Genomic DNA, 276928 nt, shown 5'->3' with positions numbered 1-276928 from the left:
GATGCTGCTTCATCCAGCCCTCCTCTCAGTTGCACTGATGAGATGCATTTGGGGGCTTCCAGCGAATGCAAGGGCTTGGGTGAAGCCTCTGTGAGGTCCATTATGGGAAGGGATGGTGCTGAGTGAGGCGGTGTTGTCCATGGAAAGCTGCTGAGGCAAAGCAGGGACAGCGTGGCTCAGTGTCACCAGCCACTGGCTAATGTGGATGTGCCCCCCAGGCTCGTGGGATCTGAGCAGAGATGCTGTTCCCTACAAAGCACATCCCTTCGTAGCCTGCCGGGTGGGTGCAGCAGCCCCTGATATACAGCACCAGCATCTTTACATCTGGGTCTTTGTGAGCAAAGGATCAGGTTGTCACTAATATGGAATGGTTTGGGCTGGAAGGGACCTTAAAGCTCATCCAGCTCCAACCCCTGCCACGGGCAGGGACCCCTTCCACTGGAGCAGCTTGCTCCAAGCCCCTGTGTCCAACCTGGCCTTGAACACTGCCAGGGATGGGGCAGCCTCTCTGGGCAGATGTGCCAGGAGGCTGGGAGTTGATGAGCTTTAAGGTGCCTTCCAACACAAACCAGTCTGATTCTATGAAATTTTAAGCCATTTTTTTTATTAAATCATTTCCTCTTTAAATCCTGTTTCCTAACCGTGACATTTCTCTGTCCTGCAGAAACCAAGTGCTTGGATGGACAGGTCAACAGCATTCAGCACTGGTAGGTGTTTGTCAAAGAAAAGTTAGTTACCCAAGTCTTCTTATTAGAATTATTATTATTCTTACTAGAGAATTCATCAGCTATCTTCCATCCCAAATTAGACCTTGTAGATCCACCCGTCTTATGAATCAGCTCTACCACCACTGCATATCAGCATAATTTGTCTTCTCTTTCAACATAGCAGCTCCCATCCCACTCAGAAGACATAGAGCAAAAGTAAGCAGCCAAAAAAAGCAAGACCCCATGTGCTGGACTCAGCAGAGCAGTAAAAGACAGGGCCTGGGGGAGTTTCTTCACCGAGTTCATATTCTGGACATGGTACATGTGAGGACAGGGAAGATGGAGCAAATCACTGAGGATTAGCATGACCCTGACCCATGAAAGGGACTGAAAAGGGCACATCCAGCTGAGCAGAGCAGCGTGAAGAAAACCTTGAATGTCTCCAAGAAGAAAAGGGCCGGAGGAGTGATTTGTCACCACTGGACACAGCAGAGCAGGAGAGGGGCCAGGCGGCTGCTAGTGGGGAGGGAGAAGGGCACCGAGCCCAGACCCGGGTGCAGGTGGTCTCCTCTGTGTGACCGGTGCTAGGGGTTAATTCCTTCAAGTAAGGGAAAAAGCCTGCTGGTGGAGGGGATGTGTCCCTGCACCAGGGCAGGTTTAGATGGAGCTGAGGAACAATTCCTGCCCCAGAGGGTGCTCAGGCATTGGAACAGGCTGCCCAGGGCAGGGCTGCAGCCACCGTCCCTGCAAGTGTTCACACCCCGTGGAGACGAGGCCTCAGTGTCATGGGTCAGGGGTGGCCTTGGCAGGGCTGGGAATGGTTATAGAATCATAGAATGGTTTGGGTTGGAAAGGACCTTAAGATCATCCAGTTCCAACCCTGCCATGGGCAGGGACACCTCACACCAGACCATGCTGCCCAAGGCTCTGTCAAACCTGGCTCCATGCACTGCCAGGGATGGAGCATTTACCACTTCTCTGGGCACCCTGTGCCAGCGCCTCAGCACCCTCACAGTAAAGAACTTCTTCCTTATATGTAACCTGAACTCCCCCTGTTTAAGTTCGAACCCATTACCACTACACTTCCTGATGGAGACTTGATGATCTGAAAGGTCTTTTCTAACCCAGTTGATTCTGTGATTCTATGACTTTTGGGGGGTTATTGCCACCATGCTCTGCGCTCCACTCCTGCAATTCTGCTCGGATTGGCTGGGGACAAGATTGCTGCTCTTCCATCTCCGAATGAGAACCAGCAGCTCCCAGAGCTGTAAGCAGAAGCAGCCAGGGCTTGAGCTGATGAATCAAGGAGAGGAGAACCTGGTCTATTGGCATTAAGCATGAAGAAGCACGTCAGGGGCATGGGACAGAGAAGGCACCAGGGATGCTTCCATCCAGCAAGTGCAAATGTCATCTGCAGAGCCTGGACTCCTGATCGCCTGCAAAGCAGCCCTAATGATGTTTGGAAATGAGCTCGGAGGTGCCGGGAGGGACTCGATGCCACGCTGAGATAGAGGCAGGCAGGCAGGAGGCACGCACGGAGGGAGGGTGAGGGGCCGGGGGTGGGGAGCACGTTTCGCACGATGCAGCCGAGTGAAGGGAAACGTGGGCTGAATTTCACCGGGAGCAATTTCCTGGCACGGAGAGGGGAGGAGGCAGCGAGCAGCCGCCCCCAGCTCTCCGGCAGCGGGGAGCACTGGGATGCTGCTGGGCACAGCTCTGGCGTGAACCCCTGCACTTGCCCAGGGATGGAGAGGAGACCTCGGACCCTTCCTGCTGCCACACAAAGAAGAGAGGAGGTGAACCAGGACAAGGAATGGGAAGAAAATCGCTGCGTGGGCAGCTGCCAAATCTGCTCCTTGATTTAGAGCCTGACATTTCCTGCTCTCCACTGCTTTTGGGTCAAGCAGGGATCCCAGCACAAGGCTGTTCATTAGGGATGAATGGGACCCCCCATGCCAGGTACCCCCAACCCCACAGTGTCACTGCACCAATCCCACCACACCAGGCTGCTCCCTGCCCTGCCAGTGGCTGGGGACCCTTAGGAACATGGATGGCTCTGCGAGCCTGCCAGGCTGGGCAGCAGCAGCAGCAAACCCCACTCTGGAGCTGAGGATCACGGTGGGAAGGAGGAAGCAGGACGCCTCTGCTGGCAGCAATTCCTCTGTTAACGCATCCTGGTACCTGGAGCACCTCCCTGGATCACGAGGGCAAACAGAAACCTGGCAGCTGCCGGGATGAGACAATGAGCTGGGCAGTGGGAGGGGAATAAATCATCAGCAGATCATCAGTGAGGCAGCTCCGCACTCTGCTGCCGGCTGCAGTGGAGCCGAGAGCTGGGGGCGAGCAGCACCCAAAGGTGAGCCCTGAGCACCCAGAGCACCCTGTGCCAGGCAGGGATTAGCTCCGAGAACACAGGCAGGAGTTGGGAGCTGGGTGCTGTGCAAGCACCTCTGCCCCCAGCACAGCAGAGCAGAGGTGGTGGCCTTGCAAAGGGGACCCAGGGTGGGCTGAGCCCCACCATGAGCATCGTGTGGCAGTGGGGAAAACAGAGATAATTTGCCTCCTCCTTCCTCGGGTAGGGAAATGCATGTGCTGGTTTTGAGGGCTGTTGCAGGTGCAAAGCTCCTCCTGAAGCCAACTGGTGCTGGTGTTCAGTGGCTCTGCAAAACTGAGCCCAAGGTCTTCAGAAAGGAATTAGAGGGAGTTCTTCTATAGGAGTTTGTCACCTTGGGCTGACTTTAGTGCCAGAAGGGACACCTTGACCCACACGTGGCAGAAGGGCTCTCTTAGGGCTTGCTAAAGGCAGCTGGGAACAAGGGGGGGATGAGGAGCCCAGGTCCAGCTCCCACCTCCTCTCTGCTGTCACTCGGAGCCCTGGCAGTCAGACAGGGAAAAAGGTCCCTCTCCTTCGTGCTTGGATGAAAAGCTTTTGCCTGGTGGTGTTTCTGCTGGGGACAGCTCAGAACAGCAGGTATTTGGCCAAAGAAACTTCCATTGTAGTTACCAAATAGTTATTAAAAGTAACTAGGATTAGTCATCAGCTCAGGCTGTGTTCGCAGGGCAGGTACGTGGGTCCAGTGCTTTGTAGGGTAATACAAGGTGAGATGTCTTCCCTCAGGGGTTCATGCTCTGAAGCAGATCAAAGGTGCAGACGCAGGAACATCGGGGTCAGGGCAGTGAGCGGGAGGAAACGGGCTCTGTAAGGGGAACATCACTGGCTCCATGGGGAGCAGGTCACACGCTGCTTGTGCTGTGGCAGTGACCCTGTCCTGTGCTCCCCAAAGCCCAGCAGCAGGGGCAATGGGTCACGTCCCTCCATCTGTGTGCTGGAGCCATCCCCAAGGGACAGAGGGAGGCTACGGTTTGGGTTGCTAAGAGGGGACCTGGCCACAGCAGGTCCATGGGATGTGGGGTCCCAACATGGGGAGAGGGTTGCTCCAGGCTGGGAAGCTGGGGATGGAGCAGGGCTCCTCCTGCCCTTCCAGCCTGAGGAGAGGCCAGTGTGGGGTGGTGTCCCTGGGGCATTGCTACCATTGGCCTAGCAGTCACTCTCCACTCGGTTTTGGGTCTCTGCAAAGCCTCCAACCAGTACATCGTGGGGCAAAGGGGGAAAGGAATAATCCCATCGGTGTGCCTCGGGATCCATAGGTCCCCAGGGAAGAATCACCATGGCACGTCCCAGGCAAGGACTCAGTTCCACCCTGGGGGGGTGAATCCCAGGGACCATGCTGTCCCCAGTCCTTCTGCTTTGCCTGGCTCTGGTGCAGGGGCATTTGGGAGCGAGAGGGGGGGTCTAAGCTGCCCTCCAGCCCTGCCCTGGGGATGGTACTCCCCTAGCAAGGACCCTGGCATCCCTGAGCGCTCACAGCATCAGCCCAGTGCTGAAAGGATGCTCAGGGAGCTCCCAGCCACCCCATTTCCACAGGGTCAAACACTGCCTCCTTCTGCATCCACCATGTGGCTCGTGAGCCATCCACTGCCTCCTTCTAAGAGTTAATCGAGGCTTCCACTAGCCAAAATAAATGGCCACCGAGAGCCTGTAGTCATCACATGGCTCCCACTGCTGCATCCTTAGGAAGGAGGGGTGGAAACCACTGGCTGTCACCAGAGCTGGCAGTGCTGGAGTGCTGCATCGGAGCTGGCAGGGGACCAGTGTGCCCAGCAGCACTGGGGCTGCCAGGGCCCTGGGCAGGCAGGGAGAGACCCTGGCCCCTGGGCTCAGCAGGGGAGCTCCCACAGTTCTCAATGGGAGGGAAACTGGGGGCAAAAGGGAATTTACCTCCCTGTTTATTGGATAGATGGTTTTCTCCCTTGGCACATTTCAGCCCAAAACTGGGATTTTGAGCGTGTGCCAGAGCAGCTGTGATTTTTTTATTTCTCTCTCGCTTATTTTTTTTTTTTTTTTTTTTTTAGTTTTTAATCATTTTGCTGAGTCTGTGTGAAAATGCCCCAGAAAGCACTAAAACTTGTCAAGATGCTTCCAGCTCGTGCCAAACAGCTCCTCCAAAGGCAGAGACCCTCCCCGGAGCATTGCATGGGACAGCCCCAGCCCCAGGGCCCTGCCTCTTCTGTGCTCTTCCCCTCCAAGCTGCGGGGACAGAGACACCACGACAGGAGGAGATGACATTTGTGCTCCCCTCAGCACCCCAGATGCCATCGCCCTCAGCAGGGAGCAGGTTCTGGGTGTGCAGAGGACAGGGGGGCCCTGGCCCAATCTGTCCCCTCTCTCCTGGCATAAGGTCCTTTTTGATGAAATCCGATTTGAATTAACTGGAGAACCAGATCTAGTTCTGGTCCTGGATGGCCCCAGGCGGCCTCATGGGGCTCCTCTGACCTCCAGTTCAGGGTAGCAAAGCATTAACCTCAGCCTGGTGCCTTTTCTCACCATCTTTGTCCTGTTCTTTCATTAAAGCCCAAAGTGGTGCTAAAGAGGCATCAAAACCAATGGGAGGAGGTGACAGCCAAGTGCACCCAGAGGGGGAGAGCAGGGCTGAGCTAAAACCCCAAAAGCTTCAGAAACAACCTGTCTTAACCTGGGCACATCACTGGTCTGTGCCTTGGTTTCTCCCAAAGTACAATAATGGCGTGAAGGGGGCACAGTGAGACATAAATAACATGGGTTTCAGGTGAGAGGCTCAGGAGGGGACAAGGATGAGGTGGCCCCATCCAGCCTGGGCTCCCCTGCTGCATTGCTAGCACTCTACCCCCCCAATCAACTCTAACCGTGGCCGGCAGGCAGGAGAGCATCTTCCATCAGACCAAATCAGATCAGCACTTGGCTCCCAGCGACAGGAGCACGAGCCACATGAAGGAAGCAATTCCCCCTGCCCCTTGATTAATAACAAGGCAGATCTGCTGAGCGAGGGCCACGCTGCTTAATTGACTCGGGTTTTGAAACAGCAGCTTAATAACTAGGTTCAAATTAGCCAGAACCACCTTTCCATCCCGGGGAACCGAAAGGAAATGGGGATTGCTCCGGCGTGCCCTCCTCCCACGGCAGCCTCTTTAAAAACACATCTCCAATAAATCAGTTGCATTTCTCATGCTCGGATTTGGGTTTTCATCTTTTTATTAAGCAGTTAAATTGTTACCGGTTAAAACAGCCATGAAATTCCTTCACAGCCATGTAAATCCCCTGGCTTTAACTGCAGATCCAGAGATGAGGCTGGGAGGAACCTCGAATGGGAAAGCCTGAGATGCTTGTGCCTGCAATGAAATTATAAATCCACATCCCAGAGCAAATGAGCAGTAGGAGGCAGCCAGAAATCACCATCAGCAGAAGCGCTGGGCTGCAGCAGGGGATGGAAGTTGCACGTGGAACCGAAAAGGCACCCAAGCTGGGAGAGCTGTTGGCATTTTTCCTGACAACACCCTGCACAAATGGAGTCACTTCAGGCAAGAACATCGAATAGGGGAGCCCCTGGCACTAAAGCAGCCTGGGATTCAGTGCTGTGCCCTGCTTCTTACCCCTGATTCCGTCCCTCAGTTTCCCCATCTGTAAAATGGAGGATGTGCTACCAACCGCTGCTTGAAAACCACTGTCGAATGCAGAAGATGTAACTGAATCACTCAGGTGATGCTCGTCGGCTGTCACACAACAGACCAAGGGCAGCCCGTGTCCCCTGAGCCCTGCGACCCACAAGGCTAATGCCAGCCTGGACCAAGCAGTGATGAATAAAGAAGAGCAACATTTCTGCCCTGGAAGGATTTCAGCCCTAACAGGGGAGCTGGGCTCTCTCAGCCTCAAAACCTAATGAACCACATCGTCTGTATTTGTGGGAGGCTTCAGCGGGAGCAGAGAGGGGCAAGAAGAGAGAAGGAATGGCTGATGGTGAGCACAGTCTATACACGGGATATGGGCGCTGGTAGGGCTCACTGCGCTGCTACCCTGTGAGCCTGGCAACTTCCCGGCCCTACCTTGGCTGCAGGTGAGCTGGGCACTGCTGTGAGGGACAACTGAGCCTGCTGTGGGGGGCACGAAAGCAGTGTTGGGGGCTGCGTGGGTGCTGTTTGTCCCAGTTTCTCTGCTGATGGGAGGAACTGGCCGTGCTGGCCCATAACTACCTTTATGGGGTGCCCCCCCCCAAGGGCAATGAGGTGGGCACCGGTGCCCTGTCCCAGGGCAGGCGGGGAGGGTGCCAGGGGCTGGGGGAGCCCGGGCAGGGTCGGGGAGGGTGAACCCGGTTTACGCTGGCGCGGGGTCGGGGCCGCCCGCGGGCAGCCGGGGCTGGGGGTGTCCGGGGGGGACCCTTCCGCCTTCGGCCACAGCGGGGTCGGGACCCCCGCTCCCATCCGCGCGTGTGGCCGCGGGCTCTGCCCGCAGCAGGGGCCGCGCATCGCCCCGGTCCCGCTTCCCCGCCGCGCTCCGGGGCCGGGGGCGGCTCCACGCCCGCTCGGCTCCGCTCCGCAGGGCCGGGCACGGCGGGGAAAGGCACCGCCCCCGGGGACGGGCCGGAGACGGGCCGGGGTCCGTCCGGAGCTGCCGCCGCGCCGCCCCCGGGGCTGCGGCTCTGCCCGCGCCGCCGCCGCGCCATGGGCAGCCCGGGAGCCGGAGCCGAGCGGTGAGTGCGGGGTCCCGGGCAGGGGGGAGGACGGCGCCGAGCCGGGTCGTGTTGTACCGGACCCAGCCGGGCCGGGGGGAGCAGAGCCCGGCGGGGCGCACACGTGGGTGCGGGGAGCCCTGCACCTCCAGGGGCCACCGTCTGAAACCGGCTGCGCGGGGCCGCTGCCCGCAGCCCGGGGCTGCAAGGCCCCTCCGCTCCCCGCAGCCACCGGTGGTGCCCGGGAACAGGGGCTCAGCTCCGGCCGGGGCGGGGGGCTCGGCGAGGGCGGCGGTGGCGGGCAGGGCTGTGGTCCCCCGTGCTGGGTTGGCACCGGGGCTTTAAATGGCCTCGAGCAGGCGGAGAGCTGCCCGGGGGTCCAGCGCGGACCTGCCCCGCTCCATCCTGTGCCGCTCGGCCCCGGCGCCCCAGGGGTCTGGTACCCGCAGTCAGCGCTGGGGCTGCTGCTCTCAGCCTTTCCCTGCAGACCCGAGTGAGCATCTGAGGTCTGAGCATCACCAGGCGTCAGGAAAGGGTCTTCCCCCCCTCCATGTCGTGTCGCTCCTGTTTTTCTCCCAGTCCTGCAGGTTCTTGCTCCTTGTCACCCCAGGGCCCTGCCTGTCCCCTCCTCTCAGCATCCTTGATTTTAGGGCTACGTGGATTCTCCTGTCAAAAATCCAGGGCTGGTTTAAATGCAAATGTTACCGGGGTTGTGTTTCTCAGGGAAATGGAGCAGGCAGCATTCGCAGCAGACGTGGCTCCTATCGCCGCTGTTCTGGAAGAGCAGCCTGCCTCTTCCTACTCCAGATCCAGAGTACTTTTTGTGCCAGTTTCTTAATCCACTTGCAAAGCGGATTGAGCTAAAACCTGCCAAAAGGTGCTCTAATTCCCGCAGCGCTCGCGCAAGGGAGCGACTGCAGAAGAGCAGCTGCTCTTTAAATCCGTGCCCAGCCTTACCCTGAGATGAGATTTTGGGGAAGGAGGAATGAGCCGACAGGAGGGTAGAGGGTAACAGAAGCAGGCAGAGCGCCTGCAGAATAGGTGGAGAGCGGATTGGTGTGCGGACCCGCAGCCTGGCAGCACCCAGGGCACCAGCCCATCCCTTCGGAGTAAAGAGTGCCCTGAGAAGCTCAACTCCGAGGACACAGTGGGGTTGGGGACACTCAGGGGCCTGGAGAGGACCAGCCTGGGCCTTTCAAAGAGCTCCCACTTGACGCTTGGTTTCATGGCTTGGTCTCAGATGCCAGGGGGATGCTGCCCGCTCTGGTCCTGGGCATGCACTGCCTAAGGGCTGGAGGCCGCCCTGCCTGGAGCAGGCTGCCCCGGCCAAGCTGGTTTACCCAGGTCCAGCCCCGTTGCTGGGAAGGCACCAGGAGAAAAGCCACATCCAGAGACAGAAAGTTCCTACAAACAATCTCTCTCAATCAAATTGCAAGGAATTAAAACACCCTGGAAAAGCAGAGCTGCCCAGCAGCTCCCAGCAAGCCCAGCAGCTGCTCAATGCAATGTATCCACGTGCATCTTTGAAGCTGGGGCCAGATTCTGTTATTGGCCTTAAAAATGCAGAACTGCAGGTTGTGAGCCCCACGATATCCTTTGGTAAAGGGGAGGGGGGAACCTTGGGGCTTTGCACCCCAAAGCTCTGCCCTTTGCCACTGCTTCATCATCCCTAATGCCGCAGGATGGAGATGGGATAAGGTCCCCGCACCCCAGGGCATGGCAAGAAACATGGTGCATGTCCTCTGAACAGGAGAATAATTCAAGATGTGTTGGGGAGGTGCCAGTTTGACAGCCTGTGATTGATCTGGTTTAATTTGAGCTAATGTCTGTATCATCAGCGTTTCTGTGGCACTCATTACGGCGGAGGGGAGGGAGCAGAGCTGCTGCCTCTTGCTGCTGGAGGCTTGGCAGTGCCAGGTGAGTTATGGCCAGAGGTGCTCGGAAAAAAGGCTTCTGACCCCCCCAACATTTCTCATGGTTTGCAGAAAACCCATTTCTCAGAGGTTGTAAAAACCCACTTGGGCACCTGCAACCTTTCCCAAAGCCCCTGGTCCTCAGCTGAGCTAAGATTGAGGGGAAGATGCTCTCAAACATGGCAATACCCAGTCTGCAAAACAGCACCCCGAGAGCAGGGAATGTGTTCCCACTGCCTCAGGGAAGCAGCTTCATGAAAGAGTTGTGGCTTTGGGGCTTAAAAATCAGCAGATTTTGCTTTTATCCTGCCCCGTTGGGAGGAGGGAGCTGGGGGAGCAGAGAAACCGGGGCTGAGTTGTGTTTCACCCATCTTGGGCTGCCCTTCCAAGCTGCCCCTTTGCATCAAAGTGGCTGAGCAAGGGACTCACCACAGTGGCAGAGCTAGGGCATCTCGCAGGCATGGCCATATCCTGCACCTCCTCCCGCTGCTGCCAGCCTCACCCTTCCCAGGGGATGCGCTTGTGCTGATCCCTCGCTGAAGATAGCAGGGCCGGGGGCTTTATTCCTATATTTTTTCCTAGCGTTTTGAGCTCAGGAATGTCTGTTTTCATTAGCTGTGTTAATCCTGCATCACGAGATAGCGCATCCCTCGCTCCAAGGCCCAAACCTAATCACTGCGCTTTCCCTCCAAGCAGCAGCACGGGCCCGAATTAAACGTTGAATTTGAAGCCTGATGGTACGGACGGGCAAGAGCACTCGGTGTTTAAAGGCTTTAAATCGATGCTGTTGGAATCGATTTCTTTCAACTCCTGGTTGTTATCTCGCTGCTGTCTCACCCCCGAGCATCCCACCAGGGAGCGGGTGGCCCTTCAATGGGACCCGAAGCTGCCGTAAGGCAGGAGGAGCAGTCAGTGGCAGAGGAGCTGGGCTGCTCCGGCAGATATGAGCCACGTCGCTGCTGCGTTCACATCCCTGGGACAGGCACGAGCTGTTGCTGTAGCCCTGGAAATAACATCAGGAATGTGAAGAACATGGATGGGAGCATTTTGCGTGGGCAGCCTGGGTGGGATGCGTTGCCAGCAGCATCTCCCCAAGTGCCAAATCCCACATCTCAGAGCTCAGGGACCCCAGGGCCAAGCGAGGCCGTATCTGAGCTTGTCCCCAGCCATCCCCAGTCACCAGGTGGCTGTAAAAAACCCCAACATACATCCCGTGCCTCAGTTTCCCTGCCTGTAAGTGGATGTAGTCTGCAGGCTTGGCTTTGTAGGTTGTGCACTCTCTCAGTCAGCCTAACTCCTGCTGTTAGTCTGTGTCTGAGCTGTAAAACAACGATTGAATTGCCTGAGAAGGGTCCAGGCAGCATCCTGCAGCATCTCTCCAGTCCCCAGGCAGGGGCTGCAGCATGAGAGCAGAAGGTGCTGCCGAAGGAGGTGCTGCTGGAGCCCAAAGGGCCGTTTTGTGTGTCCTGGAAAAACACCAGTATGAACAGGGGAGGGCAGAAATGTTCAGAGCAGATTTGAGAGGAGATGAAGGAAAGCAATAAAACCTGCAAGAGCGTTCGGAAAGGATGCAGAGAGCCGCTCCGGCTCGCTGCCGTGGTAGGGAATTCATTGTGCTGTGGGCATTATTGGTTGACTTTTCTGGGAGGCTATTTTTGAAGTTTATGTAGGGTTTACCTTGAAAAACAAAGCAAATGCTTCCATGAGGGTTGGCCTGGGGGATGCAGGAGCAGGGATGTGGGACAAAGCGGGGCTGGACCACAGCATCACTCAGCGTTGGCAGCGTGCACTGGGCTGCCAGTGGCAATGGCATGTGCTGGTTTGTCCTCTTTTTGATCCCTTTGCTTTAAGTCGTGATGCTTTGGGGCTGTAGCTGGATCCCTGCGGTGGCCTGGGGATGCCTTGGGTCTGTGGGGTGTTTGAGGTGGGGGCTAAAGCCGGGCAGGATGTGGGTCCATGGCTGGTGTGGGTGGCAGAGCAGGGAAATGGTACTTGTCCCAAGCAGTGAAGCTGGCCACAGCCCCAACACATGCCCTCCTCCTTCCTGCAGCATCTCTCTCAGCCCAGCTCTTTCCTTGCTTTACTCCCCCTGAATTTTTCATGCCACCATGAGCTCCACTGCAGTTTGCAGCCCCATCCATCATAGGGGCTTGTTTTTTAAAGCTGCATCCCAGCTCTTAGCAGCTTGGGCCTGGAGCACTGGGGCTCCTTGTTCAGCTCCCAGTGTGCCAGCCAAAATAGCAGCAGCTACGTACCGTAGTGGAGAGGAACAAGTGTCACCGAAAATTAAAATGACAGAATCCAGCATCAGGGTCTCCGAGGGTTTGTGCTTTATTAAGCAACAGTGAGTTCATGGGAAAAGACTTTCACCCAGAGCACCGGTTGTGTCTACAAGGAAAGAGAACCAGGGACTATATTTAGGTTCAGCCATGTGCTGGGGCAGCAGGGCCAGGCACCATGGGAAGCGAGCCCTGTCCCTGCAGCGCCTGGGGAGGATATGGGGGGGATGCAGGGACCAGGAGCTGGGAAAGGTTCAGCTCTGAGATGCTGCAGAGGTTCCAGCCATGGTACTGCAGGGGAGGAGAGCTGGAGGGTTCCCATTGCCAGTGCAATGGCCTGCCAGGGGTGTTGCACACACCAAGCCACCAAGCACATGTGGCCTGGCTGGAAAAGTCCCTCTGAGAAGCATTCATGCTGTCTGCAACCTGTTTGTGAGCAGCATCCATCCTGCCACTGGGTTAGGAGAAAAAGGGGGGGGGGGGGGGGGGGTCTGCGACCCCGAGCGTGAGCTGATGCTCACACCCATCAGTCCCTGCCCGATGCTGTGAGGTCCCTTGTGTGATTCTGCCTCCCTGAAATGTGGTTTAGTGATGATGAGGGTTATTTAATAGATCAATGTTTTATCACTTTGCCTTAGGGTCTCCCTCTTTGCACCGCCCCCTCTTATTAAAAATTCATTATTTCTCCCAGATACTGTTGCTAGAGGGAGGCAGAAGGAAATGAAGGATGATCTTAGAAAGGAGGATGGAAAATATTTAACAGGAAAGGAAGAAAGAAACAGTTGAAACAAATATTGCCCTTCTCGCTGCCATGGGCATGTTTGAGCCCAAGTGCTGCCAACAGACTTGAGGAGGTCGTGTGGGACCTGGGGTGAGCCTGGGGTCCTGCCTCTGCCTGGGGCTGTGGAACCCATCACTATGGAGGTGGCAAAGCTCCCTCTGTCTTCAGAGCGTGGGGACATCATGGTTGTTTCTGCAGCAAATGCTGGCAGATGTGGGAGGGAAGAAGCAGAGATATGGTGGACCTGCAGCAAGGCAGGGGGATGCGCCTGACCTCCAAATCATCTCCCATCTTTGGCATCTCCAGAAAAGTCTCCCTGAGGCCTCACTTGCTTTTCCTGGTCAATTTGGGTGCTGTTTCTGCCTGGGCAGATGGGAAGGTTCATTTGCAGACTTAGAGGGGTTGATGGGCTGCGTGGTGAGGGACCAACTCACCTGGCTCTGCGACACCAGGAGCTTTGGCTGCAGTGTGGAGCTGTTGGGCAGCCGGATCAGCTGTAAAATAACCAAAGTCAGCAGAGCATCAGCGTGCTGCCAGTGGGGATGGACCATGGATGGACTGAATAGGACCCAGGTGGGCTTGGGAAGGCGTTTTCCATCTTCAATAGGCCTCATGAACATGGTCCCTACAGTGCTTCTTGCAGGTCAGTGACCATCAGGGGTTTGCAGAGCCGCAGTTGACCATCCCATCCAAACTCCATCAGCCAAGTCTCCATAGTGACTGCTTCATGGGTACTCTTAATACCTCAAATTAGGCTGGTGGTTTTGTTTCCCTTTGTGGGAAGCACCGAGTTCTGTGCCCACAGCCATACCCTGGCTCAGTGGTGCAGCCAGAGGAGCAAAACCATGAGGGTGGTTGATGCTTCTGGCCTCTTTTCCAGAGGGTCACCCGGTCTGACCTTCCCCGTGTGCGGGACAGCTGGGCACCAACTCTTCGGTATTGGCAGAATGAGCTATTTTGTATTTTTCCATTTAAATCTCATTTGAAGGAAAGTCCATCTGGTTCCCTTCGTGCTGCCAGAGGAAAAAGGCTGCTCTTGGGTCAGCTTTTTCAGGGTGTCTCCTCTCTGGAAACACAGATGGGGACTGTATGGCCAGGACCTCCATCTCTTCTCCTCTGTATCACAGCAACAAGGTGGGGTGGAGCAGGGCCCCCATAATTGAATGCTAATTGGGGATGGAAAAGGAGCAGGGCCCTGCAATTGCAAACAGAAGATGGAAGTGACATAAATGAGATCTAAATTGTGACCTTTTTCCATAAGCAGGAGTACTAACTAGGTGTGACAAATGAGGGGGGCATGATCTTGCCTTCATTAGTCCTTGTGCTCAGGGCTGACATGGAACTGGAGCCTTTGTTCTGCTCCAGGGAAGTGCAGATGTGGCATCCCTCCATGCCCGATGCCCCAGCAGTGTGTTGCTCCAGGAGTTAGTTTGGAGGCTGGAGCACTTCAAGGGTCCCATCATCACTTCAAGGGGCAGTTTTCCTTCTTGTCTTCAGGATCACTTTACTTGCATCAAGCACCAGCCTTGTGCCAAAGGAATTTCCAGCTTAAGGAATGTCCTGCTGGGGTTCAGCACCACAGCCTTTCCCCTGCCTTGCTCAGCCCTGCACCAACATCTGGCAACCTCTGGAAATTCAGGTTGCTTGCTGTTGCAGTGGCAAACGGGGTTGTGATCTGATGGATGAGTCTCATCTATCACCGGACGCTCTCCTGTCACGGCTGCCAGGTTGTTTTCCCATGGATTTCCCCTAGGGTTCTCCCTGGGTCCTGCCTGTTGCTGGCCTGTGAGTTATGGTTCACAGCAGGACATGGGCAGAGTCACCAGTGTGGGGATCGCTTGATGCTGGGCTGGGACCTATTGATGCTGAGGTCCAGCTCAGTGACTTCCCACTCTCCAAAGACTCTGGAGAAAGAGGTCTTTTCTCCTTTTTCTTTTCCTTGTGCAGACAGATGCTGTGTGAGGGCCTTTCACTAAGAGAGGATTTCACTGATGATTTCAGATGAGCAGCCTGTGACACCCCCTCCACAAGAATGTGTCATTTTTATTGTTCATATTTCAATAGCTAAAGGTCAAGCGCAAGCCTGGCCGGCTGGAAGGCTGATGGTAATTACTCTAATGAGCAGAAGTCTCTGGCTTAGTGCTCCCTGCTACACTCTCCCAGATGCCAGGCAGTGCAACACTGCCTGGCCAGACCCTGGACACTTGGGTTGTTGTGGAGGGGCTCCTGGGGTCCCAATCTCTTGTTGTATAATTTATATATACAAGCAGGCAAGCTGCAATGGTCCGGTCGCACATCAGGCTGGAGCAGCACTGAGGATGCTTCTCCTCTCTGGGAGGTGCCTGTGTCCACGTCCTTGGGCTTTGGGGGTGTTTATTTGGAATTGCTGTGCTGGACACTGTGGAGGGGTGATTTACAGCTGTCTCCTTGTGCTGTTTTGTCCAGAGGGGCTGAGGCTGGCTGTGCTGGATGCTTTGCTACTTAAACATTCCTGGTCTTGGATGCCACAGCAGACCCAGATGTCGGTGCAGCCCTGGACCTGCAGAACGGTGAGTGCTTCCCTGGGCTTGAGTGGGGTGAGGCAGGGTCAGCATCATCACTGCTGTTGCACCCCATGGGGTTTGTACACTTGAATGCTTGAAACCCAGCTCATTTTTAACTCATGGCCATCCCTGCTTGGTGGCATTAGCTCCTTCCCTGTGCCCACCTTCCTTTTGTAGTGTGGTACCATCAAGCCAGAGGTTTATCGCATGTAACAGCTGAGAAATCTCCTGCCTGACCCCAAAATGAGCGAGAATTAACTGAAGTGGGGACATAATGCGAGGCTCAGGGGCGTTAAGCTCTGGTACTCACTTCGAGGTTGCTGGCAGACAGCAGTGGGGGCCCAGCCTTGGATGCACTGGGATGCACGTGCAGCATCCGTTTGAAGAGCAGCGGTTCAGCTGGACATGGGAGTCCAGCTCCATCCTGGGAGAGGGGCTCTGGTAACTTTGCCCTTGCCTTGCTGTCAGGATGCCAGTCAGGGAGTTAGATCCAGTCCTGCCATCCCTTTACCTTCCCACCAGAGACTTTTGACTTTTGGGAACCTCTTTGGGGCTGCATATGGGAAAGGAGATGCTCTCCTGGGTCCACAGCCACAGCTGATGCCCCGAAGCTGTAGACGTGGGCACTGACGCCAGTGTGTCTCTCTCCAAATGTCACTGCTGCAATGTCCAGCCTGGAGGAGATGGGGGGGGTTTGCAGCTGAACCCCCCTGAGGCTTGGCTGGCTCTCTCCAAATCTGAGCACTGAGGCTGAGAGGGATCTGTTCTGCCCAGGGCTTGGGCAGGCCTCGGATGAGCCCCTGTACCCCTGCCCTCAAGGGCTGGTCTCACTCCCACCTGCAGGACAAGGTATAGGTTTGCAGTGTCAGACGTTATTCCACCCTGTAACAGCTTTTTGCTTTGTTTGCTTGCTGCTCCCATGATCATAATGGGGCTGGCAATAAAATTTCCAATGCAGCAGCTGTAGGCAGCTCTTAAGAAATGCATCCAGCCCAGGACTGATGCTGAGCAGAGCCGAAAGGAGGAGTGAAGGCTGTGGCTCCCCTTGTGGGGGTCCTGCTCCAAGCAGGGTTTCCAGCAGCTCAGAGCCCCCACATCTGCACCTCGCACCCTTCTGCATGCACAGAGGTTTGCTCACAGAGCTACGAGCTTGTTTTCCCTCTGGAGAGCCAAGCAGTGGTGTCGGAGTCGGGTGGTTTTCCACCCATGGCTGCCTCTCCCGCGCTGTCCTCGGAGCAGACCTGAGGTAAGGGATTAAGAGCAGACTTTGCCATTCAAGGTCCAGCGCTGGCAGCCACAGGCATCGATCAGGGTGTGATTTATGTGCCAGCCCTCGAGGAGCTCAGGCCAGCATCACCGAGATGCTGAGCTTAATGAACAACCTAATGTACGAGGGCTGGCGCACAGGACCAGGGGGACAAATGGGGTCATTTTGGGGCAGAGCCTGCAGGAAGCATCTGGCTCTTGGGCTGCAGCATGAGAGCTCCACCAGCAGCATGAGGGGGGGGCTTAGCCAGGCCAGGACCACGGGGCTGCTGCCCGTGTGCCAGCCCAAGCCCTCGTCATGGCCCCAGGCAGCATCATCATTCAGCTTTCTGCAAGGTGGCTAATTACAGCGTGTGCCTTTCTGTTGGGATTATTAATCATCCTGCTCCTGCACTTCGTTTATTACAGAGCTGCCTGTGTTAGAGGAGCGTGGGCACAGGGTCCCTTCATGTGCCGAGGTGGCACGTTCCATGCTGCTTAGGAGCCCTTCTAGGGCTTTGCGCCTTCGGTTTCTGTAGGACACGGGGGCTCCCAGCATGGGGGGACAGTGTGGGGTGTGTCCCCCGGCAGCCCCAGTGCTCTGCTGGGGCTGTCCTGCTTGGGCAGACTCCAGCAAGCTCCCTCTGCCCCTTCCCCGTGGCTCCAGCCCGGGCATGGTTGGCTTCAGTGCTTTCCTCTGCCGAGGTTTTGCTCCCAGGCTGTGTTAAGCGATGAGCTCGTAAATCGGGCACCGCGCACCGCAGGAGGCAGGAGGGGGAAGCAGCTGCAGGAGAAGGAGCAAATTCCCCTCTCTCATTTAATGATCTTTCTTTGTGCCTCCGTAGGGGAAGGAGCCCTTGCCAGGAGCATAGCCCTGTTTTCCAAGATGCTCTGCTCGTAGCCAGGGTACGTGCGTGCCCGACGGTCAGGTCTGCGCTGGCCGGGGCTGTTATGGGCTCGTGGATTGTAAATCTCTCAGCAACGTCGTGGTGTGGGCTTTAAAACAGACAGATGCCAGGCAGACACTTCCCAGGGGCTCAGGTTCCCCATCCCTGCGCCTAGTGCAGAAACCTGAGTACGGGCAAACCTTGGGCCCTGGGTTGGGTCAGATGGGGAGCTTTGGTTCAGATTTGGTTCAGATGGGGAGCTTTGGTTCAGATTTGGTTCAGATGGAGACCTTTGGTTCAGATTTGGTTCAGATGGGGAGCTTCGGTTCAGATTTGGTTCAGATGGGGAGCTTCGGTTCAGATTTGGTTCAGATGGGGAGCTTCGGTTCAGATTTGGTTCAGATGGGGAGCTTTGGTTCAGATTTGGTTCAGATGGGGAGCTTTGGTTCAGATTTGGTTCAGATGGGGAGCTTCGGTTCAGATTTGGTTCAGATGAGGAGCTTTGGTTCAGATGGGGAGCTTTGGTTCAGATTTGGTTCAGATGGGGAGCTTCGGTTCAGATTTGGTTCAGATGGGGAGCTTTGGTTCAGATTTGGTTCAGATGGGGAGCTTTGGTTCAGATTTGGTTCAGATTTGGTTCAGATGGGGAGCTTTGGTTCAGATTTGGTTCAGATGGGGAGCTTTGGTTCAGATTCGGTTCAGATGGGGAGCTTTGCAAAGCCCAGAGCCCCTGGGCTGTCTCCTGCCCTTTGGTGGGAAAGGAGGAAGGTGGTTTTACAGGGTAGTGTCCTAGACCCAGGCTGCCTCTGAGCTCGTTGTTGGGTGTTCTTTTAGCTGGGTGGGTGCTAACAGACAAGGATACCAAGGGGTTTGTGGCCAGCAGCTGGTCCTGGTGACAGCCAGCGATGGTAAAACATCAGGGGGAAGTCCTGGGGATGTGGGCTGTCAAGTCTGTATTTCCCTTCCAGACTCTCATCGCCCTGCCCATGATGTTAATGGGCTTCTGCACATTGAAAGTTCTCACTGTGAACCTTTCCATTTGCTGGGAAACCTCAACAAAATAACTCCCAGTGCCCATGTGGGGACCAGTGCCACCGCCTAGAGCCAAGTTCAGCTCAAGTGTTTCCAATGGGCGCTAGTGGAACACTCACTGGCACCAGAGTGGTTTTGGGTGCAGCTGAAGACAGGGAGTTAAGCTCAGCCTTAGCTCCCATGTGGTCCAGCAGATGCCGAAGTTGCTGAGATCCAGGTTGGGTTTGCTCTCAGCCAACATTTCCTGGTAGCAGTCGAGATTCAGATCTGGCTGATGGTTCAGTTCAACTGCTTGGGTCGAAGTAAGAGTAGAGCACCCACTTGTCCTGCTCCCCCTTCCCTGGTTTTAGAGGCGTTATTCACCTTGGTAGAGAAATAAAGATGCTCATGGAATATTAAATACCTCCCCAAAGCCCCTGTTGCTGATGAGTGGCTTCTGCACCTCGCTCCCTAGTACATGCAGTGACCTTTTAGAAATGTTGAACGTTGTGGTCGTATCTAAATGTCTTCTCCCCTGGGAGCATCTTGTGGAGATAGAGATTCAGACATGATGTCTATCAAGAAGAAAAGCAGATTGCGGCCAATCTGTGGCTGCCTGCGCAGTATTGCCTGGGCCATGTGCTCAAGAATCATAAGGTTGTCTCTAAAAATAAGCGGTGGCTTCTTTTGAGTTGTCTCCTTGGCATCTGAGCTCATTAGGGAATCCTCGTTTCTGGGTTTTCACAGTATTTGTGAGGGCTGGGAATTTCCACATGGAAGGGAAGTGGTCGCGGCTGTCGAAGACTCAGGATGGGGTGGGAAGACGGCTCCATGCAGACGTCAGTCCTGGCTTTTCCTGGGTAGAAAGGGTAAATCCTCCCTCTGCTGAGAGCTCACACAGACTTCCTGCTCCAGCATCGTCTCGGCTGGCCCCGAGACCTGGGGCTGTTGAGCAGGGGTTGATGCGTGAGATGCAGCAGCTGCCAGTCACCAAAATAACTCCCTTCTAGAGAAGGCTTTCATGTTTCTCCAGCAGTCCCTTTGAGCCGCGCTTCAGGACCCTTCCTGCAGTGACCCAGCCTCTCTCCTCACACACATCTCTCCTTTCAGGCTTTCTCTCCCTGTTTCTGCGAGTTGTCAGGAAAATCTGCTCCTGTTTGAGCAGCCTCAAGAGGGACACAAAGGTGTCTGTCAGGAGCACGGTCACCCCTGCCACCGTGGGTGTCCCAGCACCAACCCAGCTGCTCGGTTCTCCCCGGTGCTCCTCCTGCCCCAGCGTGGCTTTGCAGGACAATGAACTGACCCAAAGGAATGTGCTCTGGGTGCACCAAGAGCAGCAGAGCCGGGTGAATTTGTTCCCCCAAAAGACTCCGATGGGATTAGGAATAACTCCCGGCTAGATAATTCTCCATTAGGTCTGGTGATTGATTTTCTTCCTGCTTAGCCCCAGCTCTCACCTCCTCTCCCTGTTTCAGCTGGATTATTCTCATGCTTGGTTTGCTAATTGCCTGATCTCCAAAGCCTCCTTGGAATGAGGCAGACACATCACTGGCCTCCTCTGACCCTCTGAGCTTTCTGCCTTTTTGTTTGTGCCTCAGCTCTGATTTAATCCCCTCCGCTCCCCATCATAAGATGGGTCATGCCTTCCAAGAGGGAAAACATGCTGGTGTAACTCCTGGACCCAGGAAAGGTCCTAGGGATGCCCCTTCCCCTCCTCCCTGTCACATCCATCCTCTCCATGCCCCCTGGTCTTTTCCAGGGCTTTTCCAAGCTCAGTGTGGCCACAGACCTGCTGGGTTTGCAGACTCAAGGCAATGGATTAAATAAAGGCACAGGTTTATTTTTGAGTGATGGCACAAGAAACCTCAGAAATGCAGCACAGGTCACCATCGGGACGTTCAGGGTGCCCATCCTCCACTATAAACCCATTCCAAGGGCGGTGGGTGGGTTGAGTCCCAGAAGAGCCATGGAGCCTAGCTGATGCAGCCGTATTCCCATTCCTGGTAGTCAAGTTGATAGCCCAGGACCAAGGAGCACACGGAGCTTGTGCTGAAGGTGAATCCGAGACTTTCCCCTGAGCCATCCTGGTACATGTCCGTGTAGACAAGACCCTTAATGACATGGGTTAGTGGTGGCCTTGGCAGTGCTGGGGTAAAGGTGGCTGCCTCTGCCAAGCTGCTGCCAAGCCGCTGGCACTGAGCCTGATGCAGGCAGTGACTGGGACACTTGGCTGCCAGGGCAGGGCTGAGCAGTGAATGGGCATCACTCGGGGTGTTTCCAGCAGCGTTTGGCTGCTGTTGGTGTTTGTAGGAGCCCTCTCCTGTCCCGTGCCAAGTTTGGGACCTGCTGGCACCGGTGCAAGTCGCTGGCACTGCCACCACCCTGTGACCTGTGCGTCGGGGCACTGATACTATCCCTCCATCAGTATTTTGAGGACGAGCCTTTCCAAAAGGCATGGGGGTCACCATTTGCAGTGGGGTGACTCGGGCTTGGCCTCGAGCAGCAGCAGTGGGTTCTTGAAGAAGGTCTCAGCAGGACCATTTTGCATCCTGCAAGTCAGCAAGAATAAAACAAGACGCCGCTATGACTGAAGTATTTGTACTTGCACAATGTCAAAAGAGGGGAACCTGGAATTGTCAACCTTGGCTTATTTTCTGGTCTTTATTCAGAAAAAGGGAGAAAATGGCAGCTGAGGAGCCACTGTTCTTAGAGGAGGTGATTGGGCCAAGCGTGTACACCAAAGCAGGAGCCATTTGAATGGGGTGGAAGAGACCTTGCTCCCTCCTTTTCTCTACAACGTGGTGGTGCAAGGGAGCAAAACCCCACCTGCAGGGGCTGAGCATCCGAGAGCCGGGTGGTTGAAGAGCACCGGTTCCTCCATGCTCTGACCCTGCCTGCTGGGAAGCACCATGGTGCCGGTGGCTGGGACAAACTGGGCTCCGTGGCCTCACATCCTGCTGGGAAGGGAGGGGAGGAAGGGGTCAGAGGTGGTCCAAGCTTCCCCCCTGCCCTGCCACAGCCCCTCGGGTTTTCCCGGCTCCGTTCCCCATCCCTGCATGCAGCAAGCGTGTTATTTTTAAAACCGAATTAGATGCAAGGAGAGCCTCAATCTGAGCCTTCAGCTAAAGGCTTAATTGGCCTCACTCCCCAGGGACCAAGCTGCACTATCGGGGTAATGAGCTATTAATAAACAGCTCTGAGCTCGGCTCTGCCTGCGGTGGATGGGGATCACATCCCCCTGGTTGTCACTGCAGGGGACGCGGGGTCTCTGTCACTGGGCTGGCTCCTATGGGATGTCCTGGAGCTGGCAGGGACCCCCACGGTCAGAGCTGGCATCAGCCACCGTGGCTCATGAGAGCTCCTGTCCGCCTGGGTTTGCTGGGAGGGGGCTCATGCAACTCCCCCCACGGGCTTTGCTGAGGGTGTCAGGGCTGTGCCCAGCTCCACCGGAGCACCCATGGGGCAGCCGGGGTGGCCGATGCTCTGCTCCAGCAGCAGAGCGGGGAGGAGAGCCTGGGGCTAAGGCTCCCGCTCCCCATCTGCTGGGTAAAACAATGCCAGTGGGTTCAGACCTTTGCTTAGGGGATCAGGTGGCCGGAGTAGTAACCAAAAGTGGAGTAGGGTTACCCCGGGCTCATTCATAATGAACACAGCACAGAGCTGGCGTGCTTCGGGCTGCCTCGGGACAGCGGTGTGGGCAGGGAGGTGAAGGGGTCAGGATGCAGCCAAGCATGGGAGACCCTTATCCTGGCAGTGGTGCCTGGGCACATTTGTTTAGTGTAGAGACACTAAATAAGAAGTGTTATGAGACGTTGGGAGAGCTTTTTCCTTGTGGGTTTGCAGGTCGTGCCTGGCTGCACCCATCCTATCCAGCCCTGTGGCAGAGCAGGAATGGAGGCTTCTGAACTAGGGGGAACCAAGCAAATCCTCCCCCTGAGCCAGCTCAGGTTCCCGAGGGCACCAGCCAGGCAGAGCCCGTTGCAAAATGGCTCTTGGCACGGCTGTGAGCAGCCTCCTTGAAGGCAGAGGCTGCCGAGCAGCTCCAGAGCAAGGAGCTCTGGTCCTCAGGCATTTAAGGATCCCCAGTCGCAGGACACAGGGGTTTGGGTGCAAGTTGTGAAGCCTGAGCAGTGCTGGAGAGAGGGTTGTGGGGCTGGTGAGGAGAGAAGGAGGAGCTGGGATGTGTGGCAGGGGCAGCAATGGGGTCTCTGGTCCCACACTGCTGTCCCACAGCAAGGAAGGACGATGCTGCAAAACCCCTCCCTGTGGGAGAAATGATAACACCTCCCTCTTGGTTTGGTTTTTTGGAAGAGGAAGGGGAATGTGTCTTGCGCCACCACTCCAGGGTGCTCCCTCCTCCATGGGGGACGAGGATGGGGGATTTGGGTGGTGGTGCCTTATCCTATTCCTGCTGTGGGCTTGCCCCAGCAGTTCCCACCATGTCTCCTGGTGGCAAGCAGCACCTCCTCCTCTATCCCTCCATCACCCCCTAAAACAAGCACCAGCCACCTTATCAGAAGCTTTTGGGCAGTGAGGACAATCACCTCTGCAGGGGTGGCTGGAGGGGCTGCCTCTGCCCTCTGTACCCCCCAAATTGCCTTTGTTGGGCTGAGAAACAGCCCGCAGCACCCCAGCCAAGCAGCTCTGCCACTTAATTAGGTTAATGACAGTGCTTCCCTGTGGAAAGGCAGCTGAGGAGTTTGCAGGCCCTGAGAGGTGTTTCCAGGCAGCCTGGAAGATCTGGGGCATGGGAAACAGGGAAAGGGAAGCAGAGAAAAGGGAAAGCAGCAGCAAAGTGCTAATCCCTGGGAAGGAGGGCAGCCAGGCTCCGCGCAGGATCAGTGCTAATCCCTCATCTGAGACGCTTGTCCCCATGGATGCTTTAATCTCCACTCCAAGAGGGTGACGCTGAGGACAGGGACAGGACAGGTCCCTTTGTGCAGTGCTGAGCATCTGCTTGCCCTGCGGGACCTCACTGAGCCCAGGGCCTGGGAAGGATCTGTGCCACGGGATGAGACCAGGACAGGGAGCAGAGGGGATGTGGCATCCCACCTGTGTCATGAGTTTGCAGGGCCTCTGACTGCATCTCTTTGCTCCTACACTGCCCTGGGGGGTCTGTGTCCCCCGTTATCCTGGGGCACTCATGGTCCCCATGCTTGTGTGTGCACTGTCAGTGGTGCCCAGCAGGCGTAAGCCAGGCAGGGAGCAGAGGCTGGGATGCGAGTCTGCTTCCATGTCTCCTCTTGCAGGTCTCTCCCCCTGCCTCAGTTTCCCTGCTCTCCTAACAGCACGTGCAGGCAATGAGGCTTGTTTAGCCCAGCTTTGCACAGGGCACAGTCACTGGGTCACACTTGAGATGCTGAGGGTCCTGCAGGGATTCTTGCTGGGGGCTGGGACTTCATCATTACCACGGGACATGGTTTGGGGAGAGTTTTCCAATCTCAGCCCACACGGGTGATCTGGGGCTGGGCAGGACTTTGTTGGCTTCCCCCAAGCTCGCTGCTGACTCCGCATCTCTCTCCCTTCCAGGCGCATGGGAGAATGGTCGTGAGCCCATAAGATCATGCTCTACACAATGAGATGTTGGCTCCCGGTCCTGGTCCTCCACCTGGTGCTGCTGAGCCCCCGGCGGGCGGCCGCCTGCCCTGCCCGCTGCGAGTGCGCCCCGCAGATCAAGTCGGTGGTGTGTCACCGCAAGCGGCTCACCTCCATCCCCGAGGGCATCCCCACCGAGACCAAGATCCTGGAGCTCAACAAGAACCGCATCCGCTGCCTGAACCCGGGGGACCTCTCCCCGTACCCGCTGCTGGAGGAGCTGGATTTTAGCGAGAACATCATCTCCAATGTGGAGCCGGGCGCCTTCAGCAACCTGTTCAACCTGCAGACCCTGCGGCTGCGGGGGAACCAGCTCAAGCTCATCCCGCCGGGGGTCTTCACCAAACTGACCAACCTCACCCTCCTGGACATCAGTGAGAACAAACTCGTCATCCTGCTGGACTACATGTTCCAGGACCTGCGAAACCTGAAGAGCCTGGAGGTGGGGGATAACGATTTGGTGTACATCTCCCAGCGGGCCTTCTCCGGGCTGCTCGGCTTGGAGCAGTTGACCATTGAGAAGTGCAACCTGACCTCCATCTCTGCCGAGTCGCTCTCCTACCTCCAGAACCTGGAGGTGCTGCGGCTCCGGCACCTCAGCATCTCTGCGCTGGAGGACCAGAACTTCAAGAAGCTCTACAACCTCCTGCAGCTGGAGATCGACAACTGGCCGCTGCTGGAAGACATCTCCCCCACCAGCTTTCAGGGCCTGAACCTCACCTTTCTCTCCATCACCTACACCAACATCACAGCCGTGCCCGCTGCTGCCTTGAGGAACCTGGTGTACCTCCGGTACCTGAACCTGTCCTACAACCCCATTAGCACTGTGCTGAAGGGCTCCTTTAAAGACCTCATCCGGCTCCAGGAGCTCCACATCGTGGGTGCTCTCCTGGTGTCTGTGGAACCACAGGCTTTCTCCGGCCTGAGACAAATCCGGCTGCTCAACCTCTCCAGCAACTTTCTCTCCACGCTGGAGGAGAGCACCTTCCACTCCGTCAACACGCTGGAGACGCTGCGGGTGGACAGGAACCCCCTGGCCTGCGACTGCCGCCTCCTCTGGATCCTGCAGCGGCGGAAGACGCTCAACTTCGACGGGCAGCAGCCCATGTGCTCCTCACCGCCCGAAATCCAGGGCAATGCCCTGCGGGACTTCCCGGACTCCGTGCTCTTCGAGTACTTCACCTGCCAGAAGCCCAAGATAAAGGATCGGAAGCTGCAGCACGTGACGGCCCGGGAAGGACAGTCCGTGTCCTTCCTTTGCCGGGCGGATGGGGAGCCAGACCCCTCCATTGCCTGGGTGTCCCCCCAGCACCGCATGATCACCACCCGCAGCACGGGGCGGGTGACCGTGCTGCCTGGGGGCACCCTGGAGATCCGCTTCGCCCAGGTGCAGGACAGTGGCACCTACATCTGCATCGCCAGCAACGCCGGTGGCAACGACACCTACTTCGCCACGCTGACGGTCAAGGGGCGCCTGAATGACGGCTCCCACTATGCCAACCGGACTTTGTACCTCCATGAGTTCAACGACACCTCTCACAATGACACGCAGGTCTTCTTGAAGTTTACGTTGGACCTCAAGACCATCCTGGTCTCCACGGCCATGGGCTGCATCACCTTCCTTGGCGTGGTGCTCTTCTGCTTCCTCCTCCTCTTTGTGTGGAGCCGGGGCCGCGGGCAGCACAAGAACAACTTCTCAGTGGAGTACTCCTTCCGCAAGGTGGACGGTCCCACCACCACCACCGGCCAAGGAGGAGCCAGGAAGTTCAACATGAAGATGATCTGAGCCTCTCCTGGCGGAGAACTGTTGTCTGCTGCCTGGCCATGGGCACAGCCGCAGGAGGATGGGGCTGGGCGATGTGGGAGCACTGGTGATGTCCCAGGGCTGGCGATGGGACGTCGCTGTGCTGGGACATGGCCGGAACCATGGTCAGAACCGCATGGACCTTGGGGTTGGAGAGCGATGACCCCAGCCCCATGGTGAACCCCAGGGGCCCAAATGGCTCAGGGGCCATCCCGGCTCCAGGGGCTCCCAATGTAGCCAACATCTTTGCTACCAACTATGCATTTCTCCAGCCAACAAATCAGCAGCGTTTGGACCTGGGAAAAACAAACTGATTCCCTTTTTTTCCCCCTTTCCCTTTTTCTTTTTTTTTTTTTTAAAGACTCTGGAAAACTTTCCTGGTGGTCGGTTCTGGTTCTTCTCTTTTCTTCTTGTTGGGGTTTGGGAGATTTTTGGTCCAATGATTTTTTTTTTTTTTTAATGAATTTCCAAGAGAAAAGTCTTCCGTGGCGATGCGGGACTGGGAGAGGCACTGGGGGAGGTCGTGCTAAGTCGGGGTGCCCCCCAGCCCCTTGGCAAAGCTGGATCCCCAAAGGCACATCTGTGCCTGGAGAGCTTCCCATCGGCAAATTGAAGACACGGCATCTGCAAACGTGGGTGCCCAGGGATGCTCCTGCACAAGCAATAACAACCCACCCAAAGCTGGGCTCTGAAGAGGCAACAGCAAGAAACAGAAGGGGGAAGGAAGGCAAAATGAGGCCAAGGTCATTAAATGAGGAGGAGCAGCCCTGGGGTGATGCAAGGCCCTGTCTTTGCATCCGCCCAAGCCACCGTGGGAGCAGCAGGGTGGGGAGTCAGGATTCCTGCAGTGCAAAGGCGGTTTTGGGTCCATTTTCCTTGGCTTGCAAAGTCTGCAGCAGAGCAGGAGCTGGCTCGTCCTGTGCAGGGGGGCCCGTACAGCCCATGGAAGAAGAGAGAAAGGCTTGGAATGAGCCGCTCAGGAACCAATAGCAAAAGCAAATACCAGGAGAAGGACCCGGCTGGCACCTGCATTGTGTCCGCCCGGATCCTGCACCCTCCAGCGCTGAGGACCAGGGGTCGGTGTCCCTGGGCTTGGCTCCTTGCTGCCAAGGGGACTGTTCCCGACTTCCTACCCCACCCCTGCCCAGGGCAGAGCTGGCTTCAGCTCAGGGATAGGATTTTGGGTGGGAGAAGGAGCAGAGCTGGCACAGATAGAAAGGAAGAGCCTGGATGGGACCTAGACGAGTCAAGGAGCCCATCACTTCCTCCTCTTCCTCTTTCTTCTCCTCCCATGTGCACCCATGGGAGCCGCTGCACATCCCACCTCTGGCCCCGTTCCTGTGGGCACGTCTACCTACCTGGATGCAGGGCTCTGGGAGCTGGAGAAGGCAGTTGCCCATCTCCTGCTGGGCATCCCTGGGCTTTGGGGGCTGCACTGGAGGCAGGGGCTCCCGAGGGGTCAGGGCTTTGCTGCACAAGTGGCTGCTCTGATGCTCCCCTCTCGCACCAATGGGAGCCCCAGCGGGTAGAGGAGCGATGGAGCCACTGGGTTCAGCACCCACCCTCCTCTCCAAGGTGCTCCCGCTGGTCACTGGCAGGATCCAGCCCCAAAGTGGGGGGGATGCTGCCCATCTCTCCCTTCGCATGCCCGGTGCCCCCAGCTCCCCGAGCCGTGCATGCCGTGTCCCACCGCGGTCTCACCCGCGTGCCCTTGTCTGGTGTTTTTTAGCTGGGGGGGGGGTTAGGGGTGGGAAGGGGGTCAGGGATGGACCCTCGTGTCCAGGAGCAGAGGCAGGTTTGGGCAGCACAGACCTGGCACCGGTTTGTATGTACCGAGCATGTGAATTGTATCTGCGGGGAAAAGAGACAAAAAAAAGGGACTTTTGTGGCTTCTTTGGTTTTTTTCCCCATGTTTGTTCCTGAGTAAGAAAAGCCAAAATGAGCAGACAAAGCCCAAGCAGGGCTGCGGGCAAGCGTGGAGCTGGGCAGAACCTGGAAAGGGCAGCTGGAGTCACTGGCACCACATGCAGGATTGGTGCTTTTGTGCTTTCCTGCCCGGTGCAAGCCAAAGGAGTCCCTGGATCCAGGCAGATGTTAAACCCCTGGAGCTCTGCTGGGAAGTGCAGCCCATCGGCTGGTCATCAGCTCCACAAACCCCTTAATGAACCATCTTTCAGAGGATACTGAAGTCCCTATTTATAACTAATAAATGATTAATGCGCATATGTTAACAAACTGCCGCTGCTATTAATCTATTATTAATTATTAATAGGGTGTTTGTAAGGACGCACTTAAGCTGGAGGGTGCAAAGCCAGCACCTTCCCTCCTGCTTGCAGGGAAATTGGGGTTGGGGGGTTAAAAGGATTCCCATACACACAGGAGTGTGCAGACACGCATGTATACACACACACAGAGCCAAACCCCTCCAGTGAGATGGGAAAACAGGGCTACACCTCCCCAGCACCCAAATTTCCCTCATCCCAGGCTCCATGCCTGACCTGCCCCATGCCAGTCCCAATCCCAGCCTTTCCAGCATGGGACTGGGCTGAGGACTGCGAGGCTGAGGGCTGGTGGAAGCAAAGCAACGCTTTCATCTGCAGGAGAAAGGGGCCCTGCTTCCCAGCTTCTGCACCCCCACTTCCTCACCCCACTGCTCCCCATAGACAGGGGAGGCTCAAACACCCGCCTCACCAACACGACAGAGCATGGTTGTGAAATAACTGGGTGCTGCCGGTGCCCTGCACCTCCTGCAGTCACAGTGGCGAGAGCTGTCATGGGAGTGAAAGAGGAAATTGGGTTTTTTTCTCATTTCCTGCATAAAATAATACCCCATGGCACAAGAGCAGCCAGGAGGTGAAGGGTTGGGGTTACAGTTTGGGCCAGTGCTGAAGGACCTGGGTGCACCGTGGCCTCTGGGACAGCCATGGGAGCCAGCGCTGAGCCCACCCACTCCATCAGCAGCCTCTGAGGGATGAGAGTTGCCAGGACCAAAGATGCTGAGGAACCAGTTCAGGTGGTTTCGGTGCCCTTTGTGCCCACACAGGCCCAGCAGTGCCACAGATATCACCCTGACCTTCCTGGAGCCAGGTGTGAGCATCCCTGCAGCAGCCACGCATTGAGAATAATGTTGATGGGGAAGAAAGTGCTGAAAAATGGAGACAATTAGGGAAAAAAGCAATTTTCCAGTGGGTGCATTTAAAACTCGTATCTCCCACTGGGAAGAGAAACCAATTTCTTTGCAAATTAAAAAGATTGCAGCTAAATAAAACTCCCCTGCATCAGTTCTCCAAATCCCACCCTGTGCAGACTGGGTTGGGGGGGGGGGCAAACGGCTCCACAACCCCTGGACCACAGACTGCAATTGCCATCACTGTCCTGATGCTGCTTTATCCCCCTGCACAGGACAAGGAGCTCACTGATGGATTCAGGGGTGCCCTTATGCTTGGAGAAGCAAAGCAGCTTTTGTTTCCCAGTTCTGTAGGGTTTAGCAGTGTAAAGTCACAGCCCTTTTAAAGGGCTTGGGTTGCTTTTAAACTTGGCATCATCTCCTTTATTCTATCAAGAGGCATCAGGAAATATGCAGCTAATATTCCTGCAGAAGGCAATTCGTGCCTGCTCACTGCAAGGCTCCTCCAGGCTCATGCCCCCCCTCTCTAGCTTGGTGGGGTCACACTCATTGCATTAATTCTGCAGTTTTATTCCTAATGGTCTTGAAGGTAACATTACTCATTAGGGAAAAATATTGATGCTTCTAATGATTTTCTGTTGCTTAAAACAGTTTGTACTACAGTCATTAACATAAATCACTTACTGGGATGAGGGATACACATACACTGACCCCATTGCTGAACACCATCAATAAGCTCAGGATCCTGCTGAATCTTAAATGCTCCATTTATACTCATAGAATCCCAGACTGGTTTGGGTCAGAAGGGGCCTTAAGGCTCATCCAGTTCCAACCCCCTGCCATGGGCAGGAACACCTTCCACTAGAGCAGCTTGCTCCATCCATAAGATCCCATCTCAGTCTCCCCTCTGGCAGGTTAAAGCCATTCCCTATGTCAGGAATGGACGTGTTGAGGGAGCAACACAAAGCCAGGCAGCGATGGGCCAGGCAGCAGCGTGGGAAGGACCAGCGCCGGGTGTCAACTCCCAAAGCCTTGCACATCCTCCCCGAGCTGGTGCCGGATCCAAACATGACTCAGCCCCAGCACATATTTTTATCAGCTTTAGCACGCAGCCTCAGCACAACAGAAGCAGCTCCCATCACTCACCGTGACCCAACAGACACAAACCGCCTGGCTTGCTTGGGGCTGGCTGGGAAACACAGAGCTGCAAAATACACAGCAAGGAAGATAGGAATCCGGCTTCAGACTCACAGGCACCCACTGAGCCCCAAACCAGGCCCCTAAAGCCCTGGAGAGGTGCCTGCTCCCACGGGCACTGCATGGTCCAGCCCAAATGGTGAGAATACAGTGGATGTTTCCACCTTCTTCGTACAAATCCATGTCCCCCAGAGCCTGCTCATCCCCAGGAGATATCCCTGGAGCTGGCTCCCCACAGAGGGGCTCACCCACACACACACACCCCCCCCAGGCCCATTGCTAACCAGTTCCATGAGCTGTTTGCTGATGAGCTCAAAGGCTGAAGAGCAGGGAAGAGGTATTAAAATATTCTGGGGTGTTTTAAAGTGTTAAAAGAGTGACTTTATCCCAGAGGGGATACAGACACAGATGGGGGGAGCTCAGCCCCTGACTTAGGTCACTTTGTGCTCCCTCAGCACCTGTAAGGCCTTGGGATGGAAACAAAAGTGGTTTCTAACAACCGTGCTCCTCTTGTGCAACGGCTGCAGGAAACCCCAGCAAAACCACTGCAGAAAACAGACAAATCCCACCTCGCCAGTCCCTCACAACCTGGAGAGCTGGGAATTAACTACGTTGTTTGGGAGGGGGGGTTACTGTGAAATCCCCGCTTCGATGCAGGCACCATGTGGAAAGCAGCCCTGGAGAAGGGCACAGTGAGAGTGAGCAGCCTGGGGGGGGGACACAAACCCATTGCAGGAGGTTGCACCAAAGGCCAAGCCTCCGGCTTCCTTTACCCTTACGAGATGCAGGTTTTGAAAGAGCATCCTCCTGCGAGCGGGGCTGCAGCGAGCGGTGCAAGGAGATTCCCGGGGGTGCCATGGCCGGCACTGGGGGAGCCCGGGATGAGGAGCGGGAGCCGCTGCGGAGCCGGGAGATGGAGCTGGAGCCCCGCAGGCCCCCGCCGCTGCCGGGGAAAACTCAGAGGTAACAAAACTGCTCCGCAAACGGGGCCAGATCGGAGCTTCCCGCAGGAGCCGGCAGGGCTGCTTCAGCCCGGTGCTTTGCGCCGTGCCAGAGGCAGGCTGAGAGCCTCACTCCCCCAGGGGTAACGGGGACTGAGCTGGGTCAAACAGGGACAAAGCCTGTTCGGGAGCTCGTAAAGAAACCCACTGTGGTTCCGGTGCCGCTGGTGGTGGCAGCAGGGTCAGGGCTGGGCGTAGGAGCAGGGAAGCGAAACCCCAGCGCGGCTGCGGGCGGCTCCTTCCCCCTGCGCTCCTCCCCATGGGCTCCTGCTTTTCCTGCCCCACACACAGGTCCGCATCCTGCCCCACACACCGGGGCTGTGGGTGCAAAGGCACCCACACCTCTCCCACCATCGTGTCTTCCTCGTGGCCACCCAACAGGGTCCGCAGGGCAGACACAAACCTGTGTGTACAGACACACATGGCTCTGAACCAGCATGGGAAGCCCCCGCCCAGGCAGCCCCCAACCCTCCAGAGCACCCCCAGGACATTCCAATGCAGGACCTGGAGTCCCTGGGCCACCAAATTCGCTGCCTTTTGCCCCCAGACCACGCAGCCAGGGCTCCCCAGGCCACTGCTTCCCCTTTTCTCTTTATTCTTCCCCTGACCCGGCACAGGAAGGAGCCAGATTCCCCCCGGGGGGGGGGTCATTGCTGACTCCAGGCTCTATGCAGGGCCGCCATGCAGGCACAGGGCAGCATGCGTGCCCGCAGCAGCAGCCTGGACCTGGGTAACCCCATGCCAGACACCCCGAGGAGCCACCCACCCCGGCCCCCCAACTCAGCCCTCATCTACAGCAACGTGGGTGAGTGATGCCGCGACCCCACTTCCTGCCCCCCAACGTCCCAGCTGGGGTGGTGGGGATGAACCCCACTGCTGTCCACATCCTTCTCCAGTAGTACCCAGCCATCACCCCTCTGGCTGGCGCTGGGCATCGCTTTGGGGCTGGAAATGTGCAGTGGGGCAGATAACAACGTGTCTATACTCCCATCCCACACCATCTCCCACTTTCTCCCTTCCTGGGAAGGTCTCAGACCCACTGTGTCTGTTCCCCCCTCCCCAGGAGAGCTGCGGGCTGACCTCACCCCACGCAAGGCCTGCCGAGGGGAAGGAGCTGGAAGACCCCCCCCTCATCCCGATGGGACCCCCCTGCCTCCGCCACTGCCCAAAAAGCAGCTCCAGCGAGCGGAATCCCTCCCAGAGCCTGGACCATCCCAGCACAATCGGGGTGACTCCACAGCATGGGGCAGCAGCATCCCACAGCCCCATCTACAGCGTGAGGAGGGGGCTCCCAGCTCCATCCCCTCACCGGACAGACCCTCCTGGGCACACAAGAAGCGCTTGACCAAGTCCCAAAGCCTGGGGGAAGCGGTGGCCTGGAGCAGCCTGCAAAAATCCCCATCGCCCATCCCGGCGGAGCTGACTTTTGGGGTGGCAGACGGGGAGCTGGGGAAGCTCCTGCAGCTCCTGGACAGCCCGGACAGGGTGTGCAGGGTGCTGTTGGGGTGCCAGGAGGCCGCCCTGGCCCGGCTCTCAGCGCGCATCCAGGAGGAGCTGGTGGGACCCGAGGAGCGGCAGCAGCGGCTGCAGGCAGAGCTGGCAGGGAAGAGCTGGGCAGCGCTCAGCATCCTGGAGCGGGAGCCGTGCTGCGAGAGCCGGGATGCCTGGTACTTCCCGGTGGGCTTCAGTATGGAGCAAACGCGGGTGGTGTGTGCAGCCAAGGTAAGCAGGGATTGAGGGAGAATGGTCCGGGTGGAGCGGAGGGAGCAGCTCCTGTGGCGTGGGGGGGGGCTGCGGTGCTGCAGGCAAGTGTGAACCCGGAGTGTTTCCTGTTCCACGCTGGTGCTTCCCCTTTTTGCACCTACTTCTGCATTTGCTGGATGAGGCAGCACTGCCAGCGCAGGCAGGGAGGGTGACAGCTCCCAAATAACGCATCAAGGGAAATGGACCTCATGGTCTTGAGGGGCCAGCGTACACAAAGGAAAGGATGGAGCAGAGCTGGCTCCTCAGGCAGTGCAGGATAAGACCCATTAAAGCAGCTTTGCAGCTCACCTGGGGGTTAACACCCCACCTTGTATCCCATTTCTTCCTCAAAGCCATTCTGGTGGCTGCCAGTGGGTTTGGAGGGTGCAGGGTGGTGGCCCTGAGCTGAGGTGGTGGATGAGGCACCCCATGGCTCCATCCTTGCAGCTGACTGTGCCTTGTCTCTCCTTGCAGGTCCCCAAGCCAGGTTCCACCAGCCTGGGGGTGCAGAGCTCCCTTGGGGTACACTGCAGCATCCAGCGCGTGATTGGCCGCTTCACCGACTGCCTCCCTTGGGAGCTTCTGCTCCCGGGAAGCCCTGGGGAGCAGAGTCGGTCCCTGCCCGGAGAGGAGCCAGCCCATCCTGCCACCCATCCTGTCCTGCAGGTCCTTATCTCCCCTGAGGTTCCCTACCAGACCCTGGCAGACTTCGTGAAGGGATCCCATGGTTTGCACAGGACCTGCCCTGGGCACTATGAACGCCTGGCTTGCCTCCTCCTCCTGCAGGTGTGCATGGGGCTGGAGCATCTCCGGGTGCAGAACGTGGAGCAAGGGGATCTCTGCCTTGAGAACCTGCTGCTGGTGCGATGCCTGTGTCCTCCCCAGAGCCAGCAAGGCAAGAAGGCATCCCTAGGGCTTTCCCTTCCCAGGCTGCTCATCAGCAGCTTCTACAAGGTTAAAGATAAGCAAAGACCTTGTTCTACTAGCCAAGAGCAGGACTCGACAGAGGGCCTTGCTGCACCACCCTCCCTGGCGGCAGATGAGCTGAATGTAGGCATGCTGATCTATCAGCTCTTGCACGTGGACATCTCTCTGGAGAGCGCCTTGGGGTTCAGAAGCAAGAGACTTCCTGAAATCCCCTCCTGTCCATCTACTCCACGGGACTCAAGCGTCTGGCCATGCTGCTTCTCCACAGAGATCCTTGCAAGAGGGTCTCTGTTGAGCAGGCAAGGAGCATCCTGCAGGTCCTGCTCTGGGGGCCTCGACAGGAGCTCTTTGCCAGGACCAAGAAGACCCTCACCCTGCTCCGGAGCTGGGTGGAGGTGAAGAGGGCTCTGCTGCTCCTCAGGTTTGTGGAGAACGTGGCTGGGGCAGTGGGGAGCCCTGGCCTTGAGGAGTGGCTCTGCTGCCAGTACTTCAAGGAGGTCACCGAGCACACGCTCTACCAAGTGACCCAGGCTCTCTACGCTCCCTAAAGGCAAGCTGAAGTTTAGCCCACCCAAAAGGTCTCCTCAAAGCCAAAAGCCCATGAGGACCTGACCAAATCCACCAGCTCACAAGGAACCCAAGCTGGTCCTGGTTGGGTAAAGTCTGTTGCCAAACCCAAACCCACTTTCCCCCCAGCACAAAAACGATGAAGCTGGGACCAAACTCCCACCCGTGGCTCCTGTAACATGCGTTTTTATACCCTCAACCAGTTTTTGTCTGATAGAGACCAGTTTATCAGAGCATCTTCAGGAAGATGACAGGATAGAAGCCACAGCATCAAGTGCCAGTTGCCAAGTAGAGTTTATGGGGCTCAGACTTTACACAAACACCTCTCAGACCTCTCCTGTGGCTTTCACTGTTTCAAAGCCACACATTACAGCTCACCTGAATGCACCCGTTAGCAAAGGGAAATGCAATAAATACCTTGTATAACCTGCTCTCTTTAGAAACAATTTGTGGCACAGTCACAAATATAAATGACATTTTAAAGGGGGAAATACAGCAGCCACACAGCTTCAATAAAACCCAGAGCTGAGCCTCTTAAATACTGGTCCTTTATGTGCTTCTTTGACAGCATTACACACACCAGTAATGTATCCACAGAGAAACACAGAGCCAAACTTCCCTGCCCAGTGGTGCTCAGCCAGGATGGCCTCAATGGTGTCAGTTTATGGCTGGTGCACCAGGGACCAGGCTGCAGGGTTGGTCTCTGGCTGCACCAAGGCAGGTCCGTGGCATCTGATGCTTGGTATGAAACAAGCAGCACCATGTGGGATCCACACCCTGGTCCCTGAAGCCATGTGGATGCTGGAGTGACTGTCACAGTGAAGCACCAAGCAAAGCCCTGTTTGGGTCATGACAATTATTATTAATTAATTAATTATTAATCCATCTAAGAGCATCCTCCACGGGCTGTGCACACAGCAGGATGGACCATCCTGGCCTTCCCCACAGCTACGGCTGGGGCAGCCCCAGCGTGCCCATGGACATGGGCAGTAGCACATAAAGCAGTCATCAGAGCCTGCAGCACGGCTGAATTGAGGAGGATTCCTCCTAGGAGTCCCTGAGCTCAAAACAACCCCAAAAAACCCAGTAAAACAGCGCTGTGACACGTGCATCCCCTAAAGCGAAACCACAGAGGATGCTCCCTGCTCTATAATTAGATGCATTTCTGCCTCTGGCTCTGTGCATGGGCAGGCAGCAGCCTCATCACCTGGGGCTGAGACCCAGCCAAGACCACAACACCTCTCTTCAAGACATGGGGGGACTTTCCTTCCCCAAAGCAGCACCCAAAGCAGTGCAGCCTCTAAGGGGGGACCAAACAAGCTCCCTGGGCACACAGACCCGGAAGGGCTCACCACCCGAGCACAGCCAGGCCACAGAAACATTGCTCTAATTTCAGTATGGGCTTTTGGACCAAAAGCATGCTGGAGGGGTTCTCCAGGGTGAGCCCCAGCCCCGTCCCCACCGCCTCTCCTGTAGTATCTCGCACGGCTACAAGATGGCAGTAAAGCTCATGGCACGGCAAAGCCACCCTGGGCAGCTGATCCTGGAAAACAAAGAGGAAACCAGCCCAGCAGAGGGGCACCTCCGAGCATCCCCTGCACCCCTGCTTCTGGGGACCCCCTCCCCTTCTGCCAGAAGCTTGGAGCAGTCCAGCTCTTGGGGCAACAGCACAAGAGGGACACCTAGAGAGGCCAGAGGCCACGGAGATGCTGCGAGGGCTGGAGCAGCTCTGCGCTGGAGCCAGGCTGAGAGAGCTGGGCTGGGGCAGCCTGGAGAAGAGAAGGCTCCTGAAGGGAAGACCTGAGAGCAGCTCCAGTGCCTGAAGGGGCTGCAGGAAACCTGGAGAGGGGCTTGGGACAAGGGCCTGTAGGGACAGGCCAAGGGGAACGGCTTGAACCTGCCAGAGGGGAGACTGAGATGAGCTCTGAGGCAGAAGTTTGGCTTGGACTAAGGAATGCATGCTGTCCCCATAGAGATTACCACACCCTCATGCTGGCCTCTCTCAGTGAGGTTTCAAATCACTCAGCAGGTAACTTTAGCCAACCCGTGACCCAAAGGGGGTGAAGGTGGCATAATGCTTTGGGGTAAACAGAAGCCTGTTCTGCCTACCCCACATCTGAATCTCTTTCTGCCTTGGCTCTGCTATAGCAGGCCACCAGCAAAGACCTTGCACCTACCACCTTCCTTGAGAGCTCCCCAGCCAGTGATCCAGCAAAGAAACAGTGACCGAGCACAGATGCAGTGTCCCAAATTACCAGTCGAAGTGGACCATTATTTCACTCTAAGTAGGGCTTTTAGAGGATTGCTGAACTCCTTCAAGCCCTGGTAGATCACAGCCATGAGCTCCAGTCAAGCAAAGAATGACCAACACCTTTCCATACCTGCAACTTTAATGGCGGGGGCAGTTCCAGAGCCACCTCCTCAGCGTGTGAGTCTAAAACAGCTTAAACCAGCAATAAAAAGTAAAATATAAATTTTTATTTAGAATTAAAGCAAATACTTCAGTATCACAAACACAATATTAAACTTCAAGAAATATACTGCTAATTTGGAGGGAGCATTTATTTGCACAACCACAACATGCGCACAAATCCAGAGAAAGATGTGGAGTCTGAAATTTTCAACATCTCACCACCAGAGCAGTTGGTCACAACATTTCATATAGAGTTATATATGTACTGTAATAGATGTTGACAAAATTTCTACAGAATCATCTTTATAGACAACAAGAAAGCTCTAAGAGGCAAACATTGCAATCTAGTCTTCTTCTGATGAGTCTCTCTCAAGCGTGTAGGCCATGAAGCAAGCATCTGGTCTCTTGGGGACAAGGGGATGCCCTGGTCTCACAATCTCAAAGCCCAAAAAGCTGAAAGTCCGGAGCAATGCAGCTAGGAAAAAAAGCATAGAACATTTTATCCACTGATGCTGTACAACAGTTCAAGTGTCCACCAAAACCAGCTTCAAACAACGTTCCCATCATTTGAGACAGTGCCGTGAGTTATCACCTACCTCTATCATCTCTGTTCTTGTGGAAACAAATGAACACATGATCAACTCTAAGCTGTTCTTCAGCAAACTCCAGAAGAACTGCAAAACTGCAAGACAAATACAACGTGGTCAGCACACACAAGCAAGCACTTCCTTTAGAGACAGTAAGACCCTGCTGACATCTGCACATGAATGTACAGGCCTGAGAAAGAGGCTGGGGTGGAAATTTGTACTTGGAAGCAATCCCCAAGCCCCAGGCCTAACTTGGAAATCTTCAGTAACACAGGTAGCATGCTTTACTGCGGCAGCTGAACAGAAATGCAGTGACAGGCTAAGAACCAGGCTGGTGTTCTCAAGAGATGGATGGAGCCACCCAGTACCTGCGAGGGCTTGAAATTACAGACCTTTTGGGTGGTTCTGACAGAACAGGGATCCTCAAAGCAGGATCACTTAAGCTGCAGCCTCTTACACAAAAGCATCAAGACCAGCAGAGATTCTCCCCCTCTACTGTGCTTTGGGGAAATCCCCCCCTGCAGTTCTGCATCCAGCTCTGGAGCAACAACACAAGAGGGACTTGGAGCTGTTGGAATAAGCCCAGAGGCCACGAGGATGCTGCGAGGGCTGGAGCAGCTCTCCTCTGGAGCCAGGCTGAGAGAGCTGGGCTGGGGCAGCCTGGAGAGGAGGCTCCAGAGAGAACTTTTGAGCAGTGCCCACTGCCTAAAGGGGCTCCAGGAAACCTGGAGAGAGGCTTGGGACAAGGGCCTGTAGGGAGAGGCTAAGGGGAATGGCTTGAACCTGCCAGAGGGGAGACTGAGATGAGCTCTTAGGCAGAAGCTCTTCCCTGTGAGGGTGCTGAGGCGCTGGCACAGGGTGCCCAGAGAAGCTGTGGCTGCCCCATCCCTGGCAGTGTTCAAGGCCAGGTTGGACACAGGGGCTTGGAGCAAGCTGCTCTAGGGGAAGGGGTCCCTGCTCGTGGCAGGGGCTTGAACTGGGTGAGATTTAAGGTCCCTTCCAGCCCAAACCATCTGATGTTTCTATGATCAAGCACCATAATTAAGACTTCAAACAATGAAGGCAAACCAATGACATTGAAGTGCTATTCCACCCTACTGACAGACCTTTGAGACAGAGGCAAGTCAAACCAGAGCTGCATTTTAGCCAACCCACCTGTCTTTGCTCCCTTCCGGCAGAGCACCACTGGGAATTTCAATGTAGAGGTTGTTGTTGTTCAGCACTGCTCTCCAACTAATGTGTTTGGCATCTGTAAGCCTTGACTGGACATTCAGAATTCTTGTCCTGTTATTAGATGTTAGTTCTTCTGTTACATTCAGCCGATTATCCTGCAGCAGTGAGATGCGCATGGTTATTTCCAGTTCAGTTTGGAGAAGGGGTAATCCCATCGATAGGCTTGAGGCAAGAAACACATTCAAACTCACCAGAGCAAGCTGCTTATTATTGATACTCACCGAATAAAATAAATTAGCTGAAAGATTGTGATCCCTCTGACTATTCCCTCGCCCACCTGGGATCTTCAGGGGTGGGTGAGGGACATCAGGAGCACCACCGAGGCCCCGGACCCAGGTTACTACAGCAATTGAAGGGAACCCTGGAACTAGAAAAGGAGCACAGTTAGAGTGTTAGACAAAGGGATTATAGGAATTAGATGTTTTAAACAGTAATCAGATGGCAAGATATAGAAAATAAAACCCAACCTAGGGCAAGAGAACTCCTCCCACTGTGACCTAAACAAGTGGTAAGACAAAGGAGCCTCCAGACCAGGGATGGAACACTGCTGCCTTGCACCCAGACCCACAGGGTCAGAAAGCTGCTACTGCAGTATTTTGAGGGAAAGACTAAATTAGAGATGAAAATACTCTCAGCTTGAAGTGAGCAGGGTATCTATCTCGATACCAAGGCAGCAGAATGCTTGACCTGAATTCAAGAGAGGAACCATTCTGCTGTCACATACACAAGATGCCATTTTCTCCCCCACCTTGTTCTTGGGGTTGGCACCAGTATACTGCCCCAGCAAGCCAGGGGTCATTTTTCTCTGTGATGAATGTCCCTAACCACCTCAGACCTTGGCACCAGCATATTCAGCTTGAGGATCAGCAAGCTACATGAAACAGCCTCACAGATGTCACTACCTCAAACGCTTTCACCATGCTCCGAGGCGAAATCACCACTTTTCACTTTGAGACCATACCTGAGCATTTGGCAAACCTGCAACCTTTCTACTGAATTCCTCAGAGCAATTTCACACTGCTTCAGTCTTTCAGGTTAAGAACATTATCCTCTTAAGATATGAAGCCTGTTTCTTGTATGCACGCTAAGTTTCACACCATCCACATAAGCCTGCTTAAATGAATAAGCCTGCTACTGTAGCAAGAGCCATGGTGCCTGGCCCCTCCCTCTGCACCATCCTTCACCCTGCAGGCTCACTCTTGAGTTGCGTCATCTCAGCAGATGCAGCAATCGAGGCCCTTAGGGAAATTTTCACAATCATCCTGTCTGTGAGTGCCAGCAGCCATTTGCAAATCAGAATAAACATGTACCAAATAATCCACCATTTTGCACAGTTCACAGGAGTTTCCTCTTTTTCACGAGCTGCAGATTTGGGATGAATAATCTGCATGAGAAAGGCACTGAACGTCTACATAGGTGCAATATTATGCACGGGAAGACATCAGTCAACACAGCAACTGCAAAGGTTTATTTAAAAAAAATGAAATTACACTATTAAAGGAGCATTCAATCCATTATTTTACGCTCTTTGAAAGGGTCAAAAGACACTTCCTCTTAGTATGAGCATTAGGTACTTGGTTTCTCTCACAATGACTGCAGAGCCACGCATTCCCAATTACCTTACAAATAAACCTTTAAGCACCCAGCTCGGAAGCGTGCAGTGGCAACCCTTGAGCCAGTTTCCCCTTTCCCCCACCGAAGGGTGGTGCATAATGAAGGCTGCCTACACTGCAATCAACAATGCATTTGAGAGTGATGCTTGTGCGCACCTACACCTCTTCGAGAAAACATAAGCAGTAAAAAGCAGTGAAGTATAAAAATGGCTCTCTAAAACTAATGCTAGAACTCATTTCACAGTCCACATACAAGCTCTAATCCCAGCTCCCTTCATACGAGGCAGACTGGCATCTTAAGTGTCCATCACCCAGATTCAGGTATTGCCACCCCAGCATCTGTCGGGACTGTTTAATCTTTTGGTCGAGTTTTAAACTAGCAGCTTTCCTAACACTCTTATATTCTACTTTAGGCTCAGTACCCTCGATTAGACTTCAAGAATATCTACGATTACATAAGGGGATACCAGCTCCAAATCCTTTGATATCTTTGCTTAATTGCTGTTTTTTCCCCCCTCAGGGGTTAGAAGGCACCTCCAGGCCCTGCCTCCGGCCCGGCTTTGTCTGCAGGCTCCCTTGGGCCCGCTGGCTTGCTCGAGAGCCGCTTACCCGGAGGGCAGCGAGTTGGTTCCAAGGCTTTCTCCCATGGCTGTGACAGCTCCAGGGAGGCTCTCCCGCGGGCAGTTAACGTGGCACAGGGCGGGAGGCAGCCGCAGGCACCCCCCGGGGCGGGGTGGGGGGGGGAAGGACGTGTCACCCAGCACGGTGGCGGGTGCCGCCGCACGGCCCCTGGGTGCCGCCTTGGCCGTTATAAAAACCCTTTTTTTACCCCCTTCCCTCCCTCCTTTTTGTGAGGGGGAGGAAGGAGGGAAGGGGCCAGGCCGCAGCGCCCAGCACTGAGGCGGCGAGGGCCGCCCCTCCCCCTGCCGCCACGGAGCACCCCTCCCCCCGGCCACGGGGGAGGCGACCGGCGCTTGCAGGACCGGGAGGAGGCTGGGCCCTGAGGGGGAAGGAGAAGGCGGCGAGCGCCCAGCGGTGCGTAGGCTGAGGGAGGCCCCGGCCCCTCACCTGCTCTGTCCGGTACTGAGGCTCAACACAGCGGGCATGATGGTGCTTTTATTCCCCTCTTTCTCTCTAGCGAAGCAGTGACTGTTGAGTATCCGCTGCAGGGAGGATTTCACCATCCGGCCGCTCTGGTCCGAACCCCGAAACCCTCCGCTGCCTCCCTCCGGCCGCTCCCCAGGCACTCGTACACAAAATGGCACCGCGCAACCAGCGGGTCTTTATATACCCTCCTCAGACCACGCCTCTCGCCGTGGCACCGCCCCCGACTGGGCAGCTGCCCAATCTGGTGAAAAGTCCCTCGTAAAGCCTCGCTTTCCATTGGCTGACGGGAGCTCGGGGGCGGGGCGAAACAGCGAGCTCTTTCTCTACGGGCTGGCAGCGTGAGGGAGTTCAAGATTGGTTAGAAGGGCTCGGGGCGGAGAGAAGAGGGGAAACGGCAGCCTCTGATTGGCTGCACCCGCCGTGGGTGGGCGAGGCCTGGCGGGGCCGGGCCGCGGAGGGCTCGGAGCGGAGCCGCAGCCTCCCCTGCACCGCGGAGCCGCCGGTTCGAGTCCCGCGTCCGCCGCCCCCGGCTGAGGTAAACGGCGGGGGAAGGGAGGGGCTGGGCCGGCCCCGGCCTCGCGCATGCGCCGGGGGAAGAGCGGGGCCAGTGTCCGCGGGGAAGCGAGGCGGGAGGGTCCGAGGGGGGCCGGGGTTTGGGCATCGCCTCAGGGCTCAGAGGGGGAGCAGGGGATGCCCCCCTCGTGGCTCCCGCTGTGGGCAAGATGCTGAGAGAAACTTGGACTGAAACAACAAGAGGGTCCCCCAAGGACTGGAGAGGGGCCCTAAAGGGAGGGCCCCAAGTTGTGGCTGGGGTTTGGGGTGCAGGGTTTGGGCTGTGGCCGTGCCCCCGCTCGCAGTGAGCAGTGTCCCTCTGGCCTGTGTGTTGTGCTGGCTGGGGCAGTAATGGAGAGCTTTGGTTGCCTGGGGAATGGTTGGTGGTTGCCTCTGGAATGGAGAAGGGCTTTGTGTTGTACCTTGGCGGGGAAGCGAGTAAATCCCGGCTATTTGCAGGGCAGAAGTCGGGCTGTAATGTAACGTAGCGCTCCGCTTTTCATCCGCAAGGATTTGGCAGATCTAAGGCTTGGGGGCACAGTTGGGTCTTTCCACAGCCCCATGACAAGAGCAAAGTCCGGAGGAAAGGATGGGAGTTTGGAAGCTGGGTGCTCCACTTCTCGTTTGGATGATAGCGATGAAAACACAGATTCATCCTTTTGGGGCTGGGGGTCAATCTAAAATTCAGCTTAAAAGCAGCAGATACGTACAAAAGGTAAAGAGGGTGTAATAGGTTATAATTGCCATGACAAGAGAGCTTTGTCTTCGCCATTTCTGACCATTTCAGCCTGAAAACCAAGTCAGAAGTCAGGGCACTTCCTAAACAGCGTGGCTTATCCTGTATGGAAAGACAGCTCAGAATAATGGTGTAAATGATAGTGAATTGAGTTTGCAGTCAAGTGTGCCTTGTAAATCAAGTGGGAAAAGGTGTTTGTAGAGCCAAAGAGCACCACTAAAGAGACATTGTAGTGATTTTCAAAACAGTGGCTTTCTAAAAAGGAAAAAATCAGTGCAGATGGCTGTGTTTGCTTTATTCAACCCGCGCTGGGCACGCCTGTTTTATTGCCTTCAGATGCCATAGCTGCATTGGGGCATTTGATTATATTTTAGGTGGGTTTTTTTTTTACTATCTTGCTCATTTGTATTTGCTTTAAAATATTCCCATCCAGGAGCTCTGAGTCCATTGATTGGTTCCACTTTGCACAAGGATAAGTGTCTAAATCCCAACCCACCTTCTGTGTCCTGAAACTGCTCTGATTGACTATGATGGAACAAAGTGTATTGCTGAAAGAAAACACTCTCTGTTCTCCTACAGCTTAGATGAGAAGCTGAGCCTGGCCAGCAGCCAGTGGCTAGTCTGGGAGTTGTGGTAAGTAAGAGGTATGAGAGAAAAATCCCTTTCCTGCTGCAGCTACATGCACTTAGCTCCCAGAACACAACATAACTGAGACATTAGTGCTCGCTTTCACCTCGCGCTCTAGATTTGGTGGTTGATTTATGGAGGGGAAGCTGGCTGCCATTTAGTGCAGTACCCAGAGACCGATTTGAAACAATGGGAGAGCTGCAATTCAGGAATATCCGGACCAAATGAAGCACATCAGAGAAGATTTAGCAATTCATGGTTTGGGTGTTGTATTAGAAAGGTTTTCCTGATGGGGGAATGAATGTGTTAGTCAGTGGAAGGACTGCCTGAGCATTTTGTTTCATTATTTCTAATAATGGCATTTATTATTCATGTAGTAATCTGACTGTAATTCCTTATAATGGAACTGCATTAGAGATCACCCTTGCAGCTGCTTTCCTCTTTACTGTGGTGCTGGGAACAGCTTTGCCCTTTGGATGCTTGTTGTCTCCATGGGCCATCATCCTATTTTACAGTGAGTGATCCAGCTGATGCTGTGGTGCTCTGTAGTCTGCAAAAAGCCCAATCGACCTGTTTTGCTTTTGTGTGTTAAATATGGTGTGGGATTAGTTCCAGCTGTGGTTTTGCTGAGATAGCCTAACTTCCAGTTTAGCAGTGACAGTGATTCATAAACCTTCACAGAGAAGCCTCTGACTCACGATTTCAGGATTACCAGCTGAGGAAGTTTGAGATGTTGCCATCTCCAGCTGGTTTTTTACCTCTGGTTTGCCATAATTCCCCTATCCTTGGCAGTAGGCAGGAGTAACTGCGCATCAGTGTCTTAGTTGCGCCAGCTGCATCCCTAGTTTGACATTTAAGGCTAGGTCGGACAGGGTTTTGAGAACTTGGGCTAGTGGAAGGTGTCCCTGCCCATGGCAGGGGGCTTGAAACTAGGTGAGCTTTAAGGGCCCTTCCAACTTAACCCACTCTATCATCGTAGTCCAAAGCCATCTCAGTTCCAGGGCTGAGTGAATGCTCAGTTCATGCTGGGCAGTGAACCCTAACAGTTGGTGTGTGGGCATCAATTCCTGCTTGCCTGTGTCAGTTGTGGCACAGCAGTTTTCAACACAGAGGCAGAGAGTCTCATCCTCTGAAAGACTGGAGGAAGAGTTTATGGCAGCACAGGAGTAAGTTGAAGTCAAATTCCAAACTGATGGCTAATGTAAACAGATGTTAGAGCAAGAAATGGGCAGGTTAATGAAACTGAATGTCCTTCCTCTTCATTGTGTGTTTCCAGGTTTGCAAGTGTTTGTGATCAGATGACACGAAACTAGTGCTTAGAAAGATGTAGAGGACCTGAAACACTCGTAAGACTTGCCAGTTCTGAAGTCCTGCACGTTGATACCATGGTTGTATCACATCTTTTATTCTGAGAAGGAAAGATAAACTGTTCTGTTGTTTAGCTGATTAAAACATAACTAAATGACACGGCTGCAAATATTGGTGCTTCTGTGTGTTTTTCCACCACTGAGGAGGCGATTGGAAAGGGGGCTGCTGCAGGTGTCAATGAAACAGCTCCCATGTCCATGTTCTAGAGGAGTAACAAAGCTCCAGTGAAGGTGAATGGGGAAGAAAAAAAAAGATATTTGACATGTAGCAGAACTCCCCGTATATTTTCTGCTTGGCTAGATCATGCTGTCATAGCTCTTCTTGAATGTGGAAATTGATGTTTATGGCATTTAGCAGTATCATGGGAATTAAGCTGTCTCTTATTTGCTGACTAGGGAAGTACAACAGAAAGAAAAACATGAGCTCTCTTTTAAAGTATGTACAGTCCTTACATACCATTACACACTTAGTAACTCCCCAAAAATGGTAAAAAATAATAATAATACATCAATTGAGCCAGACAATCAAGTTGTTCCGATTGCCTTTTATAGAATCGTAGAATAGTTTGGGTTGGAAAGGACCTTAAGGCCACCCAGTTCCAAACCCCTTGCCATGGGCAGGGACACCTCATACTAGACCATGTCACCCAAGGCTCTGTCCAGCCTGGCTTTGAACACTGCCAGGGACGGAGCATTTACTGCTTCTTTGGGCAACCTGTCCTGGTGCCTCAGCACCCTCACAGTCAAGAACTCCTTCCTTATCTCCAACCTGAACTTCTCTTGTTCCAGTCTGAACCCATCACCCCTTGTCCTATCGCTCCAGTCCCTGATGCAGAGCCCCTCTCCAGCATCCTTGTAGCCCTCTTCAGACACTGGAAGCTGCTCTGAGGTCTCCACGTAGCTTCTCTTCTCCAGAGTGAACAGCCCAAATGTTCTCAGCCTGGCTCCATAGGGGAGGTGCTCCAGCCCCTGATCATCCTTGTGGCCCTTCTTTCTGTTTCCTCTCCAGAAAGACTCTACTTGTTCTTACAGTTTTAAGGGTTATCTAGAGGTGCAGCCCACCAAAACCGAACAGAAACTGAGGCAGAGATGTCCATTCTGATGTGTTTCCACAGAAATCACTGTGTGTGATGACTTTCTCACTCTGTAATGTAGCCACTTTTAGTCCCAGAATAATTTAAACGTTCATCTTGGTCAGCTCTGTGTGGAGATGAAGCACAACAAAAGTTTGTGAGGCCTTTATCAAAACACTGGGCAGTGGTATTTCTAAACTTCCTAAGCCCTGTAGTTCACAAGCATTGCACAGCAGGGCTCTTATGTCAACCCATCTCCTTCCTTAGAGCTTTCGGTTCCCTTCCTTACAGGTAACGGTTAACTACCAGTTATCTAATTTTAAATACTCCCCTCACAAAAAAAAAAAAAAATCACTATTTGGCGTGTTAGAATCTATTCTCATCTTTGTGGGACATGTAATTAGAACACTCCTTCTAGGTGGAAAACTCTCCTCATTTTCATTGTCACCCAAGTGAGAATGATCTCATTTGAAGGTCAGGTTTTCTGCAGACCCACTTGTGCTGGAAAGAGATCCTGCATGCCACTGCCAAGTTAAGCTGGAATTCTTAGATGTTTACCAGCACAGGGAAGAATTTCTTTTCCAAGATCTTTGTGAGATATTGAACTAAAGGAAAGCAGTCACTAGTTTGTCAGGCCAACAGATGTCTGTACTTCTTACCAAAGAAATGTTGGATCTCTGTTTTCTCACTTAAACCAGCTGACATGAAGAGGACTTTATACCGATTGCAGATGAGATAACAGATGCTTAAAATGATTTAAAGTCTCGTTATCTGATTCAGGGGTGTAATCCAACATCATGCTTGTCATCTGATAAGTGCTGAATTGTTTTCCTTACATCTGCAGGATCGAACTCGTCAGGTTTTGCTGTTCACTTTCCACATAGAAATAATGGGGGGGGGGGAAAGGGAAAAGCCAGAAGTAAGAACAGGAAATATAGTCAGGTAGGAAGTGGGTTAGCCAACAGCAGAAGGCCCAAGATGCGGTCAGAGGATGGCACCTTGAGAGTCCTGGGGAAAGAAGTGTGCCTGAGCAGTGTGTTGTTATGGTTCTGTAGCTGAAGGATAATGTTCCACAAGCTTAGGTTTTGTATTGATTTTTCTTTGGGTTACAAACAAGTGGTCATGAGGAAAGCAAAGGTAGTTACAAAACAATAGCAGGAGATATTGCAACATTCTTGCTTCCACAGTCCATTTTCTCTTTCATTTGCATTGAGCCTGATGCAGCACATCTCCATCCTCTCCTCTCCTTCTGCTTCCCTCGCCAAGTTGACAAGAGGTGATGGAGGCTCTTGCAAAAAGTTCAGTGCCATCAAAGGGAGGTTGAGCACTGGGTGAGAGCAGTGGGGTGCTGAGAAAGCAAGCCCCTCTGTGGTCACATTGTGATTGGCATTTTGGCATGCAGCGGCTTTCTGGAGTTCTTCCATGAACGTTTTCTTTCTCTGCTGACCCCTTTCCCTCCCTTGCTTGCTGGAGCCTTTGTGTGGTAGATTTATATATTTTTTTGCTTAGCTTCCCTTTTCTCCTACAGAATCGTTCAGCACAATCTGATGTTTCTTTGCAGGATGGGCCACTTTCACAGCCTCCGTGTCGGGAAGGCAGCTGGACGGCGTGGCTTATTTTCCCCCAGTTCCTATTGTGCTTGGATCAGTCAACCTTAGGGACGAGGAAGTGCACAGTACAGCTCAGCTTTTGTAACTCCGCATTTCGTTTGGGAATGTTATCAAAACAACCAGATGTCAGCAGGATGAACGTTAAGACCTGTGCAGAATCTGCTCTGTCAGAAACGAGTTCAGAGTCAGTTTTGCCTGCCTAAACATTTCGCCCAGCAGCTCATTAAAGTGGATGTATTCAAAGGAGACTTCCCCCCCCACCCCAGATTAGATCATTCCTGTGATAAGAGCATTAACAAGCATATTTTGCCATAAAAAAAATGAACAAGCCTCGAGGGCAAGGAAGGTGATTTAGCCTGCAGTTAAGTTATATCCCACACTTGTCCTTTACGGAATAAGGCAACCAGTTCACCTCTTTGTTGTAGCTGAGAACAAGCCCAACAATGGCCTCTGACCAGCAGAATGGGCAAAGTGGGGTTTCTTCCAGCTCTATGTTTGTGCTGCATGCTGCTTTATTTTGGGTATAATCCCTGTGGATTCAGTGCTTAGCGCAGTCCCTGGCAGAGCTCATACAGAGCTGTGCTAACAGCCAGGGCAGCCCTCGGGGTGTGCAAGAGGGTTGGGGAGGTCCAGGCCTGGCAGACGTTGCTTTTGCAGGTTGTTTATTTGAGCTGCATGCAGCCTTGTGTTTTTGCCCACGAGTTATCTGTGTTTGAACCAATATTTACTCATGGCTCTGTGTACTGAGATAATCAGCAATCGCTCCAAGTGAGAGTGGAGCTGGAGCTGGCCATCAGACCAGCTTAGCAGCTCGGGTTGTTTACTTAAATAATACTCTTTAATTTCAGGCTGGTGAAAGGTGGCAGCTTGACAGCTCTGGGGAGCCTTAACCCACGCAGCAGGTAGAGCAATGGCAGCACAAGCTTCCCCTGCAGCACACCCACTCTGACCTGCTCACCCACTGCACCTCTTCAGCCAGAAAAAGCCCTGGGGTGGGGAGAGGACTCGTGAGTTGTGCAGGCCTTGGCGTCTCCCCACTGCTTGCTTTGTATGTGACAAACTGAAATCTAAAGACAAACAGTGCTATCACGATATCTAGAAGGGATTGACAGCAAACTGCTGTCACATAAGCCACCAAGCTGCTGACACAGTTAGGAGTGGAGGCTTTAAAATGAAGGCAGCTCTATTTCATTACTAGAATTTTCCAGTTTTCCTAAAGCTGCTTTAGGTACACATTAACTTACCCTGTCTCCTGTTTGTTATTAACTCCAGAAGAAGCTGAGATTTGAAGGGTTCATTTCTTACCCTGCTGGAAAGGCTTGAGCCAGTGCAAAGCAGCACCACTTACACAGCCGTGCTCCCAGAAGCGTCTCAATGCTTGTCCCAGTGTTGTCGAAGTAACTAGGCATTAGGGGAGCTGTTGGTTCCCACATGTCCTGCTGTGTGTAAGCCCAGCAATCCCGCACAGCTACCCAAACTTGACCCACAGAGCTTCCCACTGCAGAGGGAGGGCAGCATAATCTTTGGGGAGTGCAAGGGCACACTTCCACGCAGAGCTAAGTGTGTGCTCATAACTCTTAATAAGCCCAGTAGATTTTCTGAGGTGCTAGAAGATAAAGAGGTAGTGTAAGGAGGGCAAGAAACCTTGAAATTGCTGTTGAGGATTGGACTGATGACCTAGTTAGTTTGATTTCCTGCTTACAATGACTTCTACCAAGTACTTCAGGTGATGATCTGGAAACCTGCTTCAGAGGTGTGCAAAGAAAGGGATCAGTTGTGATTACAGGAAATACACTGGCTGGGCAGGAGTTAAGAACTAGTTATGAAATGGGGGGGGGCAGGGAGGAGGAGTATTTTAACTACTATTTTGTTCCTCCAGACATCCATCTGCTCCCCATATAAATGTTTGCTCTTCCTTGGGTCAGAATGTTCCCAGGTCAGATTGTCTAGTGGATATGTCCTTTCAAATTGCAGCGCAGATTCCAGTGGTGCTCTGCCTTCCTGGTGCTTCCTTGAACTTTTGTCCTACAGCACATTAATTTCTTAGCTCACAGTTCCTTGTTCCCTGTGACGTTTCCGTGTTTGGCTTCACACACAGACGTATCTTCAATCTCTGACTGCCGACAGAGATCAGGCAGCAGAGGAAGCCAGAGATCATGCACTATGCAAGTGGGCAGCCTCAGCCTGTCTTCAGACTCATTGAACTCATTAGGGAGGAAAAGGTAATCAGCTGTCCTTCAAGGAACAGGATGTGGCAGGAAGCAGTGAGAGTCAGCAGGTCAGTCCTTAACAGCTGTCAGAACAATGTGCACAGTACAGCAGCTCTGGAGTTCTGCTACATCAACTCACGAGCTTAATGGGCTACAACATGCACATTGAAACTGGTCCCTGCGGAGACCAGAGTGCAGCTGCAGATCCTGCACCATACCTGTGACCACTTGTATTCACTAGACAGGGAAAATAGCAGCTGTGTTTTACATATTTAAGCTTCCAATGTCACCTCTGAGTCCTTGCAGCCCTCCTGCTCCCTTTGGAGGCTGTAACTTACAGTGCTTGTGTCGCTTGTGGGTGAGGAAACTGAGGCAGGATAAAGGACCAGCCTCAGGCTGTACAAAGGCAGAGGTGGGATGGGAGCTGATGAGGTCTGTCACCTCTGCTCCCTTCAGGCTACCTCCTCTGACCTTGAGTCCTATGGAAAATAGATTGGGGGTTAGGTCACTTTTAAAAGTCTCCTCAATGTACCTTTGAAATACCGAATATGTTCTTTTGAACTTAATTATCTGCCCTTATCCTGTCTCAACTCTCATTGATAATCCTCTTGTTTGCCTTTAAAAATATTTATGGGAGATTATTCTTTGGCAGCGATAGTTACGTTTCATTCTCTTTTCTATTATACTGGGCTTTTCTTTCAATGGATTCCTGATGTCTTGCCATTTGCTATTGTTAGGTTTATGTATTGTGGTTTTAAGATTTTAAATGGGTTCAGAAAAACGCTTGCTTGTGGTAACTGGCTACTTTTCCCCATGAGCTGTTTTGGAGGTGGCCACAAGATATGAATTTGTACAAAGCTGTATTTTTTTTTTAATTTCATCATTCTCATGATGACACTGATTGATGTAACCTCACCTTGTTCCTCTGACCAGCATCACCGCAGCTTGGGTCTTTGTCCAGCAACACCAGTGTGATGGCACTGAAACTCTGGTCAACTGCATCACCACTCTGTGTCCCCGGGCCTTCTAAAACTCTGCATTTTAACAGCGAGCCTTTCCTGAGCCTCACATGTAAAGCAATGCAAGTAAAGTTAATAATATATAAGGCTTGATTAAGCCTTTACTGTTCCAGTTCAGGCTGTGACGCCACAGGCCAGGCCTGGGGCATTCAGGACTGCTTTAGGACTAGTGACTTCATGTGGAGACGTAGAGGTTCCTGCCAACAGCTAGCAGGAGTTCTGTGTCCAGCCTTAAACATAAGCCATCAAGAAGTCTCTGTCATTTTCATCTTGGTGCTGAGCTTTGTATTACAGCTAGTAAGTAGTCGCCATTGCAGAAGGCCATATAACCCATGTTGCTGCCGCAGAAAAGGATCAGCTTTTCAGGAATCACTCCTGACAGATGGTTCTAACCCGTTCATAAAATCCTAGCCCTTCAGTGACAGAGAGGCCAACATTTCCCTGGACAACCCCTTCCAATACTCTTCTGTCTTTGCTACTACAAAGTATTTGTGCTTTTCCCCCTTAAATTCATGACTGCTATTCATCGTTCTGTCTCCGTGGGCAAGATGACTGTTTCTCTTCAGTCTCTCATTGTATTCATACAGGACACATTCAAGCTCTTCAGCCAAAACGCTTCTCGCAGCAGTTCCAATGAGACCTTTTTTCCATGACCTCCAGGTATAACAGCTGTGACACATTTGTTTGGAGGAAACTGTAAGATTAGAAAAAACAAGCTGTTCTTAATTTTCCTTGAAAATAAGCTATTGTTGCAGCTCTCCAAGATCCGTGCTCATTATAGCTCTTTGAAAAGTTACCAATCTCAAGGCACACACAATTTAAGAGAAGCCAGCTCATGTATCTTCTTGGGTTGACTTCTCATCTAGGAAGATTTCAAGAGCTCTTGACACAGCTTTGTGGGCACGTTGAGTGCTGGGACTGGGTTTAGCTTCCCAGTTTCAGAGACTTGTAGGATGTCTTTACTATTGGAGGCATAGGGCCAGAAGAGACTTTCTGAGTCAAATCCAGACCTGCTGTCCATGCATGCTCCTAGGATTCTGTTTGTAAAGGTACAGTGCTCCATCCTCACAGCCTCCAGTGTGTCTCCTGCAAGGCCATCCCCCATGCTGAGTGCTCTAAGAGTTATGAAGCTCCTTTTTATTCCCAGTTATATTTACTCATAGCTGATTTTTTCCCCAGTTGGTTTCATGCCAGCATTGTCCTTACTGCTTAAATAGGCATCTCAGCTCTCTCTGGGGTGTTTTTATGTGTAGCAATCCTACCCCTTCTGGCCTTTGTTTTGTTTGGCTAAGCTCCCTGAGATCATCTTCTGTAGAAACTGCCTTTCTCCTTGTTATGCTTCTTGTCAAGGAGCCATCCAAAATCTTTCCCACACAAGCTATATATGTAAAGCATCTCTCCATGACCACGTAAGTGCCATCACCTCTTAGGTAAAACCCAACTATTTATAAATGTATTTGATGGATATTGGAAAGGAGCTTAAAAAGCACACACATTCAAGGAGAACAGGGAGCAGAAAGCTTGGCATATCTACCTGGGGGGCTGTAATTCAGTGAGGATGGTTTGGGCATGGGCCTTCACAAAAGGGCTGTTGGACCATCACGACTGGATCCTGTGATTCATACGGGTCTATGTTTTGATGTTCTGTTGAAAGCCTTCTTCAGTGGTCTGGCAAAGCACTGCAAACCAGTGCTGGTCTAAACCACTGGCTCGGGAGTACGTAGGTGGAAGGAGTTTGGCAAAACCTTACTCTGCACCACAAAAATGTTGCTTAGAGATCTCCCACCAGGAGTCTGGGCCCGAGTTTAGCTCCTTTGTGCTGATCTTTGGTAAGGAACTAAGAAACTTTTTTGGAGGGGAGAAAACTGGTCACTTTAAGTCTTTCTTCACACTCAGAGCTAAAGTCCTCTTGACATGGTTCCCGTAAGACTGGTGATATTGCCCCTCCAGCCCTGCCTCCCCCAGCAAGCAGCAGGTTTCTGAGGATGGTGGCTTTGGTAGGCACCCCTCGGGGAAGAGGTGCCAAAGGGGCTCAGAAATGATGCTGTGTCTTGAGGTGCAAGAGCAGCAAAGCTGCCAGGCACAAACTTGCACCCTGCTGTCCTGCAGGTCCCAGAGATGGCCATTTAAAAGCTCTTGTAGCTGCAGAAGCCTGGACCTCTTGTTTTGGGCAGATCTGTGCTATAAAAAACAGTTGTTCTTTTCATAGCTGTGGGTAGGTTTGACACCAGAGTACAGGACATATGGGGCTCAGACCCTGTCCTCCTTCCTTCCAAGGGGGATGCAGGTGATGCTCAGACCCAGGAGCTCCTTGCCAGTGACTGAAAGATGTTCTTCCGTCTGAAAGGAATGGGGATGCGAAGGGAATTGAGGACAAAGAGGAAAAAGCATCATGATGAGGCTTTGCTTCACTTGGGGATCGCCCTGCTCTGCTTTAGGGCCCAGGCTTCACTCCCTAGTCTCATGCCTCCAGACATGTTCAGGCCTCTTTGGGCTGTGCTGTTGAGGAGACAGTGCTGAGGATGCTCACGTTTCCTTGCTCTCCTCTGAAGCCTCTCACCGTGAACGTGGTACCAGCATCCATCCTCAGCTCTCTTGCAGGGTGCAGTGCCACTGCTGACTGGTGTTTGCACAGAGGATGGATGGATGGATGGATGGATGGATGGATGGATGGATGGATGGAGAAGGTGATCTCCTATGTCTGTAGGGTGGTTGGAGCTGCTGTGTCAGTGGAGGGGCTGGATCCCAGGAGAAGCCAAGCTGGCAGCACAAGGCTGAAGCAAGCACCACTGCAAAGCAACATGGCCTTCTTTCTCCCCCATCCTCCTGTCCACATGCAGAGATGATGGTGCCACACCAGCAGCATTGGGTGCTTCCCCCTAAACCATCGTGCTTGTTTTCTCCGTGCCCCTCTTCTCTCCCCAAGCCAGCCCATGTACCTGGGCAGGGGTGAGGCTGGGCCGGGGCTGAGTAAGGGTGACTCAGAGCCGGGTTCAGCCATCCCCTGCCCGCACAGGGAGAGGAGCTGGAGCGGGTCCCACCTCGTGGCGTTAGCATCTCATCCCCCACTCCTCCTCCCTGTCACCCCGCACCTCGGCTCCTCGCTACCGGCGGGTGGAGCAAGACTAAACTGGTCTCTGCATGCACATCGCCTTTGTCTGGTGGGGATGAACATAAACTGCTGGAGGGAAGCATTTTAACGATGAAAACCATGCGGGGCTCGATTGTTCCCTGCATCCATGGAAAATTACTCCTGCTCACTCTCCCCTTTTACTTGAGCAGCTCCAAAACACGCTCATGGGGAGGGTGAGGAGGAAGGAGGTGATCGTGCCTTTGGGGTCAGATCTGCTGCTTTATATGTGTTTTTTCCCCCCCTGCCTCTAAATGATTTATTCCAAAAGCCTCTCGCCTTTGTGTCATTGGGAAAAACACACAGCAATCAGCAAGCGTTTTGGGACCAGCCATTTACATGTCACTGGGAAAAGAATAGAAATGAATCCCTGACATCCCAGCGATGCAGCTCCAGCCCCCATCCCTCCCTCCCTTTCCATCTGGCACAAGCAAAAGCAGATGGGAGAGGTGGCTGTGGCAGAGGGTGCTGGTCCCCCTGCCCATGAGGTCTGTGGTCCAGCCCTGAGCACCCATCAGATGTGAGCTCTGCTGCAGCAGGGGCACTTCCCTGGGCACGGCCATGGGGCACAGGCTCAGGCACAGGGTGGCACACTGGCCATGGGCACCACTGGTGCCAGTGGTCATCCCAAGAACCTGCCTAAGAGCTCTGTGGGTCCATTCATCCACCCATCCCCTCCACAGCTCTTGTCTGCTGGGGCTGACCAGGCGCTCTCCTCCTGCCTTTTCCCCATGGATTTGCTTTGCCATGGTGCTCCATTTTTCTTTCTTTCTTTGCCTTTTTTAGATCCTGCCTTTTTTAACCCAAATTTCTGGCTCATTTGCTCACTTATATCCTTGATTCATTTCCTTCTTTTTATATTTTCCCCCTCCCTCCACTCCCAGTGCTGCCCAGGTTCCCTCTTTAGCTCCTGCTCTCATTCTCATTGTATTTTCTTTGTTGTGATAATGTTCTCAGGAGTAAGAAAAGGCTTTCACTGGCAGGCAGGGCTGCCTGGGCTCACTGTTTTAATTCCCTGGGCAAACCCTGCCTTACATTACTGCTGTGCTCCCTTCTCCAGCCGATCCCTGTGCTGTGAGGCATGCACCAGCCCCACCAGCTGCCTCCAGTTCTCTACACTGTGGGGATGGAGATGGGAAAGCTCAGGGCAGAAACCTTCACAGGACCTGGCTCCGTGCTGGATTTGTCCCCAAAAAACATGGAAGATGGGAACAGATGCTGTAGGTCAACTGAGAGATTGCTGCTGTTGCCAATCACAAGTGGTGGGTGCCCAGAGGAGGAAGGCAGCAGCATGGATGATGTATTGCAAGGGGAATTAAGCTAAATACATGGAAATTCTAGGCTGGGTATCGAGGAGGATTTCTGCTTGAGGGATGTAGCAAATCAGTGGATCACATCTTGAGACAGCAGGAAAACCTGTGGTTTGGAAGCTGAACTGAGCACAGCTCTGGAAGATACTGTTGTATGGTTGCGGATGGTGGATTTAGGGTTAAACCTTGCGACAAAAATGTGAAGTTCTCCCAAAAGCTCACCTAGGACTTTCTACAACCTGGCTTAGTGATTTAATTACATTTCTTTTTATGTGCACAGCAAATATCATTCCCTCTATTGACAGAAAGGGAAGCTGCAATGCAAGGTGGGGGGATTGCTCCTGGTCAGAGCCACAGCAGGTCCAGGCTCGGTGTTCAGCATCGCTCAGCCTGTGGCTCTGCCCCAGACCCTCCTGTATGATTGTCTCCAGCCTGTACACTTCAGCCCCATCCTATTGCAGGAATGCAAAGGGCTGCCCGGACAGGCTGATCTTCTCTCATCTGTGGTGTGAGCTGGTGCTTATCTTCAGACATCCCCCTTGCATAGGTATTCCTGGCACTGGCAACGCTTTTTGCACCCAAGAGTCTTGGGTTGGGCTTTTTTGCATGTGTTTTTGCCTTTTCAATTTGTTTTCTTCTGCTTTGAAATCCCTCCTCTGCATCTGGTGTCTTTCTGAAACATGGTGAGAGCCTTTTTCCCAAGGGGGGAGGAACAGGAGGCAGGCTGGTTTTTGTAGGATCATGGGATGATTTGGATTGGAAGGAACCTTAAGGCTCATCCAGTCCCAGCCCCTGCCATGGGCAGGAACCCCTTCCACTGGAGCAGCTTGCTCCAAGCCCCTGTGTCCAACCTGGCCTTGAGCACTGCCAGGGATGGGGCAGCCACAGCTTCTCTGGGCACCCTGTGCCAGCGCCTCAGCACCCTCCCAGGGAAGAGCTTCTGCCTAAGAGCTCATCTCAGTCTCCCCTCGGGCAGGTTAAAGCCATTCCCCTTGGCCTGTCCCTACAGGCCCTTGTCCCAAGCCCCTCTCCAGGTTTCCTGCAGCCCCTTCAGGCACTGGAGCTGCTCTAAGGTCTCTTTGGAGGCTTCTCCAGGCTTCCCCAGCCCAGCTCTCTCAGCCTGGCTCCATAGGAGAAGCTTCATCCCAGGTACTTAGCTGTGGCACTGCAGCCTGGGGCTGCCCGTGAGGTGCTTCGGGGATGTGACGTGAGCCACCTGATGCCACTGCAGTTCCTTTCACTCTCTAGTACTCAAAGTCAGGTTTGTTGCAAAATCCTGGTTCTTCCAGCAACTGAGAGGATGAAGGGAGCTCGAGGCATCTCCTCGTACAGTCAGGAGTCATTCCCCTCCATTCATTCCCCTCTCCTGTCATTCCCCTCTATTCGTTTCCTTCTTTTCCCCAGTACTTTGAGCTTTCAGCTTTCTCTGTTGCTGCCCAGGGCTGCCCAGGACAGAAGGGAACAACATTCAAAGCATTCATGAAACTGCAGCTGAACTCGAGTAACTCTGCAGTGACCTCCTGTCCCTTCTTAGCTCTGAATTCCTCCCCTCCCTCTTTTCCACATCAGGACTTGGGAACTGATGGACGCCCCACCACAGGCATCCCCAGCAACTGCTTTCTGTGGCTCCTAAATATTGCTCAGGGTCCCAACTCGCTGGTTGCTCACGGTTGCTAAGAAGGCACGGGGAAGCTGGTGTGAGGAGGCAGGGCTGGAGCCAAGCTCCTCTTAGGTGTGGCTCCCAAGCCAGTCTCTTTTGCAAGCAATTGCTCACTCGCCTCCCCGCTGCCTTCCCCACAAACCCGGCAGCCTCTCCCTTCTCGGTATTGGAAATGATTTCACTCAGAAATCAAGAGTCATGAAACTGAGGTCATGGGACCAGTCAGTTACATGGAGGGAAGCGATCCCACAGCATTTTTTCCACATGAATAATACCAAGAATCCCTTTTTGGGGCACACACACTGCATCCCGCCATGGGCATGGTTACACCGGGAGGCTTGCAGGGGGCAAGAAAGGCAGAGCCCCTCCAGGGCAACTGGAGAAACGCTCCCTGGCAGCGGGTGGGAGCAGGAGGGGTGCCACTGGGATCAATGCAAAGTAATTCTATCGCTGGAGTTAGACCAGAAGTTGTGTCCATGCCACGGGCATGGCAGCCTCGACAGTTTGACATCCCGGGTTAGGAGCCTGAAGGACACTTGTAATTTAAGCTAATGGCAAATTTCATGGCTGTGTGAGACCAGTGACCTTCATGCCAGGAGGCAGGAACCGGGGCAGTAGCAAGAAGAGCAGCTGGAGCAGAGTATAGGTTAGATCCTCCCGTCCTCCGCTGCTGGGAGTTCTCTCACTGTTTCCTTGCTCCACCTCGCCTTCATCTCATTTCATTTGTAAATCACCCTTTGCACAGCCGTTGTATCCCAAACTGGCAAAAGTTCCATGACTTTACTGCTTACGCCTTTTCCTGGCCTGCTTCTGTCCTGTAAATTAAGTCGATGATGAGCTTGGCATGAGATCTGGAAGTTTTTCCCAGCAGGATCGGTTTCTCCCCTTTAATTAAACATTACAGGTTCCTCGTGAATCCTCATGCTTTTCTGAAAAGCCTCACCGCAGTAATTAATGGGAAATCTGTTTTGATGTGCAGATCTGGGCCCCGCTTCTAACCTTGGACCCAATTGCAAAGCTCCCGTAAATCATCTGACTTTAGTGGATTTGCATCTTCCCTGCAACTGCAAGTCAGCGAGTGCAGCCAGGCTGAGCAGGCAGCGCCCCTGCTCCCGAGCCTGACAGCATGGACCCGTCCTCCAGGCAGGTTTGGAAACCCTTTCCCAACACACGGCTTCACTTGTCGCCTACTGCATCCCATGGCAGTGAGGCCCACGACTCCCTTATGGGACTGGCAAAAGACCTTTGCTGGTTTTCAACCTGTCACTTGCTAGTTATCATCTGGGACCCCAGGTTTTGTGCTTTGTGAATTGGAGAGTAACTGCTCCCTCTCCGGAGCTCTCTCAGGTTTCTGTCTCTCTTCCAAGCTGACATTTTCCTCTCTTCCATCTTTCCTCATGTGGAAGCTCTGCCATATGCACTGTTTGCTCCCACACCCAGCCCTTCGTCTCACATACCTGTGTCCTTTCAGAGGTGGCCTGAGCTGCTGTCAGCAGTCAAGATATGGGTGCACAGGGGACACCTGCCAGCACAGGATGGGTTTTTCTAGCATCAACTCTGCACCAGTCACAGCAGCTCCCTCAGGTGCCGTTTTGCTGTCGTAAACCCTGAGCTGACATTTGCACAGTTACATCCACAGCGGCTCTAAGATCTCTGAGCAGTGTTAACTCATTAGAACAAGGCCAGAGGAGGCCACGGAGATGCTGCGAGGGCTGGAGCAGCTCTGCTCTGGAGCCAGGCTGAGAGAGCTGGGCTGGGGCAGCCTGGAGAAGAGAAGGCTCCTGAAGGGGAGACCTCAGAGCAGCTCCAGTGCCTGAAGGGGCTGCAGGAAACCTGGAGAGGGGCTTGGGACAAGGGATGTAGGGACCGGCCAAGGGGAATGGCTTTAACCTGCCCGAGGGGAAACTGAGATGAGCTCTGAGGCAGAAGCTCTTCCCTGGGAGGGTGCTGAGGCGCTGGCACAGGGTGCCCAGAGAAGCTGTGGCTGCCCCATCCCTGGCAGTGTTCGAGGCCAGGTTGGACACAGGGGCTTGGAGCAAGCTGCTCCAGTGGAAGGGGTCCCTGCCCGTGCAGGGGTTGGGACTGGATGAGCTTTAGTGAGCCTTCCAATCCAAATCATTCAATGAGTCTATGATTCATTTATGCCTCTTATTGCAATAGGTTATTGATTTTTAAAGAACCACAGTGTACGTGATCGTGCCGTCTGGCACCCCACCCCTCTTACTAACAACCATAGAGAGCACTGACCAGAAAAGGTAAACTGCAGGGAAGGATCAATGTCCCTGGGATAGATGTTTTGAGTGGAATAGGGAGATACAGGTCCACATATCTTCACAGGCAGGCAGAACTACACCATGGAATGCCCATGTCAGCAGCGAGGCTCCATCTCTCCTTCCTACACCCTGCCCAGGGCACCCTGCTTGTCCCCAGCAAGAACATAAAGGGCAATGGGGAGGGGGGAGAAAGGACAGAAATTGCTATGAATGCTCCTCCGGTTCCTTGGGCACAGCAGAAGTCATCCCATGGGATGGTTTGAGCAACACCAAATTTCAGCTGCTGTCCTGATGCCTTGTGCCACACGCCAGCAGGATGCTGTGGTCCAGGGACAAGTCAGGTGTGTATCACTGCGGTGGGATGGTTTCAGATGTGTTCTCGGGGGGAGAAGGGGGTGTCTAAAAGTTGTTTTAGAAACCAAAACCAAGCCAAAGCTCTTTGCAGTGTTAGCTTACGTAAAGCATCTGCTTGGCAGGGACAACCACACACGTCCAATCCCAACGTGGGTGTCAGATCCTTTCCATCCCTTTTCAATATCGTGGGGTGTCTTTGCCCGTTATTCCCACTGCTCTGCCTACTGAGTCCTATTTATAGAGCACCGTTCACTGGAGTCTGTAGGCTTTTAACCTTTATTCTTGGAAAATTATTCACTTCTTGGACCTGCCGTGGAGCAATTACTCACCAAAGCTCCTCCCCAGCCTGACTTGAAAAGAAATTCCCACGAGGCAGCTCCAAACCAAACCCCGGCTCTGCCCTGTGCCGCGACCTGCCTCGGCTTGTGCCACGGTTCTCAGCCTGGCTCTGTTGTTCATTCACCTGCTTTTGCCTTTAATGCTTCTCCAATGAGATCATTCACCTCCAAGTACAGGAGCAAAACACTCCAAATGGGCTGATTGGCTTCTCCAGGTTTCTTCCTCATTCTCTTGCTCATCACCTGCTTCTGTCTCTGGTCCTGGTCACTGTAGGAGAGAAGAGCCCAGCGGTGACTATAGAGCACTTTGGGGGTGGTTGGTCCCCCAGATGGGGATTGTTTCTGTGGGCATGGAAGGGGGGGGGGTTTGCTTCTTTGCCCCCACCAGCATTTCTGTAACACCCCCTTGCAATATGTGGGGTTGTTCAAAGGTGCATGTTCTACCTGCTTTCCAGTAGTTTGTGGAGTCTATCCAACACTGCAAGAGGCCAATGGGGATGGAGATGGTTCTTCTACCCCACATCTGTGAAGGGGCAGAGGTAGTTGAAGGTGTCTTCTGCTCTCCCTGCTTTTGCTGTTAAAATCCCTGAATGTCTAGAATATGGAATGGGCTGCATCACTGCAGAGTTCTGAGGCTGACCTGAACACCATGCTCTGTTGTGATGAGATCTGGCTCCTTCCTGAGCTACAGGGAGGCCTGAGCATAGCAAACATCGTGTTTGGAGATGGGGGCTGCTGGTGCTGAGACTCCTGCAGCGTTTCCTATGGAAAGAAAACCCTCGTGGTTTTGAATGGCTAATTTGGGGCCTAACGTGGGGCTTGAGGAGGAAATTCTTTCAGGCTGTTGTTTGCATTTCACTGGAACAAAAAAAAACCCAGAGCAAAAGGGCTCAGCTGGCTTTGCTTTCCTACCTCCCAATGAGAGGCAGGCTGGGCACATGTGGGGCGAGGAGGAGGGAGGGGAACTGGTGAAGCTGTGGGTAGTCGTGTTTAAACATTTGTCTTGGAGCTGCCCCCCAGGCGTTTGCATCCTTTAATGAGCTTCACTCCTGCCCCCGAAACACCACTCGAGGGCAGCCGCGCTTCAAAGTCAAATCCCTGCCCCAGAGCTGGGAAAGGACAAGGCAAATCCCTGCCAGCTGCTGTGCTCTTCCCAGGATGGAGCCTACATCTGGATCCGAGTCCCTGGTCCTTTAGTTGGGGGGCATACAACCAAAGTCGCACCATCTTCAGCGGTCACTGGAGGAGCCCTTTAGGCAAGGGATGCAAGGGTACAGCTTGGCTGGCGGGGACGCTGAGCACCTTGCTGCTGGGAGAAGGCTGTGGAGCCGCTCGTCTCCTGCTCTGCTTCCCACTCACGCACCAGTGTTGCCATTCCTTAGGAATTCCATCATCACTTGAAATAGCTGTTACTACCAGAGCCTGCAGGCTCCTGCCTCAGCCCTCGCCGGCTGCGCACGCAAGCAAACATCGGCACGCTGCCATTTCCCGTGCGGGTCCCTGCACCTACCTGCCCCGTTTCATTCCTTTGTGCCTTTTGGCCAAGAAATACCAGACTGGTGGCGTAGATGGTCATGGGAACTAATTCAGCCTGTGCCAAACTCTGCTGCTGTGATCCAAGGCGTGATCACGGAGGGCTCCGTCCTGCCCCACAGCATGGCACGGACTGCTGAAACCGGAGGGAGAAGGAGGTTGGTTGGTTTCTCTGGGAGGGAAAAGAGTCAGGACAAGCCCCAGTGCTCCCATCCCCATGTGGTATGGCTGAGAAAACAGGCCGGAAAGCAGGGCAGTGCTGCAGGCTGAAGGATTGCTTAACTCGGGAGGTGGAGGCTCTTGTCCAAGTCCCTTCAAAGACCTTGCCCCAGCCAAGTGCGCAGGAGCCCCTGTGCATTGAGGGCTCCCTCTTGAATCTTCTGCTCTGCCATTCATTCAGAAACTCTGCCTAAGCTTGAATTAATTGTGGCACATTGGTGATTGCAGCCTGGCTTTTCCAGGACATTTGCTTTCTTCTGGTGATGGCAGCGAGCTGTGAATGAGCATCAGTCCCAAAGACAGCCCCTTTTGATGCCAAAGAGCCACAGCTCCGTAACTTCCTCATCGATCTAGCATAACCCCCTGGATTCAGAGAAGCTGCCTTGGATTTACACCAGCAACACTCCTCCTGGCCTGCAACAAAACGTCTCAGGCAAGAAGAATAAAGGCACTAATGAAGCAGCCACTGCCCTCCCGCAGGAAAACCAGAAAGGGACAGATTGTGACCACTGTGATATTATCCCCAGGCTGTTCCAGCATCCCTTACCCAAAGCTTCACTTCCCCCTTAAGCTCCTTTTGCCTCAGTTTCCCCCCATGTGGCTGTTTCAGACCCATAGAGCAACATCCCCCACCAGCGGCCCTTTGAGGGGCAAACATTTCCCCATTCCCAGATGGCACTTCCAAGGACAGTTCGCTTGAAATGTCCTGTTCCAACGCAGTCAAGTACTTGTCTTCGCCTCGGAGGTACCAGCAGCTGTAAAACTTCAAAGACAATGATGATTAGCCCTAAGCAGTGCAGGGCTGTGAGAAAATGGATCATGGAACAATTACTGAAAGCAGCCGAGACTTAAAGTAGCATTTAATGGGATCCAGCATCTTCTGTTCCCACTGACCTGAATGCTGCTCCTTCTGCCAGGCAAAGGGAGTGAAAACCTCCGAGATTTGTAACTGCGAGTATTTAGGTCACACGTGGATTAAAGTGTGATCAGCTCTGGCTTTAATGTAGAGCTGCTCTGAAGAGCTAGAGATCACAGAGGGATCGGTGCTGCCAACGACCCAGCGAGGTGCTGGGCTTCTGGGGTGGGTTACGGGTGTTACTCATCCCTGTGCGATCCCAGTGGCTGTGCTGAGCCATGGGCCGGAGCCTTTGCCATGGGGGGGATCGCTGCTTGCAGCACATCCCTGTGCCATGCTCATCCCAGCTCACACATGGATGTCACAGCAAGGAAGGGCACACAGGGCTTCCCACACCCTTTCTGTTGCCTCTTCTGCTCTTTGTGAAGCTTATCTCATAGAATCACGGATTGTTTGGGTTGGAAAGGACCTTGAGATCATCCAGTTCCAGCCCCCTCTGACATGGGCAGCTCTACCCAACCCCACTGCAGTGCCTGGTGGTGTGAAGCCACAGGAGCATCCAGCTTCCAAAGTGCTCCAGGCTTTCAATTAGTTGCACCTCCACGAGGAGATTGCTCAGCTCAACGTATCTAATGCTTCCTGTGATGAGAGATCTTAATTGGGCAGGGGAAGCACAGCTGGCAGAGAGAAGACATCGCTTCCTGTAACTTCCCAGTCACTTCTGCATAATGCCCGTACCTGTAAAGCTCTATGGTTCTTGCAATCACGTGGGGAAATGATCTCTCTGCTTGACGCTGATGTGCTGCTACCTCGAGGTAAGGAGGCAGCAGCTGTGTTTCGACACACAACCGTTGCACAACCGTTCAGGATGGGAAGAGCTGATGTATGCTGGATCCAACTGAAAGAGGAAATTTGGGTCAGCAGAGTATTGTTGTCAGTGCTGGGCTGTGGCCAGGTTGCTATGGGGACACTTGTGCCTTTCAGGTTTTGATCCTGCAAGGAATCTGGATGCTCTTTCACCCCATTTCCCTGAGAAATGGTGTTTCTGTGATCCTCTCATCCAGCCGCCAGCCCTGCTCCCCCTCTCCGATCGCATCTCAGCCCAGTGGCAACCTCCAACCACATCTAAGGGAAGGGTGGAGCGCTCCAAGACATGAAGCATCTACAACAAGCCCATGCAATGCCTGGCCTGAGCGCCACGTGCATCTCCAGTATTTGTTTGGTGCTGGTGCTGCCAGGCAGCACGTTGTGGCACCAGGAAAGGGGGGAACTCACCTGTGTAGCCCTGGATGAGCCAGTGCCCACTGCCACCCACAGCAGGGTGAAGGGAAGATGCCAGCGTGGAGGTGATGGGGCTCTTGCTGAAGCAGGGACCAACCTGCAGAGAAAGGCTTTGCCCAGAGAACCTGCGCTTGGCAGACAGCATCCAAATTCTCATCTTTAAAATGAAGTCAAGAGCCCAACCCTGCCCATGTGAGGGGTTGGAAGATGAAAGCTTCAAGGCCTGGAAGCGTGGTTTTCATCCCCAGCTTTGGGAATCTGGGTGGGTGGGTGTGGTGGAGCCAGGGATGAAATCCGGGGCCCAGACCCACAGCCAGGCCAGGGAGCCGGTGGGTTTGGGCTGAGAGCCAGGACAGTGGGAAACCCGCCTGCACAACCAGCTTAAGCTTTTGCCTCCCCCTGTACCTGTGGCAGGAGGAGATGGAGTCGAGCTGGGGCTGTCAAAGCAATAAGTACTCTGGGGGGATTGGGAATTGCACAGGGAAAAGGGAAATTCATCCCCAGAACTAACCTGTGCCAAAAATAATCAGTGACTAATTTAATGTCTTTATGATTGCCTTTTAACTGCACGTTATTAAAGACAAGGAGAAAGAAGATTACGTCCTGGTGGGAGGATAACCGAGCGTTGCCATAGAAGCAAGGGGATGAGGGGATGCTGCGGCACAGCTCCGTCCGTGTGGACCACAAGCCACGAAGCCATGGCAGAGCCTCGGGGGTGGCCGGTGCACTGTGGACAGATGCATCCCTGTGAATCCAAGGCGAGCTGACAGCCTGGGAAGTCAGGAAAGAGAGATTCGTGTTATCAAGCCAAAGCCAGAGAGTCAATATTTAGCCTGGACACAGAGCACAGTCCATGTGCAGCCGAGCCTCCATCCGTCACCAGCAGCTCTCTCCCCTCCTGGTCTCACAGCGGATCGTGTTTCCCCCTCTCGGAGCCAACCCCATCCCAGAGACGCTTTTATCAGTCTCAGGGCAAGGGAGAAGCCGGGATTTGGGAGGGGGTTGAAGGAATTAGGAAAGAATTTGCCTTTGGGAATCTCTTTCCTCCATCTGCCTGGGATAAATTGGCCGATGGAGGCTTTGCAGCTTGGTGGGAAGCGGCTCAGAGTTAAACGTGTGGAGGCAAAAAGGCTTCTGGCCCTTCCCCATGCAGGAACTGCGCGTTGAAGGGTGCTGGAAAGATTGAGGAGCGCTCCCTGCCCTGTGGCCCCATGCAGGGACCAAGTGAGAGGACTTTTTCCCTGAGCCCTGTGCATGCAGATGTTTTCCATTCCAACCCAGGTTCTTTCCCGGAGGGATCAGCTCACCCACGGGAGGCAGGAGAAAGCTTAAGAGCCTGCAAGCTCATGGGAAACATGATTAACTGGGAGAAGAAAGGGGTTTTATTTGGCCTGTTAATGATTCGCTGCTTTCATTACATCCCTATAAAGCAAGCATGCCTTGCCAGTTAACAGCCCTGACCTTACTGGAGCGGGAATGAAACTGGGAAAACTCCCCTTGATGCGTGTGTCCGCAGCCCTGGCATGGTGTGGGGGCCATGTTTACAGCTCCATCCCTCCCTCCATCTGCAGTCAGCTTCTGCAGCAGGGATCATGATGTGCTGGGTCCTGCCTCTCCCAAAGGGGGGAAATCCCTGCCCTGGAAAGCAGACAACTGCTCCCAAATTCATTTGCTGCATGGTCTTAAAGCAGGACCATGACACAGTCCCATCGGCTGTCCAGAGCCCTGCATCCCTCGGGGATGCCAGTGCCCAGTTTACTGCTCCTTTAGATCTTGCAATCAAAGGCACACATGAAATGTCACAATTTGGTTTTTTTTTTAATCTGAAGCCTTTCAGAAGTGGCTCTCCATAAAGAGAGATGCTCCATAAGCAGGATGCTGCCAAGATGTGCCAGGCTGGTACAGGTAAGGACCATCTGGGTGATCTTGCACCCAATGGTCCTTTTCAGCTCCCCAGAAGAGAGATGCTTCACCTCCTCACCACCTCCCATGAGAGGGAAGCTGCAGTGAGGACCACATCCTTCCCTGCCTCCCCAAGAGGTGCCTGTGGCTGTGGGACTCCTGGGGACTTGGCTTTAGGAACTGGTAGCACAGGGAAATCGGAGGGATCGGAGAGCAAAAACCCACTGGCAAAAGGTGGTTTCCACCAGCACGGCTGGTCCCAGAGGACTGCTCCTCCTCAGCTGCACCTTCTTAACCGTGCCAGGCAGGTTTCTGCTCAGCCCCTGCATCCCCAGCACCCATGTCTCTAACCCAGGATGGGGAGCAAACGGCCCCTCCGCTCTTCTTTGTGCTCTCCGGGGGGCTCAGAGGGACAAGCCATGCCCCAGATGCCCTTGAGAGCCGCATCCCCCTCCAGCCTCCCTAAGCAGCCCCTGCTCTCGGTGCTTGGGGCTAAACTGCCTTTTGTGGGGCTGCAGCAGGGTGGGTGCTCGGCCTCCCGGTGATTGGGTGCTATTTTGCTCCGGCACCGTTGGGCAGCTGTTGCTGTATATTACCCCAGAGAGCCGGGGCCAGCCGGGCTTGGAGGCAGAGCAGCGCTGGTGGCCAGCCCCAGGTAGGACTTTTGGTGGCTTTTAACCCTTTTGGTGGGGCATGGGGCAGCCCATGGGCACAGCCCATGAGGGAGCGCTCAGCCCAGTGGGTCCAGGGCCCCGGGGCTTGTCCCGGTGCTGCCATTCCAACGTGCACGGGGAGGGCAGGGAGCGAGAGGGGACTATTTTTGGAAGTTTCTTTGATGTGAGTCAGCGCTTGCAGCACCCTCGGGAGCTTGTACAGGATCGGTCCCGGGGATGACAGCGCAGAGCTCAGTATTTTTTGGGTACCTGCAATTTTGGGCATTTAAGAGAGGATCTCGCACGTGGAGCCTGCGTCCGGGGGAGCGGGAGCACAGGAAGAGCCAGGGAAGGGATGGGTGGGCCGAGCTGTTGTATGGGATGTCAGTGTGAGTGAGCCAAGGGCTGGAGCTGGCCTCTGGGGCTGGGTGACCAGCTCTGCCATGGGCAAAACGTCCCTGGCATCAGTGGCATTCCCTGCTCTGCTTGCCGTAGGCAGTGGCTGTGTGCTGGGAACTGGTCCGATAGGAAGCCTGTTCCTGTAAGTGGCATGCTGGCTGGGGATGAGGATCCCACGTGAGCCCTGGAACGCATCCATCTCCTATCAGGGCATGGACCCCACCTCCCATCAGGAGAGGGACAGACCCAGACACGGAGCCGGTCAGCTCTGGGGCTGAGTTAATGCCTGTGGGGTGCTTGGCACAGGGGGTGGGTGTCTGTGTGCCCGGGCACAGCGTGGCTCTCACTGTCACAGAGCCCTGCAGCCATCTCAGCAAAGCTTCTCAATGTGCCCTGGGGCTGGAGGTGGTTTGGGCTCCTCCACCCAGGTGATGCCCTAGGGATGGAGGCACCGTCCCAACACCCCACGATGGGAGTTGAGCTCCGATGAGGGCTGGGGACCACAGCAAGGATGTGGTGGGACGCTGTGTGCTGCGGGATGCTGCTGCCCAGCACCGGGGCTGCTGCCCACTTGGTTTATCCCTCTTGGTTTAGTGACATGGCAGCAGGTCCCGGTGAGGAGAAAGACTTGGGATGCCCTGAGGCCACGGACGAGCTCCCCGGGCAGGCAGGGAGCGCTCAGAGGCAGCCAAGGAAGGACAGGAGCAAAGGTACCTTGTGCTCACAGCAAGGCAGTGGCCAGGAGGTGCTGAATGGGGGGCTCAGCCTGGCAGAGGTGGCTTTTTGTGGCACCATCAACTCTTGGGGCGACAATGGGCATCAAGGGGCGCCTGCGCGGTGCTGGCCCTGCAGGGATGTCGGCAGTAGCCGGGGTGAAGAGCACAGAGGCTTGTGCCCTCCTTCATCTTCCTCGTGTTCATCTTTGGGCATTGCCGTGTGCGCCAAAAACGCCTCAGGGACTTGGGGGAAAAAGCTCTTTAAGGAGAAGTTCTCTGTCTGTGCTTTCCTCAGGGCTGGGAGCCCTCCAAGCCACCACAGCAGAGGAAGGACCAGGCTCTCTATCACTAGAGCAAAACCAAAGGCTTTGGTTTTTCATTTCCTCTTGAAAGCAAAGACCTTTCAGACTGCTGTTCCCCAGCCGAGAAGTTTCCTTTTATTCCTTTGTTTTGCTTCCAATACTGTGTCTTGGATTTCATCTTGGGAACTGGTGTCTTTTCTCCACATTCATTCTTCCACTGGGAGAAAATAAACTGAATCTGGCTCAAAGGGGGACAAAAACTTCCTCCTCCTGGTGGGGACTTGCAAGGGTATGGCAGCCAGATCCCAGTGCAGACAGGGCTGTGCTCAGAGATGCCAAGGACTGAGGCCACTTGGTGCTGGGACCCTGTTGGTGCATCCTCACCCCATAGCTCAGCCCAGACCCAGGGGCAGAGAAGAGCCCCAGGAGCCCAGCATATTCCCAGCCCTTCATTGCATCGAACCACTGCAGAGTCCCAGGGATGCTCTGGTTTTCTCTCCCATTTAGGAAGAGCCTCAAGAGCCATCCCTGAGCTTCGTGGGTGACTTGAGGTCTTCTTTGAGGCCTGGGTACTCCATGGTACCCGGTCCTGCTCTCTAGGCCACGGCCTGAGCTGTCTCCAGCCTCCAGCCACGTGTTTCCAGGGTGTCTGGGGGATGTTTGTCCCCCCCGTGCCCCTTGGCAGGGGCTGGCACCACCCCGTTTGGCTGCAGCTCCCTTGGGATATCCAGGACGGTGACGTTCTGGGCTCAGCAGCCGCAGACCTGCCCAGTGCTCCCCTTACACCCCAACCACGCCGGCTGCTGCCGCGATGGCCAAGGGGCTTTTTGCCTCTCTTCCAAATCCTCCCTCCACGAGTGTCCTGTCTAACCATGGCCAGGATGGCCCCGCTCTGCAGGGCGGTGGGTGGCACACACACACCCCCAGCCCCTGGCCGTCGCCACCTCCCCAAACCCACCTCCTATTGAGCCACATTGTGCTTGTCCTTAACAGATGCTGACGCGCTGGTGAGCAGTGACGGGGAGAGCAGCAGAGCCCATGTAAGTGCACAGTGTCCCAGGGCTGGGGGGGGCTGTCCCACAGCGCCATCCAGGAGGGCTCTGCAGCGCCCATCCCCGTGTCACCGAAGGCTGCATCCTTCGGTTGTCACTTGCGCTGATCCCTGCCGGTGGCAGCCCTCCCTTATGGCACCGATGACAGCAGCCAGCAGCCAGCCTGGCCACCAAAGCCCCTGTGTCCAAGCAGCCCCAAGCACAGATCCCAGCGCATCGTGCGCTCCCTGTTCTCCCGGCACAGACCTGCACCATGTCCCCATCCCACCCTGCCATGCTGCTTGCTTTCCCCATGGGGCCCTGTGATGCTCTGCACCCCCCCAGCCACATTCACACCCCTCCCCACAGGGGCTAGAGGAGGCAAGGAGCCGGCTTGGTGTCTCTGAGCAGGATCTGGACGAGCCTGAGCTGAGCATGCCCGAGCCAGCACCGCTCGGCGTGGACAAGAAGAGGGCGGAGAAGGTGGGAGCCAAAGGCAGCGCTGCCAGCCCTCCAGGTAGGTGTGCAGGAAAGCCCTTCTCTGCCCCCCAAATGGTCAGCCTGGCCCCATGGCCACAATGGTACCAACTCCTCCTCCTCTCTGCCCTGGCCAAATCTGCTGCTGGGGGGTGTGGGGGGGAGAGCAGCAGAGCCAGGAGCATGGGCAGAGGAATTCCCACTTGAGCCCCACGATGCTGTGACACTGCCAGGGCCCAAACACTGGGGATTCAGCCCCCATGTCCCTTTTTTTCCCCATCTCCACACTGCAAACACCTTTCTGTGCTGGTCTCTGCAGCTCCTGCCCCTGCGCCTGCCTTGCTTGGGCTGTGCAGGAGCGTGTTAAGAGCCCTTCCCACCGCACAGCTCAGAGCCCTTTGCTGCTTCCCAGCTCTCCCCATAACTCTGCTTTTCCTTGCGGTCCCCAGTCCCCAAGAGCCTCCCCGTGCAGAGGAAGGTGGAGCCCCCCAGCCTGGACCCCGCGGAGGAGCCGCTCCTCTGGGAAGGGCTCACCCTCAACAAGTGCATCCTCGTGGCCTCTGTCGTTGCCCTGCTCAGCGTCACCTTCCAGGTGCTTCAAGGTGAGCCGGGGGCCGGATGGAGGGGGCCGGGGTGGTCGGACCCTGCTGCCACCTCCTGCCTCCTCTCCCCTCCTCTCTTCCAGCTCCATGCTCCAAGGAGGGAGTCAGCCGCGGCAGGCAGGACCCGCCACCGCCTCCTCCCCTGCACGGTGGGTTCGGATGCTCTGTGCTGCCCTGATCCCCTGGATCCAGCCTGAGATGGGGCCGTGTCCCAGGGTGGGGTGGCCCTGGGACCCCATGTCTGGGACATGACACCCAAACAGCCCCATCCCCTGCTGATGGTGGTCTGCCCCCCCTCCCCTCACAGAGGTGGTCACCACCAAGGAAGAAGAGGTCCCGGAAGTAGTGACTGCCCAACCTGTCCAGCCAGAGAGCAGCATGTTGGAGGAGGATGATGGTGACGATGACGGTGATGATGACAGTGATGCCGACAGCAACCTGGTATGGGTCTGGGTTGGGGAGGGGGTGAGCATCTTTAGACACCTCCCAGGGAGGGGAGGGAGCATCTCATCCCCATGGGGAACCATGGGAGAGGGGTCCCTGTCCCTTGGGTTGCTTCACCAGTGCCTGGTCCCCTCTGTTCCACCCCAGGCAGAGCCCTGGATCTTCAAGAAGTGGTTTGGCCGCTCAGTACCAGGGGAGGAGGATGAGGAGGAGGATGAGCATAAGGAAGAAGATGAGCATAAGGAAGAAGATGAGCATAAGGAAGAGGATGAGCATAAAGAAGAGGATGAGCATAAGGATGAGGATGAGGATAAGGATGAGGATGAGGATAAGGATGAGGATGAGCATAAGGATGAGGATGAAGAGCCCACAGAAGAACCCACGGACGTCCCTGAGGTGACACCACCTGTGACAGAGGTGAAGAAGAGCCGGGGGAAGAAGAAGGAGGAGAAGGCGCGGGAGGCCCGTGCTGCCCAGGCGGGGCGGAGCAGCCGGAGGGAGGCACGAGCCAAGGACCGGGCGCACGGGGACAGACCCAGCAGAGCCCCCAGGACCCACCGGGAACCGGAGCAGCAGCCCCAGAAGAAGCGGGGCCGGGAGGGGAGGGAGAGCCGGCGGGAGCGGGACGAGCCCAGGAGGGAGGGGGGAAAGGGACGTCCCGGCAGAGCCGGTGACAGCCGGGAGAGCCCGAAGCGGGACTGGAGGCAGCAGAAGGGCAGGAAGCCCTGGGAGGACGGCCCAGCCCGGCCCAGGGAGGGCAAGAGGCGTGACTGAGGCCGGGGCAGCCAAGGGGCTCGGTGATGCTGAATGGGATCCAACGCCGGCAGTGCCCCCGGCAGCGCAACCCTGCTGCTCCCTGCCTGCTCTCCGCAGACACCCTGGGCACGGGCAGCAGGTCCAGGATCACCCAGCAGCAGCAGAGCAGCCCGGGAGCCTGGCACCAGCCTCCTGGTGACTTTGGGCCCCCCTGGATTAGATGCACAAAGGCAACCTGAAAGGACCGGGGGAAGGAGCTTCTTTCCCCTCCCGGCCTTGGTGCGACTTCTCCATCCCACCCAAAATCTCTCTTGCAGCCCGTTTTCCCTCGTGGTCCCGAGGCATCGAGACAGCACCGTGGGCACAGGGATCCCAGTGAACAGAGTTTGTCTCCAGACTGCGCAGCTCTTAGTGAATGGTTTTATTCGAAGCAAATCGAGAGAGAAATTACATTCTGGGTGAAGGAAGCCATCCTCAGAGAGGTGCCAGAGGAACGATCACCTCGCCGGGCCCCGGTGCCGTCGCTGCAGGGTGGCACAAAGCTTTGCTGGCAGAAACCAGGGCTGGAGAGCCCATCACCGGGGATCCCTTCAGGCCTTGCCTTCACGGAGTCGCTTTTAGGAACGAAACACAAGTGCAATATCACGCAGCGCTGTAGCAACTACAGGAGACGTTCACAGCCCCAGCCCACGGCAGGATTAAGTATGTGCTAAATCAGTGCAGGTTAAAATAAACTGTTTTCATTTTTAAGAAGGAGTGGTGTTTAAAAAAAAAAAAAGAAAAAAAATCAAACAAGAAAAGCTCTTGTTGCTGGTTGCGTTTGTGTGTTTTCTGTGACCCCATCCCCGATGGACAGGGGCTCAGGGCTAACTCAGGTCCCTGCATGGGCTGCAGGATGGGGCCGGTTGCAGCACCGGAGGGGATGACCAAGGGTTTGGAGCTTGGGCAGCCCTGTCCAGGCTGAGCTGGGAAGATGATCTGGGAGCAGCCGGGCTCTCGGTGCTGACACTGGCGGGGACGTGGAGCAGGTGCTTTGGCAGCCGCTTGTGCCTGCTCCCATTAATGGTGTGAGCAGGCAGGAGGAGTAACGGGATCGCTCCCTCCCTCACCCCAGAACGGGGTCAGCGCAGAGAGATGCAGAGCCCCGGGTCTCTGTCAGCGCCTCCCTATGGCCCCAGGGCACATGGGGTCAGATCCCAGGTGGGATCACAGCTGGTCCCTGTGAGGGGATTCTGCCTCTTGTTCTGCTTTCACAGGTGGAGCTGTGTGGGCAGCGAGGGCTTAGTGATGGGGCCGGAGGATGCTGCAGAGTGAGGGGGGCTTTGGGCAAGCAACAACTGCCTTTGTCCAGCTGCTACAGGAACACAAGGCAAGGGATAAATAAGCACAATCGTGGCTGGCTCTGCCATGTTTTGCCCTCCCCCGATGCCCTGTATCCAGCCCAAACCCCGCTATGGAGTCAGAGCTACGCTGCAGCATGGCAGCTGGAGCATCCTTGGCATCAGGAGCAGGCACAGGGCATGCCAGGCTGCAGAGCAGCCCCCAGGGAGCAGCACAGCCACAGCTGAGCCCACAACCAGAGCAACGCTAAAGAGCTATAAACCACGGGGAAAGGACGCGCAGGGAGCTCCCATCTCGGCGAGAAGCAGCTCCCGAGCTGCGCAGGCAAACGGGGAGCGGGGAACAGGCTGAGGGCGGGCGGGTGCCTCTTATCGACAGCCACACTCCTCTGCCACCATGTTGGGGAACTTGCGGACCTCCAGCCCCTCGGCGGAGAGGCTGATGATGAGCTGGTCCGAGTAGCGGACGGGCACGCAGCAGGGAGCGCGCTGGAGGGGCGAGCCCCGCTCCTGCATGCCCAGCAGCAGCACGGTGTGCGAGTAGTAGCTGGGGACGCGGGTGGAGAGGGGCAGCCTGCAGGGCCCCTCGCAGTTGTTGGCCGCGTAGACGGTGGGCATGACGATGAACTTGCGGTCGCGCAGGTCGATGGTCAGCTCCTGCAGGCGGCAGTGGGCCTGGTGCCGAGCGCTGCGGTTCTGCCGCTGCACCCGCCGCCGCTCCTGCCAGCGCACCCGCACCGTCTGCAGCGCCTTCAGCAGCAGCAGCGCATGCAGCTTCCCCGAGCCGGGCGGCTGCCCCCTGCCCGCACCCTCACCAGGCCCCGGTGGGTAGTAGCAGAAGCTCAGGAGATGCTGGAAAAGGCCCATGTTGGCTTGGAAAGCAGGGATCTCCTTCAGCTCCTGGATCAGCGCTTCCAGCTTGCCCAGCAGCAGCTGCAGCACGGTCCCCTCCGGCTGCCAGTCCCCCAAGTGCTGCTCCAGCACGGCCCCACTGTCCTGGGGGAAAAGCAGCACCGAGGGCTCCTCTGACTGCACCAGGCGCTCCAGCGCTGCCTCCTCGGACAGGTTGAGCAGCTGGTGCGGGAGGGTCTCCATCACTTGGAAGTCCAGCCAGTGGTGGGAGCTGGGCTGGGCGGGCGGCTCGCTGGAGGGGCTCAGGACCTGCTGGATGAACCGGGTCAGGATTCCCAGGAACTGGCTGCTGCTGCCGGGCACTGAGGATGAAGAAGCGTTGGCTTGGCTCGGTGCAGTGGGGGACAGCAGCTCCTCGGTCCCGGCCTGGGGTGGGCTGTGAGGAGAACACAGAGAGGGTCACAGGGTCCCACCGGGCCCTGCCCCATGGTAGAGGGGCTGGGGCTGCTCCTCTCCCCCCCCCCCCAACCCCGGTTGCAGTGAGGGTCACAGACCTGAGCTGTGGGTATGGAGCCACATCCACCACCCCATCTGCAGACAGGTAGGAAGAAGGGGCCAAAGCCGCTTCGTCCTCCACCTCCTGCCGTGACTTGGCCAGCAGGAGCAGCACGGGGGTCATCCTGGTGAAGCACTTGTCATCGGAGCCGAAAAGGAGCTGCTGGGCCTCTGCAGGGGGCAGGGGGGCACCTGGTGGGGAGAAGAGCGGTGAGGAGCACGGCCTGGGGTCCCCCATACGTCCCCACAGCCCATCGTTAGACGGGCTTGGGCACATCCCAGGACACAGAGGGCACAGACTCCGCTGTACCCCCCCACACACACACACCATGGGGGTGCCGTGTCCCTACCTCCCGCTCCGCTCTGCCTGAGGGCCAGGGATGCCTTGAAGCGGAGCTGCTCGCTGGTGCGGGTGACCGCTGCCACGGCGGCTCCCAGGGCCAGGTACCGGGTGTCCCCGCCGAGGCAGAGGCTCTGCGCGGCGGCGGGAGGCGCAAGGGGTGAGACATCGCGGGGGGACCCGAGGGACTCCTCCTTCTCCTCCCCCCCCCCCCCCCCCCGCTGGTGCCCCCGGGTAGTTCGGGACCCCCGCGATGGAGCTGCGGTGCCGGGGGGCGAGGACGGGACCCGGGACACGCCGGGGGAACAGCTCCATCTGCAGGCACGGCTCGGCCCCGGCGGGAGGCAGGGAGCGATGCTGGGGCGGGGGGGGGCGGCAAAACGGGAAGGGGTGGAAAAGGGCGTGGGAGGGGATGGAAAAGGGGCTGGAAGGGGATGGGAGAAGAGGGGGGAAGGATGGAAAAGGGACAGTGAGGGTACGGCAATGAACTGGGGAAAGTGGTAGGGAGGGGCAAACAGACTGGGAGGGGGGGAAAGGGGACGGGGAGAGAATGGCAAAGGGAGTGGAGTAGGGTGGCAAAGGGAGGCAGGAGGAGGGGATGGAGAAGGTGAAGGGGACGGCAAAGGGAGGGGAAGGGGATGGTGCCGGTGCTGGCCCGGCAGAGCCGAGTCCCCCTTCCCTTCCTTTCCTTTCCTTTCCCTTCCCTTCCCTTCCCTTCCCTTCCCTTCCCTTCCCTTCCCTTCCCTTCCCTTCCCTTCCCTTCCCTTCCCTTCCCTTCCCTTCCCTTCCCTTCCCTTCCTTTCCCTTCCCTTCCCTTCTCCTTCCCTTCCCTTCTCCCAGCCGGAGCCCCCGGCACCCACCTGCTCCCTCGCCAGCCCGGTGCCCGTGGCCAGCAGCTGCTCGCGGTGCCCCGGCCGCTGCCGCGGGCCCAGGTAGAAGAGCAGGACCGCGAAGCGCAGGGCTCCCAGCGACCGGGCCACCTCCGGCTGGAAAACCAGCTTGAACCAGAGCTGCGCCGGGGCTTCCCACTGCACTGCAAGGGAGAGCCAGCGGTGAGAGCCCGGCGCGGCTCCGCCGGGACCGGTGGGGAAGGGGCTTCGGGAGCAAGCACCGGCCCGAGTGGTGGCCGCAGCATCAGAGGCAGGAGCTGATGGGCTGGAGGGACGCAGCAAAGCCTGCTGTGTGTGACCCTATGGTCATGTGAAATCCCCATTCCCAGTTTCGGGAGGTGTCAGCAGGGGCTGCCTCCCTCGCCCCCAGAGCGGCTCTGGCAGATTTTCATGGGCAGATCCCCATGGAAATCTCTTCTCCTGAGGCATCTCTCCTTGCCTGGGGACACTGTGGCCACTGGGAGCCACTCCCCAGCTGCCTGGGTTTGGTGTAAGGCTGGAGCTACACGAGCCAGCCCAGGGCCCTTCAGCAACACCCGGTGTGAGATCAGCTGGGGACACAGCGCAGCAGGAGCAGCCAGCGCTGTCTCTCGGACCCTCTCCTCTCTTTCCTCAATCAGAGTTGCGGTGGGGTCCTAACCTGAATGAGAAACGCCTGTGATCCTGAAAGCATAGAAGCCACCAAGAGTATGGCCCCTGGGCATTAGTGACAGGCAGGGACACAGCCCTCATCACTACTAAAGCTTCTTAAAAAGGGACCCAGGAAGACATAGAATCACAGGATGGTTTGGGTTAGAAAGGACCTTAAAGATCATTTAGTTCCACCACACCCCCCACCACAAGCAGGGACGACATTACTGTATTCACTGCTTGTAAAAGGAACCCAGCCCCACACATACAATTTGGTGCCTAAATCCCCGATTCGGGACAAGCAAACGGCATCAGCCTCCCCAAGCCCCGTGCTCAGCCCCAGTGCAGGGATCTCCACCAACCTTCCTCCAGATGCAGCACGAGGAAGCGGTCCTGCCCCGGCTCCAGCACGTGTGCATGGATGTGCTTCAGGGGATGGAGAGCAGCACCCGCCTCCCCGCCCAGGCACAGCCCGAAGGTCTCCAGAGAGCTCTGGTCCCAGCTGGTGCGTTGTCTCAGGAGCTTGATGAAGCTGCTTTCGTAGTGGGTGAGAACCCCCACCACGTCCAGGTGCCCCGGGGTTAGCCCGTCCTCGTCCATTGTCACCCTGCACACGGGCCCCTCCAGCCCCCCGAGTGGCCAAGGGTGCAGGCTGGAGCTGGTGCCCCCATCCTCAGCCACCTCCTGGAGGCATTTTGGTCCTGGGTCTGGCTTTGAAAAGGGGCGAGCAGCAGCAGCCAGCCTGGGGCTCCCCAGAGAGCTGGGTCTCGCTCTTTCCTGGGAACTTGCATTTTCTCCCCGTCTCTCCTCTGCTCCGACTCCCAGCTCCTCCGGCAGACTCAGCTCCATTTGGTCAACTGGGGAAAGCCTTTCTCCCGTGCTCCCCTTTCTTGGAAGTGCTGCAGAGGGAAGCAACAGCACCAGGCACAGCCAAAGCACCCTCAGAGCAGCCTTCATGGTCCTGCTTCGGCTACTCCAGAGCAGTCCGAGCCACTCACACGCATCCAGAACACTGGGGCAGGAGGGGAGGATGGTACCTCCCTTTTAAAAGCGGGTGGCCTTGAGTTGACAATGCACAACGCAGCTCCCTTGAGAAACTCAAAGTGCTGGAGAGGAGGGGGGGATGCTTCAAAGAAACCTTTCTGTTCTATTTTTGGGTTTGCATCCATATTGGAAATGTAAACAGAAAAAAGAGGAAAGCTGTTTCTCTTACTTGTAGGGATGCACGTCCTTGACTTCAGATGTTTCCTAAAGGAGGATGGATGTCTAGACCTGGATCTTCTTGGGGACTGGCACACAGCATTCCCATCAGCAGTGAAACACCAGGAGGGAAGAACTAACCAAGAGAATGGGGATAGAGACAGAGAATGGGCAGAAACTAAGGACATGCATGGAAAGCGTTCTCCTCTCTTCACTGGTACCTCACATGCTGCAGGTTAGAGGCTGCCCAGGCTGCTTCAGCCTCTGAAGGAGAATCTCACAGGGTGCAGCAGCACCCTGATGGCTTTGAACACTTTGGAGTTGACTTAGGAAGTCTCACAACACACCTCTTATAAGGACTTTTCCCTCTCTGAGATGCCAATGTTCACCTAAACAGTTGAGGTTACCCACACCACCCACCTAACCCACCCCAGTGAAACATGGCCCCCCCAAGGTATCTCTTTTGGCAGCTGAGAGCAGTGGGAAATGTACCTGCCAGGCAGTCCCAACACACGTTCAGAGCCTTCCCTGGGCTCCCAAGGCCTTGTAGTTCAGAGCTCAGCACATCACAAACAGACCACGCAGCTGAACTGGAGAGGGCCAAAGGCACCCACCACAAGTCTGGAGAAGGCAGCCCTCTCCTCTGCAGGAGCTGTGACAGGGGACACGTGCCTGGCAAAGGGGGGACCTGCACAAGCCCATTCAAACACCAGGCCAGCTCAGCTCCAGCCGAAGAGCACCCAGCACGGTGGTGAAGCCAGCAGGGGCTGGACACAGCGGGTGGGACTGAGCAGGACCTGTGTCAGGCCAGCAGAAGAGGTGACAGCTTTGATTTCCCACCAAAGGGGCACGTGGTGGTAGGGCTTTGGCAAGCTCAGCCTCCCCTAGGCCTGCGACCCGAGCCAGGCACTGGCCAAGGGCACAGACAGGCCAAGCAGCCCAGTCCCCAGTGCTGCTGCTCCCCACCGAGCACTCGGGTCCCACTTCAGTGCCCCCCCACTTCAATGAAATGGATCCTGGAAGAGACAGAGAGGCAAAACCTCAGAAATTCTACTTTCAAATGGCAACCAAATGGTTGGTTGAAGGAAACATCAGGAATAAATAAAACCAGAGAGCAAAAACTTGTCAAAACTAGTCTGCCAGTGGGAGATCTTATATGTACAGTAAAAACCACACGTGGCAGCAAGTGCTTCATAGCGGTACAGACGTTTAATGAATTACAATCATAAACTAAGATTTAAAATCACTGTAGTTCTTCCACTAAACATTCCCAGAGATCCCCAGCACCACCACGAACCAGAGCACTGACACTTTGGGAAGCCGTGTTTGGTGTGGTAACTCCAGCGAGCTGCAGCTGCCTTCCGGAAGGGAGGAATCTGGCTTCACTTGAGATCTTGTCTGGTGCTTTTCAAGGACTCCCGAGAAGCAATCCAAACGGTGGAGAGGCTTCCAGCTTTTAGCTGGCAACACCTGAGTGCTCTGGCACCGGGAGCAGAAAGGCAGTGGTAATCACCACTGGGATCAGTGGTGACCCAGTAACGGAATCCTGCCCATCTGCCTGTGACAAGTCTCCCCATCACTGAACGAGCAGCTCCATAAAGGACTTCAACTGATTCACTGGCTGGGAATTTCTGGGATACACATCCAGCCACAGCTGTGCTGAGGCTGATGTAGCTTTACAGTTAGGAGGCAAAGTGCCTTGAGATTTCCAATCCTTTGTCTCTTCTTTGGAGAATTTCCAACACGAAACCAGACTGGGAATGTTTGACCTAAGGGCTAAGGGAAGCGAACACATGGCAGTATTTTAACCAAAACACGGGAAAACAGGAAGGAAAATTGAAAAGCTTTTAATGAACCTACAGGATTTAGTCAAATGTGCAGGTGTACAAACCCAAAATAGGTCTCTCCATCAGTCATGATCTGCATATAAAAAAGAGAGGGGCTGGAGGAGTCCAGCAGGACTGAGTCCAGGAGGGGCTTCAGTTGGAGGGAGGCGGAGGGGGGATAGTGCCCGGCCCCTCTGTGGGGAGCGGTGGCCTCATCATGGGTGGCAGAGGAGCAGGAGGGGGTACACCGGGGGCTGGTGGCAACTGCGGTGGCACTGGAGGCGGTGGCACCGGTCCAGAGGGAGGCATAGGAGGCAGAGTCATGCCTCCTGGAGGAGGTGGTGGCATGGAGTCAGGCAGAGGTGGCCGCGGGGGCAAGCCGTTCATCAGCGGAGGTGGAGGAGGCCGCTTCACAGTCGGGGGCCCTGGAGGGAGGTTTGGAGGAGCTGGGGGCTTCTCCATCTTGAAGTGGAATTGAAGGAAGAACTGGGGAGGGGAGGAAAGCAGAAAAGGGAACAATTAATCCTCAGGACAACTTTGTGCCATCACACAAGACAGCTGCCCTCTGTCTCCAGGAACACAGCTCGCGTCTCTCCTGGCTTGGTAGCTGCACAGACCGCAGTCGCTGTTCTACCATGGCAGCATTCCTGACGTGTACTGGCCTTGTCTAGTACTTAACTCCTCTGAAACATGTTCTCAGCCCTAAGCTCCCTGTGATGGGTCAGTATCCCCCACTCTGCAGTATATCCTCACCACAGACCTGCAGCCAGGAGCCACACAGTGGGCACGGTGTTGCACGTTTATGCACCCTTCTGCTGCTGCTGGCAGCAACCAAGGATCTGCCTCCCTGGTTCAATTCTCACAAAGACTCCTCTGTCAGGAGGAGTCACTGCACAGCTGCATTCATAGAATCAGAGAATGGTTTGGGTTGGAAGGGACTTTAAAGCTCATCCAGTTCCAACCCCTGCCAGTGGCAGGGACACCTTCCACTAGAGCACGTTGCTCCAAGACCCATCCAACCTGGCCTAGAAGGAATGAAGATTTAAGCAGCAAAGCCAGCAGGGATGTAACTGATGCACACTCTTCCTGCATCACCTTTCCCTCCAAGCTGCTCTGCCATCCCTCTTCAACCTTTTTGCACTGCTCCAGTTACCTGTTTGGTTTCTCTGTTCCAGTGAGTCCAAAACTTTCCTTCTGCTTTGTCGATTTCTCTGCTTGGCACCTGCAGCAAAAAAGAACAAGGACCTATTATTAGCACCACCAGATTAGCTCAATGGGCCTTTTTAGCCCCAGAGCCTGCAAGATAAGCACAGTTATTCCAGGCCTTTGTGAGATGTGCTAGTCTCGGATGTTATTAGATAGAGATGGGGGCAGGAAAGAATTAAGTTACATCCCTATCGGTCAAGGACAAGTGTGTTGGCAAAAACCCCTCTCTCAACATCTGCACAAAGGCTGAGGAGCAAAGCCCAGGCAGCTCCTTCCCGTGCTGAGAATTCAACAGCTCCCCAGAGCTCAGCACACAGCCTAATTTTCATGCCAGAGTCCTCCATCAATTCTCAGTAGGGTTTAATGACTTCCAGTCATATCTTCTCGACCCCCCTCTCCATCCCATTAACCCCCTGCAGGCTAGAACAGAAGTCTACAATAATGGTCACTGGGAATTAATGCCTTGAAAAAGATAAGAAGGGAACTTCCCCAACAATCAATTAATCCCAGCTCTTACCTTGAAGGCTATGGTTTCATAGGGCTCTGCTGCCATCAAAAGGTATTGCCAGCGTCTATCAGGGGGCTCAATCCTCTGCTCGTAGGCTGACATGAAGCGGTGACGAGGCATGATACTTTCTGCAATCTCTGGGTAATCAATCTGTTGGGGTGTTGTTGCAGCATTAAGGAGATGTCCAGGACAGGGGAACGTTCCCTTTCCACCCCACCTTTGCACAAAGCAAATCCCTCAACCGTGAAGCATATTGAGAGATCAGTTCCAGACAGAGGCCACCAAAGGAAACAGCCTGACGGTGACAACGTGGTTTTGCCTGACAAAATCAGCAGCAGAGCATCGGGCAGATAAGGCCTTTTTTTTTTTTAATCATTATTAATTTCATGAAGCTTGCCAAGAACTGCTTGTTCAGCAGCACTTTTACTCATAATCCTGACACCAAGAATTTGACAGTGCTCTTACCTGGAAGAGAAGGCTCTGCTGGCCTGTTTCTGGGTCTCTCTGTTTGGTCACTGTAAAGAAAAGAAGAAAGCTCAGTGAAGAAAGCAGGTTACAGCAACATTATTTCTGCCCTAGGAAACACACAAAGCTTTCAGCAACAAGATACTACAACATTTTTCTCCCATTTATCCAACAAAACGCCACGTTGTTTTTAACCAAAGTCACTACTGTGTTCAGTTTCAGGCCCCTCATCACACGAAAAAGACACTGAGCTGCTGGAGCAGGTCCAACAATGCTGCAGCGTCTGGAGCACAAGTCTGATGAGGAACGGCTGAGGGAACTGGGTTTGTTCAGCCTGGAGAAGAGGAGGCTCAGGGCAGACCTTCTCACTCTCTACAATTACCTGAAAGGAGGTTGTAGTGAGACGGGGTCGGTCCTTTCTCCCAAGTAACAAATGACAGGACAAAAGGAAATGGCCTCAAGCTGCACCAGGGAAAGTTTAGACTGGATATTGGGAATAATTTCTCCACTGAAAGGGCTGTCAAGCACTGGAGCAGGCTGCCCAGGGAAGCAGTGCAGTCACTGTCCTTGGAGGTGTTTAAAAGACATGCAGATGTGGCACTTAGGGACTTGGTTTAGTGGTGGCCCTGGCAGTGTTAGGTTAATGGCAATTTCCAACCTTAATGATTCTGTGATTCTACTAAGGATCTCCACTGAAATTCAGCTGTTGAAGGGCAAACACTGTGCACTGCAGAGCAAAGCTGGGAGGTAAAGAAGCCAAGTTTTGCACTGAAGGCCAAACCAACACAATGAGGAGTTCAGAGAAAACACTTGAGCTATACATGCAATGAGTGATTTATAAGCATTACTGAATGATAGTACAGCACAGTAAAATGAGAAGAGAGACTGAAACATCATTATCTGCTGCATGATTTCTACTAAGAGCTGACTGAGACATACCAATCTATTATTAAAGTGGTTCTCACTCGACTGACAGCAATAAAGAGATGTTCATGGCAATTTCAACAACAGACATCAGGAGATAAGCCCATCTCTTATTCATAGCCATAACTGCTCAGAACACTAATGAATAATTCACATCCCCAGCAGTGTACTTCATCAGCTTGGGCAGACACTGGGTGCCTCCCACAACAGACACCCCCCTCCCCCAACAAACCTTTATAACCTGGTCTTCCAATTTTCACAAACTTCTTCACTTCCACTTTGACCTTTTCTGGTGCAGGCTGGGCAGGGGCCTCCTTGGCCTCCTTGGCAGCTCGACGTGCCCTGCAGAGTGATTTGACACGTGCCAAATTGAAAAGGTTAGCCCCACTTGCTTCTGAAGGATGCACTAGGAGCAGCTTGAATCCCTTCCCATGGAAGATTCAGTGCTTCACAGAAAGCATGCCAGGAAAACCTGCTATTTCTCTTCCACATGCACCACTACAGGCCACTTGTATCCATGCCCCCCGTGCCTAAAGGCTGTCATCTCATTTATCTTATCCTCCCCCAAGCTGACCTTGGATTTGAGAAGACTTCTTGAAACATAAAAGAAGAAAACCACACGAGCTACTCATCTAAACGAAAGCAAACTTTGCATTTCTTCAAATAAAGCTTACAAACTTCTCCCAGCCTGTATTCACAAAACCAGATCCTTCTAATCAGACTCAGACAATTTGCTTTTAAAACTCTTTCTCCCCCTTCCTTCAGAAATCCCAAAACTGGCTTTGAACTTGAGCTCGAAATGGAGCTTGTTATGTTTTGGAGCAGATCTAGGCTGTCCCCCCTGGCTAATGCCAGGCTGCTCCCTAGGAAACAAGCACAGTGAAAGAACATTCAGGCACAGTGGCTACTGGATAATGGAGGTGAAGATCCGTAGATGTGCACCACTTCAGTTTTAAATTGCTTTAGTAATGGAGAATAAAGCTACAGTGGAGAACAACTTACAGATTGGTCTGATGCTTCTTCCCCTGGGTATGGGCTAAGTAACTTCCCTGCAATAAAAAACAAGGAATAAGAAAGTTAAATGAAGGCGCATCCTACACTGAGAGATACTTGTCACAGAGGAGAGACAGCATCACACATTGACAAGGGTATTTTAATCCTTAGCAGAGAAGGAATCTTAACTCAAAAATTAGATTGCTCTCAACTGCTGAAGTGTTATGAGCAGTCAGGCTTAGCACACAAGAGCCACCACCCCCCAGCATCTCCTCAGCACGCAGCCATCAGGCACGTCCCAGGTTCTTGCACCTGAAGCTGTATTCTAAAATCCCTGCTGCCAAGACGCAGCCAGCCAGCCTCTCAGCTCACCTCATTGTTGTGCAGCGTCAGGCAGAGCTTGCATTCATAAGAGCCCAAGTGATTTTTCATAAAATAAGGGTCCTAAGAAGAGAATTGTTCAAAAGTTACGAGCAAAATACATGGCAAAACAACAGGATAACCAAAATATTGACAACCTTCTTCTGCATTGGAAGAACTGGGTTCATAGATTTAAATTACCACCACAATACTGCTTTAGGACTATGAAAACAGAAACAGCTGTTCACTGGTGACAGCAAACCCAACTACAGGCAGGAAACGGCAAAATACCAACCAGTCCTAAGAAGGCTGAACATAATATAGTACCAGCAGCTTGAACACAAAGTGCTGGCACCTCTGTGATCAGCCCCATCACAAGTGCTCCTCATTCAACTCCCACATTACCAGGAACAGAAATACTTCATTCCAATCCACAACCCTCCACTAAATCTCACACCCTCCAAGCTATTTCACTCAGGCAAAGCCCTAAATGTTTCCCCACAGCTGGACAGGTCGCTCCTGCAGGACAGGAGCCCCGAGTCTTTTCCTTCCTACACACACAGAGGCCAAGGCTCACCTTGTTGATGTCGATGGTTTCCAAAGCCAGCTGCCGGAGCCTTTCCCTGCGGTCTCGGTTACTTTCTGAGGCAGAGGCTACGCCTCCGCTGCCTGTTTTGCCCCCAGGACGATGCTGAAAATCCATGATGGGGACTTTTGTGCTTCAGCTACTTATGGAGAAAGTCTGGAAAGATAAGGAAAAGCAATGTGAGTGATAACTAATGCTTTTCCCAACGTGGAGGTCCCCCCACTATTTACACCCATCAGCAAGGATGGGAGATGAGCACATAAACCCTGCCCTGGACACTTGCCACTTGACGCAGGGTCAACCACAGCGGGTCTTGTACCACTGGCTCAGTAAGCGGGGAGTAAAATGATCCAGAATAACAACGTAATATTGGTTAAATATTAAAGGGGGCCTACAAGAAAGCTGCAGAAGGGCTTTTGACAAGGGTAAATGGTAACAGGACAAGGAGGAATGGCTTTAATCTGACGTAGTGGAGACTGAGCTGAGCTCTTAGGCAGAAGCTCTTCCCTGTGAAGGTGCTGAGGCGCTGGCACAGGGTGCCCAGGAAGCTGTGGCTGCCCCATCCCTGGCAGTGTTCAAGGGCAGGTTGGACACAGGGGCTTGGAGCAAGCTGCTCCAGTGGAAGGGGTCCCTGCCCATGGCAGGGGTTGGAGCTGGAGCAGATTTCAGCTCCCTTCCAAACCAAACCATTCTAGGCCTCTATGAACAAGCCTCCAGAGACTGCTGCATCTTCTCACCCACTGTTTCTACACATTCTCCTCCCCACGCTCAACTGGGCCCAACGAGGCTCTGCAGCCCCACCAGCAACCCAAACCAGGAGCCTCCAACCCTCTCCCTTGGCAGTGAACAGCCCCAGAACCTGCCAAAGCCTTCTCCATCGGTTCAGTGCTGCCCCCCTTACCCCCCCAGCCCCACAGCCACCCTTAAGCAGCCCCAATGCCTCCAACCCCCCCCCCCCCCCCCCAGCAAGGCCAGAGCCTCTGCGCACTGTCCCCAGTGCCCCTATGGGGTCCTAGACCCCCCCCCTGCCACTTTCCTCCCCCCAGGGACGATTCCCCCAACCCTGGTAAGACCTTTGCAAGAGCACCAGAGACCCCCAGCCCTTCACCAGGCCTCAAAGTCCCGTGTCCCCCCCGAGCACCCCCCAGCAAGGCTCAGCCCCTGTCAACCCCCCCTCAAGCCCTCACCAAGGGGTCAAGGTCCCTCTCAATCGCTCCCCAGTGAGCATCAAAGCCCCCCACAAACAATCTCGAACCCCTTGGCAAGGGTCAAAGCCCCCCCCCCCCCCCTTTAACCCCTCAGCAAAGGTCTAAGACCCCAACCCCCCCCCCCAAACCTCCCCAGCCCTAGGCCTAAAGCCCCACACACCTCCGCAAGGCCTCAAAGCCCCCAGACCCTCAGCAAGGATCACGCAGAAGCCCCCCCAACCCCTCAACAAGGGGTGAACCCCCCTCAACGCCCCTCACTGACACCCAAACCCCCCCATTGCCCTCACGCTCCCCAGGCCCCTACCGCCTCCCGCCGCTCCCGCCGCGCGCATGCGCGGTGCCCGCTCCGGCTTCCGTAGCGATCGGTTCCGGGGCGGGCGGGAGCGGATCCGGGCGGGCGATGGGGCGGGTGTGAGGGGCGTGGGGGCCGCCATGAGGTACAACGAGAGGGAGCTGCTGTCCCTGGCCCGGCAGCCCGCTGAGAAGGCGGCCGAGATCTTGATGCGGGTGCCCAAGAAAGGGAGCGGTGAGAGGGGGGGGGAACGGGACTGGGAGAGCTGCGGCTCTGAGGGGGGAGGACACGGAGCAAGGCCTGGGTGCGTTGAGGGGGGACTGGGGAGCACGGGTGCTGCCGTCGGGTACAGGTTGGGGGTCTTGGGGAGGGACCGTGATGAGAGGAAGAGGCGTTCCCTGGAGTATCGCAGCGAGTTTCCTTTGGAGCGTTGGGAATCCTTCCTTTCCCTGCGTCGGCCTCTCCTTGGAGGCCTGTGGGCTTTGTCCCTGAGTAACATCAGTGCTGGGGGGGGGGGGGGGATGCATCCTGTGCCTGTCAATGGGGGGATGCTGTGCGCTCTGCCTGCCCGCCCAAGGAGCCACTGGAGCAGCTGCAGCGTGACTCTGGCACCCTGGAGCTGCGGTTCGGCTGTGGGGTGGGTGAGAGCTCCTCTAGGAGCAAAGGGCGGCACCGGAGCAGGGCTTCCCCATGGGTTTGGTGGGGTCGGTGCCATGGCAGGGATGGAAAGGGGTTCCGCTCGCCCCTTGTGCCCACCTCAGCACTGGTTTCCTTTGCAGTGTTAAAGAAACGCCTCGTGAAGCTGGTTGTAAACTTTCTCTTCTACTTCCGGACGGACGAAGCGGAGGTAGGGAATCTGCTGTGGCCTCATTTGGCTCCATACAATCCCTGCCTGGGTTGGGTTGGAAGGGACCTTAAAGCTCATCCAAACCCAACCCCTGCCGTCGTGGGCAGGGACCCCTTCCACTGGAGCAGCTTGCTCCAAGCCCCTGTGTCCAACCTGCCCTTGAGCACTGCCAGGGATGGGGCAGCCACAGCTTCTCTGGGCACCCTGTGCCAGCACCTCAGCACCCTCACAGGGAAGAGCTGCTTCCTTATAAGTGCTCTTAATCTATCCTATAAAATCTCCTCCCTCTCTCTTCTTTCTCTGTGGATTGACTGCATGGGCTTTATACAATGGTGCAACAAGAGGCTGCCAGAGCCAGGGCAGAGCAGCCACGTTTTCTCTTCCATCAACTCAGTGAGACCTCATAGGGGTAGGAGCAGCGCTGCCATCTCAGCACTCCCACATGCTTCTCCTGGGAGCTTGGAATGAAGCTGTTAAACATAACTGTGGCCCCAGAGCTGCCAAAGGTGGAGTCTGTGATGTTTGTCTGTAGGACTGTGGTGCCAGACTGTGAGGGGAGGCTGAGATTTCGCTCTCCTGGGAAAAGCATTAACATTGCTTTTTCTTTCTGTGTCAGGAATTTTGTGTGCACACAACGCTCGCTGTTACCGGGATGCTCTGGTGGCCATACTGTGGCACCATGGGTTTTCTGGGCATGCAGAAGCCCTGCTTGGGTCTAGAAAAAAGATAGAACTGAGGGATGTGACCTTTGGGCTCTGTTGCCAGCTTCGCCACTGCTGAGTTCTGGTGATTTTTGGTGAATCCCTTCATAACTGTTGCTAAAGAGTCTTTTGGTGGAAAGCGAATATAAAAGTGCTATAATGATGCGTGTGAAGAAAAGTGCTGTGTGTATGCTGGTGCTACAGACAGGAGCTGGGAAGCTTCTGTTGGTGGTTTTAGACTTAGTTTGTCCAGACTCTTTCACCCTGATAAGGGCTGAGCTCCTCTTTCCAGCTCTGCCTTTTCCTCCTCTCTGCTCAAGCACAGCCACTGCTTCACTGGTGTGCAGGGGCCGCTCTCCAGGGAGATGGAGATGCTGAGCAGCCTCCAGCACATGTCCCTGTGCAGGCTGAGGTCTGGCTCCTGCACCACTGCAGGATGAGGCTCTGAGGACAGAGCCCATCTCCTCCACTGCCACCAGCACTGCTCTGCTTCCTTTCCTGGTGGTGATTTGGAAGCACATGTGTGCACTCTGATGGAGGGGAGAGGATGTTCTTGAATGGATCAGAAGAGCTCAGCAGATAGGTGGAGGGTGCTAATGTAAAACCAGTGTGCCAGAAATAGAGAATAAACCAGGGTTTTCAGTATCTTCCCTGCTGCCCTGTTTGCCTCTCGCAGTTTGTTTAGCTTGGACAAAAGAATTTGCTTTTTGTGGGTTGCCTTTGTGGCTTTTATCCCCCTTTGCTTCCTGTGTCCTCACTCTGTGCACTAGCGAGCAAATAGCACCTACCCTTTGTCTGTTTATCCTGAGCTGTTCTAGTTCATCACAGACTGTTCTTAATCCCCTGCAAGACTCCAGGACTGCCTGTACCAAGTACAGTGTGAGTTGTTCTGTGTCATGTTAAGTATTTCATCTTTGCTTGATTCACTGAGCAAGGAAGTAAATCTTCAGGGTCCTCACGTCACAGAAACAATGCTAATGCCAGGGTTGAATGTGAGCAAGCAGAGATGTTTAATACCTCATTCGCATACACAGAGTGTTCCAGGTAGGACTAGCACAGTGAAGCATGACTGCAGACACCAGAAGGTTCATTAAAAACCATGGAACATCCATGTAATTGGAGTGAATTACTTTAAAGGTAGTGAAACTTTAAAAGGTGGTGAAACTCAAATGGCACTCAGCAAACTGGGTTCAGAACACTGTTATGCTGGTGGGCAGAGTGGCTTAATCCTTCTCTCCGGGTCTTTTCCAGCCCATTGGAGCTCTGCTGCTGGAGCACTGCAGGATCACCAAAGAGGAGGAGAACGTCTTCTCAATCAGTGAGTTCCATCTCTGCATCTCCTTTGTGTTTCCCTTATGGCAAATAGTGCTATGTAAAAGGAAAGGTTTTGCTGCTTAGTTCCTTCTTTTCCCTCTCTTTCTGTGGTGACAGTAGGGCCAGTGCTCCTCAACCTTTTCCTCCTCCTCAATGCCCCTCAGCCCTTCTCCTCCTCCTCAGCTGCCAGTTACTACTGTGGCATTGCCATCCCCCATTAGTATTTTGTTGCTGGCTGAACCAGTCTGCGTGACTTGCACAGCTGCTTGTGGGGAGAGAAGCAGGAACAAAACAGACAGACCATGGCTTGTGGAAGTCCCTCTGTAGGAGGGTTTGGTGCTGACAGGTTGCTGCTTCTGTGCTACTGCATTCATCAAAACAAAAGTGAGCCTCAGCTAAACCATCTGCCGGGCTAATCTAGCACCAGTCCTCCCGTCACGCTGCTCGTCCTTGTGTCGATAGCCATGGCTCCAGCTGGCCCGTGGTGTGTCGTCCTTTGTAAGCGGTCTTTCATCCAACAACTAATCATTGTGTGAGAGGTATGTGGCAGAAATAACAGGATGTTTCTCCAAGGCCATCCCCGTATCTTTTGGCCTGGTTGTCAGGCACAGCTGCTTCTCTGTGCAGAGCCTTGTCTCCCCTTCCCACTGGGAGAGGTGGTGTTCTTGCTGTCTGCAAAGCATCCTCAGGCAGGCTGGACACGCTGATCTCTCTAAGCACCAGCTCCAAATTTCCTTAGGTTTGTTGGGAACTGGTGAATGAGGGGTCCTGGGAAAGGAGCCGAGTGCAGTTGGGGTTGGGTTTGTCCCTGCACTGCAGCCCTAAGGGGTCTGGTGCAGTCTGACCCAGTTATTTCTCAGCAGCAGCCTGGATCTCTGTGGGCTGTGTACTGAAGAGCAGAGCTCTGAGGACAATGTCATTAATTAGATGTCCTGATTCTGTCTTGGTGAAGAACAGGACTTGCACAGGGACTTGCCTTCTGCTGTGCTTAGTACCAAATTCCCAAAAGCCTTAAGGAAAGACAGGTCAGTGCCTTCTCTGAGTACATTTAACGTCTCAGATGGCTGCCCTCTGCATGGGTCACAATTGCTTCCTTGGGGCCATTTTCCACTTGGATTACTCAGTCTGTGCGGACTGTTTGCAAGGAGGCTCAGGGAGCTGCAGTCTGCCCTGGCCATGTTGGTCTGTTTCAGTTCCGAGCTGCTGCTCTCAGTGGAAGTTGCTCTTTCCTCTCTTTGCAGCAGTCTTTGGCTGCTGGCAGATGGTGGCAGAGGCCCAGGACCAGCAAGGAGCCACGCAGGGTAAAGGAGAGGGGCCAGAGGCCTGTGCTACCAGCTCGGTCACAGATCATCTTGGTTGAACAGAGACATGAGCTGCAGCCTGGCTGTTGCTGTGAGAGCCCAGTGGAGCCAGGACCTCCCTGAAGCCTTTTCCTTGTCCCTGGCAGGTTTCATTGAGGAGCCCGAGAGGAAATACTGCTTCGAATGTGACAGTGAGGAGCAGTGTCAGGAGTGGATTGAGGCACTCAAGAGAGCCAGGTAGGCTGAGCCACCAGGGCCAGGGCTGCCTCGTGTGCTCTGGGCTGTTTGTTTTCTGGGATGGGCTTGTGGTGAACCCAGGGAGGAAAAGTGGTTGTCTCCTCCCCAGCCAGCTGCCCTCTGGCTCTAAATAGCAGCTGAAACTTCACATCCTGTCCTGCTCAGCCTGCCCATGGTCTGTTCCTGTCTTACAGCTACGAGTTCATGAGGAGGAGCTTGATCTTCTACAGGAATGAAATCCAGAAAATGACAGGGAAGGTGAGAGAGTCCCTGGAAGTTGACTTGTCAGTGGTGATGACAGGTTTGGACCGGAGCAGGGCCAGCAGTGTCTGGTGTTGCTGGCAGCTGTTCTGCACAGGGCTCTTTGCTGCCATGAGTATGAAAGAGATCCTGTAGTAAGCCAGAGCCTGAAGCTGTGCTCCCAACAGCCAGACCTGAGTCTTCCTCCCCTCGGCAGCCTGCGTTGTGCCCAGCACTGTCCCTCTTCCAGTGGTGGAGTGGCCCAGGGTTTGTAGCTGACCAGATCTGGCCAGGGCTGCCTGTGAACTCTTCCAAAGAAGTGGTGGGAGTCCCAGCACACGTGGGTCCAGATGCTCTCACACCCCTGCCAGGCTCCTCGGAGCATCCCTGCTCGAGGTGATGGAGGTGGCTGCAGCTCACCTGTGTGCTCCTGCACCAGCGTGGCCTTGAACCATGCGTGGTTGTTCCCTGTGTCCTCCTCGATGGCTGCCTGGCTTTCTGCACCAGAAACAGCAGCCAGGGCTGGGCTGGGGAACATACAGCCCTGCAGAATGGCTGAGGGACAGTCCTGGCCTCCCCCCTTCTCTGTGTCTCACTGGTGCCTTCCCTCTGCTCTGGCTGCAGGACCCCCTGGAGCAGTATGGGATCTCGGAGGAAGCCCGCTTCCAGCTGGGAACACGCAGGCAGTAATCCCCTCTCTGGAGCTGCCCCGGTGCCTGGCCCCAGGCTCCCCTCCCCGGGGACAGCAGCAGCAGTGACCAAGGACTTTTTAATTTATTAGCCACATCATTTTGTATGATTTTTTTAACACGGAATTCTTTGCACATTCCCCCTTGCCCCAGCTCTGGAGGCAGCCAGGCTTAACTGCTGCACTGGTGGCATGAGAGCAGAGGAGGCAGGGACTGAACAGAGCTGCAGCACCCGCTGTTCTCTGCTGCTGGGGCAGGCCCTGAGCCAGCTCCAGCCCTCCTCTTCCTCCCCTCCTGCAGGGAGCTACTCAGCTTTTCTGGCTCGGGATCTTCCTGCAATCTGCAGGGGTTGTTCAGCCCCTCCTGGCAGAGGATGCTCCACTTGATGGCATTTCTGTGCTTGCAGGGTTAACCCTGTCCCATCCACTCCTGCTCATTTCAAAGCCATTCCATGCTCACCAAGCCTGATGGTGCGGAGGAGCTGGAAGCCTTCCACTAACAACAGGAGAGCTCAGCTGCAGGTGACAGGGGGTGACATCCCCTGTGACAAGGCAGCCACTAGCACCGGCCTCTGGAGTGGTTTCCTTCTTTCTCCCTCCTCTGGGCAGGTTGTTTCCGTTCCTAGAGGCTGGAGGAGCCCACGCTGCAGCCCACTCAGAGCACTCCACAAATGCATGTGAAAGCAAAGCTGAAAGCACAGGGAGCAGAAAGCAGAGTGAGACCCATGGAGAGGGCCAGGAAGGAAGCCAGGTGGAGGTTTGGAAAGATGGGAACTGCTCCACTTTGGCTGGAGGTTGTGGCTTCAGGCCCTGCAGAAGTTAATCCTGGGGAGCATGTGGGAGCTGGGCAGTAACCCTTCATCCCCTGAGTTCCTGCAGCGTTCCTCCCCTTTGTAAGCATCCGAAGAGAAAGACTGGGACACTGGAAGACCAGGACACTGTGCCACAGTCATGGTGAGCTGCCAGGGAACAGGCGCTGCCATCTCTGGGGCTTCTGCAGTGAGGGGGTGCCAAGGAACATCCCTCCTCGAGGCTCTGGCTGCACAAAGGAAAACTGCCCAGGGACGAGGGGTGGAAGGACCCGCACCCCGGGGCTGCAGGAGACCCAGATTCCTGACGCCCACAGCAGCAGAGGATGCAGCTGGCAGCAGCTGCCTGGAACTAGATCAGGAAAACCTCCAGGAACCCCTGGGAGGGTCCCAGGTACCGTTGTCAGGCCCTTGATGACAGAAGGGACTCTGGCAGATGCAGCACAAGATGAACTTTGGGGGTTCACCTGGGTAGCAGGAGCGCTGCCACAGCCAACAGCACAGGGTGAGCGAGGGGCAGCCTGTGCTGTGAGCTGGGCTGGAAGGGAAGCTCTGAGTCTCTTCCTCTGGCTGGGAATTGATGCTGAAATGAGCCTGTATTGTGAGCCCCAGTGACCTGGCCTGTCCTCATCTCATGCTGCTGGGCACCGGGAGAGTGGCAGATGTCACTGATGCTTTAGGTTCAATCTCCAAGCCAAGGTTTTTCCTTTCCCTCCCCAGATACTCCCTTTCCTTTCAATCATTCCAGGTGCTCGCTCCAGAAATTGCCAAAAGAAGCCGAGGGGCAGCTGGCCTGCACAATAAGCTGAGGGCATGATGAGGTGGAAGCAGAACCCAGGGTGGTTTGGAAGACAGATGGCAGCTCTAGTGGAAGCAGCAGTGAGGGATTAAAGGCAGGAACACAAAGCTTGTGCTTTAGGGAATTAGTGTCCTCAGCTGACTTTTAAAGTGCAGTTTAATCCTCACAAGCCTCCTCTGCTTTACCTCAGTGCAGGGGCATGTTCCTGCCATGCTGGTGGGTGCACAGCAGCTTTACTGGCTGTGACAGAACCTGGTCTGGTCGCTTGCGAGGACGGATGGGTGGATGTGGATGCAGCTCCAGCTTCAGGGTTGCTTTGCCAGCCAGGAACACTGCTGCAGCGCCGCTTTAGGGGCAGAAACCCAAACTGAGCCCCCCGGGGTTCAGCATCCGTGACTCCATCAATGCACAAAGTCAATCCATACATGAACCCTGCGAATTCTGCCACGTTCAATCGTTTCCAGCCAGCAAGCAGCAGCTCATACCCTGCTGCCCTCAGGAACAGCCCCTTCTCAACCTTGTGCCTTTCAGCTCCTGGCAGAGCTGCCACCCGCCACCTTCACTGTACCTAAAAATGGGCATTTTCTGTTATGGGAACAGTTGGGGGAGCAGGAGAGAATCCCACCCCCTGTTTAAGAGGTTGATGACATTTCTGACCTGAATGTAAGACAAATGCTGTGAAGCCTTACATGGGCCCGTGGCCAGCCCAGTAAGTAACTTGGATCCACTTCCAGACTAGTGTAGGACACTGGGTGAGCTTTCAGGAGGATGGTACTGCCAAGATGCACATCGACTGGTTGTGATTTGTGGACTATTGGTCATGTTTCCTCCTCTGGTCACTGTGCTTTTGTATTTCAGTGCTGTGTACAGGCTCCCGATGGTGTCCTGAAGCCGTTTTATCTGTTGTACAGCGACCTTTCCAATAAACACTTGTTTTAATCTTGGTGGTTGTCTGAGAAGCCAAATCCTCCCCTGGGGAGGGGTGGCTGGAGCGAGCTCTGTGCTGAGGGGCACTGGAACAGGCTGCCCAGGGCAGGGCTGCAGTCACCGTCCCTGCAAGTGTTCACACAGCGTGGAGACGAGGCCTCAGTGCCATGGGGCAGGGGTGGCCTTGGCAGGGCTGGGAATGGTTGGACTGGATGGGCTTAAAGGGCTTTTCCAACCCAGTGGGTTCCGTGGAGAGACGATGCCCGCAGCCCCATGAGGAGGAGCACGGTGGGGGCTGGAGGCGGGGACCCTGCTCAGGACACAGCTGCAGATGCTCCAGGTTGGAGGGGTTTGTACCGGAGCCGAGTGCTCGGCTGTAGCTCAGGTGACAACCAAACAGGCTCAGGCAGACAGAGCTGGGTCCTGCTGCTGCCTGTGCACAGCACCTAAAACCCATCTCAGGCCAGGAGCTGCGTGAGCACTGGATGCAACGGGACCTGCAGCTCATTTTAAGGCTCCTCCAGCCATTTCCCTTCACCAGCATTTGAACACATCCATTTCCTTACACTGGTGAAACCACTGGCTGAAAGGGTCCCACGGAGAAGCGCACCAGCACGTTAAACCCCATGAGCTGGGCTGTCCCTGGCCTCCCCGGAGCTGAAGGCACTAAGTCAGGATATGGGGGGGACACGGCTGCTGCCCCCAGATAAAGCCACATCCAGAGCCCCCATTTCCTTGCTGGCTGCTGGCAGCGGCCCCGCTGAAGCAGTGAAACGCCACAACAAGACGGTGTATTAAAATACAGACACTTTAATATAAAGACCAAACTTCAAAGCATTGTTTCCATTACAAATCAAGGTAAAGACACAAGAAATTAAGTGGAGGGAGGGGAGGAAAGAAAAAAAACAACCCCTAACTCTTACATTGGGGAGAATTAGAAAGGCAGGGTGGAAATATATATATTATACATACATATATACACAGCAGAAGAATTCATTCTAGTTCTATGGAAGAATGGAAGGAATGAGAGGACAAGTGAGCGGTATAAAACAAAACTCCAACGACGACGACAACAAAAATAAAAAGATAAATTAGGGGAAGTCTGAACTTTAAATAATTCAATTTAATAGACTAAAATTATATAAACTAATTCCTATTCACTAGGAAACATCCCATTATCACTGCCCTAAGAAAATGGGGGGGGGGGGGGGGTAAAAAATCCACTGCAAAATGGATTTCATTAGTAGTTAAAAGTTTACGAATCAATTCCTGAGCAACAGCAACCTCCTCACCTCCTGCTTCCCCTACCCAGGGCCCACTCGGCGGGCGCAGGCTCACCCTCCTGCCGCCTGGAAGTAGAACAGAGACCTAACCAGCTGGGGTTTCATCTGAGACTGAGGGCTGCCCAGAGGAGCAGGGTACACAAGGACGGCTCAGCCCCTTCCGCCTCCTCAGCTCCCCCCCCACCACCTCCCGAAGCGATGGGGCTGAGCGGGCAGCCAGCCAAGGGAGGACTTGGGGTGCGCGCCCCACAGCTCGGCGTTCCGAGGGGGGGGTTTGGTTTGAACCGAGAACAGCTGCAGACGGGCTCACGAACAGCAAATGAGCTGCAGAAAAGTTTCCCTTTACTTCGTGGCCTCGGTTGAAACCCTGAAGTTCCCATCTTTTCTTGCAATACTCAGTCTAAACAGATACTTATGTATTTATAATGCGTAAGGATAAATAAAACATGGCACAAGACCACCTTTAACAGGGGCAACCCATCGTTCAGTGAAAACCTGACACGCAAGCTACGGAGCAAAACAAAACGGGGAAAATCCCTCTGGAACAGCCGTAAGAAGAGGAAAACTCCAGAGCTGAGCTTCCCAACCCTTTCCTGCGATGTCTCCTCAGTGCTGCAAGGAGAGTTCACAAACCCACTGGAACACCGAATCGTTTCTTCTCCCCAAACCGTGGCTTTCAAGCACGTTCTTGTCGGTTTGCAGTCCACTGCAACAACATCCACACCTTCCCCAAAGGAATCGTTTACTTGGAGCTCCCACCACTTAATCCTCTTTGTGCTTTTGGCTCAGGGAAAACAAGGGAAGCAGAATCTGTCAAGAGCTGGGTGGGATGGGATAACTCCCTCCAAGAAATAAGCACACCCATAATGTTCAGGTTTCCAAACCCTCTATTAAAAGACTGAATTCAGCACAGGAAGGGGCTGTACCTAGGACTCGATCCACCAAAGCTGGACTTGATCCACCAAAGCTTCCTCCCATCCCATCAATCCTAAGGAGCATCTTCTGCCATGGGAAGGGACGGTGAGCCCGGGCTGGGGAAGCACCTTTGGTACCTGGAGGTGATCAGCACCAGCTCCAGACCGGCCGAGGAAGGAAGGACCATGGAGGGGTGTGTGCCTGGAGGGGAGTCACCATCGGCAGCCCAAGAACTGAGCCTCCTCTTCCAGCAGCTCCTGAGCGAGGGCTCAGGTCCCACAGGGCCTTGTGCCAGTGTCCCCATAGGGTGACCGAGAGCGTGGAGAGCCTCGGAGGAGATGAGCTGCAGCACAGCCACCGCGCCCCACCAAAACCATCGCCTGTCCCATGGCAGATGCCAGCTCCGCACCCGCCGATGCTCCCCTGCCCCGCAGCCGCTCCTCTGCTGGGGCTCTTCCAAGTGGAAACCAGAACAGGGCCGGGGAGCAGAGGCTGCTTTCCAAACACAACATCCCCGCAGAATCAAACCACGCCGGTGCCTGGAGGTGACCCCGAGCTGCCTGGCCCTGGCCCCCGCACCCAGCGACCAGGGCAGATACAGAGAATCAGGGAGGAGCTTGGGTTGGAAGGGACCTTTAAAGGCCACCTCACCCAGCCCCTGAAGGAGGAGGTTGAAGAAGTGGCACCAAACCTCTCCGAAGGAACCTCTTGAAGGCACCTACACACACGGGGCCCTGCGGCCAAGGGATACTGAAGCGTTTTGAAATGAGATCGAGATGCAAAGGGAGAGCTCACCAAGCCTGAAACCTCTGCTCGGCAGGTTTCAAAGAGAAGTTCCCTGCTCCACTATAAAGAAGAAAGCGACTCAACACTGACATTAACTGGGCTGGGTGAGCATCAAGCCCTGGGGATCTGAAAGCTCTTGACTCACAAAACCAGCGACCGGTGGCTCCCGTTACGTTCAAGTGATGCAGCCTCCTCGCCTGGGTGCGCCAGCGACCGTAGGTGCAAGCACAGGTTCAGTCCCTACAAGCTGCCCTGCATCCCCACATGCACACCCCACCAGCCAGTCCTGGCACAGGGGAAGTGAGCACAAAGCGGGCACCAGCAGGTAAAGCGGCTGCTGCCATTAGGAAGGAAGGAAATGAGATGGAAGCACAAGAAGGTATTTCTGTTTCTCTGGTCAAGCAGACATGTCCCTGTCATTGGAAGAAACCAGCTGGAGACGGTGCCACGTGCATCCAGGAGGTGCTGCATTCCCTGATGTTGGCAACTGCCCCTTCCTTTATGTCCTCCAGCAACATCTTCCCACCTTCTCCCTCCTCTACACGAAAAGCACTGGGACTGCTGGTGCCTAACGGAGGAACCGCTGCGGAATGATGAACGCACAGCAAAGAGCACGTTGAGATTGGTGCCTTTGGAGCCTCCCAGCCTGGCGGATGCGGGTGGACTGAGCCCAGGCCAGAGGCAGCAAATCCCCAGACAAGAGCAGGGCTGGCTCCCGGCAGCAGGCAGCAGCGGGCACAGGCTTTGCTCAGCGCAGGGCTCGGGAAGTTCCTTCCTTGCTCTTGGCAACGCGCGTGCTCCAAGCTGTATCTGAGCTTCCTGACAAGTCCCTGGCACCAGCGGCGCGGAGCAGAGGGAACTTGTGCGACAGCCACGGGAGGCGGGGAGCCGGCAGGGTGTGGGCACGCAGGAGGAATTCCCTTTGGGAACTGCCTGCTCGGCTGTGGCTTCTCACAAGTGTCTCCAGCTCTCGCAAACAGGTTGCGGACCTCTGGCACAGCATTCCTCCAGCAGGGTCACGAGGGTCTTATTCTTGTAGCCGTCTGGATGGGATCTCAACAGCTCAAAGCTGTTCCTCCAGCAGCCCCACAGCAAGAGAAATGCTCTCCCCATTTGCAGACAGAGGGGAAACAGGTTGGACGTGGCCAAGGTTATGGCAAAGCGAGAGAAGATCAGGGAGAGCCGAAGGCAACACCGCAAACCCCTTGGCAGCATCTCTCAGATAACACAACCCGAAGACACCAGTCCCAGAACCTGCACTCGCCTGGTTCCCATCTCACCATCGCTCCCCACCTCATCGGGCACCTTCCTGGAAGCACATCCCAGCGGGGATCACTGCAAGGATTTAGACTGTAGCTGCCACACAATGCAATTACTCAACGCCAGGTGTAGCCGAGCCTGACAGTTCCATCCTGCACCCAGACACCGACGGCTGCATTGCTGTGAAGCTCAGGGCAAAGCTGAAGGGGAGCATGAAAGGCCCAAGGAACCCTGAATCTTGGTGCCTTTTCAGAAGAGGATCTGAAAAGCAGCAATTAAAAGCTTGGGTGTCCCCATCTTTCTCAGCAGGGATATAAATGATAGGGGGGAGACGAAATTAAGGCCGCTGCCCCTCCAGCAATTGCTCAGGCACAGCCTACCGCATTAAAGCCTTCAGAGACCGAGCGCTCGGCCGCCTGCTGGGAAGGATGCTGAGGCAGCTCTGCAACTCCCAGTCACCCAAGGAGCTGGAAGAAGCTGGAGCTGCCCAACTCCCAGCTGCAAAACATCTGGGTTACATTTGTCTTCCTGGATTCCAGGACATAAACTGCGTACGGCTTCTACTAGAAGCTACCGGATGCTTCTCAGCTCTCACCCTCTGAGCATCTTTGCCCTTCTCCAGGTTTCCATCTCGCTGTTAGTCACTCAGCAGGGCGCGTCGCTGTCAACTCCTCTCCCACATGCAAAGCAGGACACGATTCCAAAACGGCCCTCATTTCCAGGGCTATCAATCCCTTCCCTTTCCAGCGAGTAAGGTGGCACGCTCACATCAAGTTTCCGCGCACAAAGGCTGCCTATGGAAGACACACTTGGGAACCAAGAGAATAACTGCACTTTGTCCTAGATCTCTACCAAGATTGCCAGGGATGAGGGGCAGAGGAAAGGGCCTCACTGAACTCTGCAGGAGCCCGTGGAGTTCAAGGACCACTCTGGAACACGCCAGCACGGCGCTCGCAGCCGTTCCCCACGGAGCCAGGCAGCAGGAGCGAGCGCGCAGGGCAGAGGTCTCGTGCCGACTTCAAACCCTAAGGCAGGAGTTAAGCAGCTATGAACAGCTAAGCGTTCTTAGTGACCATGGGATGCTGTGGCCTTGGCAGAGCCCGAGGCCGAGGGGAATGCCCGACTGCTGGAGGTGGGAGATTGCACAGGGAGCACTACGGACCCGGATGGGATTCCAGGACAGCGAGCACTCCGATGCAGAGCAGTCAGGGCTGCCCCTCGGAGCACAGGCCTGCCAAGAAGATGTTCCCCGAAGCCTAACCATCATTTTGCTGTTGCAATTCCCCTTCTTTGCCTGTAGTTTCTTTTAGTGGTACCTGGTCCAGTCTGAACCACAGCCCAGTGTGATCTCTACTGAATGGATCATCCTCCTCCTCCCTTTGTGCACTCGAATAAATAAGTTTTTACAAGTTTACTGTGCATTGTACAATCTAAAAATAAATGAAATAAAAGTATATGAAATTTATATTTTTTCTCATCACATCTCTATAAAATTCAGCTGCTGCTCGGAGCAGCCCTTTCTGTACACAGAACACCAAGTCACAATACAGGAACTGCACCAGTCGGATCGTGTGGCAGCACGTAGGCGAGATCAGGGTGTTTTTGTGAACTACCATTTAGACCTACTTAAAAGCAAGGAAATACAAAAGCAAAATGCACTTTGTCCATCAATGTACACGGCTGATCCATCTCTGACTCAAGTATCAAAACCCTATTAACAAAATACATTGTACTTGGAACAAAAACCAGCAAGCTGAGAATATCTGCTACCTGCACCAGGACAGAAGCCCTATGTTCAGTCTTCCCAATGCTGTAGCAAGGGCCTGACCAATACCAGTGATCACACACCCTGTTCATATGCCAATGACATCTCAAAACAAGGTACCAGCCTAGCTACCAAAATTCACAGTGACTTGAGTGCCACCAGCAACGCCAAATGGCCCAGTGAAGCAATCTGAATGGGGCAGGACTTGGGATTTCTCCTTTCAAAGGTGCCTGTGCTGGTGGAGCTCGCCTGGGCAACCCCAGAGCCTCTTAGCTGCCATCCCAGAGGGGAGCCCGAGTTCTGGTTGGTAATGAACACAGTTAAACCCCCCCCAGTTAACAGAGTTCCAATTAAAACACAGCTTTAGTTAGAAGCCTGCCTTTCTCTGTAGCTCCCACCGCTGCAAACCAGATGGCTTTTGGCATATGAACAGAGCAAGGTGAAGAAATAACCTGCAGACCCTTCTGAGAACTGGGTTTGGCATTGCTCAACCCTCCAAATTCAGCACCAAGGATTCAAACTAGAGGCACAGTTCTGACGGATGAAATAGCACCGAGAGGAGGCTCTTTACATCTCTGCTGGTGTGCCAGTCCTTTATTAATCAGAAAATTTAATAATAAGTTGTGTTTATGATTCTAGGTGGAATAAAATAAGTCAAAATTGTTTTCACTTTAAAAAAAAGATAAATACCTTTATCTAAACTATCAACAATACAAACTGGAGCTTTAAGCATTTCTTTTGCCTTTTTTTTGTCTTTTTTTCTGTTGTTTTTTTTTTAACTCAGATTCACAGTAAATCTTTTCTCTGTCGTTTAGGTCTTTTTATGGTTTTATTTTGTCCAGTAGTAAGAGAGTAGAAACCCCTGCACAGGCCAGGTGAGCACCTTTCAGTGGAAGCCGAGTGAAGTTGGTCCACGTTGTCCTTGCATAGGTCACATTGGGTTGAGGTAGAAATCCTAGTTACCTGCACAACAGGAGGAGAGGAAGAGACTCATCTAAATAAAAGACAAAACTCTACCACGGGTTAGATGTGTCAATCATTTCTACAGTGCTCCAAGGCCTTGCCAGCCAGCAAAGGAGGAGCAACTCTTGTCCCAGCTGCAGTTAGATAGAAAGGATGCCTCCAGGAGCAACAGCAGCTTTTAAGCTTTCATAGAATGGTTTGGGTTGGAAGGGACCTTAAGGCTCATTCAGCTCCAACCCCTGCCACGGGCAGGGACCCCTTCCACTAGAGCAGCTTGCTCCAAGCCCCTGTGGCCAACCTGGCCTTGACCAGTGTAAGCACATTGAACTCTGTGCTCCCATGAAGGCCATCGAGGTGGGGAAAATAAGTAACCCCCCCCTCTGCACTTCACCTTTTCCTAGCACACACTAATCTGCTTTGCATTTCGTATTACCCTGGGAGAGAAGCAAAGCAGTTTAGCCCCTGAGCCCAGTTCAGCCTTGGTTCACCAAGGACTTTGAGCACAGTAAGCACACCAAAGTCAATGAACTGCTCACGTTATTTGACCTGTGTCCAAGAGTCACACAGAGCAGGACCACAGCTACGGTCCATCTGCCACACACCATCTCCTGGCAGCAATGCTTCTGTTGCTTTGCTCCACAGGCCAGCTCTGTCATCCAGCTACTCTGCTCCATGCTTATCACTCTTGTGCCTGGCTTCTTTTGCTCAGAACCATTTTGTGACAGGGCCCACCACAGGGATGGCAGAGTCTAGCCCAGTATAACCTCCGTTCCAGGTAAGACAACTGCTTCAGCACAAGGCTTGCACGCTGTCCTCACCCGAGTCTCACAGCTACAAACCCCTCCTTGCCCCTTCTCCCCCACTCGTTTCTATTCAGGGTCTCTCAAGCCCCTTCCCCATCACACTGTTGCTCTCCACTGGCACGCAGGGATATCACTCAAACCTCAGCCTCGCTTCCTTGTACGGAAGGGGGAATTAATACTTACATGCCTCACAAAAGCCTAATGAGGATTTGTTTTGTGTCTGTGGAGCAATTTGATGATGAAGACACTATAGACAAGGCACAGTCAAAAGAATCTCTCAGGTATATATTGTAATTGAGTCAGATGCTTTATAAGTGGCAAAGAGTATTCAACCATAAATCGTACGTAGCTTTGGTATCAGAGAACAGCAACAACATATAAAGACCTACAGGAAAAGCACGGAGCAAGCCCTGGGGCCTAACAGACCCATGTCACTTTGCAAGCACAAGCTGTTACATCAGGATGCCACAGAGTATTTCCATTAACAGTACCCAACTCTGCAGTGGTGCACTTTATTCTGGGGTTGCTCTGAAGACATTTAAATACCTGCTTCAGTAAAAATACACGCAGTCTCCAGAACCCCTCCTCTCTCCTGCAGCCCCAGCCTTTATGAAGCACGGAGCACAGTTAACCCTGAACATTCCCTGTGTTCTCATTCACAGTGTACTCAGTAAGCCAGTGATTGCCAAGTGGGGATAAACAGAGCACCTGGTGAGCTGGTGACTCTCAGCCCTTGCAGGCAAGTCCAATGAAGCTGCAGCACACAGATAAATCACAACCCTTTGCTACGCGAGGTTGTGCTTGCCACTGATGCAGGGGGCACATTAAGTGCGATGCAAGACCAGTGCATTTGCTCTGCAGCTCGTAAACCAGAGATTTTTAACTCTGTCGTTATTTAGAGCAGTTGTCATTGAGTGGCAGCAAAACCAAGACCACCACATTGCCACAGAGAGTCACAAAGCAGCACCACCAGGCAGCCTAACGCTATGCGGACGTGGGCTTGGGGAGATGCAACAGTCTGTGTCGGAAGGCAAGAAGAAGGGAAGGGGGGAACAGGCAACAACCACTTCCAGCAACTGTATAAAACCATACTTAAAAATAGACATTTCCTCTTGAGTCCTGACCTTCAAAATAAACATTCCCATGAGGTGATCTCCACCTGAACATAATCCTCATGTCAGACAAGACAGACCAGAGATCCTATTGTGAGCACTCCTTGTCGAGAAATCCTGACTCCCAGAACAGAGAGCATTAAGGCTCTCCATCCTCTGCCATCAGATCATTTGCTTCCCACATTTGAGAGGTTTTTCCTTCCCAGAGCCCATCCCCAACCTCTCTCTGAAAAGCAAGAAGCATCATTCAGCATCTTGTACAAAACTCCTCTTTTGTTTGGTCTAGCCTTACCTTACAAAATAAGAACTGTTAGCTAAGCAAGCTCTTTATCGTGGCTTAACCCCAGAAAGGTGCGAAGCATAAGGAGGCTGCATGCCAAGTGTGACCCACAGAGCGGCCGTGCCAGCAGCGTTGGACTGCGTGATCATGGGCGCGGACTGTGCCAGCGCCAAACGGGGCAGAGGCGGGTGATGGACTGTAAAGGAGGGGCGGGAGGTTTTGTGCTGGAGAGAAGCTAGCTTAATAGACAAAGAAGCGTTAGCAGGTTGGACAGAAGCAGCAGAAGAGGGTGGCAGAAAGGCTTCACCAGGTGGGATGGATGGCAGGTTCTGCAGAAGCGCAGGCTCGGAGTTAGAAGCGAGCAATGGAGGAGGTGGGGGCAATGAAACGTTAGGAGGGGGATGGAAAACAGATTGCACTGGCGCTCTGTTGAGGTGCTGAGCAGATCTAGTCTCACTAGATGTTACTAAATTAGAGGAAGGGGGTGGGAAGGATGAGGATGAGGTGCTGGCAACAGCCTGCAGAGGGTTTAAGCTTAGCACTGTGCTGCTAGAGACAGCACTGCTGCTGAAACTGGCTCCAAACTGATGAGGAGAGGAGGCAGAAGGCACCGCATGGTTAAAAATACCTGCAAACAGGAGAGAAAAACTCAGCTTCAACAGATGGGCTTTGTACAGTCTCAAGTGACAAGAGAAACAAAACCAAAAAGAAAAATAAAAAAGAAAAAAAGCAAAATCAAAATAGTTACAGCCCCATACAAAAATATGCAGCATGAGAAGGTAGCAAGCAATGAGAGATAATGGTGCAGGCCAGGAGGTACAAAAGATTTCACTTACCTTTCCTACTGCCAACCTCTAAATGCCACGAGGAAAAATGGTCAGACCCAAGAACTGTCAGTTCTATACCACACAGGTAGACTTTTGATGAGATTACGTGGTCTTTAGAGTTGCTTATCTGGAGACTCAAATTGCTGCTCTTCCCTCCCCACCCTCCTGCTTTCCCACTTACAGGAAAGCAGAGGGGAGATTGCATTTCCAGCAAATCTACGTGCTGAGAGATGTGAGAGTTAGGATTTCCCGACATGGTGCCTGAATGATTATGGACAGGTAAGAAAAACTGCCTTGGACACTTAGCAACGGCAGGTTCAGACTATCTTCTAGTCCTGCCAGCTTGTCTCTGGTTTGGGCCACAGAAGCCAAGCCTGTGCCGAATCCCAGAAGTGCAAGGTGCATATGGCATTGCCCTTCCTGGCAAAGAAATGCTCTTCATGTCCATTCAAGAGCCAGAATGCTACGCAATTCCCAACACCATCTCCTCTGAAGAGGCGCTGATGTTTTGCTCTTCCTGGATCATGCTAATTCCATTCAAGGCCTAATCTCAACCTTTACTCAAGTTGTCAAGTTAGAGATCCCCAACTTGGTACCAGGACAAGTTACAGCTTTTACCTGCAGGCGGACCCAAGCTGGTTCCAACACAGCAACATCTGAACAAGCATACATTATGAAATCACAAAGTCTGCGTGTATTGTTTCATTAAAGGTGATACAACAAGCCCATCTAGTAGACAAAGCTCATGAGATTTCACTGTGGGGAACTGAACTCATCCTAGCATTTCCGAGAGATAGAGGAGACTGGTTATGTGGGACAGATGTGCTTCACATCCTGCAGAAATGAAAGGGTTTCACCCCTGGAGAGGCAGTGTCAGACTTTCCTTTAGGCCCTGTCTTATACCAGAGAAAGAGTTCTGCCTACCTCCAACTGTTCCACCTGTAACCCCAGGAGAGAAGTTCCCCATAGTGTGAGAATTAGTCAGTCTGGTTGCAGCTGATGACACGTGGACCAGACTGGCAGCAGCTGGCATTGAATTAAATAAGGACTGCAATACTGAGGAATTTGTCACCGAGTTGAGGTTCGCTTGCAAGGCCATGGGGCCGAGGGGGAACTGTGATCCAGTGGTCAAAGTGTTTAGGAAAGGATGGTGCGTCTGAACAGAAGATGCTGGGTTGCCTGCTGAAGAAACAGCAGTAGAAAGGCTTTTACCATTCAAAAGGCCACCAGAGGAAACAGCAGCAGAAATGAAAAGGTTGTGGCCGTTTTTAAACTCCACATCTCGGTCCCGTCCTTTGCCAACCTTTCCGTTATGCTGCAAAGAGTTTTTGTCTGCAGAACCCCCAGTGCGGATGCTGATCTCGCTGATGTCTTTGCCTTTGACCCCTGCCCGATTTAAGTCTTCTCCTTTCGTGCCGCCGAGGCCTTCGAGTTGCCTCTTGTTCAAGAAAGGATTCGTTTCCGATACCCCCACATCTTTGCTTCGCTGTGACTGGAAACCCAGGGTGCAGTTGGAAGTCGTCACATCTGAAGCTTTATGTGGAAGAGAAGCACCATCGATAAAGCTGTGTAAACCCATGTCACTTGAGAGCCCACCATTGTAGGGAAAGCCGTTAGTGGAGTTTGTACTGGGGCTGAGCCCATCCGCCCCGGAGGAGGGCATGGCAATGCTTTTCCTGGGGTGTGCCGGGATCTTGGCATCCATGGCAAAGCTATCCTCAGTGGAGGGCCTGAAGGCAAACAGCGAATTCTGGCTCAGAGATGAAACCGACTGCAAGGGACTATCTGTAGTTTTGGTCAGGTTGATGTCGGATATTGGTGAAAAAGTAGATTTCCATTTACTGCTGTTCATGTTCTCGTTGCTTTGTGCTTGTTTCCTCCCACCTAAGCTGCCACCTAGTTTGGGAGAAGAGTTGTAAGCATCAAAAACCATCACGCACTGAATCCGCTCATGAAGAACAGGGGGTTAATTTTTCAAACACACATTCTATCAGTCTGTAACTCTGTTTGGGATCCATATTTATGTCACCTTAAGTTCTTAAAATTTACTTTAATGCTCTGAAGAAGTTTGAGGATCACAGACCTTAAAGCTCCTCCAGCTCCAACCCCTGCCACGGGCAGGGACCCCTTCCACTGGAGCAGCTTGCTCCAAGCCCCTGTGTCCAACCTGGCCTTGAACACTGCCAGGGATGGGGCAGCCACAGCTTCTCTGGGCACCCTGTGCCAGCGCCTCAACACCCTCCCAGGGAAGAGCTTCTGCCTAAGAGCTCATCTCAGTCTCCCCTCGGGCAGGTTAAAGCCATTAAAATCTTTGATTTGCCCCAGCCAAGGGAAATCATGTCCCAGATCTGTACCTGTGCCTCCTCACTAAACTTGATGCCGCATGGGATGCTGAGCTACTTCTTCCTTCACCTTTGTACTACAGATCCCTCCCCAAACCCTCAGTCACTGAAAAACCCTGGTCAGAGCTCTGGGGACTTGTCATTACAGAAAGAATTAATCCCAAATCTGTGAACCTGCCCTGGCAGAACTGCACTCTGCTCAGCAGCACAGAGCACACAAACTCCTGCTGCTGACAACTTCAGTCAGAGGCAGACACCCATGCCCAAGCCCACCCATTACAACAACTAACACTCCTCACACCTACCATTTTCAACAGTCTTCTGTGGAGATTTGCTTTCCAATGAGATTGTTGCAATTTTCCTCTCAATTCTAGTGGGAAAAGAAAAAGATTATAGCACTCACTGCAGACCTTTTGTTGCACATCCACTCTCGTAACGTGTCCTCCTCATGTTCATGACTTAACAGTTGATTAGAGTACAAAAAGCCAAGTCATCTAGATAGCTCTATGCTAGTAAAGGAGCTTAAAAGTATTAAAAAAAATCCACCACAAACTTGAAGTAGAAGCTATTACAGAATTACTGCTCTTTGCCAAGATTAGGGCACGTTTTGAGCACTTCACTGTTGCTTTTCTTTCACAACAAAAGCAGGCTGTTGCTCCTGTTTCTACAGAAGTGGTTACTTCCCCAGTACCTTAAACAAGGAAAAAATTGCACCCCACAGGCAGGCAAAGGTGATGAACAATCATTTTGCAGAGCAATGTATCAACCAGCAGTTTGGGGCAGGAAGTAAAGAGTTTGGACTCAAGCTGAAACTGGGAGTAAGCAGCAGACAGACCCATAGTTAAAGATTGCACGCACAGCCTCCGTACTGCCACAAAGCAGTGTAGTAAAAATGCATTCCTACACTAAGTCTTTCCAAGGCCAGGCTGCCAGCCTTGCAAACACAGCAACAGCTCCCACATTCAAGCACTGCTTCCGGAATACCTTCCCTATTCACAGTTTCAGCCACTTAAGAGGCTTGGCATAATGGAATCAGCCTCCAAGCAATAGGAACAAAGGTGGCCTAGCACCTCTCCATTTAGAGCACCACAATCAGCTCCCAGAGAAATCTCATCCTGAAACCCTTCCCTGGGTATTCACCTGCTGCTGTTGTGCTCATCTTCAGATCCCTGCTCTTCATCTGACGTTAGAGGGGAGTAATGAACACCATTGGTCTGAAGCAGGGGCTTTTCCTTTTTCAGTACCGGGGGCTGGTCATTGTCCTGGTAAGGAACAGGAGAGTTCTTCAGGGAGTTTTCAGGAGAGGAAATGGCTGTTATTTCTAAAGGCTGGTTAATGTTATTGACCTGGGCAAGAAGGAAAGAAAGCAGTTACAGATGAGAGTATCCCTTTAAAAACAAAGCATCTTACTAAGGGTATTAAAACCAGGCTTAACTTGCTCAGCTTTAGGATGCAGCAACAGCTGCTTGTTTAGCACTGCTCCTGCACTAAAACCTGGGATGAAAGCTTAAAGATAGCAGAAAACCAGATAATTTTCATTCTTTGCTTTTTGTGTTTTAACACAGAAATGAAAACACGGGGTAGCCACATTTCTTCTCAAACTACCACTGCAGGACCAGATGAACGCAACTTGTATAGCTGGCTTAATTATGCAAGAATGCCATATGCTTCTGGCACTCGTAAAGCTATTTAGTCACTCTTAGTTTAAACTATTTTCAAAATATTTAACCTAGAGCCTAAAAAACCAACTTCACTGCAGAAACAAGGTCTGTGTCCTAAGGGAAGATTACTACTTTTAATTTTCACTGCTCTGTCAGCAAAGAACTCCTTGAAGACATTCTCCCTATACAGAAACAGCTCCCCAACTTTTCAGCAATTCCCCGGCCTCTCAGAAGGGCCATTTTCACCCAGGCTCTTCACACCAGGTCTTGCCACTATAACAGCCTGGGAGTACACCAAAGAATAGCTGAATTGCCAATTCCAAGAGCCTTCCCAAGCCCTTCTCTCTTGCTAGAGCTCTTCCTTTCTGCCCTTACCATGGAGTTGATATTGAGCGGTGACCCCGACGGTTGCGTAAAGAGTCCAGACACAGTAGGTAAGGATTTGCGTTTAGGGGAGACCCCGGAGTTCCCGCTGAGATTCCCAGTGGAGGATCTCTTCCGCCGGCCTCGCTTCTTCCCATCCTGCGCGTGTGCTTGGCCACAGTCCAGCCGAGCGCTCGTGGGCAGCGGACTGTGCTTGTTGGAAGGGGATTGTTTTACATGTCCTGTATTAGGAGAGATTGTAAAGATGATTCTTCTCTTGGCCTCGTTCTCAGGATCTGAAAACGCTGCATCAGACTGAAGATCCCCCTTTGTTCCTTCGGCAAACATCTTCTGAGCATCTGCATATTGCAATACCCCTACCAGGCTCTGGGATGTGCCATTTAACCTGGGGCTTGTTGAGTGCTGGTGAGCAGGGGAGTTTTGCCCAGAGTTCCTTGACTGCATCATTAGCAAAGGATGTTGTGGAGTGGAACTCCGAGACCCTACTGAGTTAAACAGACTCCCAGAGTCGTCCAGAGCTGCCTGATCAACACTATGGTTAAGATGGGCTGGGCTGTTTGTAAGATTTCCATTGACTGCCACGGAGCCAGAAGAGTAAGAAAAACCTGTTGGAAGGGAAAGTATGCATCATTGCTTCTGCTGAGCGACAGTTCACAGTGCTAGATTTCTGGGATGACTGGGAGTGGTTTCAGCTCTACCTCCAGGAGATCAGCAGACACAGGAAACTCAAAGCTGCTTTTTACACAGCGCAGTTGAGAACGTGGCTCTGTGGGCTGGTGGCTTCAGTTGGGGATTAATAATTTGCTCTACTCTTTTGCCAGTTCAGGAAAATTCATGTGATATGTAAAGATATCCTATGCTCTACCTCTTTTCTAAAAGGGAATCCAAGTGTAAGCTGAACTATTACACCTCTTGAAATCAGGGCTTCTCTACTCTCAACTCCTTCCTATCATCAAGGAAATAGTTGGGCAAATTCAGTCTGTTCCCTTCCCAAAAAGAGAAGGGACTTGGTCATCCATACAGCTCACTTCCTTCTCTAAGTTAAACAAAAGGCTGTGGCTTAGGAAGCGACAGGGGATCTTCAGAGACACCGTGGCAGAAGAATGCCACGAGAGGAAGGTTGGAAAGGGAATGAAGTATTTGTCGTGGTGTATCATAAATGGGTTCAGTGCTCTACTAAGGCCTGCCTCTGGGCTGCCTAAGTGGAAGGGGGAGAAGGAAACGTGGTGTTGGTTTATAACAAACAGGTTTTTAAATACTTCATTGGTTGGATAGAAAACTGCAGCCAAGCCCTCCTTTGCAAAACAGATGCTAGAAACAACACAAGCCCCTTGAGGTGGTAAACATCAGGAACACATGCACTTTCTGATGAGGGATCAGGTGTACAATAACTTCTGGATTCTAGAGCCTACTTTTCCTGGTCCACAACACTGCCATATCCTGAACAACTAAAGGCCACAATTTCATCAGACGAGCAAGTTCAGAAGCAGTGTCTGCACTCAAGGTACCTCTATCCTCTCCCATTCAACCTTTCTTCCTACCCAGATCCTTGTGCCTTTACAACTGCTCACGAGGCACCAGTGTGACCTGCATCACAAAACTAATTTTGATATTGAAACCTCACTCTGTAAAATAAAACTTCTAAAGCCCAACCATCGGCTCGTAGCAGAGCTACATAACACTTCACTGGTTTGCCACATCCTAAAGGTAGGAATCTCTTCACCCACACAGAAGAATTTGCAAAAAGCAATTATTAATGTACAATGCAAGAAGCTGCAGTTCAGTTAAAGGCACGTCAGACCAATCCTTTATGCCAGAATGCATCTAAATCTGGTTACAAAACCCACATTTCTCTAGCATGGAGTGACCTGACAAGAAATGCTTGGGGGTGCTGTCCCCACAGACAGGGCACCTGCGTGTAGGTAAGGCTGTTACCTGAGGTAGCCAAAGCCAGTGGCTTGTTTCCAGCAGCATTGCTTACGCCATTATGAGAACTAGCACCAATCTGCTTTTCAAGTGTCGATGAGTCTCTACTCTGGTGAACTGGGCTAGGTGTGCTTCTCTGGGGAGAGAAACAGGCGTTTTAGTACAGGAAGTATCCTCAGAAGTCAACAGTTTAAACCAAATTCACATGCAATAGCAGACTGACCAAGTGCTTCTCCTTCCTAAATGTCCCAGATTTTGCTTATTTTGACAAAGGCACCAGTCAGCATATTACAGGACCAAAATAAATACTGGGATTATTATACTGCAACAGTATCTAGCACACAGCAGATACCATGCAGATAGAGGGAGCGCAGGCTCATCATCCCAGGAAGTTTAGACTCAGGACAGCACTGCAATCAGAGTTCACTGCTTCACAGGCAGCCAGAAAGGAAACAAATGGTTGTACCACATCTCCAAGCCAGTGCACACAAAGTTCCCCAAAACAACCCCAAAGTGAATGTGGAATGCATCAGGCTGTGCTCTCTGGTACACAAGCAGTGTTTTCCTAAAGCAGGCAAAACAACTGGGATATGGTTGCCTGAATAAACTATGTGCTGAAGTGAGAGACACCACCCAGAGCTAACACTGTCTCCGAGGACACACAAATTCTGCTCACAGCTGGGCAGACTCTAGCTCTGCTACAACCACAAGTCTTCAGCTGGAAAAAGACAATGGAGCAAACGGTTCTCTGCTGTACCACTTAAGTGACAAACATCTGGAAGAAACTGGACCAGGCTTTTTTAAACTCCTCTGCCACTGAGGGGTACAGACTCAGCAGGATTTCAAAAAGAGATGCCCCAGAAGTTCTCTGTGTCCTCTGCTGCTCCAGAGCTGTCACTCACACGCCAGGTATTGCAGCCTCAAGGCGCTATTCGAGTTCATCCTGTTATAGACAGCTTTAAGATGCCCAAACTGAGGCAGAAGAATTTGTCTCCCAGGGCCATGCAAGAAGGCAGGGGTTAAGAACAAACTAACGTGTGATTCTCTGCTTTCACTGCCACAAACTCTCAGATTCTGTGCCTCTTCCACCCAGCTGGACATTTAAGACCAGGATCACTTGTGGCAGGTACTGCACTTTCCTTCCTGGCAAACACCACCACCCCAGAGTCACATGAGAGGAAAAACCTACAGAATGACCACGAGCCAAGAGGATGCATCCCAACAGCTGCCTCCCCCAAAGCATCACAGTCAAGATTAACAGCCCACTAAGGATTCTGGTGCACAGCACCCCCTTACTCCCCACTGTGATTTTAGTTAGGGATGGAAAGTGTTGACAATCCCTTACTCACCACCTTCTCAACACGGCTAGGTAGGACTACGCTGGCCAGAGGGATACTAACAGGGAGTTTATTGGGCTGCACTGTGCTGAGAGGAATACTGATAGGTAAGCTGGTGATAGTTTCTCCATTACTCACAGAGGTTCTCTCTCTCAAAACCTGTAAATGCAAAAGAAAAAGGAACATTCTTAACCACATGCTGTTACTAAAAGACCTTCCAAACTACCTGTAACCTGCTCATTTATATCCCCTTCCCCTTTTAAAGAATTACAGGATGAATAGCAGTGACTATATAGCAAAGACAGGGCATGCGTGGAGCAGCTTTGTTACCAATATCCAACAGCACAGAAGTATGTAAATCCAAGCTACTGCTGGCCCCAAACATAAGGAAAAAGATGCCTCAGGCAAGCTCATTTCCTAGTGTTGTTGTTAGAGCTCTGTGAAAAGCAGAATTCATATCTTGAGGCCCTCTGTACACAGAAAATGTAGTAGCCAAAAATATCTCCATGGTATCCTCCTATTAGAGGGCACCTGCTTGCTCTGAAATAAGCACCAGCACGATCCATGGCTGGAGCAATTCCATGGACAAATCTTTGTTATTTCTAGTTTTGTAACTATGAAAGAAACTACTTTTCAAGTTCAAGTAGAGACACACCAGATCAGAAAGAAGTCCTACTGCATTGCTGGTGCAGTCTGTCTACAAACCAGTAGCTTAGAGGTGAGCACGTCTTTCATGAGCACAGTATTCTCTTCCTCTGGTCAGCAATCTTCTGCTGTATCACACCTACTGTATTTTGTGTTATTTCCCATGGCAAGCAGAGCACAGAAAGGAGGGTGCCTGCACTCCCTAATTTGACCAACTTCCTCCTTGTTCCACCAGGTGTAACATCTCTGAACCTGAACACAAGCAGCTCGCTTACCTTCTCGCCTGCAACTGGTAAGGCCGCTGGGGAAGAGGGCCGAGTTTCCTGTGGACTCAGCTTTATGCCATTTGAAATACCAGGGCTTGGGTATGTAAGGCCATTCTCTTTGACATGGTCAGCTCTGGAACACAGATGTAGGATCATTAGACTATAAAGTGAATGACTTCTCTTCTGTAAGGAATTCCTGTACCAAACTCCAGGCACCACCTTATTTCCCCTATCAGGTGGGTTTCTGGAAACAAAACTTTAAATAGCTCATTCATCTTCACTTTTAAACATATTTTTCCACAGTCCAAATAATCCACTGTAATTAAAACAAGCAATTACCCCTCCTTTCCCAACCTACGAAGTGATCACTCTCACCTCTGTATCTCATTAGCTGTTGCTTTTCCATTGACTCCATGGTCTTGATTCAAGTGTCTCCTTAGTGCGATTTTAGCTGGGGAAAACCTGGTATAGTCAGGTAAGGACAAGCTTGTCATCTTGTCTGCCTTCTGTCTGCTGCTGTGGTTGGGGGTACACGGAACTATTTCTTGGTCCAGGTGAGAGGTTGTGTACTGAGGGGTGTTCTGCTTGGAAGAGGGCCTGCTAAAGGCGTTGTGAATTTCATAGGGAGTAGCATGGCCGTTCATGGACAGTTCAGGGCTCATGCCATTGATGTGGGGCATAGGAAACTTGGAGCATTCCAGCTCCAGTTGGAACCTGCCATGATCAGCCTCAGGATCACGGCTCAAATGGGTTTTATTGTGTAGCTGTACTGATAGGGACTCGTCAGACGGTGTGTATGATTTCAGTTGCATAAGCTCTTGCTGTCTTTGACTCTTCTCAAGTTCCACAATGCTGATCTTTAAATGAAGAGGAAGACAATGATTAAAGACCACACTTAGCAATTCTAGTGCATTATGGAGCTTTGCCTCCATATGTTTCTCAGGAAAAGCAGCCCCATTTCTGGAAACAACAGACCCAAAATTTGAGAAACAGATTTCAAGATGCTGCTCTGAGCTTGTGACCAAAAGGCACAGGTAAGGGCTCAGAGCTTCTCAGAAAACACCCTTCAGATCTTAAAAGCAAACATAAAATATCTCCAACTATACAGACAGAATGGAGTAGCTCAGTACTGCCAGTCATTGAAGGAAACAGTCACTCCACATCAAACTACCTCACAGCAAAAGAAAAGTTCTTAGACAGGAGTGTAATTTCTTTTCACTATGGGAAGTGACACTCTGCGAACTGATTCCTGAACCAAGACATCAGAGCACACATGCAAAGAAGCAAGACCTGCTTTTAAATTGTACTTGATGGTAAACCACGATTCCTTCTTCCACAGCATTACCAAGGAGAGAGCTCATAGCATCTACTTCCCTTAAACGTTATCCACCTCTTTTTCAAGTTGACTAAAATACTCTAATAGAAAGATTAATCTGGGGTGGGAGGAAACCACCTATCTTCTCCTTTAACATCATATCCAGTCACATACCCTTAACTGGCCCATTGCTCAAGAGCTACCCCATGTTGGTGGCTCTAGATTTGTTTCTTGCTCTCTACCTGCAATTCCAAACAGTGCTTTTGTTTCTCAGAAATCTGATTCTTCAACGCCTGCTTCTCTTTCAGCAAGTTCTCCAGTGACAACGTTGACCAATCCAGCTTCAGTTCTTCACACCGTGCCTTAAGCTGCGATGACACAGGATAAACAGATCAAAAGACAACTTTCTCCACACCACCCAAGGTGCAAGCTGAAAGCCAGGCACCTTCCAACTGGATGTAAGCAAGAAGCTTCTTAACCCACTGAAAACTCCTCTCAGCTTAAGCCAGGCATCACCTTGTGGTCCCCACATAACGTGGCAAGATGTGACCTGGTCCTTTCTAAAAGCAGTGTTATCACCCACCCTCCCTAACCACTTCCACATGCCCTTCACCTGCCTTAACAGTTTGAGCTGCCAAGATGAACAGTGAAGAGTTAAAACAAGCACTGGACAAACCTCTTGGCCAGAGAGATCCAGATTCAGTTCCAAGAACATACACAAGGGCAAAGCCGTTTACAGGACACAGCTGAGTCAACTGTCACCTGAGCATTTGGTCAGAGGGAAATCAAAGAAGGACCACCTACATTCTTTCCCCCATCATTCCTCCCTCTTACAGAGGGGCTATGACAGCTGGATGATTTATCAGTTGTAAAGATCCCCTGAAGACAGGGACAGCACTGGGCTCTGAACTGTCCTCCTTAAATAAATGGCACCAACACCCTGCTACTCAGACACAAGCACTGTACACACCAGCTGTAAGCTCTGGTTCCTGAGTTCACTGTTATCCTTCTCCAGCTGTTTCGTCTGTTCTTTCAGTTGCTGATTGTGAGCAGAGATCTCCTTCTGAGCCTGAATCAGGTCATTGTATGTTAGAGCTTTAACTCCCAGCTACAAAATGAAGAGTGAGGAAGAGAAAGAGATCACTCAGTAAGGTCTTGACATCCTACTTCCAGATGATTGTCACATTCAGAAGTGACACCGAGGAGATCTTGAAATGGCAACACAAGAGTTTGTTCCTTCCACCAGCAGGGAATACATCCTTCACTAAACTACCACAGTGCTCATGGTCTGTCACCCCCTGCCACTGAACACAACGATTTCAACAATGAAGACAAAACACAAACAAAGAGTGATACAGATTCCACATTCTTTAGCATGATCTGCTGCAAAACAGGGGCTCAAGACCTGGGACTACTCTGGTCTTATTTTACCAAACTCGTTTGCATGCAGATGAGTAACAAGCATCCACTCCCACCAGATCAGGGCTACCTCATCAAGTTTCTGCTGAAAAAGACGTTTGATTTCCTCTTTCTGTGCCTGGCAGTGAGTGAATAACTGCTGTGCTGTCCCCAGCAACTGAGCATTCTTTTCCTGCAAGAGAGAAGAGTGAGGAAATACACTTTTAGCACCAGCTGCAGCATGGTCCCTCTTAATGAAACCATTACACCCCGTTTCTGTAGCAAGTTGGAAGTGAAACTCAGCTCAGAGGAGAATTGTATGAACTAATCTAGCTCTGCCTCAGGTATCTGTGAGCCTATCCTACACAATGCTCATGGAAGACACACAGTAAATTAAAACACTGTGGGGGAAGATAGGAAGAAAGTCATCAATAAGCCAAACCACTTGTATCTCCAATGGCAGAATTACTCCAGTGGGCCACATGACCCTTCCACTCACAGAACATTTCCTGCCTATAACATTCCTTGACTAGATACTTCCTTACTCATTTCATGGTCATGCACTGTGCGAGCAGCAAAGGGCAAGGACAGGACTTTGCTGAAGAGCCTCATTTATTCCATTCCCACATGAAAGATCAGTGCAGCAAAAGCAGTAAGCTTTGGAGACTGACACTTTTCTCCAACTTTAGCTGCTGAGGCCCAATGGGAATTGTGCAGAAACTGAGCCATGGCTCCAGAAAACGTGGAGGACCAGGGCAAAAAGCACCTGGATCTTCCAAGCAGGGGAGCAGCAGTGCTGGCAAGTTCCACCTGTGTGAGGGAACACAGGACCTGGCATACAGCTCGCGTTGCCTCTCACGCCAAGGACTTGGGAAAGCAGCTGAATCACTGCAATGCTAAACAGCTTGCCACAAGTGATGCTGAAAAAAGCCTTTAGGCTTTCAACAGCAATTATTTCATCCAGCCTTCACAAGCAGCAGGAGCTGACAGCTCCACCTAGGGGTAATCTGGTGAACGAGCAACTCACAGCATCTTCACTGACTGATAGGGTTGGAAAGGGCCTTAAAGCTCACCCAGTTCCAACCCCTGTCACGGGCAGGGACACCTTCCACTGGAGCAGCTTGCTCCAAGCCCCTGTGTCCAACCTGGCCTTGAACACCGCCAGGAATGATGCATTCATCTTGTGTATTTTAAAACCATATTACAGAAACATTTTTCTTGTACTTGAAAAACCTTCATGTAATAGAGAGTCATTAAACAGGCTACACAACAGCATCTCATCCAGCAAAGTTCTGCTCCTGCCTTTGTGAACTTTAACTTGCCATAAGTCTCATGCTTAATTCCTCAATTTTAATGTCTTCAAGTATGCAACAACTCATAGACACCAAAGTGAAATGATTACTTTTCCACACTCAATTTCCACTTTCAGTGTATGCACGGTACTTGCACACTATCATTTCCCATGCTGCTTCTGGGCAGGGAGATCAGTTAACTTCATGCTGACTTTCCCGACCAGTAACAAAGAACCAGAAAACTACACTGCTTAAGGAAAAGGTTGAAAATTCAAAGTGCTGTTACAGAGTGAAAACAAATGGAAACCCCCATAGAAAAAGTCTGCATCAGCACCAACCGTCAGTAATGAAGAGGGTGGCACAAATCAGCCTCTGTCATTTGGGGAAAAAAGAGCTCCCCTTATGGAAAACTCCACCAAAGAAGGCTATGGCTTTATGCTGACACCTTCACAAAGGTCACAGAGCTAAGGAAAGCTTCCATGGGACTACCAGAAGCTGGAACTGGACAGGAGTGAAAGGTTATTGTTGAGTTCTATGGGGGAAGGTTCCTTCACAGAAGTAGCAGCAGAGTCTCTCTCATCAGGGCTAATTTATAAAGCGATTAAATTATTCAGAACTGAGGGAAAGCAACACAAGAAGCAAAGGGGTTTAGCTGGAAATCTTCTCCCTCTGCTGGGGAGATGGCTCCATAGCAGAGCCAAACACACCACAGCTGCAGGAGTTTCTTTGCCTTTCCATGTACCCATGACTTGGTAAATTTACACCTTGCCCACCAGTGCAATCTTAACACATTAAGATTCTCACTACTAAGAATGCTTCATTAAATCTCTTAAATCAGTGATGACAGTTTGGGGCTTTTTTATTCCCATAATTCAATTTATTACAGGTTTAATGAACCATCCTGATGCTGCAGTTCTCAACTCGTTTAGGCTTTCTGACAGTGGGAAAACAACAGATGTCAAAAAGCAGGAAATTCAGCTCCAAGGAATGGGTATCTGTGTGTTTTTCAAGACAGTCCTCATTCAAAGTTGCAGCAATCTTTGGCTAGATTAAGACCAGTTTAATTATCTAAGAGCAGTATGACTAGCAAGGTGCAGGACGCAGGGAAGCCCCTCAAAGCGGAGGGTAAGGATGAGTTCAGGCAGCACATGCTGCTGGGGGGCGACCACCACCTCTTGCTCCCCTGAGACATTTAGAGAAGAAAAGCAGCTGCCAATCCCAAGTGGGAGAAAAGGACACCAGCTTCCTGCAGAGGAACACATGCTTCATGTCAAAATCAGAGTTAAAAACACAGATACTGAAGTAAGTCTTATTAGATGGAGGGGCACCAGAGGGAAGAGGGGAGGTGCATCTCTCCCACTTTGTAGATGGGAAATTTAAGCACACAAAGACTGAGTTAGCAATAAACTCCCTAGATTCAGCCTAAGCATTACTCTGGTGGAGTCTTTATAACTGGTGTTACTTGCACACAATTTTCCACGCCCATCCAAGGCATCTGGTAGTCTGGCAATTTTGTTTAGAAATGTTAAAAACGAGACTGACCTTTTCCTGTTCCAGTAACTGTTGCAGACTTGCTTTATACTGAGGAGTTTTCATGTATGCCATGAACTGCATGTACTGGATCTTAAAAGAGTCTGCAAAATAAATAAGGAGGTTATATGTTATAAGCGAGAGTAAGTGCAACACTCCTATTTACCCCTGTTTGCTCCCTTGACACCTCTCTCCCCTTTCCCTCTCTTGCTTTTTATCTGGACTGTAAGTAAGACCAAGCCATTAAAGATCAATTTAGAGCACGCTGAAAATCCATCCTCTGATGCCAGCTGAACTCTGGGATCCATTAGCTCCTTCTAATAGGTATCCCAACAGAAGTCATGACAATACATTCAGAAACCAGAGGGAGACAATGGGTGCTAATGGTGTTCACATGATGAAAGAGAAGATGAACATCTTTCATTATTTCTACTTACAGTGCATTAAAAGAGATGAGCTGTAAAAGCCAAAACCAGCCCCCAGCTCAGAGGGCTCCTTCTCCCAGCTTCACAAGGACAGGGCTTGCTGTACTCCTACTTCCATACACACAGATGACAAGCTCTACACCCACATTCACTCTACTCTCCAAGGAGCATTTGCTTATCACTGTCTTATCTCCAGTCTCCTATTACACAAGGAACCTCCCTTCTCCCCAGCCCTCACTACTAGGGCTCCTGTCATCATAAAGCCAACCACATGATTAAGTTCAAGCTGCTGCAATCACAGGCAGCCAAAACAGGTAATGAGTAGAGAGACCTTTGCAGCAAGGTTTACTCCAGACAGGTGTTCATCTCCCTGCTTCCACACACACCCCAACATAAAATGTTCCCTTAAATCACTTTTTCTCTGTACAGTAAGAATCCAGTCATAACTGTAAGACACCACAGCAGGAGAGGAGAAGTTTAGGACATCACTGATGTCCTCGGTCTCTACATAGACAGATTCCCAAGTGACCCGAGACTGGCTAATGCTCAATGCCCAGAAATGGGGAGGGAACATACACCACCAGGAGTCCCTAAAAAACACTCTCCAAGTTTTTCCCTAAATCAACTCTTGCACATGGAATGTATTTTCCAATCACACCACCTTTGTGACCTCAAACTCAGGCACTATCTCATATACTTCGCTCTAAGTTATGCAGAGAAAATGGCATGATGTTCCCCAAGATTTAAGAATAAGAGAATGGTTTCATTTAAAATAGTTACTTCTGACTAGACACTTCCATTTAAAGTTATTTTTAATTCCTGCTAAACCCAAGCTTATTTCCTTTTGCGCCAAATATGAGCTGAAACAATGCCAAAAAGCAAATACAGACCAAGACATCAGCTTCAGCAGCAAGCAAGAGAAGAGGCCTTGTGGTGACACCAACAAGGGGAAGAAGCTAACCCTCTCTCCTGTTCAATATACAGCTTTCCACAGAGGCTGTCTATTAGTAGCCCTTTGATGTTCATGTTCAGAAATCACACATTCACAAACCTCACAGTGGAGGTTCCCATGCCAAACAAGTGACCACACTGCAGTCTTACCTAGCAGCTTCTGTAGTGCAGGTGGGGTAGGTGTCACCAGTAGCTGGTTAGATGAATGCCGTTGCACTTTAGGAGGTAGTTGGTAATATGGACTATGAGGTGACTTGTATGCATCTGGAGAGAGAAACAAAGATAACCTTTCAGATTATGAAAGCCAAGTGTTTCTGGCACTTTAGCACCGGAGAGCCCATCATTTACAATGGGAGATCCTGTAACTTAGCAGGATCACCACACTGCAACAGATTGTTTAGAAGGACATCTACAATTTATCCTTAGAACATTAGCAACAGAGACAAGCTCAGCAACAGCTTCTGGCCCAGTACCTACAGACAGGTTCAATCACCATCTTCTCACAGAAGCATACCATCATCTCACAGCGAGCTTTGCTTTGGTGGCAAGAGAGAAGTTATGACACAAAATCAAACTACGCCTAGCAATAAAGGAACAACAACCTTCAAGCATGCACTCAGAGCCTCAGATCCTTCTCTAGGCTCATGTGGCAGGGGGAAGCTTCTTCCACTGCCAACTTTGAACTCACCCTGAGGAGAGGATGAAGATGTCTGTGAAACAGTTTGAGCGTGCAGAAGTTCTAGTGCAGTTTGGCTCTTCTTGGTCTTGCGCTCTGTGTTTGCAGTGTTCATTTTCTTGGGACGTCCCCGTTTCCTGCCTGCCATTTTCCTTCCTTTTTTACTCAGCTTTTTCTTCCGGGCTTTAGAGGGAGATGGCTTTTTAACAGAATTTGCTGCAGCCTTTTCTTCTTCAGCACCAGAATCCTAAAAGACATGTGGAAGCCAAAAGCTCTTTAGCCATTCCTACCTACATGCGCAGGGTTCCTTTAAAGCAAGCATTAATAACTTTAATAATTTTATGAGAGGAAACTGATGCACTGTAGTTAAATAACTGGGCAGTAAAGTAGACTTGGTTGGGATAAGAGCTGTCCCTAACACCCAAGGAGCTGCACTCATTCTCTTCTGGACTTATTCATAACAGAAAAGGAAATCTGTAACTGTTGTCTAAGAAAAGATGATTATTGATTATATTCTTCAAGTGAGTTTCATTAAAATCTCAATATATTTTTGTGCATGAACAGTCACTGCGTTTCTAACAGTATTATGCAACTGAATGAGAAAGGAAATGAGTCTTTGCAGGAGAGACTCAGCACACTTTGAACTCCATTCAATGGGTATGACTCAGGGAGAGCACTGCAAGCTGGTGCTGATGGCAAGCGGGTGGACACCAACTGTTCTATTCATCTTGCAATACCTTTTCTCCAGAATTAGTGGCACAATACCCAAGTGCAGCTTTTATTAAGTCACTCCATCATATTTGTGTCCACAGCAACAGCTATACCAGTTTACCCATTCAGAGAACACGCTTCCCACAGAATCAGTTTTTTCCTGACACCGGTTCTGAATTCATGCACAGCTAAAGAGAAAACACATTCTCCTCTATGAAAATGCAGGATGTCCACCTTATTTTCTTGAACCTTTGTTGGAGTAGTTGTGTTGCTCTTGTTTTCTCTTTGCTGTCGACGTCTAGCTGCCTCTTGTTCCTCCTGGAAAGATGTTTTCAAAGAAAACATTAAAAGAATAATCATTTGCTCCTGTGTTTCTCACTTTTTAACACACACCACTGTGTTTCCCAGCTTAGCCTCCCCCAAAAGCCAGGTGTAAGTGCTCTTGGCACACAATGCCCGATTAAAAACACCCCAAACTTCTCTTACCAGCAAGGGAAAAAACTTCCCCTGCCTCGGGCAACACTCAGTGGGAAAGGGAAGAGCAAGTCACCCCTTTGTACTGCATTACCCTCCCTAATGGGTTTCAAACATGCAGCCACAGGGCAGAAGAGATTAAGCCCAAACCTCCTCCTTTATTCTTCTCCTCCCAGTCCCATCCCCCAGATCACACACTGGTGTTAGAGGGTTTGGGTTTGGTTTGGAGGGGGGGGTGCTGGTGTTTTGTTGGCTTGGGGTTTTAATTTATGAAATATTTCAACAGTTTTCCCTACATCCCCAACATTCATGTGTTGTTACATCACTTTAAAAATCTCGCATGACTTGAAATGGCAGAGCCATTAAACATCATCTAATTCAACTTTAGCCACGTCTGTAGAGGAAACTAAAAAAACCCAAGCAGCAACTTTTCAGCTTAATTTTCGGGTTTCAGTAGGGGCAGGATATTTCAAGGAGCTCATTTAAAGCCTTTCCCTACCTTGCAGGGGAGGTTTCACTTGCGTAACAATTCTGGCAATTCCATCACCTCTTCTGCTGAAGAGGAAGAAATGGCACCATTTCTTCACCATTAAAACCAGGGAAGTTCCAAAGCACAGGGATGCCACTCGAGGAGTCATTTTTCCCTCCAACTTTGAATTCAGCAGCCTGAACAAACCTCATCCCAAAGCTCCCATTAACCTGTTTTCAGTAATTCCTGAGCAAGTCAGTTGGAAGACAAACGTTCACCTCAAGTTCTAAATGAAGTGGCTTCCCTTAATTCTCTAACTGGGAACACCAGCCCCATTGCCTAGCTCAGATTAATACAGCCCAGCACAGCCTCAAAAATCCTCTGCCATTTTAATTCCACACTTAACAGCAGAGACTGCAGCAACTGACCACACATTCCATGTCTCAGCGTGCCCCAAAAGTAACATCTCAGAGCACTCTTCAGCTTCGTTTTCATGCAGCTGAACACAGGGACAGATTGAAACTATCATTTCTTTCTTTAACTTCAGTTCTTAAATGAACAAACTGCTCTTTATAGACCTCCACTGCAAGGTAAGAAAACCTGTGGCTGCCCCATTAATTCTCTATTAGAAAGCTCTTGAACATGATTCAATTAGTGCTTGATGGCACGTGATGCTCCACTTCAATCAGCTCCATGCCCATGTTCCTTGCTTACCAAGCAAATCTGATTTGCTATCAATTCTGTACATCTTTAACAAGTGACCAAATTCCCTGTAGTGGCCGCTCTGCTTATTTTGAGTTTTCTACCAAAAAAAAAAAATGACTGAAACTTACCCTGAGTTTTGGATTTTTGAGACTAGAAAAATAGTTTTCAAGCTGGAAACAGAAAGATAAGAGTCATTTTCAAAGTCACGAGAGATGAATACAACATATCAGCATTAAACAAATGCAGAACTGCAGAAATCCTAACTGGCTTTCTTCAGATAAGCTACAGCAAGAAGCCATTGACATTCACTCTTCTGAATGACGCCGACACGCTGGCAGGACATAATCCACGCCTCAACAAGGTTTTAGCATCTTCACCGCTGCCTGTTCTTGTTTTAAAGCTTTGTGTCATGTATCTGCACTCAGCAGAAAGTTATTGTCAATGGAGCTATGTCTTATGCGCCACTAAAATATTCAACTGCACTTTAGGTTATCCTTTTAACAATTATTCTTTAACATTATTAGACTACAGCAAACATAGGAAAAAAATCTTACTATCACACTGCAAAACAGTGTGGGAATAAACTATTTCCCCACAAAAGCTGACATTCCTATAGAGTTGTTTCTGTTTTCTTTAACTGAAAAAAAACAACCCAAACCCCAGTGAACGCATGAGTATTGTTACAGAGCTTTGGCTGGTTCTACATCAACTTGACAGTTTAACTAGAATGAGGATTTACTGCTTGAATATGATCAAACGAAATGCTCCGTACACCACAAAGCCAACTGAGGAATTAAAGACCCAGATAGTCTTTAGTCAGGGTGGAAGCTATAGCACAAGACCACGATTCTGCATAGCTGTGTATTCTGGAGCACGAGACGGAATTATACCTGTAAATCCATGGACCTTCAATGAATTAACAGACTGCCAGAGTACTGTCCATCATTATACTGTTTGCGCAAGATGCTGCACCGAAGCAGCCAAAGGCTACCAATGATGTGTGCTACAGGTCTAAATATGCAAGGAAATATGAATACAATTCCCAGAAACAAGGAACTGAAGTTGGCATGTTGACTTCAAAGCAGGTAAAGCAGCCAGAGCCACCAGCCTGTATTTATACTCACTATGGTTCGGTCAATAGTATGCAGGTAGTAAGAAACTGGTTTCCCGGTCCATGACACAGACCCTTTCAGTGGTGATAGCTCCACAACTCTCATTATAGTGCCAATATCTGCAGGAAGAACATCAAGTTAGGCAAGCAAGGCTCGCTCAGTTTGGCACACAGTTGTACCCAGCTGAAGCTAAGCCATGCACCAGTAAGGAGTGTTTCTTCAGAGACCACCAGCCATTCTAGAGTAAAACTCTTGTTCTAGTGTAAGCTTTCAATAGACAGAACTTCCCTGGGTTTCAGAGGCAACTTTTACGAGGAACCCAGCGACCAGACATCTGTGCTAACAGACAGGATTTAATTAGGTAGAACCGGCAACAGAGCACCATTAGAGCCAACCCATGTAAACTGCAACTGTACTATATTGGGACTGAGGACAAACATGGTTTATATTTGTTTGCTTGCCTATATTTGTTCTGTTCCCTAGAATTAATAGGTATGGGATGTGCCTAAGCATTTCCAGAACCACTGAACACTGAGTGAGAGGCACGGCTGTAGAAGAAGTTATGGCACACTTCTAATTAAACAGCAATTACCCAGAAGAGTCAAAACACAAGGTTTAGGATTCAGCAACTTCCACCACTATTTTAACCAGATTTTAATACTTGCTTTGGTTTGTCCTGGCTCTTTCCACATTTCTATTTCTTTTTCCAGATGGGACTAACTAAGGACAAAAATGGCACTGAGAAAAAAGGTTGCCTGCTTCCTAAAGTTTTCTCTTTTCCACTATATTTTATAATAAATCACAAGACTCAAATCCTACCTGGGCACAAAAGAAACCCCACTGAATAAAAGTATTCTTAAAACCCTACAATAGGGCAGCAGCATAAAGCTGGCACAGGAGGCTGAAATCACCTCTCTGCATGTGAAGGTACTGGATCCACAGCTCCAAGTGGATGACATTCCCTGAAAGTGTCACTTAGAAGAGGCCACTAAGACCAGAACAAGTCTCGGGCCTAGCACATCCCATGCATGATCATTTGATATTGGCACATCCCAAATACAGCACGGTCACAGAATGGGATTAAGACCTAAAATTTATACCAATAATATCCTCTCATTACTTGTAGCATAATTTCTTTTCAGGATCTCTTCTCTGAATCCCTGGAAGAGTTTCCTGTTACTGGAAGCTATTATCTACTCTTCTGCTAAGCAACCTCTTTCACTCAGATCTTCATTAGCTATCTCAATATAATTTTAACATCAACATCCCCATTAAGCATTAAATAACATGTCATATACACAGATACATAAAACTTCAGCATTCTAGAAAACATTCCACAGGGGGTTGAAAGCTCAAACAGGATAAAGAAGTGGCTCAACTGATCGTCATAATCAGGGCTTTTATTCAGTGCCCCCTTTGCCTCCCCACCTAGCAGAAAGACACAGCAAAATGGTCATGAGCCAGGGAAGAAAGGGCTTGGGAGGCCAAAACCCCTTATTTACATAGGCAGGTCTCCTAAATGAAACCTCAGAAGTGCCTTCTTGCATTTCATCTAGTTCTAGTGTGCTGTACAAGAGGTAGAAAGCTTTACTTAAGCGCTCTTTGTCTTGTTAGCAAACTGACAGGCTGATCTCAGCTCCCTGGAGGCTTGAGGGTTTCCAGGATTACCATTCCACCCTTTAAAGTCGTTTTATTTTCAAGCCCATGTCTACAAAGGATTGCCAAGCCAGGACCCAACGGTTAATGAGGTTCCAAACAATCAAATGCCACAGAGAAGAGTATCAAACAGGAAGGAAATGGGCAGGTTTGCATGTCTGCTGCACAGGACATTCACAGTTACTCAAGCTTCATAAAAATAACTCACAATGGGGCTACTTCAGTGAAATGCCTTAATGACAGTCTTCAAATTACTGTTCTTGAAAAGCAGCTTGCCATGAGTGTCAGGCCAAGCACAGAAAACACAGCTTGAGATTTGTACCTCAGTGTGTTACCTGCCATGTTTGCATAAGGAGGGGAGTAGGGCTGGTTTTGAATTTAGGGAATGTTTTGCACTGGACACAGTAAATGTGTAAACCCCAGCCTGGATCCTTCTTTTCCTTGGCAAAATTCAACAATAAAAGCTGAAAAAAGGTCACAAGAAAAAGCACCATCACAGGGTGTTGGTAATCCCCAAACCTCATTGAACTGCAGCTCCCAGGCTTGCGAAGGACAACGTTGGCACGTATCGAGTCTACTAGATTCAGAAGGGAAGGAAAACTCTTGTTGGCAACAAACCAGACACAGCAACTGGGCGTTTATGGGCTAGGCCTGATGGATTTACAGCACAGAAGACAAGGCATTCAACGTTGAACATTTCAGCTTCTAAGCCTCACAAATCATGACTGGTGGGATTTACCTGTCCAAATTCAGACAGCTACTGTATAAGGAACTCACATGCAAGTTCATCACTGCAGCTCTTCGTACTTAAAGACATTAACCACGCTCCTGAAAATCCTGATTTCAACACTTAATTTCAACCTCTTCAACTGTAAAAGATGCCCAGCCAGGGAAAAACTGTCATTACACCTAAAGGAGGAACCCCACAGAAGAGTGGTGGTTGGTTCCAATGTTGGGGGGGGTGTGATTTTAAAATACATGTCACTTTGGCATGTGTGCTATCATAATACAACAGCATTTTTCTACTTACACAACTCTTTAAACCACAACCCAACCCCACTACAGACATGTTCAGATAACGAATACACCATAACTGCAATGTAACAACAAAAGGGGCAATCATACCACTCAAGTTTCGACTGTTAATTCTAAAATTCAGAGGTGCAAAAGGTTTTGAGGACACAATTCTTCCACCTGGAAAAGAGGAGGAAAACCAAAAAGAGAGCAAAGTCAGCTACTAGTTCTTCTAGAAATAACTACTTACTAAATCTAGCCCAGCACAGAGCCCTGAAGAGCAGCCCTAATCAAACTACCACTTGTATGTCATCACCAAAAGAAAACTCCTTAATGCTCATTCTGATAGCATGCAACAAAGTCAATCTCTTCATCCTGCTGGGTAGCTGGGAGGGGATCCTCAAGGATCACTACAAAATGACATTTTCAAACACTTCCAAAAAAAGAGCCCGTTAATTCTCAGTGGCAATCGATGGAAATTTCAATCAGGAACACCACCATCCCAGTCCTAGTTGGTGTCTTTCATGCACAAGTCCCCAAAGCCCTCTTATTTAAAAGGCTGCTCCTCTCCATTCCACAGCTATCTGGGGTCATCCAGCCCAGAGCACAGAGCCCCAGCACCTTCTGGGAAGAGAACTGAGCTTTCTTTACTGGGTTAAAAAGGCTGCCCCACCTTGCCACTTCTCTCCAGCCACCACTAAACAGCAGCTAAAACGAAACAAAGATCACCCACTAAAACTAAAGAAGACAGCTTAAGTTAAGGGGTTTTACAGTTTGCAACAGAGCCCAAAAGTCACATTCTTCACTATCAGGGGAAGCCACAGCTGCTTTGTTCATGCCACACAGTTTTCTTCTCAGAAATAGTAATTTTTGTTATTTCTGCCATAACCAAATTGTTACTTATCCAAGTGGTTAAGAGGAAGGAAAAAAAGACACCTCAGGCAGTCTAAGGGTCACAGTGGGGTTACTGGGCATCCCGGGTCACTAGTGTCTGCAATGAGACACACAAGACATCCAGTGATGGTGCTCCCATTTTAATACTGATTAGTGAATACCCAGTACTCCGTGTGACAACTTTAAATAGGATAACCCAAGAACTGCCTTCAGTATGCAGCTACAGAAATATTATATTGTACTAGACACAGAAAGCCACCTGTATCCTGGGCTGCATCAAAAGGAGTGCGAGCAGCAGGTCAAAGGAGGTGATCCTGCCCCTCTGCTCTGCTCTCCTGAGACCCCACTTGCAGCACTGGGTGCAGTGCTGGTGCCCTCAAACATAAGCACTTGGAGCTGTTGGAGAAGTCCAGAGGAGGCCATGAGGATGCTCAGGGGCTGGAGCAGCTCCTGCATGGAGCCAGGCTGAGAACATTGGGGCTGTTCAGCCTGGAGAAAAGAAGCTGCATGGAGACCTCAGAGCAGCTTCCAGTGTCTGAAGGGGGCTGCAAGGATGCTGGAGAGGGGCTCTTCATTAGGGACTGTGGTGATAGGACAAGGGCTTTGCAGTCTCGGCCACTGCATGTTTTGTCGGCTCCCGTACCAAGTAAGAGAGGACCAGCAGTTCCTCCCACCCCACAGAGCTCTGCAGAGCCTTCACACACAGAGCTACCTCCAAGCAGTCAGGGAGGCCAGAACAGATATTAAAATGGGAAGTAAACAGCCCAAGAAATACCCATCTGGGGTGCAGATGCTTGCTGCAAGGCACAGAACAATACCCACCAACCTGGCTTCTTTAACTAAGGCCTCGCCACCACCAGCTCCCATAGCAAGCAGGAAAGCAATGGGAAAAGGTTTGAAGTTCTTTGTTACCTTCCTTCATGTTTGCAAATCGCTCCTTCAGTTGGTGATCCACCTCAGGACCAAAGGCAAAATTATTCACAAAAATAACACTGCAAGATAATGGTACAGTTAAGGAAGAGGGACAGGCAAATGGCACAACTATACCCCTCAGCTGCCCCCACAACCACAGGTCACAGTCACTTACAGCCTTTACAGCCTCTTCTGGAACTGAAAAGTGCTGCTTGTCCCTGTATACAGCCACTTCCAGCTAATAAAATGCTTTCTTCTTGCATATAGTACCTTACCTTTAGCATTCACTTGTAAAAGATGTTAAAGGCACCCTGCTCTGTGCTCCTCTCAGCACACAGCTGAGTTTTGCACCAGAAGTTTCAGCATAAAACCAATGTGCAAAATGTTTTCACCCCTCTGTCATGGTGAGATCAAACACCACACTCTTACAGTAGTTAATTCACACATGAAAAGCAATGCTCCAACACAACAGACACGTTTCATGCCAGTGCCTCCTCGCGTGCATTTAAACTATTATAGCACAATATCAAAATGTATTTTCTCTTCCAGCTGTAAATTTACCCCTCAGTGCAAAAAGACGCCTCTCAGCACATCTCCCTGTCCTAAACCCAGCACTTCACCCCAACCCACAGTGCACAGTTGCACCTTTCTGGGTTAGGAAATGGAGCGAAGGGGATTTGTTCCTGAAAAAACCCAGTCAGACAGCAACAAAGAAACGTGCCCATAGGCAGAATCACACAAATGGTGAAATGGTTGGTGAAGAAACAGAGCACACCACAGATTAAAAAAGAAATATCCTTTTATTTTTAAGAGCCTGGGTCCAGTCCAATTGTCCCTGGTGCCCATTTCCTACCATAGAATCATAGAATGGTTTGGGTTGGAAAAGACCTTCAGATCATCCAATTCCAACGCCCCCTGCCATGGGCAAGGATGCCTCACCCTAGACTATGTCACCCAAGGCTGTGTCCAACCTGGCCTTGAACACTGCCAGGGATGGAGCATTTACCACTTCTCTGGGCACCCTGTGCCAGCGCCTCAGCACCCTTACAGGGAAGAGCTTCTTCCTTATATCTAACCTGAACTTCCCCTGTTTAAGTTTGAACCCATCACCCCTTGCCCTATCGCTCCCAGCTTGCAACAAGAGCCCTCAACATCTCTTGGAAGCCGTGGAGCATCCTGCACATGCAAAGTGCCAAAGCCATTCTAGCATATTGTTCCAAAATGAAGAAGTAACTTCTTTGCAAGAGGTCTGTCTGAAAACTCCCCTCCTAGCGCCTCCACACATGAAACATGTTCAACAAGGACAGTGAGTTTAAGAGTGGCAGCCAAAGCTATTAAAACCCATGGATGAAAAACTGTCTCTACATTAAGGGGAAAAAAGAAAATGTTATTCTTGCTCTGCCTTGCTCTTGGAAATTTGGGAAACCCTGCCTGGCAAGTAAGGCTAGCAGGGGTTTCTTCCTCCGCCTTCCCACCCTGTGCCAAAAAATGAGGCCTTGCAAAAGAGCCAAGCATATTAATGGGACTAGAAAACATCCAGGGAAGGAAGGGAAAAAGATAAAGCTTGCCAGATCCATTTCTTTAGTGTTAATTTTGGCACAACACTTGTATGCACAGGGCAGAAGTACGGGGGACCCCCGTCCACCTCGCCTTCAGCCCCCGTTTCTGCACGTATTGCTAAGCCACAGGGCCAGTTCCTGCAGGAATCCTGCGTGCTGCACAGCTCCCACGGCAGCGCTCAAGCACGTACAGCCCTGTCCTGGTACAATCCCAGCCTGTGCTTCGAGCCTGGCCGCTCACGGGAAGGGTGGCTCTTGGCTTACTGAGACTGAGATGAGCTCTGAGGCAGAAGCTCTTCCCTGGGAGGGTGCTGAGGCGCTGGCACAGGGTGCCCAGAGAAGCTGTGGCTGCCCCATCCCTGGCAGTGTTCGAGGCCAGGTTGGACACAGGGGCTTGGAGCAAGCTGCTCCAGTGGAAGGGGTCCCTGCCTGTGGCAGGGGGCTGGGACTGGATCAGTCCCTTCCAACCCAAACCAGTCTGTGGGTCTGCGATGGGGTGGCTCCAACGGGAACTCATCAGACAATCTGCATCTCTCTAGATGGAGCTGATGCTGAGCAGTTGGCCCACTCGGAACAAACACCAACACCTACCAGTTGTGAGCAACAATCTCCTCCTTTTTGAACTTCTACATCACAGAGCAAAGGGAGTGTGGATCAGCAGGCACACCGTTAGCTGCACGCCATACAAAATAAACATCTACCAGCATTTCTGCATGCAGTTAGATGTACTCCAGCTAAAAATAAATAAACCAAATTCCATTTGCTCCAAGGAAAGCTGCGCAGACAGCCGAGGAGCGTGGATTTGGAATCACAAGCAACAAAGCAAAACCCCGCTATGCAAAGCTGGGCCAAGCCTGTCCACAAATTAAAAGGCACCTCTAGAAGTTTAACTGAGGTAGGGAGCAATGCAGGAGTCATCAGCCGGGCAGACGCCTGTGTGATGGGGTACTCTTAAAAGAGGGTGTTGGAAGCAGTCCATAGATTGCCACAATGCCGAGGACTTCCAGAGAGCCCTCTTGGACAAGTCTTCATTCCCCCACACAACAGGGTGGCCCAGAAGGTCATACAAAGACCTTTTTTGTTCCATCCATAAGGCTGGAAATGCAAAGCCTTTAAAGAGGCAGAGTACGTTACTGCTTTAGCCAATTTACTCCCTTGCTACTACCATCAAAAAGGAGTCAAATCCTCTGTACAGATCCTCACAGAAACAAATCTTCAACACAATCGGCTCAAATGAATTCCCAATTTAAGTTAGAACACACTCACTTGGGTCTTTTTAATGGCAAGTGAGCCTCGCAGTATGCACCAATAGCCAAAATAACCAGCGTTTTGCCAGAATCACTGACTTGAACAACAAGGATATGCAAAACAAACAAGAGGCTGATACTTCTCTGCAGAACCAGAATTTATCTTGGATACACCCTTGTATGTATTATCATGGGACAGACATTTAAACCCATTCTTCTAGTCAGAAAACAGGATCTAAAGAGGCCAGTATAAAACTTGGCAGATACACTTCTGGTATTTGCTATGGAAATTCTATATAAAAAGCTGGCCAGCCTCCCAATTTCCATTATACAAACTCCCAGATATTCAGTTCATAAAGCAGCATTCAACTGCTGCACTGTACCTTGTGTTTGCAATTCTCTCTCTCCATTCTTCTGAGAGGAAGTCACCTCTTTCCAGCTGAAAGAAAGACAACACAAAAACACACACACACACAGACGAGTTAACATCGTTCCTTTCTGCTCTGGAGCAAACATGTTGTACTAACTCAGGGGTGCCTCTGAAGTAAGGCCAAATGAAGGCTTTAGGAGATACCAAGGAGATGAAGCACCCAGAGCTCCTCAGGTCCTGGAGGTGGCCTCCCCTTCTGCTCCCACCCTCATCTGCTCTCCTGCCATGGGATGAACAGGGAAGGGTCTCCAGGTATCACTGATGCCCTACAAGGACTGTGCTCCATGGAGAAGCCAGCAATACCCTGCAGCACCCGCAGCAGAAACCAGAGCCCCCTCAAGACCCTGCTGAGCCCTGTGGTTCCATCAGACCCCTCAGAGTGGGAACCAGAGCACAGAGCCATGGTGCCTGCTGCAAACCCTGCCTCGTAATTCAGGCTCTTGTTGCAACAGATGGCAACCTCTGATCTTCCTGTGGTACTAAATCTAAATCTCACATGTTTCTAACACTTTGATGCTGGAAATCAAGTGACGTAAAGGCCTTATTTGAAAGTAATTCTAGTTATGACTTCAGTACCTTTCTGATGAAACCCCATCAAGTGCCAGGTTAATACCTGCAGCTCCATAGCCTTCCCACCATTAAGTCATGCTTTTGAAATGCCAGAGGAATCTATGGGCTGTTTTGCTGTGCCCCAAGTAAGGCAGGAGAAAGGTTGCGGGAGGAAGATAAGAGGAGGAGAGAAAAAACAACATGCAACTGTATAATTAATGACGATGACACACTTTGAAGGCGCAGGTAAGATGATGGCTTAGATCAGAACCTCAGGAACATCAAAACAACACAAAGTGACTGCTCTAGAATCCCTTTTCTGCATATATTCTTTAGTATGGAAAGAAAGGAGCATTTCACATGCCAGCACTTAGCGACAACTCAAACAGAAGTGCAATGCAGACATGCTCCAATACTTCGAAACCCTGCTAGCTGAGCCAGGGTACCTGTCCCAGAGAAGCACTAGAGCCTGCTTCCTTCCATTGTAGCCTCCCCTTCCCAGCAGAGCAGTCTGATGCTCTAGTGGAAGGTGTCCCTGCCTGTAGCAGGGGGTTGGAACTGGATGAGTTTTAAGGTCCCTACCAGCCCAAACCATTCCATGATTTTATGATTAAGGAAAGTATCGAGGGTTCTCAGGCAAGAGATCAAGAACTTTGCAAAGAGCCTTAAGGGTCAGACACTAAACATGCTGAAAACAGCAGGTCAGAACAACTGAAGTTACTCAGTTCTGCCAAGCAGGTAGGCTGACATAAGATTTTCAACCAGAATTACTACCTGCATTTCCCACCTGCTGCTAGGGGATGCATGCTTTGATATCCCTGCTACAGTAAAACCAAAGCATACATTGGAGACTGCACTCACAGAGATCCAACCTAACAACGTCCTGCTAGATACTTCCAAACTCTAAAGGGGAAACTCAATGCAACATCAGAACAGTTCTAAAGAAGACTGAGTTCTTCTCACCTTATATATAGAAACATTTATTCTGGAGCTCTAGATGCCCTATTTGTGAATGGAGACCATCTCTAGACTATTTATGAGATAACTTTGTCTCAAAGTCTTATCTCTCTGGTAGTGAATAGCTTCATGGTTGAGCAACCAAGAGACAGTAGAAGAAAACCCACATGTAAGGCAACTGTATTTATTTTACAACCATTTTTGCCAAGTCAGCTGCTCTGTTGCACTCCTCCCCACCACTGGTGTCTAACGTCTGCACGAGGTTTCCAAACGCCAACAGGAGAAAGAAAAGAAATGGCACAATAATAAGGAAATGTGATTATAAAGCCACAGCTCAGCAAGAGAACAAAGAACCAGCGGAACCTGAAACTGCTTGGAAATAAAAAGCTTCATATAAAGGTCTTGAAATCTAACCTAAATGGCTGTTACGCTTTATTTGGATCCAGTCACACTCTATGTTTGTCCTGCCAATGTGGTTAAGAGCACGGTTATAACCAAAATCTCTGGGTTTTAACCCAATATAACACATGGAAACTGAACACTTTTTCCTCTGTCTCCTTTTGCAAGATACAGCATTTTACAATTTAAATGCAGCACAGCCCTGTTTCAACCCATCTATTTTTGTATTGGAACACTACCCTAGCTCATACTTAGCCAAGAGTTGAGGGGAAAATCTCACCAGGAAAAATACTGGTGTACAGAAATAACCAGATGGTCAACTATGGTTGGGAGAAAATTGGTTATTTTCTCCCCTCTGGAAGGAAGACAGCAATTCCTGGATCAGTGCTCTGCCACAATCAAACCAGAGCACAGCAGCTACCTGATTGACTCCTCCTGATGACCAGTTTCTTCACTTACTGTACTTGGGGAGCAGTGATTAATAAATGATGGAGTAACAGGAGGAAAATAGGACCTTCCCCATCAACTGACAATGGGAATCCAACAAAACTCCCCCCAAATCCCAGTCAACTCTGTGCTTTACAGTCATTATGAGAGCAAAACAAAAACTGGTAAGGAACCGCCAAGGGCTGCAACAGCTAAACCAGTAGAAGAACACGGTCCCTTATGGTCATGGATGGAGAAGGTGGCACGCCAGTGCAAAGCAGAGGTGACAGCCACAGGGACACCCTCAATCTCTTCCCACCAGTGTCCCAACCCCCATCCTGTTGCTCCTCTTGCTGCGAAACTTAATCTCCTTAGTGAATAATGAATGGAAGGGACCATCTGTAATGCAGATATTTTCATCTGATTAGACAATGCAGGAGTCGTGCTTTATCTAAAAGGATAATTAGCTCAGCGCAATCCGCTTCACAGAGCTGCCAGCCCGCATTAGTTCTAAAGTTAGAAACCAAAACAGGTTTCTCTTCAGGTTTTTCTAACAGATAAATGTGCTCTACAGAGACTGCAGAAATAGGCACAGCAGCATCTGTGGCTCTTCCTGTAACTCGAAGAAAACTGGCAGGCCAGAGCCTGGGGGAAGCAACAAGAGGTTCGCTCCAGCGCGTGTGCGTTCAGCACGTACCAGAGCGACAGTTCCTGAAGGTCAAGCCTTGGTGGCATGGAGTAGAGCTCCACTCCCAACCCAGCACTGCCCTGGGATCTCTCTGGTAACGGCTCTGTTTGACCAGCTACACAAAGCCATAAATTCACACGCAGAAATGTCTCATTCCAGCAGCCTCCATGCAAACACTTGGCTCACAAAACCCACTCATTTCTGCCTGGAAAAGTACACAGGGTTATTTTTAGGTTCCTGTTCTTTTCAAAAATAACTGGAGGCACGAATCCAAACCTCCAAAATGTGGCATCATTTCAAAGCCACAGGGGACATTTGGAGGGCTTTTCAAATACCAAAACATGGACTTTCCCGCTGAAATAGGGCATTCAGAACTATCTGGGACAAACAGCTCTCCTGCCCTTTCCTTAGCTGCAGTGCACTGCTGAGCAGTGGTAGTTTTTAAGTACAGGTAATGCCAGTAATCCCTACAAAGCAGCAGCTGGCACCAGGCAACAAGAGACAACTTGTACCCAAATCACTGCTTTTGCTCAGAATGGAGGTTTCCAGGACAACAAGCCAGACAGAGCACCCCAAACTCAGTCAGAGACAAGGCTGCAAGCTTACAGATGCCAGGCTTATGTTGACTGATGCACAACAAAACCCACCTCTAATCCATGGGCTGACCCACAGAGTATCTGCAGCTATTAGGAGCTGCAGGGGTTTCCTCTGAGCAGGCAGCACACGTGTCAGAGGTGTCCAGCCAGCAGGAATCCCAGCCTTTAAAAACGCTGACCTGGTGTTTCCTGCACTTCTTTTGAAGACCCACTGCTCAGACAAGCTTTTATGGAACAGGGGAAGGTCTTCTGTTATAACCTGAGCAAGCAACATCAAAGCAAACCCTTACCATCAGCAGGCCAACGTGTGACTGCAGCCACCACCAACTTCCCTTGCAGAGACCTACTCTAACCTACAACTGGAAGAATCCCGTAACAGGCCATAGGCACTGAGGACACACAGCTTGCACCAGGGGTACCCCTGAAAGAACACTGCAGCACTTTCTGCTCCATGGCAATTAGCACTGTGCCCTAGATACCTGGAGACGGCTCTGATTTTGAGGCCACATGAGGATATGTACAGTCAGAAACCATGAAAACCCATCTGCCTCTTGTGATACCGCTTTATAATTGGATGACTACACATGTGCAGAAATTCCCCGAGAAAGCCTCTCTAATTATCTAGGCCTAATAACCTCTGAGAAGTCTCCTGTTTCCTTCAAACAACAGTTTTCTTGAAAAGAAGGGGGTAAAGCTAATCTTGGAAACTTCTCAGTTCCATGGGAAAAGAAACAAGATGGTCAACGGAGCTGAAATAAAGTGATGCGTGCTGGAAGTGGGACATTCCAGTCCGAACAGCTGAAGCAGTTGATGATGGAAAAAGCCCTGAAATACTTCATTCTATCTGAATGCAGAAGACTAGCAAGGAATATGATTATCCCTAACCCATCAGGAATTAGACATCAACAACCACACGACCATAGCACAGGGATGTAAATATTTCCACGTCGAAACATTAGCATTGACTGTAAAACCTGAGGAAGATTCTTATCAGAGAGCATTACTCTCTTGGTTTAGTTTGGGGGGTTTTCCAATTAGAATCCTGAGGCTCAACAGCTCATCATTTAAAATGAAACCCAGTTCATTTAACAGGATTATGAGATACAGTTATCTCCAGTAGCCGGAGGTCAGGAGACTTACAGGCCAACGTACGATGAGCAACCTGCCTCCCACTCCTGTCATGCCCCAAATGGATCTTCTCACTCCAAAGCTGCCATGACGACCCATTACCAGCAGCAGGGGCTCTGCAGAAGCCTCAGGGATCCAACATGCCTCAGGACAGTGCTAGAAGCTGCTGGAGAAGTTTTACCCACAGTTATCATCTGAAAGTGACTCTCAGTGATGAGCTGTTTTACTGAAGGTATCTGCGTGCACGTGACAGTGTATATTTTGCATGGAACCACGTCCCAAAAGAGACTTTTCTTCTATGACTGTGGACAAAGGAGAGTGGAAAGACACCTGGAGGGTTTATTTTAAATGCTGTCACTGAGCCTTGCTCATCAGAATTCACATGTCCACGTTCAGAACTTCCAGCACATGCTGGTGGGGAAGGCAAGGAGGTGATTCTGATGGTTGCAGAGCTGGTATGGGCAATCAACTGCTGCCTCACCAGAAAGACAAGACTTTGGACAAGCCCTTTCTGCGAGAAGTCAAAAATCCATTTGTATTGGAAAGCTGTAGAAGGCTCTTGGCTGTTACAAGAAACAACAACCCAAAGCAGGATTTGCTGCTGCCTGACGTACCACAACCTTTCCAGCAAGGCAGTGGAAGTCAAAACCATCATCTGCGTTATTCAGTCCAAGCTGCAGGTGGGTTCTAAGACTCCTTGCCTCAGGACTTAGGCCAAGCTTCCCTCCTCCAACATAGGTTGCCCAAAGAAATGACAAATGCCCCATCCCTGGCAGTGTTCAAGGCCAGGTTGGACACAGGGGCTTGGAGCAAGCTGCTCCAGTGGAAGGGGTCCCTGCCCATGGCAGGGGGTTGGAACTGGATGATCTTAAGGTCCTTTCCAACCCAAACCATGCTATGATTCTATGACTGCCTGAAACATTAGAGTGGAATTCACAAGTTCAGCTCTTCTGGTGACAGACTATTCCAATTTGTGCTTATTTAGTCTACAACATTGGGAATTTTGGGACTCCACTAAGCATAATGAAGGAACAAAGTTGTTTTCCAGAAAGATAAAGACACCGAGTTTTCAGTTTCATGCCTTCCAATGTCTCCTAGCTGCATTATGTTTGCTCTCTGTTTAACCAGAGTCACGTATAGAAAATGTTGTCTAAAGAGTTACTGAAGAAAATAAACTGCTTGGCAAAAGCCTTGGGTGTTTGAAGAAGCAATAAAAACTAAGGAAAATCTGCCCTGTGCGTCTACATGTAAGCAACCAAAACCTATTTCAAGCATCACTACAACATGGTGCTGGAAACAACTTTCCTTACGACATGCAGTGCTCCAAAGGTTCAACTCTTCCCAGAAAGGCAGAAAAGAGAGCTTTTACTCTAAACCCTTTTCAGAAAACAGAATTATAAAAGCCAAAGAACCTAGCAAAAAATAAATAGCTTTGTTTCACTGTAGTACCAGACTCTGTCACTTGGAATGCGCAATATGGAAATGCCTACGGCAATCAATATGCTTTCAATATTTTAGTCCAAGTTCCTATCCTACTCTTTAAATTACACAGCTCATAAGCTGAGTATCTTCAGGAATAATTCCTTTCATGTAATGCCAGCTGGGTGACACAATGGAAAAATGCCATATGGCCACTTCATGAAAAGTAAAGCGTTCACAGTGTTTCCACAGCAGGAAAGAGTTAGCAGCCCAATATCAATCCTGCTACAAACTAGTCCCGCAGCAGGCCCAGCATCCCTCTGAAGAGGATCACGCTCTCCAATAAAGGCATTCCAGGAAGAAAGTGCAAAGAGGCAGGTGGCACCATCCCCTTCTGCAGCCTGCTTCCTGAAGGGAGAGTCGTAGCAACCTTCCTCACAAGATAAGCCCTGTAAAGAGCACCAGGGATCCCAGAAGACCCAGAAAACTGGGAAATAAAGGCTGGCCATTTGATCCCACACTGCTGGAACGCCATGTGGTTCAAACCATCCCAGTAACAGAGCAGCAATGGCTCTGTACAAGAGGAAAATGAAGCAGCAGCTCCCCAAGCACTTGCTCGCACTTGAACTGCAATCCTCACTGCTAGCTGCAACTCCGAGCAGGAAAGTGACCCAACTTCTCTGGGCAGTTAGGGAACAATCCTGATCCATCCAGCCTCTTCTGGACCACCAGGAAGTGGGTTCCTATTGTACTATGCCTACGTACATTTCCTCACTGGGAAATGATTAACTGGGGAGCAGGTTTTCTTAGCGACTTTTAAGAAGGGGGAGAAAAGGAAAAGGGGAAGGAATGACACAAAGCTCTGCACATGCTTCACACTGTCATTACAGCGTAGAAAACACATCCACAATGATTAAGTAACATTCGGAGGAAAGGGAAAGCCATTTCAGCATGTGTCCCCAGCCCCAAGGGGAGAGATGCCCTATGATGACCCATTTACCCCTCCCCTGCTCTAACTCCACCTTCAGAGCACCCAATTGCAATCCTTTCCAGGTCAGAACCAACCATCCATCATCCTTCCTGAGCCCACAGCCCACCCCTACCCCCCAGTGCAAACCATCTATCTTGAATTGGTCCTGGAGCTCTCTGCTTTAATCTCAGCATGCTGGGATTCATCCAGAACTCAACCCCATGCTCCCCGAGGCTGAAACCACCGCCCTCCCATCCCCTCCAACACCAGGTGACCACATCTTCCCCTTTTGTTTCTAGCAGGAGATTTCAGAAACCCAAGGAGGAGCTGCCACTTTCAACAGTCTGCCCAGCAGCACCCCCACACCATGGGGAGAGCAGGGAGGGGAAGCCAAAGGCTATTTAATACAAACCAAAGACACATGGCAGCCCCCCTTAAAACGATAACATTTTAGAAGAATAAATCTTCCAAGAGCTTCTGAGAAGACCTGAATGTGTTCCCAATAACACCATACCACATGTCAGGCGAGACAAAGAGAGGGGCCTGGGAGGGTGTCTTGCAGAACACCAGCCTGGGGGTCAAGATAAAAGCCAGGAAGCACATCTGACTCATTCTGGCTGGTGAAAGGCTGAAGAGGGCTTTGCAAGTTCTATACATCAGCATGGATCACAAGGTTTTTCAGCTGAATTTCACTCACTGTGTATTCTGCGTGTTTCTTCCCATACCATTTCATCCACTTTCTGAACTCTCTGTCCATCGTCTAGAAGAGGAAGGAAAAACAAAACCACCTCTTAGGACATCTTGTGTTACCACTCACATCACAGTCAAAGGAGATGCAACTCTGACAGTGTTCACAAACCCCCAAGACTTGCAGTTTTGTTGGGTTGGGGTTTTTTTTACCATTAACACTCAAAAGATAGGCAGACACAACTACTGTAGTTTATTTTCCTTAAAACCTTTGGTTCATCAGGGCCAAGTCAAAGCTGGCATCTTCTCTTCCCTCTTTTCATCAAAGTTACATGTTAAAAATAAGGCAAACTGAGTTGACACTGCTCAGCACTAAAAGTGGCACAATCTTAAGTAGCTCCCATGTTGTGGTACATAATCCACAGTGAGTAGGAGGCACTGAATGCAGCCCAGCCTAAGCCCAGACAGCAAAGGAACAAACAGGGTAAGGACAGGCCTGCTGGGGTGAATGAGAAAGCAGAAAGTGGCATGCAAAGCATTGCAACAGCAAACAGAAGCAGCATCACCCTTGCTGGAGCAACCAGGAAGAATGCTTCAAACTACAAGCAGCTTCCAGTACCTAAAGGGGCTCCAGGAAACCTGGAGAGGGGCTTTGGACAAGGGCCTGTAGGGACAGGCCAAGGGGAATGGCTTGAACCTGCCAGAGGGGAGACTGAGATGAGCTCTTAGGCAGAAGCTCTTCCCTGGGAGGGTGCTGAGGCGCTGGCACAGGGTGCCCAGAGAAGCTGTGGCTGCCCCATCCCTGGCAGTGTTCAAGGCCAGGTTGGACACAGGGGCTTGGAGCAAGCTGCTCCAGTGGAAGGGGTCCCTGCCCGTGGCAGGGGTTGGAGCTGGAGGAGCTTTAAGGGCCTTCCAACCCAAACCAGTCTGGGATTGTCTGTGAAACTACATCTAGACAGAGTCGGGCTGCAGAAGATGGAAGGCTGCTACTACCCAGCCAAGTAGCTGGCACCAGTCTTCCATTGCCCAAATACAGAAGGAACCTAAAAACCCAGACATCGAGACAGCTTGATGCCTTACAAATGTGCATCTTCCCATTTACAAAATCTTGTCCCATTCTCTATACAGTGACAATATGCAGTCTTTGCTTTAGAGTGGCAGTGAGGGTCCAGCTACACCTATACAACACATTTGACAATGAAACTCAAGTGTCTTGGAAGACTGAAAAACCTCTGGATCTTCAGGATTTGACTCTACATATGGGAGGGCCCAGATCTGGAGGTAGCAGGGAAAGGGGATAAGGGAGAGAAGCACAGCAGGAATTCTGGCTTTACATCTTGGAGATGGTGGAGACCTCCATCAGCAGGTCAAGTAAACCAGTGCTGACAGCTACGTTTTTAGGATTCTTTATGTTTCAAAAGCACTCCAAAGCTTAGCAAGATAAATCAGAGAAATCTTCCAATTTTTCTCATATTTCCTATGAGCTTACATTTTACTGGGTTATTTAAGACAACTTCACTAAAACAAATCCATCACACACTTTCTCTGTAGCTGAAGCTTTTCAAAGTCATCTGCATTCATTAGCATTGTAACCAGAGATGTGCGGCCACAGCCAATCTCAACTAGAAACTTAATCCAATCCCCTCCACAAACGGTTGTGAGAGGTGGGGAGGAAAACTGGTGCGTGACACACAGCACAAGGCAGAGGAGCTGAGCACAGGCAGCTTCACGCGTTCTGACACAGCAGCAGCTGTGTCGCTGGTAAATCTGACAGGACAGTGTCTATAACCAGAATAATGCAGAGTATTTTATGCATCCCATAATCTTATGAAATCCTGCTGTACTTCTGAGGCTGAAGGTACTCCAGGAGTTAATACTCTTAACACTCAGTTTGCGGGCAGATTTTTGTTTGCTACCCATTTTCACTTAAAGCCCTTTTTGCACAATGACATAAAGGGGTATTTGTGCAAGTGAGGATTTAGCTTTCCCTCTTTAACACTAATCTTCACATTTGCTATTAAACACAGACAGGAGTCCAGGCTTTGCAAGTGACTCCCTAATGACACCAGAACGCTCAGCAGTGCTCCAGTTGGAAATTTCCACTGGGTCATTGCAGGGCAAACAAAATGGAGTTTTAGATCCTTGTCTGATCCTCTTTGCCACTGTGCAACTGTATTTTTGCCTACACTACTGAAAAAGAGGATCAAGGATTTACTTCTTTTCCCCTCCCTTCAGAAGGTATAATTTTCTAGCCTGTACAGACTGAGTCAGCTTGTTTTAACAATACAGAGGCATATGGCACTGCTCAGTCTACTGAAGAAAGTAAACTTCTTATGGTAAGGCATGACTAACCTTTATTGTTTGCCTGCAGCTCATTTGTCTTCCAGGTTTGCCTTGGAACTGATTATCTTTGCGTCTCCCCATTGGCACAGAATTAGAAGAAGTGTGAAGAAAACTGCCTGTCTGACTAAACATTATGGTTTTCTTACAGTAAGACTTCATTTTGGGGCCTACTGAGCAGTTATTAACCAGGTATCCCATAACCAGAGGTCTCATCAACTGCCTGCAACAGTTTAATAACTAAGCTGAACTTCAGCCTTAGGACACCAAAAAGGGGCACCACTATCGAAAGCGGAAACTTAAAACGTTTAAGTCTATTTGTTGGGTGAATTCATTCCTAGATTTGCTTAACGCCATGGTCTCTGGAAGCCCTGTATTAGAGTCACTTCAGACACAAAATGAGTGCAGGTTTACATGAAGCTTATACCGCACTTCCTTTTGAACAGCTCCTGGATCCAAGAAGCAAAATAAACCAGGAATGAAACTCAGCTTTTCTTCCTGCACAGCACCTAATAGTAATCCAGAACCACTGAGTGAACCTTCAAATAAGACATATACACACAACCCACTTCAAAACCAACCTCACCTCAGCATATTTGGCTGGAATATCAGCTTTCTCCACACCATAGTGATGTTTGCAGTTGGTGGCTGCAGCCACTTGAAGCACCACCTGACCCACACCTGCAGGAAAAAACCACATCAGAGAACAAGTTTCAGTAGAAAACCACTGCAAGGGGAGGAAAAGCTTTTACTGGGAAAGGCAACAGGAAAAAAAGAACAGGATATGTGTGGGACTGGACTTGAGGGTGCAATTTCAAGTCCCACTTGTGTCTGACAGTTTCCATGTGAACTGAACTCTCAAGTGAAAAGCACATTCAAGGCAGCGTCCATTATAAAAGCCAGTCCCATTTCCCTCCAAGATGTGAAATACTAAGAAGCTGGTTTTCAGGAAAAAGGCTTTAAATTCTAACTAGAAAGCAAACAGAGCAATTACACTGCTCTTACAGAAAGGAATTCCTAGCATCGTAGCTCTGAGGTTTACATTTTTCAATATATTGAGTACTTCTTATGATAACAGCATCAGGCTACAGCATTCACAGCAATGTCTGCCTTGATAATTGTGAATGACTATGTTTAGTAACTATTAGAGGCTCAGTTTTACAAATTCACACAGGTTTTGCCCACAAATTTGATATGCATTTTACCAAATCTTCAGGTTTTACACTGTAACTCACCCTTTAACTAAGTAATTGAACAAGCAGTTGGATAAGCACAAAGCACACACTAAAGCAATGTCACTCCACATCTGTTAAAGCAGCCACTTCACATTTTCTTTCTTAAACCACCCAGTATCCATCAACAGTAGGCTGATGCATCCCTTTTTGTCTCTGACTAACACAACCCCTGTTCTTGTCTCATCAGTGCACTCCATCATTCTGCAGATGACCACACGGGAAAGGAGAGTGAGCTGAAGAGGTTGGCCTAGTTGCATGGAAACATACTGCTGGTTTCCATCCCGGCAGGAAGCAGCACTGGTAATTGAAGGGGTGGAACTCCTGCATGTAAACCATTATCACTATAATGCTCTCTGGCACAATGAGAACTGCAGTGCTGACAGGGAGGTTTGCTGTTGGAGGTTTCTGGTGGCTTTTGGGGTTTTTTTTTTGCCAATTCCCATTTTGCATATGCATGCAGGTTTGATTCACATGCAAATATGGATGTGCGCATTTCTGCAGGGGGGAGAACATGAGCAATCAAAAGGTCTGAGGCAGAACTGTTTCACTGTTTCTTATGTAAAGAGCAAGGAGGACAAAGACGATCAAGAACACACTGCATCTTTAGACATCACATGATACAGCCTCAGAAGTGCCCTGGTTTTGGTCAAGAAGCTATTAATCTTGTCTTTGGCTTCTCTTTTTACAAGAGCCCAACTCTGTTGTTATTTCAGTTTGCCTAATGATGATCCATACCTCCATCAGTTCCTCCTGGCATCACCCACAACACTAACAAGCACAGCCACAGCATCCTGGCTGGGTTTAGCCCTGCGGTTCAGCCACTGCTGCACACATGGAGTTATTGGAATGACACTGAATTTACTGATAGAAATAATATGCTGTGACAGTGTTTTCATTTACACTGCACTCCGTGCTGCATGGGTCACAATTTACAGGAAGTTCACCCTTTCAGTACAAACTCAACAGCTATTTCTCTGGGTTTTAATCTAATCCAAACATTCCAAGTCCAAGGCTTCCGAATTTAAACCATTCCTTTCATGCAGGCTTTTGAGACTGTGAATTTTTGTACTGTTGCTCAACCTCCAAGATGACAGTGGGGAGGTTTGCAATAAATACTTGATTTTATTTCTGATGATAGCAGCTAAAAGCATCTAACATTTGAGCTTGTTAATCAACAGCACTACAGGACTTCAGATACGATCTTCTTTAACCTTCCTGAACAAACAATTGTGAGCATCTACATTTTCTACCAGATGGAAAACAATTCGCCAGGTCCGATGCTTTTCTAAATGTCTCATCTGGAGTCACTGAAACAGGAAATTTCAGACCTAAGTCCCACTGAGGGGGGAAGTAGAGGGTCAGAAAATACAATGAGAAAAATCACTGAAGATCTCTGACTGGAGATGTATTCAGTTTTAGGGGGGAATGGCAGTCCTGCTGCACTGGAATTGAAAATACATTTGGTTTTAAACAACTGAATGTATTTTAAAACATTTCTCCCCAAAGCCCTGTATCATACCAGCAACAAAACCAAAACACACTTCATTTAAAACTTTACAACCCATCCAGTGAAAGGGGAAATTCTTGTTACTCCTTTCTGCTCTGAACCAGGTTTTAGCAACAAACAACATCATCATCTTACTCAGTACATCTCTTCCACATGTGTTTGAGTCATATCTGGTTTCTCTACCAACTAGAAATATCTATTTCCTTTCAAAACACTAACCTCCTCACAAGATGTAGTTGGAGATTGTAAGCTAGAACTTGTGGGGTCTCACAAGGCAGCTGTTAAAGAAAACTATAAGGGCTTTTCACACACTGAAAAGTGTGTCAGAGGGGAAAAAACCTGCCTAATTTTCAGCTCCTACACCAAGAGTTTCACACTGGCACAGGAAGGGTCAAGAAATCCCATTTTCAGATATGAAAGGCATGAAGTGAGTCCACTGAAAAGAGATGAATCCTTAGAAATGGAACTGCTATTGTTATCTTTCAAGCATCATTTTTAATACTGTATACACGTATCTGCCAACAGCACCAAAACCCAGGAGTTTTCTGTAACAAGGGTTTATTGCATTGGTAGGCCAACATTTCCCTATCACCACAGGGAAGAATGTCTGGGATGTCTGTTCGGTCTACTTAATCCTGCCATAAAAAGCAGGAGCATCATTGGGGATTATCTAGAAAAGGTGCTTATCCTGTAACACAATCCTTAGTCCTGGTTCACTTTCCAAACATGAATTTCATCTCTTTTTGTAATAAAGAAAAGGAAAAAACAGCACGAAAAACCACTTCAGTGATTGGTCACTTACCACTGCCCAAGTCGACAAACAAATCATCCTCTGTCATTTTAATTTCATCTATCATTTGGGCCACTAAGTCAAAGGAAGTTTCTCCGTAAACCTCTGGGGAAAAGGGCTCATAGTTGTTCAGCTTCTCAGGATCAGTCACCGAGTGGTTATACACCTGCTGCAGGATGTGCCGGAGGAGCCCGTTGGAGGGACGAGTGTTCAGTTTCATCGGTTGGGTGGTTCCCTTCCACTAAAGGGAAAGAGCAGGAAGAAGAGATGAGCACAATGCAAGTACGAGGAAACATCACCACGAGGCTGCACTGGCATAATGCAGAATAGAGGCAGAGGAAAGACGTTCTAGCAGGGCCTGTTGTGACAGGATGAGGAGTGATGGTTTTAAACTGAAAGAGGGACATTCAGGCTGGATGTGAGGAAGACATTCTTTACAGTGAGGGTGGTAAAACACTGGCATAGCTTGCCCAGAGAGGTGATGGATGCACCATCCCTGGAGACATCCAAGGCCAGGCTGGATCTGATTCTGGGCAACCTGATCTAGGTGAAGATGTCCCTGCTCATTGCAGGGAGGTTGGACAAGATGAACTTTGAAGGTTCTATCCAAACCATTTAGGATGCTACCATTCCCTCTCATCCCCTCCCTCACTGGGATGCTCTGCAAAGACAAAACCAGTGAACACCACTAAAGAAATCACATAACAAAGACTGTTCTGTATTTTGCCTCACCTCAACCAGCATACGATTTTAAATATACCTGCTAGAAATAGGTGGGAAAGGGGAAATTAAAGAGATATAAAAATCAATAGGCTGTGTAGTGTAAAGCTTAATACCAAATATAGTTGGAGTAGCTGTAAAAGCCTGTTCACTCATCTCTTTATGTACTGACCATCACTGAACTGATGTTGACTGCATTGTCCACAGTAAGAACAGTTCCTGTTTCTTTCAGGAACTGTAGGATGGGAGGGATCTATGTACTCAAACAGGGAGTGGCAGGAAAGAGATGGAAATCAAGCTTCCTTTCTTTCCCAGAAAAAAACCCTGTCCTATCCATAAAAGGTGTTTTTATAATGATCCCTTTGATAAGGAAAAACAAACAAAACAGGGACAACTGCAGGATCCCACCTAAACACTCCTCTGCTTGAGGTTCAAATGGCAAAGCCAAAATGAAACCCATCAGGTCTGTGATCTCAGTCAGTAACTGCAAATGCTGATTAGCTTACGATTTTTAGCTACTACCCAACATACACATGAAGGCGCTGAACCCAAACAAGCACAAGTTTTAGGCAGTTGTAGGCCCATAAAACAAAGGAAAGCCTGGCAAAAATACCCTTGTTCCCATATAATGCACATTTCAAGTAAGTCCCTCGAGCACAGCAGAGCAATAAAGCCACGTATATTTTCAAACTCAAACAGAATAGTAACATTAAGTCACTGCTTGTGTTTTGCTTCCTCCATCTCAACCATTTATAGGGGTAAGAAAACCTAGAAGCTATAAGGCACAGATTTCCTTGTATAAAAGAAAATCTGTATGATAAATTCCTTTGAAACATCTAGACATTAAATGCAGAGAAACCTTTTGTTCCCCCTGAAGGTTTTGGCTACTTCAAAGTGCCAAAAACATGGTGCTGGAAGCAAGCACTCAGGACCAATAGGTTAAAATCTGCACTTTGGAGGGGAAAATTGTTATTTTTTTTCTTTCCTTCCTATAAGAATGCCCCTCCAGTACTAACTGCTCAAATGCCCAGGTGTGATCAAGAAAAGAAGGTTTAATACCAGACTTCCTAAGTCCTCAAAAGAATGGAAGTGCTGAAGAGTGGTGTTACAACTGACTACCGCACACAATCCAGCCCTAAGTCACTGCCTTCTGGGTATCATTCACTGCTTGTGAATTCCAACCAGCTGGATAAAGGTTGACGGTGGTAACAAAGGTAAATACATACCAACTGGTGAATGCTATCGATGGCTCGGTTGTACTTGTCACAAAGCCTCTGCATGCTCTCAAAGCTACAGGGGGAGAAAGAACACGGGGTCAGTTAAAACCAGAGCTCTAAGTAGGTGGTTATTTAGGGTTTGTCTCCTGCAGAACGTAATATTACACACACAGCTTTAGGACTTTGTATACAGTTTCCTTTATAAAAATTCCCCCATAGTCCAGGAGAACAGGAGAATTCCTTAATTAATGGAAAAAAGACCGAACTCAAAGTATGGTTAATTAGGAAGTTTTGTATTCTCACAGACCATTATTTCTTTTCCATATGCTCAGCTGCACAGAACATCTGTAAATTCTTCTCCTTTGTTCCATCATCTCTCCAGGATAACCAGTCCTAGAAATTAACTCTGGAACTGAAGCTGCAGACAGAGCCAGGACACAATCTAAAATGTCACCCATTAGGAAAGCACGCTGATTGCCTCACAGGCTGCTTGGGATTACAGGCAATTCAGGCAGATGCCTTAATGACAGAAGCTGAGAGGATTAAATAAATTCATCTCAGGCCAGGGAAGAAAAGATATTATTGGGAACATCATCTGTTAAGTAATCAGACCACAAAGCAGCAGCAAAAAAACAATACAAGGAGTTACAGGAATCATGGCCATCCCCAAATCCAGAGAGGGGCCATCTCAAGGAAGTGGCTCTTCAGTCTCTTGTGATCCTCATCACTGCTATACTCCTCTACAAGTACTGCTGACTCCCACTTCAAGCTTTCAACTGCCCCTGCTTATTTCCATGTTAAGACAAAGCAAGAGGCTGAAATGGGTTTTTGCCTGCACAGCACATGCATTTCCTCCACATCCATGTGGCAGTCTATCTGCTACAAGTAATTTTTCTGATGCCTTTTTTCAAAGGAAGTATAAAGACTAAAGAAAGCCATTTAGCGCAGTTACAGGTTTATGACTTCCTTGAAAAGCTGCAGAAAGGTGAGCAGGGTGTGACTTCTGGGAACAGATGGGTTTCTCTTCTACTGTTGCCAACCACACTGGCACTGCCTAATTAAACATGCCCAGTGAGGATGGCAGAACTACAGAAGTTACAGCATTGCAGTCACTGGGAGTAAGCCACAAATCCCAATCAATAGATTTGATGACAAGGGATGCTTGACCCCGATTTCTCCTTTTGATCTCTCAAGAGGAAGAGAGGGACTAACAAGTCTTACAATGAAACAATTAAAACATAACTAAGAGAGGAGGAAAGCAATACCTCAGATCATGATTCAAGTCTGGGGCTCAGAGCAAGAGCCAGTGATTAATGACAGTGATTCAGTTTCATCTGTAAGCCTCGTTCTGTAAGTTCAGTCATGCTGTGGACTTGCAGAAATTCAGTCTTTCCCATGAATACAATGAAGGAGGTTTTTGTAAGCTGCAGCTTGAGGGTCATCTCTTTCTCCAGGCTCAGTACAGCCAAGTCAACACACGGAATCTCAGGCACAGATACACCTCAGGTCAGACTGCCCTGCTCAGCCTCAAGGCAAATGCCACATACTCTACATTCATTTTCAGCTGTTTGTGGAACAGGTACTAAGTGTAACTACAAGCACCTTAAAATTACTTCTTACTCTCCACAAGACCAGTGTGAATAGTCGGCCTTTTAATTTAGCCCCTCACCCAAAGAGCATCCCACTTGCACTGAGTCTAGAGGAGGGATGGGGAAGGTTATCCTCCCACAGGCACGACGCTGACTGACAGTGCCATTTTCTAAACAGGAATTCTGAGTTACTACAAACGTAGAAACCTCCGTGCCATTCACATTCCTAACACTGGACACAGTCCAACAGCGCAGATACCGATCATTGTTTCGGAGTGAGTAATTCCAACGTACACCAGAGCTCAACTCTACTGTGTGGAGTTTCCAATTATGTCCTTAATCCAACAGCCTTTGCCAATATTGCTGTTACACATTTCCTACCAAAATAACTCTGCGGAGTCTGAAGCCAGCTCTAAAAGAAAACTGCAGTTCATAGTGTCTAAGAATAACCAGTTACAAACTGATTCATTATAAACCGCGTTGACCTGTCCTCCTGGTGGGAAAAAAACTATTCCTCTCACCTTTTTGTATCATAGTCAATTAAAACGTAGTTTTCCATGGCAAGCTTGAGATCTGGGATTTCTTCACAGACCCACCTGAAATGAGAAAAGAAATGACAGCATCTCCAATGAAGTATAACAAGGCAATCTGCCTCAATTCCAGAGTGGCATCGCTATACATTAAGACTGCAGCAGAGCTGAAAGACCACACTATTGTCAGGAGTAAGGCAGACATCCCAACTTGCTGATTGGAAAGCTGCAGGAGTTTGCATGTGTGTTGAATAAGCAGTAAGGTGCCCATAGACACTGGCACCAGTATAAAGCTCTTCAAATGGCACAACTCCAAAACAAGGTGATAAATGTAGTAAATGCATGTCAAAATACTGAAACTCGTGGCTGATGCTAATCTAACATAAAACATAATGCAGAAGAATGCTGCTGCTGGAACAAGCTTTGACAAAGCTGAATTTGGAGAAGATGCTTCCTGCAGCACACCAAAAGAATGCCAGTAGCCACTGTAAGGATATTCTCCTCCATGTAGTGCTTTAAACCACTTTTACACCTTAAATAACCCAACCTGAAACAGACTTTAGGATTTGGATTAAAAAATCTCTTTGACACACCGAGTTAGTAAAACCCTGTATAGAGCTGCCATTAGAAATGGACAGTGCACATCTACTTCCAATGCACCTGACAATGGCATCTCACAGAAGAGATCTCCACCCTTGGAAGGTAGGAAGAGTAACTCCTCTCAGAGATAACTTAGAAGCCACATAAGCTTTGCCCACACGTTCCTCCAAAAGCGTCAAAGAAACCTCAGAGCAAATCACTTAATGAATTCCAATATGGACAGCAGTTTCTTCTTCACTCACCTTGACACATGCTGCACTATTAAATCAGTGAAGAAATAATAATGACTAGAGCTCATTCTGGTCATTTTTGGCCAAGAAAGGTTGGACCATATGATCCTTAAGGTCCTCTCAAACCTCATAGTCTAGGATTTCCCTAAAAAAAATGTTAGGGCTCTAATCTCCACAAGTTTTTTTCTCTTGAATTACAGGAATGGGCACTCAACAGGCCATCATCTACCATGGCTTGAAGAGATAAATGCAAATACCTCTTTGCATTCTTTTACCCACCGCTTTCCTAACCACATACGAGTTACTTCACAAAGGCAGCATGAAAGCCCTCTTAACACATTGTGTGCACTGCAATCAGGCTTAAACCATGGTTGTGAAACATTCCTTTGGCCCAACTGCCTGTGCTGGGAAATGCTCAGACTTCCTACTCTTCATATTAGTCTTTCACCTTTATCCTCCCGTTTTCCCCTTACTGGTGAACTCTATCAGCAGGATGAAGAGGACATCATTCCCAAATAATGCAAATTCCTCAGTGCTGCGACTTCACAGCAACAGGGGGAGAGGAAACGGTTGGGAAGAGGATGTGCAAGACCAGAACTTAACACATCATGCCAATGATGTTCTCTTAGCCTTGCTTTTCTCAAGATCAAGTACAGACTGCCACAAGCACCAAAGCTGAATATCACTGTATCACTTACCACTATAATCCTGTTCAAAAGAGCATAGAATATGGCAAATTTAAACAAAGTCCACTTGACAAGGAGATTTGCATTGCAACAGTATCAGTTCAGCTCAGAAAATAATTTAGAGCTGCTAATTTACAGTTATAACTGCTGCCCTCCTTTATACCTTGTCTCAAGATACCCAGGCACTGGGATGCAGCAAGACAGAGGGAAGGGTTCTCGCCACGTCTGCCTTGAACACTTACCGAATTGTCTCAATAATTTCATGAGCAGCATCATGGTGTTTGTCCTGAAAGAGAAAGAAAAGATGTTTTCAAAGACACATCCTTGTGCTGTTTACCCCAACGTTACAAGAATCACAATCCTTTCAAGAGTACAGGTGGTGAGCATGCTAGCAAAGGAGACTTTGATTGCCACCCAAGCCATTAAACCCATCAAACGATCCCTCCCACAAAATTATAAGGCCTAATGAAATACATTTCTCAAGTTTCTATGGACTAGCAGAAGATTTACATGAAGGAACTGTCATTCTACTGATTTCTTTGTCACTTCCTGAAATCAGGAATTGTGTAGCTGATACCCTTGGTAGGCAGTAGGCACTTGACTGCAAGTTCCACAAAGAACAGCTGATTTCATGGCCCTAGCATCTGGTACATGCTCCCATCTCCATATGGACACTAAGTTTCTAGCACAGTGAATGGCTTTCTAAAATAAAGCATCAAATCAACAGTAGGAGTGGAGATCAGCATAGGAAGAAACACCCCCACAGCACACACACGCACACACACACAAAGGAGGCCCAAGTACACAGAATAATGCAGCCCTTTTCACGACCTAAAACCCAAACCACGCATGCACAAGTCACATTCAGACTTGTGCATTACAAGTATCCACCAGACGGTGAGGCACAGCTCTGTTGACTTCCATTTGGGAGTTTACTCAGGAGCAACAGAAGCCCAGGTAAGTTTGGCACAAGCCATTCCCAACTCGTGCTAATGAAGCCCTGGGAGGTACATGTAAGATACGCACCATGCCACAGAAAAACTGGGAGTTACAAGGGGTTTTGTATGTATTGTTGCATCCAGCTTGTGAAGCCTCAGTCACCAGACTCCATCTGCACAAAGCTGAGGTTTATTTAGTGACTCTGTTTCTTGTAGTGGCTTTGACTTTCTATTAGAAGTCCAGCATCTAAGGACCTTCCAGAGCTAGAAGCGTAAAGGCTCGGTCATTCTCAAATCACTCCCCTTGTCTTCTGCTGCAGAAATGTCATTTCTATGGAGTTACTGGGGAGAATTCCATAGCAAAGGGTGAGACAGGCAACAGAAAGCAGGGGACGGAAGGGAATGGAAAAGAGAAACACTAATGGACAGTTAGAATCATAGAATAGTTTGGATTGGAAGGGATCCCCCCAAAGCTCATCCAGTCCAACCCCACATCTTCACTTAGATCAGGTTGCCCAGAACCACATCCAGCCTGGCCTTGTATGTCTCTGGGGATGGTGCATCCACCACCTCTCTGGGCAAGAAGCTATGCCAGTGTTTTACCACCCTCACTGTAAAGAATGTCTTCCTCACGTCCAGCCTGAATGTCCCTCTTTCAGTTTAAAACCATCACTCCTCATCCTGTCACAACAGAACCTGACAGAACGTCTCTCCCCATCTTTCTTACAGGTTCTTTTTAAGAACTGGAAGGCTGCAATAAGGTGTCCCTGGAGTCTTCTCTTCTCCAGGCTGAACAAGCCCAGCTCTCTCAGCCTTTCCTCACAGGAGAGGCGCTCCATCCACCCCATCATTTTTACGGCCCTTCTCTGGACCCCCTCCAGCAGGTCCATGTCTTTCCTGTACTGAGATCTCCAGAACTGGTGACAGAAAACAGCTGGGAGTACATCTCTCTTCAAGACATACAAGGACATGAAAAAAGCCTTTTCCATCAGTATCACAGCTTTCACATTTGCATGAGGAAACAGATTTCTCCTTGTATAATTAGTTTGTATACTTGGGATCAGCCAGTCTTCTAGAAGTTCTCATTCTGAGCAACACAGCCTTTTAGATACCCGATTAAAAATCTCATGACTGAGAGGAATAGGAAGGCAAACATTTCTGAAGTCTGCCATATTAAAGGTGGGAAGGAACCTATTTGATTAGGAACAGCTTTTGTTTTCAGAATGCAAAACCCCTGCATGGAGGAGTCACACAAGAGACTAATGAAAAGATCACAGAATCCCAGGCTGGTTTGGGTTGGAAGGGACCTTAAAGCTCATCCAGTTCCAATCCCCTGCCATGGGCAGGGACACCTTCCACTAGAGCAGAAAACCAAAACATTCCAGTTACTACATCCAAAAGGAGGAGCAGCCAACAGAAAAGCAGCGAGGACACTCGGGATGGAATGCAGGAAGCTGGGTGTTAACCTTGGTGCTGTTTCATACCAACACGCCAATGCCATCCGTCACAAACCACGCAGAACACACCTGGCGCTGCGCCTGCTCCCGTCTCTGGTGTTCACTCAGGATGTGGGCTGGGACAGCCCAAAGCCAACAGAAACCAACAGCACCAATAAGCTCCCCCAGCTGAAGCTCAGAGCGCCGGGTAAGTCATTCTAACAGGGAATCTTGGCCTAGAAAAGAGGGCAGCAACTGGGCTCAACCCTGCTCCTCACCGTCAGCACCCATCTAGGAGAAAAAGCAGACAGGAGAGGACTTCTCTTTCTTTCTGTTTAACTGTGAAGTACAAAACTACCCAAGAGAGTGGCTCATCCATAAACATCCCCTATAAATCTTCATGTTTCGCTACACACAGTTATCACAGTAGAAGCCCCTTAGGCTGATCCAGCTCTCCCAGTAAACTCTGTTCCTGTACAGTAAGAATCTGCTTTATCAACATAAGCACATTATACCGGAAAAGTGAATTCATGCTTATTCTGGCATAACCGTTTTCTCTGAAGAAGTTATATTCTTCACTGATGGTACTGGGCAGCTTCAGTGCTCGCAGAACACACAGAGAAACCCCTTGTCCTATAGGGCTTCATGAAAACGCCCCATAAACGGCCAAAGCTGCTTAATCAGCAGATTCCTTTGTCTTGGGTCAAAAGTGAAAAAGGAAGGTAAAAAGAATAAGAATAAATCCCAATGCACATTTACAGATCATCCCATTTAAGCAAGTGGATTTATTAACACAACATCATGTGGAAATTGGAGCCAGAAAGGGCCTTTCCAAGTTTAGCTTGTGCCATTATCCAGGCATAATGAAGTTGAAAACAGTTCCACATTTACTGCTGCTAAACTTCTCATGTTGAAACACTTACAAAGTTTACAGTACTCTATAACTAACATACTTTGTCCTAGTTGACAGGCTCCCAAGATCTCATGCAAGTCAGAGACGATGTAACATTTCTTCAAAGCGGACACAGCCATGGAAAATGGAGGGGGAAAAAGGGGGAAAGAGATCTAAAGGAAAGCCAGAACAGTTTCCCCTCCTTTAGAGAACCTTTTAGTCCCATTTCCACATTATGGTTGGAAGATTTAATAAGAAAAGGCATTAAACAGCACCAGTCATCACATCTGTATTCATGCAATTGTTTATGACGCTGATATAGTCTTCAGCAACTCAAAACACAAGTTCAATAGAAACCTCACCAAAACCACAGACTCTGCTCCCACCAGCATCAGCCTTTGTCCAGCATCCTTACAAGCAGATGCACTGGGTTTGGCCAGACACGCAACTGAGCTCAGTGCAGCAGCTTTAACCTGAAGCCTTTTACAACCCCATGGGTGAACACTGAAACCAGCAGGCTGGGAGGGACTGGTGGCAATTCCTGATGGCTCTGCTGTAATCACAGCACTCTGACAAACCTACACCCACCTCAGCTAACAAAGCACACTCGGAGATCATGGCTTGGGCCAGAAGAGACCTTGAAGCTCATCCAGTTCCAACCCCCTGCCACGGGCAGGAACCCCTTCCACTGGAGCAGCTTGCTCCAAGCCCCTGTGTCCAACCTGCCCTTGAACACTGCCAGGGATGGGGCAGCCACAGCTTCTCTGGGCACCCTGTGCCAGCACCTCAGCACCCTCACAGGGAAGAACTTCTGCCTAAAATCTAATAAAGATGGCCTCAAGCTTCTCAAATTCAGACACGGTTTTGGGGTTTAGGAGCCCTGAAGGTTGGGGGCTTTTCCCTTTTTCAGGCTGCAGGGACCCATGACCAACACCAGCATGCCAGCTACACCTCTAACACAGGCAGGTTATACAAGCCCGTTGCGTTATACTTCAGCAAACAGGGAGCCATGAGAGCACAGCTTTACACTGTATCTGCATCCGTACTCATAGCGCTTTGTCAGTAAAATATCCTGGTAAAGAGCCTCCTACAAACAGCCTGGCTATCAATCATGAAAAACTGTGCAGAAGCCTTTTGGATGAGTCTCAAGGAGCGTATCTAGTCTGTCTGCAGTCATGAGATGATGCCACGGTACTCTGTGTCATGGAGTTCCATTCATCCTCCAACTCTGCTCCAAGCTGTTCTCCCACCCTCCTCCCTTACACACTGATGTGAAGCATACTACGTGCTGCTCATTGGCCTGGCCGTACTTCTGCAATGTTCTTGTATTTATGTAGTCTGAGAGGCCCTCAGAACCTTTTGAGCTCCATAAATGGAGTCTATTTCATGAGACCTTATCTCTTTAATGTGGTCTATGCCCTAAGTATTTGAAGTAAAAAGTTGCAGTCTGTAATAATTATTGAGAATACCTAAAGCTATTCCTAACAAGTTTATTTATATTAAAAAAACTAAACACACATTAAAAGCCAGTTCTTGCAGTTAGTTCTCTCAAGCTGAACTTTACAGTAAGTTCTTCTTTTCAACCTAAAAGTTCCATTTAAAACTGAAACGTGAGCTCCCACAGCAAGTTCAATGGTTTTTGCCAAGACACCTCCTTGGGAAAATGATGGAAAGAAAGCAGACATTTTTTCCAAAAGTCACTTACAAGGGAATCCAATTTTCTATGGAAAACAGTGGAGAAGAGTCAGCCAGAACAACTGAGCAGCTTCGCAGTTCCGATTCTTACACCGGATTTCTCCATTCACATGTTACTACAACTCTAATCGCGGGCGTTAGGAGCTTGAAGCCAGCAACACACCCACGGCTATTACTTGCAGTACACTAGTGCCCAGAAGCCCTACCAGCCTGCACGACTCCTGGTACGCCCCGTGCCAAGCAGAGTGAGTCCTCCTGCAGAGATCAACGAGCTGCATTAGCAGTTTGGCCCTTTAGGACATGGGAATTAGGCCAATTTTTAGGAGTTTGGTCTTTTCCTTCTCTTCTCCTGAAGAACTTTCCCATCCTGACTGTTCTCAATGAGGACCTCTTCCTGCAGTTTAGGCTCAGCTCTCTGATTAGGGGGGGATGAGGAGGAGAAGCAAAGACTGGATAATTAACTTCAACGTTCAAGTCAGCCCATGCTCTCTGTACAAGAGGCATTGTGCATCTTGCAGCCATCAAAATCCTACCCATGGTTTTAAAGGCCAAATCAGACCTTTCCAAAAGCTCTTTCCAAATACATATTTTCATGCAATCATTATCATTATTCTGATATCATTCTGTATTCTAGTACTGTATCCTAAACTCTCGGGTGTATTTGTACAGGACTAGTTATCCCACAATGCAGCAATTCAAATCTAACCTAAAGCAACAGATTTAAACAGACACAAAGAACTTGTTCAATTAAATTGGGCAGCCGTCATTGCCTGAAGCAAGGAACAGCACCCTAGTGCCCCTTCCAAATTTACATCTTTTTATATTTAGGTCTTTCTTAGGAAGCCACGCTTATCCTTGGGGATAAGTCATTTGGAGTTTGTGGGGTGATCACTGTATTTCTAAACTTCATTTCCCTACATGCAAAGTGGAGTCCTTGTGAGATCTGACCCATCTACAGAATAAAGGCAGCAAAAAAGCCCAAACCTGAGAGGAAAACAAGAGGTCTGAAAATCCGAATGTAGTCTTGTAAAACAAAAACGCAGCTCATGCCCCTTCAATGAGCACCATACACAGAATTTATGACCCCTTTACCCACTCTTCATAGAAAGGAACAAGGGTTTGCAAAGCAGGATGAAGAGATCTCCCACTGGCCACCAGCTGAACCCGACCAGCTCCGAGAAAACAAACCCTCCAACAAGCTAGTTACAAACAAACCAATGGCAACACTCATGTACTTTTTAATGAATGCTTTAGATACTGTTCTACCTCCAACACTTCAACCATGTAGCACTGGCTCCCAAGGATAAGCACGGATCCACTCAAGTATTAACAGAAGGCATTTTGATTCGCCAATCTATTTAACTCCCAAAACAAAAGAGGTCAGGCTCACTAGCCCCTGGTTTTAAAGAACAGCTTGGTTGCCTCTCATGGCAGCTCTCTCCCCAGGCAGTTGTCCATAAATCCAAAGGAGAGGATGTTACAGCTGGAGACAAGATGGTTAGCAGAGATCAAAAAGATGGATTAGGAAAAGCCAATCAATCTTGCAGAAGGCAAGTGGGACAAGTGCCTCTTTAATGTGCCCTCGGTTTCCTCCATCTGTGGAGGATGATAAGCATTTCTCTAGACACCCAGAAAGGCAACATGAGCTGCTGCAGCTTCCCCACCGGAATCATGGAAGCATGCAGCATCCTGCATGGCGCATGGATGCCCTCTCACAACTGCTGCCGTCAGCCTGTCAGAAGTCTGCATTCCTCCTACCCCAGGGTTTCACTTCATTTACACCTTGCCTAGGAAGATTCCCCACTACCAGCTTCTACATCCAAAGCGTGTCCATATTCAATACACCTACAAACAGGGGTTGACAAGAGCTCATGGAAAGCCAAAACCAAAGCACTTCCAGCTGCTATAGCAGCAAAGAGCTGCCTGCAGGCCAGCTGAACAAAGGCAGAGATCTCAAACCCTGCAGTCCTACCTTAAATCACTTCACATTTTAGGGCCCTTGCCTTGGGCTCAAATGCTAGTTAGGTTTTGAGTAAGGAAAAGGCAAAGTGCTCTGTGCAATATTTCATACTGTATAGCTAGACTTCATTTAGTATCACCAGATTCTATCCCAAGTCAAGCTTGTGTGACTCAGCTTCCACAGCAATAACCAAAGCACAAGCTATCTTATCAAGAGATATGAGGACCAAAAGTCTTCTTTGAAGCACTCAATTATTGTTGTTCCCTTAATCAAGAAAGTACAAGGCCATTCACAAGCATACACATATATTAGCATGTCTAAAAAGAGATCTCCTGCAGAGAACAGCTTGTGTCCATTCTTTTCCTCCCAACCTCAAGAGAAGTGGCAAGGGAAGCAAGAGCCACCGAAGTGCATTTCAAAACCCATCTCCCATACAGTCAAAAGAGCTGACAAGTTGTATGCAGTTTCAGGAATTCCTAAGTTTACTGTCACACAAACCTAGATGGAAAACACAGAGGGCACTGTGGCCTCCTTATTGGCTACATATGGCTTTTCAAAGGAAAACCAGGTTTGGCCAGAGAACCAAAATATACTGAAAGTGTTAACAAAGGAAATTGGAATTAGAAAAGATCCAAACAGTATTTCTTCTACAGCATTTGTAGACAAGACAGTTGTGGATGCGGTTGCAACAGAAACGCACACTTTCACTGGGGTATCTAAACCACAATAAAACCGTTTTGCCTCTCCACACAGCAATTCCAACTGTTGCTACACACACTGCACAAATGGAAGAGGGCACAGTTCCCATGCTAGCACGCAGGAGGGGCTGTGTAAACATATTAACATGCAGTCACGCTGCAGGAGTGTCTAAGGCAACATCCACATGGACCAGTTAGAGCGGGATGACCTGCTGGCTTCAGTCTGTGTAAACCAGACATAGCCCAGACATAAGAAGTAGTTCTGTTACACAAAAAGACAGCCCAGTTACAGAAGGTGCCAAATGAAGGACTCCAGCGTGTGCTTGCTCTGGGCCAGGGCAGGCTGCTGGGCTTTCACTTCACTCACCCAGCATCACTCAGACAGTTCAAGCCAACACAGCTGCCTGCTGCCCTAAAAGCCACCTCCTGCGCTGGGCCAGCAGTGCCTATGCACACACACAGCAATGTCAGGGAAGGCTTAAGCTAAACTTAAAGCCTTTTTGGAGCTTTGGCTTAGCTAGCTTTCAGTTCACCCCACACCAGTGTACAAACACGCTGCTATAGGCTGAGGACAGCTTAGACTCAACAGCAAGTGGACAGAGATGGCAGCAGCTATTGCTACTTGTGGAAGTACCAGTTTGAGACTTTCACCTAACAAGAACCACCACCTGTATTAATAAAGAAATAACCCTCTGGTGCAGCAATAACTGGAGAGTTGGGGTAGCAGAAAACAGCCACACGCATGCCAGAAACAAACCTTTGTGTGAAACCTAAGCAAAGGGTTACTGCTGCTAGAAATGAATACCCTGTCCTAGAACTGCTGCTGTTGAAAGCAGTTCCCATCTCTCTCAATCCTGGAGTCTTCCCACTCCTTGTTGGGTGCTGGGAGGAAACTCTTCAGTCAGGTTTGCTCTTCAAACGGCTGGTCCTCACCTCCTGCAAGGACAACTGGCCAGTCAAAGGGAAGCATCCAAGATAACATCATCTTAAGCATCCACTTCACATCTGTAAAGATAACTCAGTCTTGGACAGCCCAGAAATGCAGCTCCTGCTTAACATGCAAATATTCTACATAACAGAAGTCCCTGTACTCTTTCTGAAGCTCAGTGAGCCCTTAAAGATGTTTTGTTAGGGACAAAAGAAGAATATGAATGATTACAACCTTCCCCCCCATAAGCTTTAACTTGCTTGCAGAGCTGATGCAAGCCACATCCAGCGAGGACTCTGAGCAGCATACATGACCTTCCTAGTGCCAACCATTTCTAAAAGCTTCCACTTAAAAGGTCTTTAAACTACCCTGCAATATTACAACGTATTCCTCGTATGTTGCAAATGAGGACTGGTTCTAATAAGCAGGCAGGGAAGCCAAGGTGGGATCAACGCAGGCGCCGGGCCCCAGCTCCAGAGGGTCAGGGGCCACCCTGCCCAGCATCTCATCCCCTAATGCCCAACAGACACACCAACATGAGGGAATCACCTGCAACCCCACGGAGACCCAGCTGAGGAATGAAAAAACAGGCTTAAAAGCTCAAGAAATATATGCTATCAACACTAATAATATTACAAAGCTTTAAGAAGCAAATGACAGTAAGCTGCCCTTCACATGCCACAGAAAACATGAGAAAGTTTCTCAATCACAGAAACTGTGTTAAAACCCATTGATTTTTACTACAATTTATTTAGAACCTTCTGTAGTGCTTTGGCTTTTTCCAGTTTCCAATGCTTCATTTAGCTGTCTTCAATAATTCCTTACATTTTTCAGCTATCACTAGATGTTCTGCCAGTGTGGACTTTTAGGAAATTCTCATTCATTCATGAAATGAAACAAAACCAAATACTCAGAACAGGAACTTTTCTGCTATTCATAGATCTGCTCCTATCTATGAAGCCATCGTTTCCTGCTGTAAAATATACTCAACCCTCTTCCTATGCTCTAAAAATAGCAACCTACTCAATTTGATATCTATAGCAGCATGTGGCCGAGATCATCATATATCGTTTTACTTCTTGCTCCTCTTCAGAGTTTGCTTTGTCTCCTCTTTAATACTCACTACAAAAGTAAATATATTATGCTCACAATTCCTTATATGAACAACTTTTGCTTCTGTAGATCCTTCTGTTGGAAGGAGAAAATAAGTGAAGTGAGAAGACCTTAAATATGTTGAGAAACTTCAAGATTATCAATGTGATAAATACACTGTAAGGGACAGAAAAGCATCCCACCTCTGCTCCCTGTCTTGATCACTACAGTAGAAACCTTTAATCAGGCAGCCAAAGGTTAACTCGAAGCAGGAAATAAAAAAGCAAGGCAGTATGAAAGGGGAAGAAGAAAGAAGGAAGAGTACAGAAGTAGACATATGGATGTCTGGGGAGAAGGGTGATTAAATTTCCCATAAATCTCACATACCAAGAGGTAAGATATTTTGCCTAAATTCCCAGGAGGAACACAATTCAGTCACATATCTGAGACTTGAAAGGACAACCATCTCCATATATATTAAGGCTGCCATGAAGGACAAGAGTTGGAGTTGCATGTGATGGCATGGATTTCCCTTGGCACACTAAAAGCTTTCAGTGCTGTGTCCGCCTGTAACTGATGGGTGAATTTTAGGTAGATAAATTTGAATTGCCTGAGCTGGAACTTTGGCCAGGACAGGAACATTAATCCTCACTTATCTGCTGATAGAAAAGAACAAAAAAGCAATCTTCACCAGCTCCTCTGCCCTTCAACAGTTACCTTTCAGGTAATTGAGTTATATGAAGAAATAAAGCCTGCTGTGGTGCTAAGATGCAATACAGGAGAACAACTTTTTTCTTCATACAGAAATATCAGGGAAAAAACATGCGAGTTGACTGCACTCCTGCTTTATATTGTATCCAACGGGCCAGAGCTTTGAACAAAAGCCAGTCTGAAAACTGCACAAGTACTGATTGTCACCCATGGCAAGTTAGACTTCAAAGGGTAAAGCCCAGAAGAAAACTGCTCCTCTGTAGTATCACGTACTGCACAATTAAATGCTGTATGGTTACAGTCTTCCTCACCTTGCCAGGCCACCTCACCTCCCAGCAGCACACTGATGGCTTCCCTTTGGCATGCAGGAGAACAGAAAAGGACAGGAAAAGCGATGCGACTGTGCCAGCTCTGTCATTTGCTTCTGCTTATTTGCTGGGCAGCAGCAAAACCCAAGTACTTCTGAAATGACTGAGTCAATTATTTCCCAGTTTTACATTATTCACTCTTCCTACTCCGTGGGTCTTTAGAACTGGGTGTTGAGAAATCGGAAGTCCCCTCAAGTTCTCAAACCTTCTTCTTCCCTAGAGAATTTCTATAAGTAATTAGTCATCCCCACAGACATTTCCCAACAAGCTGCACTGACAGCATCTATTAAACCAGAGAAAACCCCCTAACCTCTGCTACCGCTGAAGAATTTCTGGGCAATTACTCAGGGTGTGAGGAGGTTTTTGCCTGGCAGAGTCAGCTCAAACAGTTTCCTCCGCTCGCCACCCCCTTCTTTGTACCGGCGCTGCTGCCCTGGGAAGGCAGCATGAGTCAGATTACAGAGCAGGGTGGAGGGGGGGCCGCTCTGAAAACACTGGAACATTTCTTTCCAGCTCAGATATTTCCAGCGATGCAGTTCCCAGAGCCACCCCCCACACAGCTCCTCAAGAGAGGAGCTGCAGGCACCCCACCTTCTCCCTCCAGCGCAAACCACCCGCACGTGCAAAACGTGAAACGGTTTTCCATCGGCTCATCCCACCGGAGCCTAACGGTGTTATGTAGTAAGGAAGGGCTGGATTTGCGCAGGGAAAACAGGGAGAGCAAGCGGCTGGGGCAAGGCGGCACAGGACCATCCTCAGCAGCAGCCTGTGTCTCCAGCAGGTTGGTACAACACTGAGGGGACCAATCTAGGACCTCCCTAAATTGATCTTACCATACTACGCTATGGCACTGAACTCCAGCAGCAGCTCCCACACTTACTTTACCATCGGAGAAGTCAATGCTCACCGGCAAAAAACCTCTCCCCAGTAAAGCCGAGTGACACACACACACACATACAAAGCATTAAATCCTTAACCAAGGTTTATTATTTCATCCCTACCACTGATCTTTAATTTCAGAGGTGACGCTCCCCACTGGGCTGTGATTTTCATTATCACTGCCTGTCCTTGAGCTCTTCGTGCACAGTGCATTCCTTTGGTGACAGAAGGGTATCAGCTCTATCACCAATCATGGAGATAGGAAAAACCCCACACCACCCACACTGCACACTTCCACCTGTACAAAGTCCAGTACTAGCCAGCTCGTGGCTCATCACTCAGCAGGAGGCACCCACAGATCCACCTCTCTCCCACAGCTGAGAGCAATGCTCTGACAACACTCAATAAGCCAATGAGGATTTTTTTGCCATTACAGCTGAGTGGAAAGTCAGCAGCAAAGAGGAGGAACACAGACATATCAATGAATTATTCAAGCCAGACTTATTGTCACAGTTGCTAATTTGGAGGCTTAAGCTTCAGCAGCTCACAGCAGAGGTACCTGCACAAAGCGCAGCCAGGACTGTCCCCTCCTGGGACAGTCAAGATGCTGAGATGTCCAGGCTGGAAGATGGAAACAAAACCGGCACATAACCCTACTGGGATGCACTGGGGCTTGCCCATCACCAGTCTGGGCACAAGAGGAGCTCCCAGCCACTATCACAGTGCAGACACTGAGCCCTTACAAGTCAAACAGGAAGGGGGAAAACACACACACAAAACCTCAGCACAGGGAGGTCTGCAGTTATCTTTGGGGGGAATGCTATTCAGCAGGCGAACAACGGGAATGCCTACCAGGCAAAGAGAGCAAGGCAAGACAGGCAGATGTTTAATTCTGAAACTTGAAAGGACTTGCACACTATTTAACATGACAGGCAGCGAGTCATGCACAGCCATCCATGGGGTGAAGGCCACAGTGCCACAACAGCACACACCACTCAAAGCCAGCACCAGTGCCACCCTCCTCTCATCACCTGGCTGTGCCTCCCTTTTGTGCCCCGTCAGTCAGGGCTGACACTTCCTTTGATCACTCTGCACACCCCGTCAGTGCTAGCCCATAGGAGAGGTGGTCACGGTGTCCTCTGACCCATGCACGTGCTACCAGAAAACAGGCTTTTCCACATTCACAAACTCCTCCATCACAACAGGGCGCAGCTTAGCAAACACCAATGGGGGTGACAATCATCAGCCTCAGCAGGTCTGTGTGCGTGCAGGCCCCCACTGGTGCCAGGGGTCTAGGAGCAGAACTGTGGCACACCAGACTGGGACTCATCCAGATTAAAAAACGTAAGAACCAAAAAAACCCCAACCAAAAGCAGCAAACAACCACCTCCCCACACACACCTTTTTCATAGAATCCCAGCCTGGTTTGGGTTGGAAGGGACCTTCAAGCTCATCCACTTCCAGCCCCTGCCACCTTCCACTAGAGGTGTGTGGTTTCCCCACACACATAGGAGGCTGGGACTCCTTCAGCAGGAGCTGTTGTCAGTAGTTCAAAGTACACCCTCAGACTCCTCACGGATTAGGCAGAACTTATGATGTGAAAAATCTCCATGTTTAAACCTAATAAATGTTCAGGTTTAACTATAGTAAAAAGTCAAAGACAAGAGAATGAACCAATTTAAGGACAACTCTCTGGAATAAACCTAAACATCTGCATGTCTCAGAACTACTTCCATCAGATCTAAGGAGTAAGCACCAAGTTGTGCCTATGAATACCTGAAATATGACTACTACCTTATTGGCATTAGCCTATTTAAGACCACCTAGACCCATTAACTCTGCTTGCTCACCCCTGTGAGAATATAACATACTTCCTTTATCCAGGCCTGTAGCTCACCCAATATCAAAATTCAGTTTTTCAGTGCAGTACCAGTGGTCTCTGACAAGCCAACACAAGCAGAAGACAGGGCAGGTATGTGGGAGTCAAGGAGTTAAACAGCACACAAAGGAATAAACTCACTTCGGCTCTGATTAAGCAGGGCACTCATAAAAACAGAGGTCAACATCAGAAAATATTTTGTGAGTCATGAGGAGAGATTACTCACCATGCACTATTCAACTTACTCATCACAGTGTGCTACGGACAGAACTGCTCACCATGTATTCATTAGGAAACCGTGGCCTTTCCTTTGAGACAGGGAGAAGGCGGGGGAAAGAGTCATACTTTCAGTTTTGTATGTAAGCCAGTGGGAGGCTGGATCTGCAACACCAATGCTCTCTCCTCCCACGGCCCTAATTAGACTCGTAGGGAAATACATGTTTCACATCAGCCTCCCAGGCTCTTTTAGCATCCCAACAAGCAGCAGTTTGTCAGCACAGCTATTATGCGAACTCAGCAGTCTGAAGAGACCCCACTTTTCCTATTATACCTGAAATAAGCAGCAGTCCTGCAATAAATAATGTTATTAATCCAGGCACCCATTAATACAAGACATTAGACCCACAGCCTTTTATGCAGCAATATGACCGCTGCTAATTTAAGATGTAGTAAGAGCATAAAAATAGCCAAGTTACTCAATGCAGGGTTACATCACACGGAGGTGCTCATCAGTCAGCAGCCTACAACCCCACTCAGCCTCTGATGCTGGGAGAGATAATTCCCAGCTATCCCTGGCACCCACACCAAAAATAATTAGCCAGACTGTGAGCTTCCCCTCCCCTTGCTCTCCAGCTCTCTCTGGAAAACAAATCTCATAGCAAACAACAGGAAGCAGCAAGAATAAATAAATAAATGCAAAATAGAACTACTTGAAGTGTATTTCCCTCTCCCCCACCTGGTATCCCACCTTGCTTCTTCGGAAGCCAGAAGCAGACGGAGTGGTGAAACTAAGAAATGTTCCGCTTACGTCAAACAGAGCTGAGCTCTAAAACCACAACGGTACATAGAGCCTGCTGCCAGCTCAAGGCTGAGCCAAGGAGGGAAAGAAACTCTTCAGTTAAGGGAGCACAATGTCAGGAGGCCAAATGCCGCCGTGCACCAAGAGGAGGAGGATCTGTTCCTAACACTGCAAGCAGCACACGTGTATATATATGTGTGTGTGTGTGTGTGTGTATGCATGCCCGTGCACGCAAGCGCACGCTTCTCTAGTGTGCAGCATGATCTTTCCCCCAAACCTGCCAGGATGGAATATTGATCCACTCCAGATGAACCATCCCCTCCCGTGGAAAAACTCACAGCACGGAGAGGAGGTTTCCTGGCAGGATGTTCGGGTTGTGGGGGGTATTTCTTCACACACACAGGCAGCACGTGTGGATAAGCACCCCTGCCCGCTGCATTTCTCAGGGAAGGCAATCTATGTAGTCTGCCATCTTCAGAACCGGCTGCTCAAGTTTCCCCAGAATTAACTCAATCCTCATTTCCCATGCTGCAAACAGCATTAAAATGCACATTTGAAGGAGGGGCGGAGGTTGGTTTGGTTCAGGTTATTTTTTTTCAGCCTGTAGGAAGTTTTATGAATATAAATAAACCCATTCCTTCCAGATGAATCCCTCACCTATGTAATCTTTCACCTATACCCCACACAACCTGCTCGGAGACACCACGTTACTATTCGGCCCCATGAAGTCAAACTGAACCGGCCATCGTTATACTTTCAGTTTCTGTCAATTTAAGCGGAGCGCGCGCCCGGGAACTCACACACACGAATGACAGAGCTGCCCAAACAGGAAAGGCTGCGTTAACCAGTGCTGTCGGAGGCTCCATCGGGAGCAGCCGATGAAAATAGCACACCAGCGTCCATGGAGGATGTTTTGGAAACCACGGATACAGCAACAGCACCAAGAGGCAGGCAGCAGATACAAACACGCAGCCATCTCCCCTGCCACAAGCCATAGATTCGTAATCAGCCGCATACAAGCGCGTTCCGGCTGCCAAGCGTGTTCCAAGATCAGCAGTATCGGCTGCCCCAGCCTGTGCGTCCCAGCACATTCTCCCCGTGAAGCAGCACACGTACGAGAGAGCAAAGCCTGGAACACAACAATCAGCAGCACGCAGGCCAAGTGCAATACAGACACAGAGCGGTTCTCCCCTTTACAAACTGTTCTCAGTGGTGCTACACGCAGTCGGGGTGAAAAACTGGTCAAGGATTGGCACGAACCCTACACGCACACAAACCCAAGCCTCTCAAGCCTTTCACCTCCGTGAGATGGTCACTAATCCGAACACGGACATCGTTATCAAGGTCACACATCTCCCCCCCAGGGCTCAGGAGAGGCAGGGGAAAGTCAGGCAAGTTAGGAAAAACCCCAGCGGCTCCGTCGCTAAAAGAGGGACAAGTGACATTTTATTTGGAAGCGTGAGGATTACGGCTGACTGGAATTCTGTTCGGCATGAATACAAGAGGAGCTGCAAGGGCACTCGCTGGAGGGAGGCGTTAAGCAGCAGCACCGACCCCTCCAACACGCACCAAAGGCAGAGCCCTGCTCCCGTACCCGCAATTAACGCTGCCACGCGGGGGACTGGGTCCGGGGGTCCCCCGAGCACCCCGAGGCACCGGTAATTCTGTCCGCCAGCCACAGAGCCCTGCGCTTTCCGGCAGCTCTCGGTTATTACCCGGTTACAGGAGCCGAGCTCAGGGAAACACGAAAACTTTTCATTAAGCAGTCCTCCTCCTCCCCGCCCTTAAGTTTAGTCAACCAATTATAAAAAGAAATTGGGGATTTGACTTGCAGGCGAGCGGCAGCTCCGCGGGCCGGCAGCCCCGCAGCCCCTCACCCTCCGGCCCGCGGCTGCTCCCGCCTGGGAAGCGCTACCGGATAAATAACGCGGCTCCCTCCCTCCCTCCCTCCCGCTCGCTCGCAGGAAGGATTAACGCATGGCCCGGCCGGTGACAGGGAGCGCTCGGGGAGCCGCCGGGCAAGGAGAACGGGCCGGGGCCGGGCCCCCCGCGGGTGTCCGGGCCCGGGGAGCGGGCGGCGCTGACAGGGGCGCGGGGCAGGTGCCGCCGGCGGGGCCATACTCACGTAGACGGGCAACGGCCAGGGGTAGACGGCGGGCTCGGCTCCCACGGGCGACTTCAGCCGGAGCTCCAGCCTCTCGCCCATGTCGGCAGCCGGAGGAGAAGGAGGAGGCGGCGACGGCCCCGCACCATGCTAGAGGGGCCGGCCGGGGTGGGGTGTGGCGGCCGGGCCCGGCCGGGGGCGTGTGCGGGGAGCGGCGGTGGGGAGGGGAGGGGGGAGGCAGGGCCGGTGCCGGTGCGGGCGGGGGCTCGCGCTGCCCTCGCCTCCCTCTATTGTCGTTGGCGGCTCGCGGGGCTCCCCGGCGCCGCCGCCATCTTGGGCCGGCGTGAGGCGAAGCACAATGAAGGCGCCGGGGCCGGGCCGGGCCCGACGGACGCGACAGACGCGGGGAGGGGAAGGGGGGGGGTGCGGGGGGCGCGGCCTCGCGCTCCCTCCCCCCTGTCCTCAGCTGCCCTCCCCGCGCGCGCCGGGTGCGGGGTACGGCGGCGGGGGGGGGGGATGGGGGAGCGCGGGACCGCGCGGGTGAACGGCGCGCACGGCCCCGGGGACAGCGCGCGTGACCCGTGTGCGCGTGCGAGGCCCCGCGTGCGCGTGTGCAAGGCCCCGTGCGACAGCGCGCGTGATCCGTGTGTGCGTGTGCAAGGCCCCGTGTGACAGCGCACGTGATCCGTGTGTGCGTGTGCAAGGCCCCGTGTGACAGCGCACGTGATCCGTGTGTGCGTGTGCAAGGCCCCGTGTGACAGCGCGCGTGATCCGTGTGTGCGTGTGCAAGGCCCCGTGTGACAGCGCACGTGATCCGTGTGTGCGTGTGCAAGGCCCCGTGTGACAGCGCACGTGACCCGTGTGTGCGTGTGCAAGGCCCCGTGCGACAGCGCGCGTGATCCGTGTGTGCGTGTGCAAGGCCCCGTGTGACAGCGCACATGACCCGTGTGTGCGTGTGCAAGGCCCCGTGTGACAGCGCACGTGACCCGTGTGTGCGTGTGCAAGGCCCCGTGTGTGTGCACGGCCCTGTGTGTGCGTGTGCGAGGCCCCGTGTGTGCGTGCAAGGCCCCGTGTGACAGCGCACGTGACCCGTGTGTGTGTGCAAGTCCCTGTGTGTGTGCAAGGCCCCATGTGACAGTGCACGGGACCCATGTGCATGTGCAAGGCCCCGTGTGTGTGCACAGCCCTGTCTGTGCGTGTGCAAGGCCCCGTGTGACAGCGCGTGTGACCCGTGTGCGCGTGCAAGGCCCCGCATGTGCGTGCAAGGCCCCGTGTGACAGCGCACGGGACCCAAGTGTGTGTGCAAGACCCTGTGTGACAGCGCACAGCACCCGTGTGTGCGTGTGCAAGGCCCCATGTGACAGCGCACGGGACCCATGTGCGTGTGCAAGGTCCCATGCGACAGCGCACAACACCCGTGTGTGTATGTGCAAGGCCCCGTGTGACAGCGTGCGTGACCCGTGTGTGCATGCACGGCCCCATGTGTGCATGTGCAAGGCCCTGTGTGTGTGTGCACAGCCCCTATGTGTGCATGTGCAAGGCCCCGTGTGACAGCGTGTGTGACCCATGTGTGCATGCACGGCCCCGTGTGACAGCACACGGCCCCATGTGACAGCGCACAGCACCCGTGTGTGCGTGCGAGGCCCCTGTGTGATGGCTCCAGGCTGGTGCACAGCACCCGTGTGCGCGTGCAAGGCCCCTGTGTGATGGCTCCAGGCTGGTGCACAGCACCCGTGTGCGCGTGCAAGGCCCCGTGTGACAGCGCACAGCACCCGTGTGCGCGTGCAAGGCCCCTGTGTGATGGCTCCAGGCTGGTGCACAGCGCTCGGGTGCCTGTGCAAGGCCGGAGCCTGTGCGTGGCAGCGCAGCGTGCGCGCAGTTCACCAGCGCAATGGAACGAGCTCACGTGGCTGCTGGTGCGAGGTGTGCACGCAGGTGACAGTGTGGGCTGTGCACCGTGCCACCAGGTCACAGGGAAGGCGCTTGTGTTGCACGTGGGTCGCATGGCATTCCCGTGGGTTCCCAGTACACACGAGTGTGCCCGGCTCCACACGACTCCAAGGAGGAGCTTTCCTGGGATGGGGCATCCTGAATCCGTGGCCTTGCACTGGGGAGCATCCCTGCGTGTGCCCCCATGCACCACCCATCAGTGCACGTCCTGCCCTGGTGCAAGAGGAGCAGCGGCGGGCAGGGAGTCCTTGGGTGGCAGCTGCACCCTACACCCATGGTGTAACCTGGTAGGAGCACTACGTGCTGCAGCTCATGGTGGTGGGGTGGGTGCGCTGAGCAGGAGCTGTGGCACCATCCTGCACCTCTGCACTGTGCTGAATGGCAGCGCTTTGCATCTCTGTAGGTGCCAAGTAGTGGTCCAGGGGCAATCGATTCTGTTTTGCATGGCTTTAGGTGCCCAGCTGGGAGCCCAGTGATAAAATCAGGCCAGAGCTTGTTCCCTTGGTGCTAATTCCACTTAACTGGGGACATGGGGTTCAGGGACACCTGGGTGCCCTGCCTACCTGCCCTGGGGTGCAGGCACTGCCACCCTCCTGCTGCTCAAGGAGCCCTGGAGCACTGGCCCCGTGTCCCGATGCATGGTGGGGCCCCAGCCCTAGCGGGGCTTCCCAAAACGAGCTATGGCTTGCAAGCTGCAGTGGGTGATGCGGGAGTCCCACCCACTGTGGACACAGGGGTCACCTTTCCCCACGCTGCACCTTGGCAAAGGGACAGTGAGTGCACCCCAACACGCAGCGATGGCTCAGCACGTACCCACAGAGCACCAGGGACTCCTGTGGGGTGCACGTGTGTGATCCCCCCTGAGAAATACCTGTCCCAAAGGCAGGGCCGTGACAAAGGTGGGTGCGGGACCCACGGAGTTGTGGTCATCGCATCACAGAATCATGGAATGGTTTGGGTTGGAAGGGACCTTAAAGCTCCTCCAGCTCCAACCCCTGCCACGGGCAGGGACCCCTTCCACTGGAGCAGCTTGCTCCAAGCCCCTGTGTCCAACCTGCCCTTGAACACTGCCAGGGATGGGGCAGCCACAGCTCCTCTGGGCACCCTGTGCCAGCGCCTCAGCACCCTCCCAGGGAAGAGCTTCTGCCTAAGAGCTCATCTCAGTCTCCCCCAGGCCTCCCTGTGGAAGGGGCAATGGAAGGGCCCCGATGTCTGATCACATCCCGCATCCCGGGGGCTGCGGGCAGCAAACCCACTGTGGAACCCGCACAGGGAGCTCCTGTCCCCATGGCATCACCAGCTGCAAACACCAGGGAGGCTGGGGGCCGCCTGCTCCGGAGCCAGGCTTCAGCCCATACCTCGGAGCGATCGCATCCGCTCTCCCCCTGTGCTGGGCTGCGGCTCCAGACCCAGGCATCTGCAAAGTGCTTCAGGCTCCTGCTCCCTCCGCCTTGGTGACGCACGGAGACGCCGATGTTTGAGCTGCGAGCTGCATCCCGGAGGCACCGTGTGCCAGAGCAGGAGGTTTCCAGGCGAGTTTGGTGCGTTATTGAGCACCTCTATTGACTTGGAGGTCACTGCCTCCAAGCTGAGGCCCGGGGCCGTTCACTGGAGCCCTGCGATGTGTCCCTGCTCCTGTCCCCACGCACGTGGCTCCCTCCGAAACGCCTCCGAATCTGGGTCCGAACTCGGCCGCCTTCCTCTTTGCACCCTTTCCACCCCTTAAGTGTCCATCCATGCGGAAAGCTCCGTAGCTAGGAATGCTTTTCTAAAGAAAACACTAAAATCATCAAGTCAGCAGCGCTTAAACCGCTCTGACGGCCTCTTAAATAATCAATTCATCTTTAATTAGCTTACCACCAAAATTCCATTAAATTTAAATAAATAGACATGGCAGGAGTTCTCCGAGGCACAGCAGGCTCCGTTTAAAGAATTCTCTTTGAGTTCGTTAGGTTGCTCTTTAATCAGTTTGTCGTCCCAGTCCTTGTGTGGCCCAAGCAGGCTCCTGGGCTGCTAATGAAGAGCAGTTGAAGCTATGAGAGTTTCCCGGATGGATCCAGGCCGTGCCTGGCCATGTGGCTGCAGCGTGCGCACGGGTGCCAGCACTGATGTCCTTTGTTGGGCAGGTTGGGTTTGGAAGTCCTGCCCTCACCAGGGGAGCCTTTTTTCACCCATTTCTCTGAGTTTTCCACCTGGGAGAAGAGAGGGAAGTGAGCAGGGCAAGGCTTTGTCTCCTGCCAGCCCAATGAGCAAAACTGGTCCCCAGGAGATGGGAGCAACCCCCTGAGAGGTGGGGGCAGCTCTGTCCCCAGCTCTGAAGTTCTCATTTTTGGGGTCATACAACCAGGGCAGTTCAGAGCTGAAGTCGGAGCCCTTCCTGCATCCCACCACTCCTGCATCCCACTGCTGCTCCCACAGAGCCCAGGGACCCCGGGGCAGGCAGCAAGTGGAACAGGGATCCTGGCTCCTGTGGGTATGGGGGCACAGGGAAGTCAGCGGTGCATCTGGGGCATCTTACACAAGATATGCTCCGAGCTTGCCCTGCACAAGTCATGTGCAAAGGCACCTCCTGAGCTCATTCCCATGTTGTTGTTATTCCATTTGGAGCTGTGGGATCAGATCCCTGCAGCGGTGCATCAATTCGCTCGTGAGTGATCAACAGTGCGAGTGCTTGGTGGGATGGGGGCCAGTGTCAAGGTGCACATTGGCTGCTCCAGAATCTCACCTTTCCAGCGCCCTCTCATCCCAAGTATTGACCCAATGGAGTTGACAAGAACACATCAGATCACACAATGGGTTAATGCAAGTCTGTTCCCTTCACGTTAAACACTCCAGCTGGAGCCCCTGGAGCAGCCTGGCAGGATGCTGGTGGTCCATAGCCCCAGGGGATGGGGCCAGCTCCCTGCGGTGATGCCCCAGCCCTGTGAAGCCTCCTCTCATTGTGGTACCCACATCTTGCCCGTTTGTTTCTCCTTTGGGCTCTCCTGAGACACGGCTGCTGGTGCCCTTGGTGGGACGTGGTTTTTCCTTCTCTCCCCCTGGAGCCTGGAGCGTGGCCAAGCTCTGTTCACTGTTTCGTGGTAGGACCAATAAAACCCAGGCTCTGCAAATGGCTCCCGTTGCACAGCTCCTTTCCTGGAGCAGTTTTAACCCCAGCTGGAATCGCAGGTCTCAGTCCTTCAGCCTCCCCATGAAACAAGGACACCACAAACACGAGCCTGGCCCTGCAGAGCTCCCCTTCCCCTCCCTGCTCCATGGCTCACGTGCAGTTTTCTGAGCCCTGTTTTAATTTCCCAGGGTCAATCCCGCATCGCACCCAGGAGCTCCCTTCCACATGATGGAGCAGCATCTGTCCTCTCCATCTGTCCCAGCACCTCCGTGGGCCAAATCTCCCCAGGGATGCTCTGGCTGCAGTTGCCACAACAACAAAACGCTGCAACAGTTTCCTCTCGGGATGCAGCAGCAGCACTGACATCAACACCAGGGATGATGGCAAAAGGCAAAAGGTGCAGGATGAAGCCCTTTGTGGTTGTGAATGACCCCAGTCTGGTCCTGGAAACGGTTTTGAGCCCAGTTTGGGGGCTTTCTGCCCCATCCACACATGGCTGCTGGAGCCACCCTCACCCAGGGATGGGAGCACTGTCACTGGACATGAGGAGCCAGACACCCACATCCCCCAGGAAACAAGATGGAATGAGCCAGGGGGACTGTGACCCTGCTGCCTGCTCAGCCCCACTGAGCCAGACCCAAACCCCACCGCAGTTAACACTGGAACAAGCCCACACTGATCCCACCTCCAGCGTGGGTGCGCGGTGCCCTGCAGAGCTCTTCCCCTCATGCAATGGCTCCAGCGCTTGCCCCTGGTGTCCCCACTGCTGGGCCATGGGGCACCCGCTGCTGTGCCCGTGGGTGCTGTGGCTGCCTCGGCACAGGGGTGCTCGGGGTGATGCTGTTCACTTCAGTAGGGGACAAAGGCACTGGAGGGCTGGGGACAAGGGGACCACGCCAGCTGCACGTGCTCTGCAGGGCAGGAGCAGGCGAAAGCAGCCGCAGCGCCTGAATGGGCCCCTTGTCCCCGCAGCCCTGGCTGGCCCCGTGCCTGCTGCGTGCTTGGCCCCCGGTGACACCGCCTGCCCCTGCATCACAGCTCAGCCGGCACCAACACACAGCACCCATCCCCAAACATGGGGCACCCATCCCCAAACATGGGCACTCATCCCCAAACATGGGGCACCCATCCCCAAACATGGGGCACCCATCCCCAAACATGGGCACTCATCCCCAAACATGGGGCACCCATCCCCAAACATGGGGCACCCATCCCCAAACATGGGCACTCATCCCCAAACATGGGCACTCATCCCCAAACATGGGCACCCATCCTCAAACATGGGGCACCCGTCCCCAAACATGGGGCACCCGTCCCCAAACATGGGCACTCATCCCCAAACATGGGGCACCCGTCCCCAAACATGGGCACCCGTCCTCAAACATGGGGCACCCATCCGAAACATGGGGCACCCATCCCCAAACATGGGCACCCATCCTCAAACATGGGGCACCCATCCGAAACATGGGGCACCCATCACACCCACCCCAACATGGGGCATCCATCCCCAAACATGGGCACCCATCATCCCCACCCCAACATGGGGCATCCCTCCCCAGACATGAAGCACCCATCCCCAAACATGGGCACCCATCCCCAAACATGGGGCACCCATCACACCCACCCAAACATGGGGCACCCGTCCCCAAACATGGGGCACCCAATATGGGGCATCCATTCCCAAACATGGGGCACCCATCCCCAAACATGGGGCACCCATCCCCAAACATGGGGCACCCATCACACCCACCCCAACATGGGGCATCCATTCCCAGACATGGGGCACCCATCACCCAAACATGGGGCACCCATCACCCAAACATGGGGCACCCATCCGAAACATGGGGCACCCATCCGAAACATGGGGCACCCATCACACCCACCCCAACACGGGGCACCCATCCCCAAACATGGGCACCCATCACCCAAACATGGGCATCCATCCCCAAACATGGGGCACCCATCACCCAAACATGGGCACCCATCACCCAAACGCGGGTCACTCCCTGTCCCTGACACGGGGCACCACACATGGGTGCGTGTCCCCCCCTCCGCCGCATCCCCCCCGGCTCTCCCGGGCCACCGGCGCCATCTCGCGGGCAGGGGCGGGCAGGGACGGGCAGTGGGAAGGAAGCGACGGAGCAGCACGAGCCCCCCAACAGGGGCATCCCAGAATGGTCGCCTGGGGACAGGGCACCCTCATGTATAAGCACCTGGCACATCAATCCATCATGGGCATCCTACCAAGGACACCCCAACATGGGGCACCTCAATATGGACACCCCAGCATGGGGCACATCAATGTGGGCACCCCAGCATGGGGCACATCAATGTGGGCACCCCAATATGGGGCACCTCAATATGGACACCCCAGCATGGGGCACATCAATGTGGGCACCCCAGCATGGGGCACATCAATGTGGGCACCCCAACATGGGGCACCTCAATATGGACACCCCAGCATGGGGCACATCAATATGGACACCCCAGCATGGGGCACCTCAATATGGACACCCCAGCATGGGGCACATCAATATGGGCACCCCAACATGGGGCACCTCAATATGGACACCCCAGCATGGGGCACCTCAATATGGACACCCCAACATGGGGCACCCCATCAAAGTCCCCTGAACACAGGCACACTGTCACAGGCATCCTGTTCAGAGCATCTCATCATGGGCAACCCCAACCCCTGTAGGGGTACCCCAGCATGGTCACACTAGTACACACACTACCACGAGCACCCCAACAGGGGCACCCATCACCCCAGCTCAGTGTCCTGGGTTCAGCAGCAGCAGTCATTTTTCTCCTTCTTGGTAGCTGGTGCAGTGCTGTGTTTTGACTTTCGGCCTGGGAACAGAGCTGATAACAAGGATGTTTTGGTTTGGCCAAGGACTTTGTGAGCCTCATGCTCTGCCAGGGAGGAGGGGAAGCCGGGAGGAAGCAGAGACAGGACACCTGACCCAAACTGACCAAAGAGGTATTCCATACCACAGCACGTCATGCCCAGGAGGTAACTGGGAGTTAGCCGGAAGGGCTGGGAGTCTGCAGGGCTGGAGGAGGTATCGGTCAGAGCTTGGTCGGGCTGGGGGGGGCCGAGTTATCGGCCAGCTGGTGCTGAGATGTTGTATTCTCTTCCCTTGTTATTTCCTTTATCATTCTTATCATTGGTGGTAGCAGTAGTGATTTGTGTTATACCTTAGTTACTAAACTGTTCTTATCTCAACCTGTGGGAGTTGCATTCTTTTCGATTCTCCTCTCCGTCCCTCCGGGAGTAGGAGGAGGGAAAGAAGGGGGGAAGTGAGTGAACGAGTTACCTGACTGGGTTTAAACCACGACACTCAGACACCCATCACCCTGCTTGTGCCTGGGATGTGCCATAGGGCAGCCCCTGCCCTTGGCTGGGCTCCCAGTGAACCCTGCCTGTGTTTGCCCCTCTCGGTTGGGTTTGGGGATGTGGAGCTACATGGCCCTGGGACCGCTCCAGCACCACGGTCCTGAGGTCACCCTATGCTGCAGCAGCTGCTGAGCCCAGCCTGAGTTCAGCAGAAAATCCTATTTTTGCCCTTTTGGAGGCTGAAAACCACCAATTCCACGTTTCTTTCCCCCAGTTCAGTTTACCCCAAACCAGCCATTAACGTAACAAGAGCCAAAGCTCATTGAACCTCATAGGGATGGAGTGCGGGCAGCGGAATCCATGGAGCACTCCGAGCACTGGGACAGGAGAGCGCTGGAAGACAGCAAGAACAGAGGTGCTGCCTGTGGAAAACCAGGATCAAGCCCTGCAGGTGCAGCGCAGCTCCATCGCGGATATGATGCTCAGGCTTGTGCCCTCCCACCGACAAACACCGAGGCTCAGCAGCCCATCCTGAGCAATCCCAAGGCACAGCATCCCTTAAGGATGCAGCTGGGAGTGGGAAAGTTCCTTCCCGGGAAAGCTGCCTGCAAACCTGCCGCAGCACAAACAGGAGGTGGCGTTGGTTGTTCAAACAGATCCGAGCTGCAACAGCCGGGAGAGGCAGAGATGGGGAATTCGACGGGCTTTAGATATTACCTACGGCAACGATTAGGGTTAGCGCCATGCTCTTTATCTGCCTTCCAGGGGAACCTGCTCCAAGATGTTGCCAGGCACAGAGGTGACACTGACTGCTCTGTAATTCCCCGGGTCATCCATTTTCCCCTTCTTGAAAATGGGGGTTATATTTCCCTTTTTCCAGTCCTCGGGAACTTCACCTGACTGCCAGGATTTCTCCAATATTATGGCCAGTGGCTTCGCAACTTCATCCGCCCGCTCCTTCAGGACCCATGGATGGATCTGTGCACGTTCAGGTTTTAAAGATGGTCTCAAACCAGTTCCTCTCCTACAGTGGGCCCAAGGTCTTCATTCTCACAGTCCCTGCATCTGCCTTCCAAGGCTTGGGTGGTGTGGTCAGAGCCTTTTCCAGTGAAGACCGAGGCAAAGAAGTCATTCAGAACCTCAGCCTTCTCCAACTCCTGTGTAGCCAGTTCTCCGGAGAGCTTCCTGAGGGGGCCCACGCTGTCCCTAGCCAGTTTTTATTTGCAATGTGCCTGCAGAATCCCTTCCTGTTATCCTTAACATCCCTAGCCAAGTGTAATTCTAACTGGGCCTCAGCTTTCCTAACCTGGTCCCTAGCTTCCCAGACAGCATCCCTGTACTCTTCCCAGGCCGCCTGTCCTTGCTTCCACTTTTTATAAGCCTCTTTTTCCATTTAAATTTTCCTCAGCAGCTCCTTATCCATCTCCCAGCCTGGGCTGCCATGCATGGTGTGATGTCCTATGATGGTGGGACAATGTGACGGTGGGGCAATGTGATGGTGGGGCAATGTGATGGTGGGACAGTGTGATGGTGGGACAGTGTGACGGTGGGACAGTGTGATGGTGGGACAGTGTGATGGTGGGACAACGTGATGGTGGGACAGTGTGACGGTGGGACAGTGTGATGGTGGGACAATGTGATGGTGGGACAGTGTGACGGTGGGACAGTGTGACGGTGGGACAGTGTGATGGTGGGACAGTGTGATGGTGGGACAATGGGATGGTGGGACAATGGGATGGTGGGACAGTGTGATGGAATCACAGAGTGTGGGCCTGGGCTCTAATGGACCTGCTGAAATGGTCCGGGTTAAACCAGGGCTTTTCACAAGCTCATCCTCTCCCCATGTGTCCAACGCTCTCATGATCCCTGATCGGTGTCTGCGCAGGGGGTGACGTTCCACTGCAGATGGGTGGTTCCCCAGAACAGGAGGGAGACAAGAAAATGTTGCAGAGCTGCTTTCCCACCCCACCTTCATCTCCAGAGCTGGATTCCAGCATCTGGGAAAGCAGAGGAATAAACAGAAAGGACCTCGCAAACAAAAAGGAGACGTGACATTGCCAAGATCTCCTTGGGCTCTTTGAGCTGCTGCACAGCGGGTGGAAGGAAAAGGATTTCTGTTTGCTTCCAGTGGTTTTCCCCCTTTGTTCTCGTCTTCAGACTCTGACTTCCAGCTTGTTTTTGTTGGACCCTGGCAGAAGAACAGAGCCCATGGGTTTGTTTTTGTTTTATTCAGGAATAGCCACACACATCAGCCTCTACGCATTGGGTTTCCCTTCTTAAGGGAAAAAGTCAAAGGGTTACAGTTATGTTCATAGGAGTCCTCATGGTACAGATAACGTCATAGAATCCCAGCCTGGTTTGGGTTGGAAGGGACCTTAAAGCTCCTCCAGCTCCAACCCCTGCCACGGGCAGGGACCCCTTCCACTGGAGCAGCTTGCTCCAAGCCCCTGTGTCCAACCTGGCCTTGAACACTGCCAGGGATGGGGCAGCCACAGCTCCTCTGGGCACCCTGTGCCAGCGCCTCAGCACCCTCACAGGGAAGAGCTTCTGCCTAAGAGCTCATCTCAGTCTCCCCTCGGGCAGGTTAAAGCCATTCCCCTTGGCCTGTCCCTACATCCCTTGTCCCAAGCCCCTCTCCAGCTTTCCTGCAGCCCCTTCAGGCACTGGAGCTGCTCTCAGGTCTCCCCTTCAGGAGCCTTCTCTTCTCCAGGCTGCCCCAGCCCAGCTCTCTCAGCCTGGCTCCAGAGCAGAGCTGCTCCAGCCCTCGTAGCATCTCCATGCCCCCCCCGCCCTCACTCCAACAGCTCCACGTCCCTCTTGTTCTGCTGCCCCAGAGCAGGACCAGGACCTCAGGGGGGTCTCCCCAGAGCGCAGCAGAGGGGAATCCTCTCTCTCGACCTGGTGCCGAGTCCCTTCCGCTGTCAGTGACTGCACAGCCGCGGCTCTGTGCCCGCTCCCCGCAGGGTGCCCGCACAAGGGGACAGGGCCGGAGCCCGCCGCTGCCGCCCGCGCTGCCTCCGGTACCCCCGGGACCAGCGGCAGGGACGCGCAGCTCCTTCCCCCGCCACGTGGGACCGGCGGGCGCGCCGGAGAGGGGCGGGCCAGGCGGGTGGGCGGGGTTAGGGCAGTGGCGTGCTGTCATTGGCGGACGCGGGTGGGTGGGGCCTAGACGCAACGGGCGTGGCAAGAGGCTGGAGCGGGCGGGGGGCGTGGTCCGGAGGCCGGGGGCGTGGCCGAGCCCTCAGCTGACCGGCCGCCATTTTGTTCAGGCGCTGTGCGGCCGAGCGGAGCGCGGCGCCGGGGGCGAGCCCCGTCCGTGCCCCCCGCGTCCCCCCCGGTATGTGAGCGGCCCGGGCCCTGCTCTCACCCGGCTCTCGCTGGAGCAGGAGCCGCGGCGGCTCCCGTCCCTATTCCCGGCTGGGCCCGGCCCCTCAGCTCCGAGCGCAGGCCCCGCGGCCCGGCCCCGCCGCCGCCGCCATGGCGCTGAAGATGGTGAAGGGCAGCATCGACCGCATGTTTGATAAGAACCTGCAGGACCTGGTGCGAGGGATCCGCAATCACAAGGAGGACGAGGTGAGCGGGCCCGGCTCCCTCCCCCCACCGCGGACCGGCTGCCGGCTTTGCTCGGCGGGTCCTGCCGTGGCCGGCTCGCCTTTGGCTCCGGCCTGGGCTGCCCGCCTCATCCCTGCGCGCTGGCTGTGGGCTCCTGCCCCTTCGGGGCGGTAGGCGCCGTGGGAGCCGTTCTCCCCGCGGAGGAGGCTGTGCCAGGCCCAGCAGCAGCCGCTGTCTCGGCCATGCCGGAAAGGGAATGATGGTGTGGGGAAAGTGGAAGCAGGAATCAAAAGGAGGAAGAGGACGCTGGGGTGTGGGCCCAAAGGGAGAGTCTGTGGTGGAAAAGAAAGCGTTAGGGAAGGGGGGAGTTGAAAAGGAGGGTGAGGGAGGGTCGTGCTTGGTACTCGCTTTCCTATTGAGTGTATTACAGTGGTGTTAGGATCTGTGAGGTATATCTGTATAACTCAAAGGAATTCCTTCCAGTATCACTACAGTCAGGTACTGAAGTCAGCTGTGTCCTTCATTCAGGAAGGCTGAGTTCAGTCATAATTCAGCGTTGTGATTATTCATCTTGTATACCTTGTGTCTAAAATGTGTTCTCCTTGTTTGAAAGCTCATGTAGGCAGAAAGCAACTGGATGTGTTGGCCAGTTACTGCCTCTTGTATTAGAGGCATGTGACCAGGAAATTAGTATAGGTGGAATAATTAGGCGTCAAGAACATGTTATGTGAGACTTGTGGCACTGAAGTGTCACTTGTTAATTGGGAAGTAACAGTCACTAATCATAACGGCATCATTTACGTTCATCTTTGTAGCCTTAGAAGCTTGCTTATGAGTGGTTTAAGAGTCACACTTTGCTAGGGTGAGTTGCTGTGGAGTTGGTGACAGGCTCAAACCCTAAAAACGTTTGTGGACGATGATGTCTCTTCATGGAAGTACAATGTCCAAATGGTGTCAGCTGTTAAAAGCATCTGAAATAGTTGTAAATGTGTAACTAAATTAAACCACTTAATTTGGAAAACTGTGATCTCCATCACTGATGCTGCTGGGCTGAAGCACAAAGCACAGCTTCCAAAACCCCAATGATGTTCAAATGACTTTTAGGCCTCTTTAATGAGCAACACGTTGTCCTCTGTTAAGGAAACTTACATGTTTATTACATTATCTTCAACTTACATTAAGTTTATGGGTGTTGATTTGGTGGCAGGGGAAGACAGTGCTACTGTGAAACATGCGGTGCCCTACAAAATGTGGGAGAATACACGGGGAGGTGGAAATGGCATGTTCATGTGAACGCTTAATGTCTTATACTCAAAGCTGGACCAGGTGAACAGTGTTTCTACAGAGCCCTTCCCCATAGCATACTTAGGCCCAGTTTGTGTGTCCTGCTGCTTTTAGTAAATATGCTTTATTCTTTTGTGCATAGGTCTGAAAATGTTTCGTCAGCTATCAGCCCTCTGAGCATCCCCCTGATGAAGGTCCAGGCTGGTCCAGGCCTTCGTGGCACTGCTCCTCTTGGAGGAGGGTTGAATGTACTGTTCTCATTCCTAATGTAATTTTGTTCTGCATAGCTCCCTTTCCAGGACTTCAGAAAGAGCACAAGTGCTGTTACCCAGTCAGGATGAGCAAGTTCCTGTGCAGCATAAGCCATGCCAAGTTTGTTCTCAGTTTCTGACAAGAAATAGTTAAAATGTGCTGGCTTTGATCCCCTTTGGAGATAGGAAAAAATACTCCTCAGGCTATTTAGTAGAGCTCTGTGTATTTGAAGGAAGTTGTTATACCGGTAGGCAAGCTCCCTAGGACACAGTGAGGGCAAAGCAAATGTGTTACCTCTTGCTGCAAGAGGCTGGTGTAAATTACAACAGTTGGACTGTAGCATGACAGTATTTTAAACGATGGTAGCTCTTTAGTTTGAAACGGAAGCTGTGAGATTTTAAAGCACGTAACTATCGGGATAGATCCTTTCTATATCCTTGTGTGTACAGCAGAAATTAAAACCTGAACTTCAGGATGTGTTTGGCTCATCAGTAGATGTTGCAGTGAGGAGATGTTCAAGAATCCTTCAAAGAGTTTGCTAAATCACATAGAGTGACTGCAGACAGCGTGGGACTGTGCCTTTTTCTAGCTCAGCTAGCTGAAGAGGGCTCCAGACCTGCTGTTAAGGTGCTGGGTGTTGATTCAGTGCTTCCCAGTCAGTGGTCATGGACATTTACTGATTTTTCAAGGGATATTATGAAATCGGAATGGTGTTCTAGAGGAAGTAGCTGCAAAAATTCTTCCTTATTTTCCTGCAGTGCTTCCGTTGTTCATTGTATTTATTACGTGTTGCTCTAATCCTGCAGTTGTTCAACATTTGGGGGGCTCAGGATGAGTGTTTAAGCTTCAGACAGCTGTTCTGTCCTATTCAGAAGAGCAAATTTGTTTAAAGCAATCAGCAGCATGCTTTAGCGGTGAGGATACTGGCTGTTGGTCTCAGCTCAGCAGCGGTACTGTATGAAAGAGGTGTCTCTGGAAAGGATGTTGTTAAAATGACATGGAAAGAAATGAAGGCATGATCATTGCTTTGACTTCTGATTTAGTTATCCAGAATGTTAATTTCTGTTGTATATGTTGGTTCTTGTTTGGAATTCAATCATGTGGATGTTCTGCCATCGCTTTTTTCCCCCTCCTCTTTCTGGGCAGTCTCTCCTGGTAGATGGAAGACAGTAAGACTTATTCCTTTCCCAATTCCTGCTCAGGTAGCATCACAAACCAGTGTAGCTGCTATTTCACTGGCACATCAAGGATGTGTGTGCAGTGCAGGATGTGCCAAGTGGTTGTCACCCATTGGGTTTCTCAATACAGCTTTTTGACAGACCTGCTGCATTCTCCCTTGCTGGGTAAATGTTCACCCTGAATTGTTGGGACTCTTATGTGCACACCCCAAGGCTGGTTGTGAAGTGAATGGAGCACCACAGCTCTGAGTGTCCTCCTCAGCTCACTGAGAACTGAGGGGCTATAGGAGGCTGCCTGGCACTCTAGTTCACATTCTTCTTCCAGAGTGCTTAATTACCTGTTGGAGACCACTTGGCTTTTAGTTTCTGCACTGTATCCAAAGCTGACCCATTTATTTTGAGTTTAAAACACTGAAACTGAAATTCTGGCCTTCTGTAGTGTGGGAGGTAAGGACAGGAGCTGGTTAACACAATCACTTTCCTGTGCAGGCATACTCTGTCCGTTTTCCAGTCTTCTGGGGAAAATTGGAGCTGCCTCATCCTTCTGCGAAGTAAATACTAGTGTGGAAGGAATGAGGTAGCACACCAGCGTTAGCTCTTTTCCTGGTTTGACGTGTCATGTTTACTTTCCAGCACTCTGTACAGATGCTTTAATCCCTGTGGTGCTTCCCAGTGCCAATTCAAAGTTTGAGGGAGAGCCAAACCTGCAAGGAAGACGTGATCCTATTAGGTTCTCCCCTGACCTTCACTTCTCCTATCTCATTCTCTCTCTTTCATTTGGAACATGAATCCTTTTGCTAATGAAACTGGTAAGCCTTTTACCTGTTATGAGGTGGGTTTGTACTCTATGGCATAACTTTTCCCCACTTTGGAGCTACTTTTTATGGATCTGCTACACAGGAGGGGAATGGCTTGTACCATAGGCTGTTAGAAGTATAATGGATTTTTTTTCCAAGATATTCCAAACTGAGAAATGATTTCTATTTAGAGATGTTCTCCTGAATGTGAAGTAAAGGAAGGGGTAATCCTTTGATGTTACTTGGCTCTTTCATTTGCAGTTAAGAAGTTTGTTGTTCCCAACAAGGAAGCTGCTGTCAGATGCTGTGGTGAGAGGTTCCTTCAGAAAACTGACATGATAAAATACAGAAACAGAGATGTTAAATGAGTGGTGCTTTGTCCTGTTCAGATCCGCTGTGTTTCAAGTGTCTTTGATTTACTGGAGGACACTTAAGGAGGAAGAAGGGGTTAAACATCCTGTGCGAAATGTCTGTGCTCTTCTCATAACTTGAGAAAATTGCCTCCCTCTTCAGCCAGAGAATGTGCTGGTGTGTGCCACAGGATTAGCCCTTCATGCTTTTGGTAATCAATACTCTCAGGAAAAAGGGCATTAAAAAGTCCACATCTTCTTGTGTGAAGTGTTTGGTGGTAAGTATCTCATGCCTGCTTTGCGTTTAAGTTGCTTTGTGCAGAAGCAAGGTAGAGTAACGAAAAGAGCAGTCGGTGTTTCTGGTTTGGAAAAAATAAGGATTACTTTCAGTTACTAGTATCATGCTAAATAAGAGGCATGTTGCATGTCCATGCTGTGAAATATGGCTTTCACTGCCCAGAGACTGGTCTTACCAAATTGGCAGCGTGTCCTCGCTTCTTAGCAGCTGTTACCTCAGGACAGTGCACTCGTCTTGCTGAAAACACTTTTCGCCTAAAGAAGTGCTGCTGTGCTCCACGGCACACATTCCAGCTACTTCTCTGAGCTGTTTTCAGATGAAATGATGACATAAGGAGTTTTGAGGAATCTTTTAAGGTCACAAAAGTCTTTTGGGTACAGCCTGTCATGATATGAGGCTAAAGACCATCTAATGCCATGGCCTTCTGAGGGTTTGGCCTCGAGCCACTGTTGCGGTATTGGTATCTAATGGTAAAGGACATGGAATGAAACGTAATAAGGGAATTTTGAGGAATGCTAAAAAGCTTATTGGTGCCCAAGAGTGAAAATCCAGCCCAACTGATAAGCAGCGTGCGGCTCATTGATGAGAGACAGCTCTTTAAGCCGCCGCTGCTTGATCAGTTACTGCTTGTCATATGTGTGTTAATATCTTTGAAGGGAGCTCATTATTCCACCCACTTTCAAGTGGCTCTGGAGTTGCTATTGTTAATTCTTTGAGCGTGTGAATCACTGCAAAAGGCAAAGTCAGATATAGAAACAATACACAAGGAGGGTTGGATAAGGACCTCACACCAGTGGGTAGAAAAGCAGAATAGTACTGGCCTCCAAGGTAGCAGGGACAGTGTCCCTGCCTTACCTGCTGTGTCACAGAAAATTAAGGGCCTGGAGCCATGAGCATGAGCCAAGACGTGGGCATTTTCTTGTATGATTAGAAGCAGATTGCAGCTGCGGCTTTGCATTAGTGCTGCCTTTCATTAGCTTCTTGCTTTCTCCTGTGTTAAACATTACTTAATTGGCTGTGTCACAAGTGGGGCTAATGCTTTGTTCCCAGTCTGAATTGTTTTGTAGCTGCATTTTCTGAGGGTTTGAAGGGCTCCAGACGGATTGCTTTCTCTCATGGGTAAGGCAGGTCTGGGGGAGAGGAAGAGCTTTCTGGTACCTCCTCCTAAGAAATGGAGTGCCCATTCACTGCACCTTTTGTGAGGCTGGTGGAAGAACAGCCAGAAAAATCAAAGTAGAACAAAGATACTGATGACCTTTCTGTTCTGTGGTCATCTTCAGAGAGCTGTTTGATGCTTTTTGATGCTGGTCTTTGTCCCAGGTCAAAGCATGTAAAATAGGGGTTTGTGTGATTTCCCCTAATGTTGTTGGTGTCCACAAAAGTGACTGAAAAAACCTTTTCCTCTGTGATGTAGGTTAGTGAATATGTCTGGTGTACAAAGAGTACCTTTAGGCTTCTCACTTAAAAGTGTTCTTTGCACCAGAAATGGGACATGCTACCAATGTGAAGAGCAGTGAGGGAAGCATTGAAGGACATACATCAGAAAGACCGAGTCATGAGACAAGTTACAAAGAAGCATTTGTGTTCCTTAGGTTATTAAAAAGCCTGATCATTCATGCTGAAAAATGAAATGCTTTGTTACCTAAAAGGGAGTCTGCTTAAATCCAGGTGGCAGGAAGCATAAAGATGTTTGACTGAAAGATGCAGAAAGTAACATGGTTAGAGGTAGTGTTGGGAGCTCGTAAAAGGTGGTTGAGTGCTTTTAAATAAGAAGCATATGTTCAAGAAACCTGAAATACTTCTGAGTCCTGTTGAATCCTGACATGTAACTGGGCATGAAAACATGTTTGGTTCATACCAGTTACCTCCCCAGTCACTTACTGTGGGCTCATCAAACGGAGTCTGGAGACCTCGTAGTTGAGTGCTAGGTTTTATATTACCTGTTCCTTTATTATTATTCTTTCTTTTATGAGGTAGATGTTCAAACCTGTCAGCTTTCACTGAGATGTGTGCGGTGAAGGTGTGTAAAGGGAAGTAGGCATCAGTGTGGGTATGCTGAAGATTTCTTTCAGTGGGCTCAGTTCCTCTTGGCAAATTCAGGATTCATAAACTCCTATCACCTCCAGTTATCACAGTGTGAGTAAGCTTCAGCTTTGAGAAATGCAAGTTTGGTTAGAGTGAGAAGTATGATTATACAGCAGGGAGTAGGTGAACAAATTTATCCTAATTACACCAAGATTTGGTACTGAATTTAAGAAGTCAGTGATGACCATGAAACAGCTCTTTCTTTGTTGTCCTTCCTACCTTTCCATAACTGACAAGAGCTCGTAGCTTTGTGTAAATGAGGGGTGCATCATTGAAATGTTTTCAGTGGTATGTTTTGGCACGGTATTCATAGGTTGTCAAGCATCTTCTTTTGGGATGTTTCCCTCTGAACTATAGTTCCAGTCAGCTGAGTCTTGGAAACAACAGCTTCTTGAGTTCCTTAGAAGGATGTGACTATTTCCTTACACATGCAGCGAAACCGCATGCTTGTAACAGAGTCTGCCTTTATCAAAGCCTGGGACTCGGCACAGAAATATGCCTGGAACTGAGAAATTGAAAAATCATGGAATCCCAGCCTGGTTTGGGTTGGAAGGGACCTTAAAGCTCCTCCAGCTCCAACCCCTGCCACGGGCAGGGACCCCTTCCACTGGAGCAGCTTGCTCCAAGCCCCTGTGTCCAACCTGGCCTTGAACACTGCCAGGGATGGGGCAGCCGCAGCTTCTCTGGGCACCCTGTGCCAGCGCCTCAGCAGCCTCACAGGGAAGAGCTGCTGCCTAAGGTTTAATCTAAATTACCTGGTATCTACTGTAAAAGTACTTGCAGAGCTTTTTGCATAGTAATAGTAAAATGAATTTGAGTACATCTTGTGTTTGCAGGGATGTGACACGTCTTTCTGGTCTTAAAAGTTGTCTGCTCAGAGATCATTTAGATAGCACAAGCCCCTGAGGATTGTTTAATTGCCATGCAATTAAATTAACAAATACTGTGATCACAGTGGAGTATTTATATTCAGGAACTGATCAGACTGGAGATACTAAAGGCCATCTGTAGACCCTTGCTGATGATACTTGCTTGCTGGGTTCTGCTGGACTCTTTGGGGTTTGCTACCTAATACCCACTTTTTTGCTGCGTAGCTGTGCTGTGGCTTCCAGCATAGGTGCTTTGTGTGAGTATTTCAGCTCTTTGGGGTCCTGTGGAGTCTCCTGCAGTGCCTTACGGTGCTGTGGTGGTTTGTTTGGGGCTAGTTTGTATCTGATCTGAAACTGGAAGGTGCACGCTCCTTGCATTGCATCTCTGTGAATTGTTAAAATGAGGTTCAGAGGTGTTCATAGGCTTATAGGCAGCATCAGACTGAGTTCCTGTTGGTATCTGTAACTTCAGGGAACAGTCAGAAAAGAAAGTGTACATTGATTTTCCACATTCCTTCAGCAGTGTCATTTGGTGAGAGGAGTCTCCTTTGGCTTGGATGGGGCAGTGGGTAATGAATCATGGTTCTGATAAATAATACAGGTGAAGACTGTATTATTTATATATATATTTATATATATATCGCTGCAAATGAAGTGGCAATAGTTTACCTTCATGCCTCCAGTGTTTATTTCTGATGAGAACAGTGCATTAGTCTGGGATCTTAAGCCTACCTACAAAATGAGTGACTAAATCCCTGGAAAGCTGGGTTTGGTACCCAGGCAAGCAGAGACACATTAAAACATCTATAGCAGTGCTGTTTCTCAACAGCTGAGTGAAAGACATGCTTGGCCTTTTCATAATGCCTTTCAAGTTGTAACGTTTTCTGGGTTCCTTATTGTATCTGACTACCCTCTGCACCCTTTTATTTTGGCTGCTGCAAACCTGCTGAAATGAATGCTGTGCAGTTTCTCAGTCCCTGCTTATACCCTGTTACATGCTTACCTGCTTCACTTGCTTTATGGTTTTAGTTAAGGTGGTTGGGAGATCACTACAGTGTGGGAGTACGTGCTGTGCAATTCTCTTTCTATCCAGTCATGGGGTACCCTTAACAAAGGATCCTGTTACCTTAAATAGCCCTTTCTATGGTATTTAAATAATATTTTTAGATATGTATGACAGAAGTTACCAGCTCCTATGCTTTTCTCTAACACTGTCCGAGGAAAGCAGCATGTTTTTGCTCGTGTTAAGAGCAAACAGTGCATTTATGCTCTTAATTGTTACTTCAGTTGACTTACAATGTGCTGACATGGCATGATGCTGGTGTTCCAGGTACTGAAGTCAATTCTAGGTGTACAAATTCTATTGGACTAGGTCAGTGGCATTTGTTGATGTGAAGTACTGCTTTTGGAGGTGGGGGTTGATAGAAGCCTGGCAAGAGAGACGGATTTCTTTCCATCCTCCTTCCTAAGTTAGGAGGTGGCAGCTGATCTGTGCTGCGCTTGTAACAGGATCTTATGCTTGAAGCACAAACCCCCACAAGGTGTCTGTGGTGTAAGTGCCTATTGCGTTGAGCATTTCTTGAGATTCTTTGGAAAAAAAGAAAGGAAAAGAAGGGAAGGGCAGTTGCTGGAACACTTCACTTGGAACAGTGGCATCTTACCCATGTGAGATCCATCATGTGCTTGTGCTCAACGTGATTTCATGGAGCTTGGCTCAGTCCAACAAAAATGATAAATCCTGCATTGCTTAAAACAAATGTCATATTTTGTGCTTATTTCAGTTATTTGTATTTATGTTCTACTTATTCCAAACCTTTTCTGGTTTAGAATGGGGTAGTTACACATTTATATCAGATCATATCTTGCTCCTTGTGGTGTTCACTGTTGGTCATCCTTAATACGCTATATTTAACCCTGAAAGTGCAAGAGAAATAGGGACTAATGTTCACTGACACTTTGCTGTCTTATCTGGGTGGGGAGTTCTTTTCAGTTGCAGTAAGTGACAGGTTTGAATCTCAAATCAACAGCAGCCCATTCCATAAATTGTGACCCACTTTTCCCTTCCTCTGTTTCAAAGGATTGTGGCTTTGATTTGTGATGCCTTCCTTCTTATTTCAGCTACTCGCACTCACTCGATTGCACATAGTTTCTAGGTGAGGTCTTGGAATTCTTGAGGAATTTGGACTTATTTTAAGAATTAGCCTGTGTATTTTGTTAATGGACATAACATGCATACTGTACTGCTTGGTGGAACCATTAAGAAATGACACTTCTGACTTTGTGCTGTATTCCCAGTTTGCTTTGTTATCAGTGCTCGCATCTGCATGGGTTTAGCTACACTGCTCCGAGTGTGTTCCTGTCATCTTCCTTCTTCTGCAGAGTATGTGAGAGAAAACAAACACCCGAGTGTTTCATCAAGGAGCCTTTTCCCCTGTGTTGGGAACGGCTCCTTTCCCACTTGGCAGCCTCTCAGGAATAAAAGAGCTCCTCTCAGCAATTCCCATGTTATCATATTGCCCTTCAGCTTCTGACTACAGTCTCACAGCTTTGCCTGCACTGCCATCCTGTTGAGGAGGGTCTTCATCCCTCTAATGGCTCTGCTGCTTCTGGCTGCCCTGGGAGTGAAAGGCTGCCCTAAGGGTGGCCTTGCTTGCTCAGAGCAGTCTGCCTGGGGGATGTCCAGAGGTCTGTGAATATTGTGACTGGCCAAAACCTAGGAGCAGTGGAGTAGGATCCTGGCAGGACTTCAGATAACACTGTCAGAATTAATGAGGAATTGGTAGTTAAGAAATATACTGATGGTCTTTTCCAGCATAGTTGATTCTGTAACGAATAATGTGAGCATAACTGAACTGTGAAGTATTTTCCTTTTGCATTCCTTTCTTCATGGGATCTCAAAAGCATTTAAGGAAGAACTGAGCCAGTTATATACTGGGAAATATTTATTTTTAATTACCACACGAAGAAATAGCTGTATTTGAAGGATTTATGCAATAACTATTAGTAAATCAGTGCTGGGAAACTACAAGATACTCATGTTTTGTTCTGTTTCAGTATTTAAATGGTTTTGGTTTGGTTTCTGTCCAAATACTGAGTGACTTGCTGAGTGACTGCCATGTCTTGTTCATCAAGTGAAGTGGTTGTTCTTCCGTTCAGTGTCCAGTCTGGCTCTGGTGAGCAGCTTGCAGGCTGCAGCATGGGGTGAAAACGCTTCGGTGCAGCCCATGTCCAGGGCTGTGCAGAGGTCAGTGATGCCACAGGGAAGAGCTTCACCAAAGATCCACACACACCTACTTGTTTCCTTCGTATTTATGTAGATGGTTAATGTAGCAGTGAATCTGGTTGGGGTGGTTGGGTTTCAGATTTCAGTGTTAGATTAAATAGATCAGTTTTCTTCATATTGCTCATTCATGGCAGTGCTACTCTAGAGAGATTAACAAAAAGTTAATACCTGCTGATCCTTTAAAGCTTGCTATATATAGCAGAGTCTTTCATTCCTTGTAGCCTTTTAGGCTTTGAAGTACAGCTGCTTTGGAAGGACTTCTTCCTGCTCTTCAAAATCCCTGGAACAGGTTGCCCAAAGAAGTGGTTAATGCTTCATCCCTGGCAGTGTTCAAGGCCAGGTTGGACGCAGGGGCTTGGAGCAAGCTGCTCCAGTGGAAGGGGTCCCTGCCCGTGACAGGGGTTGGAGCTGGAGGAGCTTTAAGGTCCTTTCCAGACCAGACCACTCTGGGATTCTGTGTCAGGCTCACTGGTAGGGAAGGGTTTGCCTGCAGGCTGCTGGGGGCAATGAGTGTGGCTGCTGACTCAGAGCCTGTGTTCAGCTGTGCTGGACTGGGTGTTACTGAACTTTTCTGTTTTCTGGGGGTTTATGGTTTGGGGTTTTTTTCTCATCCTGGTCACACAGTGTTTTACATTCAACTTCTAAGGGCTCACCAGGAAACTTAAGCTAATATTATACAGTTTGAGAATAGATACTATGGGAAATGATAATTATGCTTTCTGGTTATGGACATAAAGAACCTGCTTGTTAGTGTTCGGCACTGCGAACCAGTGCTGACCTTGCTGACCAAGATGTGGCAACAAGATACAGTGGGGAAGGATTTGGTGACACTGTTCCAGCGTGCTCCTCTGTGGCCATAAAATATTCAAGGCAAGGTACAGTGTATTTGTAGATCAGTTGCATGTTGTATACATCGTTCGTTCAGTGTCTATGAGTCTGATTGTTATGGGGTATGTCTGCAGTGCCATCCAAATACAGTGTGCCCCCAAAAAAAGTGTATCTTGTAGAGTGTATTTTCATCAGTCACCTTAAATTTGTGGGCTATTAATAGTGTTTGACATAGTTTTTATTCTAGACTCACAGTGATCTCTGTCTTCCCATTGAGGGGAGTGACCAGTGTGTGTTCCAGGGATGGTGGAACTTAGGGTTTTGTTCAGACCCCATAGTACATGATGGAACAAATCTTTGGAAATTGACTTGTGGACTCAACAGTGTAATTCTGATGGAGACAGGAAACCATTGAAGAAATATCTCAGCGTGCTTTTGTTTTTGTAATAGAACTGTGATGTTTCTTGGTAATGAGTTTCATCAGTCAATAGTGTGTGTGAGATCCGGCACTTTGCACATGATGAGTTCTGCTGCTTCTCCCCACAAACATGCTGCAAGTCTCTAAAACTGGTAAATGAGCACAAATTTTTGTTTGTTTTTCCTCAGGCAAAATACATCTCCCAGTGCATCGATGAGATCAAGCAGGAGCTCAAGCAGGATAACATTGCAGTGAAAGCAAATGCAGTCTGCAAGCTTACATACGTAAGTGCCTGTCTGGGGGTTGCTGTGATCCCATCTTTGGTTTTGTATTGCTGACTGGGAGCCAGTCTCTGGTCTGGATGCCTGCTCTTCTCAGACTGGTGCAGGTGAAGATGCTCCCACATGTGCCTGACAGCAGAGGCTGCGCATTCCCATCCTTCATTGTGCTGGCACTAGGATTGGTGCAGTTGTATTTTGTTGAGTTAGCTCAAGAAGCTGCTCTGGTTTAAAACTAACCCAATTTTCAGAAGTTGTTTTCAGCTGGATTGTTTCTTATCAAATAGTTGCCTGAGCTCTTGGAACTGGTTGTTTCTCTTTATGCCATCCTTTGTCCAGGAGAAGAAAACTGTTAAAGAATTACTTTTGTGCTTCTGTTCTGGGTTTTAGTTAAAAGAAAACAATCCTGGAAAGAACCCTTTTCCCCTGATGTTCGTATCACTGTGTAACCAGGAATTAATGCAAACTGCTTAAATCTTGTGTCTGGAACATCAAGGCTTGTTTCCCTTACTGTGAGTGGTGTAGACTGTAACATTCCACATGAGCTTGAGAAATCTTGTAGTGTTATTTTTGGGCTCATGTTACATCTTCACTTTTGTGAGGTGTCTTGACCTATTTTCTTGACTCTCTTATTTCAGAAGGCTGTTATCTTTGTTTCTCTGCTCACAGTTACAGATGCTGGGCTACGACATCAGTTGGGCTGCTTTCAACATCATTGAAGTCATGAGTGCATCAAAGTTTACATTCAAAGTGAGTTCGCTGTGTAGCTACAGCTGTACCAGCCAAGCTGTGTTTGAATGCGTTAGGATGTCATCTTTTGGTTTGCTTTCTTCAGTATGGAAGGGAAGCAACTGGCTTTGTTTCTAGTACGTAGGTAATACTTGCCCTGCTTGGCTAGGCTTTTTCTGCCAGATGTCTGGCAATACCTATATATCTTTCATGAAGAAATGGGGTATTTTTATGTGAAGGCCCCCTAAGATTCCTTATAGCAGGCGTATTCTATTTTGGAAGAGCTTTATAATGTTTCTTGAAGAGTTTTGTTCATGCTTTGTGTTGCAGACCTTTTTTACCAAACAGGGTGGAATGTTACTGTCTAAGGAATAGTTTCCAGTTGAGCTTTAGTGCCTGAAAGTCAGGAGTGAACACAGACAAAATAAATGTAATGTTCTCCATTCCTTCTACTGGCAATCCTAGCTTATTTCTACATCTTTGGAGTCATTGAATCTCTGTCTTGTAACAAAGTAGAATCATAGAATTGTTAGGGTTGGAAAGGACCTTAAGATCATCTAGTTCCAACCCCCCCTGCCGTGGGCAGGGACACCTTATGCTAAATCATATCACCCAAGGCCTCGTCCAGCCTGGCCTTGAACACTGCCAAGGATGGAGTAGAGAAGGTAAAGCTAGTTTTATTATCCTTAAGATAGATGTATTATGCCTGGAGATGTTGCCTGTCTGAGCTTATTCTTTCCTGATATAAATCCCCTTTTCTAGAGAGCCTTGTCATGCCTCTTCTGTTATGCAAACCTCCTGCTAATTGTTCATCTTTTTATTACTGGTTTTGAAGCTGCCAGTTGTTCATCTAAACATTGTCTAAACTGACTTTACAGATGTTGCTTTTCCTCTTTGCCTTTTGCAGCGCATCGGTTACCTCGCGGCCTCTCAGTGCTTTCATGAAGGGACTGATGTCATCATGTTGACTACGAATCAGATCCGAAAGGTGAGCTTTTTACTTCAGTCCTTATTTTTGCCTTGCATTGACTCCCTGGTTGTGTTTTCACATCTGTAATTTCTCTTCTAGGAATATAAAGGTGTTTGAGTAGAATTCTGTTCACTTGAGTTAAATCTGCTCTTATTCCATAAGCTGAAGGGTTAATGAAACGGCTTCAAAGCTGTCCATAGACTTGTGCTGTCTCACACCAGCTCTCTGTTCATTCAACACAATGACAATGAGAACTTTTGGTGCTATTATCAAGCTCTTAGGCAGCTCTTAAAAGAATGTAGTGGATCAGAAAAATTCCTTAAATAAAATGAACAGTCATCTTGCTCCACAGATTTTCTGTCTGTGAGGGTCTGTTTTCTTCTGGTAATAAGCTTTTGATACTTCTGGTGTAATTGTCTGTAGAAGTCAAGAGTGTATGTAAAGTTGTATTCTGTATTCGTGTACCCAAGTGTGTTATATTCATTCTCATAGAGCTTTGTGACTTGGATTCTTCCTGAGTTATTGGGTTGCAGCATTCTTTTTTCCTGCGCTTCAGATTACAGATCTATTTTCAAAGCTCTTAAGTTTAATTTTCTAAAGTATCACCGCTTTAAAACTTGACTGATCCAATACAAGGTGTGCTTGTATTTTTACCATCTAGGTAGTTAGAATATCTTACACTTGCTTAAAAAAGATCAGTAGGGTGTCATCCTGTATCTTTCCTAAATAACTGGTGCTTTTGCCTTTATCTTTTAAGCCATTCTGCTCTGAAAAGTGCATATCTTTAATGATGTCCGACCATTTTCTTTATTGTGGAGACTATTATACTGAATTTCAGTCACTTACTGGGCTACTCCTTCCTTTTGTGCCTTGCGTTTTTACTTAAAAGCATCTTTATGCTTTTTCAAGTTTCATTGGTCTAGCAACTTCGTATTTTAAGGGCTTATCAGGTCTCAAAATCTGTTAAAGCTGGAATGAACTGCAGTTTTGTTGCTCCTGAAGAAGCAGATTTCATTATTCTTACAGTAGGGTCTGATTTCCTACCACCTGCAAGAGGTTTTATAATAGGGTGCAAATGGCAGAGAATCCTGAAGGCCTGACCCTGCATAACTTTCCTAAAGCAGCCTCCATGTACACACGAACCTGGGTTGATACTTGAACACAGTCAGATATGAACATTAATATTGTTAAGAGCCTGAAGCTTAGAAATACCTGAAACACAATGTAGGAGTATGCAGGGTACAAATAAGCCCAAGGAGACTTGACCAGTGAAATGTATCTCCCACCCAGCTTCTGTTGCGCCTTTATGGATGGTGCTGCCAGCAGCTTGGAAGGGAAGTAATCATCATTTCTCTAATAGATGAAGCTATTCACTCACTGTGAAGTGTTCAACAAGCTGATGGCAGTTGGGCTTTGACCTGGCAGGGTTAGTATTTAATACCAGGTTTTTAGGACTTTAAAGATGTTCATGGTTATGTCAAGAGTTTCCCATCCTGAAATACCACCAGAGGAAGGTGTCTGTAATTGCTCTAATGCTGCAGTATCCAGCTGTCGTTTAACTAGGATTAATTATGCCCATTATTAAGCCCAGGCTGGCTGCATGTTACAGGTGTTGGAGGCCATTTCTGTTAAGAGTTGACATAAATCCTCCTGTGAAGTAGAGCTCTGCTTCATGTGTATTGGGTGAACAACACTGGACTGAGAAAATTGTTGCTCAGCATCCTGTGTGATCTTAAATTTTTGAGCCTGTTTTTCCTTTTCTAGGATCTGAGTAGCCCTAACCAGTATGATACTGGAGTTGCACTGACTGGCTTGTCATGTTTTGTTACTCCAGATCTTGCCAGGGACTTGGCAAATGACATCATGACGCTGGTGAGTTGATAAGGTTGAAATCACTTTTTCCTGTCATTAAAGATTGTGAAATAGTTCAAATCTGGTAAATGGCTGTTAAATTTAGACTTGTTCCATGTAAAATCTTGATGCTTTGCCTTTACAAATCTTAGTTAGCTCAAGAGGGTTACCTCAAATATTGCTGTTATTTCTAGTGATAACTGACACTGTTTTGCTCTGAGCTCAGAAAGTAGTTGAGTCTCTTTGAGAGAGTAGAGTGGACATAAGGACCTTGAGCAGAGCTGGAAACACAGATTTGCTTAAGAGCCTGACTGCAATTGTTTCCTGAACAGATGTCTCATACAAAGCCTTACATCAGGAAGAAGGCAGTGTTAATCATGTACAAAGTGTTTCTGAAATACCCAGAGTCCCTCCGTCCTGCATTTCCTCGCCTTAAAGAGAAACTTGAAGATCCAGATCCTGGTGAGTGCGTTTTAGGGAATTAGTTCTGCTCCAAAGCATGTACATAGGTCTGCTTTTGGAACTTAGGGAGAGAAGAATACATGGGAAGTGCTGTAATCATCTTTTGGGTGCTGGTTGGCCTGTTTAATGGGTAGATAAGCACATAGAGTTTTGACAGATGTTGCCTTATTAAATATCCATTCTTTAAAGGCCTTCAAAATTATTACTTCGAACTTGAAGCTATTGAAGCTGTGTTAGTGGATTAACTTTTTCTGGAACAAAGCTATTTAATCGTTTGTTACTTACCTTGGCTAAACTTACTTACTTGGCTATACTTGAGGGGTTGGGGTTTTGTTAGGGAGAGGTAATGAGGCTGATCCATTCCTCTTGGATCTTCAGCTGCCCTCATTCTGAGGGTTCTGCACTAGAAGCTTCAGTTACAGTGAAGGTGTTGATGAGATTTCTGCTTTTCCCACCTCTTTCCCAGGTGTTCAGTCTGCTGCAGTAAATGTTATTTGTGAGCTGGCTCGACGCAATCCCAAGAACTACCTTTCCCTTGCTCCCCTCTTCTTCAAGTTGATGACGTCCTCTACCAATAATTGGGTTCTCATTAAAATCATAAAACTGGCAAGTATTCTTGAGGGGTGTTTGCAGGATTTGGGCTCTCACTGAAACACCTCGGGTGCAAAAACAGATTTCTTGCTTGGAGGTGTAGTTGCCATGAAATCCAAATACAAAGAAACCAGGAATATCTTCTAATGTTTAACATAACCCAAGAGGGAAAAGCATTTCGGTATAGCTTGGTTTAAATATAATGAGCTGCACTTGAAATCATGCTTTTTATACTGCTTAAAAACAGCTATTAAATCACTTTCTTGTCTGCACTTTTTTTAATAGTTTGGTGCTCTTACTCCATTAGAACCTAGGCTGGGGAAGAAATTGATTGAGCCTCTGACCAACCTCATCCATAGGTATGTATGAGAGATGTCACTGCTTGAGCAGCTCAAGCCAAACTGTTTCTGTCTGTCCTCCTAGTTTACCTTTAAGGCTGATTCAGAGCAGACCATCCAGCAGCCTTGCATCCAAATACCTAAAGAGGGGTTTTTCAGCAGTGACAAGTAGATACAAATTCACCAGAAACAGCAGGAAGATGAACTGTATGTCTTCAGTCCTGCCTCTGCTTTCTCTCCCCAGTTCCCACAGTAGTCATTCATTTTCTTGTTTGTGAGGACTTCACCCTGTTCGGTTTGGTCTCCCTTCAGTAATTTGGGATCTCGGTATCACGTCAACACAAGGCAGACTACCCCTGACCATCACGAAGTGCACAGGGAACAAAACTGATGGTTTTTGTTTGAATGTGCTGGAGTCAGTTATCCAGTGTGCTGAGTGACCTTCACGGTATCGCTGCTGACGTCTGCCTCCAGAGCTGTTTGCTCATTGCCTCTGCAGCCCTCCCTTCTGCAGTCTGCTCCTTTACTTGTGAGGTTCACTGTGTTTCCCTCTTGTGTAGACGGGGATTTCTGAGTAGCTCTGAAATCCTCAGAATTGCATTATGTGTGTGTGTTCAGCTGGCAAAGGTTGTCTTGAATTTAAGTTTTGGGGCAAATCATATGCTAAAAATGGGTTGCTCGCTTATAGCAGGAGCAAGTGTATATGTGCACACCAAAGGAGGCTGCTGCTTATGTGTGACTTGTTCCCTTTGGAGAGGGAGACTTGAGAGGGAGACTTTGGAGAGGGAGACTCCATCTGCTGCCTTCTCAGGAATTTTTGACCTTGGACAGAGGATTTAATTTGATCCTTGGACAAGATTGCTTCAGTGCTCAGTAACTGGTGCTGAGCTTTGGAGTGACCACTTCCTTCCCTGTTCCTTGTGTTACAGTGCTGGTACTGTAAAAGTTTGGTTTTTAAACATTCAGTTTAAAATGAATGTTCGCTCCTTCTCCCAACAGTTATCATTTCATCTAGCTTGAAGGTACATGGACCAGAATACTGCAAACTTCTTGTGTAACTAAAGGTGTTAACTAGCTCCAAGCTACTGCTGACAACTCTTCAAAATGTGCCCATTTTATTCCTTATTTAAAATACCTGATTTCTGTTTCAGCACTTCAGCCATGTCTCTCTTATATGAATGTGTGAACACAGTAATAGCAGGTGAGAACTGAAATTTGTAACTTGGAAGCAAACCATGATGAACTTTGTCATCCATTAACACCATCTGTAAACCTTTTTTAACTTAATGTGTTTGATAACTGAAATAAGTCACCTGGCAAACGTTGATGTGTGTTATTGCATAACTGTTACTGAAATCCTTTGTTATCAGTCAAGGCTAAGTTAATACAGCTACATTGTATTTACTAAAGGCTGAAAGGATGAACAATGGGTGATTATTTGTATGCAAGCTCCTAAATGTTGCTAAAACTAGGAATTAAACCAGCAGCATAATTAAATGACTGATGCTTCATGGAAATTTGGACCACGTTTTCTTACGTGGTGAAGGAGCAGACTTATTTTTTTAATGCTCCAATTTCACAGCTTAAAAACCTGATGTAATTCCTTAAAGGAGGTAATTGGAATCATTGATTAACAGTTTCAGTTTCTGGGGAAGGGATGCGAATTCCATAATGAGGAGTGAGAGAGAAACAAAGCTAGAAAGGGATAAGACAGCATTGCTGCTCAGACTTGGCGCTTTTCATGTCTTAGTGTGGAACTGGAGCGTTATTGCCATCCACAGTTGGGCCATTAGCCTGCCTCTTGTGTGTAGTTTGGATAATGATGCAGGAACTTGCTGTACTGGGTCAGTTCAAAGAGGAAAGGGTGATCTGTCACTCAACTCTGCAATCATTTTGTTCCTTGAGGGAAATGTGAGATGACATGATGGGGGGAAAAAATTCCATTCTGTTGTGGATCAGTGTGTGCTTCCCTGAGACACAGCAGGGATATTCTGTGGATTAAAGGGAAATTCAAACCCCCAGTGCACCTCAGGTGCTGTAATGTAAAGCTCAGAGTCAGAAGGTGAGATGGGAAGCTATGTGCCTGCATTAGAGCAGCACCTTGCCCCCTACCAGCTCTCTTCATGACCCAAAACCAGAGCATCCAGCCCACCTTCTTTGAAATGGAGCCCTCATTATGAAGAGCAAAATGCCACTGTAGTTATTAGTCACCAGGGCCAGCCTGTGTGACTTGCTCAGCATTGGTGCTGGCTTGGCTGTGCTGTTTGACAGCAGCAGTTATCAGTGCAACAGCACCTCTGCTGCAGGGCTGCGCACAGCCAGGGCTTTACAGGCATCCAATGGAATCAACAAGGGGACCTGATTTGTGCCTCCAGTCTCTTGCTGGCTTGATTAAATCTAATTACATTAAACTCCAGGATCCATTGCTGCATCTCATTACATTATGGAAGTGCCTGTGTAAAAATTCAGCTATACAGTAGCTGATGACACATTTACAGTCTTGACTGCTATGTGATAGCAGTAAAACAAATCTTTGACCTGGCTGTTGCAGCAGTTCATTCCTTCACACTTTTATTCTCTGCACTGCTGTTATTACTCTTAAAGAATATGAAGCTATAGTTTGTCTCCCAACTTTCTCCCCTCTAAAAATCCAAGCAAACAGAGAAACAACAAAATCAACTGGCATCTTTCCTTGGGAGCTGAGCTGGCTGTTGACTGTTAGTGCTGCATTCATTCACAACACAGGAATACTAACTGAAATGTGTGCTTATGTGTTTCAGTTTTGATCTCTCTCTCCTCTGGGATGCCTAATCACAGTGCTAGCATCCAGGTACAGCACTGGGGTTTGGTGGGGGCTGTTTGTTCTGCTCTACTGTGTAACCCGAGTGCCATGAGGAAAGTGGATTATGTTCCTCTGCCAGAAGTTAAAGCAGTAGCTCCCTGAAGCACTCTTGCTCAGGTGGAATCCTACAGACTGAAGCATTTCCTATACAAATTACCTAATTTCCTTTGCTCTAAAATGAAGATTCTTCTCATTTAGAGTTTTCCTGACTCCTCCTCAGCTGCTGCTGTCAATACAGTCATGCAGGGGTTCCTTTTGTTTTGAAATCTGTTAATGCAACAAGACCCTCTTCCCTAAAGGCCCTAGTCTTGGTCAGAATGCTTCCTGCTGTATTGAGTGCATTAATGTCTTTTAATTAAGGCTTTTAAAGCTTGGAGTAAGCATGATGTGGTCTTTTTTTTTCCAGCTTTGCGTTCAGAAGTTAAGGATATTGATAGAAGATTCTGACCAGAACTGTAAGTATGTTGCATGTCTTCTGGAAGCTTTTAGCAACCAGCCACTGGGGAGAAACTGCAGCAGTCTTAGAGGCACGAGCTGTTCCTCTAAACAGCTTGTTCAGTGTCCTCCTGGCCGGTATGTCGTGAACGATTGCTGGGATTTTGAATGTGGAGATAAATTTTGATAGTGAGCACTTCTTTATAATGAGCTTTTTTAAAACCCAGTCATATTATTGCTGCTCTTTGTGGTCTTGTGAATCTAAATCAGTTCTCTTTTTCCCTGCTTGGGGTTTTCCCTTTGAATGAACTTGCCGCTTGGAAAGTAGCGAGGGGTGTTTGGCAGTGTAAGCATAATAGTAAAATGCAAAAGTGAGCACTTACTTATTTTAGTGACTGCAAAGAGCACTGTGAAACCCTTTTTTGTACTAACCTTTTACCTGACATCTGAGTTTTTCCCACTGAGAATAGGGCTCCTACTTAATACACCAGTCTTCAGTGCGTGTTCATTCTAGGATGCCTATTCTCAAGCCCTATAGTTTCTATATATTACATATTTTCAAATAATTGATAAAACTTGAGATGCAAGATGACTGTGATTAAGATTATATGTGTAATTATGTGCCTCTGTATGGGATTATGAAATGAAAGACTGTATTCTGTAATGCACTGTTTCTCCAAAATGCTTTTTCTCACCATAGACTTTTATTCAAGTGTATTTCAGTAGAAGCACGTAGTATCAAGATCTCATGCTCAACACAAAGCAGTGTTTCTATATTTGGAAGGAAGTTTTATTTTGTCTTTCACAGTGAAATACCTGGGACTGCTAGCTATGTCCAAAATCCTGAAGACACATCCTAAGTCAGTTCAGTCTCACAAGGATCTCATTCTCCAGTGTTTGGATGACAAAGATGAGTCTATCCGACTCAGAGCTTTAGATCTCCTGTATGGTATGGTATGTTGCTGCTTGTATTTCCTTTACTCTCCAGCCCTGTGACCCTTTATGAGGCTGATGCTGAAGAAAAACCCATGCAACTTTCTCTTCCCTTCTCCTCAGTAGTCTTGTGATAACAGCTCCCTGATTCTGGCCCCTATGATAAGTAAAACATCTGGCACGGCATGGTCTTGCATACTTGCTCTTCTTTAATAACAACACTGAAAAGAGATTTTCAGGTTCCCTTTTTGGATTGTGATGGAAGCTGAGTCCTAGAGGGGTGGTTCTGATTCCTTGTTAACACATGACACAGGCCCATCAAAGAGCTAGGAGGTGTTTTAATGGGATTAAAAGGACTTGACAGTATGGGAAACAGCTGTTGTGGTTCAACCATTCAATAACTCTTTAACAGGTATCAAAGAAGAACTTGATGGAGATAGTGAAGAAACTGATGATCCATGTGGATAAAGCAGAAGGGACGACATACCGGGATGAGCTGCTGACCAAAATCATAGATATTTGTAGTCAATCCAATTATCAATATATCACAAACTTTGAATGGTCAGTGGTTTTATGTGTCATTTTTTGAGATCATTTTGAGCAATGATAACGCTTGCTTGTCTGCTGATAAAATTGCATCCCTTTTACTTTTTGTAGGTACATCAGCATCTTGGTGGAGCTGACCCGACTGGAAGGCACACGGCATGGGCACCTTATAGCAGCTCAGATGTTGGATGTAGCCATCAGAGTTAAAGCTATTCGTAAATTTGCAGTTTCTCAAATGGCCATGCTTCTGGACAATGCTCATCTCATAGCCAGCAACACCCAGAGAAATGGGATCTGTGAGGTGCTTTATGCTGCTGCTTGGATATGTGGGGAGTTCTCTGAGTAAGTGTGTACACAAAACCTGACACACTTTGAGTGGCTTCTTTCAGACAGAGATTCTGGTCACTGAAAGGTGTTTCTGAGAAGGATAGTTCAAGAATATGCACCCTAAAGCCAACAAAATGATTGCTTCTTTCCTGCTCCTTTAGCCCACAGACCATTCAGCTGCTTCTAGACAAGATGGATGCTTCACTGTGAATATCTGGTCTTTTTTCTTGTCTCTGTCTCTCTTGCCCACTTATTCAGGAAGTCACAGTTGTAGATATAAGCTGCAAGAGCTTAAGACTTTGAAGGATCTCCTTAACAATTAAGGTCTAATCCCACTTATATCATAAGGAAGATGTCCAGTCATCGTGTTTGACTGAATCAGTTTTCACTCCCCTCCCTGTTTTGCCCTCACTGAAAGGTTTATGCAGAACCTAATCTTCCTGAGATTTAGAAGTTGTTTTTTTGCTCTGAACTTCTTTGTGCCCACAGTAGCGCAGTTTTCCTTGTTCTTATATCAGCGTTGTCTTTTAGTTTAAGTAGATGGGGTTTGTCTCTTGGATGTGTGAACATACTCTCTGTTTTCAGTTTGATCACGTTTTCAAAACTCAAATCTTCTCCGTGAAGACTGAAAGGTTGAAATTTCTCAGTTGCTGTGTTTCATCTGTCCATTCTGTCCTTACAGGCACCTCGAGGAAGCAAACCAAACTCTAGAAGCAATGTTGAGGCCTAAAGTGACAACTCTCCCAGGCCATATCCAGGCAGTTTATGTGCAGAACATGGTGAAGCTTTATGCATCCATCCTGCAGCAGAAAGAGCAAGCTGGGGAGAAGGAAGCAGCTCAGGAAATCACTCAGCTGATGATTGACAGGTTGCCTCAGTTTGTACAGAGCGCAGACCTAGAAGTTCAGGAGAGGGTAAGAGACCAGAAGGACTTTGGAATTGATCATACCATGTTTCTCATTCCTCTGAAGCAGATGTGTAATGTTCTGTGGCCATGCGCGTTCTATATAAGCTGTTATTGATGGCGTGGCACTTGAATTCTATGCTTGTGTAACTGTGTGAAGCGAAGCTCTAGAGCTGCAGTAGGAATGGTGGTGACACTTCAGGTCAGAGCTCAGGTTCTATTCCAGTTAGATACCACCTCTGAAAACTGCAAGCCTTTCACTCAAAGCAATTTAAATTTAAAATGATTCAAGCACCTAAGGACACAGGAAGGGCACAGCCAGATGAGGGGGTTACCAGGGATTAGTTTGCATTTGCCCTAAACCTGCAGTTTATGCTACTTCTCTTAATTCCCTTAATGGAGTAGAACAGTTTCTCTTCTGCTGACTTGCATTGCAGTTTGATTTCTTTTTCCTTTGTTCAGTTTGTTGATATTAATTTGCACATTACTTCTGCTTTTGTTTTTAGGCTTCTTGCATCTTGCAACTAATAAAATACATTCAGAAGCTACAAGTGAAAGAAGTACCAGTAGCTGAGGAAGTAATAGCGCTGTTTGCTGGTGAGCTGAACCCTGTGGCTCCTAAAGCACAGAAGAAAGTACCAGTTCCAGAGGGGTAGGGTTCCTTCTCTCTCCCAAAGCCTTATTTAATCCTTGAAACTCTTAAATAATAAAGCTAAATATATAATGAGAAGCACTGAAATACTCAGGGGTACTGAGTCAAATGGTTTGTGTATTGCAATTCTTCACCAGGTTGGACCTTGATGCCTGGATCAATGAACCTCCATCAGACAGTGAGTCTGAAGAGGAAAAGCCCAAAACAATTTTTCATGATGAGGAACAAAGACATTCCAGACATAGGCAGCCAGAAATAGATGAAGAGGAGCTGGCCAGAGTGAGTGAATGTTAAAGTGCTTTTCCCTGCATAATTCAGTAGTGATGTTGTAAGCAGCTGGAGCTGTTGTGGATTCTCTGTGCACACAGAACCACTCTGCTTTCTACAGCTCAGGGAATCTGATGATCTGATGTGAACAAAATACATGTATTTGAATACAGGTGCTTTTTGAGGCACTGTGCAATATATCCAATACAGAGTTCTCTTGACAGTCCAGCTTGTCCAGATGGAAACAAGATACTAAGAAAGCTTGGCTCTTGTGAGGAGTTCTGAGCTCTTGTAAAAAATGTGACCTGTGAACTGTGGTGTCTAGTGCAGTTCATTTGAAGCACAGGGCCTTGAGGATGGATGCTTGTGCTGGGCTTTGCTGCTATTTGATATTTTACACACCTCCATTGGTGTACTTCTGTTGTTCTGTGTGCTCTGTACCAGCAGAAGCAGCAGCAGCAGCATCTTTGCATGTGGACTTCAGCAGCTTCTGTGTATTCCTGTAATGTGACTGTTCAGTGGTCATACCACCTTTCCTGCTTCTGGCCTTTTTCCTTTCATAAAGAAAACTCTTTATTGATAAAGAGCTTCACTTCTTCTCTTTGCAAAAATGAAAATGGAAACGTCTGAATTGCCATCAGAATCTGGTCTTTGGGAGTTACTGTCTCTATCCTGCAACTACTATCTCTAGTCTACAATTAAAAAGCAAAGAAAGGGTGTTCTAAGGACTGTTGGTTACACTAGTGAAAGTACCTGTAGTATGTCTTGTAACTCAAAACTGGTTTATCATACACAAGCCGCTATGCTGGAGTCTTTTTGCAGGTAGATGTGTATTGTTCCAAAAATTCATGGAGATTGCATTTTGCACTTTGATGCCTTTTATCTCTCCTTGCTTACAAACAGGCATTCTAACTCCAAATCCTCTTTTGTTTTAGCGTCGAGAAGCCCGGAAACAAGAACAGGCAAACAACCCATTTTACATCAAAAGCTCTCCTTCCCCACAGAAGGTGAGTGAGTGAGTCTGTCTTGCTGGCCTGGTAGAATTGTGTGAAGGCTCAGTGAATGTTGGAGCTACAGCTTCCCTCTGGGCCATTCTGATTATTCCCACTACAGTTCTGATCACTTTTAATAGTGTGCTGACTGCAGTGGCTACCGACTTTCTATAAATAAGTTTGTGTTAAGAAACTCACAAATGACCTCATGTCACAGGAGCATTCTGGGAATCTCTGGGAGACCTTCAGCTTAGGAATAAGGAAGTTTTAATTGTCCCAGCTCCCATTACACAGCAGTTTGGAACAGTCTGAATTAACTTGTCATGGAAAGCACAGGGTTTAGATGTCAGCAAGGGCTCTCTAAAAGCTGTAGAGAATCACTTCTCTGTGCCTTTGTGTCACAAACTCCTCTGCAGGTGATTTGTCCCAACACTGGGTTCAGATTGCTGGGCACTTCATTAAGAGCAGTGCACGAACATGCAGTGTGTTTTATAGATCGAAAGGTCCTTGTGGTCTCTTAACATCTTTTTCAAGGAAGGAACCTGCTTTATTCCCTGTGTATGCTATGGACTGTCCCATTTTCCTCAACTCAAATGTCAAAATTTGCCTTTTGAAAGTTACTAGAAATAAAACACAAACCAAAAACTCTTCAGAGTTACAGCTTCAGGACAGCAGCAGGTTAAAAAGCTGGAGCTAAAAGCGAGGTCTTCTGTGATAGCTATCAACTGGCTCCTGCTGTCACATAGGATTTAGTGCAGAGCTATTCCATTCCTATCCTTTAAAATGTTCACTTAAAGGATTAAAATGCTTGCTGTTTCGAAATGCATCTGTCTATATAGGTTTGTATCTGCCAGTGCTCAGAATGTAACAGCTTTTCCTTTTCCCAGCGATACCAAGACACTCCAGGTGTGGAACATATTCCTGTGGTCCAGATTGACCTTTCTGTCCCCTTAAAAGTTCCAGGTAAGTGCAGCTAATCTTTAAAATTAATTACTGAAATTCAGTTAAGCAGTAGATAACTCCTTCTTAGGAATGCTTCTTGAAGTGTTTAAGGGCAAGGAGCAAGCATACCTTCATTAAACTCTTTAATGCATTCTCTGAACTCGCATGTTGAAAACAGTACTTTGCAGTCCAAGTGCAGTTCCTCTCGAGACAGAAAATTAGCAGAAATTCTGTGATTAAATATATTATGCAGCCAAGTCTGTAATATCTGAAATAACCACTGTTGTGTGTAGGTAACAGTCACCTTTGGAACGTCTTAAAGGGCTGATGAAGGTGGTCGGGAGACATTAAGTGGAGTCTAATGATCGAAATACTGTTTTAATATGTTTCAAGTGTTGAAAGATAGTTGTGTATCTAAGGAGGAGTTTGGTATAGCACTGAAAAGCTGTTGATATGCGTCGCAAGTGATGAGTTCTAAGTGCAGCTGTTTAAGGTTTACATAATAAAGTGTGGAAACTTGTCAATATTAGTACAGAAATGGTTCCAATTCTATTTAAAATATCGTCGTTTAGATGCAATGTAATCTAGTTAATGTGGATGAGAGTCAGGGAGCAGGATAGAGCTCTATCCTGTTTCTGGAGAGATGGAAGTACAGCCGGTGGTAGAGGGGCTGTGAGACGAGAGGGGAAGCATGATACGGGAGCATGATCCTTCTAATTCTGAGCAGCTAGAAGTGAGGTTCACTCCTGACATATTGTTTCAGTGATCAGTGTCCATGTGGACTGTAGCCTGAAAGCAGTTTGGCTTCCTCTGCAGGAATGCCTATGTCTGACCAGTACGTGAAACTGGAAGAAGAGCGAAGACATAAACAGAAACTGGAGAAAGACAAGAAAAAGAAAAAGCAGAAAAAGGAGAAGAGGGGTAAACACCATCGCCATAACTCCCTGCACACAGAGAGTGAGGAGGACATTGCTCCAGCTCACCACGTCGATATCATCACAGAGGAGATGCCAGAGGTCAGTTGTTGTGGTTGGTGGGCAGAGCTGTGGGGTTTGTCTGTGTGCTCCTCTTGAGAGAATTTTCCCCCAGAACTGCCAGCCAGTCTGTATTGTTGCAGTTCAAGAGCTCTGATTTCTTGTAAGCTGTTCAGGAAGTGACTGATCCTCAGCTGTCCTTTGCAGCAGGAGAAGTGATTGTCTCTGTGCACAAAAAGACAAAAATTGCCACTGAAGCTATTTAAAAACCAACCAAAAAATCCCAAACCCAACAAACCAAACAATATGCATTTCTGCTGTAAAAGGAACTCTGTCCAAATAGTGACTTCATTTGTTATGCTCTGCTGCTTCACTTTGACATTAACTTGCTGTCTAGTCAGCAGGTTTGCAGCTGATTGTAATTAATTGTGCATGCTAATGATGTCATCTGTATTTGTTCCTAAAATTTCCTTTAATCAAAACCCAACAGCAGCAATTCAAATCCTGCAGTTCATGAAGAATAGTTTTTTCTGTTCTAAATTAATCTTATAACCAGATGCTGCATTACAGTGCATTTGTTCCTGTAACTTACTGTGACTGACTGCAGGCTGGCCTGTTCCAGGGTTAATCTTAAACTGGTTTGGGTGATGCCCCATCCCTGGCAGTGCTCAAGGCCAGGTTAGATGGGGCTTGGAGCAGCCTGCTCTAGTGGAAAGTGTCCTTGCCCCTGGGTAAGCTGGATAAGCTTTGAGGTCCTTTCCAACCCAAACCATTCCATGATTCTATAATGTAAAGCTTTAGGTCTGAAGTTGCCTGTGGTTTGCTGCTTCAGTGGATAGTCTCTTTATCTCTCCTGCAGAATGCTTTGCCCAGTGATGAAGATGACAAAGATCCCAATGATCCATATAAGGCACTTGATATCGATCTGGATAAGTAAGTGACAGCTTTGTATGTGAATTTACTTAATTACTAACCAGAATGCATGAGGGCAGGTTTGGGTCTGAACAGGCAAGGGCACTATGTATCTACAGTCCTCTAGGTGAGACTAGTGTTGCTGTGTCTTGGATGTAACCTCAGATGATCACCCAGGTGTGGGTTCCCACTGTAGCATAGCTGCTGAAAGCTAATCTGCTGCAGTAGCAGGGGGCTTGGGAAGGGCAGGAGAATCATTTTGTGTCCCTGAATGGACTTGGAAAGCCCAGGCAGTGTGGCTGGGATCAACTATGAGAGAGTTAGTGTGAGCTTTGGGGGTAGCGTTATCTCTGCTCTAACCCACACTGGCACCGTGTGACCTGCTTTCATCTGTGTTCATCTCAGATCCACTGTGACCATGGCAAGCCTGTGTGCTCTGCACTGTGATCATTTGGCCAGTAACAGCCAGTTCATAGTATCCCCATTGCCCTGTGGACAATGGGTGGTTCCACTGCTGAAAAATGCTGTTCTAATAAGATTGACTGAATGAACTGCCCATCGTGACTTCGACCAGAGTCTGGTCCCCATTCAGCTACTGGAGTTGTTCACATATGAGCACCCCAGGCTGCAGTGCAGCAGACTCTGGGTCCCTGCATGCCATGTGATGATTAGCAGTGGGCTGTTAAGTATTGCGCGTAGAGGGGTTTTAGTTGCTGTTGTACAAAATAAAAACAATAAAAACAATTGCTGATGTATGGTCCATGGATGCCTCCTGAGAAGTTCTGAGGCCTGTGCAGGCACACGTGTGCACATGTAGTACCTCTCTCTCTGCTAACTTAAAGTCTGTACCATTCTCTGCAGTTCTCAAACCAAACTCTACACCTCAACAGTGTAAACACTGAGCACAGCAGTTTCTGAACACTGGGCTCCAGGAGGCATCTTTGGACCTCTGTATTGTTTCCATCCATTCTCCTTCCATTTTGTAAGAGTCAGTGTGCTCTCCTGCCATGTTTTCTCATGTCTCTGTCCTCTCTCTTTCTTTCTGTGCTTGCACTGCTATGTCTGTGTCACGCTCACATGCAGTCTGGTTTCAGGGAAGCCTTCCAGGTAAGAGCACATACATCACTATCAGCGGTTGACCTTTGTCAGGTTGGCTGATTTCAGTGGACAGCAGAAATACTTGAAGGGAGGTGAAACTATTGAAATCACCCTCAAATTTGTGCTAGATCGTTGACTTCCAGCAGCAATCCCCATTCCTGTACAGGTGTATGGGAGGTAGCTTAAAGACGAGATCTGTTTAGAGTTCACACAAGACCCATCTTGTCCTTAACAATATCTGTTTCAAAGTAAAAATGCATTTGGTCTGGTGGTTCTTGAAATACAAGCAAAAGATTAAGGCTGATGAGGCCATTACAAAAATTCCTGAACTGGTTTTGCTGCTCAAACATGAAAATTAATGTGATGTAAAAGTGGTAGAAATAAAAGAGGAGGCAATGAATGAACTTCTCATTGGTTTCTGGACAGTGTTTGACAAGAATGGAGAAATTCCTGTGGTGTTCCCCCCCCCCTGCCAAGTAACAGGTTTGGGACAGTGTAAATCTGAACTAGTGCTCATGGAAGCGGATGTCTGAAATTAAACACAGCTTTTAAAATGTAATGGTAGGGATTCATAGCATTAGCTTCCAAAATCGAACAGTTTCTTACTTTAAACAGTAGCAACAAACAACGTGCCCTGTTTGAGCCATACTGTCATTCCACTGCTTGAATTTCCTCACAGTTGCAAATGCTTTCTACTGGTGTTTCACTTCTTCACTCTTTTGAGAGTGGTCCCACAGAAGTGCAGCATGTGTTACTCAGCCTGCAAGTCTGTAGTGGGAGCTTTTAGGAGTGATCAGGTGTCAGCAAGAGCTTGTTTCTGTCACCTTCACCTTCACATTCATAGAAACCTATGATTTTCTAATTCATAAGGGCAGTGCCTGCAGTTATATACATAAACTTCAGGTACAGTTGTGCCCATTTAAGATTCTGGGGGCTAACTCTTTAAAACCAAACCATGCCTCGTCTTGGACACCAGGCAGATAATCTGAGCTAAGGGAGACTGCTTGCAGAAGGATAATGGGCTCTTTATTTTTAAGACCCTTAGCAGACAGCGAGAAGCTCCCAGTGCAGAGACACAGGAACGTTGAGACCCTGAAGTCACCAGACTCAGAAGCTCTCCTAGTAGAGAAGAAGAGCAAGAAACCCAAAAAGAAGGAAAAGAAACACAAAGAAAAGGAGAGAGAGAAAGGAAAGAAGAAAGAGAAAAAGGTAGTACAGGAGGAAGAGGAAAAAAAGGTAATTTGCCAAGGCTTGCATTGTCCCAAAAGTGCTGTTATGGGCCATATTTACTGCTGTGTTCTCTTTGTTGCTTAGGAACAGTCACATTTGGCAATACAAACAGCTGAATGTTTTCAACCTTTCCTTAATTTTTTACAACTGTAAAAGCAGGTATTTAAAGATTTCTGTTGATAAAAATAACATTTATTTAGCCTTCTAAGTCAGCAGAATTCTGCTTGCTGCTGCCTACACAGCAGATCTGCCAGATTTAATTTGGAAGCGGAGTTTTCTGATATTTGATCTGCCCTTAAAATGGGGAACTCTTTAGCAAAATATCAGGAACTCCCTTTTGTTCTACATCCTATCCCACCTATACTCCAGAATCTTTCAGTTATAAAACTTGATGATTGTCAGTTACTATGAAGATGTGAAGTGTCCTTCTTGTTAACTGCTGTGCAGAGATGCCCTTCTCTAAGGGGCAGCCAATGTGCTTTGAATACCTGTAGGTACTGTGATTTGTAGGTGATTTGCAGTTACTGTCAGTTACGTTCAGGTTTGGGAGTGTCCTCAAGAAGCTTCTTGAACTGTTTGCTCCTGGATGTATTGCAGATCTGTATGTGAGCATTCTGGAGTGATGCCTTACCAAGAAAACTTCAGGTGTTAATTTAATTGATGACTTTATTTTTGTTAGGAACAGTACCAAACCAACCATAATGGTTTTGTTTTCTCTTGGAATTCAGGGGGAAGACTTGGATTTCTGGCTCTCCACTGCTCCACCGCTTGCTTCCACTACCCAGCCACAGGTAGACATGTTGCCACATCACAGGAGGCCTTTCCTTATGCCTGCATCTTAGCTGGGATATGAGTGCTCTGTCATGCTCTGGGAAACAAGGGAAGGCTGGGCTTCATCGCCTCAGCTTAGTGCTGCAAAGCAATGACATTTTATCTCCCCAGTTTAATGGGAGGTTTCAGGCTCATTCTGCTGTGCAGATCAGTGGATAAAAATACAGATGCAGCTACAGGCTTGGTGGGTTTTAATATTATTGGTGAGGTTTAATGTTAGGTTACACTATGGTTTTCCTAGTGTGAGCTAGACAATATTAATAGACAAGGGAGACACAGTCTGAAAGCAAAAGCTTAATGAATTTTGATGGGAGGTTTTAGAGGAAGAGACAGGGACTATAAGGGGATGGGTTCCTTGGAGGAAGTCTGTTTAATCTTGTCCTCAGGTGGTCACATCAGCTGGGTTTCAAAGGCATGAAATGAAGACTTGATACCACGTTAGTCTAATGTAATTTTTGAAGTAACAATCTGGGGGATTGTCACTGTTAGGTTTTCTTTTGGTGTAGGATTCAGTTGTTCCATTAGTGTCATAATCCTTCTGCTAATGTACTCAGAGTGAGCCTGAAGTGGGTGCTGCCCTTGTGGCTGAACCTCAAGAGATAAAAAAGGAAGAAAAGGAAGAGCAAGAGGAAGAGGAGGATGATGAAGGAAAGGTAAGTGGTTGAAGTTGCTGACACCCTTAGCCATGTTCTCCTAGTGTTCCCTAAAAGAAGCACACAATTACCAGCAGCATCGTGTTCCTTATAATGACCACCTGCAGATGGGCAGCAGTGGAATGCTACATCCTTGAAGAGCTTTAAATGTTTCATAGGAAGAGGTTTGGCTGTTCTTGAGCTGAGAGTCAGGTCACAGTTTTAAAGCTGAACTTCCAAACTGTTGAAGAGATTTGGCTCCCTGCTGATCCCAGGCTGCTTTGGGTTAAGGTGTGGTTATCTGAGAAGGGAGCAAATTAACTGGGACCCAACACAGAATGATGGTTGGGGTTTAAGGAATGGGAGCTCTGTTTTGGGTTTCTGCAGTAGTAGAAGGCTGCAGAGAGTCTGAAGTTGAAAGGTTGCTAGGAGGGGTCATGATGTAATGGCTAGAATTACGGGGTTTCTTCAAGGGTTTCTTGTAGTTTCTTGTTTTTCTTGATAGAAATCCTCCAAACATAAGAAGAAAAAGCACAAGAAAGAGAAAGAAGAGAAATCAAAGGATAAAAAGAAATCCAAAAAGAAGAGTCATCACAGCGAGGAGGAGACAGCCGAGTCGGTGCAGAACGGAACACTAGATGATGAACCACTACCAGTGAGTTCCTGTGCCACTGGCAGCCCTTGCCTTGGGGAAAAGGCAGGAGCTAAACTGCTTTGGGAAGAAGAATAATGTCTGCTCTTTTCAGTACAAATAGTTACATTACAACTGTTCTTTCTTTCTTGTTTTTCAGCCTATGTCCAGTTACCGCCTTCTTGCAGAAAATCCATACATTAAAATGGTGAGTGTTTTGGTGGTCATTTCCAGATGTCTTCTCTTTTTGTGCTCTCTAAGAAAAGAGAGGATACCCTGGGGATAGTATAGGGCTTTATGTAGACAGCATTTAACTGAAGAACTGTTAAAATCCCAAGGGGCAGAAATACAACAGAGCTCTAGTTGTCTTCCTTAAGTGGGATCCCACTGAAGTTTTTAGGTTGTTATTTTCTCACTACTTAGCAGCACTGTGGAGCTGATCACCAGTGTGCTTTCCAGTACCCTCTAGCTGTACCAGATGACCTTTATGAGGCTTGTTTTCTTTGGTGCTGTGCTCTGCTGCTTGAAGTTGCTGAATCTTTCATGTGGCTTTTTTTCTTTCATTTGCAGACTTACGATATTCAAGGAAACCTCCAGAATGATAGTCAAGTTACTGTCTCTGTTATCTTTGAGAACAAAAGCACTAGCTTCCTTAAGAGCATGGAACTAAATGTCCTGGACTCTCTGAACACGAAAATGCTCCGACCAGAAGGCTCATCTGTACACGATGGGATACCTGTGCCCTTCCAGCTACCCCCTGGTACGCAGCTTTGCACAGGGTTCTTGGAGTGTGTCTAGTCCTGCACTGCCCTCCTGTGGAAAGAATTATTCCTGCTACTTGCTGTTTTCCAGAAAGGCTCTGCCTGAGTGTTCCTGGGCTTTCCCACAGTTCACTGGACAGGATAAGCCTCCTTACAGTATGGCTGTAAATGCAGGTGGTTCTGTATGGCAAGCGCCAAGCCTAATGTAGGGCTGGGACTCAAAATTTCTTGAGTTATTTTTCAGGTGTCTGCAGGCTGGCACGCGTTTTGAACATGCCACCATCCCCAGGAATCTGAAATTCAGAAGGAGTTTGCTATGAGATTTAAAAGGAAACAAAGTTCATAGGTTCATGAGCCATTAGAATCTGCTCTGGATTTATTCTCAAGCTATCGTTTTAATGGCAGAGGCCATATGCAGTGAAAGTTAGTGATAATTTTGTATTTATTTGGATGGGGAGCTGAGCCCCTAGGAAATATTAGATGCAGATGAAGGATAATGGCTTCACACGTAGTACAGTCAAACCACTGAACTGCTTTTACCTTCACTTCCTCTGAATTCTGACCCAGCTCACAGAGGTCATCTGGGATTAAGTGGCTTCAGGAAGTATTTTGATCCCCCACAAAAAGCAATTGGGTATTCCTTTTTCATTCTGTAGAAGGCAGATCTTGACACAGACTATGTATACTAATAGAAAAACAGTGAAACATTGGAATTCAGTTTGGTTCTGACAAATACTTAGGAAGCTGTGTGTCTTTCCAGTTACACAGACAGTTGAAATCTATTGCCACTGTGACATACTTTGCCCTGACACTCACTCAGTAACCTCCACCAAATGCCAGCTATCGCTGCTGCTTTCCAACACCCATGAGCTAAGTGCTGAAACACAGTAAAGTCACAACAGGATTTGTGCATCTAACTCTTCTGGCTCTATGGAAAACGTTAAACTTTGGCTCAAAAATAGTCAGCGCATAAAGCTTAGCTGCTACTGATGGGTTTATTCTAACCATTACTTAGAGATGGAAACCATTTTCTGACCTGACTTCTCCCTCTCCTCTCTTCATGCTAGGAATCTCTAATGAAGCCCAGTTTGTGTTTACACTTCAGAGTATTGTTATGGCTCAGAAGTTAAAAGGAACACTGTCCTTTATAGTCAAAGTAAGTGCAGCTTTAAACTCTGTGCTTCTGCTTCCTTTGGAACTGCATAAGGGAGCTTGACTTGGGTGGAAAGCACTGCTTTAGAGCTTTTTTTTGTAGGCATCATTTCATCCCTGCTGCACCAGCCCATTCTGTGATGTGAGAAGTATTTTTACATGACATCTTGTGCAAAGAGTGTCCTGAATACTGCGTAAGCATGCCCTAAATTGTCATTGCTGGCAGTGTGTGAGCAATGCAGCCTGAAACATATGCCACGTTGTCAGCTAGAAAATCACCGCAGTGGTGCATCTGCTGGGGAGAGGAGGTCAACCAGCTAGGGAGAGGTACAACCCAGGCTGTTTGTTCTGATCTCAGGTGTCCAAAGATCAGTTGGACACTACTTCCTGGTAGAAGCCTGGAAAAACAGTAAGAATTAGGTATAGTTAATAAGGATGGAAACCCAGCCCAAGAGTGAGGTTAGCTGAAGGCAGTGTTTAATGAGTATCAATTTGTACAAGACTATATGGGTTGCTGATCTTATTTCACTACAATTTATTAATGAAGGAGCTGCATGAACAGCTTGAAGGAAGTGAATGGAGACAGTTGTGGCTACTTCTGGGTCAGCCATGTTCTTTATTTTAAGGGTTTCTTTAAAATAGTATTTGAGTCCTGTTTTCAGTACCTGAGAACCTGGGAGAGTTTAACTTCTTATTTTGCTTGGGAAACAATGAACTGTAAAGCCACATCTCCAAGTGTTAGTTTAAACTCGGTCTGCTCAATGTATTTCAGCAGAGTGCTATCAGAAATGCAGCACACTCCCTCCAGTTGTGTCCATTACCTGCTGTAGGGCTATGTATCGACCCAGCTACCCACATCTTTCCTCTGAATGGCCCAGTCTTGTAGCGTGATGCTTGTTCTCAGACTGATCCTTCAGGCCCAGCCAGGGTACATCAAAGGGAATTGAGCCCTAAAGTCTTCCTCGGTGCCTGTTTGGTAGGTGGGGGTGGTGCCTCCTCGTGCTGCCTCAGGGCTCCCATTCATCTCCTTTCCTTTGACCTGTTGCAGAATGATGAAGGTTCAACCCATGAAAAACTAGATTTCAAATTGCACTTCAGTTGCGCTTCATACTTGATCACGACGCCTTGCTATAGGTAAGTGCCACTTAGGGAGCACAGCACTGGTGCTTTTGCCACCCATGTGAAGCTGAGCTTTGGCTGCAGGGCATCTCTGTAAGATACACAGCATGCTTTTGACTTCGGCTGCTTGCGATTGCTTTGGTTACAGTTTGGTTATCTTATATAATGTTTGACTTCATGAACTTATTCATTCTGAAGAAGGAGCTGTGTGCCCTGTAGGCTGGCAGAGGTCCTGTGGAAGTAGCTCTAGTTGAGGTCACTCCAATCTGGAGTATGGTTCCCACATTTGCTTTAAACCCATTTTTGTAGAGCTTGGAAGTACTTAGACTTCTGCATCCTGCAGTGTCTCAAGGTCTGCATGGGGTTAATGTGGCAGATTTCACTTGAATTTCTAGTTGAAGTGTTTCCTTTCCTTCCTGTTTTGCAGTGATGCTTTTGCCAAGCTCCTAGAGTCTGGAGATCTGCACATGAGCTCTATTAAAGTAGATGGAATTAGCATTTCTTTTCAACATCTACTGGCAAAGATCTGTTTTCATCACCATTTTTCAGGTGGGTCTTCCTTGATGCAAGCCTTCTGCAAAATCCTACATTCTAAGGTTCCCACTTTGCTTGGCCAGTGCAACGCTCTGTGGCCTCAACAGTGACAGAAGGAGGTGATGGCCAGATTAAATAAATTCGGGAGAGGAGATTTTTCCAGGTCTGTAACAGATCAAAACATGGCAGTGCTCTTCAGAGCGAGCACTCCTTCTGTCCCTGTGGCTTTCCTCCAGCCCAGCAAGGCACGTGCCAGGTACCACGGGAGCAGCTTGCTTATAGTCAGGGCTGTAACTGTTCTCTGAAGGCTGTGTTTGATCTCCAGTGCTTCAGCCTGCCTCCTCCCCAGTGCTTTGTTTCAGTAAAGGAGAGCTCAAGCTATTCCATTTTGGACTTAATAATTAAAACATAAGTACTGGATGAAGCAAAACAAATGGCTGTTTCATCATGCTCTGCTTGAACTCTTTGGATGTTGCCTCACTGAAAGTGTTTCTGGGGAAGAGATCTACGTTCTGATCAGCAATTTTGCCACAAAACGGTTGCAGCTTACTTAAAATACAAATGACTTAACCTCGTGATTGTGAAATACCCCAGAGAGGAGCCAGGAGGAGCCAGGCACATAGATCATCTTAACCCTGACTTCCTCCTCCCCTCCCTCAGTAGAAACTCCTGTTCCTTGAGGCCAGGGAAGGCAATAGTTCCTCTTCATGGGAAGCAAACCCTCTATTAAAAGTTATGCCACTAAATGAAAATTCCTTTTCTCTTTATAGTTGTGGAACGCGTTGATTCGTGTGCATCCATGTACAGTCGTTCTATCCAAGGCCATCACGTCTGCCTTCTGGTAAAAAAGGTGAGAGCATTGTAACACTGAGGCAAGACTGAAGGGAAGTTGCAGCCTTCCTTGGCTTAGAGAGGGGGAAATCCTCCTGTCTGAATCCCCTGGGGACACCATGGGCAGATGAATTCATCTGGCTCATGGAGCACTTTGCACTGAGCTGCTACCACACTCATAGCTCCCAGTGGGCTCTCTGTTGCTCAGCACATACCCGGTGGGCAGTAGCAGTGTTGGTGGCTTCCTCGAGCTGTCCCCAGGGTGTCCTCTCAGCTGAGCCTGCTCTCATCCTGTGCAGGCTTCACTGGTTGATCCTAATCCCTGAGCTTGGCTGCAAATAAAATTGTCCCCTCTTAGAAGAGGAACTGACTGATTTCTCTTTTCTTTTTTCTTTCCAAGGGAGAGAACTCTGTATCCATAGATGGGAAATGTAATGATTCCACCCTGCTTAGCAACTTGTTGGATGAAATGAAAGAGACATTGTCCAAGTGCTGAATACTCCTTACAAATACTCCGACTGCAAGAAACACACCTAACGTGTAAAGACGAGCAGACCCAAGTGTTAAGTTTCTCCCTCGTACGCATGTACTATCCTGGGGCACGTGCTTTTCAGTTAACTCCACCATTGTTTGCAGTTTAGACATTTTAAGGCTGTATGTTACCTTTTTATTTCAAAACTTTTTACAAACTGTGGTGTTAACCCTTTCTAGCCCAAAGAGACCCTGGTGACATGACTGGAGGAGGGAGGGAAGGGCGCTATTTATTCAGCAGCTCATGATGATCCATCCCATAAACTTTGCTGTCTGCGTGGGACAGTGGAATAAGCAGAATTTCATCAACAGTAGCACAGTGTTGCTTGTGCTTATTGCCAGGGGAGGTTGACTTGATACTTAGCCATGGAATGTGTCTTCAGGGCTGCTGTAGTTGATGTATATTTCTAGCAGAGGCTGGTGCTGGACCTAAAGGCCTCTTTTGTTTTTTTATATATATATGATTTATTATTATTATTATTACTATTATTATCTCAAGATCTGTTGTGATCAGCATATAAACATCCTCCATCTCCTTGAGCTAATCCAGATGAGCCCTGTGAGAACTGGGATGTTTGACTTTCTGTTTATAGTAGTTGCCTTGAGCCTTAACCTTCTTTTAGTGACAGCTGAAAGAGTAGAGAGTGACTGCATGGACAGGCTGGAAGTGTCACTGTTTGGTCCTCTGCTCCCATTGCCCACCCCTGCAAATGGAGTCTCTCATGCCTCTGCCCTTTGAGCAGTCTCTGATGATGTGTTTCATGAGTCCACTTCGATTTCACATTCCTAGGGTGTAGCACGAAACTGGAAATCCAAGGGGGTCTGTTCCTGCTTTTCTATCATTTCGCTCACCAGCTGAGGTTGACCACTGCCAGGTTGGAGAAACGTGCCCACGTGTGTAATCCTTTGTGCTCTGAACAGTTTGGAGGTACAAGCCCTGCTCCCCCTCTCATCCCTGCAGCATTCCACAGCCCTGCCCTTGCAGTGCCTGTGGATTGAGCAGCACAAGTGTACCTGGATCCCTGCTGGGGGCAGGAGGAGGTGTTGGTGAGGAGCTGCAGGCCTGCTCTGTAGCAGGTTCCTTCAGAGGGAAGAAACGGAGGGTCCACAAAGTGAAGCCTATTCTGCACTCTTGGAATCTTGTGGAATCACTGACCAGAAGGGGATGTTGCTGTGTCCTTTACAGTGATGCTGAAGTGATGTCCTTCTCCAAAATACCTTGCTTTGTATTTTATCCTCCTCACTTCCACTCGTTTTACTTTTGCTGCTCCACACCCAGCAAACTGAGAACACACTTGAACGGTTTTGCTTTGAGCCCCGGGGCAGAGAGCTGTGGGTTGCTGTCACCAGGAGGGTCCCCAACGAGGGTTGTGTTGGTCTGTGCCTCTCCAGCACCACCACCGCGAACTAAACCCCATGCAGGCCACAGGATGAAGTGTTGATCATCTCTGGGTGAATGTCCTGTACTTGTGCTCTTCACCCTCTTCCCACATGAGGGTGTTCAAAGGCTCTGGTTTTATTTCTAGGACCAGCTTCGTGTTCTGACCGTGCTGCAGGAGCTTGTTTTCCCTGCTGGCGAGGTGGTTTAGTGTGGGTCAACCTCCCCTAGTAAGCCCGTTGGTGTATTAGAAACTGAACATATTACAATTGTCTTCAAGGATAATGTTCCTCAATTAGTGTTTGGGGTTTTTTTTAATTCATGGATGAAAACTGTCACTTTAGCATGTAGAGTCTTCTCTTACAGAATCCTGTGCAGTGATTCTAGACTTTTGAAACTGTATGATGTGTTACATTCACAAATTGATTTGCTCTCAACATTCCCTTAAAAACAACAAAAAGAAAACGAAACCAACATACCACAAGCTGCTGTAATGATTTTGTGTCGAGATGATCCAATAAACTTTCAAAACAAAGTTCAATTTTTGGCTAACCAGTCGTTCTTTACAAAACCCTCACAGTTTGCATGGACCCAAAGCCACGACATGAATTTATCCCAGCTCTGAATGCTCCTGTCTGGAGGGGGGGGAGGACAGAGGAATCTTGCTCCAGTAGCTTAGGAGGAGGTAAGGACCCCACTCTGTGTCCCAAACATATTCTTATGTTTGGGATGTCCTTCTGGATGTGAAGCTGTTCAAGTCCAGAGGAGGCCATGGAGATGCTGCAAGGGCTGGAGCAGCTCTGCTCTGGAGCCAGGCTGAGAGAGCTGGGCTGGGTCAGCCTCGAGAAAACTCTTCAAGGGGAGGCCTTAGAGCAGCTCCAGCGATAATAAAGTAGGATAAAAGGAAATGTATTCTATTTCTTCTAATCTTTTTTTCTTAAAATAGAATAAAAGAAAATAGAGTAACAAAAATAGATTAAAAGTTAATAAAGGAAAATAATAGAATAAATGGCAGTAAACGAGCTTTATAAAAGAAAATGCAATGAAGGGGAATGCGGTCAAACACCAACACGCAGCTCACCCCCACCGCGCCCCGCTTCCTGCCCCGCCTCCCCGTTCCCCGCGGGAGGAGCCGGTGGCGCGGCCCCTTTAAGAGGAAGTAGTGCCGGCCGCCGCGCGGAGAGGGGCCTGGCGCAGGACCGCCGAGTGGTGCGCGCGGGCCGGGGGCGGGTGCTGCGGCCGCACGAGGGGAGACGCTTCCGCGCCGGCACCGCTGAGCTGCGAGCGGGCAGGTACCGGGGAACGGGGGGGAGCAGGGCCCGGGGCGGCGGCGGGGCAGGTCCGGCTCGGGGGTCCCACGCGGGGCGCGCTGCCCGGCGCTGTCCGTGCTCCCGGGGCCTTGCGGCCTCCTCAGGCCGGGCCGTGAGGGGAGCCTGTTGATCCGGGGCCGCCGAACCCCCCGGGCTCTGGTTCCCCGCACTTCCTTGGCGAAGGCGGCGGCTCCCGCGGCCCCTGCTGCTGCCGGGGGGAGGCTGTGCTGCGTTCCGTGTCCTGGGGCTGGAACGTCTCCGGGGGGGGACTCGTGTTTCTTTCCCCCCGCCCTTCTCTGGCCGCGCTGATAAATGCTTCTGTTGGGGGTAAAGGCGAGGTCCTGAAGTTCAGACTTCTTCATCTCTTCAGTGCCTGGGGGGAATGCGGAATTCGCCGCCGCCTTCCTCCTCGTGGTGAGGGGAGCTCGTGATGGTTCAGGGCAAATCCGGCTCCGCTTCTGCCTCGTGTTGTGAGCACAGGGATGCGGGGGGGAGGACGGGCGCTGGTGAGGCTGCTCCTTGAATCCGGTGTTCGGTTCTGGGGCCCTCACTGCAAGAGAGACATTGAGGTGCTGGAGCGGGGCAGAGAAGGGCAGCGGAGCTGGAGCACGGCCTGGAGCCCAAGTGTGATGGGGAACGGCTGAGGGACCTGGGGGGTTCAGATGGAGAAGAGAAGGCTCAGGGGGGACCTGATGGCTCCCTACAAGTGCCTGAGAGGAGGCTGGAGCCAGGAGGGGCTGGGCTCTGCTCCCAGGGAACAAGGGATGGGACAAGAGGAAACGGCCTCAAGCTGCACCAGGGCAGGTTTAGATGGAGCTGAGGAACAATTCCTGCCCCAGAGGGTGCCAGGCATTGGAACAGGCTGCCCAGGGCAGGGCTGCAGTCACCGTCCCTGCAAGTGTTCACACAGCGTGGAGACGAGGCCTCAGTGCCATGGGTCAGTGGTGGCCTTGGCAGGGCTGGGAACGGTTGGACTGGATGAGCTTAAAGGGCTTTTCCATGATTCTCTGAAAGGAAAGGGCAGGAAGTCCTCCAGAGAGAGGGGTGTGAAGTTGTCCAGCACACGGTGCAGATGTTTGGAAACAGCATCTCTGTTGTTGGCTTTGGTGTTAGTGAAAGGCAAGATCCTCTTCTCCTGGAGCTTGGAGGTGGGGAGCGGCCACACTTTCCCAGCTTCCATCTTTTTCCGGTCTGGAAGTCCTCCCCAAGTTGCAGGGCAGGGGGGATTTCTGCTGGGAGATGCGGAATTTCCCAAGCCACCTGTTTATCACAGTCCCCAGGGGCTTCATCCTTGCACTCTGCTTCCTTTCCAGGCTCTAGGCTCCCATCCAGCTCTCTGTTTATCTACTGTCCCTTCTTGGACTGTGTATTCCCCATTGCAGATTCGCTTTCTGCCTCAGTCACGTACTTGTGAACTTGGGCAGGAGCCTCATAGAATGCCCAGAAAGGGAGGAGAGGCGTGCTGGGAGCTCATGCAGCTTGGTGCTGGGATAGCTCTTGGTTTACACTGAGGAGCTGTCCCTGGAGCAGGGAGCTCCCTGTGCCTGCCTCACCTTTCCGGGTCTGGGATGCTCTTTCAGACCCATTACTTGGGGTTGTGCCATCATCACAAGTGGGCACGCGCTCTCCTGCAACGCTGAGGCCTGGGGAGCTTGAAGCCACCTGAGCATCTCGAGCAGAGTCCTCGTGGCTTCAGCTCTGCTCTAGTGTGGGAGCTGTTTGCCAGGTGCTTCTTTGCCCACACTTGGCTCTGTCGTGGTTCTTTGGTTGTCGGGGTGTGAGGTACCCCCTGAACCGAAACAGAGCAGTGTAGCCCGTGTGCTGAGGTGGGACTGTGCTCATGTGTGCCGTGTCCTGTACCTCGTGCTGCTGGGCCAAGGATCTCTATGGACACAGTGTCCATAAGGACACACAAAGGAGAAGTGTTTCCCTTCTCAGCACCCAAAGTGTGTGGGGTCTGAGGAAGGTTACAGACCCACACCAGACCTGTGCACAGCAGTCGAGCCTGGGGAAAGAGCTGCCTTCATCTCCTGAGTTTTAATTTCTTACAAGACAAGGAAGTGTTTTGTGAGCCATAAATGCTGCTGTAAGGGGATCTGTAGCTGGCTTTGCTGGAGCTTTAGCAGCTTATCTTCAGAAAGAAGTAATATCCACCTAATGCTTTCAATAAAGAGTGTACCTGAGGCCGTGTCTTTAGCCTCCCTTTTCCAGATGCCCCTGGGAGGCAGGGTTACCGGTGACTGCTGTGTTAGTGCTGCTTGTGCTTCCCTCTGGAGCTGGGCTTGTGCTGAGAACTGGGTGAATTGTTGCTCTGAGTACGTGAAGCAGAGAGGAGGAACGGAGGCAGCGAAGGCCTGAAAACAAACCACTTGTGCAAGTGTGCAAAGCCTGTGCAAGAAAATGCATCACACCGCAGCAGCTTGGACTGCTCCAGGAGAGCCTGGGCGAAGGCTCCAGAGCTTGGCTTTGTTGGGGTTGAGTCAATTTAAACCACAAGAGGGGAGACTGAGATGAGCTCTGAGGCAGAAGCTCTTCCCTGGGAGGGTGCTGAGGCGCTGGCACAGGGTGCCCAGAGAAGCTGTGGCTGCCCCATCCCTGGCAGTGTTCGAGGCCAGGTTGGACACAGGGGCTTGGAGCAAGTGGAAGGGGTCCCTGCCCATGGCAGGGGTTGGGACTGGATGAGCTTTAAGGTCCCTTCCAACCTGAAGCATTCCATGAATTTGGGAAGAGGCAAAAGTGATGCTGCTGGGTGCCGTATGTCCTGGGAACCGTCTGCCTTTGGGTGAATCATGGCTCTTGCACTGGCTCCGAGGGAGCCTGTGGAGCAGAAAATGAGGTAGAGCCATCCATAATGTCCCACTTGGAAGCAGGAGCCGAGTCGAGCCCATGGCTGCACTGAAAGGCAAGGTAATGTTTATTTCATCTTAACTGCAGGCTTCTCTCGGAGCTGCTGTCTGGGCCTTTGGGGGGTTTAGCTGCTTCTTTCTTCTCTTGCTGTGTGGCAGGAGGTCTTATGATGTGGTTAGTCTTGAGGTGCTATTTAGCTCCACATCAGTGGGCTTATTCCTTGCCTGGAGACATGTAATGTGTCAGGTTACTGACATATCTCCTTGTGAAGGGGAAGAGCAAGCCTCACGGGCATCTGCTTTCAGCAAGAAACAATACTGCTTTTCTTCTGAAAGCATAGCATCAACATGGGGAGAAGAGGAACTGGTGTGGGATTAGCCCTGCTGAAGGAAGGGCTGGCCAGCTCGTGCTCCGGCTCAGTCCCTGCCTGAAGGAGCTCATAGACCCAGCACCTCCTGTGACCCGTAGCTGTGCTCTGGAAATAGTGCCTCTGCTGCAGGCAGGATTCATCCTCAAAACCCGTGGTACCTTTAACTTGGGCGGGGGCACATCCCAAAGTTAGAGCAGATGAAGCTGGTGGTGGCTCAAAAACATCCCTGCCCAGTGAGGATAATAACATGGAGCCTTCAAAAGTGGGATGAAATGACATGGTCTCGTGTGAGGTGTCCCTGCCCGTGGCAGGGGGTTGGAATTGGGTGATCTTAAGGTCCTTTCTAACCCACAGCAGTCTGGGATTCTGTGAAACACAGCACTTACAGCTTGGCCTCCCAAATATCACAGATCCCAGGCTGGAGGACGGAGAAGGGTCTCCCTGAAGGAGCAGGCTTCAAAACCCAGCCCCTGAGACCTCAGAAAGGCAGAGCTGCTCTCAGCGTGCCACCGCTGCGGTGCTTCATCCTAGGCATGCTTCTCTGTGCAGCTTAACCTGGAGCCTGGCCCTGCTTGTCGCTGCAGGCAGCTCTGCCTCCTCATGCAGCCACCCCGGTGAGCCCCATCTGCCAACAGAGCTGCAGCTCTGACACTGCAGTGGCTGCAGATGTCATCTCAGAGGCAAGACACTGGCTGTAAGGCCTTGAGCTGCCCTGCCACCCTGCAGGCATTTCTAGGCCTTTTAGACTATAAGGCCTTTTAGTGGAGGCTTTTAAACTGCAGCTTCTGCTCTCTGAGCATCCCCTTTGGGGAAGAGAAAGCAGGAGGGGTGATGACCTCTTCCCAAAGGTACTTTCTCATGCACCATTTCCACCCTCTGTGGCTGTGAGGGGCTGCCTGAAAGGCCAGGGGGGGACAACCCACGCTGGAAATATGCTCTTGTGTGCAGTGTTCGAAGATTGAGCCCCCCCCATCCCCTGCCAGAAAGGGTTACCCAGCCCCATCAGTGCTCACTCCCCTCAGTACCCCCATAATGTCCCTCCTGTCATCTTCCATGGTCTCGATCTAGATCCTGAGCTCAGAGAGGGGCACTGAACTGCCTGCTCCTCGTCCTGCTTGTGGGGTGGAGAGGTGCCTCTTGCTGCATCAGCTGCCTGATGGGCTCTGCCAGAGCTGCTGCACTGGGGTCTTCTCCTAACCCAGAATAGCTTCATTTAACAGGGCTTTTCCCTTTATTATATAAACTAACCTGACTTTAAAACTGATCTGAATGCCTTTTAGGGGAAAATCAGGATACCAGTTAAAGCCCAGTATAGCTATTTTTTGGTCTTTTATTGTGCTGCTGCCTTTTCTTGTGCATATGGAGATGCAGATGGGCTCTGGTTTGCATGGCTTAAAGGCACGTGAAGTGACTGTCCTGCTCCTAAGGAAGTGATACGGTATCTATACAGTTTCTTACTCGGGAATTTCCAACTTATGCAGCTCATTTAAATTGCAGGGGGTAGGGGGTTGCTGGTGACCACAGGACTTTCTTAGACCTGACAGTTGTGATGCAATATAAAGGGCTCTTTGTTTGCCTAAACCTTGGGAATTCAGCGTTTGAAAGGCGTGTTTCCGAGGGGCTCCGTGAAGTTTGTTGCAGAGGCTGCTGCTAAAGCAGCTTCCAAAAGAAAAACGTGGATATTGTCCTGCAGAGCAGCAGAATGAACCGGGCCAGCCTGGGGCTGTAGGTGCAGCAGGGACGGATCCGCTCCCTGCTCCAACTTCAGAGCAGCCAGGAGCAATGGAGAAGGAAACGAAAAGGCGATGCTGGGGGTGCCACCAGGCAGCTTCTGGCCCTCCTTGTGCAGCAGCGGGGAGCGGTCTTGCAGGAGAAGAGGCAGAAACACCACGACAGAGCCTGTGGAGGGGAATGATCAGCGTTTGGGAAAACACTGGCAGCTCCCTGGGCCGGACTCGGTGCCAGACAGGAAGCCGGTGACGTGGAAGTGTCTCGCCGGGATCATGAATGGCCAGGCGTGCGCGCTCAGTCTCCGCTCCGTGCCCTGCCCCGGCTGAGGTAAGCACAGGCACAGACCTTTGTGCCTCCTATCATGAGACAAGCCCAAAGAGCAGCCAAAGGCCTCGTCCCGTGGAGGTGAGCTGCCTTGGGTGTTGCCAGACTGGCTCCAAAGGCGCAGAACCTGCCTGCCGTTTGTGCCGCTCCGGCCCTGCTGGCTGTCGTTGCTCTGAGCCTTGCTGTCCGCGTTAAAATCTCTCCTTTGATCGTAGAAAACCAGGATCAGCTCGTCAGAAACAGCACAGAGCGGCTGTGGGAAGGTATTTGTGAAAGGAGGGTGGGGAATTATGGAAAAAGGTGTCCATCTTTGCTGGGTTTTTTCTGTTTCGAAGCCACTTTTTGGGTGTGCTCTGTACGTTTGTTTTTCTCGTGAAGCCCTCGATGCAGCTGATAGATTGTGGCCGCTTTATCAAACCAGCATGGGTGGGTTTGTGTCCTGTATTGGAAGCGATGGTGTTAGCCGTGAAAACCGCGCTGGGAGGGAGGTGGAGGCTCGTTGCTCCCTTCTCCCTTCAGTGGGGACGGGGTGGCTGCACGAGCTCATCACCGCGGGCTGCAATTAGAAGCAGGATGTTCAGGCTGGGCTCGGTGCGAGTGCCCAGCAGCAGCCCCATGTTGGTGTCATCTCCCCGGGCAGCAGCATGGCTTCCCTAAAAGGAAACCAGAGACACCCTTTCCCCGGAGAGCTCACTGGGGTTTGCTCAAGGGCTTTCTGAGCAGCACCGTGGCAGGATGTGAGCCCAGCGCTGGGGTCACTGGGAGGGAAGTGGCTTGTGTCTGACCCCTCCCCAGCCTGCAGGAGCCTTTGGATTGCAGCTGCGTGGGGAACGGGACTTGGGTTTTTTTCCCCTCTGTTGAAAAAGGAAGCTCTTTGCCTCCGTGCCTACGAGCACACGTTGCAGAGACGGGCTGAGCAACTGCAAGAGTCATCTGCCGGGGCTTGAAGCGCAGGTAGGAGCTTGCTGACGTGCTGGTTTTGGTGCCTGGCTGATGTTCAACCCCTGCACGGTGTTAGTGGTGAGGGGTGTTGTTCAGGCAGGCTCTGACGGAGCAGTCATGGGACTCCTGGAAGAGGGTTTCGAGCCGTCCCGCTGCTGCGGGGGGGTTAGGATCCGGTGGGAATGCTGCTCGCTCCTGGAAAGCCTCGGGATGGCTGCAGCGTGTTGCAAGGGAAGAGGCAGTTCCAAATGGTTTAGAAGAGGTGACTGTCTTTCATGTTTTTATACCCTCTCTCTGCATGTAAAAGTAACCAAGAGACAGGGAACCGACCCCTCCGGCTTCCTCTACCCAGAGCTTGGTTTAACGTGAGCCTAGCTTGGATCTGCCATTCCCAGCTAGGGAAGAGGAGCAGCAGGGTGATTCCCACAGCCCTGCCCTGGCTTGCCATCAGCAGAAACCAGCGTTGGGACTGGAGCTGGGACTGCCCGGAGTTAGGAGAGAAAGTGAGCTTTTGGGGGAGGGAAGAGGGGACTCAGCCTGGGCTGGCAAGTTTCCTCCTTAACCAGCATAATTCCGAGCCATTCCTTGGTGTACTTGGGAAAGGAGGCTTGTTTGTGTTCTGGACAGCCGCAGTGTGGGGCTGTCTGTGGTGGTTGTGAGCTCGGAGGGGTGGCCAGGGTGCTCCTGGAGCACCGGTGACATGTGCTGTAATCTTGGCTGGCGGGAGGGGAGGAGTAACCAGAATGTGCTGCAGGTCAGTTTGGGAGGGGATTCTTCTGTTTTATCTCATCTTTGAAGCCTGCAAATACCACTCAGATGCCTTGCGTGTCCCATTTCCTAATTGTTCCTAACCTCTCCTTTCTCTTCTGTGCAAAGGCAGCATCCCAGTGCTGCCCAAGCTGTGAGTCCTGCCTGTGGAAGTAGGTGTTGTACGTGTGATATCATCTTCAAGCAATGTCAGGGATGCGTTTGGTCTCTGCGTCTTCTTTCTTTCTTTTTTTTTTTTTCCTTCCTTTTTTCCTAGAGCTAAGTGTTTCTTTTAGCTCAGTTGCTGTCAAAAACCATAATTAAATAGGTTGCATCTGCTTGAAGTCTCAGCTACTCATTTTGCTAATGCCTTCAGACAGATGCTGAGTCGTCTGAGAGACAATTGCTGCTGCGTCGAGCTCCCCGCTTCTCATGGGTGATGTCTCTGTAGAAAGAGGAAGTTGTTTGTAGGATGAATACAGCCTCGGCACCAAATAAACCCTACTCAAAGTCCCTCCACCCTGCTCAAATGGCAGTTTCTTCTGGACTATGGTCAGTGGTTGCTTCTTGATGTGCAGTCACTGGCCAGCACCGATGTGAGTGCGGTCACAGTGATCAGACAGGAAATAGGTAGGAACAGTCGTACCATGCCAGGGATGCTGTGGGAGCTCTGTGTAGGGCGATGCTCCCGCTCCTTGATGGCTTCTTTGTTTGAAAGGACATTTCTCCATCTCCAGCATAAGGAAACCATCGCGTGTGAGTGTTCTCTGGGACTGATTTCCTGCTGGAACCGCCTGCAGACTCAGCACCTGCTCTCCACATTGCCGGTGACTCGAGGCTGATCCACCCTTTGCTCCGGACGTGGCACCGTGGCCGGGTGGGTGCAGTCCCCGAGTGCTGCAGGATGTGGTGAGGCTGTGACACAGCTCCGGGTAACCAGAGCTCTTGTCTGTGCTCAGATGTCGCTCTGTGCAGTTCACGACTTCCTCTAACCATGTCTGTGGTGTGACCAAGCGCCTCCTAAAGACACGTTATGGGGGGATATCCTGTGGTGTCCCTCAGGGCTCGGTGTTAGGGCCATTGTTGTTTGATATCTTCGTTAATGATCTGGATGTGGGGATCAAGGGCACCCTCAGTAAATTTGCAGGCCACACCAAGTTGGCTGGGAGTGTTGATCTGCTGGAGGATAGAAAGGCTCTGCAGGGGGATCTGGACAGGCTGGATCCATGGGCTGTGGCCAGTGGGATGAGGTTCAGCAAGGCAAGGTGCTGGGTCCTGCATTTGGGCCACATCAACCCCCTGCAAGGTTCCAGGCTTGGGGAAGGGTGGCTGGAAAGTTTTTCATGGGAAAAGGAGCTGGGGGTTCTGGTTGATGGAGCTGAACATGAGCAGCTTGTGCCCAGGCAGCCAGGAAGCCCCCAGCATCCTGGCCTGGATCAGCACCAGTGCGGCAGCAGGGCCAGGGCAGGGATTGTGCCCCTGTGCTGGGCACTGGTGAGGCTGCACCTCGAATCCTGTGTTCGGTTCTGGGGCCCTCACTGCAAGAGAGACATTGAGGTGCTGGAGTGGGGCAGAGAAGGGCAGCGGAGCTGGTGCAGGGCCTGGAGCCCAAGTGTGATGGGGAACGGCTGAGGGACCTGGGGGGTTCAGATGGAGAAGAGAAGGCTCAGGGGGGACCTGATGGCTCCCTACAAGTGCCTGACAGGAGGCTGGAGCCAGGAGGGGCTGGGCTCTGCTCCCAAGGAACAAGGGATGGGACAAGAGGAAACGGCCTCAAGCTGCACCAGGGCAGGTTTAGATGGAGCTGAGGAACAATTCCTGCCCCAGAGGGTGCTCAGGCATTGGAACAGGCTGCCCAGGGCAGGGCTGCAGCCACCGTCCCTGCAAGTGTTCGCACCCCGTGGAGACGAGGCCTCAGTGCCATGGGTCAGTGGTGGCCTTTGCAGTGCTGGGCACGGTTGGATTTGATGCTCTTAAAGGCCTTTTCCAACCTGTCTGACTCTGTGGGTCTGTGATTTTCTTTCTTTCTTTGACTCCCCCACAGCAGCTGAGGGGGTCACAGCAGTTCTGGACACAGTGGAGCCACGTGTGCTGTGGATTTACCTTCCTGCCCAGGGTGGCTCTCACTGGGCCACATTCAAATGCCTTTTCAGTTTCTCCCAACGCATGTTGTGGCCCATGTTGCAACAGGAGGTTGGATCTCTCCGCTTCTCCACAGAAGAGGTGACTGAGCCCGTTCCCACAGGAAAAGCAGCACTTGGGAATGTTGAGTCTGGTCCTAACGGGACAAACTGAAGTGGTTTGGGTTTTCCGCCTTGCTCTGAGAAAACAAGAGGCCTTGGTTTAAGTCTTTGTAATCTTTCTCCGGAGAAGAGATGCTGATTAGCACTGCACAGCATCTGTTAGGGATGGGCTGAACTGTGGCAGCTGTAGTGTTGACCTTGAATTTGGAATTCTCTTGGCAGCATATGAGGAAACTATTTACATATTCAAGCAAACTGTGGCTTCATAGAAATATGGGGAGATTTCTGCTTGGTGAAAGGGATTCGTTTGCTTGCTTTCTTCTAAAACTCATGGAAATTCTTACTTGCCAGATTCCATAAGGCATCAGCTTTATTTAATTTCTGTTACTTTACTTATTCCTCTGCCCAGCACATGTAAAATAATATTCTTGGTGCGCATAGTTTTCTGCCTTAAGCTTCCATCAAAGACCAGCTTGACACAAATTATACAAGGGGATGGATGTGGGAACAAAGGAGGTATAATTAGCTACAGATAAACAGAGCTGTGTTTCTCGTCAGCATCCTTTTAGATCTCAACTTGTGTCTCACCCTCTCAGAGCTAATTCTTTTCCACAGACTGAAAGAGGAAGGCGAGCTTTCAACCAGCCTTCACCTTGCCGTGAGCTCAGCTGAAATGAAAAGTGGTTATGGTCTGCCTGCACCGGGAGAAGAGGCTGTGGCTGCTCTTAGAGCTCGTGGTGTTCCAGGATATTCTCTTTCCGGGTGTCTGAGCTCTGACTTCTTCTTCCTCTTCTTTTCTTTCTTGTTCCCCTCCACCCTTTCATGCCCTGTCTTTAGCACCACAACAGCGCACACATCTCCTGCTCAAGCAGTGGCTTTGTTGGACTGTGTCTGTCAACAGATCTGAGCTCCAGTTGGCTTGCCATAACATTACCTTTTAGGTGGGCTTGTTTCCGAAGTGGGGGAGCAGAGGTGAAAAATCTGATCCAGGAAAACCCAGCTTGTTTCACCCTTCTGAACTCTTTGGTGTATTGGAGCTGAGTAGGTGGTGGTGTTTCTCATTGCTTCTGTAGGGTTTGGGTCTCAATGGGGTGAATTGCAGCCACAGCTCTTCCCTATGGGGCTGGTTTCCTCATCCCCACACCGGGTGTGTAGGGAGACCTTGCAGGGGCGACTCTTGGCACCTCTGATGGCCGAGCTGCCGCTCTGCTGCAAGCTATGCTCTACAGAGAAGGGGGAGGAAAGAAACCTGGCATTGGCTTCCCCCCCTTCTCAGATGTGGGGCGAGGGCCCAGATGGCATCCCAGATCTCTGCCTGTGGGATTTACACAAGGTTTCCTGTTGAGAGAGCTGCTCCTAATCGCTGCCCTTCTGTGCTGCGTTGCAGATCAGGACCAGATGAACAGAGGAAGGTTTCTGTGAAGATCAGAAGCCCTGCCCCAGCCCTGCCCCGGGAAGTGGCCCAGCAGCGCTGCGTCTCCGCCTGTCATCGCTACGGACCTGGAAAAGAAAGAAGTAGAGGAGAAAAATGTCCCATGCTTTAAAGCAAGTGTTCAATAAAGACAAAACCTTCCGGCCCAAGCGCAAGTTTGAGCCGGGGACTCAGCGGTTTGAGCTGCACAAGAAGGCTCAGGCCTCCCTCAATGCTGGCCTGGACTTGAAAGTTGCCGTCCAGCTGCCACCAGGAGAGGAGCAGAACGACTGGGTGGCCGTGCACGTGGTGGACTTCTTCAACCGCATCAACCTGATCTACGGCACCATCAGTGACTATTGCACAGAGCAGTCCTGCCCTGTCATGTCGGGGGGACCCAAGTACGAGTACCGGTGGCAGGACGAGCACAAGTACCGGAAACCCACAGCCCTCTCTGCTCCCCAGTACATGAACCTCCTGATGGACTGGATTGAGGTACAGATCAACAACGAGGACATCTTCCCCACTAATGTCGGTGAGTTCAGTTCTAGCTGTGGCTGGGAGGAGGGAGGTCGGTGCAGAGCCTTCTCCTTTGAGCCCTCGGGTCCCCTTTCTAGAATCATGGAATCACAGACTGGTTTGGTTTGGAGCTCCAATCCCCTGCCACAGGCAGGGATACCTTCCACTAGACCAGGTTGCTCCAAGCCCCATCCAACTTGGCTAGGAGATCTATTCCAGGAGATGCTGTTGCACAGGCCAGCCTTGTAGCAGAGCTATTTCCTCTCGTGCTGCTCAGAGCCTGGCAGTGCAGTGAGCTCTTCTGAGCACCCAAAAAACTTCAGAGCTCTTCTGGAGTGCTAAAACACCCAGAGCTGTATCAGATCCCGTTTGGAGCCATGGATACCTCAAGTAAAGCCAAGCTGTGCCTAAGCAGTGAAAACAAGAGTGCTCTTAGAACAGTCTCTGCCCTGACTCTTGAGCCGTGGTCTCCTGAAGGCCAGCTCTCTGAGAGCTGATTGCCAGGCTGGGCTCCACGTGCGTGCTCTGCGTCGGCCGGGTGATGGTGGCCACGTTGCCATAATGAGGCTCTTTGTCATTCCAGGCTGGCTGTGGCTGACTCTGCCCTTTCAAGCTCAGTGCTTCCTGGCGTGTGCTCGGCTGTTGGTTGCAGCTGGAGGGGTGCTGACACGCGCATGGAGGGAGGGGCAGTGTTTCATCTATTGCCAGGGTGATGGAAAAGAGAATTTGGGCTAAGACACCTAAATCTGCGTACCCAAACGCAGCTTCGTGTGCTGGCTTTGGGACAAAGAGGCTTGGGGGGGTTTGTTTATTTTGTGTTGATGGGAGAATTCAGTATCTAAGGCATTAAGTAAATATGATTCATCCCATTCAGAGCTCCCATCTTCTGGGATGCAAAAGACAAGATGCAGCAGAGCTCCCACCCTCCTGCCCCAGCATTTATCCCATGGTGGGATGCAGTTGGTCTCTGTGTGGGACACATCTGCCATACAAGTGTCCACAGGGCTATTCCATACATGCCAAAATGCTGCTCAAACCTGGTGCTGAGCAGGCAGAGGGGAGAGCAAGGCCACAGACTCCTTCAGACAGCTGAGACACTGAAATCCTCCCCCTGTTCCTCCTGTTGCCCGCACAACGGCTGCATTGCCTTTAGCTAGGACTCTCCTGCGAGTCTCTCTGGGGACTACAAGCAGGGTGTTTGTTCTGCTCAGGGAGGCAAGACAGGTTTCCCACAGCAGGAGGGTTGTGGTTTGGAGGAGTTTTTAACTGTAATTGTTGTTGTCAGCTCGCTTTTTACCAGATTCCTCACCCTCAGCACCAGCTGAAATGCTGCAGCTTTTGCAGAGCACTGAAGGGGTTTAAACTAATCCTTGTTCCTCCAGAAACAACCTGTGTGAACTTTAAACTGTGATGTATTGCCCTGGGATGGCTGGTGGGCCCTGGCTAAAGAAACCCCAAAGGACTGATCCCTTCAAAGAGACCTTAACATCTTTAATTTTTAACCAAAGAGCTAAAGACCCATCAAAATAAGAGAGAACTGTGAGGAGTTAACAGCCCTGACTCTTTCTTCTGGGGAGTTGTTTGGTCCCAGCTTGTGTTTTGTGTTCTCTAGATAAGCATGAGAAACAGGAGTAGAACAAAACTCTGTCGGACTGAAGTAGCTGCTGGGAATCTGGGAAGCTCCAAGGCCAGTTTCTTACAGCACTCAGTTGCTGAAATCTGTGCTTTGAAAAACCTGATCCAAGGCAAAAGGAGAAGGGAACTGGAAATTCATAGCATCCCAGCCTGGTTTGGGTTGGAAAGGACCTTAACATCACCCAGTTCCAACCCCCTGCCATGGGCAGGGACACCTTCCACTAGACCAGGTTACTCCAGCCTGGCCTTGAACGCTGCCAGGGATGGGGCAGCCGAATCCAGTGCCAGGGACAGAAGCCCTTTTGTCTCAGTCTCTCCGTTGTGTCAATTCATTTTAGCCCCAAGGAACCAGTTCTAACCTGACTGACAGTTTCTCCTGGTGATGTCTTCCCTCCCAGGTACTCCCTTCCCCAAGAACTTCCTCCCAGTGGTGAAGAAAATTCTCTCCAGGCTCTTCCGGGTCTTTGTCCATGTCTACATCCACCATTTCGACAGGATCACCCAGATGGGGTCGGAAGCCCACGTGAACACCTGCTACAAGCACTTTTACTACTTTGTGAAAGAGTTCAATCTGATAGACACCAAGGAGCTGGAGCCACTGGTGAGTGTCTGGGTGGGCTCAGGGGACACATTGGTCTGTCGGGGTCTGGGGCAGTGCAGAAGGGCTTGACTGGGGGTGGAGGAGTCACAGAGGCCTCCAGACCTTCAGTGGTCCCTTCCAACCCGTGCTGTTCTATGATTTTATATGAGGAGTGATGGTTTTAAACTAAAAGAGGGACATTCAGGCTGGACGTGAGGAAGATATTCTTTACAGTGAGGGTGGTAAAACACTGGCACAGGTTGCACAGAGAGGTGATGGATGCCCCATCCCTGGAGACATCCAGGCCAGGCTGGATGTGGTTCTGGGCGACCTGATCTAGGTGAAGATGTCCCTGCTCCTTGCAGGGTTGGTCTAGATGAGCTTTGAAGGTCCCTTCAGACCCAGACTAGTGTATGATTCTACCTTCTCAAAACCGGTTGCCCAAATTCAGGCCATCAGTTGGCCTTGCAGCTTGGCTGTCAGGAAGCCGGGAGTGAGGAGGAGCAGACACAGCTCAGCAGGGTAGTTTGGGTATGGGATGGGAGAAGTTGACTTGTTCTCCAGCAACCTCCTTGCGTTTCTAGCAGCTGGCTTGCCTTGTTTGTGTGAGCCTGACACTGTTGGCCATCCAGGACGGGGATGTGCTTCCTTCCCTGTGCTTGCTTCCCAAAAGCAAGGGCAACGCCAGCACCTTCACAAGGAGTCTGGAGGATGGAGAACATGACCTGGTAGACCCAGGAGGTGGTGATGGTGTTCCCAAAGCTGTTAGCAACAGAGCAAACCTGCAGAGCCACTGGGCAGTGGAAGGGTGTCCTGTGGTGCTGTTAATGGGAGCGGTGGGGGGAACGCAGACCTGCCCAAACCGGAGCTCTTGGGAAGTGTCACGGCGTGGCTGACTAACCAAAGGTGAGGTTTTGTCCTCCACGCCCTCCCTGTCAGTCTGGACCTTCCTTCATGGGCCCTTGTCTTTTCTGTGCCTTTGACAGAAGGAAATGACCTCCCGGATGTGCCACTGAGCTCAGACCTTCCTGCTCCCACCGAGGACTCTGAGTCCCGCTCCTGCATGGGAGATGCGATTCAAGGGGAGAACAGAGACATTTTGTTAACAAATCTATATATTTTTAATGAGTTTCAATGTCAAACTGTGATACTGCAGGAATATTTTTTTAAAGATGCTCTAGATAAACTAGTTTTTTATAGTAATTTCTATTAAAAAAAAAGAAGAAAATATTTGGGGCCGCTTGATGGGAATGCTCACTCTTGGAGGAGGGAAGAGCCACCCTGAGCTGCCTCCTCCTCATGCCCTCATGCAGCAGCAGCACCACGTGAGCCAAGCCAGATGCTTCAGATAGAGCCACGTCCTGTAGCTGGTGCTGCCGTGGAAGCGGTACTTCCCTCCAGACACCCAGTTCCCATGCATGAATGGTGTATGTGGGGTGGACGTGGATCCCCTGGGGTGCTGTTTGCTTCCAGCACCTCTTCCACTGGCTGCGAGTCCAGTTTTTGGACAGAGCTGCTTTTGTGCTCCCTCTCTGCCTGGCATCCCGTCCCCTCGTCGCTTTCCCTCAGTTGGATTTGGGTTTCTTCCATGGCAAGACCAGTGGTGCCGCTGCTCAGGGAGTGCTGCAGCTCTGCTGTTGTGTCTTACAGCAGCTCTGAGCTGAGCTTCTCCCCATGCCCAGCCCAGCCCAGGGATGCAGGCTGGCAGCCTCAGGCCAAGCAGACCTGTGCCTCATGGGGATGAGCAGAGGGAAGGCGCTGGGACAGGCATAGGGAGGTCTTCTTCTCAAAGACCTGCACTTACCATCTCCCTGCGGTACGCTGACCCTGCCCAGCGGAACTGAGCTGCCTGCACGTGGGCCATTCTCTGCTTCCCATTAGGGTACGGAGCCTTGTCCCTCTTCCCGAGCAGCACGTCCCCACTCGGCTGCACGCATCCCCTAACCAAAGGGTCTGGTGTGCAGCCAGAGCCCGCAAGCCTTGCACAAGCTGCTCTGCTGCGTGAGGGGAGCTTGGCAGTGCCCCCGAGGTAGGTAGGATTTTGGGGGAGTGGGGGCCAGGGTTTACAGGAAGAGAAAAGGTTTCTATGACCAGTGACCAAACTGCACCACTAACCGCTTCTTCCTTACAAGGTTTTCCTGTGTCCTGGAATCTCTGTACATACGTGACTATCATTAGGACACTCGTACAAATACCACTATAGTTCTCTGAAATGGAACCAATAAATTATGTTGTATTTACGTATCCCATTGCTGGATGTCTTGTGATTACTCGCTCGTCGGAGGCTTTCTCTCAGCAAAACAAACCCGATGTGTTTGGACTCCTCAGGAAGTACTGGGGAGCTGTTTCCTACAGTTCCTAAAGCTCCTGGCTCGGCTGCCCTAAGGTTTCATTCCTCCTGCTGTCACTTTGCCAGGTCTGGGCTGCTCCGGGCCCCACGCGTGTTCCCAGGGCTGTGGGGCAGAGCAGGAGGGTGCTGGAGCTCAGCCACCGGGCCAGGCTTGTCCTCACTTGTCTCTCTGCAGTGGTCCTGGACCCAATGGCTGAACTGTTCTGTTCTCCCAGCTCTAAAACCTGGCTGGCTGTGAGCCTGGGGGGTGAATTTGAGCTCACCAGCATGTTCAGAAGAGCCCTGGGCAGAGCTCTCGTGGTCGAAGCTCTGCATTCAGGGTCTGCAGGTGATGCTCCTGCCCAGAAGAGGAGTTAAGGGGCTCCACAGCTGCTGCTCCTGCCTGTACCAGCCCTGGTACAGACCATGCAGGTCCTGCCTGCTCCCCTGCATGGCAGAGGTGCCGGGGCCCCTCTCCCTGTGCTTTGTGGGTGCAGCTCAGCTGGAGCTGCATCCCCCTGGCTGGGTGCTGCTGCAGGGTGCAGCGTGGCTGCCCGGTGCTGTGCTCAGAGCCCCCATCAGAGCTGGGCCCCACTGCTGCGTGCGAGTGCAGCATCCGCAGCCCCTGGTGTGTGAGGCCGGATCCTGAGCACAAGCTGGGGTGGGCACAAAGCTGCAGGGACCCAGTGCTGGGGCTGCTGGGTGAGCAGTGCTGGCTCTGTGTGTGTGTGTGTGTGTGTGTGTGTGTGTGTGTCACTGCTCATCTGCTTCCCTTTCACACCACCTCAGTGAGCACCGTGTGCACCCATCCCACTGCCACCCTCGGGGCTGGGGGGCTGCCTTCCTCTGCCCCCCTTCCCCATTGGGAGAGGTCTGGCTGCTTTCACGTGAGACCGTCCCAAAGAGGGCAGGAGGAGCAATGGTGAGGAGCTCCCCATGTCTGGCCATGAGAGCTCGCAGCCCAAAACCCCCCATGTGCTGTGGGGCATCCTCAGAGCGTGAGCAGCAGCTTGAGGGAGGGGATCCTGCACCTCTGCTCTCCTGAGACCCCACTTGCAGCACTGGGTGCAGTGCTGGAGACCTCAACACAAGGACCTGGAGCTGGTGGAGCAAGTCCAGAGGAGGCCATGAGGATGCTCAGGGGCTGGAGCAGCTCCTGCATGGAGCCAGGCTGAGAACATTGGGGCTGTTCAGCCTGGAGAAGAGAAGCTACGTGGAGACTCAGAGCAGCTTCCAGTGTCTGAAGGGGGCTACAAGGATGCTGGAGAGGGGCTCTGCTTCAGGGACTGTAGGGATAGGACAAGGGGTGATGGGTTCAGACTGGAACAGGGGAAGTTCAGGTTGGAGATAAGGCAGAAGCTCTTCCCTGTGAGGGTGCTGAGGCGCTGGCACAGGGTGCCCAGAGAAGCTGTGGCTGCCCCATCCCTGGCAGTGTTCAAGGGCAGGTTGGACACAGGGGCTTGGAGCAAGCTGCTCCAGTGGAAGGGGTCCCTGCCCGTGGCAGGGCTTGGAGCTGGAGGAGCTTTCAGGTCCCTTCACCCCAACCCATTCCGTGATCCTATGGTTCTGTAAAGGCACCTTTATGGGGGAAGAGCCGCTGGGGCTGGAGGTGCTGCTGCCGAGCAGGACGCAGCAGCGAGGACGTTGCCCAGGCGGCTTTGCAGAACCCTCCCTCCCGTCTCTGCTGGTGCCTCCCGCTCCCTGCTCTCACCTCCCTGCGGGGCCTTTGTGTTGACTCTCCCCGAGCTGCAGGCACCGGCTGAGCCGGTTCCGCTGCGGCCGGACCCGTCGCTCCCCGCATCCCTCGTGTGCCCGGGCGCTCCCTGGGCGCAGACCGAGGGCTCACCAAGGCGCTGAGAGCCCCATAGAGAACACATTTGCCCATCTCCCGCAGTGCAGGGCCGGGCTGAGCGCGGTGCCCAGGGCTCCGCAGCCTCCCTCCCCTCTGCGGGGCTGACCCCATCCCAACAGCACAGATGGAATCAGCCCCGGAGCTGGAGCGGCCGCAGGAGCTCGGCCGCGGCGGGGGCTGCGGGGCCCTATGTTCATAGGGAAATGAATATCCCTGCTCTTCGGCTGGGAGCGGGCTCACGGCTGCTCCCGAGGATGGAGGGGCTTTGCCTGCGCTGGGTGTGGAGGAGCTTCAGGACCTCAGCTCCCGTTTGGGCTTGCTTTTACTTTCAGGATGTAAACCCTGTATTGAGGAGTCACAGAGGAACCAATCACGGAATCATGGAGCCCCAGCCCGGGTTGGGTTGAAGGGACCTTAAAGCTCCTCCAGCTCCAACCCCTGCCACGGGCAGGGACCCTTTCCACTGGAGCAGCTTGCTCCAAGCACCCCATCACCGCATGTGCCCACCCGTCCCTGGTCTGTGGCCATGTCCCACCACTGCCCCCAGCACAAGCTCTGCCCAAGATGTGGCTGCAAAGCCGGAGCTGGGAAACCCACACGGGTTTTCCCTCGGCCCCTTCCCTGCAGCAGACGGGGGTGAGGGATTGGAGCCACATCCCTGGGGATGCCCTGCAGTGGGGGGGGGGGGGGGGGGGGGCGGCAGCACTGGGGTTTTGGGGGGTGCTGCGCCCCCAAGACCCTGCCCGCTGCAGGGTCAGAGCTGCCCCAGTGCTGTGGGGCTGCCCAAATCCCCCTGGGGCAAGGAGGGAGGTTGGGGAACCACCGGCACAGGAGCCGGTGCAGCCGGGTGCCCACAGGAGCCTTGGATGTGTGAGTGCGCCCCGTGTGCCCCCCACAGCAGAACCAGCGCTGGGAGAGCCAAGGCTCCGGGTTCCGCCTGGCAGGAAACTCCCGGGGTTTGGGGAGGTTTTGCCATTTGAGATGGGGCCAGGGCTCCGGGCGCAGGGGGGGCAGAGCCGGGCCCGGGACAGAGCGCACGGGAAAAGGATTTGTGGTGGTTTCCTTCCCTCCTTCCAAACGGGAGCAGCCGGTCAGGGGGGAAGCCCTGCACCCCCATGGGCAGCCACCGTCCCGCTGCTCCTGCCTGCGAGGGCTGCCCCATGTCCTGGGGCTGGCTTTGGCTCCGCTCCCCCTGCTCCCACTCCAACAATAGCGGCCTTCCGGCACGGCCCCGCTCACTTTCCTGTTTGCCCTCAGCCGGTGCCGGTGTGAGGGGCTCCGTCGGCTCTTGGAGACCCCATCCTGGGGCACCCCAGGCGCAGGGACCGGAGCTCCCTGTGCGGGTTCCACAGTGGGTTTGCTGCCCGCAGCCCCCGGGATGTGATCAGACATTGGGGCCCTTCCATTGCCCCTTCCACAGGGAGGCCTGGGGGAGACTGAGATGAGCTCTTAGGCAGAAGCTCTTCCCTGGGAGGGTGCTGAGGCGCTGGCACAGGGTGCCCAGAGAAGCTGTGGCTGCCCCATCCCTGGCAGTGCTCAAGGGGAGGTTGGACACAGGGGCTTGGAGCAAGCTGCTCCAGTGGAAGGGGTCCCTGCCCGTGGCACTGGATGAGCTTTAAGGTCCCTTCAACCCAAACCATTCCGTGATTCCACGGGTTTATGAAAGCAGCCACAGGTGGGCCCCAAGGGGGATTTTTGCTGGACCCTGCATGCACCGAGGTGTGCGGGAGGGGAAGAGCCCCACGCATGGGACAGCACCGGCATGATCATGTGTGTGCGCGCATATGCATGTCTGCATGTGCATGCGTGTACAAGCCATCCCTTGAGCAACCGCATGGCCCCGCAGCAACGCACCTGGAATGGCTGCACCTGCATGTGTGTGCACACATGTGCTGGCTGCACACGCATGTAGGGTACCCCCTGCATCCTGCTTTGCCCTCGCGCACGTGTGTGTGTGCTCTTGTGCATGCCTGGGGAGCACACGGATGCTCGCTCCCCGCTCCCTCAGCCTGAGACCCAGTGCTCTCACCATGCCTGGCTGTGAAGAGCATGCAGTGAGCGTGCAGTGAGTGTGCAGTGAGCGTGCAGTGAGCGTGCAGAGAGCGTGCAGTGAGCGTGCAGAGTGTGCAGTGAGCATGCAGTGAGCGTGCAGTGAGCGTGCAGAGAGCGTGCAGAGAGCGTGCAGTGAGCGTGCAGAGTGTGCAGTGAGCATGCAGTGAGCGTGCAGTGAGCGTGCAGAGAGCGTGCAGTGAGCGTGCAGAGTGTGCAGTGAGCATGCAGTGAGCGTGCAGTGAGCGTGCAGTGAGCGTGCAGTGAGCGTGCAGAGCGTGCAGTGGGCGTGCAGTGAGCGTGCAGAAAGCACAGCAGCACACAGGGAGCGTGCGCCAGGCGTGCACCAAACATGCAGAGGTCACGCATGGTGCCATGCAGGTGCCATGACGCAGAGCACACGCGTTGCACATGCAGTGAGCACACAGCACACACGCAGTGAGTGCTCCAGCGCCGTGTGATGCCGGGGTCCCCCAGGCTGGGCAAGCTCTTGGCCACCCCTCGGTGTCCGTGCCGCCGCGGGCACCCCTGGCTGTCCCCCGGGGGCTGTGGGTGCCGGCGCTGCCGCCCTGTCATTACCGCGGTGACCTACATGGCAGCGTGCGCAATTTGGGAGGCATCCGGATGCTCCGGAGTCACCCGCGGGGGCCAGCGCGCCCCACGGCACCGTCCCTGTCCCTTGTCCATCCCTGACCATGGGAGCCAAAACCCTGCCACCCCCCCCGGCCCCCCCCATCCGTGCTCACTGGGGAGGCCTCAGCAGGAGCCTGGAAAAGCAGGAATTTGGTTGGATTCGGATGGGATCGGGTGCGCGGGGAGGGGGTTTGGTTCCCCCCCCCCCCCCCCCCGCAATGTCTCTGTGGGGCTGTGAGTCCTGCGCTGGAACATCCCCAAAGAGGGGGGCAGGAGCAGTTGGGGGGGGGGGGGGGGGGGCTGTGACGTGGGGTGCAGTCAGCGCCTGCGACGGCGTCGGGGCCGCAGCCAATGCGCGGCGCGGGCGGTGAAGTCATGGACCGCGGTGCCGCCGCCATTGGCCCCGCGCAGCCCCACGGGCGCGTCTGTGCTCAGCCCCACGGCGTCACGCGAGGTGTGGGGAGGGGACTCGGGATGAACCCGCTATGGGGAGGGGAAGGGGGGTCCTGTCCGGTGCTGGGTGCATCCCGCAGGGCCTGCAGGCACAGAGGGATGTGACCCGGGGTCCTGCTGCCCCCGCCCCCCCATCCTTGGACGTGGGGCTGAGCATGGCCCCACTCGTGCCATGTGTGGGGTGGGGGGGGGTCGAGGCCGCCCCCCCCCCCCCCCCCCCCGCGCCCTGAGCTTCAGGGGCGTAGAAAGTGAACATGGAACTGCAGTGTCCTTGTCACTGGGTGCACGGGGGGCCCCGAGGGGGGTCACTGGGGACAGTGCGGGGGGTCCAGGGGTGTCCACGTCCCTGTGCTGGGAGGTGGGGGGGGTGGTTGGGGTGCCTGGGGGATGTTATTGCCCCCTGGTGCAGGGGGGGGGTGAAGGGGGGCCCTGTGTGCAGTGCAGGGGGGGTGATGGGTGCCCCTGTGTGCAGTGCAGGGGGGGTGATGGGTGCCCCTGTGTGCAGTGCAGGGGGGTGCCCCTGATCCTGTGTGCAGTGCAGGGGGGGTGATGGGTGCCCCTGTGTGCAGTGCAGGGGGGTGCCCCTGACCCTGTGTGCAGTGCGGGGGGAGGGGGATGGGTGCCCCTGTGTGCAGTGCAGAGGGGGTGCCCCTGTCCCTATGTGCAGTGCAGGGGGGTGCCCGGGGCCCTGTGTGCAGTGAACGGGGGGGATGGGTGCCCCTGTGTGCAGTGCAGGGGGGGTGTCGGGGGGGGTGCCCCTGTCTCTGACCGCAGCACAGGGGGGTGCCGGACCAGGGGGTCAGGAACAGGCTGGTCCCTGGACAGGGGGGAGCCCCAGTGCAGCGCGGGAGGGTGCCCGGTTCAGCACGGGAGGGTTCGGGGGGTGCTCACGTTCCCCCTGAGGGCCCCGGGGGGGGGCGGTGTTTGTGTCCCCGGTGGAGCCCGGAGGGTGCCCCCTTCCCGGGGCGGGCCGGGGCGGGCCGCGGCCGCCTCTATAAAGGCGTCGGGGGCGGGAGCAGCGCGTCCCCTCCTGGCGGCGGCGCGGAGCGGAGCGGGCGGCGGTGCGGGCTGGGCTGCGGTACCGGGACCGGCGGGGCCGCGCCGGTGAGCGCCGGGCACCGGGGGCTCGGTGCGGGGCCGCAGCCGCTTGACCGCGCTTCCCCCCCCCCCTCCCCACCCCGGGCTCCCTCCGCCTCCCCCCCCCCCCCGGTTTTTCTCCCACCCCCCCCCCCTCTTTTCTCCCCGCAACGCCGCCCCCCGCCCCCCCCCCCCGCAGCAAGATGGTGCAGAAGAAATCGGAGATCCCGGGTTTCCACCGCTCCTTCAAGGTAAGGGGCTCCCCCCCCCCCGGGGTGTTCCGGGGGGCCGCATCCTGCTCCTGCAGCGCCGCAGTCCCTGCATGGGGGGGGGGGGCGTTGGCGAGACTCCCCCCCCCCCCGACCGAGGGAAGCTCCGGTGCTGCCCCAAGCGGGCAGCGGGACACCCCTGGCCCGGGGGTCCGGTCTGCAGCCACCCCCACCCTTCTGTGCCCAGGGTGGGTGCTGGGTGCTGCCGGCCCCATGGGGTGCGGGGAGGCTGGGGCTGCTCTGCCCCCATTCAGCCCGGTTTGGAAGCGGGGGGGTGCAGGGACCTGTTGTGCGAGGGCCAGGTCCTGGCAGCTCGGGCCTGGGTTGCGGCTGCAGCCGGGAGGGAGGGGGGGGGGTGCCGGGGTCCCCCCGACGCCTGTGCCCCGGTCGGGGGGGGTCTGATCCCGCTCCCCGAGCGCTCGCTCCTGTCCCGGCTTTTGGGATCTTTGTTCGGGTTTGGCTCCCGGCGCTCCGAGGGATGCTGGGAGGCCCCCCCCCCCCCCGAGCTCGGCTCCTTTGAGCCGAGGCCTCATCCTGCTCTCACGGCTTTAGGCCGGGGTTCGGCTCTGTCCGCACCCCCCCCCCCCCTCCGGCTTGTGGGGCTGGGGGCACCTCGGCTGTGGGGACGGAGCCGGTGCTCAGCGGCCGCCCCGCACCTCCCATCCCCCAAACCTTTTGTGTCGTTGCTGCAGGAGCTGCCAGGGCCCTGGGCCCCCCCCTTTTTCCCCTCCCAGCTCCCCCGAACCCCCCCCCCCCCGGTGCTCCCGGAGGGCCTCATCCTGCCCGTGCTGCCGGGCCCTGGGGGGCAGTGCTGTGCTCTGTAAATCCAGGCGGTTCTTGGCTGGGGGGGGGATGTTGGCAAACGGCCGGGCGGGAGCGTTCTGCCCCCAGGGTGATGCTCGGGGCGGTGGGGACCCCCCGAGAGCCGCCCCGGCTGTAAACGGGCACTTTGTGGCCGGGGTTGGCTGGGGCTGGCGGCGGGCCCGGGCACCGGGGCACCGGGGCGGGTTTGGGAACGCGGCCGGGAGCTGCCTCCTCCACCCAAACACATTGCGTAACCCTGGGGAGGATGGGGCCCGTCCCCCCCCCGGGGCTGCTCTGCCCCGTGGTGGGGCGGCGCGGGGGTCCCCGTGTCCCCTGTGGGGTGCTGGGACTGGAATTCCCAAGCCCATCGCCGATCCTGGGAGCAGGGAGGGTTTGGGGTCGGGACTGATGCTGCTGGTCCCGGCTGTCTCGCAGCCTGATGGGCACAGCGCTCACTGGAGCGGGGCTGAGCGGGCTCCAGCCCACTGTGACCTTGCAGGGAGCGGGGAGGACAGAGCCCATCCTGCCCCTGTGGCTTTTCTTCTCCCCCCCCTCGCTGTAGTTCAGGTCTGGGCGGAGAAATGGGGCTGGGTTGGTGCGGGCGGCCCCGATCCCTCTCCTCATCCCCGATCCCCCTCCTCATCCCCCCGTGTGCGGGCAGGACCACGCAGCGCTGTCCCCATCAGGAGATGTGGTCAGACCTTTCCTCCTCCTCCTCCTCCGGCTCTGCCGCGTGCCTCCAGCAGCACCATGACCTGGTGGCGCCCAGCACCCCACACCGATGGGGCGGGCGGGCAGGGTGTGTGCCAGGCTCCATGGGCTCAGCACTGGTGGCGCTGGATCCAGCGGCTCTGCCATCTCACTGCTGTTCTTGCCCCCCCAATGCCCAGGGACAAAACCCCTTTGACCTGGAGTTCGACCAATCCAACCACCTGGAGCCTGTCTTCAACTTCGAGTGCCCGCCCCGTCCCGGTGAGCTCCGGGTGCCCTCCCGGCATCTTCTTGGCTCTTTCAGCTCCCTCGAGGGTTTTGGGGTGCCGCAGGGGTGGCCGTGCTGGGGCAGCCATGGGCGGCCGGGGGTGACTCACAGCGGTGGCTTTGCTCCGGCCCAGACATGCCTTCGAGTCAACCCATCGATATCCCTGACGCCAAGAAAAGGAACAAGAAGAAGAAGCGCTGCAGAGCAACCGACAGCTTCTCCGGCAGGTTCGAAGGTGAGCGGGGAAGGGCTGGAGCCCTCCTGGTGCCCCCCGGTGCTGCTGTGGGGCCGGGAGCTCAGGCAGCCTCTCCCCTGCCAGATGTTTACCAGCTGCAGGAGGAGGTGCTGGGAGAAGGGGCCCACGCCAGAGTCCAGTCCTGTGTGAACCTCATCACCAACAAGGAGTACGCGGTGAAGGTAAAGCCCTGCTGCTGGGGGCCGCGTGCCCGGCTCCCTCCCACCCCCTGCCTCAGTTTCCCTTCCCAGCCTCCACATCTGGCTCCTGCAGCCACGCGGCGCTGGTGCAGGAGTGGCGAGGATGGGGCCGGGCTGGTGGCACCTCGGTCACCCCCTTGGCCACGCTCCTCTCTGTGAGGCAGGGCAGGCAGGAGGTGATATTGATGCCCGTGGCCCATGTGGGGACTCGGGGCAAGCAAGGGTGCGTGGTGCTGGTGGGGAGGCCACCTCCGTGTCCCTGCGAGCTTGTGGGGGCTGCAGGAGTGACCCAGCTGCGTTTGGGGTCAGGGGATGCTGGGCCCAGGGCCCTGCACCCCCCAGGCTCCCAGCCACGGTGCGAGGAGCTGGGATGGGCTCTGTGCCAAAACGCAGCCGAATCCAAAGGGATTGTGGCTTTGCCCGTGGCCCTGGGGAGCCTTTGGGTGCCCCCGTGGGGAAACTGAGGCAGCAGGGAGGGCTGCACGGCAGCTCTGGGGCTGGTGGCAGCACCCGGCTTTTCCTCTGTGAGGCTGTGTGTGGGGACCCCCTGCCCACCCCATGGCACCCCCATGGTGCAGGGCCCTTCTCCAGCCCCATGGCTCAGCGCCGGGCCAGCGTCACATGGACCTCGGCTTGGCTGTGGCCCGGGAGGGAGCGGCTTGGCAGCGCCGCCGGGAGCAGGGAACAGCCTGTTCTGCTGCCTTAACCCCTTCTGCTGCCTCAGCCGGCCCCAGCGCCGGCTCCATGGGTGCCATGAGGGGGTTGCCGGGCTCATTGGGTGCCATGCAGTGGGTGCCAGGCCCAGCAGCGGTGCTGCTCCCTGAGCATCCCCCTGTTTGCCTTTCAGATCATAGAGAAACGCCTGGGACACATCCGCAGCAGGGTCTTCAGGGAGGTGGAGATGCTGTATCAGTGCCAGGGACACAGGTACCGTGGGGCTGGGCTGGGCTAGAGACACCCGTGGGCTCCCTCCCCTTGGCCTCGGGAGCATCTCGGGGGGACATGAAGTGGTTTTGCCATGACAACGGGGGGCTGAGGCAGCCAAACTGGAGCTGAGCCCAGCCCAGCATGGCCCCGGTCTCGCTGCGCAGGGCGAGCGAGCCAGGAGGGTCTGTGAGCAATTAGGGCTGGGTGCTGAGAGCCCCTCTCCCCCCTTGGAATGCAGCCGGGGCCCCAACCAGTGTGGTTTCAATCACTGGCAGCCCGGTTTTGTTGTCCCACGTCCTCACCCTATGGGGCTGTGGCGGGTTTTGGGGGGCTGCTGGGCTGATGCCATTCATCCCTGCAGGAACGTCCTGGAGCTCATCGAGTTCTTTGAGGAAGAGGAGAGGTTTTACCTGGTGTTTGAGAAGATGAGAGGAGGTGAGCGTGGTGCTGGGGTTGGGGTTGGGGTTAGCAACAGGACCCCCCCTCCGAGCCCCTGCTCTGTTCTCACCTGGCCGCAGGCTCCATCCTGACCCACATCCACCGGCGACGCCACTTCAACGAGCTGGAGGCCAGCGTGGTGGTGCGGGACATCGCCAGCGCCCTGCACTTTTTGCACAACAAAGGTGAGCTGTGCCCCCCCTTCCATCATCCCCGCATCCTCCTGCCCAGGGGCTGCTGCTGGCCCTGGGCTCACAGGGTCAGGCCCAGCCGCATCACGAGGCGCTTGGTGCGGAGCCTGTTCCTCCGGTTCAGCTGGGACTCGGGGCCAGCAGCGATCCCTGCCCTTTGCCACGATGCAGGCAGTGATTTGGGGTGGGGAGGGAGGGTTCCCTGTGCCACCCCCAGACCTTTCAGCGTGGAGGGGGGTGGATTTTTGCCCTCATCCTCTCTTTTTTTTTGTTTCCCCTGCAGGAATTGCACACAGGGATCTAAAACCGGAAAATATTCTGTGTGAGAGCCTGGACCATGTGAGTGGGGAGCGGGTGGTGGGTCCCTGGGTGGGGGGGAGATGTGGTGCGTCCCCATGGGGCATCGCATGGGGGTGTAATGCATCCAGGCATTAACAGGCAGCTCATTAGGGGGTGACACAAGGCTGTGGACCCCCGGGGTCACCACTTCTCCTTCCCCGCCCCAAGGTCTCCCCAGTGAAGATCTGTGACTTTGACCTGGGAAGTGGCATCAAACTCAACGGCGACTGCTCCCCCATCTCCACCCCGGAGCTGCTCACCCCGGTAAGCACATGGGAGGGGGGGGGGCTTGGCAGTGGTCCCGGTGGGTCCCCCACGGGTACCCCCATAGGTCCTAGGGCACCCCCCCCAGGTACCCCCAGGCTTTGGGCACGGGGCTCATTCATCCCCCCCATCCCATCCCATTGCTCCGGGGGCTGACGCTGCGTGTCCCGGCCCCCCCTCCCCGCGGTGCCGAGCTGCGGTTGCATAATGCAGGGGTGGGGGGGGCCGGGGGGGGGCTGGCGCAGAGCCCGGGCTGCTGCGAGCCCTTAGCAACAGCCACGGCCCCGCGGCTGCGCCGAGGCTGCTGCAGGGAGAAGTGGGTCAGGAGAGGGGCTGGGGCTGCCGCTGTGATTGCCGGGTACGTGGGGGGCCAGGGGGCTCCCCCACACACACTGTGGGGTGCTGCTCGCTTGCAATGCGGGGTGGGTAGCCCAAAGCTTGTGGGGTGACCCCTCCATTGCACAGCTCTGTCCACACTCTGCAGCGGGGGCACTGAGCCCCCACTGAGTCCATCCATCCCATCCTCCCCCCTCCCCGCTGCAGAACTCCCCGCTCTCCTTATCTGCAGCAGCAGGGATGCCCCCATGCAGGGTGTTGCCCCGCACCCCGGTGTTTTCGGGGTGTTCATGTGCCAGGGCGCACAGCGGCAGTGGGGGCCAAAACACCCTGCCCCCCCCTCCTCCATTCCTCCTCCTTTACCCTCCTCCTGCATCCCAGAGGTGCCCCGGGTTCCCCCGTTCTCAGCAAGGGCTGGGGCGCAGCACCCTGGTCCCTGCAGGGTTAAGCCTGGCGCTGGGTGCTGCTGAGCCTTGGGTTTGTTGGTTTGTGTTTGTGTTTTGTCTCTCGTGGTGGCATCAGCTGCTGGGGCCTCTCTCGCTCGGTGACAGCCCCCGATTATCTGCTGGCTGCAGCTTGCTTCTCCCCTGGTCACGAGGCCCCGTGTGGGCTGCGTGTGGGTCATGCGTGCTGGAAAGCCCCAGAGTCCCTGGAGCGATATGGGAACAGGGCTTGCATCAGGGTTAACTCCTCCCGCCCCGGATCCCTGCCTGCTCGCCAGGCTTGGGAACAGGCAGAGCAGGCTCATCCCTGCTGCTTCACAGCCGCTCCCAGGCCATGGGAACGGGACGGGAGGGACGCTGCCCCACTGAGCCGGTTGGGTGGTGCTGGGAGCTGTGGGTCGGGCTTCCCTGGTGCTGCCCGAGGGGATGCCCAGGAGGAGGGAGCTGGGCTCTGCTCCCAAGGAACAAGGGATGGGACAAGAGGAAACGGCCTCAAGCTGCACCAGGGCAGGTTTAGATGGAGCTGAGGAACAATTCCTGCCCCAGAGGTGCTCAGGCATTGGAACAGGCTGCCCAGGGCAGGGCTGCAGGCACCGTCCCTGCAAGTGTTCACACAGCGTGGAGACGAGGCCTCAGTGCCATGGGTCAGGGGTGGCCTTGGCGGTGCTGGGACCGGTTGGATTTGATGGGCTTAAAGGGCTTTTCCATAACAGCAGATTCTGTGATTTAGGCTTTTTTTGGGGTGGCAGCCTCACTATTTGGTGACCCCCAATGGGGGCAGGTCTGCGGTGCTGGGGAGCCCATCAGTGGTGACGTGCCCTGCACCCTGGGTTTGCACCCTCATTTCAGGGGGTGCAGCCCCATAGCTCTGGTGGGATCCCCCCCAGTCCCTCATCCTTTGGGACCCCCGTGCTGGGGCTCACTCCCACCTCTCCCCCAGTGTGGCTCTGCCGAATACATGGCCCCAGAAGTGGTGGAAGCCTTCAACGAGGAGGCGTCCATCTACGACAAGCGCTGCGACTTGTGGAGCCTGGGGGTCATCCTGTACATCATGCTGAGCGGGTACCCCCCCTTCGTGGGTCACTGCGGCTCCGACTGCGGCTGGGACCGGGGCGAGGCGTGCCACACGTGCCAGGTACACGGAGCACCACGGCAGTGCCGGAACTCACCCGTGCTTTGGCTGCGCCGCTCCCAGCTCAGCCCCTCGTCCTTCTCCCCTCTCCCCCCAGAACATGCTCTTCGAAAGCATCCAGGAGGGGAAGTACGAGTTTCCCGACAAGGACTGGGCGCACATCTCCTTCGGAGCCAAAGATCTCATTTCCAAGCTGTTGGTGAGAGATGCCAAGAAGCGGCTCAGCGCAGCCCAGGTCCTGGAGCACCCCTGGGTGCAGGGGGTGAGTGCTGCTGCCCCCCAATCTCTGCTCCCCAAAGCTGGAGTGGGGTTCACCCTCCTATGGGGTGCCTGGCTCTGACCGGCTGCGTTTCGTTGCAGTGCGCCCCGGATAACACCCTGCCGACCCCCATCATCCTGCAGAGGTGAGCATCCCGCAGGGTGGCCCTGGGATGGGGGGGACACATCCCAGCCCCCCAAATCCTGCTCCCCTCTCCTCAGTTGCTGCTTTTGGGGGGGGGCTCTCTTGTAGCTCCGGGTAGCGGTTGCAGTGTGTGATTGGGGTTTAAGCCATGTTGGTGGTGCCTGACCGGCCTGGCATGGCATGAGTGCAGAGAGGGACACCCCAACATTTGCCCCCCATTCCTCCCCCCCTGAGCCCCTGCCTCCCCGCAGGAACAGCAGTGCCAAAGAGCTCACCTCCTTTGCTGCCGAGGCCATGGCCGTCAACCGCCAGCTGACGCGGCGCGATGAGGATGAGGAGGATGAGGCGGAGGAGGAAGCACGACCCATCATCATCAAAGCTACCTCACGGGCCATGCAGCTCTCCCCCCCCTCCGAGTCCAAGCTGGCCAAGCGGCGGCAGAAGAGCAGCCTGGCCAAGGCAGTGGCCACCGGGCAGCACCTCGTGGCCCCACTGGTCCTGGTGGCCGACCAAGCCTGAGCTGTGCCCCACACTCCTGCTGTCCCCGTGTCGTCCCCTTCCTCCCCCTTTGTTCTTTCTCTCCCCCCCCACCCCAAGCCCCACCGTTTCTGGCTGGTGACAAGATCAGGACTCGTCCCTATGGCTGGTTTCCAAGGTTGTGCTGATCTTGTAGGTCGGGGGTGGGAGGCTTTGTTCAAGATGTTTTTCTTCTGTTAAGGTATTAAATCGAGCATGAGGTTGCTTCACCCAGGGCACGCTCAAGGACATCTGACAGACACACGGACTTTTGTTTCCCGACTCTTGGCTTCTCCGCTGACATTTCCCCCCCCTCCCCATCCCGACGCCAAAGGACTCTTTGTACCCGCGGCTGCTTTGACGATCTCAGCTCGTTTCATACTGTGAACACAAGACCCTCGCTCCTGCTTTCAGCAGCGGCAGTTGTGTGTGAGCCTCCTCCCTCCCCTCGGAGCTGCAGGGCTGCCCCCCACGTCAGGACCCCCATCCTGGGTGCTGGGAGCGCTGTGCTCCGGGGGGATGTGATGGGTGTTGTGCAGGGAATTGCTTGGGCCGGAGGGGGGGATTGGTGCCAGCGAGGGAGCAGCTCCGCATCCCATCGAGCCCCGCTCTCTGCTCAGCAACCTGCTTCCAGAATAAGCTATTCACCCCCTTGTCCTTCCTTCTCCCCTTTAGTTGTTGTTGGTTTTAAACTGCTAAGCTGTGCTTCTCTACAGGGCACAGGGAATTGTCTTCCTTTGCTCCCGTGCTCTGGATGGTGGCTCCTGGGGGTAAGGTCAGAGCCAGGGGGATGCACGAGCATTGGGCCGTGCTCTTGTGCCGGGTTGGGTGTTGTGTCCCTGGTTTTGGAAGGGCTGTTTGCCAGTGGATGTGCTCTTAGGGAGGTGCAGAGGGAATGAGGTCTGCATTTGGGGCTGGAGCAGCCCCAAAATACCCCTCTGGGCATAGCAGATGCTCCATGGAAAGCAAAGGACACCCTTTAAAGAGCTTCGGGCTGGCCCTGAGGTTGCCGTTGCAGGAGGGGCTGGGGGTGCTGAGCACCCCAAAGTGCTGTGCCGAGGGATGAGCGGCTGAGCTGGCGGCAGCACCCATAGGCTACAGTGTAGGGTGCAGCCAGGGGGAGCTTGGGATGTGGGGCTGGAGGGTTTGGGGTCGGCAGCAGCACCAGGGCAGTGTAGGGTGTGATGGGCGGCCAGGGAGAGCTGAGCATGCTGATGCGTGTCCATGTTCATGTGTGTCCACGTTCATGTGTGTCCACGTGTCCATGTCCGTGTGTGTCCACATGTCTGCATGCGTGGCGCTGCCTTTTGCTCAGAGCTTTGGGGAAGGAGGGAAGGCAGCGTTTGGGATGCTGCACCAGGACAAGGCCCTTGGCTGGTTGCTGCTGCGTGGGGCTGGATCAGGTGCTCGGAGCCCAGCTGGCTCCAGCTCCTCCAGGCACCCCCTGCACCAACCCTGCTCCCCAACACAGCTCATGCCACCTTCCCCGTGTCTCCCACCACAAGGGAGGGTGTCCCCTTTGTTGGGAACCTCCTTTCCCTTCCCATCCATCCACTGCTTTGAGCTTTATACCTTGAAAAAGCAGCCTCAGTCCCTTGTGTGCACAGGTGGAGGCTTTGGGAGCTTGCTTTGGGGTCTTCAGCTGAGGACAGTCGCTGTCTCCCGAGGGGGAAAGTTCTCCTTTTGATTTTAAAACTGCTGACAGCAATACTATGCAATATCTGTTGGTTTTTGTTTCAGGGAGGTGTGCGTGCGTTACCGTGGGAGATGATGATCTGGGGTCTTGATGGAGTTTGGGGCAGGGACTTCTCTTCTCGCCCTTCCACCGAGTGGCATCTGTGGGTCAGGGAGGGTGGTTTTTCCCCTCTCCATTCCCCCCAAAACTGCCTCACACGTGCAGTCTCCTCTCTTCCCCCCCAGTCCCACTGTGCGGGGTGGTGGTGAGGGGACATCCCCTCAGGCACCGGGATGCCCTGGAGAGGCCTCCTTTAAAGCAAGACAAAACAAAATCCATCTTGATTGTACATTACTTTTTTAGAGCTTATTTTGTTTTATCAGTTGTAGATAATTCCTCGTTGTCTTATATTAAGAAATACTTGAACGCTGGGCAGTGTGCGATGCCTCGAGCTGGTGGTGTGAAAGCTGTCGGTGGTGCTGCACGCCGCAGCCTGGGTTCTTCTTGGTTTTAAACCTGCCCATGGGAAGGGGATGGCAGGGGGTGGCTATAAAATCTGTGGTGTTTGTTCCTGCCACACCTTTGTTGGCAAACCGAGCTTCCCCCTCTTCCCATGTGCGAATCCTTTTAGCTCTATGTATGCACCCGCTGTTCTGAAGGCTGGTGAGCGGCCCCGGGTGGCCCGTGCGTGCGGGAGCTTGTCCCCATGGGTGTTTTTGCTGGTGTGATGGCATTGAGGGGATGCACATCCCGGGAGCACCGAGCTCCTCGCTGGTTGCTCAGCCCAGGTTTGGTGCTGTGTTTTGGTTCGGGGGGGGTCAGGTTGGTGATGGAGCCCGGTGCACGTGGAGGCCAGGTTGGTGAGCTCCGGTCTTTGTGTGTGTATGGAGAACCTGAAATGCCTCTAGAGCCAGGGGATGGGCTCTGAAACACCTCGCTGCACCCATGGGTGCCTCGCACCGCACTGGGCTGGTTGGCGAGGTGCTTGTGCCGGGGCCAGGCATCCCCTCCCTGCCACCAGCACCTCGCAAGGGGGGGATGCTTCCAGACAGATGCTCCCTGACCCGCGGTCCAGCACCAGCTGATCCCTCTCACCACCACCCTTGTTCCTCCTCTTCCTCTTTCAAAGTCTTCCCCCCCCTTTCCCTTCCCCCATAGAGCATCTGTCTTGGAAACCAACTTCAAAAAGATGATGATGATGATTATTATTATTATTATTTCTTTTTTAGGCTGGAAATATTAAGCGTTTTGGCTTCCTCTCCTTCCCCCCCGCCCTTCCTTCAGCCAACTAACTCCACTTAGAACTGGTTAGAAACGTTTACTGTGAAGCTAACTTTGTTTTTATGAGAACAGGAGAAACTTTCTCTACTTTACAATGGAAGAAGACTGCCAAAGCTGGCTTGACAAGAGTCTCGTGAACGCACTGCTGGTTTGTACAAGAGCGGCCTCTGCTCGGGGGCTGGCTGCGACCTGAAACTGAAACAGGGGCAAAGAAACCTGCAAAAAACCCACAAAAAAAAATAAAAAACCAAGAAAACAAGGAAAAAAAAAAGACAAAACCATAAAACCAAGCACTTTACTGTATGTACCAGGTGACCTGATACAGCTGAATTGAAGTTTTCCTTTATAACAATTGTTGATTCCAGAATTTTGTATTCTGTTTTGTAAGAATTTAATAAAAATGCATTGACATCTATGGGGTGAGGCTGTGGTTGCTGGGGCTAGCACCATCCATCCCAAGGGCTCTTCCCAGGGTCCTCCTCCTGCGTCTCCACCGGCTCCATCCCAGTCCAGTGCTGGGCTCAGGCAGGGCTGGAGCTGGTTGGGATGCCAGGAATAGGGCTGGCAGTGGCTCAGGCCCTGACTCACTTTTCCCAGTGGGGCGGTGCGAGCTGCTGCAGCCCCACAGGGGCACTGCAGGGTCCCAGGGCAGCGCTGCTCCTGCCGCCCTTCCGAGCCAGCCGGGGCCCATTCCCAACCTACAGCCATCGGTGAGGGTGGGGAGGGGGAAACAAGCAGGAGGAAAGTGGGTGGTGGGATGGGAATGGGATAGGGGAAGCAGGAGGGACTGGTGATGAGGAGGAGAAGGGCTGCCTGAGCCCCCCTGTGCTTTCTCTGGTGGGTTGGGAAGATGCTGTTGAGGTTTTTTTTTTTCCTCTACTTTGATTTTTTAAGGTATTTTCTGGGCTGGTGAGTGAGTTTTCCAGTCCTGTGCCATGCTCATGGAGCTGTAACCCTGCGGATGCCATCGCTGTGGCTGCAGGCGACACCCTGCCTGGTGCAGTCCTGGCAGCTCCTGCTCCCTGGCACCCCCAGTTGTGAGGATGGGGCTGCTCCTGGCTCTGCACATGGATGAGTGCAGCTCTGAGCTGAGGAAGTCCCAAAGTGGCCAAGAAGTCCGCTTGATAAATGGTGCAGCTGCTTCCTGCAGCATCTGGATCTGCACAGGGTGGCTCTAGGAGTTTGGGCTGCTCCAGACCTTAAAGCTCACCCAGTTCCAGCCCCTGCCACGGGCAGGGACCCCTTCCACTGGAGCTTGCTCCAAGCCCCTGTGTCCAGCCTGCCCTTGAGCACTGCCAGGGATGGGGCAGCCACAGCTTCTCTGGGCACCCTGTGCCAGTGCCTCAGCACCCTCCCAGGGAAGAGCTTCTGCCTCAGAGCTCATCTCAGTCTCCCCTCGGGCAGGTTCAAGCCATTCCCCTTGGCCTGTCCCTACATCCCTTGTCCCAAGCCCCTCTCCAGGTTTCCTGCAGCCCCTTCAGGCACTGGAGCTGCTCTCAGGTCTCCCCTTCAGGAGCCTTCTCTTCTCCAGGCTGCCCCAGCCCAGCTCTCTCAGCCTGGCTCCAGAGCAGAGCTGCTCCAGCCCTCGCAGCATCTCCATGGCATCCTCTGGACTCGCTCCAACAGCCCCACGTCTCTCTTGTACCGTTGCTCCAAAGCTTGATCAGGACTGCAGGGGGGGGTCTCCTCAGAGCTGCTCCATCCAGTCTCCCCCAGCCTGTGTTTGTGCTTGGGATTGCCCTGACCCAGGGGCAGGACCTAGTACTGGCCTTGTTGAGCTTCCACCTCTCCAGGTTCCTGTCAAAGATGCTGTGTGGATCCAGTGTGTCAAAGGCAGCTTTGCTGCAGAGGATGGTTTAGTTTTGAATCTCTATCAAATCGCTTCTTATGGTCCCTCTTTCCCCTCACCCCTTGTCACACCACACCGAGAAAGCACCTGGTACTTGGAAACCATCTCAGGGCACGTGCAGAGAAGAGCAGCTCTGAAAATAACCTAGCACAGGGTTAAAATAACCTGCGCTGCTCTGGTGCTGGAGCATCAGCCCAAAATAGGCTCTCCTGCTGGGAGAAGGTGCTATAAATAAGTCCTTGTTGATTTGCATTGAAGAAAAGCCCCACAGCAGGAGCAGCAGTGATGCCACCCATGCCGGCCCGATGGCACCATGACAGTAAAGGGGCCACTGCAGAGCCACCAGGGTGGCCTGGTTGATGTAGCCGGTCAGTGGGGCTTCAGGTGACATGGTGGCTTCTTCTCCTGTGCTCAGGATTCTTCTGTTCTCAGGGGGAATGGCTTGAACCTGCCAGGGGGGAGACTGAGATGAGCTCTTAGGCAGAAGCTCTTCCCTGTGAGGGTGCTGAGGCGCTGGCACAGGGTGCCCAGAGAAGTTGTGGCTGCCCCATCCCTGGCAGTGTTCAAGGCCAGGTTGGACACAGGGGCTTGGAGCAAGCTGCTCCAGTGGAAGGGGTCCCTGCCCGTGGCAGGGGTTGGAGCTGGAGGAGCTTTAAGGTCCCATCAACTCAAACCAGGCTCGGATTCTATGAATTCCCATTAAGCCTCAGGCTTTGCACAGCGCAAGGAGTTGGATGCTGGGCACTCCCTGGCTGTACCAGGAACTCCGGTTGCCTGGCAAAGGTAGGGAGTGGCAAATAGAGATCCAAATGTTTGGGTACTCCTGATTGTACCAGCTCTTTTGGGCTGATCAGTCTTTCCCTGGCAATCTGGAACACAACTGTTGTGCAACTGGTGGAACCCACACGGAATTGAGGCCAGGGTGGAAATTCACTGCTGACTAAAGCCACACACCTTATGACCCTATAAAGAGTGGTCCCAAGATAGGACCTTTTGAGCTCTTTGTTTACCGGGGCTGTTAGTTCTGCTCAGTGATGCTCAACCCTTTGCCTGTCGAGGAGTGCTGAGAAAGCTGATGGTATCCTTTCACTGACTCCAGGGAATCTTTTTAACAGGATCCTTTATACATCATAGAATCAGAGATTAAAACTAGATCTAGCTGCACCTATGCTCCCTGAGGAGTTTAGAAAGTGAGGGGGCCCAATCTGAACCTCAGTACTCAACAGGAGGGTCTCCCTTACTCCGTGCCTCCAGCCTCTGCATCAGTCATCTTTAGCTCAATTTAACCTTGATGTTCCTCATGTAAGAATAGAGTGAACCTCGCCATCGAATTCTTAACTCATGCCTTTATAAATCATATAAGAACTGCTCTTGCTAATGGCTTTGATGGGCATTCTTTGAGTGACCCTAAAGCGCTCATCTTTTCACAACAGACCCAGGGGCAGCACTCCTGGACCTGAAGGAGCGGTGTCCACCTGCCCTGGGATGAGGCTCCAGGCCACCCCTGTCAGTAACCCAGTGTCCAGCCACCCACTCGGGTGCATGCAGCAGCCTTTAGCTCCCTCTAATGTTTCTGAAGCATCCGAACAGGACTGAGCAGGGAGCGGGCAGGTGGCCAGGTATCACTTTTGTGATGCTGAAAAGCATGGAAGCAGCTTGGCCAGCAAGGGGGTGTGAGTGTGTGACGTGCTAAGCAAACGGCATGAAAGACAAAAGGATGCAGCGTTTTTAACAGAGAATCCATCTGTATTTAATGCTCGGTTGTGACTAAGAAAGATTTCATGGGAAAAAGAGCTGCTCCTCTAAAGGCTTCTCCTCACTGCTGCAGGCACAGAGCAGATTCCAGAAGGCAGCGGCAGGACAGCCGGCTCTGAACTGCAGACCTGTGGCTGCAAGGATTTTCCCAACCTCCCCAAAGGGAAGCGTTAACGCAGCTTTAAGGACTGCAGCAGGAACCTGCCGGCACGTAAGGCAGCAGGGACAGGTATTTGATAACATGATAAAAAACCAGGCTGGAAGCTCTCCATCAATATCAGCGGCGTAGCACCACCGCTGCAATGAGCCACGGTGGCCATAGCGGCTGATGGCCGAGATCCCCGCGCTGTACAAGCGTCGGGAAGCTCTGAAGCGGTATCAAGAGCCTGTCTCCGTGTTCCAAACGATCGCACAAAGGCACAGAAAACAGGGGGCAGACAGGGCAGCTCCCCACTGAACGCGTTCGAACCGAGGCCATTTTGGACGCGCACGCACCTCCAGGAGCTGAACAGAGATCGGGGGAACGGAAAACAGGGAAAGGGGCAATGGAATTACCCCGAGGAGGGCAATTCCTGCGCCATTCCCCACCTCGCGCTGCCTGGGAGGCCGTCGGTGAGCACCCAGGGGTGCGTGACACCCGCAGCAGCGCTCGGGGCCCGGGCTCAGCAGCGGCCATAACCCCGCGCTGTGCGTTCCAAGGAGCTGCGAGGCACAAAGCAGGGTGTCCTGGGCATGGCGGAGGCCTGGGCGGCTGCTGCAGAGGACAGGCTGCTTTGTGAGAGCACGGAGGGAGCAACCTCCGTGTCCCCCTTCACCTCCCCATGGCCCAAACTTCCCTCACCACTGCCCCCCTTCATCCCCGTAAATCCCCACCGCCCCTCCATGAACCGTCCCCATAAACTGCTCCCTGGGCCTCCCCACCTTCATCCTCCCTGGAACGACTCCGCTCTCGGGAGGACCACTCATCCCCAGGGCAGCTCCTCGGGGATCGCCCCCCCTTGTCCTCCTCAGGGCACGGCTCCTTCCTCGCCCCTCGGGGATCGCCCCCCTTGTCCTCCTCAGGCTCCGCTCCCTAAGGGATCACCCCCTTCTCCTCCCTCCCTCCTCAGGGATCTTCCCCTCAGCCCCTCGCTCCCACAGGGATCCCCCCTTTCCCCTCAGCCCCTCTCCCCTCACGCCCCGCACCCCGGCGCGGCTCCGCCTGCTCCCGCCACCGCCCCCCGCCCTCTCCCCGCCCCGCTCCGCCGCTGTCGCCGCCGCTCCCCCCCCTCCCCTTCCCTTCCCCTCCCCTCCCCGGCCCGGCCGGCGGCGGCTCCGCTCTGTGCCCCATGCGCCGCTGCTGCCCCGCTCTCTGCATCAGCGCCGGCAGCCGCCCCGCCGCCGCCATCGCCATCGCCATCGCCGCCCCGCTCCCGCCCGCCGCCGCCGTGTCCCGCCCGCCGCTGCTGGTGCTGGTGCTGCTGCAGCGCCGCCCCGCGCCGCCCGCTCCTGCGCCTCCGCCGCACAAGATGGCGGCCGGTGGCAGCGGCGGGGGCCCCGGGGGCCTTTCCTCCTCCTGCCCGCAGCCGCCGCCGCCGCCGCCGGGCAACGGGGCCGCCGCCTCCGCCGCCGCCTGCACCAACGGCGCCCCCGCGTCGCCTCCCGGCCTCACCTACAACCAGTGCGGCGCTGCCAACCCGGCGGCCAGCGGCGGAGGCGCGGGGGGCCCCGCGGCGGCGGCGGCAGCGGGGGCGGCGGGGGCCGGCGGCGGCGGGGGGGCGGGCGGGCCCGGCGGGGCGCTGCAGCGGGAGCCCGTCTATAACTGGCAGGCGACGAAGCCGACGGTGCAGGAGCGCTTCGCCTTCCTCTTCAACAACGAGGTGCTCAGCGACGTGCACTTCCTGGTGGGGAAGGGCCGCGGCTCGCAGCGCATCCCCGCGCACAGGTGGGCCGCGGAGAGGACCCGCGGGCGGGGACCGGTGCGGGCAGCGGCGGGCTCCAGGGTCCGTGGCGGCCTGGGGAGGCCGTGCGGTGAAGCGCGGGCCCTGCGAGGTGGCCGGGGGTCCTGGGCCCCGGGGGCAGGCCGCGGGCTGGATGCGGGTGCTGGCGCGATGCGGTAGGAGGGTGCGGGGTTCGGGTGATCGGCTCCATTGGGGAAGGGGGAGCGGGGAACCGCACCCAAGTTTTATCCGCCCGGCGCCGGGGGATGCGGCCTCAGCGAGGCCCAGCTCCCCTCGCACCCCGCGGCGGGATGGAGGGAGGGAGGGAGCCGGGCTGCTGCGAGTCCGGAGCTGGGACCGTCCCGGTTTGCTCCCGCACATGCCGGGAGGTGCCTGTGCCCCGCGGCGTGCTCACCTCCCCGTGGTCAGCCGCCGTCACCTCACATCTCTGCCAGCCCTCGGGTCATGGTGCTGTGCATCCGCACGGTTACCGGCCCAGGTGATGGGTCTGGCGTTGGGCTGGAGCGTTTTCCATGGAGGGTAGGTGCGAGGGAAAACCCCAAATGCCTGGGACTCGCCTGGAAGCAGCCCTCGGTTGGGTGGGTAGGGAAGGAGAGGGGGAATAGTCTCCAAGACGGCGTGATTTGTGCTGACAGGAATAGGGATCGTTGGGAGTGCTGGGGGTGGAAAGGGAAGCAATCATTTGAGAAACCGAATTTCTGCCACAGCGTTTGCTTTTAAAAATAACCTTTATTGCGTCTTTTTTCTCTGTGTCTTGGGGCGTTAATCCTCTACTGTAAACCAGACACCAGGATGCTGGAAGAGCTGTATTGAGAATGACATCTGGGCGTGAGGGAACCAGTCGAGCTTGATGCTGAAGGCCGAGCTGCCATTTAAGAGTTTGCAGCCCTGAGCTGCGCACTGCCTGAGAAGCTGGGATTGCTTCCACCCGGATAATGCAAAACCCCTGTGGCCTGTGGATGCTTGGCTGCTTCTCGGGGCAGCTTTGGTGAATTGGTGCATGCCATTCACACCCCACAGCTCCGGGAAGTGCCTCCCGGGCTGCTCAGCTATGCCAACAGCAAATGCCAGAGCCTTGTGCTCAAAGCCAGGACCTGCTGTAACTGGGGGCAGGCTTGTTCGTGTGCTTAGAACTGGTGCTTGGCAAAGGGAGCCTTGCTCCAAACTGCTTCAGACGATTGCTTTTCTCCTGAGTGCCTGTGTTCCTGGAGGCTTCCCCTTCAGATTTCCCTTTTTCTCTTGCTTTCCGGTCAAAACTCTTGTTTTAGGCTGCTCTGAGTGCTTAGGGGGTCAGTTCTGCTATTTTATAACTTGAGGCTTATTTAGTGTTAGGGTAAGCTTGCTCCGGTGCTGAGAACTAAGCTTGGTGGAGGTGCGGAGGGGCAATGTTCAGCCCAGAAATAAATGGAAAATAAATTAAGCTTTTTCGGGGGGGAAAAGAAAAAAGGGGGGGGGGGGGGAAGGCAAGACAGAAAGGCCCAAAGTGAAATGCTGCTTAATTGCTTTGAAATCCATCTGTGCTCTGGGTGGTAAAGATAGATGTCGTGTCATCCCACTTACAGATCATATAGACTTTAGTAAAACTTGCCTAATTGATATTACAGTTGGGATACCCCGATGATTCAGGAAGTACAGTGGTTATTTCAGAGCTTAAAATAAACCCACCCAGACCCCTTCTGCTCGCAGCTCTCCCGCAGCAGCCTGACAGCGCAAGGTATTTTGCACTGGAGTGGGTTGGATGGGGCTTGGAGCAGCCTGGTGTAGTGGAAGGTGTCCTTGCCCATGGCAGGGGGTTGGAACTGGATGAGCTTTAAGGTCCCTTCACCCCAAACCATGTTTCTGAGTGTGACAGAGCTGTAGGTTCAGGTGGGTTTCTAAGAGAGTGCCAAGTTCAGCAGTTCTCCTGGTGTCTCTCATCCCTGTGCTAGAAGCAGCACCAGATATCTCACACAGCGACTAAGAGCGCTCGTTCTGTGTGTGAAAAGCCCTGTTTGTAGATAAATGGGGTAAGTGGTTGTGCTGGGTTCAGCTGAAGTTTCATCTATCCAAGCATCGGTCCTGTGAAGCATCTGAAGCCCTGAGATCTGATGTTTTCCACCTTTAGGAGGCTCCAGAGCCTGTGGAAGTTACTTGCCTACCCTGAAGGAAACTCAGTCTCTGGGCCTTGAGTTTGTTTCTTCTTGCTGCTGAGTCAGCCGTAGAGATGGAGCAGCCTTAAGGTCAAGGCTGGACTGAGGAGGCTGCCTCAGTGCAAGCATGGCCAAGGTCAGTGTGTAGATTAGGCTAAACATGAGGGAAGTTTGGGTTTTGTTCTGTCTTTTTTCCAGATTTGCTTCATTGAGAACATGGGAGAGTAGAAACATCTAAACCTCGTCTACCAGGAGCTGCATGGGTGTGATGGGTGTGAAACATGGCCCAGAAGGGAACAGGGGAAGCGTGTGGTGATGCATCCCTGTGTATTCTCCAGCCTGGGAGATCTGCAGCTTGGGCACGTTTTTGGCTGCTTGTTTCCAGGGGTCTCTTCTGAGCTCATCCTCTCTTTTCTTGGATGTGTACTGCTTGGCAGCCCCTCCACTGTTGTGTGCTGAGGTGTCCCACTGCACAGCTCCTGCGGCTGCGTGTGAAAGGCTTCTCCTGGGGGTTTTGAACCTGCTTCCTGCTCCTTTCACCTGGTGTCTCTTAAGTCCTTGTGCTGGAAGGATGCCGCCAGCAAACAATCATCATTCATTAGTTTCTCATCACCTATGGTTTCACCAAGCTCCAGCACATCACGTGTTGCTCTATTTGCCAGCTCTTCTGGAACAGGTATTTTAAGGTTTCTCCACAGTGGAGCAGATGGAGAAGGAAGGTGACATGCAGCAGTGGATAGTTACGGTTCTGGAGTGATTTATTTTATTATTAATACATCTTAGTGCCTAGAAAGGAAGCAGGACTGTTTGGTATACAGATAAACTGGGTGACAGATGGAGGTGCCAGGGTGAACAAGGAAGCAGTGAACACTGGTGAGTAGGAAGCTGTAAGTAGCAGAATAAAGGGCATTTTGTTGCTGACCTTCAAAAGCCTTTGGGGTCAACTTTGCATCCTCATGAAGACAAATCAAATTATTAACCTTATGGAAGTTCCTGTGACTTATTGCTGAAAATGCTGATTTTTGAAAGATTTAAGAAGATGCCATGAAGAGAGAGGGATTTTCTTGCATTGTGTTCCCTTGATGTTTTAAGAGAACTTCAGATTTGGAGTCCTGTGCATCTCTGTGCCACCTACTGGGATCCCTTTAGGGCTCAACAGTTGAAACAAAGTCAGACTGCCTTGTCCTCGAGTGAAATGGAAGCAAAAACTGTTGAGGTCCTTTTAAATGAATGCTCTTTTCAGAGAGCTGCTGAGAGCTGCTCATGGAGGCTGTGCACTGTGCTGGCTGTGAGAAGGGAAAATTCAGAGTGCAATTAATGTATGTTAATTTTTAGTAGCAGACAATGCCTGTGATTGTCTCGCCACCGTCACTGCTCCTGTAGGAACAAGGATTTTTCTTTCAACTAGCAATTCTGGTATTGTGAAGAAGGGGTTTTTATTTGTTCTGGGCATTTTTATGCACAACTCTTTGATAGAAATATGCATGTGTGTGTTTTCTGTAACCGCCCTGGTTTGTCCCTCGCTCTCTTAACCCATCAGAAACAACGCAACCCGGCTTGTCAGCCAGTCTGTCACAGCAAACAGGCCTGGCACATCCATGGTGCTTTGCTCCATTGTGTCCATGGAAGGCCTCCTCTGGATGGGAGAGGAGTGAAAAGGGAGAAAATGAAGAATTTAGTTGAAAAGGGAAATAAAAAAAGGCTCCTGTGTCATTTCCTGCTGCAGCCAAACCAAACTGAAATTCCCCTGCAGTGATGGCCTTTCCTTGGGGTCCAGTTGGAGGTTTCTGTCTTGAGCCTCTGTCCTGGACAGGTTTTTCCCCTGCAGTTCTTGATGCTTCTCCATTGAAGTCAGACTGCTGCGGTGAGGGCCCCTGAATTTTCCAGCTTCTTCCTTTTAATACTTGGTTGGAGAAGTGGTTGCAGGAATCGCTTTGGTAGCCTCGTCTCCTCTGCTGGCCCACACTGCTGAGCTGTGACCTTTGTGGCTGTCCTGAACTTCAAGGAGCTGCTTGATTGCAGACCCCAGAAACAAAGTGGCTTTATGGGGAAGAACTTGCCTCTGTGTTTTCAATCAATGGAAGGTCTCCAAATGGCTTTTCTGAACCATAAGGCAGGTACAGCAGCTTAAATACACACGGGCCTCTGAGCAGCCTGGTCTGTGCCTGTGCTGCTCCTAAAATAGGGGTTGGTGTTTATCAGCAGGGGAAATAATCTTGTTTACATGGGAGCACTGGGATATTCTTTTCGGTCTCAGACCTGGTTTGTGGGAATTCTTGCTTCCTGTTCCTGGCGGGCTGATAATGCCTCTTGCTGGTTACCAGCCAAACGCACAGCAGGGTTGGTGTGCACCTAACGGTGTTAGTTTACTTCGTGTGAGGTTTCCTCTGCCTTCTAGGCTCAGCCCGGAGCAGGGTTTGCATGGAAGCAGACAGCAGCGTGCCTGGGGAAGGCAGCCCCGGTGCTGGGTGCTGCAGGAGGTGCTGGTGTCCACAGCTCCCAGTGCCGTTGGCAGGGTTTGAGAGCTTGCTGTCGCCGAGGATGTCTTCCTTGTCCGGGGAGAAAGGAGAGGGATGGGTAGTGTGTAGTGACAAATTTTCCATCAGTGTTTTCACTCCGTAACTGGGGGGAATTGCACCAAGACTTGGGCCCTGTTCACTGGAAGAACTTGGATTCCTTAACTTCCTTGTGTTTCGTAGCTTCCCAACCTCACGAATGATCCGTAGGCTCTTAGAGGTGCTCTGCAAAGCAGCCACGTGTATTGTGTTCCATGACGCACAAACTCCTGTCTTCGGGGAGCCATTCCTGTGCTGCATGCAGGGACAGGGCTCAGGATGAAGTTGCAGCTTTGGTATTCTTGCAGCAAATGAACAGAAACCCTGACACTCCCTTCTGTTGCAAAACATCTTTGCTTTTAACGCTAGGAACGATTTGCTTTCCCTGAGGGTGGCCTTAGGGAATAGCAGCCAGCCTGGGATTTTGGGGGGGGAAGTGGATATGATTTAACATCAAGCTTTTTTGCCTGTTTTTTGATGATAGGTTTGTGCTGGCCGTGGGCAGCGCAGTCTTCGATGCGATGTTTAATGGTGGAATGGCCACGACTTCTACAGAGATTGAGCTGCCTGACGTGGAGCCTGCTGCCTTCCTCGCTCTGCTGAAGTAAGCTTCTAACATCTGGTATAACTGGAAGGAACAGATTTACTGTAGAAAAAGGCATTTTTAATGAAAGCAGTGGTCTCTTTTGTAGAACGGTGAGCGTTACGTTTCCAGATGAAATCCCTCTTTGTTGTTCTGCTCTAAGGTGTTTAAATGCTGCTGTTAAATCCCTCTTTTCCTGGGTGCTCTAGACTGAATAGCTACTGCAGATAAATACCTGACTTGCTCCATGGTTTGGCTTAGCAATAGTGAAATGAATATGTCCTCCTGCCCTTGATCTGCAGTATGGAAAGACTAAACTATAAGTATATAATTGTGTGAATATATAGTTATATATAGTTGCACCACGCAGGTGCAGCAATAGGGAGGTGTTCTGGTTAGCCAGTGCACATGCTGGCCCTTGCAGTTAAGCTGTTCAGGCATTCTCTTAAACTCTCCTTCATGCATTGGTTTGATGTGATCCAAATGCTGTTTGAGAGAAGTGGGGAAAAGTATTCCTCTTAAAACTCTTTAAGTTGCCAATACTGGGAGATCATTTAGGTTATGGGCAAATGAGCAAGTTATAAAAGGTAAGTAAGGGGATGGAATCAGTGTCGGCCACTCTGTGTGGTATCTCCCCTTTTGTGTGTTTTACTCCTCTTTTGAAGAGCTGGTTTTGAATTTACATTTACAGCCTGTGTTGTCAGTCCTCGTGCTGGGGGCAGGAGGAGGAAGGGGCCATAACATCCTATTCAGCGATTTCTTTAAGCTCTGCTGGTGCTCTATAACATCCCACAGCGATCCTGAATGTGTGCTGAAAAGTCATTGTCCCCTCTCTACAGGATTTCTGTAACCTACTTCCAGGGGTTTCCAATCCTGTGTGCTCTTGACATGTTCCCCTCTCGCTTCCTCTTGGGAGCACTGACTATATATAGCTTTGGCACGCTTTTTGCTTTACCTTCAGGAAGCGCTTTGGTCATGACTGTGCTAGCTTAGAAGATGTAAAAATTGATCTTCTCCAGGATGAAAAGGCAGAAATAGTAGGGAGCCCCCTCCTCTTTGGCTCGTTTTCAACCAGACACCAGCACTTGGGGAATCCCTGTAATTGGTATCTGACTCTCTACCAGCCAGGTAGATCTCAGGAGTGCAGAGTTAGCATCTAGCTTTAAAACTTAGGCTAAAATATCGAGTGAATTTGAGGCAGTCATGGTGTTTCCCTGCCAGTGCTGAGTTTTCAGCACTTGGATAAGCAGTGTGATCTTGGAAGAGATCTGTTTTACGTAGTGAAGCACCTGAGAAGATGAAAATGGTGCATTTGGGTGGATTTCAGCAGAAATGTTTCTATTTTGTACAAGAGAAAATGTGTGTGGATTATCACAGTGCCTCTAAAGCTTGCAGTCATGCAAGTAGTCATGCTGCAGTAGCTGTGCACATGGTCCAGTGATATACTGGATGCTTAAATCTGGAATCAAGCTGTCACTTTTAAAATGCTCAAAGCTTAAATGTGCCAAAGGAAGTTTGGGTGCTGCGTTCCAGTAGGAAGCATACCAAGTACATGGTATGAACTTTTCCCAGAGTGAAAACAGTCTCACTGATCTGAAATGGCAGCTGATCCTTACATATGTCTCTGGACTTGGTCCAAGCCATGGCCTAGTGCTGTAGGATTAGGAGCTCATCAAGGGACAAAGTGCCCATCCTGAATGGTCAGCAGAAGGTCCCTTCTGGGCACTAGATTGTCGTTGTGTTGGTGGGCTTTAAGAGGTCTGCTGAATTTGTGCAGGAGATGCTTTTTTTTGTTCTTATTTTCATAACCCAAAGAATAGTTTTGATTCCCTGGGGTTATAATCCAGATCTTCTTTTAAATTGATACTGCATTTTCCCACAGTTTGAGCCTCTCCTGCTATCCCTCAGGACACGCTGTTTGCACTGTCGTAAAAATCAACACTGACATAGTCACTGCAGTAAATAGAAGTGGTTGTTTTACAGCAACTGTGTCCTTTTTAGTCCTGTAATAAACAGGATTACTTGGTGAAAACAGGACTGGCGAAAGGGATGTATGCAGGGTACATTCATGAGCCTGTGATTGATGCTGTTATTAACAGATGCTCTGGAGCAGCACAAAAGCTGCTTTCAGCAGCAATGAGAGCACTTCCCTGCCTCTGCATCCCCCTGTTTATGCTTCCCTGAATTGCATCCTGGCCCTCTGTAGCTAGGAGACCAGGAGCTCCACTGCTGCTCTGCAGCAAGTCCCTCCAGACAGGAACACTGCCTGGCATCCTCATGGAAGAGCCCTTCTGCTGCCTGAAGCCTCCAGGAACAGCAGCTGCTCACTGTGTTGCTGTGCCCCCTTCAGAGGAATCTAGGAGGAGACATGGCAGGGATTTCCAAAATATCCCGTGGAATAGGAATGCCAAGCATAGCTAACACACTGTGCTTCCTGCCTTTCAGATCCTGATTGGCAAATGCTTGACTGGTTAGAGGAAAAACACTAAACAAAAACTCTGCATGGGAGTGGGACTGACATCAAGTGTGTAACTGCTTTTACTGAACCCAGCCTGTCAGGTCCTGTTGTCTCTCATCAGCATGCTTGGGTATGAGGAGGCTTGCTCAGGCTTCCTATGAAGACCTTTGTTTTTCCATGCAGTATGAATGTACTTCCTTGTTTTGACCTAACGGGAGAAGGCCGATGCTTTGCTTTCAGCGTGGCCGTCCTTGTGTTTGCATTGCAGTTAACTCTTGCTTTATGCTGAAGTTTGATGGCATGCTGTACGTGAACATCTGGATAATGAAATGGAGCAGTTCACAATAAAGTGAGGGGATGAGAAAGTGGGGCATGGAGAAGACACCTCATTGGCAGTGAATGTCTGGGTGCTTTTGATCATTGTTGAATTAGTATGTAAACCAGCTTGTCTCCTCAAGCAGGCAGGATTGAATTTTTGTCCTGTTTAGTCTAAATGAACAGCCAAACCCATTAATTTTAAGGGGGATGCTTGGCCAGAGGCTGTTCTGGCCTAGCCTGAGTGGCAGGCTAAGCAGCTTGCTGGCTGTGGGATGCTGGACAGTCCAAGATGCTGCAGCAGATCCCCCAGCTATTCATTCATTGAAAGTTACACTGGAAAGGGTGTTTATTTAAAACAGAAAGCTTCTCCTTGGTAAAGCAGAGTCAGTGGAAAGGCTGTGAGAACACTTCCATCTCTCAAGTGCAGGAAACGGGGTCAGGATGATGGGCAGAAGCACAAACATGCTGTTTATGAATTGCAAGGCGTTTTTACCCTGTTATCTTCTTGGCTTCACCAGAGCAATGTTTGTTTGAATGTTTTCAGATTTCTTTATTCAGACGAAGTTCAGATCGGACCAGAGACTGTTATGACAACGCTTTACACAGCTAAAAAATATGCAGTTCCAGCCCTGGAAGCTCACTGTGTGGAGTTCCTTAAAAAAAACCTCCGTGCAGACAACGCATTTATGCTGTTAACACAGGTGAGTGTGAGCCCCTTGAGCAGGGTCCATCCCTATAAGAGACCAGAGCTTTTGTAAGTGTTACGGAGATGAGGATTCAAAATGGAGCAGTTCTGTGTCCTTCTGAAGTCTTCCTTATGGGTTTTCAGTGCTGATGGGCAGGTTCTTACAAAGAACAATAAAATACAGCAAATGCCACTGCTGTTTCAGATCTGCTTTCTGTTTCGGTGTGGCAGGCAATTCCTTCCAGAGTGTGAGCTGGGGAAGAAATGAACAGGGTGGAAATCTTTCATCTGCCAAGAAGAAAAGTGGAATGAGAGGATGTTCATGTGTTCAGATTCGGGACTGGTGTTGATAAGCTTTCTCTGTGCAAAGCTTGCTGCATCTAGCTGGTCAGACAGTCTTAAAGGGCTTTTTTGCAATAGTTTCCTTGAAATGGGGGTGAAAGAAAATTAACTTCATGAGTGCTTTGGGTTATTTTCTTAGGAGAGGAGCAAAGTGATTTCTTCCTCAGCCTGTTCCAGCTCACCCTTCTGCCTTACTGAAGGCATGCAGACCTGGGGTTTCAGTGCAGCTGTGGTTTTTGGCCTTTTTATGAGGCCAGTTGCACATCCTTGCCTGTGATGGTCCAGTCTGTGAGTGCAGGACTCCTCCACCTTCTGTTCGACTTCTTTAAGCAGCAAAGTACATGCCAGTGTTTATTACTTCTTATTTTGGAGAAGATCAGACTTTGCATGCAGGTTGATTACATTTGCATCACTACCCTGCCCTTTTCCAAACCCCTCTTTTCTTTCTGATCCCTGCCACCCTCTCTGCTGGCAGCTGATGATGTACCACAGTGCTGTCACCGGTGTGTTGCGGTGCTTTAGCATTGCCAGGGACACCCCGTTCTGGGTGGTGTAGGAATGAGAAGCAAATCGGCCTTGTGTGTGTGGCTTTCATTCCTTTAGGAAATAGGGACTAGGTCTGGAGGATCTGCCAGCTCAGGAAAGCTGCCCTGATCTCTGATGTTAAACCTGGCAGAGTTTTCACAGCTGCCCTGACTTGGGGACCAGGGCACTCGGGTGGTCTGGCTCTGAAGCGGCGTCTTGCCTAGCCCAGCATACGTGTCTGCTGGCTTTTATCCTCCTCATCAACAGTACAAGCATCTTTCAGGCTCTGACTGTAGTTACTGCATCGGTGGCAGTGCCTCACAGAACCTGAAGCAGTGGTGGCCTGAAGCAGTCGCTGCTGAGCTCTTCGCTTGTTTGCTGCCATAAGGCTGGGATTTTATTTGACTTGAAGTACTAGGATCAAGTCCTCAAAGTAGTTCCACGTTACACTGCACCATGTCTTGGCGCTCCAGGAGGATATGAAGTGGTAGTGCAGTCGTTACGTGACTGCACTTGAGTTGGGTAGAGAGATTCTGAGCAACTCTCCAAGCTGTGTGCAGGCTTTGTTTGGAATAGTAACCTGTTCTGGGGGGAATTCTTTAAGGTAACCAGATGAGGGTAGCTGTTCCTGTGCAAAACGTTCCAATGCACAGAGCAGGCTGTGTGCCCCGTGGGGTTTTGCACATCTCCCTTGGATACAAACAATGTGCCTGTTAATGCATGAGACCAGTGTGACCATGTCCTTACAGAATAAGCTGTCTCTGCATGTTCCTAGAGGGAGCATGCCTGGAGTCCCTGGGCAAAGCTTTCTTCTAAATATAAAAAATGATATAGTAAGAGCTACCCATGCTCAGCTGCCATGGTCAGTATGGTGCTAGAAAGCACTTTAGCTGCCTTAACTGCTGTGATGTTAGAAGAAAGACGTGCCTGAAGACCTGCACAGCTAAACCAGAACTGATGCCAAACACAGCTTTATCTGGTGTTTGCTGTGTCATGTTTAACTGCTTGTGAAAGACAGCTGCAGGCCAGTGAATTCCTGATGCAGTCAGGCATGGTATTGCTAATGAAGACAGGTTCTGGGAGAGAAGGGGGGGTCCTTACTTCGTGTAAACTTTAAAATACCTTTTGTGATAATGACTGCTTCTTCATTACTAGGCAAGACTCTTTGATGAGCCTCAGCTGGCCAGCCTTTGCCTGGAGAACATAGACAAGAACACGTCGGATGCCATCAATGCGGAGGGGTTTACAGACATTGATCTGGGTAAGCTTTTCTCCCTCCTCCCTTTACATGCTTTCCTCTCAAGTTATTACAGGCTAATACTTGGCTCTTCTCTTTTGTGGCTTTGCTGTTCTGGAGCAATCTGTTGAAGGAACAGTCTCTGGCACTAAGTGGCTCAAGACAAGGCGTTTGCAAAAGAGCATGCTGGCTTGCAGAAATATCCTGGGATCTGCTTGCTTTGGTGCAGCTTGAGTTTCTGGGCACGATACAAAGCCCATTTCCTCTGTTGATGTTGGCAGGTTTGGGGTGGGTGTAACTCACCTTCTTTTGTGGAGTTGGCATTGCTCCCTGAGTCAGGTTTTGGAGCTAAAAGGGTGTTGAGTTTTTGGAAGCAAGAACTGGCTATTTTAATGATCACATGCAGTTTCCAGACTTGCTGGGCACCCTGAATAAACATTAAAATGTAGACTTTAACCCTCTTTAATGAGATGGACTTTGGAGGGTAACCTTCTGGCTTTCATGCTGCTCGCTTCATCCAGATTTGATGTCAAGTGAGTTGCAGTTCATTCTACTGCACTTCCATTAATATGCCAATGAAATGAACACTGTTTGCTGCTCCAGCGAGTTACTTGCTTATGGAATATGCAGATAAATCTTCCTCAGAGGTTTTTTAGTTGCGTCTCTTCTACTTACCTCGGCTGTACCTAGGGTAACTGTGGCTAGGTCGAAAGGGGTGATTTGGGATGGTGCCTGAAGTTGTCCCTGTCTGTCCTGCCTTGCAGACACCCTGGTTGCGGTGCTGGAGAGGGATACCCTGGGGATCCGGGAGGTTCGTTTGTTTAACGCAGTGGTTCGCTGGTCGGAGGCCGAGTGTCAACGGCAGCAGCTTCAGGTGATGCCAGAGAACAAGCGGAAAGTTCTGGGCAAAGCACTTTCTCTTATCCGCTTCCCATTGATGACTATTGAGGAGTTTGCAGCAGGTAACTGAACAAAGGTGTTTCTGGCAACCCTGGTCTTTGCTTTCTGTGAGCTGCAGAGTCAGATACATGACAGTGGCTTTTCTCTGTGTGTCCTGAAATCATTTGAGGTTGTCCCCATTCCCACTGATCCTCTAAATCACCTGTGTAAATGCTGTTTGCATCCATGCTCATTCACCCTTGTTTTAAAGACTGCTGTTCCATCAGCGAGGAGCAGGTCAGATTATAGCTGGCTTTGGGCTCACTGTATGTTTTTATGTGGTTACTTTCTTATTCATCCCAGAGCAAAGATCTGAATGCGTTCAGGTGCTTTCCCTTGTAACCGTTCCAAGCATTTAAACTACACAAAGCTAATGGAGTTGCAAATAATTGGTGTTGGTTGTAGCATGCTCCCAAAGAGAAATGAGGCTGTTTCTCCCCATCCTCTGTCTGCTGCCACCTGTAGTCCAAGGGTGGTTGGCCTCATCTTGCTGCTGCTGTTCAGAGAAGAGTCCCATAACAGAAAGAACTCCCAAAATGTTCTTTGAGCTGCAGGTGTTCTTCAGTCTGTTAGCAGCTTGCTCCAAGCCCCTGTGTCCAACCTGGCCTTGAACACTGCCAGGGATGGGGCAGCCACAGCTTCTCTGGGCACCCTGTGCCTCAGCACCCTCACAGGGAAGAGCTTCTGCTTAAGAGCTCATCTCAATCTCCCGTATCTTATGGGAGGAACCTGTTAATTTGGGCATATTTGGGTTGATGCCTTTGAGCTGGAAATGTCAGTACCCCTCCCCATGCTGTCAGTTCAGCTTGGATCTTTGGTTAGTCCTCTTGCTTTGAGGAGGTTTTCTCCACTTCAACCTAAAAAAGATGAGCAAAAGAAACCCCAAACCTGCGAGGCTGCGCCGGTCAGCTCTTCCTTCAACAAGGGACTGCCTTGGAATTGCTTCAGCTTTCCCCTTTTGCTGAGTGACTCTGAAAAGAAGAAGGATTTTTCCAGGCAGTGGTTTCACCGCTTCGTTGTGTAGCCTGGAACTGAACATGGAGTTTTGCATGGGGATGTTTTAACTGGCAAATGTGTTGCTCCCTTCCCTCGGAGCAAGTAATTTGAACCATTTGAGGGTTGAATCCCAGCACCGCAGGATGAGTTTAGACACGATCAATGAGGGCTCATTTTTGCTGAGCAAAGGATCCATAAGCTCATTTATCTGTTAACAGTCGACTTCCTGAAATCCTTTCATCTCTACCTATTGCAGCCTTGGGCCACATTATGTCTGCATAACATGTGCTGAAAGTTTTGGACCAACCAGTAGGCAGGCATTGGCTTCCCACATTAAAGAGCCCTTAATGCTATTGTTTCTCCAGTATGCAGCAGCTTCTGTTAAAAGCCTCTTGCAAACAGAGGTGCAGAGCAGCTTTTGACTCTTCTGCTGAGGGCTGATTTTTTAGCTGGTTCCACTTTTGAAAGTCTTTGAAGTAGTTTCCAAAGCTTGAATTTAGCATCACTTTGGAAAAAACCCATCTGGTTCCTGGCAAAAAAAGATGAGAATGCTTTTCAGTTCTTGCTGAAGTCACTAGCATTTCCCCCTAGATTCTACAATAAGGATATCATTTCTAAACCAACACAAAGCAGGGTTTAAATGCCCAAGGGAAGGAGGGAATCGGAGTGGGGTGTGAGCTGAACCACCTTTATCTTGACTGAAAAGCACTTGATGGTGACGTTTCCTCCCACTTCCCCTCGTGGGCTTTCATGATGTCTTATCAGTAATGTTATAAAATACCCGTGTAGATGTATGAAAACCCCTGTCTCCCCAGCATTACCATCTCCTGAGGGAGTGCGGGAAGGATTAGCTGCCTGCTTCAGGTTTTTACATCAGTCCTCTTAGCCAAATGCAGTTCAGCTCTGCAGAGCTGCGCCTTGAGTCTGTGTCAGGAACGTGCCCGTGCAGGGACTCTGCAGCCCATAAAACTCAGCAGCACTTTTCTGTCTGGGGTTGAACTTCCCGACACAGCACCGAGATCCCGTGTGCGGTGCTGGCGTGACCCGCTCTTAACTGCAAGTCACGTCTGCCTCTCCATGTAAATCCCCAAAGGCTCCCTTCTGGTTTCTGACCGTCTCCCTGCTTCCACGCTCCTTTGCAGGGCCTGCCCAGTCGGGAATCCTCACGGACCGGGAAGTGGTGAGCCTGTTCCTCCACTTCACAGTGAACCCAAAGCCCCGGGTGGAGTTCATCGACCGGCCGCGCTGCTGCCTGCGGGGGAAGGAGTGCAGCATCAGCCGTTTCCAGCAGGTGGAGAGCCGCTGGGGGTACAGTGGGACTAGTGACAGGATAAGGTCAGCTTCTCTGCTCATTCTGCTGCTGATAGATTCGTGTTTACTGAGCTTTGAGCCTGCTTTAGCCCTAAAACCCGCAAGGTTACGTGCGCGACCTTGACTTCCACCATATAAACCCTGTAGGGAAAGCGTTGCTGGGCAAAAGCATCTCCTGATGCATTAACCTGCATGTGCAGCTGCAGGCTGCCACTTGGCTTCCGTATTGGCAAAGGTTTCCATAAAATGTGGCAGCACAGGACTCTTGGGGGGTGATTTCTCTCCTTTTCAAGTGGCTTCCTGCAGCTGCATGGGCACGTAGTGGTTGGAGTCACCACGCAGCTTGTGGCTTCCTCCTGCGCCTGAGTATGTCAACTAACCAGTGCTCCATCAGGTTGTAAGTGTAAACATGGCTTGTTGAAGCCCCTTAATCTTGCCTATTTGAGGGAGGGATGAGGGTAAAATGCTTGCTGTGCCTGCTTTTCTGCTAATACCTAGTTTGTGTAGACCTAAGCTCATAGAGAAACAGCAAAGCCCGGTCATGATGACAAGAGACGTGGAGGTGTGGTGTGGGAAATGGAGGCCTGCAGGCCTTGTGTGGCCAGGTGGTTAGAGCAAGACTGGAGGTAATCAGCCTGGGCTATTTCCTGATTCATCTTTGTCTTAGGTAGAAGGGGAACTTGCTTTAATATGGTCTTTAAGATTTATAAGCCTTTTTCATCAGTGGTTCTCGTGCACATCAATACAGCTGTTGGTTGGATCTTCTGATCCCTTCATCCCTTTATGGGACATAGTAATTGGAAGAGCTGCTACCTCCAAAGACTTACTGCTCTCAGATCTAATGCTCAGAGACCTTTTGGAGCTTGTACTCGACTCTGATTTCAACTGCTGTTAGCACCAGGGTCAGTCTTCAGCAAGGCTTGTGTGCTGTGTCAGCGCTGAATAGCTCACGCCGGTTGCAGAGCAGTGGCTTCTGGCCTGCTGCAGTTTGGTCTTGAAACATGCAGGACTAAAAGAGTTGGTGGCTGGGTGAAGAAATTGTGTTGGCTGTTTGGCAGGCGCTGAGGCTTTCTGCTGCCTGAGAAGATGGAGCTGTAGTAGGGCATTGGGTTGAATATCCTTCCCTTTGCTGCCTTAGGCAGGAGGGATTCCTGCATTCAGGAGCTATTGAATCTTATTTTCTACTCTCTAATCTTGAGTGCAGCTATATGCAGCAAATAGAAGCACATTAACAATTCTCTTCCAGTGCTCAGCAGTGAAGTATCTAATGACACTTCATACGGTCTTTGCTGTTACCTTGCTGGAAAGCCTGCTGTTACTGTGAGGGCTCCACACTGCAGGGCACCCTGCCTCTGCCTGCCTGGGGCTTTTGGATGCTGATGTTGAACCACAACCTTGACATGCTTTCTGAGCCTGGACTGTGGAGTCAGCGATGGGATTGTGCACCTTCGTGTCGTACATGAGCAAACAAAATTGCTGCCAGCCCATTAGGGCAGTCAGAGGTGTGAGCTTGCAGGTTGTGGTTTCTGGAGAGGATTTTGGGTATTAGGAAGAGTTGCACTTTAAACTGTAGCATGTTTGATACGTGTGCATCATCCTTGTACAAAACCGGTGCAGGAGCAGCAGTTGGTCTGACTTCCCTGCTCTGTTCCTGCAGGTTCTCTGTAAACAAAAGGATATTTGTAGTTGGGTTTGGATTATACGGATCCATACATGGGCCAACGGATTACCAAGTAAATATACAGGTAATGCTCTCTTCTCTGCTGGAGGGACTCATTTACACTTTCTAGTGCATATGCAGCATCTTGTCTTTGTTTCCTAGATTGGGTGGCTGGCAGATGTAGTGAGGGCCAGCTGGGGCACTGGGGATAAGAGGGATTATTGCTCTCCATGTTACAGCCTTCCCTTGCATGCGTCACTGCAGCATCTCCCCAAGCCCGCTTGCTGTCCTTTGAACATACATCTCTGAGAGCTGTGACACGAGCTCAGAAGCAGCTCTGTGTGCTTTCCCACACTGAGCAGGCCAGGCCAAGCCTGCCCTGCAGGTGCTGCAGCAGAGCTGGGTGCTGCAATAGTCCTTGGACTGTCTTTTGGTCTGAGCTGTACACATTGAGTGGAGCAGCTACAAGTCAACAAGGGAAGAGAAGGAAGCAATTGCTATGTCTGTGCTGGGCCTGTGCAGTGCTGACAAGCAGCCTTATGTCATCAGCATCCTGTTTGGGATGCTGAGTAGGACTGAGAGGGACTCGGTTCTCCAAAGTCCATCATGGTCTTGTTCAAAGACTGGGGCAGCTTATCTTGTGTGCCTTGACCTGGATGTGCATCCGTGACCCCAGTCTGGATCACTGGAGAAGAACGGCCTCCAGGGAAGTTATCCCAGCACAGCAAGGCTGATGTGCTGACACACTGGGCTTGTTAACTTTTATTTGATAGTCAGGGTCTCATTCTGGTGCCCCTTGAGCTTTTGGAGAAGCAAAGCAAGGGAAGATCTAAGCCCAGAATGTCAGCCTGTAGTCCTCGGGGAGGCTTCGGGGTAAGGAGAGATTGTCTTGTGCTGTCTGGGGCTGGTCAGACTGTTGAACCCCTCAGATTCAGTCCTGTTCAGGGCAGCACACCTGCACTGGTGCAGGGCAGCATTCAACTCACTGCAGATTAAAGGTTAACACATGTCTTACAGATCATCCACACTGACAGCAACACGGTGCTGGGGCAGAACGACACGGGGTTCAGCTGTGATGGATCATCAAACACCTTCCGGGTCATGTTCAAGGAGCCTGTTGAGATTCTACCCAACGTCAACTACACAGCATGTGCTACTCTAAAGGTACTGCACTGGGGCCTGTGGGTTCAAGAGACAAGGTGGGAGTAAGTGAGAGCAGGCTCTGTCGTTCAACAGGGCTCTTGCTCTATGATTTTCAAGGCCCTGATGTGTAAGCTGTGGCTGCCCCATCCCTGGCAGTGTTCAAGGCCAGGTTGGACACAGGGGCTTGGAGCAAGCTGCTCCAGTGGAAGGGGTCCCTGCCCGTGGCAGGGGTTGGAGCTGGAGGAGCTTTAAGGTCCCTTCCAACCCAGCCCATTCTGTGGTTCTCAAAGGTCTGCTCCCCTTTGCTGCATCGTGGTGTCAGGAGCACGTTCCCCCGCAGCACCCAGAGGTGGTTTTGAACTTGCCCCACGGTGAACAGGGCTGTGTTAGTGCTGAAGCACTGGGGTTGTTTCTGTGTTACAGACAAGCCGTCGGTGCTGCAGGTCTGTAAGCCAGGGCCTGCCTGCAGTGGCCTTAAGTCAATATTTAACTGTTGAGATCCGGTTCAATGTAGTGGCACGTTCTGAGCGAGATGAGAACTTTGCCCCAAATCCCTGGGGTGCAGGAGCCAGGTTAGAAGAGGGAGGTGCTGAGACCTCCCCGGCTGGGTGCTTTGGGCCAGGCTGTGAGGCCAAACCTCTCGGGTGCTCCTGCCTCATCTGTTGCGTCTTCTGCGCCCATCGCAGGGTCCAGATTCCCACTACGGCACCAAAGGACTGCGCAAGGTGATCCACGAATCGCCGACGACGGGAGCCAAGACCTGTTTCACGTTCTGCTACGCGGCTGGGAACAACAACGGCACCTCCGTGGAGGATGGACAAATCCCAGAGATCATCTTCTACACATAGTGCAGCTGCGGAGCTGGCGCCGGACTCCTCTCTCCTCTTCCCCGTGACCTTCCAAACTAAATTCCTGGCTGAGTTTGCCCACACCAATTGGAGCCACACTAGCCAAAGGTCTCAGTAAAATCATTTCAAAGCTCATGTTTTGCCTTGTGCTAGTGATTCTGCTGCTATCACGTACCAGACTAACTGGTACCCCAGTACCATTTGTAGGTGTCCGTGGCTAGTCATTCTTCACTTTCCTGGTTAACCCTATCTAACAACGTGCGTTTTTTGGACTGTAACGAATGTAGATGCTTTTCCACCGGTCAGAAGCATGGAAACGAGTGGCTCTGGTTGTGGTGAGACTTGCTGTGAGGAGATAACCCTGCAGAAAGACACGCTCGAGGGCTGGGTGGCCCCGTCCTCGTCCCGCCAGCCGCCGCACGCAGGACGTTTCGGGAAGTGGCTTTTTCCCCGAGGCTTCGCTGTTCCAGCACTACAGGGTCTTGAGGGAGACCTCAGAACTGGAGAGACTGCGGCCTCCTCGTGCTCCTCTCCCTGCTCTGTGACAATCCTTGCCCTTGGGGACGGTGAGTGGAGCTCCTGGCGGAGCAGGGACGGGGCTTGGCCCTGCCCTGGGTGCAGGCTGGGTCCTGGGGGCGCTTCCTCCCAGCTCCACAGCACGTTCCGAACAAGGGGTGAGCCTCGGACACCCCATGGTGCCCACAGTAATTGTTACTGTGCCGAGTCCTTCGCAGGTAGGGCCGGGTTTGTCGGTTGGAGCAGGGGAGCTGCCTGCCCTGCCCCTGTTTCTGTGATTGCTGCTGCTCTCATGCACGTTTCAATGCAGTTTCTCTCTGTTGCGAGCATGGTTAAACCTGCCCTGGGCCACGTCGGATGCGCAGCAGGCAGAGAGGCTCGATGTGCCACTGCCCCTTCGCTGGTAACACAGCAGAGGGACAGGGTTTTATGGAGCACTTGGGAAAACATTAAGGATTTTCTCTGCCTGTGTGTGCTTGCGCAGCCCAACGGCCTGGCCAGGCACAGGAGGAGGGGGCAGTTCCAGATGTTGCCTGGCCTTAGGCCCCAGAGCTTGGTCATCTCGAAGATGCCCCTTCTGAGCTGCTGTTTGTGGTTGTTTTCCCCCCCCATCAGGTACACCTGTGGCTGAGCAGGGCTGTGCTGTCCTGCTGGGAGGGAGGTGGGGGACTTGCCCTTGCCCTTGCCCAGCCTTGAGGACCACGAGGCTGTGCCCTCTGCTGCAGAAGGAGCTGTCACTGAAGTGTTGCTTCGCAGCACAGCCGGAGCCTTCCCAAGTCCACGTTGTGGGGCTGGTGCTGCCTTAGAGCTGAGGTTCCTCTTCACAAACCTCCCCCTTGGTTCCAGGCACGCGCTGTGGAGCTCAGCGGGCAGCAGTTACCCTGCATTGAGCTGCTCAAAGCTGAAACCTCCTTGTCCTTTGCTGGTAGGGACAGCTCGGTGCCTGTGTGCTCTCTGGGGCCGGCTCACCTCCTCCTGCTCCCCGTGGCCTGTGGCTGCCGGGTATCCATCTCCAGCAGCAGCACTGCCAGGAACACCCTGCTCCTCCTCTCCAGTAGCTCGTAGAGATGTCCGTAGTGGGTTAGGTTCTCTAGGAAGGCGTTGGGAGATGTGTCTCTCGTGGGCCTGCGCGAGGGTTTAGGATGGTTTTGATATGGCCAGTACTTAAAAAAAGAGAAGAAAACCAGATGGGTCCATGACTTCGTGATTGAACCTGCCTCTGTGCAATGCAAGCTTTGTGAGGTGCATTCATGGTCCGGGCACGCTCCTTGTCGAGAGGGAGGTGTCCTCTGGGATGCTCAACGCTGCTCCTTTTCCCAAGGGTGATGGGAACTTCACTGCTGGCACCCGAGAGCAGCGTCGGGGCCTTTTGTACCTCCGTGGCAATAGTGGGAATCGTTGGAATGTGGCAGCCTTGCTCTTCCCGGGAACAGCTGCAGGTTCTCTTCCCAAATCCCTCCTCCGGCCGTCGCCCATGAGGTAGGTGTGGTGGCTTGAGGTGGGGAGGAGCAAACTGAACGCCGCCACCCGAGCAGCTTCTGTTCTTAACGGCTTTTACGCAGCTCAATGCAATCCTGGCTTCTGTAGATAGGTGAATGTAATTCCGTGTTGGACATGCCCGTGCCCAGAAGTAGGAGACATCCTGTTGTACCACGTCACCTTCCGAGCGGAGCCGGGCCTGCCCCCGCTCCAGTGCTGTATTGATGAATGTATCGACGCTCTCGTTCCGTGTTCACACTCTGCTTTTGGCCAGCTTTGTGATTTGTAAATAGGAAATCAATAAAGACATTCGGGTTGTCTTTACGGGAGCGTTGGTTGTTATGAATTGAAGGGAGCAGATGGGGCATCAATGGAAAGGTGGAGGGGGCAACCACGACCTTCACCCCCACCAAGGGCACGGGGTCCTCGGCTTCCCCTCTGTGAGTGCTCTCCTATGAAGCATCCAAGAGTCTGGGCTGGAGGCTTTGTTGGGAGCATCCATGTACTGGGTGGGGAGAGTGGGACCTCAGCCTGGTCCCTCTGCGATGCGTTGGTGCTGTGCTCGAGGAAGCTGGAACTGCCCACCCTGGGCCCACCAGCTTCCCGGCTTTGAAATGGGAACAGCCAGCGGGAGCCATGGGGAGAGCCGGGTTGGGCAGGGAGATGCTGGAGCCTCGGTCTCCCCATCACATGAGAGAGAAACGAGGGGATGCATTTTCACCCTGCAGCAGGGCTGGGAGCTGGAGCCAGCCATGGAGGGGCTGAGGAACCCGCTGCTGGCCCAGGTCCCATGGGAAGGGGGTGCTGGGCCGGTGTCTCCCTGCCCGGCGCTGAGCAATGAAGCACAGAGGCACGGGTAGGGTTTGTTTTTTTTTTTTATTTGATTTTTTTAATGGTTTTTATTAAAAAAAAAAAAAAAAAAAAAGCCCCTAAATCCTATGGCTTCCAGGAAGCGTCAGAGACCCCGAAAACGCCGTTTTCTGTCCACTTTGTCTCAAAGCAGAAACTGAACTCGCGATGGACCGCGCGCCCTCAGTACCCCCGCAGTGCCGGGGGCTCCTCGCTGCAGGGCCCTGAGGCTCCTCCTGGGCTGCTCCGTCAGCATCCGCTCCCAGGCACAATTTAAGGCGATTTTGACAACTTCTTTGTCTGTTTCTTTGCCCCCTTGGGAAGTGAGGCCAAACCCTGCCCAGGGCTGGGGCTGCTCCCCCTCTGTGCCCTGGGAGAGGCCGAAACCAGGGTCAATCCCGAATTCAGGAAGAGGGGCCCTCCCCAGGGCCCCCATGTACAGCCAGGACAGGGGGACCCCAACCCCTGACTTGGGACCTCCCCCAGAGATGCTCAATTCGGACAAACATCTTGAAGCAGCCACGAATGGTCCCATCCCATCCCCTCCCATTCCACCCCCCCACCCCCCCCAAAGCCTCAGCCCCTCTCTTGGGGCAGAACAACAGGGTTTTGGTAAAGAGAAGTGTGCCCACCCCCCCACCCCCGGCAATGTGCCATGGTCAATACACAAACAGCGCACGGGTCCATCACGGGGGGAAGCTGCAGTGCCCTGGGGGTGATGAGGAACAGGGGGAGCGTGTGGGGTGTCCATGTGTGTGTCTGTGTGCATCCATGTGTGTCCGTGTGTGTGTCCGTGTATGTCCATGTGAAAGGTGGAAAAACTCCAGTTTCCCCCGGCCCGGTGCGGGCAGGACAGAGGCGAAGCCACGCGGCAGCTCCATCCACCCCAACGCCCTTCGCCATGGGCCACGCTTACCCTGTGCCTCCTCCATGGCACCCTGGGGCAGCCCCAGCCCGCAGACACGTGGCCAAGGCTCTGTAACACCAAAGAGGCCGAGACGACGCTGCCCCGCAGCCATGGCGGCCCCTACCAATAACCCAACGCTGGTGCCGAAGCGCACCCAGGCGCGCCGCGGCGCTGGGGCTG

The 276928-nt window shown here is 51.5% G+C and overlaps 12 protein-coding genes and 1 long non-coding RNA gene across 30 annotated transcripts; 9 read left to right on the top strand and 4 right to left on the bottom strand.

Annotated features, from left to right (window-relative positions):
• Window positions 1–6004: 6004 nt before the first annotated feature.
• LINGO3 (leucine rich repeat and Ig domain containing 3) lies at window positions 6005–26523 on the top strand. 5 transcript variants are annotated; one of them, XM_061466780.1, is made up of 4 exons: window positions 6006–7038; window positions 9586–9664; window positions 15166–15269; window positions 23936–26523. In XM_061466780.1, the coding sequence occupies exon 4, from the start codon at window positions 23970–23972 to the stop codon at window positions 25785–25787; it is 1818 nt and encodes a 605-aa protein (XP_061322764.1). In that variant the 5' UTR covers window positions 6006–7038; window positions 9586–9664; window positions 15166–15269; window positions 23936–23969; the 3' UTR covers window positions 25788–26523. The 5 variants fall into 5 exon arrangements, with proteins under 5 accessions (XP_061322767.1, XP_061322764.1, XP_061322763.1 ...); XM_061466781.1 differs by lacking the exon at window positions 6006–7038 and adding an exon at window positions 7657–7768; XM_061466779.1 differs by lacking the exon at window positions 9586–9664.
• A 4423-nt stretch (window positions 26524–30946) lies between these two features.
• On the top strand, window positions 30947–34906 carry PEAK3 (PEAK family member 3). Its single transcript, XM_061466770.1, has 4 exons — window positions 30947–31092; window positions 31805–31935; window positions 32194–32852; window positions 33348–34906. Exons 1-4 carry the CDS (start codon window positions 30986–30988, stop codon window positions 34197–34199), a joined length of 1749 nt encoding a protein of 582 aa, XP_061322754.1. The 5' UTR covers window positions 30947–30985; the 3' UTR covers window positions 34200–34906.
• A 1917-nt stretch (window positions 34907–36823) lies between these two features.
• Window positions 36824–41480, bottom strand: OAZ1 (ornithine decarboxylase antizyme 1). The gene is given in 6 exon segments (XM_061466769.1): window positions 36824–37255; window positions 37377–37462; window positions 38523–38695; window positions 38822–38908; window positions 38910–38967; window positions 41282–41480. Coding segments are annotated over 6 exon segments (651 nt in total). The 5' UTR covers window positions 41398–41480; the 3' UTR covers window positions 36824–37124.
• Window positions 41481–42038: 558 nt separating this feature from the next.
• LOC133276184 (uncharacterized) lies at window positions 42039–50605 on the top strand. Of its 2 annotated transcripts, XR_009745798.1 has the most exons (5): window positions 42039–43241; window positions 44512–44833; window positions 46520–46617; window positions 47237–47756; window positions 48134–50605. It is a non-coding gene; the product is annotated as an uncharacterized LOC133276184 (long non-coding RNA). The 2 variants fall into 2 exon arrangements; XR_009745797.1 differs by lacking the exons at window positions 46520–46617; window positions 48134–50605 and having other exon boundaries at window positions 47237–47633.
• A 19218-nt stretch (window positions 50606–69823) lies between these two features.
• On the top strand, window positions 69824–70797 carry LOC133276183 (nucleolin-like). Its single transcript, XM_061466768.1, has 2 exons — window positions 69824–69991; window positions 70142–70797. The coding sequence occupies exons 1-2, from the start codon at window positions 69929–69931 to the stop codon at window positions 70766–70768; spliced, it is 690 nt and encodes a 229-aa protein (XP_061322752.1). The 5' UTR covers window positions 69824–69928; the 3' UTR covers window positions 70769–70797.
• A 359-nt stretch (window positions 70798–71156) lies between these two features.
• AMH (anti-Mullerian hormone) lies at window positions 71157–76393 on the bottom strand. The gene is made up of 5 exons (XM_061466778.1): window positions 75720–76393; window positions 74698–74870; window positions 73848–73971; window positions 73497–73689; window positions 71157–73378 (listed from the first exon to the last, which is right to left on the bottom strand). The coding sequence occupies exons 1-5, from the start codon at window positions 76312–76314 to the stop codon at window positions 72460–72462; spliced, it is 2004 nt and encodes a 667-aa protein (XP_061322762.1). The 5' UTR covers window positions 76315–76393; the 3' UTR covers window positions 71157–72459.
• Window positions 76394–78388: 1995 nt separating this feature from the next.
• SF3A2 (splicing factor 3a subunit 2) lies at window positions 78389–239409 on the bottom strand. 3 transcript variants are annotated; one of them, XM_061466784.1, is made up of 9 exons: window positions 239397–239409; window positions 83417–83582; window positions 82852–82923; window positions 82489–82535; window positions 81719–81828; window positions 80563–80612; window positions 80107–80247; window positions 79537–79605; window positions 78389–78869 (listed from the first exon to the last, which is right to left on the bottom strand). In XM_061466784.1, the coding sequence occupies exons 2-9, from the start codon at window positions 83540–83542 to the stop codon at window positions 78537–78539; spliced, it is 948 nt and encodes a 315-aa protein (XP_061322768.1). In that variant the 5' UTR covers window positions 83543–83582; window positions 239397–239409; the 3' UTR covers window positions 78389–78536. The 3 variants fall into 3 exon arrangements, with proteins under 3 accessions (XP_061322768.1, XP_061322769.1, XP_061322770.1); XM_061466785.1 differs by lacking the exon at window positions 239397–239409 and adding an exon at window positions 169576–169586; XM_061466786.1 differs by lacking the exon at window positions 239397–239409 and adding an exon at window positions 165800–165809.
• Window positions 84988–91285, top strand: PLEKHJ1 (pleckstrin homology domain containing J1). Its single transcript, XM_061466767.1, has 6 exons — window positions 84988–85159; window positions 85705–85772; window positions 87725–87791; window positions 89235–89325; window positions 89520–89583; window positions 90190–91285. Exons 1-6 carry the CDS (start codon window positions 85066–85068, stop codon window positions 90253–90255), a joined length of 450 nt encoding a protein of 149 aa, XP_061322751.1. The 5' UTR covers window positions 84988–85065; the 3' UTR covers window positions 90256–91285.
• On the bottom strand, window positions 98474–166355 carry DOT1L (DOT1 like histone lysine methyltransferase). 6 transcript variants are annotated; one of them, XM_061466774.1, is made up of 29 exons: window positions 165996–166355; window positions 149619–149662; window positions 147852–147926; window positions 145751–145814; window positions 143817–144045; window positions 140859–140953; window positions 137943–138005; window positions 130067–130122; window positions 126878–126957; window positions 125183–125251; window positions 122414–122520; window positions 121418–121459; window positions 119876–119959; window positions 118943–119177; window positions 118405–118518; window positions 116891–116982; window positions 114148–114249; window positions 113629–113766; window positions 112901–113026; window positions 111719–112200; window positions 111353–111476; window positions 110445–110591; window positions 109105–109231; window positions 107161–107774; window positions 106265–106386; window positions 105430–105494; window positions 103707–104678; window positions 101968–102583; window positions 98474–99760 (listed from the first exon to the last, which is right to left on the bottom strand). In XM_061466774.1, exons 1-28 carry the CDS (start codon window positions 166074–166076, stop codon window positions 102003–102005), a joined length of 5130 nt encoding a protein of 1709 aa, XP_061322758.1. In that variant the 5' UTR covers window positions 166077–166355; the 3' UTR covers window positions 98474–99760; window positions 101968–102002. The 6 variants fall into 6 exon arrangements, with proteins under 6 accessions (XP_061322758.1, XP_061322755.1, XP_061322759.1 ...); XM_061466771.1 differs by having other exon boundaries at window positions 106265–106470; window positions 165996–166354; XM_061466775.1 differs by having other exon boundaries at window positions 106265–106470; window positions 107161–107390; window positions 165996–166354.
• AP3D1 (adaptor related protein complex 3 subunit delta 1) lies at window positions 177780–216781 on the top strand. The gene is made up of 32 exons (XM_061466765.1): window positions 177780–177946; window positions 189756–189851; window positions 190515–190595; window positions 191482–191562; window positions 193309–193416; window positions 193728–193857; window positions 194324–194463; window positions 194734–194807; window positions 195938–195987; window positions 197567–197616; window positions 198035–198083; window positions 198872–199017; window positions 199409–199557; window positions 199654–199884; window positions 200552–200783; window positions 201280–201425; window positions 201563–201704; window positions 202628–202699; window positions 203572–203647; window positions 204443–204642; window positions 205460–205533; window positions 207648–207846; window positions 208569–208631; window positions 209226–209324; window positions 209809–209958; window positions 210095–210142; window positions 210505–210694; window positions 211763–211851; window positions 212896–212981; window positions 213394–213515; window positions 214271–214350; window positions 214732–216781. The coding sequence occupies exons 1-32, from the start codon at window positions 177851–177853 to the stop codon at window positions 214825–214827; spliced, it is 3645 nt and encodes a 1214-aa protein (XP_061322749.1). The 5' UTR covers window positions 177780–177850; the 3' UTR covers window positions 214828–216781.
• On the top strand, window positions 217381–232534 carry MOB3A (MOB kinase activator 3A). Of its 5 annotated transcripts, XM_061466763.1 has the most exons (5): window positions 217406–217532; window positions 225249–225388; window positions 228142–228700; window positions 230718–230920; window positions 231886–232534. In XM_061466763.1, the coding sequence occupies exons 3-5, from the start codon at window positions 228283–228285 to the stop codon at window positions 231913–231915; spliced, it is 651 nt and encodes a 216-aa protein (XP_061322747.1). In that variant the 5' UTR covers window positions 217406–217532; window positions 225249–225388; window positions 228142–228282; the 3' UTR covers window positions 231916–232534. The 5 variants fall into 5 exon arrangements, with proteins under 5 accessions (XP_061322744.1, XP_061322747.1, XP_061322746.1 ...); XM_061466760.1 differs by lacking the exon at window positions 225249–225388 and having other exon boundaries at window positions 217381–217532; XM_061466762.1 differs by lacking the exons at window positions 217406–217532; window positions 225249–225388 and adding an exon at window positions 222552–222825.
• Window positions 239410–239437: 28 nt separating the features above from the next.
• On the top strand, window positions 239438–247181 carry MKNK2 (MAPK interacting serine/threonine kinase 2). The gene is made up of 13 exons (XM_061466759.1): window positions 239438–239543; window positions 241256–241337; window positions 241478–241579; window positions 241664–241761; window positions 242627–242706; window positions 243068–243141; window positions 243225–243329; window positions 243619–243674; window positions 243843–243938; window positions 245658–245852; window positions 245947–246111; window positions 246210–246253; window positions 246504–247181. The coding sequence occupies exons 1-13, from the start codon at window positions 239496–239498 to the stop codon at window positions 246769–246771; spliced, it is 1413 nt and encodes a 470-aa protein (XP_061322743.1). The 5' UTR covers window positions 239438–239495; the 3' UTR covers window positions 246772–247181.
• Window positions 247182–254643: 7462 nt separating this feature from the next.
• On the top strand, window positions 254644–275316 carry BTBD2 (BTB domain containing 2). 2 transcript variants are annotated; one of them, XM_061466756.1, is made up of 10 exons: window positions 254644–255252; window positions 260437–260556; window positions 263856–264012; window positions 266019–266124; window positions 266865–267062; window positions 269178–269370; window positions 271004–271091; window positions 272024–272170; window positions 272836–273563; window positions 274608–275316. In XM_061466756.1, exons 1-9 carry the CDS (start codon window positions 254657–254659, stop codon window positions 272995–272997), a joined length of 1767 nt encoding a protein of 588 aa, XP_061322740.1. In that variant the 5' UTR covers window positions 254644–254656; the 3' UTR covers window positions 272998–273563; window positions 274608–275316. The 2 variants fall into 2 exon arrangements, with proteins under 2 accessions (XP_061322740.1, XP_061322742.1); XM_061466758.1 differs by lacking the exons at window positions 272836–273563; window positions 274608–275316 and having other exon boundaries at window positions 269178–269326.
• Window positions 275317–276928: the final 1612 nt, after the last annotated feature.

The sequence above is a fragment of the Pezoporus flaviventris genome, unplaced genomic scaffold (genome assembly GCF_033815535.1).
Source record: "Pezoporus flaviventris isolate CSIRO_AGI_PZ_B2104156 unplaced genomic scaffold, CSIRO_AGI_Pfla_v1 ptg000043l, whole genome shotgun sequence".
In the NCBI taxonomy this organism is placed as follows: domain Eukaryota; kingdom Metazoa; phylum Chordata; class Aves; order Psittaciformes; family Psittacidae; genus Pezoporus; species Pezoporus flaviventris.
This window is presented reverse-complemented; position numbering and strand designations above follow the sequence as displayed.

Coding starts and splice junctions, on each gene's coding strand:
- LINGO3 (XM_061466783.1), top strand. CDS start 23,970: ATGCTCTACACAATGAGATGTTGGCTCCCGGTCCTGGTCCTCCACCTG.
- PEAK3 (XM_061466770.1), top strand. CDS start 30,986: ATGGCCGGCACTGGGGGAGCCCGGGATGAGGAGCGGGAGCCGCTGCGG. Junction 31,936..32,193: donor CCTCATCTACAGCAACGTGG/GTGAGTGATGCC, acceptor CCCCCTCCCCAG/GAGAGCTGCGGGCTGACCTC. Junction 32,853..33,347: donor GGGTGGTGTGTGCAGCCAAG/GTAAGCAGGGAT, acceptor CTCTCCTTGCAG/GTCCCCAAGCCAGGTTCCAC.
- LOC133276183 (XM_061466768.1), top strand. CDS start 69,929: ATGTTGGAGGAGGATGATGGTGACGATGACGGTGATGATGACAGTGAT. Junction 69,992..70,141: donor GTGATGCCGACAGCAACCTG/GTATGGGTCTGG, acceptor GTTCCACCCCAG/GCAGAGCCCTGGATCTTCAA.
- AMH (XM_061466778.1), bottom strand. CDS start 76,314: ATGAAGGCTGCTCTGAGGGTGCTTTGGCTGTGCCTGGTGCTGTTGCTT. Junction 74,871..75,719: donor CGTGCTGCATCTGGAGGAAG/GTTGGTGGAGAT, acceptor TCTCCCTTGCAG/TGCAGTGGGAAGCCCCGGCG. Junction 73,972..74,697: donor CCGGGCTGGCGAGGGAGCAG/GTGGGTGCCGGG, acceptor GCCGCCGCGCAG/AGCCTCTGCCTCGGCGGGGA.
- SF3A2 (XM_061466784.1), bottom strand. CDS start 83,542: ATGGATTTTCAGCATCGTCCTGGGGGCAAAACAGGCAGCGGAGGCGTA. Junction 81,829..82,488: donor AAGAAGCATCAGACCAATCT/GTAAGTTGTTCT, acceptor ATCACTCTGCAG/GGCACGTCGAGCTGCCAAGG. Junction 80,248..80,562: donor AGCAGAGCCTTCTCTTCCAG/GTAAGAGCACTG, acceptor ACACCCCAACAG/ATTGATTACCCAGAGATTGC.
- PLEKHJ1 (XM_061466767.1), top strand. CDS start 85,066: ATGAGGTACAACGAGAGGGAGCTGCTGTCCCTGGCCCGGCAGCCCGCT. Junction 85,773..87,724: donor TCCGGACGGACGAAGCGGAG/GTAGGGAATCTG, acceptor GGTCTTTTCCAG/CCCATTGGAGCTCTGCTGCT. Junction 89,326..89,519: donor GAGGCACTCAAGAGAGCCAG/GTAGGCTGAGCC, acceptor CCTGTCTTACAG/CTACGAGTTCATGAGGAGGA.
- DOT1L (XM_061466771.1), bottom strand. CDS start 166,076: ATGGGCGAGAGGCTGGAGCTCCGGCTGAAGTCGCCCGTGGGAGCCGAG. Junction 126,958..130,066: donor GAGAGAATTGCAAACACAAG/GTACAGTGCAGC, acceptor ATTATCTTGCAG/TGTTATTTTTGTGAATAATT. Junction 113,767..114,147: donor TTCAGCAGAAACTTGATGAG/GTAGCCCTGATC, acceptor TTCATTTTGTAG/CTGGGAGTTAAAGCTCTAAC.
- AP3D1 (XM_061466765.1), top strand. CDS start 177,851: ATGGCGCTGAAGATGGTGAAGGGCAGCATCGACCGCATGTTTGATAAG. Junction 202,700..203,571: donor GCTCTCCTTCCCCACAGAAG/GTGAGTGAGTGA, acceptor TCCTTTTCCCAG/CGATACCAAGACACTCCAGG. Junction 208,632..209,225: donor CTTCCACTACCCAGCCACAG/GTAGACATGTTG, acceptor TAATGTACTCAG/AGTGAGCCTGAAGTGGGTGC.
- MOB3A (XM_061466760.1), top strand. CDS start 228,283: ATGTCCCATGCTTTAAAGCAAGTGTTCAATAAAGACAAAACCTTCCGG. Junction 228,701..230,717: donor CATCTTCCCCACTAATGTCG/GTGAGTTCAGTT, acceptor CTTCCCTCCCAG/GTACTCCCTTCCCCAAGAAC. Junction 230,921..231,885: donor CCAAGGAGCTGGAGCCACTG/GTGAGTGTCTGG, acceptor TGCCTTTGACAG/AAGGAAATGACCTCCCGGAT.
- MKNK2 (XM_061466759.1), top strand. CDS start 239,496: ATGGTGCAGAAGAAATCGGAGATCCCGGGTTTCCACCGCTCCTTCAAG. Junction 241,762..242,626: donor ACAAGGAGTACGCGGTGAAG/GTAAAGCCCTGC, acceptor TTTGCCTTTCAG/ATCATAGAGAAACGCCTGGG. Junction 246,254..246,503: donor ACCCCCATCATCCTGCAGAG/GTGAGCATCCCG, acceptor GCCTCCCCGCAG/GAACAGCAGTGCCAAAGAGC.
- BTBD2 (XM_061466756.1), top strand. CDS start 254,657: ATGCGCCGCTGCTGCCCCGCTCTCTGCATCAGCGCCGGCAGCCGCCCC. Junction 260,557..263,855: donor GCCTTCCTCGCTCTGCTGAA/GTAAGCTTCTAA, acceptor GAATGTTTTCAG/ATTTCTTTATTCAGACGAAG. Junction 269,371..271,003: donor GGGACTAGTGACAGGATAAG/GTCAGCTTCTCT, acceptor CTGTTCCTGCAG/GTTCTCTGTAAACAAAAGGA.